This window comes from Schistocerca serialis, chromosome 5 (assembly GCF_023864345.2).
Source record: "Schistocerca serialis cubense isolate TAMUIC-IGC-003099 chromosome 5, iqSchSeri2.2, whole genome shotgun sequence".
Classification (NCBI taxonomy): Eukaryota; Metazoa; Arthropoda; class Insecta; order Orthoptera; family Acrididae; genus Schistocerca; species Schistocerca serialis.
This window is the reverse complement of record NC_064642.1, coordinates 303,361,428-303,649,785: the sequence shown is the minus strand read 5'-3', so window position 1 is coordinate 303,649,785 and position 288,358 is coordinate 303,361,428. Positions and strand designations below refer to the sequence as shown.

The 288,358-nt window shown below is 40.7% G+C and overlaps 1 protein-coding gene and 1 pseudogene across 1 annotated transcript; both read left to right on the top strand.

Annotated features, from left to right (window-relative positions):
• Positions 1–102,531: 102,531 nt before the first annotated feature.
• LOC126481136 (piwi-like protein Siwi) lies at positions 102,532–230,085 on the top strand. Its single transcript, XM_050104686.1, has 17 exons — positions 102,532–102,684; positions 139,166–139,406; positions 161,363–161,465; positions 161,678–161,791; positions 161,879–162,090; positions 174,429–174,623; positions 174,714–174,881; positions 175,013–175,168; positions 175,254–175,505; positions 188,660–188,810; positions 193,114–193,255; positions 205,935–206,089; positions 209,068–209,195; positions 210,768–210,936; positions 216,442–216,712; positions 226,046–226,193; positions 229,421–230,085. The coding sequence occupies exons 1-17, from the start codon at positions 102,551–102,553 to the stop codon at positions 229,535–229,537; spliced, it is 2,856 nt and encodes a 951-aa protein (XP_049960643.1). The 5' UTR covers positions 102,532–102,550; the 3' UTR covers positions 229,538–230,085.
• Positions 230,086–287,596: 57,511 nt separating this feature from the next.
• Positions 287,597–287,714, top strand: LOC126482916 (5S ribosomal RNA; annotated as a pseudogene).
• Positions 287,715–288,358: the final 644 nt, after the last annotated feature.

Sequence of the window (288,358 nt, the reverse complement as noted above, 5' to 3'; positions counted from 1 at the left end):
TCAGGGCATGGATGTGTGTGATGTCCTTAGATTAGTTAGCTTTTAAGTAGTTCTAAGTTTTAGGGGACTGATGGCCTCAGATGTTAAGTCGCATAGTGCTCTGAGCCATTTGAACCATTTTTGAAAAATACCTCCCTTCCTTGATCAAGAATATATCTAATTGCATTCTCCGCAGCTGAGCTTGTAATACACATAATGACTCCAGATGCAAAGGCTGAAATCAATATCATCCAGCGTGTATTCCAAATAGCATCTTCACTCATAGTATGAATTCTTTCGCTTTAAATCCATAAATTGTCAGAGACTCAGGTCTACTCTAGGTACTGGAAGCATCTGCCTAGTTTAGCTTTCAGTCACTAGGACTATTAGTAAGCACACCCCCAATCACAACCCTCCCCCAAAGATGCTCACCACCTATTCGTTTACACTGAGATCATGTGATCCTGTGTCATCACATCTATATAAGGAATCGCTTTCCAACAGTTTTTCTCACTCCTCTTTAGTTTGTCTCAGCATTCGTTCGTGTGTGAGTGTGTGTGTCTCTGTTCGAATGGTTCAAATGGCTCTGAGCACTGTGGGACTTAACATCTGAGGTCATCAGTCCCCCTAGAACTTAGAACTACTTAAACCTAACTAACCTAAGGACATCACACACATCCATGCCCAAGGCAGGATTCGAACCTGCGACCGTAGCGTGTGTGTCTCTGTATTCTTACACCATGAAGAGTAGCAGAAATGGTCTTGCTCACGGTTCCAATGAGGTCAAACGCGTCTGCTCATTCGAGAGCCCCGGAAGTTATGCATATCTTTTTTTTTCTGTGCGATCAATCTTCAGCATGTGGAACTGGAAGTTGTTTTAGTTCTTGTGTGTTTGTGTCACGGAAATTTTATTTCTCTCTCTTTCTCTCTCTCTCTCTCTCTCCTACACTATATTCGCTTGTTTCATTTCAGCATTCGGACTAGATATGTTGACAAAAATAAATCCAAAGTTTGCGGAGCAGATGAGAGAGCAACAGAAGTCTTCCTCACTTCAAAGAATTTATCTTGTAATATTGTGGTTCTGTTTGTAGATCCAACTTTAGAGTAAATGCACAGACATCAGGTGGAGATCATATTACCTTGCGCAGTTATGCTTTAGAGCATGTTTGTTTAACGAAGTTCCTTTGCTGAATTTATGTGCTTCACATAACAGAGACTATTGATGAGGATACGTCTGTAGATTCGCGTCGATCCACCCAGTGCTCGAGTGGGTACATGAAATGGCCGAGGAGTGGGGATACACAGCTCCAAACCGGATGCAAGTCATCCTCCTGGAAGCAGATATTTGGGAGGAGATGCAGTCCTGGCAGCAGGGTGAATCAGGTAATTAGCATTATTATTATTATTGCTATTATATGAACATATGTTCTCTTCCTCATATAATGTGGATGTGTGCACTTATTGCTTCCATCCTATCTTTACAGAACCACCTTCTCAGCACACTTTGTGTGCTCCTGCAGCCTCCACAGACGTATGTGGGGCTGTGAAAGTGACAGGTCCCCGCCGGCATGCATCGCCAGCCCGCACCCCTTTGCCGGCTGCTCAACAGAGGTTGCAGGTGGCTGCAGGCACCTCTGCAAGTGGTTGCAGGCTAAGTGACACTGGGACGAATCAACAGAAACGAGATAGCGTCATCTGTTATGCTCCGCCTGCACGCAGCCCAGTTTGCTCTCACTGGGAGGAGGACAGAGCCGCTGTCCCTGACACCGCCACCGCCACTGCCTCTGGCACCAACCCTGACCCGGCTGCAGCCTCCACAGCATTCCTCTGGTGTCCATGGGCCACCATCTCTCAGGTCAGCAGGTTAGGGCTGTAGCAACAAGGCTTCTCACAGCGGTCCGATTCCGCAGCGTCTCCTCCTCCACTGTCACATCCTCACCAATCATGTGAGGTACAGCATATACCTCTGTCCACCTTGCCAACTTCATCAAGTAGTTGTAGTTATAGTATTAGTAATCGAGAAGATCCTATGGCGAGTGGCAGTTCCCTCTCCCGTCCTTTTAGTGAAGGGCATCAGATCAGTGATACCCTACCGTAGTTAGAGTACTTGGTGATTGCAGATGCTTTTGAGGAGCAAACCTCGTTCACCAGGATCGAGCACCCGGCAGGAGGGTACCGCGACACTGTTGGATTTCTAAGGGTGTGCCTTCCTGTCGTGGAAACGGAGCTCCTCACCATAGTCAATGATCTGCAGTATCCTGCCATTAAATGCAGTGCAGTGCTTTGCATCGAATTATCGCACCCCCCCCCCCCCCAAAGCTGAGTCAACTGTTGAAGAGTCTTCATTATCTTTGGAGGGAAATGGCGTGATAAAGTGGAGCACATCAATCACCGAGTGGTTTCGTAAGTCCGCCTTGAGTGCTATATTGGGCTGGTTTTCCGAGATGGAAGTGAGAGGCTTAGCCAAAGCTCTCAGCAGAATTCTACACCTGGACATTCACACATGTCTACAATCTGGTAAATGAAGGGTCTAGCTGCATCAATCTCCCTAAAGATATAGCTAATAAGCAGGCATGTATTAATGTCGAAAATTGATATGATCAGGCTTGTTTTGTATGGTCAATCCTGGCTAGTGAAAGGAAGTACAATTACAGAGATCATCCTGAGCATCCAAATTTATATGATTTAGGTGATAATGTTCGTGGGTGTTATAGAGTGGCATAGAGTTCCCTGTCAAGATCCAGGACATTCCTAAATTTGAGGCGCAGAATACTGCTACATCAGTTCATGTTGATGGTCTGGAGAAGAAAAGCAAGTCAGATGGGCAATACAAGCATATCGCTGTCAGCCCCCTCCATTTCTCAAAATTTTCCGGTGAGCCTGAGCTGCTTGTGATCAACGACATGTCCCGACTTCTTTACAGCCAATTGAATAACTATAAATGTAAAAAGCATATTTGCTTAAGATGCCTGAATTATTTCTCCTCAGACAAGTTATTAGCAGCGTATCTAGTAGACTGCACTTCCAAGGATCCGGTACGTGTTATTATGCCTAATGAGGGCAACAGATTCGTAAAGTTCAAGAATGCTCACCACCAGCAGTGATGCATGATTGTATTGTATGCCTACTTTGAATGCGTCCTTGCTCCTGTGACCCACTGTGAAGGTGAATCTACAGCCTCACATACCACCTTTACAGAAAAACACGTACCATACGTGGCAGGGTATCAAACTGTATTGTCATGTGATTCCAGTCGTAACTGCTCCAAATCTTACGTCAGGAACAGCCTTGCAGTTTGGCTACTCACTGATCTCGAAAAATTTTCACGGGAGATTGATACACTTTACAGCAGCAACGTGCCCATGACCAAATCGAAGGAGAATGAAAATTTGTATAGTAACGTGCTTGATTGTCGTATTTGTGGGTTGACGTTAGATGAAAACTTGGAACTCCTTGTAGGGACCACTGTCATCTTATGGGGGAAGTTCCATAGTGCAGCTCACAACACAAGCATTTTGAAGTACAAGCTACCTAGACACCCGTTTTCTTCTACAATTTAAGTGGGTATGACGCTCACTTTCTAGTTGAGAACTAGTCTGATTTCGGTTTGGAGAAAGATCAGGTTAGTGCCCTACCTGAGAGCATCGAGAAAAACATTTCGTTCTCCAGACGAATGACGCCAAGAATTATGCTCCCCTTTCTTAATACGCTACGTTTTATGTAGGCACCACTCCAGAAACTCGTTGAAACTCTACCTTGTGGGGATATGCATATCACTCGAGCTGCATTTCCCAATGAGGAGAAGTTTCAACTTGTGAATAGGAAGGGGTTTTCCCATATGAGTATGTGGATAGTATGGCGAAACTCAACGAAACCAGGCTGCCCGACATAACTGCATTCTCCAGCAACTCTACAGGCGATGCCATATCGGATGCTGTGAATGTCTGGTGGGAATTCAATATTTCCACTTTAGGAGAGTACACACGGCTTAACATGGAGACAGAAGTGCACTTGTTTGCGGACGTTTTCGAGAAATTCCAGAGTTTATGTATGACCACATATTCCCTGGATCCCACCTTTTATTACACGGCACTTGGGTTGTCTTGGGACGCAATGCTCAAGAAAATGAAGTCCAGCATTGCATTTTGACCGATACAGACATGCTTCTTTTCTTTGAGCGAGGGATCCTTGGGGGACTTTGCCAATGTGTCCATAGGTACACGAAGGCAAATAACCCTTCAGATGGGTGTCAGATTCAATGTGTACCTGGATGTGAATAACTTATACGGGCACGCCATGCAGCAATCACTGCCGATTGGTGAGTTTCAATGGGTACCTGAAGACGAATGCAAGGGATTAGGTGGAAAAATTATGGGGATATGGCAGCTGATTATGATGTAGGGTATGTGGTGGAGGCAGAACTCACATACTCCGTTAGTTTGCCTGATGCGCACGCCGATTTGCCGCTGTGTCCAAAGCAACTAGTTCCACGAGGAGGCCCCATGCCAAAACTTATGATAACGCTGGGGGATAAGCGGAGGTACATCATTCATTATCGTAATCTCCAGCAGTGTCTCAGCTTGGGTATGAAGCTGTTTAGAATCACCTGGGCTATCTCCTTCAAGCAGTCCCCCTGGCTGAAGGAGTATATTGATTTGAATATGAGACAGAGAACTTCCACGACGTGTTACCTTGAGAAAGATTTTTATAAATTAATGGATAATTCAATTTTCGGTAAAGCAATGGAGAATTTGAGAGGAAGACGTGAAATTTTGTTTAGAACCGAATGGAATGGGCGTTGTGGCGTAAGAAAATGCGTTGCCAGACCAAATGTTAAGTGGGTCACCATTTTCAATAAGAACTATGTTGCTGTGGAGATGGCAAAGACTGCAGTAGAGTTTATGAAACCTATTTATGTGGGGATGTGTATACTAGACCTATCCAAACTCCACATGTACCGCTTTTATTATGAGTTTGTGAAAACTCATTTCGCAGATACTAAATTACTTTATATAGATACAGATAGCTTCATCTATTGGATGAAGAACTGTGATCCATATGAAGTAATTATGTGCCATGATAATGACTTCGGCACATCCTCATACATGGCCGATAATCCTCATGGTATTATTCCACAGAACAAGAAGGTTATCGGTCTTATGAAAGACGAGGCAAATGGATTGCTCATTGTGGAATTTGTAGATCTACGCTAAAAAATGTATGCGTATCGCACATTGGAATGTGGCACTCAGAGGCGGGCTAAGGGTGTGTGTCATATGGGATCAAGAGCCCTCTCTATCAAAGACAATTTGCAGTCGTGTTCGCAGTGCTGCACCACAGCCACCTCATGTGGTACGGCAGACCAGTATTTGATTGAGACGGTATGAGGTGTACACTGTGCTGCAATCTAAAATCGGTCTGTCGCCTCATAATGATAAAAGGGTCATTTGTGATGATGGGACTGAAACTCTCCAGTACTTACTCTTATTGGCTGACAGTGAGAGAGAGAGAGAGAGAGAGAGAGAGATTCTGCAGAGTAGTAATATGACCCTTTAATCATAGTGTGTGTGTGTGTGTGTGTGTGTGTGTAATGTGAATATTTTTGTGTACTATGTATATATGGATATACATACATAAAAAGAATGTGTGGAAAAGAAGGGATAAAAATAAAACGAACAAAATTTACTAAAAAAGAAAAAAAATAGTAAAAATATTTATATATTGATATATTTGTTCATACACAACGTATGTGTAGCCTGTAAATAAATATATATATATATATATATATATATATATATATATATATATGTCTCTACATACCATGTGCATGTTGTAAATAGAATAGCTTTTAAGTTTTTTAGCTGCCGCTACCCGTCCAAGTCAGAATAGTTTTTAAGTGTATATAGCTCACAGTCCATCAGAATTGTTATTGTAAAAACTTTTGATAATGTGGACTGTTGAAATTAGATTCTAAGCTTGCACAGTCCATCAGAATTATTGTAAAGGCTATGCTACTTGGGCTGTGGAGTTTAGTTGTAGTAGTGAAGAAAGTATCTCCACATTAGTTTTTAGTGTAGATTTATAAAAAAAATTTCCTACCAGTGTCGTCAGTGTTATAGCATGTAAGTTAAAAGTATTTCTGCATTGGAATAGCAGAGTGAATTTGCACCTCAAGAATACTACTCGTATATTGTACCTCAAATAAAAACTTCATTGTACCTCAAGAATTATATTGTACCTCAAGAACTATATTGTTTTTGTGTGAACTGAATAAACCAAGAAAAAATTAGTCACCATTCATCTTTGTTGTTGTTATTTACAAAAACCCTATCCCCTATTGCATTATATATATATATATATATATATATATATATATATATATATATATATATATATATATATCTTTGGAAGCAGACACGGTCATGGTCACGTGCCTCCTGCTCCCGTAAACCAGCTCGTGCTGCATGATAGGTGCAATTCCATGTAACCATGGACACCCTTTATATATATATATATATATATATATATATATATATATATAAAGGGTGTCCATGGTTACATGGAATTGCACCTATCATGCAGCACGAGCTGGTTTACGGGAGCAGGAGGCACGTGACCATGACCGTGTCTGCTTCCAAAGATATGTAGCTGACATGTTTAAAATTATATCTCCTGTACTTGAAGAAAACCACAGACATAGCATGTGGTGAAAAAAACTATACACTGTCACAGCAGGAACAGGGTTGAGAAAAAAGAGCACAGAGGTTGTAAGGTAAAAATTCATTTATTTCTCATCCAATTTAAAAGTAATTTTACATTTTCATAAGCAGATACAGCAACCCTTTTTTCATACATGTTCTTCAGTCAATGGAGAGAGCGCACCCGTAGAATTCCAGGTCTTGAATAGCAGCAAACTTAAAGATTCGACGGATCTGTGAGATCTCCTTCTTCCCCTTCACACAGACGATGGTATCTGTGTGATCGAATAATTTAAGCACAATCACCATATCTTTATAGGGTATGCCAGGATCATCCCAGTGAATTCCATGGTAGAAATGTGTTAACCACTTTGCACTCTGCCGTGTCTTAGCACACTTCACATACTTGAAAGACCTCGGTGATGCAATGTTTGCTGAGAATGTCTCTATTATTCCAGCATCTTGTGTGTACGTTACAAACGCAACATCTTTAATTATGAACTGTCTACATTCACCATCATAGAAACCCTGAGCGTCTACAATGATTTCACACCTTGAGACGCCATTGTGAAATGCTCTAGGTGTGATGCAGCACCTATTCATTTATACAGCTCGTTGCACAACACCAGTGAGAGGGCAGTAGTTGATCACACGGTCATGTAGAACTAGAGCATGCTTAGCAGTGTGTTCTGGGAAATTTATCGAAGATTCAAATTCAATTCGCACACCTATATGTCCACACTCAATTACATAGGTCTGTTTCGAGCAGTCTGTTATGATGATCAGTGAAAGCTCCTTGAACTTACATGGACTGAGTCGACCCTCCTCCCTCTCCTTTGGCAATTTCATAGTAAGAAGCATGAAACCTTGCATACATGTCATAAGCTAGACTTATACATTTTGATTCTACTGCAGATGTAAATTGTCATATGGGTAGAATTCTGCATTGAGGTAGACTTTGGCATTGGTTAACTTGCAGTTGTCCAACACAGTGGAAGCATTTGCTATATTACCTCTTTTACCTGTCTGAAACACAAGTTTGATGAATCTAGGTGTCTCTACCTGCGAAGAGGTTTTAATAGCCCATGTTTGTCCGCTCACAGTCAGTAACACTGTGTACTCGAAAACCTTCCACGAGCGAAATGTCAGTGACAGAAATGTACCAGAATTTAGAACTTTTAAAAGCTTCAAACACTCCTTTTCAGATACACTGATGTGAGGCATTTTCCATATTATCTTGCTGATTGTGATCATATTCTCCTCTTGAGCACCTTGAATGTATAAATTATTGTCCGTCGCACTCCGCACAAGAATGAGTTCCTGTTTAGCGTTCACAATAATCTGTCTCATGTCCTCAAAGTACCCCATAAGCATTTTTAGAGGTATGCATGCAGTAAATCGCTTGTATTCTGCAACTGTTCTATCCTCTGGATCGTCTATGAACCATCCCGCATTTTCAAAACTATGCAAATCCTCGGGTGATGCAGAGACATACGTTTTAAGAGTTGATGTTATGCCAACATTGCGTGTGTTGTCGATCTCAGACTACTGAGTTCATAGTGTAACTCTTGGAACAGGAATGCCAAAGCATTACGTGTAAGCTTGGATCCCACTGTATCGCTGCCGTCGGTTTTCTTGAATGACCCCTCTAGATATATGAAACTTTTGCATCGAAGCGTGAGTGCGTCTGGGTACTGGATGACAATTCTGATTTCATCGTTCTTGCTAAATGTGGTTCAAGCGTAACTTTTATGAGAGAAGTATACCTGACGTATAAATTTCTCATCATACTCTACCAGACTGGTTATACTGAGTGAGGACGTCATTGCGCGGTTTCAAGCCAACTGATTTAAGAAACTCGTAGTTTGCGCATGTTATCACTTTGCTGTTCGGTAGCGAAGTGAAATACTGTGGATTGCGTGCACTTGTTTTATACTGTACACCCATGCTGCCTTAGATTTTATCGTACAATGATTTCCTCATCATGAAAGTCAACACGTTGGTTATTCTTTTCCACAATACGCAGCTCCAAATAATCCAATGTCTGAGCTGTCACTGGAAGGTATATTGCATTTCAGGGGTCTCAACCATCTTATACCCAGTTCCAACTGAGGGGAAGAATCCGTAAATAGTATGAATCAGACTATCGTTGAGATAGGAGTTCGTTGCCATGTGACAATCAACTCGGATCGTGCTGACGGGAAGTATTTCCACGGTCTGATCTGACTTGTAAAATTTACTTGGATCCTTCTTCAAAACCTGCCCTTTTGTGAAACCCCGCAAGCGCCCTATTGAACCTTTCTAGTTAAAGTCAATCGTCCATTTACAGTCCTTATTTCAGATTTACGTGTATTGATGTTTGCACGTAGTTCAATACCTTTTCCAGGCTGTTTTAAGACTTCGTTTAAATCGTCAATATCATATGCATCCGGTTCTATTTCCACAATGTCTTTTTGACCATTAATATCCAGATGCAGTTTGTTGTTAGTCTCAGTGATATTTGGGATGCTGTTGTGCATCTCCAGTCCAATCAATGCAATACTCCATTCATCAACGCTCAAATCAATTAGCGGGAAGTAATTTGCACGCAGTACAGATGATCGTTCTTTTAACGTCAAAGTGTACGACATTGCATCTGAACCTCAACTGATGAAGGAATGTTTAAAGCTCTTCCTTATATAGCATGCTCCTTTTTCTTTGCAAACGTCAAGATAAACATGCTGCATAGATGTCCACAGAGGTATGTATTTAAGTCCTGATAGCGCCGATAATTGTAGAACACACGTCTTCTGTGAGTGAAGTATCGTTGTAATTCCTCTGGCGGTTGCAGATCACCAAATGAGTCGAAATAGTAGACGGTATCCGGGTTTTTCATAACATATGATTCCCAGTCCAGCAACATCTAAATTCACAATGCCACATTCACCAGTTTTTCACATAGTCTTCTGTAATGTATCCCGCATAAACACACCACGGAATCTCGCTATGTTGAATTTGTTTCTAACAAACTTAAGATCAGTATTTGTGAGTGGTCGATCTGGTAGGACCGCTAATGAGCTTTTTTTATTTATGAACAGACCAAGCCCTTTGCTGAACTGTTTCAAGTATAGTCCTTTTCCGATAGCTGCGGCATCCATCATGCGGTTATGTCTTCTTGCCTCTTCTAACTGCGCTTGGGAGTTTTGAGCGTTCTTCACCGTTCGAGCGATAGCTGCAGCACCACCAGCGAGGGACCCTACTATCGAGAGCGCGGAATGAGAAATGGAAGAAAACCGCCAGCTGTCTTGGGTATTGGTAGAACTAGAGGTACTTTAACCGATCCTCTTCTTCTTCTTCCCGCATCTTTGTACTTCAGTGCGTTTTTAGCTGCATACATCGCTGTCAGGATACAGGTCTTCAAACAGTTCTGCTTCCCGCCTTGTCCTTCTTCTTGGTTAGTGCACAAAGTGGAGCATTCATAACTCGCTTGAAATTCATCACTCTTAAACCCAACTTAATTTTTCCTCGCATGGTTTTATCAACTGCAAATGCTGCGATGCGTTGACCTATACCAATATCCTTTCTCCTCCGTATCGCCTTAGCCTTATCAGCTAAAATTCTTTCTGCAATGTGACGACTTGACGGATCTTTCTTCGCAGCGTACGCAATTTCATGTTCCATACACGCTTCGTCGAGCAGATTAACCCCCGTATCACATTGTGCCAAGCGTTTCTGAAGCTTTGTCCCAGGTCCACAGTAGCTACACTACTGGCCATTAAAATTGCTGCACCAAGAAGAAATGCAGATGATAAACGGGTCTTCATTGGACAAATATATTATACTAGAACTGACATGTGATTACATTTTCACGCAATTTGGGTGCATAGATCCTGAGAAATCAGTACCCAGAACAACTACCTCTGGCCGTAATAACGGCCTTTATACGCCTGGGCATTGAGTCAGAGCTTGTATGGTGTGTACAGGTACAGCTGCGCATGCAGCTTCTACACAGTACCACGGTTCATCAAGAGTAGTGACTGGCGTATTGTGACGAGCCAGTTGCTCTGCCACCATTGACCAGACGTTTTCAATTGGTGAGAGATCTGGAGAAGGTGCTGGCCAGGGCAGCAGTCCAACATTTTCTGTATCCAGAAAGGCCCATACAGGACCTGCAACATGCGGTCGTGCATTATACTGCTGAAATGTAGGGTTTCACAGGAATCGAATGAAGGGTAGAGCCACGGGTCGTAACACATCTGAAATGTAACGTCCACTGTTCAAAGTGCCGTCAATGCGAACAAGAGGTAACCGATACGTGTAACCAATGGCACCCCATACCATCACGCCGAGTGATACGCCATTATCGCGATGACGAATACACGCTTCCAATGTGCGTTCACCGCGATGTCGCCAAACACGGATGCGACCATCATGATGCTATAAACAGAAGCTGGATTCACCCGAAAAAATGACATTTTGCCATTTGTGCACTCAGGTTCGTCGTTGAGTACACCATCGCAGGCGCTCCTGTCTGTGATGCAGCGTCAAGGGTAACCGCAGCCATGGTCTCCGAGCTGATAGCCCATGCTGCTGCAAACGTCATTGAACTGTTCGTGCAGATGGTTGTTGTCTTGCAAACGTCCTCCACTGTTGACTCAGGGATCGAGACGTGGCTGCACGATCCGTTACAGCGATGCGGAATGATCCCTGTCATCTCGACTGCTAGTGATACGAGACCGTTGGGACCCAGCACGGCGTGCCGTATTACCCTCCTGAACCCACCAATTCCATATTCTCCTAACAGTCATTGGATCTCGACCAACGCGAGCAGCAATGTCATGATACAATAAGCCGCATTCGCGATAGGCTACAAACCGACCTTTATCAAAGTCGGAAACTTGATGGTACGCATTTCTCCTCCTTACACGAGGCATCACAACAACGTTTCACCAGGCAACGCTGGTCAACTGCTGTTTGTGTATGGGAAATCGGTTGTAAACTTTCCTCATGTCAGCAAGTTGCAGGTGACGCCACCGGCGCCAACCTTGTGTGAATGCTCTGAAAAGCTAATCATTTGCATATCACAGAATCTTCTTCCTATAGGTTAAATTTCGCGTCTGTAGCATGTCATCTTCGTGGTGTAGCAATTTTAATGGCCAGTAGTGTATATCCAGGGGTGTGTAATTCCACTGGCAGTTTGTCTAGAATACCACCACCTCCTCTAATGCATCTCCTAGCGCACAAGTTATGCTACTGCAGTGGTTCTGGACTATGCGCGCCCATTATATAGCAAATCATCGGCACCAATCCAACTGTTTTGTGTGGCAAAAAAACCAAGCCATTTGACTAGTGCTTTATTTCCACGATGCTTTATGCCTCTCTCCACGAGAAAAACATCCTGTTCTGAGCTTTTCCGTAAGTCCTCGGTGTAGAAGCAGCCTGCAATTTCTTCACCTTTACTATCCATCAATATATAAGTCCTAGGATTTGTTCTTTGCACCTCTGTTGACCTGTTCGGTAGGTATGATTTCTCAAATGCCATCTTGTGTTTTGAGATACGTGCCAAATCACCTACATTAAAGTTCTGTCAGCGTGGATCCCGCATTTTAATGCGATAGTACACCGTATCCACGAGTCCATTATCACCAACATCGATTGGTCTCATTTTTGTTGTGGTATGTTTAGTTCGATTATACTGAGCAATTATTTCTGGGAGGATATCTGTCCATTTGTATGAGCCACGAAGGCTAAAACGCATCCACATTCGACCTTTTACTGTTCTGTTCAGACGCTCCACGATACTTGCCTTCAGGTGAATGAATGTTGAGTAGTGATGTATTCCATACCGCTGCATCACGGTCTTGAAATACCTATTGTAAAACTCTCCGCTGTGATCGGTTTGGAGGTTGTCTGGGCATCGATTCGTCCCTGTCTGTAGCAAACACTCAAAAACATCCGCGACATTTCTACCCGTTTTTGTATAACAGGTAAGGCCCAAGCAAATATGGAGTATGTATCATTAACCATTAAAATATATTTGAATCCATTACTCTCATGTGAATATTCCCCCATATATACAACATCAGCTTGCCATAAGTGATCCAAACCTTTAATCATAACATACCTACGAGGGTATGCTTTGCATGCTGGTTTGTGCAGTTCTCGAACTACTGTCTCCATACTTATTCGATGATACCTCTCTCTCTAAGTTGAGAGATCACTGAAACAACCTCATTCGAATGAGCTGTATTACCTGCAGAGGCTGATCCCATGAGCAGCCGCAGTCCATCTATTAGCTCGTTGGGGTCGTCATAATATATACAGGGGTTTCGATTGTTCACTGCTTTATGCTCAATGTCAATACCATCACCGCTGCTGCTGCTGTTGTTGTTGGTGTTTTCGCCATCAAGTATTGGTTTTATAATGATTTTATATTTCTTGTTGCTGAGGCTTTTCGCGATCTTATGTACATCAGTCATGTGCAGTATTTCACGGTACGTTTCCCTATCATTAACTGAATTATTTATAGGTTTTTTGATAGGTCTTAGGAAAAGAAGATTCATTAAGCCAGGTGTTCTCTCAAACCGCCTATTACCAGTCTGTATTGTGTCATCAGTTACAGTTATAGGATGCATACCCAACATGTACGGTCTTCCCCTGCTAAGGCCGAATCTGACCAGGGGCCTGACGGATAATGAATTCGTCAATGGTGTTTTTGTTTTTGTGGAGAACTGTTGGAGAGATTCAGTAACCGGCTTAAAGGTCTCTCTTAGTGTTTGCTGTCGATCCACATACCCTAAACTCAGCAACCGTAATTTCTCACGAACTACTTTCCGCGGTTGAATCACTTTCCGCTTCGTTGACATATCGGTGTATACCAATCAGACATTTCTGCAGCGTGAGACTTTATATATCCGCTCATTTTCTTCCTCTTACTCTGTACCTGCTCTCCCTTCTCAACAACAAGGAACTCTACATCTATTTTCCCCTCAGTAGCCTTGACCTTTAAAGTTAAGTTACTTTCTTACCGACTTTATTAACTAACTCATTCAGCGCATTCACCATTCTCAGAAGAGTCTGTTAATAAGTCTCTAGTTCCATGCGCGTACCTTAACTTTATGCTCAATAGCCTGAATTTTCGCATTCATGTACAGGCGAATATCCTGTCTGTGTACATCCATTCTCTCGGGTTGAGAGCTAGACATGCCCTCGAATTTGTCCAAGGTGCAGCTTATACTGATGTACCATCCTCTCTTACCGTGCTATAGTCCGCGGCTCGTCGTCTTGCGGTAGCGTTCTCGCTCCCCGCGCACGGGGTCCCGGGTTCGATTCCCAGTGGGGTCAGGGATTTTCTCTGCCTCGACATGACTGGGTGTTGTGTGTCTTTCATCATCATTTCATCCTCATTCACTCGCAAGTCGCCATAGGGGCGTTAAAGAGCTTGTGGAGCGGCGGCCGAACCGCCCCGCGAGGGGTCTCCCGGCCACCAATGCCATACGCTCATCACTACCGTGCTATATATGCAGAAGCTCTTGAAAGATTCGCCTTTACCTACCGTCACTCAGTTTTCTTGTTTCATCAATAACGAGAAACTCATACTGTGAATGAATAATTCCAGCAATCAGCACATATCTTTACAAAATCATTGAACGACATGTCAGTTCCGAAATGTGCCTTGTAAATGTGTTTTAAATTCAGATTGTCTTGTTTGAAGGCAATAATGAGGTTTGCATTATCCCTAACCAAATGTTTTGGGATTCTGGAAGATGTTTAGCTTAGATAAAATACATCACCACTCATACAACGACCGAAACAGAAATATTTTCGCATTTGGTCTTGGTTTTCCACAGCAACATTGTCAAATATGAAAACAGTGTTTGGCTTTGCTTTTTCAGGTGGAGGGATATCACCGCTTTCACTGAATGTCGACTATGTAACACCGTCTACACCGCACAATATCTCCTGCAATAGCAAATAGTTGAGTTGAAACGTGTTTTTGAGAATACACAAACATGTTCAAATCATACTTCATCTACATGTCTTAGCAGCGTCATGAGGAGATTATTCTTCCTGCAATTCGATGGACCTACAATAATTGTTTGTATATTATCAGGAAGGAGAATTCCATTCTTCTTCTTCTTCAGGTCTTCATTTGCATCTTCACAGGACCAGTCACCGACAACGAAGTCCTTTTGATAAGGATGTTTCACCCACCCTGCTATGTCACTAACTATGCAACATACTGACAAGTAGTTGGCATGTATAGAAAGATACACTTGAAGGGACGGTAATACAATGTGTAGCCGCTATAGCTCCATCACTTAACCAACTGAGCTATATTGGCTACACAGAGAAATCATATATATATTATATTTACATATCATACATAGGATGTAGTATTTCAAGACAATCATCAGACTTCATTATGAGGCGAAATTTTTCAATGCCATACCCATCAGTTCCACACAGATCTTCCAGGCTTTATCTGTTACTTTTGTTAACAACAGTTTAAAACAAGAGGCTGATGAAGGCTTTCATTCCAATAACATCTATTTATTTTTCCCCACTCTCACGCTCTCTCTCTTTGACGCTCTCAAAATGCTGATTTGAATACAAAACTACAATAGACAAAGTATCGTCATCTATGAGACAATTACAGCTCACAAAGGCGCCTATTGGTCCAGGTAAATTTCGTATACTATTATCCTCATCGAACAATGTGCTTTACATTTCTTCAACATGATCTAGTACATCTCATTTAAAATAATAAAATTCCTATAAAATAACGCAAACAGGCGCAGTGTATTAATTTGATATCTGACATTCAGACAGTGGACACTGACGATTAAACAGTTCAAAAAGAGTTTAAGTGCATTTTACATTCTGGATTAGCTTTATACTACTTACTACGATGATAAACAAATAAATTAATTGTTGAAACGAAATACGTAATGGTGCAGTGGATAAAAATGAGCAATCAGCTCGTATCTCATCAACAGAGCACTAGCGTCGATACTGAATCATACAACAACGAAAAGCATACAGAGGAAGGAAGCTATAACGAGAAGGTGACAGTGCTGCCAATTGTTGACAAGTAATCTACAGAAAATTTCGACGTATATCAATCTGAACAGCTGTGCCCGATGGAAGGATAATAAAAACCATGATGCCTCCCTGTGACCTCTCAAGACCAAAAAATAAAAAACAAAGCACAGCACTACATCTGCAAACAATGAACACGTGAACTGCCGGTTTTAAACACTCGGCAAGTGACGCCAGCGTAGCAGTTACAATAGTAGTAGCATCAAAGCTTCTGGCTGTAGCATCAAAGCAAATGACAACATGAGCTGCACTTTTTGGGCGGCGTGAGCCGCCTCGTATGAAGGCGCCCGCCAGCGCTGCATTTCGCTCCTTGACCTGCCGCTAATGAGCATACGCAATAATACTACTCACATTCATGCGAATAATCATTATGTTCGTTCAGTCAGAGCTCTTGTGCAGTCGGTGCCTGTTGTGAGTCGATGCTGTTGTGTAAGGGATATTTATGAACCGTAATACCCATAAAAATTGAAACGTCTTCTCAGGATGGAGGAATTTAAAGTGATCGGTGATGGAGGCATTCATTTCCCTACGTCTCATCTGGTCTTCCAAAAACTGTCCGTTGCCATGGCCGACATCGGCTCGAAAATGTCTTCAAAACATATTTACACAACAATTAAAGAAGATCTTCATGTTCTTCTTACTTTTGTTAGAAACACCTTCAGGCTGCAATGTTTCGTTGAAGAAAAAGATGACGATAGCAAAGATGAGTCGTGGAATGTTCTTGGTTCTTCGTGCAACAAGGACATGACAAAGCAATTTGACCTTAAAAAATGGTTTACCATAAAACCAACAAACGGGAAGCTTGGGTAGCCTTCAAGACTGAAAATAGGGAAATGGACCGATTTGATGGCTGATAAAATTTATGAACATCACAAAATTCCATGTGCCTTTTCTTTCAAATACGTGGAAGTGTGTGAAAGCTCAAGTTCAAAGTACTTCTTGAAGATCAAAGGGAGATGTACAGAATGCGGAGCCACTTTCGAAGGGATTGCTCTGAAGAAGCCAAAAAAGGACAACGAATTATTCTAAACTGCAGACTTTAAATTTTTCAGACGACAGTAATCACCTGGAAACAAGACACTTTCGTGGCACGAGAAGAGAACAATTAGCTGCTAAATTGATTGACAACAGGATGCCTGCAGCTCTTTGGCGAAAGGATGAAGCGAAAAATATGTCTTTCAGAGAGATGATTCCTCCAAATTTATCAAATGCTGGTGTCTTGAGAAAGGCTAAAGAAGAGGAAAAGGGACAAACGATTTGGTATAACAACTAGTAAGCCTGTTGAAAACCTGCAAATCGCCAACATAGAAGCCATCGGGACGAAATTCACACAATCGGCTTGGACCCATTCTTCTGTACTTATTGGCTGAAAGATCAAAGTCAGTTGTACGAATATTGTCATTAAATCAATAGCGGTATGCAATTCAGTAGATGCTACAGGTGGCATTGCATTTCGAGTTATTTCACGATTCGGCGATCTGTCAAACAGAGCTGACTGTTTGGAAATTAAGTTAAAGTACATATACCTGCATCAGTACATGTGCATCCGCGAAGTAAACGTCACTAGTAAAGATCCAAATATCGTCAATCGATCATCAATCAGTTGCCCAACTTATCAGATGATATCCTTTAGGCATGAGTATCATTCTTGTCATTTTTCTTTATAGAAATCATCAGATCTGGAGCTCCCAGACCAAAAATCATGGTAACTGATTTTCGTGAGGCGTTGTTGGTTGCCATTTCTAGAGCAATAGCCAATTGCTCGGACTTAACAGATTATTTAAATAGGTGTTATATTGTTTTGCATGAAAGAGTAATTCTACCCTCGTGTTGTTTGAGAATAGATTTAAACCATTTTATGGTCATGATAGCGAGGTGGAAATACTTCTCAAGAATAAATCACAAGTCAAACAACTTTATCTTCGCATTTTGGCCCATATTTACATGATGACAGATTTTCGTGATATCGAAAGTGCTTTGTGCTCACTTTTGGTTGTTGCATTGAGTGAATATCTTGGTATTGATGAAGAATATTCATCAATGGAACATCAGTGCCACCTTGATAATATTATCAGAGGTGGTCCACGTCATTCATATATTGACGAAAAGGAAGATGATGACAAGTAAACTGATGATGTTGAAAACAATGATGACAGTCTTTTGGAATCAATTTTGAAGTCTTAGGAATCTGCTGCAATCGCGTTGACTGATAAGGCAAAACGAATCTAAAATGAAGCTGAAGTCGTCGTGAATCAGACTAAGGATGACAATCTCTTTGATGTGAATCTGTACAACATTCCTAATGCTGCAGAGATGCTGAAAGAATTGATGTACTATATACCACTGTGGACAGCTGTGATGTATCCTTCTTTCCATATTCCTTTATGTATTCGTTCGTCAGCAGCGACTGAAGGAAAATTTTCAAAATTAGAGACAATGGGCTTTGACAAGCTACCTTTACGAGTAGACAAATTCATTTTTCAATGTCTGAACTGGCTGCATGAGGAAACAAAACTGTTAGTGCCACTTATGATGGAAAAACGAGATTCAAAGCAAGCTGTGAAGCACAAACCAATTGAAGCCCACTGCCTTGCCATGAAGAAGAAAACTGGAGAGCAAAGAATAAGAAGTTGAAGATAACAAATCCCAAACAATACCTTACAAAGTGAGACCCAACACGAACATGGCAATGAGACAGAGTTAAACAAAATTTTTAATAGTTTTGAATACAGATTTTATCCTACTTCGAGCTCACTTGTTATGAATGCGGAGAACAACAGTCTCTCAGTCAAGAGTGACAGTGTGTGTTTTCAGCGCTCTTTAGATGATAATTTACTGCCGGTTTGGTCTATAAAGAGATATTTCATTCCACAAAAGACCATCACGAATTATACTTTACCAGAGGTGTCACTGAAATTTCATCCTATGGTTCGAAAACAGATGAAAACCGAGAGACCTGTAACAATAAAATGGAGGAGAGTGCAATGCTGAAAAAGCTTCAAAATGAAATCATTGTCAGATCGAGCATGCAAACTAAGAGCAAGAAAAACTACTTAGATGATTGTCCAAACTGGAAATTAACAAATTCATAGACATTAATTGGCCACTTTTCCCAAATGGGTCCTCAAGCAAATTCAGATCTGCTACCTACAACTTGAAGGGAACGTGCACTTTCGATTCTTTGATGACCTTATTCATGCAAACAATATCACTTAGCGATGATTTCAAAAGTACTATTCAAATGATGAGCCATCCATTTTTGGATCTGGCTTTGGATGTTTTGGACAAAAAAATCATAAACTCCCAGCATTTTAAGCAGAGATTTGATATTTTGTATGTGATACTGTTCCTAAAAACAGTAGAAATCTCTCGAAATATATTGTCTCTGAATACAGAGTCGAATGTTGGGGAATTATGCGAGACAATATTAAAAGATATCCTGATTTCCAACAAAAACATATCGTGTGTGACGTGCCTAAATTCACGCTATGTGAAACTACATTGTATTTCAGTTGATACGCGTGTGCTTTTCAGACTTGGTTATAACTTCATGAAAGAGGCTGTATATGCAACAAATGGAGGTCTAAAGACTATCATAAAATGCAAGAAATGTAAAGGAGAAGCAGTCGAAGAAATGGAATTCGGATGCCACTTGATGGTGGATACTACTATAACAACTTGTCCACTAACTAAGAGCAGTTTCCTCCGAATCAAAGGAAGAAATGTATGTTGCAAGCAGTCACGAAAGAAATCGTAGTCAAAAATCAAGAGTAGGCCTACAGTCTCATTGGTGCCATTCATTATAATAGCTCCATCAAACACTATACGGCATATGTCTTTGATGGAAGCTCCTGGAAGCAGTACGATGACCTGTATAAAGATGTATAGAGAGTTTCAAGAGAAACGATAATTTCTCCACACCTGTTCGTGTATGTCAAGACAGGAAAATTTTTACTGGCACTTTGAAATTTAGTAATGCAAGACTGTCAATACATTCAGGAATGAAACTTTTATCAAACAATTAGTACATTGTGAGCTGTAGGTGAAAAAAATTGTAAATCTGCTGAATACTTTCTACTGTGAATATTGATGTTTTTCTTACATACTTAATTACATGTAATTGTTATTTTAGGTTCAATGTTCTTACACACTGTTCCAAATAAAAAACTGAAAACAAATTTTGTTCTTTTAATTATTACATTGTTGAAACAGTAAACTAGTATTAATTACCAGTTTTATGTTTGGTTTATTTTTTAAAAAAATGTTTTATAAGAGTCTATTTTTTCTCCCAATAATTTGAGACAATAATATGACATGCTACAGCTTAAAATATTTAATCCATTGTTGAATAACGTGGTTTAGTGTGTAGGCAAGCACTATATTATTGTTCATCCATAACTTTGTTGTAAGGGGTTCATTACTATTCGCTAGCGCACTTGAGTAGATGTAATTTCGATGGATTGCTCATGCGTTATCTGCGATATGGAATATCTATGCTACAATAGAATACCAGGTCAGAGCAGTGTTGGCAGTAAGTTGAGTTTAGTAGCTCGCAGAGAGCAGTCATATTTTGTAGCTCGCAGAGAGCACTTGAGTTCTGGAGTTCGGACAGGGCAGTCGACAGTTGACTTGTGTTGGGCCGGTCGTGCAGAACGATGGCACTGCCTGAGCGATGTAGTATAAGTTAAAAAAAAATTGTTCTTTGTTGCCGCGCACATATGTTAATTGGCACAACTGATTTAACCACAATTTTAATGTTAAAGTCCCGTGTAATTCCTTGCAGAAATGTTTCAATAATAACTTTTGTTCTGGAGAAAACTTTTGCCAGTCATTTATCTGGGTGTAAAGATTTTACGAATTTTTCCCGTGCATTCTTATGTTGATGAAGCAAAAAAAAAAAAAAAAAAAAAAAAAAAAAAAATCAGTTGTTTTCCTACAAATGAAAATCTAGTGGCCAGCATTGCACTGGGCTGTGCCAAAAATTTCTTATAGGAGCAGTATGATTTCACAGGGCCATGACACAGCGCTGCTGACGTCAAAACTTATTAATCTCGATATGCAGTCAGTCTGTAATGGAAGGTCACATTAAAACTTGAAATGTTATTATTGTAAAGAAATTTTTCTATTGGGAACGTAAACGAGATTTTTTCTGTTGGGAGGCTATACTAAATGTGAATATTATAATTGTATTTTTTTCTGTTGGGAGGTTACATTGTTTATGTATCTTTAATAGTGGATGATATACCGGTAACAATATCTCTGTATGCAAACACGTTGATTACAGATAATTGAAACTGAAGATTTGTATGTCTTTTCTTATCAATCACGATATTTCAAACCATTCCTGCTCCATAATATTGTTGATTACTTTCGTGTCCTTTTCATTTTATTTAGTATTACTTCTTTTCTTTGTTATTCTGGCCTCCTTTTTCATACTTTCAGCAACTTTTTCAATTTCTGTGACATGTTGCCTGTCCGCTCATAGCGGCACAATTTTCATGTTGTTCCTAGTTTTGATGCCTGGTCTGCTCATTGTTTTTAATCTTTTTACTCCATCATTAAAACATATTATGACAGCCATTCCACCAATGTGATAAGCTGCAATGCCAACAAAAACATATTTCAGTTAGTGTTCCCAAATGCAATTGTTGAAACACATTCTGATTTTGCTTTATGCCGGGTAAACATTTATCCTACACATACGACAGTCGACAGGTTCTTCAAAGATACTATATAAACGAGTTTCTACGGAAATTGCGGCACCCAAATTAAACAAAATGACATTTAAGCACGAGAATGACGACGTCCTGTACACGAAGTGTATATTTTTGGAATCAGGAAGAACCAGAAGAATTTTGTTAGGTAAAACTGTAATTTCTTTGAACTCTCAGGACATCTAGGACCCACTAAATTCTAAATATATGCCCAGAACCCTCATGGATGAAAGTCAAGTGGCAACATCAACAGACTCTAGGATACAAAAAAACATGTGGTGTGTGTAACGAGTAAATTTGAAGTTGCTATCGTTTATATTGTTGCAAACATTTGTTCTAGTTAGAAAGGAAGTATGGAAGTTTGATGAGTTACACTACAGCGAGAGTCAAAAGTCTGTACAATGTATAGAAATATAAGTACATTTAAATGAATATATTGTACAAACGAACTAAGTAGTATGTTAAAACCCTAATTCAGTACGTGACTGATAGAGGTGTTATTATGTTGAGGGGATACAGTATTAACGTTAATAAGGAGTTCGAAATTTGTAAACAAGAACCTCGTTTATTTGGCCCTCACTATTCCGGATTTCCGGTTTATCCAGATTCATATTTTGTGTCCCTTGGTCTTTTGTTCTTATAACACGAAGATATGTAGTCGGTGGGGTACATAGGCTGCTTATCACTAGGCCAGTAATTTAGTCTAGTGCTGAGTGATTAAGGAGCTCAGAGTGTGTGAATGACATTTTTTCTCAAGTGTTGTACATTAATATAACGGTTTATTGGGGCCCATCAAGTAAGTTGCATAGTAACGACACCAACAGTTCTCCCACCACAGCTCATTGTACCTCTAGTGCGCTTCTCAAGAGGTGTGACACCATAGGTTAGTGGCGTATGTGAATGTATCCGCTCTCTCATCCACCTGTTTGTTTTGCACTGACGAGCCTTCTCTCTTTGAATCATCTAAGCATGCATATCCCACGCTTCCACCTACAGTTACTACAGTCAGTGATAAGAAGTTGTACCGGCATTTGTACTTTGCTGAGCATTTAGACTTTTTGTATTTAGTAGAATATTTCCGGATTTTAGGTAATCTGGATTACATCCGGTCCCAGCTAGTCCGAATAAAAGAGTTTCTAGTGTACTGCACTGCACATTGTAGCACTGTTTATGTCTCACATAATTCCAAAGTAAAAGTGAGAATTCACGATCTGTCCTCACAGCTGTACTTGCGACAGTACCTCATCACATGCGTTCCAAACTTCACGGAAGTTGCCCTACGAAAATCGCAGAAGTAGCACTCCTGGAAGAAAGGACATTGTGAAGCTATTGCTTCGTCATAGGCTGGGGTTAGAGACCCGGTCCGGCACACACTTTATATCTGCCAGCAAGTTTCACATCGGCGCACACTCAACTCAGAGTGAACAGGCAACCTATTTCACAAACTATTGACACCACAAAAATGTGGTGCTATCCAGAACTGTCAACAAAAGGGTTGTGCCAATTTGTTATAATGTAGACCATGTGGCTCTATCGTAAATGATATTATCTCATTAACTATCCCCACAAAAAATGTTATTACAGTTTTCGGTAAAACTCTTAGGGTCCTATTAAGAAATGCCATCAGACCTTTTATACGAATTTATTACTTTTACTTAACAAAAGTTAGTCCCACATTAAAGTAATTACTTCATGTAATGTTATCGTCACAAAAAATGTTATAGTTTTCGGTAGAGCTCTGTGGGTGCTATTCAGAACTGTTATCAGAACTGCTCTACGAATTTTGTTTCCGTAGAGAAAGTGAGTATCAGATTAAAAGAATTATCGTACAAACTATTAGCACCACATAAATGTTCTTAACATTTTCAATACAACTCTTCGCGTGGTGACCAGAACTGTTATACAAATTTATTTTTTTCCAAACTGACAAATTATTTTCTACTATACCAAAATTTTGCAGAGTTATTGTTTCCTTCCCGCAATTCTGCAGAACGTGTTTTGAGCGGGGAACTCCAGAACTATTGCATAAATATCAAGAACTATGAAAAAAACGTATATTTCTCGTAAAAAGTGTACAAACGTCACAGGAAATGCTCATAAGCATTCCTTATTAAATGTAGTTACTTCGTAAACAATTACCTCCACAAAATATGTTACTAGCATTTGCGATAGAACTTTTACAATGCTATCCAGAGCTGTCATCAGAAATCAGAACTGTTGTATGAATAGATATATTTTTATTCTTGTAGAGTAAGTGAATCCCACAATTAATAAATTATCTTACAAACTATTATTACCACAAAAAAATGTTATTATGATTATCGATAGAAGACTTGAAGTGTTATTCAGAACGCTCATCAACACTGTTGTACGAATTTCTATGGAGATAGTGGGTTTAACATTAAAGCAATTATCTTATATACTATCATCGCCACAAAAAGATGTTATCAGGATTTTCGATAGAAATCTTGGTGTTCTGTTCAGAACTGTCCTCAGAACTGTTGTACGAATTTGCATTTTACGGAAATCGATAAAGAATGTTTTCGATACGAAAATTTTTTGGAAACTGTTGTTTTCATCGCTAAATTCTGCAGAACTACGGAAATTTCGTACAAAGAAATCTAGAACTGTGGCATATCGATCAAGAACTCTGAAAAAAATATACATTTCTCAAAAAAAAGTTCCAACTTCACAGTAAGTGAAAAGATTTCCTCACATTGCAATTATCTCTTAAACTATTAGCTGCAGAAAAAATGTAATTAGGATTTTCAATAGAACTCTTGGAGTTCTGTTCAGAACTGTCCTCAGAACTTTTGTACGAATTTGCATTTTGCGGAAATTGGCAAAGAATGTCTTCGATACGAAAATTTTTTCGAGTATTGTTGTTTTCTTCGCTAAATTCTGCAGAACTATTGAAATTTTGTGCAGAGAACTCAAGAACTATGGCATATCTATCAAGAACTCTGAAAAAATATATACATCTGAAAAGAGGGTGCCAGTTTCACAGTAGGAGCTCTTATGAGATTTCTAATTAAGTTGCAGTTGCCTTATTAATTAATACCTGCACAAAATAATGCTACTAGGATTTTCGATAGAATTCTTCACGTGGTGTCCAGAACTGTCATCAGAACTGTTGTACCAATATACACTACTGGCCATTAAAATTCCTACACCGCGAAGATGACGTGCTAAAGACGCGAAATTTAACCGACAGGAAGAAGATGCTGTGATATGCAAATGATTAGCTTTTCTGAGCATTCACACAAGGTTGGCGCCGGTGGCGACACCTACAACATGCTGACATGAAGAAAGTTACCAACCGATATCTCATACACAAACAGCAGTTGATCGGCGTTGCCTGGTGAAACGTTGTTGTGATGCCTCGTGTAAGGAGGAGAAATGCGTACCATCACGTTTCCGACTTTGATAAAGGTCGGATTGTAGCCTATCGCGATTGCGGTTTATCGTATCGCGACATTGCTGCTAGCGTTGGTCGACATCAAATGACGGTTAGCAGAATATGGAATCGGTGGGTTCAGGAGGGTAATACGGAACGCCGTGCTGCATCCCAACGGCCTTGTATCACTAGCAGTCGAGATGACAGGCCTCTTATCCGCATGGCTGTAACGGATCGTACAGCCACGTCTCGATCCTTGAGTCAACAGATGGGGACGATTGCAAGACAACAACCACCTGCACGAACAGTTCAATGACGTTTGCAGCAGCATGGACTATCAGCAAGGAGACCATGGCTGCGGTTACCCTTGACGCTGCATCACACCGACTGCGATGTTGTACTCAACGACGAACCTGGGTGCATGAATGGCAAAACGTCATTTTTTCGGATGATCCAGGTGCTGTTTACAGCACCATGATGGTCACATCCGTGTTTAGGGACATCGCAGTGAACGCACATTGGAAGCGTGTATTCGTCATCGCCATACTGGCGTATGACCCAGCGTGATGGTATGGGGTGCCATTGGCTACACGTCTCGGTCACCTCTTGTTCGCATTGATGGCACTTTGAACAGTGTACGCTACATTTCAGCTGTGTTAGGACCCGTGGCTCTACCCTTCATTCGATCCCTGCGAAACCCTACATTTCAGCAGGATAATGCACGACCGCATGTTGCAGGACCTGTACGGGCCTTTCTGGATACAGAAAATGTTGGACTGCTGCCCTGGCCAGCACATTCTCCAGATCTCTCACCAACTGAAAACGTCTGGTAAATGGTGGCCGAGCAACTGGCTCGTCACAATACGCCAGTCACTACTCTTGATGAACTGTGGTATCGTGTTGAAGCTGCATGGGCAGCTGTACCTGCACACGCCATCCAAGCTCTGTTTGACTCTATGCCCAGGCGTATCAAGGTCGTTATTACGGCCGGAGGTGGTTGTTCTGGGAACTGATTTCTCAGGACCTATGCACCCAAATTGCGTGAAAGTGTAATCACATGTCAGTTCTAGTATATTTGTCCAGTGAAGACCCGTTTATCATCTGCATTTCTTCTTGGTGTAGCAATTTTAATGGCCAGTAGTGTATATATACAGAGTGGTCCATTGATAGTGACCGGGTCAAATATCTCACGAAATAAGAATCAAACGAAAAAACTACCAAGAACGAAACTTGTCTAGCTTGAAGGGGGAAACCAGATGGCGCTATGGTTGGCCCGCTAGATGCGCTGCCATAGGTCAAACGGATATCAATTCCATTTTTTAAATAGGAACCCCCATTTTTATTACATATTCGTGTAGTACGTAATAAAATATGGATCTTTTAGTTGGACCACTTTTTTCGCTTTGTGCTAGATTGCGCTGTAGTAGTCACAAACGTATAAGTACGTGGTATCACGTAACATTCTGTCAGTGCGGTCGGTATTTGTTTCGTGATACATTAGCCGTGTTAAAATGGACCGTTTACCAATTGCGGAAAAGGTCGATTCGTATTGATGTATGGCTATTGTGATCAAAATGCCCAACGGGCGTGTGCTATGTATGCTGCTCTGTATCCTGGACGACATCAACCAAGCGTCCGGACCGTTGCCGGATAGTTACGTTATTTAAGGAAACAGGAAGTGTTCAGCCACATGTCAAACGTCAACCACGATCTGCAACAAATGATGATGCCCAAGTAGGTGTTTTAGCTGCTGTAGCGCCTAATCCGCACATCAGTAGCAGACAAATTGCGCGAGAATCGGGAATCTCAAAAACGTCGGTGTTGAGAATGCTACGTCAACATCGATCCCATCCGTATCATATTTCTATGCACCAGGAATTGCATGGTGACGACTTTGAACGTCGTGTACAGTTCTGCCACTGGGCACAAGAGAAATTGGGGGACGATGACAGTTCTATTTAGCGACGAAGCGTCATTCACCAACAGCGGTAACGTAAATCGGCATAATATGCACTATTGAGCAACGGAAAATCCACATTTGCTGCGACAAGTGGAACATCAGCGATCTTGGCTGGTTAATGTATGGTGCGGCATTATGGGAGGAAGGATACTAGGGCCCCATTTTATCGATTGTAATCTAAATGGTGCAATGTATGGTGATTTCCTACGTGATGTTCTACCGATGTTACTACAAGATGTTACACTGCATGACAGAATGGCGATGTACTTCCAACATGATGGATGTCCGGCACATAGCTCGCATGCGGTTGAAACGGCACTGAATAGCATATTTCATGACAGGTGGATTCATCGTCGAAGCCCAAACGTTCACCGAATCTGACGTCCCCGGATTTTTTTCTGTGGGGAAAGTCGAAGGATATTTGCTATCGCGATCCACCGACAACGCCTGACAACATGTGTCAGCGCATTGTTAGTGCATATGCGAACATTACGGAAGGCGAACTACTCGCTGTTGAGAGGAATGTCGTTACACGTATTGGCAAATGCATTAAGGGTGACGGACATCATTTTGAGCATTTATTGCATTAATGTGGTATTTACAGGTAATCAAGCTGTAACAGCATGCGTTCTCAGAAATGATAAGTTCACAAAGGTACATGTATCACATTGGAACAACCGAAATAAAATGTTCAAACGTACCTACGTTCTGTATTTTAATTTAAAAAACCTACCTGTTACCATCTGTTCGTCTAAAATTGTAAGCCATATGTTTGTGACTATTACAGCGCCATCTATCACAAAGCGAAAAAAGTGATCCAACTAAAATATTCATATTTTTTATGTACTACAGGAATATGTAATAAAAATGGGGGTTCCTATTTAAAAAAACGCAGTTGATATCCTTTAGACCTATGGCAGCGCTATCGTGTGTATTTTCTGTAGAAAAAGTGTGTGCCACATTAAATCAATTTAGCTCATAAACCATTATCGCCACAAAAAAATCTTATGGGGGTTTTCGATAGAGCTCCTGGGGTTGTGTTCTGATCTGTTCTCAGAACTATTGTACGAATTTGCATTTTGCGGAAATTGACAAAGAATATTTTCGATAGGAAAATGTTTTCGAGTATTGTTGTTTTCTTCGTTAAATCTGCAGAACTATTCAAATTTTGTGTAAAGAACTCTCGAACTATGGCACATCTATCAAGAATTATGAAAAAAATGTATATTTCTGGAAAACGGGGTGCTAACTTCTCACGACTCGTGGTGCTGGACGTTGACCGAAGCAAGAGGGGTCCAGCCCAACCGCGTGGCTGGGAACCTAGCCATACAACGGCCTGACCACGTGGTCCATCGGCTGCGTGGCTGGGAATTCCATGATGACACTGTAACGAGGATGGTGCTTTGTGTCAACGAAAGAGGCTTGTATGGCGAGAGTGCCAAAGATGACGGACTTTGTGAAACCATCATGGCAGACTTTTCACAGATCGTGTAGAAATTAATAGTTGCCAGATGAATCATGATACCCCAAAAAGAAACATGTACATTACTATTATTTGCACGACGATTCTGATGGTGTAAGCAGATTTTTAATGTCTTTATTAGTTTAAAGTTTAGCACCTGACAGTAAATTATACAAGTAACACCCAGCAACGAATTTCCAAAATTTAAACGCTTCATCCACATTCGTAGATCTACGTGTCTTTAGAAAGCTATTAGTGTAAACCTAAAATGGTATGAATTACAGGCATGTAACTTGAATAGTACATAAGTTATTGGAGGTCAAAGTGACCGATTACTATCGATCGCGTCAGACCATGAGTACTCCACAGTTACACGAAAAAACGGTAGGAGCATGCTTATAAATATATTTATTCATATATGACTTTGTTTATATCCGATATATACTATTCATGAAGAAATTGGTCAAATAATTACTGTGTTTTAGAAAGCACAGAGACATTAGGCTACTGGCCTACCTTTTGTTCTATTCCTTTGATATATGTTTATTTAATTTATTTATGTATGTAATAATGCGTGTTAGAGCGTGTTTATGGTCCAGCCGTAGGTATATTTATTTAATTTCAAGTTATTTAAATGTAAATCCAATATTTCGAATCTGTTTCATATGTTTGTGAATGTGTGTTGGGTTGAAGAAATGGCGGGACCGCTCTAGCCAATCACATCGCTCATGAATGGAGGTGATGGAGGTGATAGCGCGACGGACGCACGTGGGAGACTGATTTGGAGAGTGTGGAGCGGCTTGCGCTTGGTCGCGGCAGATAGAAATATTTCGTAGTGCTGACTTGTGCCCTTGTGAGATTTCCGTGGCTTCTTCAGTGAAGACGTAGTGTGCGTTTAGAAGTGAATATCTCACGAGCTATGTTGTCATTCATAACTAATTACGTGCAGTAGGAATCTATTGTTTCCTTGTTATTCAACTTATATTTTATTTAATTGCTGGACCATCGAAACCAATAAGTGTTTGCAGAAATATATGGCATTTTCAAAAGTACTTCTGCTATCGTACTCATCATTTAAATTCGTTAAAATAGCACCTGCAGATTTTATTTAATTGCAATCTTTTATTTATAAATTTCTGCATTAATTCCCAATTGCCGAGTGATAGAAACCTTCAACCATTCAATTCATGTGTGTATTCTTATCGTATACTGTAGATTTGGCCTGTAATGTGGCAACTACGTATCCTAGCCCCTCGGCAACGAAACCAGGGAAAACTTTTAATATCGCAACTCTGAGACGGAGGGTACGTAGTTGAGAGCCGTTTCATCATTTAATTTTGTTTTAATTTGAAAGCCCACAATTGGGGGCTCTTCTGGGATTTGAATTCTGGACCTCTCACAAAACTCAGTGTGAGATCGTTTTTAATTATTTTATTTTATTTTTTGCAAATAGGTTTCTGGAAATTGCGAAATACGAAGTAATTTTCACAACTAACACATGTTATCGATAGAGGTCCTAATCTATCACGTTAAAGGCAATTTGTGTGGGGGCTCAGAGTCTAAATAAGTTGAGTGCAGGGAACAGTAGCGGTTAGCGCGTTTAATCGAAAGTGGTATCGGAGACGGTTGGAACACGCGGTAACCGTCGGCAGCTAAAATTACTTCAGGCGACTTCAGTGGCGGACGCAGATCAACAGCTGTACAGTGGCACCTTCTTCGAGTACCCCAGTGCAGTCGTCAATGTCGAGTTCCACTACAACCGACGGCATCACCATGGCAGAGGGAACCATCTCAAATCAGATAAGTGCCTGCACAAATACTGAAACACTGTTTAACTCTGAAATTCAAGCTCCACTTACAGATGTCGCAAACAAAACAGTCACCTGAAAACGGAAGTGAGCCGATTAGTCCGAAATCAGAGCGTGGAACTGTAAATAGTAGGAATTCAGGCAAGGGGAATGAATGTGGGGGAGATATGATGTTTCAGCTAAAGCAAATGATCCAGGGAGTGGCAAATAATATCAGCACTATTCGAACAGATATTGATACAATACGAACTGAAATAGGTTCCGCTGTGAAAGAGGAAGTTGAAAAAATAATGGGTAACCTTGAAAAAGAAATTGATGATAAATTAAAATGTGTCCGAGTGCATATGAGGAAAATTACAGTCGAAGTTGTAATAGTAAAATCTTAAATCGAATCAGTGGAAAAAGATCTTGAGGGAAAAATCGATAAGATACAGACGCAACTTTTGGGACAAGGTAAGCGACTGTATAAAAGCACAAGATGCTCATAAAAGCTATATAAATTTAGCAATTAGTGACACTACCAATCGAGTAGGGGGGGGGGGGAGAAAGAAGTGGGCAAAATTAAACATAAAATAGAGTCCAGTATCACTAGTGAAAGTGAATTAAAAAAAAAAAAACGCAACAGATAAAAAGTGAATTAAATTCGTTATCTTCCTAACAGGCCACGGCGGTTAAAAATGTCCCATGGGCAAATACCGGATCTGTGAAATGTTACTCAGATGACGGAAGATATCACCCAGTAAACTTCTTGGCTGTGTGTAGGGACGCTTTTGTTCACGGCATGTCGGACGAAGCGAAAATAGAATACGTTAAACGGCATTTGAAGGGAGACCCACAGTCTTGGGCAAATGTTAGATGTAGTTCGTGCAAATCGTTTGAAGAGTTCGAAAACTGTTTTTTGAACAAATTTTGGAGCGAGGCAAAACAGACGCTGATCCAAAATGAATTCTTAAATGGGCCGAGTTAAGGTACACTAATGGTCTAACATTCTGCGTGGTGTCTGTCTGTTCTAAGTCGTGTCTCCCTACGACGCTCTGAGCGTGTTTTTTAGGAAATTGACTAGTTTGAACCTGGGACCTGTTGCTGGTAAGGAGACGCCAGACCACACATGGCATGTAGAGTTCAGAAGAGTTCAGTGAGACTAGCGATGATATAACCAAATACTTAATGATTTCAGCGTCAGCTCCACTACACTCCCTGTAAAAGAATCTCAATACTAACTAAATTTAGTGGAAGGGGTTCAAGGCTTTCCTATTTTTAGTTAGCTGGTAAAATAACGTCGAAAAAGCAGTTAAGTTTACCATTGGAAATTTTATTCCACTCACAAAACATAGTTTATAAATTGCACTATTGATAAAAGGAAATGTTTTAATACAGGATGATAAAAACCAACTGCGTTCAACAAAAATGTGAACAAATATTCTCTAAATGGGTTTCCAAGTTCTACAATGCCGTATCACATGTATAATCTAGGTTTAAATTAAGTTTCACAAAAGAGAAAACTTTCAAAATGGTCTACAGTGACCCCCAATTATCTTTAATTACTTATCTAACTTGTCGTAAATTACAGTGGCTGATGTGGCTTCTCAATAATTATATAACAGAAAAATCATCGCATTTCAGATTTTAACTTACATAGCAAATGTGAATACCATGAGCTTTAATTGACGATCGACACTAGTATTACGCAAAACAGCGGTGTAACAGATGAGACTTCTGCAGTTCTGAGTGAAGCCTTATGGGCTCAAAAATACGACATCACGTGCGTTCATTACCTTGTCGGTGTTCGTCAGGGGGTGGCGGCCGGCACAGCTTCATCCAGCTCGCCGTCCGGAAGCAACACTTTTCTAACTACTCCTTACTACAATTTACCAAAGTTGGTTTTTTTAAAAAAAAACTGTCTGGCTGTGTTTTCATCTGACCCATCAGGGTCTCAATGTTAACCTTAAGCTCCGCCTACAAAAATTCTGTCCATCAGTGATAAACGTTATACTTTTAGTGGTGGGGCAATGTTTTAAAGGTTGCAACGTAACAGAGACGCGAAAAAGTCTCACGCTAAAACTTGCAGCTGGTGTGGCCCTTTTTGTGTTATCGTAAGATCTGTACTGTCCTTCTGGAGGATTCTAGCTTTTAACATGGGCTGGGGGGTTGTCCTGGTGGTTAGCTGGCGACGTGGGTGTCCGTCCCTTATCGTAGGGCCTTCTAGCTAAACACGGTTCTGCTCTCGGCTTCTGTTCTCGTTTCTCCCCTCGGAACTGCGTCTGTCTCACGGTGGGAAGGTATGACATGCATTTAGGCATTCTTGTGTTAGTCTGTGGTATTCCATTTGCTCACTCATTACTCGTATTAATTTGGTTAATTTAATGTCACGATTTATTCAGAGGTATGTGACACATTTTCTAAATATCATGTACAAGTAAAATGTTTTGGTTCTAGACACTCATTTCAACATTGTTACACTAACAAATAAGAATTATTTCCAAGAATTGCTTTGACAAAGAAATATACATACAGAAGTATTGAGATATTATCCTAACAAATGGTACAAATGTTTAAAAAAAAGGGAAAACATCTAACATGGTAATTTTTTATTCTTTGTTTTTATAAGGAGAAAATAAGTAAAATATAGTTATTCTTTTATTTTTATGAGGAGAAAATAAGTGGCATATAGTTGTAGTGTTTATTATGCGTTACTTTTGTTCTTTATATACTGTCCATTTCAGAACTAATGACTTATTTTTATCGATAGTCTATTTTTTACTTAAGTCCATAGTGAATGACTGTTATTTTGTAGTTTATTACTGTCTGGTGTGCTTAACTTATTTAGTTTTTCACATGTTTCTTTTGCACAATTCCTACATCACATAATTTGATTTCACACATTCACACAATCCTATGAATGTTTAAGCATAAGGTTGGCGAATGTTTTTGCACGAAGGTGATGGACTTGAGCGAGATGGATGTGGGCAAATATTTGATGTACAGCTTCGTTCGTCGTTCCTTGTTGGCTTTGCAAGTTTGTGTGGCTGTTGTGGAGGTCCCATAATGGAATGGAGCTGTGAGTGCAGAATCTCGTGGTTTACTGGCTTTGTATGTGTGAAAGTCATGGTTATGTGCCGCTGAAAGTGGTCGTTTTTTGTAGTAATACTTCGCAGATGACTAGTTTACAATAGGATAGGGATTTGGGAAGGTATGTCATCTACTCTTCACCCATCTTCTTTCTTGGTCTCAATCTTGCGAATCTTCAACTTCTGTTCTTCCTGTTTTCTCTAAAATGGTTCAAATGGCTCTGAGCACTATGGGACTCAACTGCTGTGGTCATCAGTCCTCTAGAACTTAGAACTACTTAAACCTAACTAACCTAAGGACATCACACACATCCATGCCCGAGGCAGGATTCGAACCTGCGACCGTAGCAGTTGCACAGTTCCGGACTGCGCGCCTAGAACCGCGAGACCCTGCTTTCTCTCTGCTTCTTACTTGATTCTTAGTTCTTCTCTGGGCAGGATATGGAAACATTTATTGATAACTAGTCGCTTTGAAGTTCTCCTCTTAGTAACAGTTTGATAAATTGTTTGGGCGTGTCATTTTTACTTTGTGGAAGGTTTCTCAGTTTCGTGCATCAGCGTGCTGTTTAATAGCAGTATTGTGACTTTTACACATATTTTTTTGCCAGTGGTGGCTTGCCCAAGGTCTTCTCGTCGGGCCGTTTTTTGCTCGCTCCGCTGAGTCGGGGCGTCCCAAGACCCTCTTGACTTTTGTGTTCCACCACTCTGTGGTTCTGTGCTCTGTCCCAGCAGGATTCCGCCACCCTGTGGTTCAGCAGATTTACTGTGCCCATTTCGGCTACAAGGGCCCTCTGTTGGTCTCGCTGTCCTTTCCCTTCTCTCGATGCTTCTGCTTTGTAGGAATCGTGTCTTGCTAATTACGTCCTTTTCTTTCTTGATACTTCTTGCATTGCAACTTGTGGGTTGTTGCATCTGGTCTTTGCTGGAGTTTTAACAATGGTTCTTACAAAAAGTTTTACTTATAATCATCTAACATTTGTCTAGTACCTACATTGTTTTACACCTTCTTAAAAAGCTTTACAAATTTCGGCGCCCTTTCCATGTTACAATTCTAAGATATTTTGAGTCTTAACTTCTACAAGAATCCTCAAATTAGTTTTTTATTTTTGTGTAGTGTTGTGGTGTATAGCATTTTAGTATTTCATGCTGTTAGACTATCTACGCTTTATCCCTTCACCTTAATCTATGGTACTATTGGTGTTATTTTTGTTTTTGTTTTTATTGAAACTACTTTCTTTTTCCCACCTTCCTCTATCTTCATTCTTCTTTCTCCTGACGATCTTATTTGCAGCATAATCTTGAAATATTACGCTGATGATTTACCAGTAATAAAATTAATCTTCAAACTTGTACTGAAAGTGTTTAATACTGCCAGTCTTAGGTAAAAATACCTCTGCTTTATCTCGTAAAATACCCTCTAATTCTCTTTTACTGTCTTCCAAAATACCTTGAACTTCTTGCAATTTTTCGTCGATTTCTTTATGGACTTCTAACATGAGTTGAGGCGATTCCCCCTTTGGTGCATACCTTTCTAATTCTTCATCCTCTTTATCTCGCGTCATTCTTAATTGTTTGTTTATAACTGGTGTTTCTTCTAATTTTAGCTTTTGCTCAAAGAGAAGTGTGACATTCCCGAATGTTACGCTACCTTTCCCCATATCTATTATCACTCGTCTCTCATTTAAAAAATCTGCACCTATAATCAAATCTACAGTTAGTTTAGATATAATCACGAAGTTGGCTTCGATCTTTCGACCTTGACACGAAAGAGTTAACCTTGTTTGTCTCGTAACTTCCGCAGCATTGTTTCTAGCAGGACTCTCTTATTTTAATCTTACATGTTTTCGGAACTGGCAATTCCTCATTGGCATTACACTGCATGAATAAATTTTCTGAGATCGCAGTCAGTTCACTTCCGCTATCAATTACAATATTGACTGGGATATGCTTTACCATGGCCTTCACAATTGGTTGAATTTGAAAGGGTTGGTTCTGTTCTTCTTCTTCTTGCATCAACGAATCCTCCACTGAATCATACATGAGTCTTTTCAGGAATTTCCCTTGTGAATTCGGACTTTCTATAGGATAAGCTTCGACTGCTACTTCTCTTTTATTTCCTCTTCTCTATTTCTTCCTTCATTTGCGCTTTTTTCGACATCCTCTACATTTTCCTCATCCTCGTCTATCTTCTCCTTCTTCGTCGCAACTTCCACATAATCGCATCTAAATGCTCTAATTAGCGCTTCATAACTTCCTTCATTATATACGTTGGGTTGTGTGCCCACTAGTAACTTATTTTCAACTTCTGTCGACTGTGCATTATCCTCATTGAATTCGCTTTCCCTGGTTTCCATCTCAAATAGCTCTGCAATACTCATTACTTCGTCCTTTCCTCCTACATTCGTTGTGCATGCCTCTGGTAATTCATCTTCCTTGTCAGTATTCTCCCAATTAATTTCGTCCCAACACGATATTGTTATTTTCCTGTCTTCGTTTTCATCTGGTCGCTGCGGATTTGTTTCTTCCTTCTTCCTTCTTCTCTTCTCGTGATAAGGTATTTACTTCTCTGATCAAGGTGCTGCAATTGTCATGGGTCGGTGCGTCACATTCCCTTTGGCATGGGCGCTTAGCTGTCAATTCGAACGTTTTTCGGGGTTTGGTGGTCTTACCTCCACCTCTTCTATCTGTATTCTCTTTTCTTGCTCCGCTTGTTGATATTGGTTTCTTTGTTGATAATTTGTCGGTCTATTGGCGCTCCAATACCCGTTCTGGTTGTCGTTATTCCCTCTGTAATAGTTGTTGCCGTTTCTGGGTGAATTATGGTTATTCCATATTCTCTACTAAATCCATAACCGGTTCTTTGGTGAAATCTATTGTTTCTTGGTGCGAAGTTATCACGTGGTTCGTAATTATTGTTTCTTCGTACTGTGTCTTGTGGATTCCACTGCTTTTTGCTTTCGTTTTCACGTGCGCTTCGTCTTTTTCTTGCATCATCTTCCGAAAATATGAACTCTAGTTCCCTTAGAATACCTTTAAATGCTTCGACGTCATTGCCTCCGCGACCGACTAATGATTGCTGGTAATTCAATGGTAACTTCATCGCGCATAATTTAATCAACTCTCCGTCACTGTGTGGTACATCTAAGCATTGATTTTTCTTTGCCATTAATTCGAAAAATTTCACAGGACTCTTCTCTCCTGAATTTTCAAAATATGGGTTCTGTAATAATTCGTACTTCACTCGGTTCTGTGCTTCGCTGGACCATCGTGAGAGAAACTTCTCTCTGAGATCTTCGTACGATCGGCACGTCGCTGCAACATTTTGCATGGTTTCTGCGACTGTTCCTGACATGTGTGCACATACACTCCTGGAAATGGAAAAAAGAACACATTGACACCGGTGTGTCAGACCCACCATACTTCCTCCGGACACTGCGAGAGGGCTGTACAAGCAATGATCACACGCATGGCACAGCGGACACACCAGGAACCGCGGTGTTGGCCGTTGAATGGCGCTAGCTGCGCAGCTTTTGTGCACCGCCGCCGTCAGTGTCAGCCAGTTTGCCGTGGCATACGGAGCTCCATCGCAGTCTTTAACACTGGTAGCATGCCGCGACAGCGTGGACGTGAACCGTATGTGCAATTGACTGAGCGAGGGCGAATAGTGGGCATGCGGGAGGCCGGGTGGACGTACCGCCGAATTGCTCAACACGTGGGGCGTGAGGTCTCCACAGTACATCGATGTTGTCGCCAGTGGTCGGCGGAAAGTGCACGTGCCCGTCGACCTGGGACCGGACCGCAGCGACGCACGGATGCACGCCAAGACCGTAGGATCCTACGCAGTGCCGTAGGGGACCGCACCGCCACTTCCCAGCAAATTAGGGACACTGTTGCTCCTGGGGTATCGGCGAGGACCATTCGCAACCGTTTCCATGAAGCTGGGCTACGGTCCCGCACACCGTTAGGCCGTCTTCCGCTCACGCCCCAACATCGTGCAGCCCGCCTCCAGTGGTGTCGCGACAGGCGTGAATGGAGGGACGAATGGAGACGTGTCGTCTTCAGCGATGAGAGTCGCTTCTGCCTTGGTGCCAATGATGGTCGTATGCGTGTTTGGCGCCGTGCAGGTGAGCGCCACAATCAGGAATGCATACGACCGAGGCACACAGGGACAACACCCGGCATCATGGTGTGGGGAGCGATCTCCTACAGTGGCCGTACACCACTGGTGATCGTCGAGGGGACACTGAATAGTGCACGGTACATCCAAACCGTCATCGAACCCATCGTTCTACCATTCCTAGACCGGCAAGGGAACTTGCTGTTCCAACAGGACAATGCACGTCCGCATGTATCCCGTGCCACCCAACGTGCTCTAGAAGGTGTAAGTCAACTACCCTGGCCAGCAAGATCTCCGGATCCGTCCCCCATTGAGCATGTTTGGGACTGGATGAAGCGTCGTCTCACGCGGTCTGCACGTCCAGCACGAACGCTGGTCCATCTGAGGCGCCAGGTGGAAATGGCATGGCAAGCCGTTCCACAGGACTACGTCCAGCATCTCTACGATCGTCTCCATGGGAGAATAGCAGCCTGCATTGCTGCGAAAGGTGGATATACACTGTACTAGTGCCGACATTGTGCATGCTCTGTTGCCTGTGTCTGTGTGCCTGTGGTTCTGTCAGTGTGATCATGTGATGTATCTGACCCCAGGAATGTGTCAATAAAGTTTCCCCTTCCTGGGACAATGAATTCACGGTGTTCTTATTTCAATTTCCAGGAGTGTATAAAGTCTAATTTGTGTGCTAGCGTCTAGTGTTCTGGTAATCCTACTCGGAATTGATCAATAAAAGTCCGTGGATGTAATGAGTTTCCTTCTCGAAAGTGTTGAAATTTTCTGACTGTGAGGAAATGATCGTTGTCGTACTTCGTCATAGTTCCATATGAAATTCGCGATTCTTCGCCACTTTTGTTTCTGATCATTTCTCCCGTCGTTGTGGTAGATCCATTGGATATTGTCCACTGTAACTTTCGCCTACCCTTGCCTAGTATCGTTGGAGTGGTACCCAATAATTTTCTTCCATCGGTTGTGAACGTGTAGCTGAATGCATTGCACTGTACTCTTCGCGACCTGGCTCTCCATTGTTACGTATTGGTTCGGAATCTTGTCTGGCTAGCCTTGCTGCTTCATTGCACGATCCAAACTGTCTTGAAACATACATTCGTGGTTCCGCATGTGTTTGTGATGACGTTTGTTCATCAAGAATTTCGAAACGTGTTTGTTGCTGTGCAGGCTGTCTGATTTAACGTATGTTACTTTCCGCCTGTGATTGGAATCGAAAATGCATGATATCTTCGTTAATTGCTTGTTTTTCCGGTGCTGTTACAGATACGAATGTGGTTGTAGACTCAGTGCTTGTTCGATCTTGTTCACTACGCTCTTCAATGGTTTGCAACAACTCTGTTCGCAATTTCCGAAATTGTCGCTTCGTTTGCGCTTCTATTTTGATTATGCGGTTATCATATCTTTTCAGCGTTGCTTTTGTGATACGTTTGTGTAGCACACTGTTTTCAACAATTTCACGCGCTGTACCTGCTGCTTGTCTAGTAATAACGTTTATCTGTTTCTCTAGTTTCTTGACTTCTCCCTGGGTGTTGTTACGTAATGTTTTGATCTCGTCCTGAATGTCATTACGAAATGTTTGTACGTCCACTTGTACCTTGTCAATGTCTGTTCTCAATTGATAGTGACCTGATACTAAGTTTCCTATCACTTCTCGAGATTCTTTTGCCTCGTCTTCAATATGACTTAGGTGTAACTAAATATTTTTGTTTTGTCCTTTAATCTCACGCATTTGTCTCGTGGTTTCTGCAATTTGTTTCGTCGTTTCTGCATTCTGAATTTTAATTTGGTTCGCAATTTCTTTATTTTGTCTTGTCATGGTTTCCGTCATTAATTGTAATAATTCTGCCAGATTGGTGGGTCCTATTGCGTTTTCTTCCGACGTCCTACGCTCTGTGTTTTCGCCCAAGTGTTGGTTTGCAACCGATTGCATTGAACTGTGCGGTGACACGTTTCTGCTCGAATTCCTTGTACTCTGTGGTAAGGGAGCTCTGATTACTTGTACTATGGGTTCTACGTATTCAAGACGTAAGTTATAATTCTCATCGGCTGTCTCTCTACTTTCCTGCTCCTCTGTCGTATGCTGACTTATGTTTTCTATGCCGTGACGTACATTATCCTCGTTATGGTGCGTTGTCTGTCCTATTTCTCGCGATACTGCATCGTCTGTTGTACTGTCGTCTATTCTCTGTCCGTCTTCATGTTGGGTCTCTACCTCAATTCGGTCAAGGTCTCGATCTGCCATTGCTAATCTTTCCGAATCCCTTATTTTCTGTTTTAAAAGCAATCCACGCGGATTACTTCGCGTCAACATGCGCTCATACGATCTCACGCGTTTCATAACCTTTTTGCACACATGACTTGACAATCAATTCACTTACTTGTTGGGTCAGAACCAACCAACTTATCAACGATGTATCCGCCACCTGTGCGCTTGCATTGGAGAGAAAACTTAATTCTAACAATATTAAAATTCATAACTTAATTATGCTATTGTCTCTGCCAGAATGTCTCACTTTCTATTGAATACTTTATTACTATCTATCGCTGCAGCTACTGTTTTCAACTATTTATGCCTTTAAAAAAATAATTTTTTTCAACAGGATATTTTTCTGACCTAGTTAGGCATGTGGTCGACCTTCAGTCATGGTATTTTACCATCCTGGCAGGGTCGCCATTCTCTAACATTCTGTGTGGTGTCTGTCTGTTCTAAGTCGTGTCTCCCTATGACGCTCTGAGCGTGTTTTTTAGGGAATTGACTAGTCTGAACCCGGGACCCGTTGCTGGTAAGGAGACGCCAGACCACACATGGCATGTAGAGTTCAGAAGAGTTCAGTGAGACTAGCGATGATGTAACCAAATACTGAATTATTTCAGCATCAGCCCCACTGCACTCCCTGTAAAAGAATCGTAATACTAACTAAATTTAGTGGAAGGGGTTCAAGGCTTTCCTATTTTTAGTTAGCTGGTAAAATAACGTCGAAAAAGCAGTTAAGTTTACCATTGGAAATTTTATTCCACTCACAAAACATTGTTTATAAATTGCACTATTGATAAAAAGAAATGTTTTAATGCATGATGATAAAAACCAACTGCAGTCTACAAAAATGTGAACAAATATTCCCTGAATGGGTTTCCAAGTTCTACAATGGATCGAAGGATGACCTATGCCATATCACATGTATAATCTAGGTTTAAATTAAGTTTCACAAAAGAGAAAACTTTCAAAATGGTCTACAGTGACCCTCAATTATCTTTAATTACTTATCTAACTTGTCGTAAATTACAGTGGCTGATGTGGCTTCTCAATAATTATATAACAGAAAAATCATTGCATTTCAGATTTTAACTTACATAGCAAATGTGAATACCATGAGCTTTAATTGACGATCGACACTAGTATTACGCAAAACAGGGGTGTAACAAAATGGTTCAAATGGCTCTGAGCACTATGGGACTTAACTACTGAGGTCATCAGTCCCCTAGAACTTAGAACTACTTAAACCTAACTAACCTAAGGACATCACACACATCCATGCCCGAGGCAGGATTCGAACCTGCGACCGTAGCGGTCGCGCGTTCCAGACTGTAGCGCCTAGAACCGCTCGGCCACCCCGGCCGGCAGGGGTGTAACAGATGAGACTTCTGCAGTTCTGAGTGAAGCCTTATGGGCTCAAAAATGCGGCATCACGTGCGTTCATTACCTTGTTGGTGTTCGTCAGGGGGCGGCGGCCGGCACAGCTCCATCCAGCTCGCCGTCTCGGAAGCAACACTTTTCTAAGTACTCCTTACTACAATTTACCGAAGTTGGCTTAAAAAAAAACTGTCTGGCTGTGTTTTCATCTGACCCATCAGGGTCTCAATGTTAACCTTAAGCTCCGCCTACAAAAATTCTGTCCATCCAGTGATAAACGTTATACTTTTAGTGGTGGGGCAATGTTTTAAAGTTTGCAACGTAACGGAGACGCGAAAAAGTCTCACGCTAAAACTTGCAGCTGGTGTGGCCCTTTTTTTTTTATCGTAAGATCTATACTGTTCTTCTGGAGGGCTCTAGCTTTTAACATGGGCTGGGGGGTGGTCCTAGCGGTTACTTTTCGTGGTGGGGCAATGTTTTTTAGGTTTGCAACGTAACAGAGACGCGAAAATGTCTCACGCTAGAACTTGCGGCTGGTGTGGCCCTTTTAGTGTTATCGTAAGATCTATACTGTTCTTCTGGAGGGCTCTAGCTTTTAACATGGGCTGGGGGGTGGTCCTGGTGGTTAGCTGGCGACGTGGGTGTCCGTCCCTTATCGTAGGGCTTTCTAGTTTAACACGGTTCTGCTCTCGGCTTCTGTTCTCGTTTCTCCCCTCGGAACTGCGTCTGTCTCACGGTGGGAAGGTATGACATGCATTTAGGCATTCTTGTGTTAGTCTGTGGTATTCCATTTGCTCACTCGTTACTCGTATTACTTTGGTTAATTTAATGTCACGATTTATTCGGAGCTATGTGACATACTACTGGATTTGCTTATCATGTCAGGGTTTTCATGGAAGGTGTTGGATTTGCCTGACACCTTACAATGGGACGAGGAGAGATTTTTGCAAACGCGAACTTGGCAAACTTGTGCTAATGAAAAATCCGTTGGGAGTTTTAATGGAAATCACCACATTAAAAAGGCGATTACCCGAAGATTTACAGTGGGATCTTGTCCATAGTCCATGTGATTCCGTGGACGAATTTCTAGAATTTGTAAAAAAATTAGAGAGGGCTTTGAAGTTCAAACCTCAGAGGAAACTGGGTGGTAGTTATCAAAATCGGAATCCAAATAATCACCACCAAAATACTAATCGAAAGCGAAGTCAAAGCAATTCTCAGGGAGATAGTAGCTGGCATGAGCAGAATGGTCGGAGAACGAACAGGAATGATAACCTCTTGGAATGGGACCCAAGTAAAGAACGTAGATTTGACGGTGGAAATTCGCGCAAAGTGCAATCGCGTAACAACCGGTCGGTAAACTGATGTTCGCCACATCTCAGCTCTGGGGATGGCAATCTGAACAGGCGGTGAAAAGGGCTGGAGATAATGGTAGTGGTAGAAATGTTGATAGGTTTGGAGAAAGGCAACCAATATGTAATATGGAATATGTTAAAGAGGAAGGCTATACAGATGGCTCTTTCAATAAAAGCAGGCACGAACCGCGGAAGCATAGATTTGTGAGAGATTTAAGTAATGGGAATAAATTTGCGGGGAATAATGTAAGTTATGAATGTGTAACGAATTCGTGTGTGAATGGTGACGAATGGAAAGATTCAGAGGTTCAAAAAGAACTTAAAGAGGAGATGAAATTTGTGAAAGCAAATTGTGTGGAGAGTTCTGAAGAGGTATCAACAAACAGTAGCAATTGCAGTAAGGAAGACGTTGTCGTAGCAAGTATTTGTGAGTAGGCGAAAAGCGTCGATGTTAGTGACGGCGGCGTAGCTTTGGTCTCGCCAGTTGCAAGTGAGGATGATTGTGTTTCGGCGGAAAGTGTCAATGTTACTAAGGGATGCTTAGCATTGGTCTCGCCATCAGTTGAAGTTAAAAATGTATCTGCGGAGGTAGATGATTTCTGTTTAAAGGAAATGAAACTTATTGATGAATGTGTGGATCTAAAACATTTGTCAGAGTATGAATGTTAAAATATATGTAACGTAAGATCGGGGGTTAATCTGGATGAAAAGTGTGTAGAAATTGCAGAGTGTGCTGATTTTTGTCCGATCAAAGCGGAATGTAGCAAGTCTGGAAGTTCCAAAACTGTACGACAAAGTAGCAGCAATTTGTATAATGTAGCGGCGGAGGATAAAGTTGTGTACGATTCACGTAAAGTTAAGTTGCCGACGGAGGAAAGTAAGGTTTCTGACGTGAATTTATGTAGTGATTTAAATGGTGAATCAGCAGATAAGGTTGCTGAGATGAATATTTATGGTGATGATGGCTTAGGCATCGATGTATTATTTCAGGAAGGTAAAGTGTTTAACAGTGAACTGATGTGTAATTTTGTTGACGCTGCAAGTGTCGATATTTTGGAGGGGAAAAACTGTAAAGTTGTGCATGCTGTGCGTAGTGAATCGGTGAAATGTGTGGAAGAACTAACAGATAATTTAGAGAGGGCTGAAGTGAATAGTGTGGATGGGGATAGTTTGTGTGATGAAATTCATACAAATTGGTATGTGAAGTATCACGGTATAACTGTATATGGATGTTTGGCCATATCAAGGGATAATTATATATTTTATGATATTAGTTAGGGTGTCTTTAAATATTGTGGGTTAGCATGAGACTTTTAATTAACTTATACCGCCATAACGATCGTACGGACATCAACTGCCCCGATGTACGTATGATATAATATGCTTAAAACACAACGCGCCTTCTAATAAATAGTTTGCGTGAGCGCTGCTATTTAAAAAAGAAAATATGCGTATTCTTACGCAAACTGTAACTATTAATATGGGTCTCCGGGGTTACTGGTTATTTATGTACCAAACTGCACAAAGATTAACTGAAATATTGCTGAGCTTGCTGAATGGAATGATTTTCAATATTTCTTGTTCATTATTTGCAAGGCAAAACTGGAAAGAACCTCATCTGTCATTAGGTGGCCAAAATGAAACATACTGAACTCATTCATAGCTGTGAATTTTAGTAAATGATATCTATCACTACTATTGCTTGCACAGGATAGAGTAGCATGGAGAGCTGCATCAAACCAGTCTCAGGACTGAAGACCACAACAACAACAACAACAACTCTTTTTAACCTTGAAATTAATGAAAGATCAAAACTGAGAAGTCTTTCGCATTTACATTTAATATTATGACATGAAATTTTAATTAAATAATAGAGTGAGCGTAATGGCCGACTAAATCCTGCTAGGGGAGATGAGCTCCCTGCACTACGAAATTCTGTAAAAACTTTGTTAATTATAATTAATGGTTGCGATCATGAGAGGCGACAAATAAGTCAATAATACACACTTTCTAATAACAATTATAAGTATATTTTACTAAATTACAACCAAACTTAGATTAAAAATTAGCCAGCGCTACAATGGCGGCCTACCTATAGACGAAACAAAAACAGGTGAGAGAGTTCAATCAAAGCATTGTCTCTGATCTTCGTGGCCTATGTTACACAGAGATTATACAAAAAATGTTCTGTTTTTAATATCGCACCACTGATTGTGATTTTTGGTGATATTATTTAACTTTTTTTAAATCTTTCTTATACAACGCGCACACATACACAGTCTCGAAATGATTTATAATTCACAAGTGACACAAGCAAAAACCTTTTTTCTTTTACTAAAATGTCAATTTATGTGACGTACCGTCACATGGGCCCCCTAGTGAGGGTGTATTTAATGTGGTTTACTACTTTATGTACAGTCTCACTACCGTCTATCATCTTTGTTTAAGTGTTCATGTTTGCATGAGTAAGGTAGGTACATTTGTGTTCAAGTCACAGTTACATGTATGGTTATATTCGTACTATATCGTTCGTATGTTTTAGATATGTTTCTATCTCACTATTACAGGTGAGTTCATCAACTAGTTCCAAGTGTCGGCAGCGGCGTGAGGGCGATGGCTTGCGTCCGGCGGTGGCTCACAGCGGCGTCGACGCACGCGCGCCCTTGGAGCGTTTGATATGTTGACGATAGTTCGAAAGTTTTTTTTACGTGCAATGAGTGTTTGTGGGCTACATTATTTCCGGCTTGGATTACGTCACGGAACGGACGACACTGCCCGAACATGTTTGGCTTAGATAAAATACATAAGCACCCATATGACATAGGATTGTCTCCCTGAGGGAAGTGGTGAGTTGACGGGGGGCAGGGAGTATATAAAGACCATTCTACCCCCAGTCGTCCTCATTCTTTGGTCAACCACCGTAGTGTCGTCTTGTTCTCGCTCGTGCACGTCAGTTTGCTCCTTTCTTGCGTGCTTGTTACCAGTTTAGGTACAAAAAAATGAAATGTTCAGCAGCATGATCAAGCACCGTCAGTATCGCCAGTGGCGGTAAACGGCAAAGACCGTTAGAGCATCATGGGGAATTACCTGGTAAGTATAGATTCGAATCGGTAGCTGTAACTTATCTCTTCCACAAAGAATTTCATAGTATTGAATCCATTTCTTCTTCTTATTGTTTCAGTGCATATCCACTAACACCAAAGCCTGGATTATATAAACCCTGTCGTGCAACAGCAAACACAGTGGCATCAGCTGCTCCATCAGCAGCAGCAGCAGCAGCAGCAGCAGCATCGGCAGCATCGTAAGCATGTATACCACCTTGATAGTAGTGGTGTGATAGAGCTGTAGATGATTTGGAGAGAGATCAAAATCGATAACTATAACTTTTTTCACTAAGAATTTCGTATTGAATACATGTCTTATTGTTTCAGCTTATATCCACCAAGCAATTGATGAAGCTGAGAGGCAACAGCAACAGCAGTGGCAGCGACAACAGTGGCTGCATATGCAGCAGCAACAGCAACAGCAGTGGCATCAGCTGCACCAGCAGCAGCATTCGCATGAACTGCAGCACCAGCAGTAATATCATCGTAAGCAATATAAATGTCTTTCATTGTATATGTAATGTATTGTGACCAACGAGTCTGAGGTTGTTGTACATGATTTAAAGGGGCCAAAATCGATAAATGTTACTTTTTCACTAATAATTTCGTATTCGTGCAGTATACGTCCTGTATAAGTAATTTCTTTCTAAAATAAAATTATCGTTTACGTAATGTGTTGTAGATGGTTGCGAGGATCAAAAACGATAAAACGTTCTTCTTTTCTTTTCACTAGGGATTTCGTATAGTACTCTGTATACGCAATTAAACTGCATCATATACGTTATATGGTGTATATTCTTTGTTGTTGTAGATGATTTCCTGACATACGAAGAAGGGGCACAGCGAGGAGTATGGGCTGGAGATATCTGCCATCGCAGATCTCATGTAAGCGTGTATTCTAAAAATACAGGGTGGTCCATTGATAGTGACCGCGCCAAATATCACACGAAATAAGCATCAAACGAAAAACCTATAAAGAACGAAACTCGTCTAGCTTGAAGGGGGAAACCAGATGGCGCTATGGTTGGCCTGCTAGATGGCGCTGCCATAGGTAAAACGGATATCAACTGCATTTTTTTAAAAATAGGAACCCCGATTTTTTTATTACATATTCGTGTAGTGCGTAAAGAAATATGAATGTTTTAGTTGGACCACTTTTTTCGCTTTGTGATAGATGGCGCTGTAATAGTCACAAACGTATAAGTACGTGGTATCACGTAACATTCCGCCAGTGTGGTCGGTATTTGCTTCGTGGTACATTACCCGTGTTAAAATGGACCGTTTACCAATAGCGGAAAAGATCAATATTGTGTTGATGTAAGGCTATTGTGATCAAAATGCCCAACGGGCGTGTGCTATGTATGCTGCTCGGTATCCTAGACGACAGAGTGTGGCAGATATGATACGCGAGTTGGGATGGAAGTCATTAAAGCAAAGACGTTTTTCGTCGCGGCGAGATCTATTTACGAAATTTCAGTCACCAACTTTCTCTTCCGAATACGAAAATATTTTGTTGAGCCCAGCCTACATAGGTAGGAATGATCATCAAAATAAAATAAGAGAAATCAGAGCTCGAACAGAAAAGTTTAGGTGTTCGTTTTTCCCGCGCGCTGTTCGGGAGTCGTTCGATGAACCCTCTGCCAAGCCCTTAAATGTGAATTGCAGAGTAATCATGTAGATGTAGATCATCCAAGTGTCCGGACTGTTCGCCCGATAGTTACGTTATTTAAGGAAGCAGGAAGTGTTCAATATGTGAAACGTCAACCACGACCTGCAACAAATGATGATGCCCTAGTAGGTGTTTTAGCTGCTGTCGCGGCTAATCCGCACATCAGTAGCAGACAAATTGCGCGAGAATCGGGAATCTCAAAAACGTCGGTGTTGAGAATGCTACATCAACATCGACTGCACCCGTACCATATTTCTATGCACCAGGAATTGCAGGGTGACGACTTTGAACGTCGTGTACAGTTCTGCCACTGGGCACAAGAGAAAATACGGGACGATGACAGTTCTTTTTAGTGACGAAGGGTCATTCATCAACAACGGTAACGTAAACCGGCATAATATGCACTATTGGGCAACAGAAATCCACGATGGCTGCGACAAGTGGAACATCAGCGACCTTTGCGGGTTAATGTATGGTACGGCATTATGCGGGGAAGGATAATAGGCCCCCATTTCATCGATGGCAATCTAAATGGTGCAATGTATGGTGATTTCCTACGTAATGTTCTACCGATGTTACTACGTTTCACTGCATGACAGAATGAAGATGTACTTCCAACATGATGGATGTCCGGCATATAGCTCGCGTGTGGTTGAAGCGGTATTGAATAGCATGACAGGTGGATTGGTCACCGAAGCACCATACCATGGGCCGCACGTTCACCGGTTCTGATGTCCCCGGATTTCTTTCTGTGGGGAAAGTTGAAGGATATTTGCTATCGTGATCCACCGACAACGCCTGACAACATGCGTGAGCGCATTGTCAATGCATGTGCGAAATTTACGGAAGGCGAAGTACTCGCTGTTGAGAGGAATGTCGTTACATGTATTGCCAAATGCATTGAGGTTGACGGACATCATTTTGAGCATTTATTGCATTAATGTGGTATTTACAGGTAATCAAGCTGTAACAGCATGCGTTCTCAGAAATGATAAGTTCACAAAGGTACATGTATCACATTGGAACAACCGAAATAAAATGTTCAAACTTGCCTACGTTCTGTACTGTAATTTTAAAAACCTACCTGTTATCAATTGTTCATCTAAAATTATGAGCCATATGTTTGTGACTATTACAGCGCCATCTATCACAAAGCGAAAAAAGTGGTCCAACTGAAACATATATATTTTTTACGTACTACACGAATATGTAATAAAAATGGGGGTTCCTATTTAAAAATACGCAGCTGATATCCGTTTGACATATGGCAGGGCCATCTAGCGGGCCAACCATAGCGCCATCTGGCTTCCCCCTTGAAGATAGACAAGTTTCGTTCTTTGTAGTTTTTTTGTTTGACGCTTATTTCGTGAGATATTTGGCCAGGTCATGATCCATGGACCACCCTGTATATATATATTTTGTTCCCCATAGTTTCTGTGTGTGTATGTTTTGTTATTACTAGATTATTATGTTTCAGGTGATATAGGGGAAATGAATCGATGGACCTTCCCAAATTCAGGCGAGGACGAAATGCCATAGTGGATGGAGGAGATGGAGAGAGTCCTTCGTCGTCGTGAGGAGATGAGGGAGATGTCAAGGAGCCAGAGCCAAACAGGTAAAATATATCTTGACTCTGCTTACAAATAATCAGTATCCTTTCTTTCCTTGTCGCAGTACCGACAGCTGGCGATGTCTAGAACGTTTTATTTAATTTTTATTTTTTCATTATTCTACAGCGGCCGAGTCTGGGGAACAATTCCCATACGCCGTGGCTCGGGCACCGTCACCGACTCTGCCCCGGCCGCCGCAGTATAGCTCTGGTGACCATCTGGCGCCCTCCCTCAGGCTAGCGGTTTAGGGCTGTAGCAACCAGGCTGCTCGCAGTGGCCCGATTCCACAGAGTCTCCTCCTCTGCTGTCACGTCCCCGCCGAACACGTGAGGTACAGCACACACCCTTGTTAACCTCGCCAACTCCATCGACTAGTTGTAGTTATAGTATTAGTAATAGAGAAGGTCCTATGGCTAGTGGCAGTTCCCTCTCCCATCCTATCAGTGAAGGATATCAGGTCAGTGATACCATACCACAGTTAGAGTACTCGGTGATTGCAGATTCTTTTGAGGAGCGAATCCCGTTAACCAGGATCGAGAACCCAGCAGGAGGGTACCGCTATACTGTTGGTTTTCTAAGGTTGTGGAAACTGAGCTCCTTAAGGTAGTCAATGTTCCGCGGTAGAGCCGGCCGCGGTGGTCTAGCGGTTCTAGGCGCTCAGTCCGGAACCGCGCGACTGCTACGGTCGCAGGTTCGAATCCTGCCTCGGGCATGGATGTGTGTGGTTAGTTAGGTTTAAGTAGTTCTAAGTTCTAGGGGACTGATGACCACAGATGTTGAGTCCCATAGTGCTCAGAGCCATTTGAACCATTTGTTCCGCGGTAACCCACCATTAAATGCAGTGCGGTGCTTTGCATCGAATTGTCGCACCCCCCTCCCCCAAAGTTGAGTCTCGTGTTGAAGAGACGAGCCTTCATTCTCTTGGTGGGGGGGGGGGGGGGGAGGGAGTGGCGTGATAACGCGGAGCACGTCAATCGCCGGGTGGTTTCGTAGAACCCACCTTGAGTGTTATATTGGACCGGTTTTCTGAGATGGAAGCTAGAGGGTCAGCATTAATGTCGAAAATAGAAAGGATCAGGCTCGTTTTGCATGGTCAATCCTGGCTTGCGAGAGAAATTACACAAAAGATCCGCAATGCAAATCCCGATATGGTAGATACCTTTACATTCATAAGTGTTATAACTTTGGTGGTATAGAGTTCCCTGTCAAGATCCATATCGGTTCATGTTTATGGCCTGGAGAAGAAAAGCAAGTCAGATGAGGAGGACAAGCATATCGTTGTCGGCCCCCTCCATTTCCCCAAATTTGCTGGTGAGCGTGATGCTGACTTTCATAAAAGAATGAGATGATGTGTTGTTGGCCCTCAACTACGTTCCCTCAGGCTCAGAGTTGCAATATTAAAAGTTTTGGCTGGTTTCGTTGTCTAGGGGCTGGGATACGTAGTTGCTGCATTACGGGCCAAATACTGCTGAATCTACAATATACGATAAGAATACAAACATGAATCGAATGGTCGAAGGTTTCTATCACTCGGCAATTGCGAATTATGAAAGAAACATATAAATTTATAAATGAAAGATTGCAATTAAATAAAATCTGCTGGTACTACCTTAACGACTTCAAATGATGAGTACGATAGTAGAAGTACTTTTGAGAATGCGGTATATTTCTGCAAAACAATTATTGGTGTCGATGGTCCAGCAATTAAATAAAATATAAGTTGAATAAAAGGGAAGCAATAGATTCCTACTGCATGTAATTAGTAATGAACAACAACATAGCTCGTGATATATTCAGTTCTAAATGCACACCACATCTTCTCTGCAGAAACCTTGAAATCACACAAGAGCACAGGTCGGCACTCCGAAATATTTCTATTCTCCACGACCACTCGCAAACTGCTCCACTGTGGAAGTCTTTCCGCCAACTGTCCGTCCGTCGCACTGTCGAGTCCAGCACTTCCCGTGTCCAGGGCCGTACTCTCCGTGTCCAGCACTCACTCTCGTAACCTGCGCCGTACCCTCCGGAACTACCTGTGAACTGCCTCATGTCCTCTCCGGAAACAATCCTCCTTCCACACTTCCATACAGTCGCACCATTAACGAGCGCTGTGATTGGCTAGAGCGCTCCCTCCATGTCTCCAAGCGAACGTACACTCACAAACACAGTTAAGCACATATGAAATACTGGATTTACACTTAAATATCTGAAATTAAATAAATATCCCTATGGCTGGACCAAAAAACACGCTCTACCACACATTATTAAATATATAAACAAATTAAATAAACATATATCAAAGGAATAGTCCAATAGCCTAATGTCTCTGTGCTTTCTAAAACACAGTAAATATTTGACCAATTTCTTCATGAATAGTATATATCGGATATAAACAAAGACATAGATGAATAAATATATTTATAAGCATGATGCTACCGTTTTTTCGTGTAACTGTGGAGTACTTATGGCCTGACGCGGTCGAAAGCAATCGGCCACTTTGACCTCCAATAACTCAGATACTATTCAAGTTTCATTCCTGTAATTTATACCAATTTAGGTTTACACTAATAGCTTTCTAAAGACATGTAGATCGACGAAATCGGATGAACCGTTTAGATTTTGGAAATTCGTTGCTGGGTGTTACTTGTATAACTTATAGTCAGATACTAAACTTTAAACTAATAAAGATATTTAAAATCTGATTACACCATCAGAATCGTCGTGCAAATAATAGTAACGTACATGTTTTTTTCTGGTATCATCATTCATGTGGCTACTATTAATTTCTGTACGAACTGTGAAATGTCTGCCATTAAGGTTTCACAAAGTCTGCCATCTTTGGCACTCCTGGCATAGACATCTCCTTCATCGACACAAAGCACCGTTCTCGTTACAGTGTCATCATGGAATTCCCAGCCACGTAGCCGATGGACCACGTGGTCAGGCCGTTGTGTGGTATCACGCGATTGCTAACGAGCTGCAGCTTGCCCAGCGGCCCGAGTGGTAGCCACCAACTCTGAAGCTAGAATATTTCCTGGGCGCCACAACTCGTCAGATACCTCAAACACCTCCACTTATTAACATTCTGGCTTTCCAGAATGTCCAGAAGTAGCACCCTTCAATTGACACTAGTACGTGTAAACAAATTACAAAGAATGGAATTAAGCGATTAAAACGCCAGGCCTATAGTGTTTACGAAATTTTTGTAGTGGTGTGGGAGCAGCATGAATTTCGAAATAAACTAACACAAATTACGAACGAAACTGCATATTGAATAAATGCCTGCATGTAATTTTTTTTTTTGGACAAGAAATAAAATTTTTACATGCACTTTCACTTATGTGCCATTTTGTAAGCACTTCTTATGCTACTCACTGAGCGCTAAGGCGCCTTTTTGCACTAATATTTTTTTCGTCGCACCACCAGGAGTGATGCACGTTTGTAGTGTACACCGACTTCGAATGCGTCCTTGCTCCTGTGGCCCGCTGTGAAGGTGACTCTACAGCCTCACATGCCACCTTTACAGAGAAACACATACCATATGTGGCAGTGTACCAAATTGTATCGTAATATGAGTCCAGTGTTAACCGCTACAAATCTTATGTCGGGGACAGCCCTGCGGTTTGACTTCTCACTGAGCTCGAAAAACTTTCATGGGAGGTTGATATGCTTTACAGTGGCAACGTTCCCATGACCAAATCGAAGGAGAGTGAAGATTTATATAATAACGAGACTGATTGTCATAGTTGTGGACTGCCGTTAGATAGAAAAGCGGAAACTCCTCGTAGGGACCACTGTCATCTTATGGGGAAGTTCTGTGGTGCAGCTCACAACACTTGCAATTTTAAGTACCAGCTACCTAGACACATACCCGTTTTATTCCACAATTTAAGTGGGTATAACCCTCACTTTCTAGCTGAGCACTTGTCTGATTTCTGTTTGGAGAAAGAGCAGGTCAGTGTCGAGAAATACATTTCATTCGCCAAATGAATGACGCCAAGAATTACTCTCCGCTTCCTTGATACGCTAGATTTTATGAAGGCACCACTCCAGAAACTCGTTGAAACTCTATCTCCGGGGGATATGCATATTACTTGAGCTGCATTTCCCGATGAGGAAAGTTTCAGTTTGTGACTAGAAAGAGGGTTTTCCTATATGAGTATGAGGATAGTATGGTGAAACTCAACGAAACCAGGCTACCCGACATAACTGCATTTTCCAGCAACCTTACAAGTGATGCCATAACACATGCAGAATATGAGCACACCATGAATGTCTGGTGGGAATTCAATATTTCCACTTTAGGAGAGTACGCACGGATTTATATGGACACAGATGTGCGCTTACTTGTAGACATTTTCTAGAAATTCCGGAGTCTATGTATGACCACATATTCTCTGGATCCCGCCTTTTATTACACGGCACCTGGGTTGTCTTGGGTCGCAATGCTCAAGAAAACGAAGTGTAGCATCGAATTATTGACTGATGCGTGGTGGAGGCAGAACTCACATACCCTATTAGTTTGCCTGATACGCACGCCGATTTGCCGCTGTGTCCAGAGCAACTAGTTCTGTGAGGAGACTCCATGCCAGAACTTATGACAAAGCTGAGGTATAAGCGGAGATACATAATTCATTATCATAATCTCCAGCAGTGTCTCAGCTTGGGTATGGAGCTGATTAGAATCCCTGGGCTATCTCCTTCAAGCAGTCCCCCTGGTTTGGAAAGAGTATATTGATTTGAATACGACACAGACAGCTTCCGCGACATGTTACTTTGAGAAAGATTTTTATAAATTAATGAATAATTCAATTTTCGGTAAAACAAAGGAGAATTTGAGGGAATGACGTAAAATTGTGGTTAGAACCGAATGGGATGGGCGTTATGGCGTAAGAAAATGCATTGCCACACCAAATTTTAAGCGGGTCACCATATTCAATAAGAGCTTTGTTGCTGTGGAGATGGCGAAGACTGCAGTAGAGTTTATGAAACCTGTTCATGTGGGGATGTGCGTACTAGACCTATACAAACACCACATGTACCACTTTCATTATGAGTTTGCGAAAACTCATTTTGCAGATCCCAAATTACTTTATATGTATGCAGATAGCTTCATCTATTGAGTGAAGAACTGCAATCCAAACGAAGTAATTAGGTGCCGCAGTAATGAATTCGACACGTCCTCATATACGGCCTATAATCCTTATGCTATTATTCTTCAGGACAGGAAGGTTATCGGTCTTACGAAGGACGAGTGGAATGGATTGCCGATTGTGGAGATTGTAGGTCTACGCTCAAAAATGTATGTGTATCGCACAGACGCGGGCTAAGGGTGTGCATCTCATGGCATCGAGATCCATTCCTGTCGAAGACTATTTGCAGTGCCTAAGCAGTGGTGTTTGCGGTGCTGCACCACAACCACCGCATATGGTACGGCAGACCAGTATTCGATCAAGAGGACACGAGGTGTACACTGTACTACAGTCTAAAATCGGTCTGTCGCCTCATGACGATAAAAGAGTAATTTGTGATGATGGGATTGAAACTCGCTCATATTCATACTACTCACTTGTAGCGAGAGAGGGGGTGGGGGACTCTGATTGAGTGATAGTGAAAGAGAGAAAGAGAGAGAGAGAGAAAGAAAGAGAAAGAGAGAGAGAGAGAGAGAGAGAGAGAGAAAGAAAGAGAAAGAGAGAGAGAGAGTGCAGAGTATGAGCCTTTACCATAGTGTAGGTAGTTGTGTGTGTGTATGTCTAGTAAATAGTTTTATGTACTATGTACATGTGTCTATACATACATTGAGAGAGAGAATGTGTGTAAAAGAAAGGATAAAAAGAAAAAAATTATGATTATATATGCACACAACGTGTATGAAAAAATGAAAAAAACGTAAACAAAAAATATTAAAAAAGCAAAAACAGAAAAAATTATATATTATTTGTTGATACATATACGTGTTTTAAATAGAATAGCTTTTAAGTTTTTCACCTGCCACTAGCCATCTAAGTCAGAAGAGTATTTAAGTGTATACAGCTCACAGTCCATCAGAATTGTTATTGTAAGAATCCTTTGCTATTGTGGACTCTAGATATTAGATTCTAAGCATGCACAGAACATCAAATTATTGTAAAAGCTGTGCCGCTGGGGATGTCGAATTTAGTTGTAGTAGTAAAGAAAGATTCTCCACATTAGTTTTAAGCAGAGATTATTTTAAAAAAATTTCCTACCAGTGTTACTGTTGTAGTGTGTAAGTTAAAAGTATTTCTGCATTGGAACAGCAGAGTCAATTTGTACCTCAAGAATACTATATTGTACCTCAAAAACTGCACTGTACCTCAAGAATTATATTGTATTTGTGTGAACTGAATAAACCAAGGAAAAAACTATCCACCATATGTCTTTATTGTTGTTATTTACAAAAAAAACCTGTCCTCTATTGCATTATGTATGTATATGTATATAAAGGCTGTTCATGTCTCAAATGACAATAGTTATGCTGAAGATGAGTGCTATTAGGGAGTTGAAGTTTAAGCAGTCGTAATACTTAATTGTAGGTACACTGGTAAATATGTTCCTGGCTCCCAATATTCTTGTGAGTCTTGTGTGTATTTGATCGTCTGTAGACAACTTTTGCAGGGTTTAACTGTCGGTGGAATTTAGCAATCTGGACAAAATAATTTTGCCGCTGAAAGTCTTGTCTGCAGAAAATAATGGCGGACGATGCTCCCACACCATCAGCAACAGCAATTTGATGTGATAAACGGGTTGTCCCTTTACGATTTCTAGGTACAATGTACTCTGTGCTATTCTGTGATGTCAGTATCTGCAGGTACAGCGTCAGCAATGGTAAACACACGTGCATCCCAGAGGCGTCTCGCATATGAAACTGGCGTGAGCGTTCCTTGAAGTTCTGTGATGTCAGCATAACACTTGAAGAACTCCAACTGTATACCCGAAAACAGACCAAACTTTCACCTGCTCGCTGTAGGCAGCAGTGGTGTGAGAGCTGACTTGCGTTTGCCGGTGGCTCACGTTGGCGTTACTGTGCGCGCGCCCTTGGAGCGTCTGTGTTCTGCAAGTAGGTCTTAGCACCCGTCCGGTCGCGTCAGCAACATTATCTAGGTGATCACGTATTTCGAGAGGAATTTCTCTGGTGTCAGGTGTCACTTCACGAGGCCACTGGTGCACCCCGACTCCAGTGTCAGTTCAAATGGTTCAAATGGCTCTGAGCACTATGGGACTCAACATCTTAGGTCATAAGTCCCCTAGAACTTAGAACTACTTAAACCTAACAAACCTAAGGACATCACACACACCCATGCCCGAGGCAGGATACGAACCTGCGACCGTAGCAGTCCCGCGGTTCCGGACTGCAGCGCCAGAACCGCTATCCAATGTCAGTCTCGGGCATTGAGTGGCAGGATGTGTTTTTTTACTAACGATCTTTTGTTTAAACTATATTCCATCGATTTCACCGACCAATAGGATGCTGTGAATTAAAAAAAATTAGCCCATACACGTGAAGAATATCGATTAAATTAATTTGCATAATTTTTTTATATCAATGTGGTGTTAACGGTACAGCAGTTAAGGGGAGGGTGTGTGTGAGTGGGTGAGATGGAGCAGAATAGCAGGTTAAGTGCAGAACACTGTGTTAGTTTGCATAACTTTTGTGTAAAACGCAGTACAATAGTTTAAAAGAGTTGGTGACAAAGAAGATTGCACCAGAAATTGCGTTGAAAAGCATGTGAAATTCGAAAATTGTATCAGAAAATGGTGGGAGGACATAACTGATTACTTAATTTGGTATCAAAAGCGGTACAATAGTTTAAGGAAATGGGGGAGACAAGGAAAACCAATTAATAAAACAATAGGTTAAGTGCCAACAACGGCTCAAACATTATGTTAAGACACCCAGAGTACAGAGTCGAACATTAGGTTATGCAACATCTTTGCCTCATTTAATTGCTTCTTGCAGGACCTACACGTTTGCAAACAGCAGAGAATGATGAGCAAGAGAAATCCAAGCCCACAAACTGAATTTTTTATAAATAAACAATATACCCTTGAATTTCCTGTTATGAGATCCTTCCTCTCCACCAATTTTCATATATTCCATACACTGCCTTGAACCCCCTAAGACAATATTCCATACACAGCGATCGATTTCCCTCCAAATAACCGATCAACAGAGTCTTTTCCCGCCAATTTCCGGGAGGGAGGATGGGAGGGGAGGGAACTTACCAGAGGACGAGAGGTTAATTAATTGAACAATTTAATTAAGCAGTGAATCAAATTGATAAGAGTGATAGGGACCTATTCCAATAACTCAGACCTGAAAGTGTACCTGTAGCAGTGAGGGGGGAGGGGAAGAGGGAGGTGCTGGGGAACAATAGGTTGAGTGCCTGAGAATCAAAAGGAAGGATTCTTTTAGCAGAACAATAGCTTAAGGACCTGTCAATCAAAGGAGAACAATAGGTTTGCCCCTGAGTGCGTACCTGCCCCTGATGTAGGCAACCCATACTAACAAAATGCGCCACAAACCAACTTGCCACACTACTTATATATATTTGTGGTTTGTGTGTGTGTGTGTGTAATTTGATGTGTAGTTTTAAGAATTTTGGATTACTTCTATTTTGTGTAAAGCATTGACGAATTTAAAATGCATGTGATAGAGTAGAGAGGCACAACTTTGTTCAAGGAAAGTGTCGATAATGGCAGCGCAAATGTTGGTCCAAGGAGATCGGCAAAACGTAAATAAGTTTCATCATTTGTGAAAGAGAGAAATATGAATTGTTTGTACATAAGGTACAGGGGGAAATTTCAAGGGGTTATTTAAATGTTACTGTAGTATTTTGGATGTGTTTCTCATCTGCTACGTCCCTATGACTATGTCGAGCAGTTCATTTTAAACAGAGCCGTGCATAACCCAACTGCCTAAGACGCAAGCAACATCGGGTAAAGTCGCAACTGTTTTGCTCATATGTGATGCTTTTTATAAGAGCAACTACTTAGCAGAAAACAAGTAGGTAGTGTCACATACATCGTAACCTCCCTGCAACTGAACCAGTTTCTGCAGAGTCAAGCGAACAGGACTGCTTTGTAACCTATGTTTTGTGATTACGTCAAATGACTATAAACACTCAATCAATTGAAATACAGATTCTAAGAAGAAGATCTCTGATTTTAATATCACTAGCATGGTCTCTGAAAGAACAAACACCTCAAAATATACAGCTAATAAGGAACTTGTCTACACCATCTGTCAATATCGTAAACAATAACGAGAAGGCAGCACAAAGTATTAGTAGTGCCTACCAAGACTTTATAGATGTATTGATGTTCACCCATGTTGTTATGTGGTCACGGAGTGATATTTTGTAAGTATCAGTAGGTATAAAGCTGTATTTAAGATACAAGTGTAGTCAGCTATCCACATGTTGTTTTTTGTAGTGTACATAAAAATAATGGTTTTGGTAGCCAATATTGTCTTCGTTAACATTTGGAAGAAGTACAGTTTATTGATACTCTGTCTGGATAGTGAGATTTTCAGTCCACACCAACAATAAGAGCATATACATTTACAATATAGACAGATATTCAAGGTGTTTACAATGAACAGCGTGTGCACTTACAGAAAATATCATTATATCTTTAGTCTGTAGTAATTCCGTTTGTTGCCCTTATCAGAATCGACAGCAAACTAACACCGACAATAATAGTTCAGGTATACATGCTGATGACACAAGCTGAAGATGAAGAGATAGAGAAAGTGTGTGAGGATACTGAAAAGGTAATACAGTATATAAAGAATTACAAGAGGAGGTGGTGTACCTGGAAAAGGCTGGGCGATACGGGAAGATTTCAGTTACCAGAATGAAATTTTCACTCTGCAGCGGAGTAAGCGCTGATATGATACTCCCTGGCAGAACTGTGTGCCGGAGTGAGACTCGAACTCGGGACCTTTGCCTTTGGCGGGCAAGTGCTCTACCATCTGAGCTATTCAAGCACGACTCACGTCCCGTCCTCACAGCTTTACTTCTGCCAGTACCTCGTCTCCTACCTTCCAAGCTTGACGGAGAAATGAGCTACTTCTCACACATATACTTCTAGAGGAGGGCACTGAAACAGGTTTTCCATTGATAGACGTATTTCATGACACATGAGTTGGAAGTCCTCTGACGACTGTGGTTTGGAGAAGTTTTGCCGTCGAGTCTTCATTTCATATAGGTAGGAAACGACTGTTACTATGCTTTTCATGTTTGTCATATCCTAAATGAATGCAAGTGGACCATTGGGGAGAGGGCAAGTCACACACACCTGGAAATCTATATGGTGGTTGTATTACAAAGAATCGATATTTTCTTTGGTGTGGAAGGTAATAGTTTTAGCACTTTAGATTTGTTGCCATAGTTTACTGTAGAGAAACTTGCATGGAGTATGTATGCACTGGGGGTATGCTTCTTACATTGGAGTGTTGACAGCATTGAATTCAGCATGACTAACAGGTCAGAAGCCGCACCGCCCTAGCGTTATAGCATGTTTTAAGTGCTGAACTTTGTATGCTTAGGAATTCATGTGTGTATGTTCTCTCTTACCAATACCTCCTTGGTACTGACCTCAGTCACTAGAACAAAACTTCTGAATTGATAGTACTGTAGATTTATGTAAAATGCTTCAAACTATGTCCTTCTGGAGCTCCATCATGCATAAATCACACATTCCTTCTTCATAAGCGTCTGTTATATCATCATAACACTTTCATATCTACTACACACCGATAAGGGACGCTAATCTACTCAACATGCGCGCATCTGGAGAGATCTTGTGCAGTGGATGTATTCTGTGAGTAAGATTGGGCGTAACAGCAGTTATGGACTCGGCACCTTCTACTCCCGCACGAGACGTGGAATATAGTGGTCTACTTCTGGTCAACTGTAAATTAAATCGACGATTATCCTAAGAATGTGAGAATGCTCCGTGACTCCCATCCATACAGTGAAAGACGGACAATTGTAATCGTGAATTAAGCACTATGATCGAAGTGCTAGAAAATATGTAGATCGCTGTATTGTATATCTTGGTGTATACATTCGAGAATTATCAATGAACGGACGTACTGCACAGCCATCTATCTACTACTACAATCCAGTATATGGTACTCGCAAAGTAATGGTGGGACGCTTTAGCGATGATACAGAAACTGGGAAGCATGCTGCAGCATCATTGATTGGTGCAGAAATTTCGAAAAAACTGGTAAAATTGAAAAATTGGTCACAGTATCAACTGTGAGGCTTATTACAGTACAACAACGGGGCCTTTTCCATCCCATCTGTCCACTGGTACACTTTTGATTACCACATATTGATGGACCAACATCAGTTGTCTGAGATGGAGAAAGAGTCTTAGTGGAGGGGCGATACCTTCCAGGGATGGCTAGCACTGAAACAGTGATTACTACATGACTGCAATATGAGGAATCAATCGAAATGGAATATTGAGCCATCTGCTATCCTGTCACAGTGAAAGACGAGTTTGAATGTAGAGGTCGTCAGTCACCTTCGGACAGCTGTTTGGAAACGCTATACAATGCCGCAAAACTCTCCCAGTTTCCACATGTTGTGACTGTCTTTTCCTTAAAATCATCGTGTGCGCGTGTTGTGGGAGCCGCAGCATAACTTACACTGTGCAATTTCCAGCTTTCAATCAGAGCCAATGGATCAAACCTTGTTACTGCCACTTTATAACCTGACACAGACCTAGAAGTCGTGGTGGAGAAAACAAAATGTATGGCAGTGTACAAAGCTGTGTCATATGCTACGTGCACGTTTTACAGCAGGAAAAAAACATTGTATCAAACAACAAAACAGGGACCCCTCTCTTGTGACTGATAGTCTGCGGGATATGGCCCTCCTACAGTACGGGCGATGACACTTTACACTAGTGGTGTTTTTATAGTTCATAGTTTTTTATTCTCTGTTAAAAAACTAAACGCTGCTCAAACAATCCATGAAGGCCCTACGGCACTGACCAGGCGCCCGCCGCATCATCCTCAACCCCCAGACATCACTGGATGCAGTTATGCAGGGGCATGTGTCAGTACACCACTCTCTTGACCATATTTCAGTTTACGAGACCGTTTATTCTCTGTTGCATGGTGCAAAATACCGAAGAGAGAGAGAATGCACCCTGATGGACGCAGATCTCCTTCAGACTGCAATACCTGTCTGTAGTTAGAGACACACTGCAATGCGGTAGCTAATCCTCATCCTTATTCCAGTTCCCATACTGTCTTTTCCTACTACTATTCGTGTTGCGGGAGAAAGCTTCATTCAGCGTTGGCCTTGTTGTTTGTTGTTGTGGTCTTCAGTCCTGAGACTGGTTTGATGCAGCTCTCCATGCTACTCTATCCTGTGCAAGCTTTTTCATCTCCCAATACCTACTGCAACCTACATCCTTCTGAATCTGCTTAGTGTATTCATCTCTTGGTCTCCCTCTACGATTTTTACCCTCCACGCTGCCCTCCAATACTAAATTGGTGATCCCTTGATGCCTCAGAACATGTCCTACCAACCGATCCCTTCTTCTAGTCAAGTTGTGCCACAAACTTCTCTTCTCCCCAATCCTAATCAATACTTCCTCATTAGTTATGTGATCTAGCCATCTAATCTTCAGCATTCTTCTGTAGCACCACATTTCGAAAGCTTCTATTCTCTTCTTGTCCAAACTATTTATCGTCCATGTTTCACTTCCATACATGGCTACACTCCATACGAATACTTTCAGAAATGACTTCCTGACACTTAAATCTATACTGGATGTGAACAAATTTCTCTTCTTCAGAAACGCTTTCCTTGCCATTGCCAGCCTACATTTTATATCCTCTCTACTTCGACCATCATCAGTTATTTTGCTCCCCAAATAGCAAAACTCCTTTACTACTTTAAGTGCCTCATCACCCGACTTAATTAGACTACATTCCATTATCCTTGTTTTGCTTTTGTTGATGTTCATCTTATATCCTCCTTTCAAGACACTGTCCATTCCATTCAACTGCTCTTCCAAGTCCTTTGCTGTCTCTGACAGAATTACAATGTCATCGGCGAACCTCAAAGTTTTTATTTCTTCTCCATGAATTTTAATACCTACTCCGAATTTTTCTTTTGTTTCCTTTACTGCTTGCTCAATATACAGATTGAACAACATCGGGGAGAGGCTACAACCCTGTCTTACTCCCTTCCCAACCACTGCTTCCCTTTCATGTCCCTCGACTCTTATAACTGCCATCTGGTTTCTGTACAAATTGTAAATAGCCTTTCGCTCCCTGTATTTTACCCCTGCCACCTTTAGAATTTGAAAGAGAGTATTCCAGTCAACATTGTCAAAAGCTTTCTCTAAGTCTACAAATGCTAGAAACGTAGGTTTGCCTTTCCTTAATCTTTCTTCTAAGATAAGTCGTAAGGTCAGTATTGCCTCACGTGTTCCAGTGTTTCTACGGAATCCAAACTGATCTTCCCCGAGGTTGGCTTCTACTAGTTTTTCCATTCGTCTGTAAAGAATTCGTGTTAGTATTTTGCAGCTGTGACTTATTAAGCTGATAGTTCGGTAATTTTCACATCTGTCAGCACCTGCTTTCTTTGGGATTGGAATTATTATATTCTTCTTGAAGTCTGAGGGTATTTCGCCTGTTTCATACATCTTGCTCACCAGATGGTAGAGTTTTGTCAGGACTGGCTCTCCCACGGCCGTCAGTAGTTCCAATGGAATATTATCTACTCCGGGGGCCTTGTTTCGACTCAGGTCTTTCAGTGCTCTGTCAAACTCTTCACGCAGTATCATATCTCCCATTTCATCTTCATCTACATCCTCTTCCATTTCCATAATATTGTCCTCAAGTACATCGCCCTTGTATAGACCCTCTATGTACTCCTTCCACCTTTCTGCTTTCCCTTCTTTGCTTAGAACTGGGTTTCCATCTGAGCTCTTGATATTCATACAAGTCGTTCTCTTATCTCCAAAGGTCTCTTTAATTTTCCTGTAGGCGGTATCTATCTTACCCCTAGTGAGATAGGCCTCTACATCCTTACATTTGTCCTCTAGCCATCCCTGCTTAGCCATTTTGCACTTCCTGTCGATCTCATTTTTGAGACGTTTGTATTCCTTTTTGCCTGTTTCACTTACTGCATTTTTATATTTTCTCCTTTCATCAATTAAATTCAATATTTCTTCTGTTACCCAAGGATTTCTACTAGCCCTCGTCTTTTTACCTACTTGATCCTCTGCTGCCTTCACTACTTCATCCTTCAAAGCTACCCATTCTTCTTCTACTGTATTTATTTCCCCCATTCCTGTCAATTGCTCCCTTATGCTCTCCCTGAATCTCTGTACAACCGCTGGTTCTTTTAGTTTATCCAGGTCCCATCTCCTTAAATTCCCACCTTTTTGCAGTTTCTTCAGTTTTAATTTACAGGTCATAACCAATAGATTGTGGTCAGAGTCCACATCTGCCCCTGGAAATGTCTTACAATTTAAAACCTGGTTCCTAAATCTCTGTCTTACCATTATCGTAAAGTGTTGCTGGAGCTACGACAACAAGTTCTCATTTCCACCAAATGTTCAGAGCATGGTTCTGTCACATTAACTCAACTTACCCTGTTTTTACACAGGATGCAGAAGGTGGTAGATATAGCATTGTCCAGTTTCTGTTCAGTTCCGACTTAAATTGGAGCGATCACATGCACAAAGCTGCAGGGAATGCAGGACAAAAACTGAGGATGCATAGGGGCTACCTAAAAAACCGTGTTGGAGTTTTTCTGTAGCAGATAGGTTCGAAAAAGGTGACTCGATTCGAGATATGAGAGTGGCACGAATATGATTCACTAGTGGCTGTAATCATTAAGAGACATCTTCATAGGATCCAACGCAGGTGTGTGGTTGAATGGAGAGACTTGATTCCAAATTGCAGACAGCATTTCTGCAAAAAATCCTAACGCTATCAGCGACTCTTGTGTGTGCCTGTGGAACTAACACTGCTTTTTATGCAGGGTGATGGTAAAATAGTCGTTGTGATCGTGTTTGTTGGTTCAAATGGCTCTGAGCACTATGCGACTTAACTTCTGAGGTCATCAGTCGCCTAGAACTTAGAACTAATTAAACATAACTAACATAGGGACATTACACACATCCATGCCCGAGGCAGGATTCGAACCTGCGACCGTAGCGGTCGCTCGGCTCCAGACTGTAGCACCTAGAACCGTACGGCCACTCCGGCCGGCTCGTGTTTGTAATAGTGTGGTCCTTACGTGAAATGTATGTTGCTGGCAGCATAATCCTTCTGTGGTCAGTTTCAAATGTCGGTCCTCAATAGTGTTCCTGAAAAAGAACATCATCTTCCCACCAGGGATTCCCATTTCAGCTACGTGGTGAGTGTAATCCGACTACTGACATAGAAAAATTACTCGCCATGCAAAGTGACTCTCGTGATCAATTTAATTAATTAGCCTATCAATTTGATATCAGTGACATGTCACCTAGTAGGTGGAGGTGATGGACAGGGCACCACAGATACAATTCTTGACTTTGCATTTTTTTCATTTGCGGCGATATCTTTCAACAATATTTGAATCTCTCACCTACAAAATGAGAGACGACCATCGTAATAAAATAAGATGCATTACCGAATTTATAATGTGATACGTATTATAAATCTTATACTAACAATTTCTCTGTGCTGCTACCTTGAGAGAGAGTCCAAAAGTGAGGAGGCGTCCTGTGACAGTGGTATATCTTAACACTCCATCATCAGCCCAAAATCAGGTTAATATTCTAGTCCTATGAAGCAGGACATGAGAGATAAGATATGACATTTTTCTGCCTGATGAGAGAACACTTCGAAGGAATATAGCCTATGAAATAGTCCTGTACAGGATTTTCACAACAAGTAACGATACGTTATCGATGTCAAAACGTGTATATTGTGCAATTTCTTATATCTTCGAAAATAACTCGTATACAAAGGAGAAACCTACAATTCGCATGAGGAATTTCAGGTATATGGTCAACAACATCGCTGCCTTGGATTGGGTAAAGTAGATTTTTTAAACTGGTGGGTCTATGTCAGAGTGGAATTTTTTAGAACTACTGTATACGTCCAGACTGCAGCTGCTTGTTTCGCACTGCACTGCAACTGGCTGCAGCGTCAGTCACGAGGAGTTGACAACTGGAAGTAACGGGTTAGCTCAGCCTGGGCAGGGAACAGGGTATGCGCCGACCTGTCTGATCTTGGCCATGGCAGCAGAGGCTGGCGAACTGACCAGTGTGCTGGATGAGATAGAAGCGGACGTGTGTAAGTTGCGAGAGAGAAGACTCTAAATGATGGATGTTTGCACTGAACGCATTGATAACATCCGAATTCCTACCACTGCAATCATTCCCGGATGCTCTCGATGGCCGGAGTTGGTGCACTCTGACATACACACGTGTCCACGACTGCTGCTGTGGCCACGGCTGTAGTTTCCTCTGGTCTTAGAGCATTGGCGCTGGCGGGGTATGAGTGGAAGGTGGGCTGTGTATGGACGTCTGGGAGCTGACTGTGCAGGATGTTTGAGTGTCTCAGCGATCTTTGACATGTACCAACGGCAGCTGCTGCTTGGACTGGGTTGTGGTTAAAGTGTGTCGTGTTTAACGCTTCTCAATACATTGCACTGGACTATCTCTTGCAGTGGTATTTGCTGTTGTTCTATGAGGCAGTAGAACCATCCTCTCTCCTTGTGAATGTAGCAGAGAGAACCAATGTAGGAACTCTACTGTTCCCTTAAAAACCCAACAGCGCTGTCAAATTCCCAACTGATCAATTTATTCTTTGTGGTAGTTGTATTGCTTAGACACATGCGTTCGATGTGAGCGGGCATGGCCGGCGCGAGTGTGGGTCTCCCCCTACAGTCGGCGGACGGCGCACGTCGTGATCACCAGTTTGTGTGATCATCAGGATTATTTTTTTCACCAGATATGTTTAGTAGAAACGTTGTGGTGGAGGAGGGAGCGTACAAGGTCTCAGATATATTGAAACACGTATGTAACATAGCAGCGATGGCGAGGCATTGTAGCATCTGTGACCAGAGAGTATGCGCTTGACCGCGCGAGTGTTGCGAGCGGTTCTCAGTCTGTCAGTCAGTCGTTGCGAGTCTGTAGCTCCGTCTAGTTGAGAGCAGTATTCTGTCAGTAGTCGTCGCGAGCAGTAGCTCTGTTCAGTGGCGTGCAGTACGCCAGTAGTCGTCATGCAGAGCGGTCGATCAGTGGTAGCAGTCCAGTGGGATTGCGTGATGTGGTCTGGCGACAACACTGGTCAAGATGCTGAATGAGGTATACTGTTAATTAAGATAATCATCGGATAATGTAAAGTTTAACTATTGTAACTAATTTTCAACAAGTGACCCCAATAATAACTTTGATTTCAAAAGCAATTTTACATAAAATTTTCATTTAATTGAAGTAACTATTTCGTTCCACTTCCCTTAAACAAAAGTTTCAGTTTTCAATTAGATTACAAAAAAAAAAAAAGGAATATTAGTATTTGCAATGCAGTTCCTCCAAGCGGTGCGCAAGAACAAGAGCAGAAATTTGATTAGGTGTTGTAATGAGGTAAGAATTTTAATTTTGATTTTTTGCACAGGGCCAAAGACCGATATTTCGGTTTAATTGAATCATTATTATCAGTGAGATTTTCTTATCACTGAATGGACTTTAATTTTTTGTGAAGAGCTTACACCAGAGTCAGATTGCGAATTTCACATTTTTGTTGCCTTTGTCAGTACATTTCATTGCAGGGAGGTTACGTTTGGCTCCTATTCATTTATTATTTCTGTCTTTAAAATTTCAGTGGAGAGGTTACACTTAGCGCAATGTCCATTGGCATTCCTAAATAATATTTCTGTCGTATAAATTTTTTGTGGGGAGGTTACACTTGGCGACACCCAGTCCAGGATCGTATTTCGTTGAGAATCTTTTGAGCGACAGTCAGATATCTGCTCTTATTTGCTTAGATATAATTAGGATTTAGCGCAACGCTTTTATTAACTTGTGACTTTCTTTCTACAGGTCAACGGCAATTCGTTGCTCTATTGTATTTGTGTGTTGCTTTTGCATTTGTGCTTATTTATTTTGTGAAAAATTGTGACTATTGTAAAAATGCCGCGAAAGACTGTGAATAGTGTATCGCGAGGTATTTTGAATGAAATTACCGACTTAAACAGCGTGACCGATAGTAATTGTGACACGCAGTGTAATGATGACAATCCTGCTTTCACTGACAATCAGTGCATTCCAACCACTAATGATGATTTTTGTCTTAATGACGAACAAACGAACTCGGTTATGTCCTCTGTTGATTTGTCGACAATCGATGACGCGGAACGCACTATTGTAATGAGCGCTGCCCAGCTTAACACAACTGGTTTAATAAATTCACGTGAGGAACAGACAAATTTGTCTAACGAAAATGGACAGTGTTCTGAAAGTACGACGGATCCATTTAATTCAGAAATAATGACCGACAGTGTACATTCGTCTGGCAAACCTTTTTGTAAATCTCAGAATAACCAAATGGTTACAGAAAGCGAGAGAATTCCAGATCCACCACTAAACAGCACAGAGAGTATAAACGCTAATTTTGGCTTTGATCGATTTTTGGCACTAGTGTTGCAACGACTTGACCAAATTTGTGAAAAATTTGATGAGCAGCACAAAGAATTTATAGAACGGAACAAACAATTTTCTGAAAATTTTAAACAGCAGAACGAAAAACACGACAACGTTAATGAACAGAAGAAACAAGTTAGTGAACAGATTACAGCTGTTACCGTTCAATGTCAGGACAATAAAGAACAATTACGTGAGGATACTGAGGATTGTGCTAAAAACAGTAATAAAGAAGTTGGCACTTTTGCACAAGAATTAAGTAGCACACGTGTAGACACAACAGAATCACATAAAGACGAGATTATTGCAGTCACCGAACAATGTTCGGCAAACGCAACATTGATACACGAAATTAATGCAGTCACCGAACAATGCCGTAAAAACGCAGTACAGATTCGCGACGAGGTTAATTTAGAGTCAGTGGAAGTTTCACACACTCCGAATACGGAAGTTGACGAGAAATTTGCACGACAGATCAACCAAATTGACGAAAGTGTTACAGTAACAGAGTTGAAAACTATTCCAAATACGTCACAGAATCCGCCAGTTTGCGAACATTTGTCTGACTCACGCAGCGTGTATAATGCGAACAATTTACAGAGAATACGCGAATTAAAATCCGGAAAGCCACGCGACTTAAAATCTGAAAAGCTATGCAACTTGAAATCCGAAATGACACAGACGAACAGATTCACTCACAAACCCGAACGTGTTATCAAACCGAGTGACGAGAACGTAGATTTCAAGCAATTTGCATTTGTAAGAAAATGTAAGGAATTTAATAATGACAGCGTACAGGTACACGATTTGCACTGTATACGACAATTTATCTTTGTACATTCACCGCTATTACCTGTAATGGAGAAGCTAGCTTTGAACCAGATGCGACAATTTATTTTTGTATTTACAACAGCCTTGCCTATAATGAAGAAACTAGAATTAGCATGCAGACAGCAATTTATTTCTGAATTTGTACCGCCATTTCCTGCAACGCAAAAGCTGAAATTGATTTGCAGTGCGTAAAGGACCTCAGGGGATTCATTTCGCTTTAATGAATATGTGCCGTAGCGAGCATAGGGCCCCGAGCTGTAGTAGTGCTATTTCATCTTTAGTTTTCTGCACTGCTGCCTTTTCTTCTACTATCCTTTATATCTATCAAAACTGCTCTTTAACTATTGCTCTATCTAGGATTAAGAATATGTAAAGAAAACCCGATGTGACAAATTTTTACTGAAAGTGACAACATTCTTTAGGCACTCCAGAACCAGCGTAATTTTAATAACAAATAAAATCGTAATCATCAGTATGTACAAAATTCTCGGCAGTCGCAACCACATTTTTGTAACAATAGATGTTTTTCACCACAATAGCATGAAAGTCAACCGCTTAGCATACCTAACCAACAATGCAGTCTACAAGGTCAACCAGGCTTTAATGTTTCGCCGCGTGCACGTATAGTACCAGCTCCAACAAATAGTAACGTACGTCAGCAAAGAAATAACTACGTACAGACAACACTCTATTTCAACTCGTATCGCAATACACCGTATAGGAATGACTATTACGACAGACGTAAAAATAATGAGGACAATTTTCAGCGTACATCTAACAACAGTCGGTCATACCAACAGCAAAATTATGCACGAGAACCTATTCTCATGAACGAACCCGACAGTAGGTACCATCCAGAGCGTAACACGTCTGGAAGAAGTAATAGAACAGTTCAAATAGTAGAAATGCCACAGAATCCTCCTAATAATAATAACACGTCAGATAGAATCTGACTAAATACTGCACAGGACGCATCTTCCAATAACACAAGCACTACCTTTGACACGCAAAATGTTGTTCACGAAAACGTAATTACTTTTGACGACATCAGAGACACTCTCTTGCAGGAAAGACCATTTGTTCAGAAATCTATTTCACATCCTGTTATCGAAATTAAAATTGATTCATCGAAATTCTCAGCAGTAATTGATTCCGGCTCACCTATATCAGTAATAAATGAGGAGACTTTCAACGAGTGCAACAAAGAGAATATTTATCCGACATTACCTTTAGGCAAAACAAAAGTGAAAGGAGCAGTATCGAGTAAAGGAGTAGACGTTAAATTACAGACGCATTTATCATTTTGTATTGGTGGTCATACTTTCCACTCTAATTTTTGGATTGTTCCTTTATTGACAACAGACGTAATTTTAGGTACTAATTTTCTCGTACAACACGATGCAGTGGTTGATTTTCAAAATTCTTATTTAAGGTTAAAGGATGAAAATATACAATTGGCTTTAGAATTTCAGTACTCACTATCTGCGGAAGAGCAAACAATTAACCGCACAGAGGTCATTTCCGCAACACGTAACATAGCCTGTAATCCCACATTGTTCACAGATACGTACGTACACAACTATAATACTCCAGACGAAGTTGACTACGACGTAATGCAAATGATTTCCGATAAGGTTAAAGAGAGCAGTGCAACTACAGACGACGAACGAACGCAGTTACACAAAATTCTTTTACAGCAAGCTCCAGTTTTTGACAATGTTCCTGGTACTATGTCCGGATTTATGTATGAATTTCAAGTGAAACAGCACGATACATTTAAAGCAAAGCATTATCCTATTCCATATATCCACAGAGAACAGGTTAAAAAAGAATTGCAGGATATGCTTGACCAAGGAATTATAGAACCGGCAGTTAGTCCGTACATAAACCCGTTGCATATTGTTAAGAAAAAAGGTGGCTCACTTCGCCTTGTACTTGATTCACGTCACATTAATGACATTATTATTAACGAAACAGATCGACCACAGACACTAGAGGAACTTTTACAGAAATTTCATGGTACAGCTATTTATTCTACACTAGATTTGAAATCGGGATTTTGGCAAATTCAACTTCATCCGAATTGTAGAAAATACACAGCATTTCTCTGTTTTGGCGACTGTTATCAATTTTGCAAATTACCGTTCGGCTTAACTATTTCTTCTGCAGCTTTTATTCGCGGTTTGAACACAATACTTCCGATAGAACTTAAAGACAGAATTACGACGTACGTAGACGATATTCTTATCGCAGAAGCTAACTGGTCTGAACACAATCTGATTCTTGAACAACTGTTACAAACTTTCCATGCACAAGGACTTACAGTTAATCTTAGTAAATCGCACTTTGGTAAAACTTCTATAAAATTTCTTGGACACGTGATTTCAGCAGAAGGCATTGCACCTGATCCGGAAAAACTTCAAGCTCTACGTGACATTACTGTTCCTACAACAAAAAAGCAATTACGCAGTTTTTTGGGCTTAATTAACTTTTTTCGTAAATTTATTCATTATTCCGCTTTAGACACGCCTAGACTATGCCAATTAACAGGTAAAAACACTATTTGGTCTTGGGATAAGCAAGCACATTCTAAATTTGTGAACCTGAAACATGCTTTGTTGAATGCTCCACTTTTATCGCACCCAGATCTTACTAGAAATTTTTCCATTGCCACCGACAGTTCTAACACCGCTTTAGGCGTACATATTTTCCAGGAAATTGAAGAAGATGGTTCAACAGTTATTAAAAACATCGCGTTTGCAAGCCGCATTCTGTCACCTGCTGAACGAAATTATTCCGTTACAGAATTGGAAACATTATGTGTTGTATGGGCTTTTACGAGATTTAGGCACTTTCTTTATGGCAGACATACCACCGTCTATACAGACCACAGAGCAATACAATTTTTACTTTCAGCTAAATTTACTCACGACAGATTAAGCAGATGGAAACTTTATTTGCAAGAATTTAATTTTACGATTGTTCACATTCCCGGCACACAAAATGTTATAGCAGACGCACTATCGCGTTCTCTCGGCAACAATCAACAAGACGTAGCAACCAACTTCTGCAAAACAAATTTCAGTGTCATGTACATTCAGCAAGTCGCATTTGAAAACTTTATTTCATCGTCACTACAGGACATAGCGCAAGAGCAAAATAAGGACAATGTGTGGAAAGAAATTAAACACCTTTGGCAAGATAGGAAAAATGTTACGATTAGGAACCACTACACTGTACGCAATGACATTCTGTTTCGCCGCTCTCATCCTGACAGCAACAATTGGTTATTATGCATTCCTGACGAACTGGTTAACAAATTAATTTGGTACACTCATTTAAGTTACGCACATTACGGAGCACGAAAATGTTTTCTTATACTGAGACAGAACTCTTATTTTACTAACATGGAGAAACGTATACGACGAGTTTTAGCGTCTTGTAAAATTTGCCAGAAAGCTAAATCAGACACCACTTCACATATTCCTCCATTATATCCCATTATACCTGTTAAATTAAGACACATGGCCGCAGTAGATATTTTTGGTCCGATTCCGAGAACTAACAGAGGTTTTTGCTACATCTTTGTCGCTGTTGAACTCACTTCAAAATTTGTTACTTTCACTCCGTTACGTAAAGCTACTGCTAAAACTGTTTCGAAAGCATTTGTAAAACATTTTCTATTTCATGTAGGGCATGTGATGAAAGTAATTTCTGACAATGGATCTCAATTTCGTAGTAGCGTATGGACACGCATGTTACGAGCTAGAAACATTTCTCCGATTTATATATCCAAGTACCACGCTTCTTCGAACCCCTGTGAAAGATTAATGAAAGAAATTGGTAAACTGTGTAGAGTATACTGCCACAGAAGACATATTGATTGGGATACACACATACTCTCATTCCAAGATGTAATTAATTCCATTCCAAATGAATCCACTATGTTATCTCCGTCTATTATACTGAAAAACGTTGAACCACCAAACAAAATTAAAGAATTAGTAAACTTCCCTAAAGGTCGTCGACTAAGACACCACGAAATAATTGACATTGCGCTGAACAACATCAAACGTGCCGCAGAGCGCCGGAGAAGACGGCAAAAACAGGTTTGTAGACGCCGAGACTTTCACGTTGGACAGAAAATATTAGTACGTACACATTATTTATCCAGTAAATTAAAAGGTAAGTGCAGTAAATTTGAACTTCTATACGCAGGTCCATATCGGATTCGCAGCATCCCTCACCCCAATGTTGTACACGTCGAAACTTTGAGAACTAGAAAATCGAAAGGCAACCACCATATCTCAAACATTAAACCGTTTATTGAATGAAGACACTTTATGATTCAACACACTATGATGTCATTTATTAATGCAATTATTTCACTTGACTAGTTACTGATGATTATCGCATTTTTTCTTGGCAAGTGCCCGGCAAGGTAAGGTTAGCAGGTCGCTTTTCTTGTCGTTACACATCAGACCGTGCACATTTTCCACTTTTTTTGTGTATATGATTGTACTCCAGTTTTGTTTGTATGCACTGTGAAATAGTTAAGATATAACACACCTGTTGACTTTGACATTTTTTGCCTTATGACATCTCAACATCGTGACTGTTTTACATTTTTTGCTGCTGCATTGTGATATTATCTGTACATTTCGCCTCTGAACACTGCCAATGCCTTTGACATATTACGTTTTCTGTCATGTTATGCTGTATGGTTAATTATGTTACCATAAACCAGTCGTTATTTAGTGGGTATATGATTTAAATGCAGGACATTAATCTCTGTTCATCAATTTCAGAAAGAAATGATGCGTGTAAGAAATAAATTCAACAGAAATGGGAATTTCACCTACGGAATAAACGATAGAAGATGCAATAACTTTATGAGGAAGAGTAAATGGATCAGGATTAACAAGCATTAACAAGAATATACTATACTCATCGTAGAATAGCAGTCTTAACTAATTTTTTCTTTCAGAATACAAGGTGATTGATGCAGGCTGTCAGACTGAACTACACATCTTAGTTTTAGTGATGAAATATGCTAGAGATAAGGAATAGTTGTATAATGAGTAATGAAGTGATTTTTTGCAGATGATAATGAATACTGATGAATAATGATGAAGGATATGGTGTTATGAATAATGAAGTTTTTATTTACAGGTGATGATAATAGTGAAGTTATGATAATATGGATAATGAAGTGATTGATAATGAAGTTTTTTCTTTACAGATGAGGATAATGTTGGAGTTTTATATTTATGCTATGTAGTTATTTAAGTATTTGTTGCAGTTTGTTTTGACAGCAGGTGTTATATTGCATAGTAGGATGACGGAAAGTTTTGGAAAGGACAGCTATGGAACACATTTTATACACATTTCACTACTTGTTAATTCGAATTTACTACTTTTCAGCATAGTGTGCATTTCTTCTTTCAGGTCAATAATCCATTTTGTATTTTTTCCAGGAGAAGCTTTTCATGATACTTACTAAAACTGTTACTTATTATACCTGTTCTAGTACTTGCATTTTTATTTTTTACCCATTTGTGTTTACCATTTATAAATGTAATCACATATACTGCCTTGTTACATAACCTTGCTACAGCTGACTCATGACGAATGACGTTACCTATCCTCATTGGCAGCAATAGGTCAAAAGCAAAAAGTGTTATGCCTCATCAATTAATTATCGATCCCAACGCAATGCATTGCTAACAAAAAGAAATGTATTAACAGTCCCAAATAGTGATACCAGTTTGAGAAAATTCTGAATAATACTGATTAGCTCTGAATAGTATGTCACTTGAGTAATGACTTCTTAATGAGACAACACAAATACACATATATATAAAATAACGCTTAGTAACTGGCTAGTAATTGCCACTGTTATTGTAATGAGACTACTTATAATCCCCATGATTATTAATGCTATGACTATAATTAACTGATTTTTAATAATGACTTCGTAATGATCTGAATAATACTGAATGAGGAACAATGCTTTATACTATTCGATACCTGATGGCCACTGAGTGCCAATAATTAATGTCACTTAATGAATTGTTAATAATTATGCCATTAATTAGCTCTTGTTTTCAATGTTCATTCTTTGTAATTGGAAATGAATGTGACTGTTTAGGAACAATGCTTTATACTATTCGATACCTGGTGGCCACTGAGTGCCAATAATTAGTGTCACTTAATGAATTGTTATTAATTATGCCATTAATTAGCTCTTGTTTTCAATGTTCATACTTTGTAATTGGAAATGAATGTGACTGTTCAATAATGCTTTGTAATTAGAAGAAGGCTAATGATTCTTACTAGATTGGAATGACACATAATTAATTAACTATGCTATTGTTTCATAATGCTTTGTGATTAGGAAAAAGCTAATGATTATTACTATTGGAAGACAAATGATTAATTAATTATGCTATACTTTATAACTGGAAATGAATGCGATTGTTTCATAATGCTTTGTAATTAGAAGGCTAATGGTTCTTACTATATTGAAATGACAAATGATTAATTAACTATGCTTTATAATTGGAAATGAATGTGACTGTTTAATAATGCTTTGTAATTAGAAGAAGGCTAATGATTCTTACTAGATTGGAATGACACATAATTAATTAACTATGCTATTGTTTCATAATGCTTTGTGATTAGGAAAAAGCTAATGATTATTACTATTGGAGGACAAATTATTAATTAATTATGCTATACTTTATAACTGGAAATGAATGCGATTGTTTCATAATGCTTTGTAATTAGAAGGCTAATGATTCTTACTATATTGAAATGACAAATGATTAATTAACTATGCTTTATAATTGGAAATGAATGTGACTGTTTAATAATGCTTTGTAATTAGGAAAAAGCTAATGATTATTACTATTGAAATGACAAATGATTAATTAACTATGCCATACTTTGTAACTGGAAAAGAATGCGATTGTTTCATGATGCTTTGTAATTAGGAGAAGGTTAATGATTAATACAATATTGGAATGACAAATGATTAATTAACTATGCTATGCTTTGTAATTGGAAAAGAATGCGATTATTTAATAATGCTTTGTAACTAGGAAAAGAAGATTACTGATTCTATGTAAAACAATTAATGAACATTTTTCTGTAATACTACATACATGGTACAGAAATGTTCAATAACTGGGCTATGAATGCCGCAAACTACTACTGTAATTGACAATATTATGTGACTTAATGTCCTTCACCTCATGAGCTAACTACCCTGAATTACTGCGATGTCCATTTGTCCTGTTTATCCTAGTGATCATGGAGCACTATATTTGGTTTTGCACTAATTCTACATTGATGTGCCGTGTAAGAGCGTGGTGTTGACACGACATGCTGTCCACCACCGTGAGCGATGAAGACGTTATTATGGTCCCACTGTTTGGTGTACCTAATATACTGCCAAAATAAAAAAAAATGGAATATTACTACGACAGTTCAGTGTCTTGGCTACGCTGATAAATTCTGAGGGGAAAAGAACTTCAAGTTGTGTCACTTGGTGTTGTACTTCTGTGGAAAGATATGGACTTTCAGAACAGCTGTGTGCAATCTAAAGTGCTACAACCATGATGCAATCCTTCCCTTTCCTATCCTAATTCTTGTCACATAGTGAAAATCATTTTTGCTAACATTATTTATGTTCATGGCTATACATTTTTTTTCGATTCGCTAAACTCCAGTGCGAGTACACTTATGTCACTGGTCGACATGATATTTTTTTGCTATTATGTTTATTTATTGCCAAAATGCTAAAGACATTTTTTTGATTTGTTCTGAAGTACAGTATATGTGCACTTTTGTCTTTTATATTGTATATACATTTTTTATTTTCTGAACTACAGTGCATGTGCACTTCTGTTAGGTGTTAATATGTTTTCTACTGAACTTCAGTCCCTGTACACTTTTCTTATTTTTCAATATGATTTCTACTATTCTGTATATTCAATACTTTAATGCGTATGCACTTATGTCATTTGTTACTAATTGTACATACATTTCATCAAATACTGATATGTTCTCAACTGCAGTGCATGTGCACTCATGTCACTTGTCAACATAATATTTTGCCAGTCTGTTTATTTGTTCTGAATATGCTAAAGAATTTTTTTTCAGTGCCTGTGCACTTTGTTATCTGTCAAATAATTTGTATATACATTTTTCTGATTTGCTACTATGTTTTGTACTCACATTTTGTCTTTGTCTGATATATTTTGTACTTAGTGCGTGTGCACAACATTTAAATATTCTGTAAGTTGTAGAATTTTGTTAATTAAAGAAAAATTTTGCCGCACTTGGCAAGTCCAAATGACTCACCATCGCTGCCAAATTTTTGCCCCCCCCCCCCCCCCCCCCCCAGTGGAGGGTTATGAAACATGTATGTAACATAGCAGCGATGGCGAGGCATTGTAGCATCTGTGACCAGAGAGTATGCGCTTGACCGCGCGAGTGTTGCGAGCGGTTCTCAGTCTGTCAGTCAGTCGTTGCGAGTCTGTAGCTCCGTCTAGTTGAGAGCAGTATTCTGTCAGTAGTCGTCGCGAGCAGTAGCTCTGTTCAGTGGCGTGCAGTACGCCAGTAGTCGTCATGCAGAGCAGTCGATCAGTGGTAGCAGTCCAGTGGGATTGCGTGATGTGGTCTGGCGACAACACTGGTCAAGATGCTGAATGAGGTATACTGTTAATTAAGATAATCATCGGATAATGTAAAGTTTAACTATTGTAACTAATTTTCAACAAGTGACCCCAATAATAACTTTGATTTCAAAAGCAATTTTACATAAAATTTTCATTTAATTGAAGTAACTATTTCGTTCCACTTCCCTTAAACAAAAGTTTCAGTTTTCAATTAGATTACAAAAAAAAAAAGGAATATTAGTATTTGCAATGCAGTTCCTCCAAGCGGTGCGCAAGAACAAGAGCAGAAATTTGATTAGGTGTTGTAATGAGGTAAGAATTTTAATTTTGATTTTTTGCACAGGGCCAAAGACCGATATTTCGGTTTAATTGAATCATTATTATCAGTGAGATTTTTGTATCACTGAATGGACTTTAATTTTTTGTGAAGAGCTTACACCAGAGTCAGATTGCGAATTTCACATTTTTGTTGCCTTTGTCAGTACATTTCATTGCAGGGAGGTTACGTTTGGCTCCTATTCATTTATTATTTCTGTCTTTAAAATTTCAGTGGAGAGGTTACACTTAGCGCAATGTCCATTGGCATTCCTAAATAATATTTCTGTCATATAAATTTTTTGTGGGGAGGTTACAATATTTAGCACTACGTTCTATTTGTGGCGGAAATTTCATTACATGATTTACATAATGTTTGCGTGTGACACCCAAACGTTGAAAATACGTTTTATTATCAAGAAGTATCATTGTAAGGTGGACGTGAGCGCTTTAAGAGACCTATTTGACTCCTGTAAAATGTTAAACAATTAATTTGAGAGGGTAGTGCAAGTGGATTATTTAACTGTATTTTTGATATCGAAATTTTTCCAGCTTTCCCTTTGTCTCCAGCGTTAGCCAATAGGAATACAGTATTCTGAGGAGAGATAAAAACCTCCATTTTCGTGTTTGAAGACGTTGGTTCATGCAGGAAAGCAGGGAGTGGCCTCTTGATAGAGACAGAGACAGGAAGCAAATCTGGCATTTGCTGATCAACAGAATGCCGCCACTTGATGCTTTGTTTGGGGAGCACAAGATTAAAGGAGGCCTCTATCCAGGTCATGGTTGGCAATCTGTAATTAGGACATTGGGCTGTTTTGGCCTTTGTGATCGCGGCCTAATGGTAGCCACCCATGTGGCTAACCCCAAATGGTGGCTACTATACTGCATGTCATTCAATTCCCTGGTGATTACAGTTATTACGCGATGGGGAGCAAGGGTGGGGAGGGGTGCAGACACGATGTCTACCCAAGTGAGGGGACGCTGTCTCCCGCAAACTGATGTGTAACAATATTTTATTGACTTTGATTTGAATTGCGTGTCATGTGATCCTTCCTCTCCGGCACAGAGTGAGTCTTTTTCCTACCAATTTTTTCTTGGTTAGTGGGAGGGGGCGAGGAGTAGGAGTGTTGGAATAAAGCAGGCACAGCCCCACTTTCCATTGTTGCCAGATGTATCCAAGATGGCGGCGATGACGTCATCCAAGAAGGTAGCGTGTAGACTTGGCAACAGCACATCGTTCAAAATGGCTACCATAACGTCATTCAAGATGGCTGATTTTGGAGAGAAAGTGTCACACCCCCATCCCCCAGAAAAATGACAGGAAGTTCAAATTCCAAGAGGATAATGCAACACACCACAATTATCTCTACTACACTAAGAAAATCGCGGGAAGATAGGCCACTTGGGCTAACCTAAGTCATTCGACTGCAACTTTTTCCTTGGAACTGGCCCCAAGTTTGATTTTAGCAGTAAAGAAAGCTCACTTGGAGTTTTGCTACCAACCTAAGAAAATTGTGGGAAACAAAGCTCACTTCCATTAACCTAAGTCACCCAACCACCACTTCTTCCTATGAATTGGCTCCAAGTTTGAATTTTGCTCGTAAAGAAAGGTCAATTCACGTATCTCTACTAAGCTAAGAAAATGGCGCCAAAGAAAAAACACTTGGACTAACCTCAGCCACCTGACCGCCACCTCCTCCTTGGAACTGGCGCCAAGTTCGAATTTTCGCAGTAAAGAAAGGTCACTTGGGGTTTCGCCACCAACCTGAGAGAATTGCGGGAAACAAAACTCACCTCTACTAACCTAAGTCATGGAGCTGCCACTTCTTCCTAGGGGTCGGTGGGAAAAGGATTCAGCCTGCACCAGACAGATGGAGAGAGGAAGGAGTGTACTTTATTTATTTTGGAACAATTTATTTAGGGATGGATTATATTTATCACAGTGATACAGAACACACACTCTGACATGCCCCATGGCATACAGACCTGCAAACTACTCCTACATAGCTCATGTATAATGCTCTACACACGCGCTTGCTAATTGTAAACTGTCACAAATAACGTATTGAACAGCCTACAGACATACAAACCACTCTTAAATAATGCAATACATTTATGTCCAGAGAGCCAAACAACTCGTAAATTGTCAAAATAATAATGCATCTAAAGAACTCTGCAAACATGTTTGCTAATCGTCAACTGTCGAAATCATGCACCAGCCTTTATTTAAACAGCATGCAGTGTGTTCGCCACGAGGTCTGCACTCCAGCTGACCTACTACACACAACCACCTGCAGAGGGCGCTGTCCTCCAAGATGGCGGCCATGGCATCAAGTACAGACACAAGTACAGTTATCGAAGATGGCGTCAAACAGTGTGTTCACCACAAGGTCTGGACCTAGTACTCACTATCACCACCAGAGAATGCTGACGTCCGTTTCATGGCAAGATGGTGGGGGTAAATGGAGGAACAACAACCCTGCCTGTGCCGAACATGAGGTTTTAATTTTGCAGGCAGTGTCTCCACCACAAGATCTACACTCCCACTGACCTAGTACGCCTGCTGCGAAGAGTAAGGAAGGGGTGTATTCTATTTATTTTGGAACATTTTATTTAGGGATGGAGTATATTTATCACACTGATACATAACACACGCTCTGACATGCCTGGGGTCACGCCACACAGCCTACAGATCTGTAAACTACTCCTAAATAACACTCTCCAGACATGCAAACAACTCCTAATTTACCAAAATAATTCCAGTACAGACATACAGACTCCTCCTCAAAAATGCAGCACAGTGATGTGTAGACACGCTCAGTACTCATAAACTGTCCAAATAACGCACAGCACAGCTTACAGACCTGCTCTCAAAATAATGCAACAGAAACACAATCAACGTGCATAGACACCATCCGCCACCCCCTGTCCAGTAGTACGCACAGGAGGTTAGCGGTAAGCCCTGCGAAGTGACGTGGCCGTCAGCTGTCAAACTACATGCAGGTGCCCTCACGCATCAGATGGCGATATCCTTTTCATACTTGACACCAGAGAAATTCCTATTCAAATGAGTGTTTACCTTGACACAGGTGCTGACATGATCAGGCGGGAGCGTACCCGCGAGCCGCCGCCAGACGCAGGTGAAAGTTGCCTCTATTTCCGAGTATACAGTCATGGTTATACTGACCTAACAGAACTTCAAGGCACAGCCCCCATATGCGAGACACCTCCGCGGAAGACTTGCCTTTACTGTTGTTGACAGAATAGCACAGGCTACTTTCCCCCTGACGGAACATACGAGCTGCGTTCAGTAGTGCGTACCCACCACGAAACGCCCAAGTGGCGACTCGCCATCTAAAAGGTTCTCAATGTCATTCTTACGTCACATGGCTTCGTGAAAAATAGCAGCCAAGTCGACCTCTCGGGAATTGTATAGTGTCCCAGAAACAGTTAACGCTCGCTTTCTTGATGTCTCAGCTTGTATGCACGTAAACAGAACCTGTTGACGTAAATAGCGCAGAATAACATCAAATGCACTCTTCCCAGTGCTCCTAACGTGATAGCCTTCCTGCTGTCAACATACTCACCGCTATGTAGAGGCTCCTATATCCCAGCACAAAGGATGTGAATGAATCTAGCGTTATGATTGGCTCTTATCGAATTTGCGAACCGAATTACTGATGCCGCCGGTATCGAAACACCGTCCGCCTTTTTTCCTTCTGCAGACGAGACTTTCAGCGTTTATTTTACACTGATCAGCGTATTGCACCAACAACTAAACCTCGCAAAGTGCCATACATATCGTCAAATACAGAAAGACTCTTACTCAATTACGCTGCTCTCACAATGAGGACAGAAGCTTGAATATTGAACTACAATGGCTACACGTTAGAATGAACTCCAAGTGGTATATCTCAAGGGAAGAGTGTCACATACATTAACGTGTACTAACGTGTACTAAAGCGTACTAACGTGCACTAACGTGCATGCGTTTCCCCTCGGCACAAACACATTACTGTTTCTGGTCCGAACCTGTTTCTATGCTTGCTTGCTTTTCTACGCACATCTCCAGACTCGCGGATTACAAGAACATACGTATTTTTGCATGGTTCACCATAATATTATACCATTTTCGCGGAACTTCTCGATATCAACCAATAGGCGGCATCCTACCGATCCCTAGCGCAACATAATTCCCAAGATATAGACTGCAAATTATTTATCTACAAACCCCAAACTTTAGCGAGGTGCAGTGTGCTGTAAACCACTGAGTAACTAGAAACAAATGGAGGGAACTGTTATTTCCGCTCTCGAATATCGGAGATGGTGATGTAACAGACTTCAAATCATGCCTATAATTTACAAGCCAACTAAGGTCTTCCCCATGTCTAGACAACAGGCAAAGGCGTCTATCGCATGCCAGATGCACGCACCACAATCGATCTTCTCTCAACTAAATAATGGCGCGAAATGTGCAGAAGCAGTCAACGGAACAATTTATTTGGGAGCGAATTACAGCCCAGCGCAAACGCACTTCCATACATAACCTTCTCAAATTTCCTCTTGATCACGAAAGCCACCCAAAACATACAAGTATTAGTTCGCTATTCGGTCGTCTAGAGGACGGCATAGTTAACTCAGATACATTCCTACACTCCAACAGGCCTCTGCATTCGGACAGCTGCTGCCGTTAACGGAAAATGTGAATCATTCCCACCACAGGCTATGCTTACACGCAATCATTCCTGAAAACCGGTGACATATATGTTGTATCATTACACTTACAATTAAATGTTATGATCGCGGTCTCAATTGAACGACATTCGACAATGAGCGACGTATCGGAAATACACCCTGCTGAACGCTGTGGCTCCAGAAATGGAAATATATGTACCTTCCTTACGACTGGACATAGTCATTTCCTTTACACAAACACATACTTTATAAACCTGATGCTCAAATGCGAACATATCATGCATCCCCTACTATTAAGTATAATACTTCGTCAATAGCTGATTGCCTACGATACGAAATAATACCGAACGAAAATCAATGATGAGTGTGCATGTCTCCTAGATTTCTTCCTGCGAGTGCTACCACTGTCTCTTAGAAAGAGGGACTAATCGACCAGACGTTAAAAAAAACCCGGTCGCAACAACTGCTGCATGTTATTGTCACAAGAGATCTTGGTTCTACAAGTGCACACAAGTATCCATGTTAAAAGCTATACCCTCTTTACGAATCGGGGTACGACATTACCTCTGAATCAGATGGTTTTTTCGGGACAAGTACCGCTTCGGTCATCGTAGGAATGAGTATTATCAGACCACGATGCAACCTCGTGATAAAATTACCACATTTTGAAAGTGTTTTGGCTAAGGAACATAGTATGTAAGCGGTATTTGCGACTCCCTCAAACCGCCCCCAGCTAGATAATTCTATAGTATTTGTAGCGCATTCTGTCTCGAGACCATATCAGAGGTTCCGCGATATATCAACTGAGTTCAGGCGATGACTGATTGGGAAGGAAAACAAACAGTAGTAGTAGATGATGTGCCGATTGAAGTCGTAAGAAAAATAACAATGTACACCAGCTTCTCAGATCTCTAGTGTTACGCTATCTGCTAGAAATGATGTCCATAATTTGGAATCGAGTCTTTCCATTCAAGCACATGGCTGCATTGAATCCAACTACAGTTCCTTTAATGATTATAACAACTACTCAGTCATATTTCTGGCACTATCACATCTCGAAAAGATACACCTAGCTGCTACAGAAAAATTCCAACGTGGTTTTAGTCACCCCCTTCGCATCTTGCAACTACTCCAATTTCTACAGCTTTCTACAGCTTTCCGCATGTGATCGTTCCAATTTAAGTCGGAACTGAGCATAAGTCGGAGATAGACAGCTCCACCACCTTCTGCCATCCATGTAAAAACAGAATGATCTGAGTTACTGCAACAGGACCGTGTTTCGATCATTCGGTAGAAATGCACGAAATATGATAAATCTCCAAACTAGATACAGATACTACAGCCCGAAGCAGATCCGTGTCCATTCTAATCAGTCAGCCCAACATGCTATCATCGTTATTCTCTACTCCCCAACAGAGAAAAATTACGAACTATAAAAGCTCAACTAACTTCATCCGATATAGTAGTCACCTAGGCATCGATGCTGGCGCGATGATGCAAAGTTGCGGTGGGGCTCCAGCGTGGAGAAAGAAATTTCGCAATACTCCCCAGAATAGAGCAGCGTGCAGCCATCCAAGCATTCCTAACGGTATACACAGTCCCTCACCGTATTTACACCTCAAACTGCTGCTGCTACTGCCTCCTGTGTGGCACTATCCTATTAAATATACAGTCACTGCAGAGGCCACTTTACAGTTTGATCACCTATACTCTAGGCGAATTATCGTATCACACAGACTATACTAAGTCGCAAAAGACGCTCCCCCTGGTCCTGTTTACCTGTTTGAAACACTGTTTTCTAACACGCTTTTGTACGATGACAAACACTTCGTTTTTTTGCCATGAATTCGAGGCCTGTGCCAGCTTCTAAACTGACATTAAGGAACTCTGATCCACGGCCTTTCGCAGGAAACTAATGTGCTCGTCATTTACGACGGCGGCCGAGTTTAGGTTCGTTCTGCGCATCTGACGTCACAAAACACAGTCAGCCAATGAACAGAGAACGACTGCAGTGCAGAGCATGGAGTGTCTTCAGTATTAGAAATGTTAAGACTATACTCCCGGTTTCCAGGGAGTATAGTTCAGCTGATCAAGAGCTATCTCACCAATAGGACTTTCTCCGTCAAAGTAGAAACTGCCACCTCCACCAGAAGGCGTATTCGTGCTGGGGTGCCACAGGGATCGGTCCTGGGGCCCGTACTGTACAGTTTGTACACTGTGGACACTCCAACGGCCCCCACTGGTGCACACTGCACAGTACGCTGACGATACAGCCTTCTACACGAGAAACGCGAACAAGGACCTGGTCATTCGTAGGCTACAAAGGGTTTTAGATGACACAGAAACCTGGGCCCGTCGCTGGCGCATCACCATCAACTCGGAGAAGACACAGGCAATGCTGATTACCCGCAGGCTCGGAAGGTGCGAACCTCCTCAACGTCCCCCCCCCTCCACCTTCACCTAAATGGAACCCAACTCTCCCGGCGCAGAACCGCCAAGTACCTTGGTGTAACCTTGGACTCTCGTCTTACATGGAAACCCCACATAGACGAGGTCCACAGGAAGGTCTGCGCCAGAATGTCCATCCTATACCCTATCCTGAACACAACCAGCTCCCTTCCTTGCCCAGTAGCAGAAAATGTATACCAGGCCCTGATCTGGCCGGTAATGGAGTATGCGTGCCCTGTCTGGGGATACGTGGCAAAGCAGCACCTGGACAAACTCCAGAGGCTGCAGAACTGCGCCCTCAGAAGGGCACTGCATCTACCTCTTGGATTCCCCACAGACGACCTGCACGCCGCAGCCGAAATGCCATTCCTGAAAGAGCGTTTCCAGGATCTGGCGAGGGCCTTCTATGAAGGTTCTTCCAGATCCGGAAATGCACTCATCCACTCCCTAGGTCGGTATGACATGTCCTGCGATAAGCATAAGCGCCCTATGACGATCTTCGACGATTAAGTCGAAGAGAAAATCCCAATACCCAATCCCTAATCCAGTTCCTTCTCATATAGCACCAATCTTTTCGCCTACCTCAGGCAAGTACCAGACTCACTCACAACAAACATCACAGTCACAGACACCAAAAAACTATAGAAAAATCACACACACACGTTCACAGGGGAGTAAAAGCTGAAAGGCTACAAACTCCCCCTCACACTTCCCCAAAGAGGGGAAAGTAATAGATGTGAGCAGCAGTCAGACATAAATAAAGTAATTGAACAAAAGCAATGTCTTGATAGCAGACTTTCTTTTATAGAAAGTTTCGAGAAAGCATTCTTTATACCAATTGCTTCATATTCTACTAATTAATTAAACCAAACAAGCAATAAGCATCCTAATTCAGGCGATAGCAAGGACAGGGGTGTTTGCATCATTCTCACTAACTGCTTTTTCGCAATAAAGAACAGCGATAATTGTTTATTTCCTATCGTACTTCGACGAAACGTGACTAATTCATAGTCATACCAACAGTGTATGTCGGTATTTTACGTAATATTTTAAAGTCCTCCAGGACGACTATTGAATGATGAGCTGCGTTAGCATAATGGTTAAAGTGTTGGGATGCTACCTGAAGGGTTCTGAGTTCACACCTTGTTTGGTGTTTAATATTTTCTTTATTGAAAAACAATATCGAAGTGTCTTACTTCATGAATTTTATTCGTTTAGATGTAATTTTTTGAGATTTCTAGTGGCAACTAAAATCGACCATGCAGAAAGTATACGCTATGGACTTTTACCTCTGCAAACTCTTCAAAATTGCGTGCAATGGTTTACTACATTTAATGCCGCACAATAACTGCGTTGAACATCGAAACATAATTAAGTCATTTATGGGGGGAAGGTATCAGTCAAGAAGATGTGTAAAAATCAAATTTTTGGGTCAAATAGTTTTTGTGAAATCGAATGATAAAGTGTGGCAAAGCAGTTGGAACACCATGTGTCTGCACCGCGAGCAGTGCAGTGATGGCAAAATCGCGCACAGCGCGGAATGCGGGGAGCACGTCTCTGTAGCAGCGAAAGGGTTAATGCGGCCGTGGTAGCTTTACTTCATAAACTGCGCGCTCTCCTCTAAACGTAAGTTTGCGAATTATACTACACTGTGGCGCTGCGTCTCTTGGCGCGTGCAACTGGCAACGCAGCAATCTCCCGCGTCTGGGTGGGCATGCGCGAACCGCCAAGATAAAAGAATTCAACTATAGACGTTGCACAGTGTAAATCGTGTTCTTATAGCGGATACCAAAACATGCAACACATCGGTTGATTTTAAATAAAATGTGCTTACAACAAAAGGAAACCGGAAGAGCTTGCTCACGTTGTGTAGAGTCACCAAACTACAGTCCGAACGTGATTCACGAGCTCTACATTTAGACTCACAGCGTTCAGCAGGGCCGGCCGCTTGTTCGAATCCTGCCTCGGGCATGGATGTGTGTGATGTCCTTAGGTTAGTTAGGTTTAAGTAGTTCTAAGTTCTAGGGGACTGATGACCTAAGATGTTAAGTCCCATAGTGCTCAGAACCATTTGAACCATTTTCGTTCAGCAGGGAGTATTTCCGATACTTCGCTCATTGTTGAATGCCATTCAATTGAGAACGCGATCGTAGCATTTAATTGTAAGTATAATGATAGAACATACAGGGTGTTTCAAAAACGACCGGTATATTTGAAACAGCAATAAAAACTAAACGAGCAGCGATAGAAATACACCGTTTGTTGCAATATGCTTGGGACAACAGTACATTTTCAGGCGGACAAACTTTCGAAATTACAGTAGTTACAATTTTCAACAACAGATGGCGCTGCAAGTGATGTGAAAGATATAGAAGACAACGCAGTCTGTGGGTGCGCCATTCTGTACGTCGTCTTTCTGCTGTAAGCGTGTGCTGTTCACAACGTGCAAGTGTGCTGTAGACAACATGGTTTATTCCTTAGAACAGAGGATTTTTCTGGTGTTGGAATTCCACCGCCTAGAACACAGTGTTGTTGCAACAAGACGAAGCTTTCAACGGAGGTTTAATGTAACCAAAGGACCAAAAAGCGATACAATAAAGGATCTGTTTGAAAAATTTCAACGGACTGGGAACGTGACGGATGAACGTGCTGGAAAGGTAGGGCGACCGCGTACGGCAACCACAGAGGGCAACACGCAGCTAGTGCAGCAGGTGATCCAACAGCGGCCTCGGGTTTCCGTTCGCCGTGTTCAAGCTGCGGTCCAAATGACGCCAACGTCCACGTATCGTCTCATGCGCCAGAGTTTACACCTCTATCCATACAAAATTCAAACCCTCAGCGCCGCTACCATTGCTGCACGAGAGACATTCGCTAACGATTTAGTGCACAGGATTGATGACGGCGATATGCATGTGGGCAGCATTTGGTTTACTGACGAAGCTTATTTTTACCTGGACAGCTTCGTCAATAAACAGAACTGGCACATATGGGCAACCGAAAAGCCCCATGTTGCAGTCCCATCGTCCCTGCATCCTCAAAAAGTACTGGTCTTGGCCGCCATTTCTTCCAAAGGAATCATTGGCCCATTTTTCAGATCCGAAACGATTACTGCATCACGCTATCTGGACATTCTTCGTGAATTTGTGGCGGTGCAAACTGCCTTAGACGACACTGCGAACACCTCGTGGTTTATGCAAGAAGGTGCCCGGCCACATCGCACTGCCGACGTCTTTAATTTCCTGAATGAATATTTCGATGATCGTGTGATTGCTTTGGGCTATCCGAAACATACAGGAGGCGGCGTGGATTGGCCTCCCTATTCACCAGACATGAACCCCTGTGACTTCTTTCTGTGGGGACACTTGAAAGTCCAGGTGTACCGCCAGAACCCAGAAACAATTGAACAGCTGAAGCAGTACATCTCATCTGCATGTGAAGCCCTTCCGCCAGACACGTTGTCAAAGGTTTCGGGTAATTTCATTCAGAGACTACGCCATATTATTGCTACGCATGGTGGATATGTGGAAAATATCGTACTATAGAGTTTCCCAGACCGCAGCGCCATCTGTTGTTGAAAATTGTAACTACTGTAATTTCGAAAGTTTGTCTGCCTGAAAATGTACTGTTGTCCCAAGCATATTGCAACAAACGGTGTATTTCTATCGCTGCTCGTTTAGTTTTTATTGCCGTTTCAAATATACCGGTCATTTTTGAAACACCCTGTATATGTCACCGGTTTTCTGAAATGATTCCACGTATGGATGGCCTGTGGTGGGAATGATTCGCGTTTTCCGTTAACGGCAGCAGCTGTCCGAATGCAGAGGCCTGTTGGAGTGTAGGAACGTATCTGAGTTAACTTTACCATCCTCTAGAGGACCGAATAACGAACTAATACCTAGTATGTGTTGGGCGGCTTTCGTGATCAAGTGGAAATTTGAGAATGAATATGGAGGTGCTTTTGCATTGGACTATTATTCCCTCCCATGTAAATTGTTTGGTTCACTGCTTTTGCACCTTTCGGGCCTTTATTTAGTCGGAGAAGATCGATTGTGGGATGTGCATCTAGCAGGTGAAAGAGACGTTACTTTGTACTCTAGACGTGAGAGAAACATCTTAGTTGGCTTGTAAATTATAAGAATGATTTGGATCTGTTACATCAGCGAGATCGGTATTCGCGGGCGGAAATATCATTTTTCATCTGTTTGTTTTTAGTTACGCAGTGGTTTAGAGCACGCTCCACTTAGCTGAAGTTTGGGGTTCGTAGGAAATAATTTCTAGTCTATATCTTCGGAATTATGTTGCGTGAGCGATCAAGAGACTACTGCTGTGTGCTTGATATCAAGAAGTACCCCGAAAATGATATAATATTATGGTAAACGATGCGAAAATACTTGTGTTCTTGTATTCAAGTTCCTGTCATCGGTGGGAGAGCAGTTTAATTGAGTAAGAGCCTTTCTGTATATGACAATGAGTATGGGAGGTTTAGCTGGCGCTGCAATATGGCGATCTGTGTAAAATAGTTTATTGTCGCTGAAAGTCTCGTCTGTAGAAAGAAAGAAAAGGTGGATGGTGCTTCCCTAGGACTGAAGAACATCGTGACATATAGCCGGTGTGAGTGTAGGTATACCATAATTTTTTCGGGTGCTTTACAGATATAAAAGATAACTGTACTGTTCGTGTAAAATGTGTATATATTGCATTGTAAAGTTACTGTGGTTTATGTTGTGGCGTGACTTGAGAGGATGACTGTGTGTCTTATCGTGAGGTATGTATAGATTCAGCACATCGATAACCGCGAGAGATTTTTTACGTGTAAAATTATGTGCAGCATAGATACTGAGATTCGTTCCAGAAACACGGCCGTCAAGAGGAGACATTACCTGTACATGGATCGGTGTCAGACTGTAGCAGCAATCGTAATATTTAATTGGACTTACACTGGTAAATATGTTCCTGGCTTCCAAGATCCTTGTGTGTCTCGTATGTATTTGATGTTACAGGTCTGTGACTAAAAAACTGCATAGGATTTTTTAGCATTTTCTTATAGAGTTTGACCTCCCAAAAACAGAAAAAATATTCAAAAAATTCTATCACATAGGTTTTTATGTATATTGCAGTATTTATTTTCATTAGTAATAAACCTATGTGGTTTTTTAAAATTTGATAATTATTAAAATTACATTAATTGTAATTGATAAAATAAACTTAAATTTAAAAAATTTACAATGTTAACTATTCTTTGTTACCACTTGCGGGTTTTATCTTGAACTCCTGGGTGCCAGAAGCAAATGCAAACAATCTTATTGTTCAGTTTTATCATGTTGCGACAAGTCAAATGACGATTTGTATCTCACATGAAATGTAGAGAAACTCTCAGTAGACACATTGCTATTTAAGTGAACAGTGCTGTTGTTTCTGTCTAGTCATGGCTACGAGAGGTTGTGTTATTTCTCCAAACAGTTTTTGTTATATCTGTGGTGAATACACTATTAAAAGTCAACAGAGAAACATAAGTGATTTTGTGAGGAATAATTATTTTGCTTACTTTAAATTAAAATTTGGTGATCAACATAAACTATGGGCCCTGCATAAGGTGTGTAGAAGATGTGAAGAAAATTTTCGTTTGTGGTTTAAAGGTAAGAAAAATGCATTTCGATTTGGGATTCCTATGATATGGCCTGAGCAGAAAAACCATACCACTGAATCCTACTTCTGTTCAGTTGATGTAAAGAGATTCAATTCAAAAAGCAAAAGAAACATAAATTATCCTAACCTTGATTCAGCTACACATCCAGTGCCCCATATCTCTGAAATACCTATCCCACAGACACCTTCCAGTTTGGATGAATACCTGAGTGAGTTGGAGGACGAAGTTACATTACCTACATTCACCAATCAAGCTCAGATTTTTCTACAAACGAAGATGAAAGGCCTCAACTATTTTCTCAAAGTGAGCTCAATTATCTAGTAAGAGATTTAGGTCTTTCAAAAGATGCAGCCGAACTGTTAGATTCCAGATTAAAAAATAAAAACCTTTTATCATCTGCACCTAATTTTCATGGTACAGCTAGAAAAAGAATTTACCCAGTTTTTCTCAAAAGAAGGAAATTTAGTTTTTTTCAATGTTGTGGATGGACTTATGCATTGCTTTGATATGCAGTATGACTCATCTGAAGGGCGCCTATTTATATTCATCCAAAACTAGTCTTAAAGTAGTATTATTGCACAATGGAAATAAATTTGCATCGCTTCTGATGGGACATTCTGCGCATATGGACGAAAACTATAACGATTTGGCCATTATCCTGGAAAAAATCAAATATCAGGAACATCAATGGATAGTTTGTAGGGACTTGAAAATACTATGCTTTTGGGTCAGCAGGAAGCTATACTAAATACTCATGCTTCTTATGCTTATGGGATAGTAGAGCCAGAGAACAGCACTGCATTAAAAGTGATTAGCCACCCCAGGAAACTTTCAGACTTGAAGAGAAAAATGTTATCAATACTACTCTGTTACCACCAGAAAAGGTTTTGTTGCCCTCTCTCCATATCAAATTGGGGTTGGTGAAACAATTTTTAAAATCGCTGCAAAAGGATGTGGACTGTTTTCAATATCTATGTACAAAGTTCTCGAAGTTGGGAGAAGTAAAGTTGAAAGAAGGAGTTTTCATTGTCCCTGACATAAGAAAACTTTTAACCGACACCCTCATAGCGGAAAGTATGTGAAGGAAAAAGAAGCTTGGGTATCGTTCAAGGATGTATTGCGAAAGTTTCTGGGATATACTACGGATCGTGACTACAAAACCATTTTTCAATGGATGCTAGCAGCTTATGAAGCTCAAGGCTGCAAGATGAGCTTGAAGGTCCATTTTTACACTCCCACAAAGACAGTTTTCCTGAAAACCTGGGAGCTTACAGTGAAGAACAGGGGGAGTGGTTTCACCAGGATGTCCATGATATCGAGAGATGGTACCAAGGAAGATGGGATGTCACTAAGCATGCTGACTACTGTTGGATGCATAAGTGGGAGACTACAGATGGAAATCGGAAAAGGACTCAGCTAAGTATCAAGGAAAAGAGAAAAAGGTTTCACAAAAAACCTGAATGAGTATAATATTGTTACTATATGTCTCAAAATAATGTTTCATTGGTTGTAAAAAATATTGTGTTTAAAATTTTGAATAAATGAGTGCTTTTACCAATCTTTTGTGTTTGAACTTGCAAAAAATCTTATGTGATTGAAAAAAATGGATATCACTTCTGAAATCAGCGCATTCTAAAACATAATTCAGTAAAAATATCTCATGCAGCTGACAAAAAGAATTTTTTTGCAGACCTGTGTGATCTATAGACAACTTTACAGGCTTAACTGTCAATGCACTTCAGCGATATGTGCAAAGTAATTTTATCGCTGGAAGTCCAGTCTGCAGAAAGAAAGAAAAGGTGGATGGTGCTTCGATAACGACGACAACAGTAATTAGGCGGGTAAATTCGATAAGAGCCAACCATAATGCTCCATTCATTCACATCCTTTGTGCTGGGATATAGGAGCCTCTACATAGCGGTGAGAACATTTGCGTATGTTGAGAGCAGGAAGGGTAGCACATGGTGGAGTGGGTACCACGTTAGGTCCGAAAGGAAGACTGCATTCGACGTTATTCTGAGTTATTTTCGTGAACAGGCTCTTTTAGGACAGGAATGTTCGTGCATACAAGCTGAGACATCAAGAAAGCGAGCGTTAACTGTTTTTGGGACACTATGCAATTTCCGCGAGGTCGACTCAGTTCTTGTTTTTTACATAATCACATAACATAAGATCGAGGACATTGTTAGATGGGTTTGCGAAGGTTTGTAGCTACTCTGTCATCAATGGTAAAGACAAATGCTGTCCGGAGGTGTCTCGAATATGGGGGCTGCGCCTTGGAGTTCTGTGACATCAGTGGCTGTATGCCTGAAAATAGATGCAACTTTCACCTGCGTTCGGTGGTGGCTCATGGCTGTGTTCCCGCCCGACCACGTCAGCACCTGTGTCTAGGTGAACACGTATTCGGATAGGAGTTGCTCAGGAGTCAATTATGAAAGGGATGTCCCCACCTCATGCATCTGGGCATCTGTGCGTGGTTTGACAGCTGACAACGAAGTCACTTCGTAGTCCAGTGGACAGGGTGTGGGGAGGTGGTGCTTGCGTGCATTGATTGCATTATTTTGTGAGCGGACCTGTAGGCTGTTCCACACGCTATTTTGACAGTTTACGAGTACTGAGCGCGTCTACACGTCACTGTGGTGCATTATTTAGCAGCAGTTTGCAAGTCAGCACTGAAATTATTTCGGAAAATTAGGAGTTGTTTGCGTGTCTGTAGACCATTATTTAGAAGTAGTTTACAGGTCTGTGGGTTGTGTGGTGTGACCCCAGCATATGTTTTGTACCAGTATGATAAAAACAGTCCATCCCTAAATAAAATGCTCCCAAATAAATTGAGTGCACTCCTTCCTCACTCCCCACAGCACCCCAGTGCAGGCTGAGTCATTTTCCCACCATTTTCCCCCTACAGACCACCATCTGGGGTTAGGTAACAGGAGGGATGACAGTACCCTCTGGTGGCAGTAATGTGTACTAGGTCAGTTGGGACATTGCCTGCAAAATAAAGACTCATGTCTCGCACAGGCAGAGTCATTTTCCCACCATTTACCCCAACCATCTTGGTTTACATCACGAAACAGTCGACAGCGCTCTCTGATGGTGGTACTGAGTACTAGGTCCAGACCTTGTGGTGACCATGCTGTTTGAAGCCATCTCAGACAACTATAGTTGCATCATCAGATGATGTCATGGCTGTCATCGCGGACGACAGCGCCCTCTGCTGGTGGTTGTGTGTACTAGGTCAGTTGGAGTGTGGACCTCCTGGCGAATGCACGACATTGTTGTGCTGTCTCTAATTGTTTAAATAAAGACTGGAGCATGATTTCGATAGTTGACAATTAGCAGGCGTTTTTGCAGAGTATTTTAGACGGATTATTATTTTTACAATTTACAGGTTGTTTGGTTCTCTAGACGTAAATTTATTACATTATTTACGAGTGGTTTGCATGTCTGTGGGCTGCGCAATGCATTATTTTGACAGTTTACAATTAGCAAGAGCACATGTAGAGCATTATACATCAGTTATTTAGGAGTAGTTTGCAGGTCTATATGTTGTGTGGCATGTCAGAGCGTGTGTTCTGTATCAATGTGATAAATGAACTCCATCCATAAATAATTGTTCGAAAATAAATATACTCCTTCCTCTCTCCAGCAGCCCAGTGCAGGCTGAGTCTTTTTCCCTCCAATCTCTAGGAAGAGGTGGCGGTAGGGTGACTTAGGTTAGTGGGGATAGCCCAAGTGACCTATCTTCCCGCGATTTCCTTAGGTTAGTAGATGTAACTGTGGTGTTATGCATTATCCTGTTGGAATTTGAACTTCCCGCTTTTTTTAGGGGGGGGGGAGTTGGCAGTCGGGTGACTGAGGTTAGTACAAGTGTCTTTTCTTTCGCGCCATTTTCTTAGGCGAAACCCCAAGTGATCTTAGTTTACCGCCAAAATTCAAACTGGGCGCCAGTTACAAGGAAGAAGTGGTGGGCGGGTGACTTAGGTTAGCCCAAGTGGCCTATCTTCCCTTGATTTTCTTAGCCTAGTAGAGATAACCATGGTGTGATGCATTATCCTGCTGGAATTTGAACTTTCCGCCATTTTTTGGGGGGGGGGTTAAGTTAGTGGGGGTAGCCCAATTAACCTTCTTCCCACCAAAATTCAAACTTCTTGCCAAAAGCCAGCATCTTGCATGATGTCATAGCCACCGTCTTGGATACATCTGGCAACAATGGAAAGTGAGGCCATACTCTCTTCGTTCCAATACTGACTCTGACCGAGAGAGACGGAACCTGCTGGTTATCTGTGGCTGCTAGCAGCATCCTCCTCTCTTGGAGCAGCATTGAGATTTTGCAATACTCAGTGGCATGATCTGTAATCTGAACAGTACACTTCTCATATGCTTGGATGTGCAGTTTACCTTGCTGGCTTAACTGCAGCTGAAATTTAGTTTCTTAAAGCTTGCATTAGTAAGCTGCAGAGGCAAGGAAATATTGGTAGTGTTACTTCCATACAATCTTCCTTCCATAGGTGTCCTTGTAGTGTTAATTTCGAAGTCAACTGATTTATTACTTTCATTGTCAAAGTTCGTTTAATATTTGCTCAATTTAAGAGCTAAATCAGATTCTCCCCAATGCAGATTAATTGCATACTTCATTATCAATGTTTGTGTAATACTTGTTTAATTTAGGAGCCAAATCAGATTCCACTAAGAGTAGAGTGATTTTAATTAACCTCTGTTTTGTAAAAAATAAAACTAGAAATTCTGTAAAAGGGAAATAGTAAAAAAATTGTTTTAAAGTAGATCTGACTTACATTGCAAGACCCTTAACTTGTCCTATAGCTTTCCTGGTCAGGTAGGATGATGATAGTATGGTGTACTATCAAGTTGTCTTTGCTATGTCAGCATTATCCTTTGTGCACAGTACCCAAATTTAACACTAGGACATCGTTATTTCACCAGCTGCAGCAGAACTTCCTTGAGCACACACGGTCTACTAAGCATGTAGTTCTTTAATTTATAAAGTTCCAGTAACCTTAGAGACACTCAATAGCCAATGTGTTCTCAAACCATACTGCATCTTTACAGCTTTTTCCTGTACTGAAAATATGCTCACATCAATATGAAATTTCAATCAACATACGCCACAGAGCAAGAAAGTGCTGAAGTTAAAGTTTGACAATTTTTGATCAAGCTGTTCATGATGTAAGACTTTTCGTTTCTGCCAGTGTGTTACGAGCTCATATAGTGTCTTGAAAAGATGTTTCCTTCTTACCAAATGGAATAACAGTGAAGACAGACATGGCTGTCTCTGTGCAGCACGAAAGATGATTTTTTAAATATGAAGAATTTTTAAATATGAAGTAGTAATTGTAAAAAAAAGTTAATTATATCTTGTGAACCTTATGTCACACTGACATGATTAGGAAATGTTGTATTCGTGATCTATGGAACAAGAACTTGCCAAAACTTATTAATTATTTTCCCAATCATGCCATTGTAATAGGGGGTAACTTCAACTTGCCTAATATAGATTGGGAGTGTTAAGCTATCAAAACTGGTGCCAGAGACAGGGATTCCTGTGACATTGTTCTGGATGTCTTGTCCGAAAATTACAAAATTGCTTCAAGCAGAATCAACTCGTGAGGGTAATGTCTTAGACATCCTAGCAACAAACAGGCTAGAACTTATTGCAACAGTTAATGTAGAGGAAGGTTGTGATAGCATCTATGACAATGGGTCTCAGAAAGAATTTAAAAAAGGTCAGAAGATTTTTACTCAGCAAGTATGCCTGCTCGATCCAGTGAGATTTGGCGTCTGTTTCCCTGTGAACAAACATAACTTTAGAGACACCTTTGGTGGCATACTGCCCACCATGGCGACTACAGGGATGATTTCTCATACTGCTCAAGTATGCTCATGAGATACGTGTGAAATAACAGCAGAAAAATGACATAATACTACATAGTCATATGTGACAGTATCATCACATTGTGACAATAACGTCATGACTTGGTATGTTTAATAGTCACAGGATGTTGTGCTAATTTACTATTGTATGTTTGTCCTGCATTAATTGTTGATCAACATGCATATCTAAAATTTCGCTATATCTAAATATGCTATGGTCTCATTATGTATGTAGTTTAAATCTTCTGTATTAGATGTTTTACTTTTAAAAGTTCGTGTTATTAGTGTTTTTTAAAATTGATTGTTATCACTTTGTTTGTTGACCATTTGTATATTGCCATTGGTGCCTTGTCAGCTTTTACTCCTAACATCTCTGGTACTCTATCTATTAATTAGTATATGATTGTTATGAGCTAATAACACTGTTCCATGTTATGTGATAGTCTGTGGTAAGACTGTAGTATAGATAAGAAACGATATTGGACCTAACGTAATACTTTGAGTGAATCCAATATTTAAATATTTTGGATCTACTCAAAAACTGGGAGATCTTTACCCACTGCTCTCTGTTTCCTAGGTAAGGCCTAAACAGTTATTTTACAAACCTCTTCCTCCCCCCTCCCCTCTTACTCACAGTGCTTCAAGTTTACATAGAGGTATTTCATAATCAACTGTGTCAAGTAATTTATTGAGGTCTATGAAAAGAAGCTGTTATATTCTGTTTATCCAGGAATTTTAAAACTGCTTTTGAAAATTTTGCTATAGCAGCTTCTGATCCCTTTCCAGATCTGAAACCAATCTGTTCTTTAGGCACAGATCTGTATTTGTTTAAATAATCCATAAGTCTGTTTATCATAATGGTATCTATATTTTTGGAAAAGAAGACACTACTACAACTGGTCAGTAATTCTACATACTTTCTGTATCATCTGTTTTGTTGCTGGGAAGAACTTTAACATGCTTTGGGTAATCTGGGATATATTTGTTTTTGTTTATTGGTCCTGTAAATCGTGTTTAGGTACATATTTTGCTCAAACAATGTAGGACAAGTTAGGTTGGTACAGTATAGACATCATACACATTGTTATTTTGAAATGATAAATAATTAAAAATTATTTAATACATGTCGAATATTGATGACAAAATTAATATAATGAAATAAAATGATAGATTGGTTAAGAATATTTGAGCAGTTACACTATATTTTGCTGGTAATTTAAAAACTCGGAAACAGAATAGAAGCAGTGGTTAAGCAAGTACTCTTTCAGTTTCACTTTAAACTGTCGTAAATTTTGCTCCTGTTTCAAATAGGATGACATGTGATTGTACAGCATTATGCCAGTATGATACACTCATCTCTTACAAATGTTTGTACTTACTGTATTTACATGCAAATAATGCTTCTGTCTAGTATCATGAGGGTGGCAATCACAGTTATACTTGAAGATATTTCCATCTTTTAAAATGATTTGCTTTGTGAAATTTAGTATTTCATTCATATATAAGCAAGGAAGAGGCAGTATATTGAGATTTTTAAATATTGGTCTACAGGAGTCTCTGTATTTAGCATGTTTTATTGTTATAACAATCCTATTCTGTAGCCTAAATGTTTTTTTGTACCTACAGAGTTCCCCCAAAAGATAACACCGTACATCAACAGTGACTGAATACTGCCATGGTACCTTGTGATTGCTGATGAATGGCTTGTATTTTGTGAGAGGATTCTTACTGCATATGTAAAAGTGTGTAACTTTTTATATACATTATTAAGATGTGTCTCCCACTTTAGGTTTTGCTGAATATGTATACCTAAAAATTTTGTGTCACTCACATATCAGACAGGTTTTGCATCAATTTTAAAATACGGTCTTGCAGGATGTGGTTTCGGTGAATTGTGGAAATTGACTGTCACTGTTTTTTCATTATTTATTATTAGATTGTTTGTTCTGAGCCATTGTGTTAAATGTTGTATTATACCTGTAGCTGTTTTTTGTAGGCTTTCCTCATCACATGATTTGATTAGGATATTTGTGTCCATTTATTTTTTCTGACAAATTATTAACATAAAGAATGAAAAGAATTTGCCCAAGGACTGATCCTCGAGGGACTCCATATGTAATGTTTTGTGCATTACTATAAAAAATTACAATTTTTGTGTTTTTATGTCTTTGTATTTTATTTGTGTGATCTGTAGACGGCCATGAAGGTAGTAATGTATCCATTTGTTTGACAGGCCTCATATTCCATAATTACCTAGCTTCTGCAACAGGGTGTTATGAGCAGTTACATCGAAGGCTTTACTAAGATCAAGAAATTTGCCAGACACATGTTTCTTATTATCTACTGCAGTTAAAATTTCATTTAAGAAGATAGAAATAGCTGACTGTGTTGATGTGCCAGTTCAGAATCCATGTTGCGCATCACTTATTATGTTTTATTTATTTAGAAAGGTTGGCAGCCTTCTAAGAAATAATTTTTCAAGAATTTTGCCAAAGACTGACAATACTGCTACAGGTCTATAGTTTGCAGCTTCATGTTTGTCCCATTTCTTGTACAGAGGTGCCACTTTCACTATTTTCAGATTTTTTGGGAATATGCCACTCACGAATGATGAATTGAAAACATCCAAACATCCGTTTATGGATCTACGATAGATGTTACACTTGCTTTGATGATAATATCTGGTATTTCATCAGTACCTACTGAATACTTATTGGGTAACCTTTTTATAATGACAGATAATTCCTCAGGCGGTGTAGGAGACATGAATAACGTTCTTGTAAGAATTTTTGTATCTGACTGGAGTGTATTGCTGTCAGGTTGTGAGTTGTAATGTTTGTTAATCAGGTGGTGTGCTACGTTAGAAAAGTAATTGTTAAAATTATTGGCCAGTACTGTGGGGTTGATTATTTTATTGTTGTTTCCATGAAGTTCTGTTTTTTGTGGGCTAATGATGTAGTACCTGTTTCTCTTTTTATGATACTCCAGGTTGCTTTAGTCTTATTCCTGGAATTTTTTATTTGTTTGTCATTTTCCAGTTTCTTTGCTATTGTTATAACTTGTCTAAGTATTTGTTTATATTGTTTAAAGTAGTTGATAAATATAGGATTTGTGATTTGCTTTGAGTATTCATATAAGTTTTTTTTTCTGGCATGATATTTTTTATTCCTGTTGTGCTCCATTTATTTGGTTTGTGTACTGAATTTATAAGAGACGTTTCTTTAGGAAAAGCTATTTCAAAAAAACGTTTGTATATGGCCATAAATTTATCAAACTTGTCATCTGTGTTGTTTGAACTGTAAACATCAGTGCAGATTTCTCTTCTCAAGAAAGAACAAACGTAATCTATGTTTTCATTATTTAACTTCCTGACAATAGCTCTAGTTTTCTGGGCTTTTGTGTTTTCTGGAATAGCGATTGTTAGTATTTGGGCATCATGATCACTAAAACCAGTGTTTGCAGTCTGTGTGTTGCAGATATATTTATCTGTATTTGCAAACACCTGATCTATGGTTGTTGCAGAAGTAGTGGTTGTATGAGTTGGGTTAGTTATAGTTGGTTTCAGGTTAAAGGACTTCAGTAAGTCTTTGATTTCATCTTTAAATTTACTGGGTTTGGAGAAATCAACATTGAAGTCTTCACATATGATAATATTTTTTTTGTGGGTGTTGAAATCCTCTAACAGCTCTTCCATATTACTATAAAAAACTTTTTTATTATCATCTATTGACCTATACACACAGATGATTACAGAATTTCTAGTTGGCAGTTCTTCTATTGGGTTCTATGTCTCTTTCTTTAGATAAGCTGTCAAATTTGGTTATGTTAGTGAAGTCTGTATCTTCTTGAACATATATGCACCAATTACCATGCCTGAGCACTTCTCTAGAAAATGTGGCAGCTAGTTTAAACTGAGGTAGGTGTGTTACTTCTATCATGCCTTTATTTAGCCAGTGCTCAGTAAAATATATTAAAGAGAAATATCACTCATATCATTTAACAGGATTTGTATTTCTTTCAGTTTATTGAGAAGAGACTGAACATTCTGATGGAACAATTTGAAGTATGAAGCAGTGACTATATTGTGTCTTGCTTGACCACTTATGTATTTTTTACATCTACTATTGTTAGCTGTAAAAAATCCTCCTTGTTTTGAGGTGTGGGTGGTGTCTTCTTGCTAGCTGGTTTGCTGTGGTGCATCTAATGGTAATCCACTTGTCAAATAGAATTTGTTTGATTTTAGGCAGGTTTTCACTGTTTTCACTGGTTTTCACATTGTATTTATTTTGGTGAAACACTGATGTCTTCAGGTAGACTGGTCGATTCAGAGATAAATGCATCTCGTTTCTACGATTGTTAATTTTAATTAACGAAGACAGTCTTGCTCCTTCCTCTGTCTGTTCAAGTGGAATCCATGACGTGTGAATTTATCATGAGACAGTCTTTCCATTTCAAAGTTTATGGATATTCCACCATTGTTGCAAGATTTTGAACAGTTCACTTTTTGCACTAAATGATGATTAACCACATTGATTTATTTGTTTATATATCCTTTGTCGAATATCTTGGGAACTGGATGCAAAATGATATTTGTCTTGTTACTGAGTTGGAGAACACTTGGTAAAACGTTATCAATACTTTCCATAATGTTGTTGTAGGACTCTTCAGTATCGTTCGACCCAGCCATTAATATAATAGTTTCACTCGCATTCAAGTCTTCTGCTAATTAGTCAATTCGATTAAAAACTTCACGTAGAGGAGCATTTGGTTTAATAAAACTTTGAATGTCATATTTTGTGTCTAGTTTTGTCTCCAGAATCTTTCTGCAGTACCTGCCTTGTCTGTCACTCACCATTAAAACTTTCGGATTCCGTACTGCATTCCTTAACTCGTAACTTTGTTTCATATGTTCAAGTGCTTTATCTTCTGGAACACTATTGGTATCGTTCATTACAGTTTCGTTTTAGCTGATTGGCATGTAAACACTGTCTTCAGTTGCACGTACACATTGCACTGGCTTTTTACCAGCTGACATCAGAACAGTTTCTTTGTCTGAAAGTGCACTTACTTGTTAGACGCACTTTTTCTGGATACCGTTGACGTTGCATATACATAACAACAAGAGTGCATCTGTAGTTGCGATTTGAAATTGTGAGTGGCCGACGCACTTTTTACTGTACACCATTTTTCACTGCTTACAAATTTGCTTATTTCTTGTTCTAACTCGCTGATTCTCGCTAACAGAACGTTTCTATCCTCTTGCAACACTTTAATTATTTCGTCTTTCGATACTGAGTCCGTTACGAGTTTGTGATCGCCATGTGGCACCAAAACACATTTCTTCGTTTTTGTTCGTGTAAACATACCTTTACAGTTATTTAATTTTACAGCACATGAGTAGCACAGATTGTCTTTATCACCACCATTTTTTACGCATTTCGCGCATAATAGTCGCGTATCTATATCAGTTTTCGTGAGCTTTGAATACGTTACAGTTTTACTCTGCGCCATCTCGTAATTGGATGTAAACAGCGTATTTATTGTAACTATCAGGGGTTCTTTTATGCTGCTAATGGATGATCCCCCTGGTTTCCTCTTCAGTGTTGCATAGCAGCAACTAGCAACTTTTGTATTGCACATTTTTATTTGGAGCTGTGTAGTTTTTTCAGGGAACTTTTCTTGAAGTTTGATTTCTATACTACTAAAGTAATAGGACACATGGTTGACCAGCTCATTCAGGTTATCATTAAGGCATATTTACATCTGACTTCTGTGTTTATCTGTTTCGGCTTTGTTGCTGTATTCCAAAATGCATTGTTCTCCATTTTTGAGATCGTTGTGGGACTACCATTGTACTTGCAATGTAATAAAATACAGTCCAAATTGCAACTTCTTTATTTTTCGTTCCGGTAATCAGTTTCGGTCTATAGGGCGTAAGGAGTTGTGACATGTAGCAATAGGTACTATTCAGCATCTGCACGAACCAACTCTTCACGTCGTCTAGAACCTCGGGTCTGAAGTTGGTGTTATAGTCCTAAACTCGTCCCTGAAATTAAAAATTTAGAAATTATTGCGATTTGGACTGCTTTATGTTGAAATTGCCATGCTGTTATTTTATGAGTTTCGTATTTCTTTCTTATATTGTTTCATTTTTTCTGAGTCCTGCATAAATTTCTTGTATCGGTATATCTCTTTGTGCCTTCCATCCTTTTGGATAAATTATGGCTGAAGTAACTTATGATGACCAATTTTGGTTTTCAGAAGGAAAAAGTGAGATTATTCAAAGAGCCAGACAACTGTAAATGGAAAAAAATAAGAAAATAAATACTGCGGGTTGAACTACTGTATATCTGTTGTACGTGTATTTCTTTAATAGCAGAATACTAATTCAAGTTAATTGTACATTGAGGTCTGCGTTCCTGAATTTTATTCTATGGGAGAATTGCTAGTGAAGTAACGTAGTGGAATGGACTTACGGAAGATTTTTGTATAGTTGAGAGTTACATCGGTTACGGTTATTTTTAACAATCGATTTTTTGTCGATTCGCGAAAAGAAACTCATTTAGTCGGTTTATATATGTAAACGGTGTGTCTAAAATTTCCGCTACGTAAAATGATTACAGCTTTGTTACTAAAATCAGTGAAATTATTTTCTATTATTTATTATTCTACTTTGTAGGCTTTTCATGTCTCTGATTTTAAAGCGTGAAAAGAATGAAGTAGTACGGTTTACTGTGGCCATCTTTAGTCAGTGTTACCGCGCGGGATTACAGAGTAGAGTTGTATTTTACCTTGAGGTTGAAGGGTGGAAGTGGTTGAGGTATGTATTTGTTGAAATGTGTGTACTTTTTTTTTTGTATCAAACGTTGTCTTGTCATTATTGTTGCTTTTATCGTCTGTCACCGATTTAGTTTCTCCACTCCAATAAACTACAATACATACATATATATAGATACACATCGTGCGCCATTGTATTCTAGTGAGTTGTAAGGGAAACAGGTGGAGGTAACTGCGTAAGCGTGTATGTTGATGATCGGAAGTGATTGTAAGTGCTGTCAGAAATTCGATGCGGAATTTACATGTAAGGAAGACTGTTGTCTGTTCGTTGTGTACTTATATGTGTATAGGAACTCTTGATGTGAACGCCGGGTGTATTTGGCGTGCTGTTGATGGACGCAAGGTTTGCAGCAAGATTTGAATATTTTTATTTACATTACATTTAGGGCGTAGCATACAAATGATCGTACTTGCATGGAGCTAGAAAGCCGAGAACCATCAACTATTTTTTTTTACCTTTGCAAGAACAGTTTCATTACTTAGTGTATCTAATAAATAAAACTAAAAAAAACTGTTGCTCTGTAATAGGTGAGATAAAAATTTGCAATGGCCTTTTCCATTGGATTCTTCGTAAACGACTGTTAACTTCAAACATTGCAGAACTTCGAACATTGCAGGGCACAGGATAGGTTAATAGGCTACTTGCAGATGCAGAATAGTTCCTTATATGGCCCATAACAGCAATTATTTTAAAAAAATTGCTGTTCGTGTGTTTTCTCCTGTTATATTTACCAAAGAGATGCAGGTCTGTGTGGTGGTGGTGGTGGTGGTGGTGGGGTTTGTGTACTCAACAGGTACACACATACATCATACATACGTACCAGATACTTTTATTTTTAGTGAGTGTAACATGAGGGTGCCTGTGCTAACCATTTAATACCAGGATATGAAATCTGAACTCTGAAGGCACAGAGTACTGAAGTCCATTTAGTGTGAAATATTGCATGTACTCTGTCTGTAATCATTGTTTTCATAATTTCGAGTAACTGTGTGACTGTTTTTTATATTTTATTTATTTTTTATGTTCATTGCATTTTATGAGTCAGACTCCTGTCGTCAGTAGAAATATGCCTGTTACTTAAAGTGTCTCCAATTTGTTTTGTTTCTGTGTAGGGGCAGATGGAAAAGCTTGACTTGCTTTTGAGTTTGCCACCAAAAACTTCTGTTGTTGGTGTCTACAATCATCAGGAGATACAGTGGAACATAACTATACTTTGTGTGGGGGGACCAGATGTTTAACATAATTTGAGCTCTTGCTTGAATGTCCGTGGGAAAATTTTACATGGGCATGAAGACTATTTCAGTTTGTGCACTGATAAATTCATACACATACAAGCCCCGTGTCATACTGTGTGAAACAAATTAACTGCACAGTGCAGGAAAAGTTTATTCAAAATGTCTGAAAGCTAGCCTTACTGCAGGAACATTAAATGGAATGTGTGTTACACTAAGCCAAAGAGATGCATATACCTTTTTTTAAGATACAAAGCAATTATCTCTATCACCCTTCTATTAAATTTACCACAACCAACTAAAGGAGCCAAAATATCAAAGGTATTCACTAATCTGGGATAGGGAGAGATTGCAGATACGTATATGAGGTTTCATAGCCGGATGAGCTTGGGAGAAATTGCGGTATAATTTTCAGTCGTTGGTGTGGTGGCACACTTTTGCCGATGATGATGATGATGATGATGATGATGATGATGATGATGATGATATACTGCTTATTAAACAGGAGTGTTAAAGAATGATAGGTCCAAATTTCGTCCATTAATTTGGAAATACCAATAATTATGCCAGTCATGTAGATATATCTTCAGTTCAGTTTAGTTTGATGTTTTTCCTGTCATCTACCAGTCTGTCCACCATGCACAATGCTTATTTATTGTTCCTTCCCTGCATCACAACAGAAACAAGCATATTGTCATCCTCAGAGCACCACATATTTGAATCGCATATTAATGCATGTACAAGCAAGCTTGGCTTGTGTGAAGACGAATGGGATTCATACAGGCTTGTCGAGCTTGTGGATGCCTTTAGAAATTAGAGTGGATACTAAGTTTTGCCTGTGCTGCGCATTTCTGAAGATTTTTCAAGCCATTTGTGTCAGTTGCATCTTCCTGTATAGGCCTAAGACATTTTTCGAAATATACTAGTATGTGAACACATGTGATTGAAACTTCCTGGAGGGATGACTGTGTTCTGGACTGAGGCTTGCACCCAGGGCTTGTGCCTTTTGGGTACTTGTGTTCCACCAACTGAGCTACCTGAACATGACTCATGACTGTTCTCACAGCTTTACTTCTGCCAGTACTTTATCTCCTACTTTCCAGACTTGTAACTCTTTCGTGATTGTGTAATTTCAAACAAGGGCTTCTTGTCTGTTGAGGACTTATTGAAGTCAACCAACAAAAGGAAGACACACTGATACACTCCCAGGATGATGGCTAAAGATGCAATGGGTTCTGTGCCAAAAGAATGAAGGAAACTTTCAATGAAAATGGAATTCTACATGTTGGGACCTAAAATTAGGATGTAAGCCATTCCATGCCAAGTTGTGTCGGAACATTGGTAAAGTTTTACTTTGATCTACTTAATATTTGCAGGGATATAGCCAGTTGTTAAACTCCTAAACACAGTTTTCAGCAGTGCACCCTTAAATTTTAGGCAGCTTCGAGACGTAATCTCAGGCAATATTTTTTTGAAAGGGTTGAAACAGTGCCACCCTGTAAAACTTCTTACATGTTCTGATGAGATATTTTGTGATCAGTTTTCACATGGATGATCTGAAACTGGCCGAGAAAATAGCAGCTTAGCAGCTTTTTTTAAAAAAGAGAGAGAGAGAGAGAGAGAGAGAGAGAGAGAGAGAGAGAGAGAGAGAGAGAGAGAGAGAGAGAGGGGGGGGGGGATGGGGGGGGGGGGAGGGGTGGTTAGGATTTCAATGTTCTGGAAGGAGGTGTGGAGGTGTGCGATTCCGTCACAAGGCCCTGGAATATAAACTGCTTTCCAAGAGTATACAAGCTGAGGGCAATGTTGACATTTTTGTAGAAATGTCGGACATTCTTCGCAGACTTTTACAAAAACATATTTGCTGCAAATGCTTTTCAGTGATTTTCACTATTAACGCCTTGCTTTAAACCACCTAAGAAAGTCATTTTGTTTTGAATTGCGAGCATATAAGGCACTGAAAACATAAGATAAAGACACAGCGAAAACATGACTGTGTTACACTGGTACTGAAAGTAAATCTAACACATTTTATTGTGTTTTGAAATTATTTAATAATGTTAAGGGAAAAGTAAAGACAGAAGGTGTAATGAGTAGGAAGTCAGCTGGAAGGGTCAATCTGTACCAAGTGGTCAGCACTGGTTGTTTGACCATCCCAGAAAAAATCGATATTCATTGGGTGAATTCCCCAATGTTTGTTGGACTCGACCAATAAAATTTTTTTTAAAATGTTTTTGAGCCCACTAGACATTAGGGAATCAAATATCAGAATTTTCTGAGATGGTCGAGCTGTCTATTATTTTTTTCTGGGATCACTTGGTATGAAATGACCCTGACGTATAAAACCTGAAACACTGTAAAGAAAGTAGTAGGCCTATTTCTTCATTGAAGAAGTTGGAACAAAAATTTGTAGTTCAGTCCATCATTACATTGTTAAACATCAGTGTTAGTGTCTCAGTCTTTAAATTTGATTGAAAGAAGGATGAATTTTTATCCCAATGGATTTCATAGAAAATTATTCATTTATCTTTCAGGATGGTGAGTGAGGTTTCCACAGGTTAAATAGTCAAGCATCATTCCTTATATATGTCATCTATTTTCTTCAGAATCAGAAGATAGAATCTGAATTTTTTTCACTGTTGGTGACATGGCACAATTACGCTGATGAAATATATAAAGCAGCTCATACAGATTTTCCACCTGAATTATTCCAGTGATGACTCCAGTGTCCAACACCAAACTTATCAAAAATTTTGTTGATTTATGCCGTAATAAGAGAATCTGGAATGACGACAGAATGAAATTTTTTGCTAGAAGTCAAGCGATGGGATAAAGTGATGTTCAGTACTGAAAGCATTAATGGTGGTAGAGTGGCTTTCATCTGCAAAGAGGGTATTGAAGGAAATGAAGTGCCACAAGGGGAGAGATTTAAACATGGGCATAGTCTATCAGGAACTGGAGAAAACCATTTTTGTAAACAAATGAAACAGTAATTCAGATTAAGAGTTAAAATGATGCAGCATCAATTCTGGCCAAAAGTAGTGATAGTGGTAAAGGAAGTACAGGGTGTTTATAAATGAGTATCAGGGTTTTTAACACTTTATTATATTAAACTTGCAGTTATAAATGAAATGTCAAATGAAAGAGCAACTCAGCTTTACCAAGAAACTTATAAATGTTCAATGTGAGCACCATTTGTCACATGGCACACATCAAGTCTATAGCCGAATTCTTCCCAAACATTGATAAGTGTGTCTTCAGTGATTGTAGCAACAGCTGCTTCAATCTGGTTTCTTAATTCAGGGAGGTCTGCTGGTAGCAGAGGCACGTATGCATGATCCTTGATGAAGCCCCAAAGGAAAAAAATCGCATGGTGTTAGGTAGGGTGAATGTGGACACCGTGCAAAGCTAGCTCTGTCATTGGGCCCCTTGCGGCCTATCCAGTAAACCCTGACATTCATTTATAAACACCTTGTATATTAACATCAGACTTTAGCAGGATGGTTTAATGTGCTTTACGAACTATCGTAACTGAACAAATTCAGATTGCTGCCCATCAAAGAGTAATGAGTGTTGGGTTCTAGAACAGCTCGTTGTTGCAGTTACTCTAGCTTCACTGGTAACACTGTATGGCTGTCGGTATAATTTTCTGTGTGATATTCAATAGCAAATTATTGAAAGCATTAAAAATTTCAAGTAGCTTGGAGTAAATGTAAGCTTCAGATCCTAAAAGAAAACTCTTCTAGGTTTGACATGGGACCCGTAAATAAATGTCACCAGGTTTGAGACCCCATGGAAACAAACCCTTAAGGCATAGTCCATATCAATTCATGCAGGCTAGGAAACAATGTTACTTCTATAGCCCCGGATATTATTGAATGTAGCGTATGTTAAAATGAAGGAGTAAGTAAGGAACATGTATTTTGTTTTCTCCAAAAAAATTTCTGCTCCAAGATACAGCCCTCCAAAGATAACACTGCTCATACCATTTTGAAGATGTGAGATTTGGAAACAATTTTAAAATGCTGTATCTCTGGAACAGTTCTAGATATTTTGTTTTTTTATTTTTTTTATTTTATTTTATTTTTTTTTATTTGAAAGATAATTGCTTTATGGTTACAAAGAAATCCTCCATTTGGACTTTTACAGAAAAGTTCTTTTACTATAGCTTTCTGAATTTTTTGTAATTTATGGAAAAGCATTTTTTTTTAAAATGCCAATCCATAAAATTTTGAATTTTTTTCAGTTGATTAGTACCCTGTAGTTCTACATTCCCTGGAAAGGATAGCTACTACTATAAGATTGAACAGGTTTTATAAACAATTGAAATTTTTGCCATACATAAAACCTGTTTCATTGCCACATTATCATCTAACAGGCACATAAAAATCAAAACCTAGCCTTATTTAACATAATTTTAGTTTTAAAAGATAAGTAAGAAACTCATTTTTCAAGCATTTTAAATGGTTCCAAAATGTATGTGAAAGGACCAAAGACTTAGATTTCAATTTGTACAACTTCTGTGCTCTCCGTTTTGTACTGAAGTTCGCCAGTCAATGAACTAAACATGTGTTCCACTGCTTCAGTATGTTCCTTTGATGTAGTGATGCCTTCCTGTTGAACCAATAGGAACTGGAGCAGTTACAATCTTCAAAACATTGTGAACAGGAAGTGAGCACTGATTGGGTTGTTGCTGTCCTATAGCTGGAAACCTATATCCAGCAGCTGGTCCATGTCTTAGCATAAGTTCACTACAATTTCATTTAACTCGTAACTGGTGTCTATAATCTCTGCAATCCACCATCAGTCACACACACCTGCCACAAACATCCCCCTTTTTTCAGGTTATGAATCTGAATATTATCCAGCTGTTTCTGAGGTGTTGGCCGAATGAACGGAATTTCTTCTTTTTTGCTCTTTACAGTGTGTGCAATATGAGTTCGCCCATCACTTTTGAGTCCAAAAATGTGTCTTCTGACTTCCTTTAACAGTAGTGGTTTGTTTGGACCATTCTTCATTTTTCTGCTCATGGAATTCTTAGACTTCCTCTTTAGACAAAAGAATGAGGGCTGTGGAAGTGTAAGATTTCAGTAACTCTCTCATGAAAATCCTCGGCATTTTGAATCGCAGCTGTATTTGATCTGGAAAGATTGTTTTGTAGCTTGGTGCTTCACCAGGCCTCCAGTACCATCACAAGGCCCCTTCCTGTGACCAGTAGCACTGTATATTCAGTCAGTCGGCACAAGCGACATACTCAGTTTGAACAGCTGGTACAATTTTTAAAAATGACATGGAGCACCGTCAGAAATAATGATCTTCACTACCCCTGTTTGCAGTTGAAAAATTTTGCGATTGCTAGCAAAGCATGGGCTGAGTCGTGTCCTATGTCATCACTTATAACTGCAACACTTGTGGTCTTGTTTTGAAAATGTGTTACTCTTGTAAAAATTGAAACCTGGTCGTTACTCCAATGATACCCTTGTACTTCTTGTGGGAGAATTACGTAGGAGTTCTCAGCAAAATTACAGTGAAGCACTAAACACCCTTTCACTTCTGCAATGTGGTGTTGTTGCAATTTTTGCAGATGCTGGGGTGTTACTGCTTTCACTGACCATTTACCAAGTTCATTGATGAAACTGTCAAAGGCAACAGTTTTCTTAATTAGTTTATATTCCTCCCATGTCACATGTGTAATTTCTGCAGAGTTATCTGCCACATCTTCCAGGCCAACTGTCTGCAAAGACAGCCCTCCATTTCCAGGGCAGTCACCACATTCTTGAAACAAACAAGTCTCTTGCTTTACATCACAGACTACTAATGAATTCACACACCCAGCCAAGGTGTCATACATCATGTGCTCCAGTAAGTTCTTCAAAGTTACCACACAAAGTTCAAAATTCATGCAGGACTCACATAGACATCTCTAGGTGGGTGTTGAACCCACTTCGCTCCTAGTGCATAAAATTTTGATCTTCCAATATGTGAAGTTGTATAGTTGCTCTAATAAATTGCAGAAATTTCTTTAATACTGCAAGTCATATACCTCTTCACTTTCACAACTTTTGACCTTCATCTGTTACACTTGGTGTCTTTTTTGTTGGCCTTCTGGTTAGAACAGTCCCATTTATCTTCCAAATAGAATGACTGCACTATTTGAACTTGAGCTGCTTCTTCAGTATGACCATAGTTGGGATCTGGTCTTCCCAAGACTCCTTTTACAGACCTCACATTTCTTGATATGTCCACCATGTACTTCTGTAGTGATGGAATGAGGTTTAAAGTTGTTTTCTTTGAAAATGTATCTGGGGAATAATAGTTAAAACTTGCACTTTTTCACTTTAGGGTGTACAATACTCAACAGCTGAATTGATATTTGGCAAAAGGAGCATCCATCTTCTGAAGATGGAATTTGTACTTTGAAGAGTGTGGTCAATTTCGCTGTAGTATATTCATCCATAGCTTTAGTGAATTCTCTGATTTCTTGATGCATGACTGGACTTCACTGCCGGTTCCTTAACAGGACTAGCACCTGATTCAGGGTATTTAATTCTTCCTCTATTGATGGAAAATCTGTATTATCTCCACCACAGGAGGCTTCACCTTGTTCAGATACTATCATTGCTGTTATTCTCTCAAAACATTTAGAACACAAAAAGTTGTCACTGGAAACATCTTCACTTTGAAACAAGAGTCTTCTAATGAGAACACTTGTTCCCAATGTGAACAAAGTCTGTTTTTTAATAGATATCACTCTTTTATGGATATGAAAATAGTCGGCTCACTTCACTCTCCTGTGGCCCCAGTCAGAAGACATTTCAAACAGTCCTTTTCACAAAACACACTGCAACTGTGTCAACAGGCAAATTCCTCACGAAAACACAGAACTCACTGGATGGTCTCAATTTCTTAGAAGCCTCTTCAGTAAACAAATTAGCACTGAACAATTACAATACAGAAACGTGCAATGAACAACCACAACAAAGAATCTGACAAGCAAAGTAAAAAATATCTGGCAACAGTGAAAGTGTAAGAAATATCTCGCAACAAAGAAAGTGAAAAGAAATAACTGCAGAGACAATGGAAATAAACACTGTAACAAAGAAATTAGTAAGAAACAACTTCAGTGAAGACATAAATTATCCTTGAAAGTTTAAAAAAAATGATTTTTTAAAAATAAAACCTGTCCAACTTAAAAGTGCAAGCTTTGCTTTACAGAGACTGTAGTACTACATGGTACTAATCAACAGAAAAAAATCTAAATTTTCTGTATTGGAATTTTCGAAAAAAAAATTTCTCTAAATTATAAAAAAATTCAAAAGGTGACAATAAAGAACTTTGGCAGAGATGTCTAAAAGGAAGATACCATTGTAATCATGAAGCAATTATCTTTCAAATAAAGACTCTAACAAAATATTCAGAACTATTGCAGAGATGCAGCATTTAAAAAAAAAATTTCCAAAATTTGCATCTTCAGAATGGTGTTCGCAGTGTCATCGTTGGAGGCCTGTATCCTGGGGCAGGAATTTTTTTTTTTGAGAAAATAAAAAATGTGTGTTTCTTAATTATTCCTGAATTTTAACATGTGCCAAATTCAATAACATCAGAGACTATGAAGGTAACCCCCCACCCCCGCCTGAAGTGATACGGATTGTGTGTTAACAAGCTTGGAATCCCTGTGGTTAAGAAACCCACCCTAGGCTGCTGTTGCACACTTCTGCGGGCAGGGCCCCTATGATATTGAGATTCCTCATTTTTAAAGAAATCAATAGTGGTTAAGCCGCTATTTACCATAACAATAAATTTGTATCATTTTTAATTGGTGCACTCATGTTTCACATAAACCATGTTGTTGTTGTGGTCTTCAGTCCTGAGACTAGTTTGATGCAGCTCTTCATGCTACTCTATCCTGTGCAAGCTTCTTCATCCCCCAGTACCTACTGCAGCCTGCATCTTTCTGAATCTGCTTAGTGTATTCATCTCTTGGTCTCCATCTACGATTTTTACCCTCCAGTGCTAAATTTGTGATCCCTTGATGCCTCATAACATGTCCTACCAACCGATCTCTTCTTCTAGTCAAGTTGTGCCACAAACTCCTCTTCTCCCCAATTTTATTCAATATCTCCTCATTAGTTATGTGATCTACGCATCTAATCTTCAGCATTCTTCTGTAGCACCACATTTCAAAAGCTTCTATTCTCACGTAAACCATACGCTAATTTTGAATGTGAAGAATTTGAAAGTGGCTTCTTACTTTGCAATATTACACACATGCTACTGTAATTCCAGTATTAAGTTCAGCATAACGTAAACCATATGCTAAACTTTACACTGGAATTAAAGTAGCACGTGAGTAATATTGCAAAGTAAGAAGCCACTTTCAAATTCTCATTAACGTGAATTCTTTTTGAAAAACTATCACACACTGCTACGAACTTCATCAAAATTTACACATACGACAATGGTGTAACACTCGATGGCACTTCCTAGAATTGTTTTGCAGCTCTTCTGCAACAACTTTACTACCATGTTATCTCCAGTGCCTTGGTAAAGTGCAGTTAAATTTTGAAATTTATAACTAGCTTGATTCGGAAGTTACCACAGCAGGAAAACTGGCTGGAATATTTAATGAGACACAACAAAAAATGTCCTTTTTTGTACTTGTCAAGTTTTTTGATTTGAGCTCACTTTATGTTCATTAGGAGACCCGATTTTACTTTCCCCTGACACATCTAAACAATTCTAAAACATATTAGGTTTAATTTGTGCCAGTGGATCGTGGGTGTATTTGCACTCCTTGTCGTCATTGGGCCTTATACTCGTATCCCAAAGAAAGCTGGTGTTGACAGGTGTGAAAATTACCAAACTATCAGTTTTATAAGTCACAGCTGCAAAATACTGACAAGAATTCTTTACAGACGAATGGAAAAACTGGTAGAAGCCGACCTTGAGGAAAGATCAGTTTGGATTCCGTAGCAATGTTGGAACACGTGAGGCAATACTGACCCTACGACTTATCTTAGAAGCTAGATAAGGAAAGGCAGACCTACGTTTATAGAATTTGTAGACTTAGAGAAACTTTTGACAATGGTGACTGGAATACTCTCTTTCAAATTCTGGAGGTGGCAGGGGTGAAATACAGGGAGCGAAAGGCTTTTTACAATTTGTACAGAAACCATATGGTGGTTATGAGTTGTGGGGCATGAAAGGGAAGCAGTGGTTGGTAAGGGAGAGAGACATGGTTGTAGCCTATCCCTGATGTTAATCAATCTGTATATTGAGCATGCAGTAAAGGAAAAAAAAGGGAAATTTGGAGCAGGAATTAAAATCCACGGAGAAGAAATAAAAACTTTGAGGTTCACCGATGACATTGCAATTGCGTCAGGAACAGCAAAGGACCTGGAAGAGCAGTTGAACGGGATCGACAGTGTCTTGAAAGGAGGATATTAGATGAACATCAACAAAAGCAAAACGAGGATAATGGAATGTAGTTGAATTAAATCAGGTGATGCTGAGGGAATTAGATTAGATGATGGTCGAAGTAGAGGCTATAAAATGTAGACTGGCAATGGCAAGGAAAGTGTTTCTGAAGAAGAGAAATTTTTTGACCATGAGTATAGATTTGTCAGGAAGTCGTTTCTGAAAGTATTTGTATGGAGTGTAGCCATGTATGGGTGTGAAACATGAACGATAAATAGTTTAGAAAAGAGAGTAGAAGCTTTCAAAATGTGTTGCTACAGAAGAATGCAAAGATTAGATGGGTAGATCACGTAACTAATGAGGAGGTACTGAATAGAATTGGGGAGAAGAGGAATTAGTGGCACAACTTCACTAGACGACAGGATCGGTTGGTAGGACATGTTCTGAGGCGTCAAGGGATCACCAGGTTAGTATTGGAGGGAAGCATGTAGAATAAAAATAGTAGATGGAGACCAAGAAATTAATACACTAAGCAGATTCAGAAGGATGTAGAGTGCAGTAGTTACTTGGATGTGAAGAACTGCACAGGATAGAGTAGCATGGTGAGCTGCATCAAACAAGTCTCTGGATTGAATACAACAACATACTCACATTGTCAAACCAAATACAGTTTTTTTAGGTGGTTAGCAACATGGTCTGTCTAATGAAAATGGTAAAAAGAGTTTACAGAAATTAGTTTTTCTGTAAAGGTGGGTTGAAAAATACCCATTTCTGGCATTTTTATGAAAATTGTCAACTTTGCCCTGTATCTGTAAACTATCGAAAAGTTGTAAGAGAATGAAATGTAGTGTTCTAAGCTGTTCTGATGGTTAGTTATGACTAGACCACAGATTTTTAGGTCGTAAAAAAGTGTGTTTTAGGCACCTAAAATAGGATCCTTCAGTAGTTCATTTAGGCTACATAAAACCTAAAATAGGCTCTAATAAAAATGATGCAGAGAAAATAAAAATAAATTAAAATAAACTGTGTTGACAGTATGAACATCTTATTAGTCATTAAAACAAGAATGAATATTTACACAGTTAAAGAGCACAGCAATCTACAACATTAATGTTGAACATAATTCCAAATATTTTTGAGTTCCTGCAAGTAGAAAAAAGATGTGGCTAAGGTTTAATTAATACATTCGTAGTTTCACATATTCTGACCATAGTCCGCTTCACAATAAATAACCAAATCTTTTCTAGGTTTTCTAGTGAAAAACTGTGGCGCTTGTCAGTCAGAATCAGTTTATACGCTGAAAAAGAACGTTCTGCATCAACAAATGTGACAGGGGCATACTTCATTTTCGGCACATGTTGGACAAGAATGCTGCAGTTAGGAGTGCTGGATTTTCCACTAAGAATGTTGGCAGCTGCACACAACTCCTTCAGGCCAGTGTTCTTCTGCAAAAAACGTTTGCATTTTTGTCCCTACTGTTTCCCCTACTTCACCTGGCGCTTCATTAATTTTCATTTTGACTTCTTCAAACAAAGAAATATTGTCGTAGATAGGTCTCCCTGAGCCTTCTAATTGTGAAATTATTCTTGCCATAAATGTGTAGTGGGCCCTAATGTAAGATAAGTCCCGTTTTAAAGAAGAATTTTTGAGTAACCCCATTGCTGCAGTTACAGATGCAGCATCCTTCGGTATATTTTCAACCACCTTCTGGACAGCTGAGAGATGCGTACTATAGTATTCTGCTGCTATCAGCCACGTGCCCCAGCAGGTGACAACAGGCTCTGGTGGCAATGGGACATCTGGAAGCTGTTCTTTGAATGCCTGTATTCTTGATGGTGCCTTAACAAAAATTTTCTTTACCATAGAGATTACTTTATTTACTTTAGGAAATTGTAGCCTTACTTGCTCTGCTACGCGGTTGATCCTATGCACTACACAAGTTACGTGCAGCATCAATGGGTAGAATACTTTTAATGGTTGAAACGCTGCTATCATATATGCAGCAGCATCAGTGACAGCCAGAAGCACCTTATTCTCATCCACTCTGTTTGGGTGTAGCACCTTAAGCCCATTGTTCACAAACTGTGCTGTTGTTTGTTGGTTAGTTTTTGCAAGCTGTTTTGAGTAAATCAAATGAGCCCTGGATGGAGCATCTGGATCTAGCTTGCCAATAATCAGGTTTGCAATGTAACAGCCAAGACTGTCAGTAGTTTCATCCACAGAAATCCATATGCAAGATTCTCCAACATCTTCTCGGATTCTGTGCAATGCAGCATTGTAAGCTGAATCCACATAAATCTTACGTCAAGTTGACTCTGAAGGAATAGATTGATGGCAGTACCTCTCAAGAAAACCTCTGAAAATAGGGTTTTCTAGTTTCCGAATGGGGATGTTTGCTGCCACAAGTGCAGGACACAAATCACTGCAGAACTTGTTCTTTTTTTATTTTTTTATTTTATTTATTTTTTTTTTTTCGGAGGATTCACCAGATTTATTGGTTAAGAGTTTGCTTCAATTTTGACTTTCCTTCAACATTAGCTTTATGTGCGATTCCATCTGCATGCTGAGTTAAGTGAGATTTCTTAACACTCAAACCTAATAAGAGAGAAAAGGGAAATGCAGTTTAGAATCGTATATAAAGAGTATTTAGAGTATTTCGTATTACTAAAGGATAGTGATAAAAAAGAATACTAAGTGACTGGAAAATAAGAAGTCTAAGAAAAACTTCAACTAACCTCCTTGTTGCATGCTTGGCAAAAAATAATTTTCCCATCTGTTGTATAATGCGCGGAAAATCTTGCAGCCACTGCCTTATATGAGTAGACTTTGAACTAGCTGTTTTCGGCATGGCGTAGTATTCTCACACAGAAACTAGAATTTATTTTGCACTTACAACGTCGGTCGCTACACAATGTACTGATTTGTTTTCGCTGGGAAAAAGTGAACAATGACCTGTCCTCCCCCTGCCCCCCCTCCTGCGGTGCATGGGAGCGGTAGGGGAAGTACTGTACTCGTTGCTGGACATATGGCACCTGACAGATGGCCACCCCTTCTGAACAAGTGAGTGGAATCTACCGGTGCTTCAGATGAAAACATCTCACTACTGGCAAATTATTTTTCGAACCGGAAAATTCACGTATAATACCTTTCACGAAACGGAGTAGTTTGTTAGGACTGCCTGTAGATAGCAGTGAGAAAATGCGCGCAGGGCAGTAATTTAGCTATAGAGGGCGTCTACGATTAACATTGTGATTTTTTAATCCGTGCTCAGCTTAAGGCCTATGAAACCGTTTGTTTGTGAAAATACACAGGTGGCCAGAATCCTATGAACGAAATATTTTCAAATATAACATTTAGTACTCCCATGTTTGATTCTAATGTGTAACTCAAATCTTTGAGTTACGCACTGTCGCGCTCGGCGTGTACTTGGGTGGATGACCATTCAACCGTGCCGAGTTGGTGGTAAGGCAAGCAAAGGAATTGTAAACAGTCTCTGACGACCTTCGCCTTCGGCGAGACGTAAAGCCGTAAGTTTACTTCCTTTTTCAGATCCTTGAAAAGACAAGAACTCTGTCAGACTAACGAAATAGGTACTTTTTAGAATTTTGATGCCGAAATAGGCAAAAGTAGGCGTCAACGTCGAAATAAGCAATTTTAGGTCCTATAGAACTAACGGTTTTCAGTTTAGTTAGTCATGAAACGCATAAGTACCTATTTTTATGCAAATAGGAACTCAGGAACAAAATAGGTTTTTACCTAAAATCTGCGGTCTAGTTATGACAAAGTTTTGTGATTATTAAACACTTAGTTCCGGAGATATAAAAATCTAAACGTCACTTTTTTTCATGTGGCTATTATTTTGCCTGACTTCACTTTAAATTATCTATATGAAAACTGCTCATGAAATATTTTTATTACTCCTAGTAGTAGAGTGCAATGAGTTGTAAATGAAACCTCAGTTTTGGTTCCTTCAAGATAATGTTGATGGAGATATTGTCTGAGTTGCCAAAACCTCGCGCACACACACTGTTTAAGCTGTGTTATGGGGTCAATCAAATGACTGCCTCCAAAAATTCTGAATAGATCATGAAACTTAACTACTGTCTATTGGGCACATGGGCTAATGTTGATGGGCCATTGCTTGCCAGGAGGCAATTCCCACACGACCTTCACAAATTTTTCTCAAATTTTTGTGAACATTTGCACATGGTCCCATAAATGTTGGTAAGATTTCGCAATTACTAGTGCAATACTTGCAGAGATAGTCATTTGTTTGACCACATGGTGGAAGGTGATTTTATCTCAAATCATACAGGTCATGTAAACTCGCGGTCATGAATTTCACTGGAAAAATTATATATTAGACATCTGTATCATAAGTGTTAAAGAAATAAAGTATTTTCATTTTACCTTAATTTTTGTAAATGGTGCGGCTCTTTGCAAAATGTATATTTTGTAAACAATTTTTAAAACAGTAGTAAACAAAAAATATAGCTAATAAGCCAAAAGTAATAGAGACCTGGCAGATCTTTTGCGTTAAAAAGACGAAAATATGAAATTTGAGTTAATTTTTCCGCTTAAAATTTTTTTTCCTCTGATTTGAAAACTCACAGAATACCATCTTTTCTGTCATAGTATTAGATACTAGTGATGTAATTATAAACAGCATCTTCTGTGCTCCAGCTATCTGTTTACTAAAAATGTAAAAAACTGCACTTTTATGAGTTTTTATGAATTATTTACTTGAAAACCCTCACCTGAAAACTTTTGAGAACTACACAAAATATTGTTTGGTTAATATGTTACACTGACTAGTGTAAACACAGTGGGCAGTATTTTTCTGTGTGAAGTGTTAAATTTTTCAACATTGTACTATTTCCCAATTTTGCATCACTGAATTTCTAACGTAAAATATGTATGGTGGCAACACTGAGTTCAGTGCTTTTGTGTTTATAACAAATGAGTGAGAACTTGTACATAAACCAATCTGAATTGAGTTTTATGTTTGGTTTGAACTCTTTGTTAGATACAATGCCAGTGAGAAAATACAGTAGTGGAAGAGTGAGGCATGTGGACTATGAAAGAAGATGCAAAAATGTGGTGTTAAAGAAAAGTGAAAAATATTTCACAGTTGTTGGAAATCTGTCAGAGGTATTGCAGAAATATCTTGTTCTCAGGTAACGGAATTAGCATTACATCCATTGTGCAGGAATTGCTACACTCACCACAAGAAGAAATTTTGTTACAAGCCACCTGAATGATCACCATCACCCGAATGTGAAACTGATGATGATTTTTATATTCCTGGGTGTGAAGTTGTTGATGTGGTGAACGTTAGCACTTCTGCTGTGGTGCCTAGAATATCTACCCTTGATCGTCCAGGAAAAGTAATTAGCAGAAGAAGAAAATAGCATGTAAAAAGAAAGTGGGAGGTACAGTTTACCGACACTGATAACCAGGTAGCTACCCTAAGCAGCTGATACAGGAATACACACTTCTTCACATTATTTGATTTCAGAAGCTCATAAAATAAAGAATCGGAAAGGTATTTGGTCATGCCCAGATTCTTACTATGGGTGTCCATTGCAGGATGATACTCTGGGATTTTACCTAAGATGACAAAGATTACAGCAAAGTCCTAAGAAGGTTGATGTTCTCTGTTAGCGAAAATTGTGAAAACGTTATAAAGGTAAAAAGATGTATGACAAGATCAATAAGAGAAGCTTATCTCCCAATGTAAAAGGAGAATCGGTATTTAAAAGCGGGTCTCACAAAATTCTACTCCTTACCACCAAAATGGGTAAAATGCCAGCCAATGAAGGAAGTCTGCACATGTGTTTACAGCATTAATTAGAAACTTGCTTATTTTGCCATAACCAGAGTGACAGGAAAGAAGTACAAAGAGGTGGACCTGATGCTTCTGTGTATATGTCGAGCCGCAAGAAAAATGTTGGATGCATGAGGGTGCAAATGTGAGCTGGTGCTCAAGTGACGACTGTTGAAGCATTACACCTTCAGGGTACCGCCAATGACAATAATCTGTGTATTGTGGGAGGGAGGAGAGTTGAAGACAGTAGCCAGAGAAATTTGTTAGAGGTTAGGCATTGGGTCATGAAAGGAGTCACTCACCATCATATCTGGAGGATTCAGACAGGCAACATCAGATTTAAAATCAGCAATGTCCCAGAATACTGACACGTTAGTTCTTCACATTTTGACTTTGCTGAGAACTGACCTGTTGTTTTGCGGAATGAAATTCAAAGTTATCTCTGGCATACTTCACAGGTATCAATATTAATGTGTGTTGCTCACATCCTTGGAACATTACACTGTTTTCCTATTGTCAGAGATGATGTCATTCATGACAGTGCACGTGCATGCTATGCTGTCAGCATGATTTGATGACATAACATCTAGAGGTCATGCATTTCATAAATATGTGTATGTGACTGATGGAGCAGCATCTCATTTTCAAAACTGCTTTCAGCTTTATCTTGGTCATTTGGAATTATGACAAAAATTTTCAGCAACAGGTCATGGAAAAGTGCATGTAATGGGTAGGAGGTATATGCTATGGGGTAGGAGGTACCTGTAAACATCTTGTAACAGGGTTTACTCTCCAGCATGAAGCTGTTGATGGTATAAGAGATACTACTGGATATGTACACACCATATCAACATTAGTACCAAACATGAAACTCTTAGTTCTAAATGAAAGTACATTAAGGGAATTGCATTTGAAGAGTGAACAGTGGTTTGCTATAAAGCCTGTGGTAGGAAGTCAATCAAGTCACTACTTGATTGCATCCTGGTGTGGCACATACATTCCAAGAATGGTTCTCCACGAAATGCAGCATGTTGCTGTTTGTGAAATGCAGAGACCACAGTGTACATTCGAAGACTTTGTAGTGAGCCACTTCATTTCTTGTGTGAATGACAATCGGTGGTGGGTGGGGCAGATAAGTGTCTCTACTGAGCTGCAAGATGGCAATCATCAAAAGATAAGTGTGCAGTTCCCATTTCCCAAGTACTGCTCTTGTTGGACCATTCTCATCCATGTGCAAATTCAGCTCGGCTATACAGCTTCAAAGAGAAGCAGATGAAAAAAAGAAATGAACACTTTTCAACAGTGCAGTGTTATTTGTTACATTGTTGGCAATTTTAAATCCTATAAGTCATGAAGAAGTAAAATCATGACAGAAGACTATAATAATTTGCGGATAATATAATAATAATTTGCGGATAATGTCAAAAAAGAAAAATGGGTATAAATATTCTATCTCATTTTTGTTATAAAATTCTTTCAAACAAAATTATGAATTGTTTTCCTACTTATAATGTTTTAATTATTTTGATTCAGAAATATCAGTTTTGCATGACATTCACTTAAAATCAGCAATCAATTTAATTTTTTTTTTTACCTTGAGAGTAGAGCTAGGTCTACCTAAAAAATTTCTCACATCTTGTACAGACCAGTATTGCCACTCTGATGTCACATTCTGTTAAGTACAATGACCAAGCAACGTACCATGAAATTTGTAGAATGTTTAGGATGGGGGTTTGGGAGAAAATAATTTCTAAATAACCAAAAAATTTCAGATCCTTTCACGTTTATGCACGAATATTTTGACAGTTCAAGAATTTCATGCATTAATGTCCTAGCTGACAGTTAGCAATCCTTCCACTCTTTTAGTTCTCAAGATAGTTAATGTCCTATGACAATTCATATTTTCAAAGCATGATTTTGAAATTCACAAAAAGTTACAAATTTTCATGTATTAGTCATGTCTCATAGTATTGGGAATAAATATTTATTGAAAATAAATTCAGATTTCTATCACTTTTGGTTTCTTTATTACAATTGTTCAATTTTCCATTTCATCTTGACATTTTCACAAGCATTTAGAGGTCTGTAGCATTTTAACAAATCATCAGAAAATCAAAATATTGTAGTTTCAGAGAACTACCATGTGGAACTTCAACATATATTTTTTTCAGCAAACTTCGAAATTTTGATGTGACACATTTAGTCTTGACCTGTATGATTTGAGATGAAATTGCCCTGCAGCTGTCAACATTACAACCATGAGTTTTCAACAACTTTGAGACATAAAGTCTCTGGCAATAATTTCGTGAAAGCAATGAAACTAGGCCATCTTGTACAATGTTTCGCTCTCTCTGTAGCAAAATAATAAAGTTTTGCTGAGCAATTTTCATGTGGGTAATTTGAACCAAAGTTGCTCAACAAATTGACACAAAAATTATTGAGTTTAGCTTTCTGTATCTCCATAAGTAATTGCAGTGTAAACCTGAAACTTTGAATGTGATAACTTACCAATACAAGGTCTCATAATGTTAAAATTTTGTTCTCTTACTGCCTTTCTGTAGTTGAGAAATTGAGGGCAAAGTTGACAATTTTTCTTAACATCCCAAAAATGGCAATTTTTGGCTCACTTCTGAGAAAGTCTTCTTCAAACTCATTTAAATTTTTCGTTAGAAAGTCAGTGTTCTAAACCACCCAAAAAACTGGATCTGGTTTTGAAGTGGAAACAAGTAGGACCCTAAAAAATGACAAGGTGGCATTATATTGAAAATGGGCGTATATTTTGCTGGTACTTGTATTAAATGTGACACCTTTTATTATGTTCTGTAATTGTTTAGTACACTTCCCAGTGGAAAATATTTGAAAGTGCTGATGACTAGTGGAAGAGCATGTGTCAGAAAAACAACAAGTGGTCTTTTTTGTTTTTTAGGCATATCTAAAGCAATCAGCCCTACAATTTTCTTATAAAAATGGAAAGGAGTAATGAATCTAATAACAGAATAGTTTTCTTTTGCCTCTAATAATTTTAGGCAATCACAATTTAAAAGTGTAATTTTTTGCTTTCTATCTTTTCAAAATTTCTTCCCAAGCGATCCCATCAGTGACATCATATGGCTGGCAGTATTGTTTTCTTAATAACTGTCTACAGCAAATTAATGAAACCTGTAAAAAGAATTCAAATAACTAAAAGATTAGGATCCTAAAAGAGATTTTCTAGCTTTGGTCTCATTACACTTTTAGAAATGTCTCGTCAAGCTTGGGAACTCAGGAAACCCTTATCAGGCTTGGAACTTGTGATAAAGAAATGCACCCATGGCTGCTGTTGCACAGCTATCGGGAGTGGCCTCCGTGATGTTGATTTTCTCCCTTTAAAAGGAACCAAACCCGGTTAAACTACCATGGACAAGCAACACATTTATACATATTTTCATTGGTAAATTAAGGTGTTGCCAACACAAATTATGCTCTCTCTTAAATTGGAATTCAACTAACACATCAATAGCGTACACACTAAAGATGTACTAATAATTCTTTGTAACGTGCATCCATTCCAAAGAAATGTCAGGGAGACTGCTGTGAACTTGACCAAAATTTACACAATGGGCAATTCCATGTCAAATCAACAAGTGCTACAACCTGACCCTCTCAGATTTTTTGAAATTAAGTATGCATATGTTACTCATAAATCATGACACAAATTAATTTTTTCACATTTTTCTGACGAAAAGTTACAAAGTAATGGACCTTCAAAAATTGAAAAAATGTCAAATTTTTGACTCTCAGAACAATGTTGTTTTCTTTACAACTAGTGCTCTAGTTAAGCTAGAACAATAAAATTTACTTCATTGGAAAGCTCTTTTAAAGAGCTTTGATGTGATACCAAACATCATTAGTTTAATATACAGGGTGTTACAAAAAGGTATGGCCAAACTTTCAGGTAACATTCCTCACACACAAATAAAGAAAATATGTTATGTGGACATGTGTCCGGAAACGCTTAATTTCCATGTTAGAGCTCATTTTAGTTTCGTCAGTTTGTGCTGTACTTCAATTCACTGCCAGTTGGCTCAATTGAAGGAAGGTAATGTTGACTTCGGTGCTTGTGTTGACATGCGACTCATTGCTCTACAGTACTAGCATCAAGCACATCAGTACGTAGCATCAACAGGTTAGTGTTCATGATGAACGTGGTTTTGCAGTCAGTGCAATGTTTACAAATGCGGAGTTGGCAGATGCCCATTTGATGTATGGATTAGCACGGGGCAATGGCCGTGGCGCGGTACATTTGTATCGAGACAGATTTCCAGAATGAAGGTGTCCCGACAGGAATACGTTCGAAGCAATTGATCGGCATCTTAGGGAGCACGGAACATTCCAGCCTATGACTCGCGACTGGGGAAGACCTAGAACGACGAGGACACCTGCAATGGACAAGGCAATTCTTTGTGCAGTTGACGATAACCCTAATGTCTGTGTCAGAGAAGTTGCTGCTGTACAAGGTAACGTTGACACGTCACTGTATGGAGAGTGCTACGGGAGAATCTGATGTTTCCGTACCATGTACAGCGTGTGCAGGCACTATCAGCAGCTGATTGGCCTCCACGGGTACACTTCTGCGAATGGTTCATCCAACAATGTGTGAATCCTCATTTCAGTGCAAATGTTCTCTTTACGGATGAGGCTTCATTCCAATGTGATCAAATTGTAAATTTTCACAATCAACATGTGTGGGCTGACGAGAATCCGCACGCAATTGTGGAATCATGTCTTCAACACAGATTTTCTGTGAACGTTTGGGCAGGCATTGTTGGTGATGTCTTGATTGGGCCCCATGTTCTTCCACCTACGCTCAATGGAGCATGTTATCATGATTTCATACGGGATACTCTACCTGTGCTGCTAGAACATGTGCCTTTACAAGTACGACACATGTGGTTCATGCACGATGGAGCTCCTGCACATTACGGTCGAAGTGTTTGTACACTTCTCAACAACAAATTCGGTGACCGATGGATTGGTAGAGGCGGACCAATTCCACGGCCTCCAAGCTCTCCTGACCTCAACCTCTTGACTTTCATTTATGTGGGCATTTGAAAGCTCTTGTCTACGCAACCCCAGTACCAAATGTAGAGACTCTTCATGCTCGTATTGTGGACGGCTGTGATACAATACACCATTCTCCAGGGCTGCATCAGCGCATCAGGGATTCCATGCGACGGAGGGTGGATGCGTGTATCCTCGCTAACGGAGGACATTTTGAACATTTCCTGTAACAAAGTGTTTGAAGTCACGATGGTACGTTCTGTTGCTGTGTGTTTCCATTCCATGATTAATGTGATTTGAAGAGAAGTAATAAAATGAGCTCAAACATGGAAAGTAAGCGTTTCCGGACACATGTCCACATAACACATTTTCTTTCTTTGTGTGTGAGGAATGTTTCCTGAAAGTTTGGCCGTACCTTTTTGTAACACCCTGTATATACACAAATTGTTAAAAAAAACAACAGTTCAATTTACTGAATTTTGAAAAAACTGTATTTTTAAAATTCTTAAAGTATATGTGAAAGATACACTTTACATCTACATATTCTGGAAGTTTCAACTTTGGATGAGCATAAGATCACTATCAACAGAAATTTTACGTTAAGGGTGGTGCTTTAAAAATTCGTAAAAAAACAATTTATTTTAGATATTAGGCCTACTTCTCACCACCTGTATGTTGTTGTAAAATGTGGAAATTAAAAATAACGTATAATTGACAAAAGAACATATGTTTTATGCTTCTGTAATTAATAAATGCAAAAAAAACCACACAGAAAGATGAATACCTGAGATCAGACCTAAATTCAGTTAGTAATTACTATTATTTACAAATAGGTGTCCTATTAGTGCACTTCTTCATACTTTGAACTAATCAGTCAGTCTGTTACACATCAACATTTCTGCACTGGATAACTTACATGTTCGCCCTGTAGCAGTTGAGGGTTCACGATTGCCACTACTTCCCTACTGCTCACGGAAAGAATGTCTGGATGACTTGGAAATGTAAAAGATGGTGGCGGTCCATGTGGATGTAAGAAACTGTGATTTCATCCTTCTCCTGATTTTTTTCAAGTACACAGGTTAACCACCAGTGTCCATTATAATCACAAGCAACATATCCTTTTATGTCAGTAACTGTCACCAGTTAAATTTTACTATCAACAGTGTTTGAATACACTTATGTTATTATTTTGTCCTTGCTAAAAGGAATAAAAGTGAAGTTTTTGTGTCCCTACAATTTTGCAGCATTTCTCAAATCTCTCCAAACATTTCATTTCTTCATTTTTGTGATCTTCTTTAGTAGCATACTTAAAGTTCATTCCTTCTATGTTATCCTTGGCAAACATATAAAGTTGTTTTGGTATCATTATTTGATCACTGTATGGCCGTTGCAGACTTGCTTGAGGTGCAAGTTGTTTAACTGTTCCACCAACACCATCACTAGCTCCCTTCCCATGCGAGGTGGCTGAAAAATGCCATTCAGCTTCAGTTTGGAAATCATCTTCATGATGGCACAGGTTGATAAAGTTCTTCCAATTTTTATAATGAGCTGCTGCTCATTCAGAGAAATAATATATTTTTCTTGGTTTTCTACCGCGTATAACAGTCAGGAAGTCCACAAGTACGATTGGAACAAATGTACAGCAACAGTGTCATGTGTTAGGCATTCTGATATGATTACAAGACTTGGGTGCTAGAGTTTGTTCCCATCCTTGTAATAAGCAACAATGGGATGAATTGTTGCTTGCATGTTTGTCCAGTGATAGCCTTGAACTGCATCCTGGATGACATAGGAGTAATTCTCAAAAAAAGTCACAGATCGCTAAGACATCGCCTTCTTTAAGTTCATTTCTCAGTGTCTTTTGGAAGGTTGATTGTTGACTAGCAACAAATGAATGTCGTGTAAGCAATTTTAATTTATCAAAAAAGCAATCAATAAAGTTGTCAGATGATTTTATGATTGTTTCTATAGAAGTGTGATCAACGGAAACCCATTGCTGGTAAGTTATATTATCAATATCATTAGTATTAAACAAATCTTGTAACTACATCTTAAATGTTTCTGGGCCAGGGCAGAATTTACTTTCACCAAAATTACAAGCAGATAATGACGGGTTACATACAACTCTTGCAATAGTTTTTATTGGATTATCTTCATCCTTCGTCAGCTGAGGAATGTTACATCCAGTCAGCATGAGTTTGAAGTTTTGATGGGTAGTACACACACACACACACACACACACACACACACACACACACACATACTTATGTGTACCACTACTTCCAGCTAAAACACAACTTTTGGGATGTAGGTCTGCAAACTTCGAAAATCCAATGTGGAGCTCTGGGTTGTTGTCTTTAAAGTTCGTGTGAATTTCTTTCAAATTACTTAAAACTAGCCGTTTTTGTACTTGCAGTTTATCTCCGTTATCTCTCACAAGCACAAAATCTTTTTTCCCAGGCATTGCCCTGCTTATCTCATCAGAACAAAAGTTTCTAACAAAATCAGCAGTTGTTTGATCAAGAGTCTTGGCAGGTTTTGGGTTTAGTGAAGACAAAATTCCCTTAGCCTTCACCAAATCTTTTACTCTTTGAGCCATGTAATTTGTTACAGTTAAATTCATCTGGAAGCTTCTTAACACGCCAGCTTTTAGGAAAAATGGTAAGAATTTCCATCTGTTTACTTCGAGATGTACATGTAAGAAATTTATCTTTTAGCTGTCTGATCATCTCAGATACTGCATGATCATGCACCTCTTCTTCTTTTTCGGAAGGAAGTAATAATACCTTTGTTTGAATTGTTGAAGTTAATTTAATTAGTTTTTGCTAAGGATATTTTGCTTCACACAGTTGTTTCTTCTTAATTGGCGATTCACCAACGGACTGCAAAGAAGCATTCAACCTTTCTAAGGCCTCACTTGCTGCAATGTCTTGTACATCACTATAACATGAAACATTTTTGCTTTCTTGTTTCACCACAGAATACAGTAGATCATCATTTTCTGTGCTAGACGTATCACAAATTTCTACTCGTGCAATTTTTTTATGGTGGTTGTCACACACTTTTTTATTTAAAGTTAAGGAAGGTTTTCTTGTTATCATCCATTGTGAAACAGGCCTTAAGTTTTTCTTGTGGTTGTTGTGGCCCTTTTCATTAAATGGATTACAGCACAAAGCTGAAATTTTAGGCATTTTATATTTCTCAAGTGAACAAACTAATTTAAAAAAATGTTTTTGAAGTTGAATGCCCCAGCTTTCTATATTTAACACTACACAATATTACTTCTCTATTCTTTCACTTTGTGTAAAAAAAAAAAAAATTCATTATGTTAATAGTATGCAAACATTAACTGGTTGTAGGCATACAAACTTACAGACTCTTGTGAGGTTTGTACAAAAGTACCTTTAAGCTAGATTCAAAACACATTTCAGAGTTAATCATGTAATTTCACTACAGCTGTCTTACAACAAAGAATGTGTGGCTCACTTTCAACAGTAGGTGAAAATTGCTGAAAATATTAACCAGAGATAAAATACTGAACAGATTGCAGATAGTAACACCAAAGAATCATTTTATATATAATCTTTAAAAGAGAGATAGCTTCCTTTTCTCTTTTTTCCTGTGGTTTTACAGCTATTAATGAATAGTTAGTGCTAAAGTTTAATAAGCAGTTACTCGTTTCAAAAGTACAATTTGTGGACCATGTAACAAAATCTAACAGTGTAATATTTTCATGTGTAGCAAAATAATAGAAATTCACCTATCTGACTGTGATTTTGGAGAATCGTGGTAAACATAAAATTGCTTTTGATAGTGATCCCATGTTCATCTAAAATTGAAACTTTCAAAATATGTAGATGTAAAGTGTATCTTTCACATATATTTTTTGAGAATTTTAAAAATACAGTTTTTCAAGAAAAATTCCACAGGAGAAAAATATATCTAAAACATAGATGATGTAACTTACCAAACGAAAGCGTTGGAATGTTGATACACACACACACACACACACACACACACACACACACACACACACACACACACACACACATATCCATCCCATCCGCACATATACAGACACAAGCAGACATAGTAAAGGTAAAGAGTTTGGGCAGAGATGTCAGTCGAGGCGGAAGTACAGAGGCAAAGATGTTGTTGAATGACAGATGAGGTATGAGCGGCGGCAACTTGAAATTAGCGGAGGTTGAGGCCTGGTGGGTGACAGGAAAAGAGGATATATTGAAGGGCAAGTTCCCATCTCCTGAGTTATGATAGGTTGTTGTTAGTGGGAACTATCCAGATAACGCAGACGGCGTAACACTGTGCCAAGATGTGCTGGCCGTGCACAAAGGCAGTTTGGCCACAGGGTGATCCTCATTACCAACAAACACTGTCTGCCTGTGTCCATTCATGCGAATGGACAGTTTGTTGCTGGTCATTCCCACATAGAATGCGTCACAGTGTAGGCAGGTCAGTTGGTAAATCACCTGGTTGCTTTCACATGTGGCTCTGCCTTTGATCGTGTACACCTTCCGGGTTACAGGACTGCGGTAGATGGTGGTGGGAGGGTGCATGACAGGTTTTACGCCGGGGGGTGGTTACAAGGGTAGGAGCCAGAGGGTAGGGAAGGTGGTTTGGGGATTTCATAGGGATGAACCAAGAGGTTACGAAGGTTAGGTGGACGGCAGAAAGACACTCTTGGTGGAGTGGGGAGGATTTCATGAAGGATGGATCTCATTTCAGGGCAGGATTTGAGGAAGTCGTATCCCTGCTGGAGAGCCACATTCAGAATCTGATCCAGTCCCGGAAAGTATCCTGTCACAAGTGGGGCACTTTTGGGGTTCTTCTGTGGGAGATGCTGGGTTTGAGGGGATGAGGAAGTGGCTCTGGTTATTTGCTTCTGTACCAGGTCGGGAGGGTAGTTGCGGGATGCGAAAGCTGTTGTAATGGTTCAGGGATTCAGGACAGGAGCAGAATCGTTTGCCACGAAGACCTAGGCTGTATGGAAGGGACCGTTTGATATGGAATAGGTGGCAGCTGTCATAATGTAGGTACTGTTGCTTGTTGGTGGGTGTGATGTGGACGGATGTGTGAAGCTGGCCTTTGGACAGATGGAGGTTAACGTCAAGGAAAGTGGCATGGGATTGGGAGTAGGGCCAGGTGAATCTGATGGAACCAAAGGAGTTGAGATTGGAGAGGAAATTCTGGAGTTCTTCTTCACTGTGAGTCCAGATCATGAAGATGTCATCAATAAATCTGTACCAAACTTTGGGTTGGCAGGCTTGGGTAACCAAGAAGGCTTCCTCTAAGTGACCCATAAATAGGTTGGCGTATGAGGGGGGCCATCCTGGTACCCATGGCTGTTCCCTTTAATTGTTGGTATGTCTGGCCTTCAAAAGTGAAGTTGTGGGTCAGAATGAAGCTGGCTAAGGTAATGAGGAAAGAGGTTTTAGGTAGGGTAGCAGGTGATCGGCGTGAAAGGAAGTGCTCCATCGCAGCGAGGCCCTGGACGTGTGGAATATTTGTGTATAAGGAAGTGGCATCAATGGTTAGAAGGATGGTTTCTGGGGGCAACAGATTGGGTAAGGATTCCAGGCATTCGAGAAAGTGGTAGGTGTCTTTGATGAAGGATGGGAGACTGCATGTAATGGGTTGAAGATGTTGATCTACGTAGGCAGAGATGTTGTGTGGGGCCTTGGTAACCAGCTACAATGGGGCGGCCGGGATGATTGGGTTTGTGACTTTTAGGAAGTAGGTAGAAGGTAGGGGTGTGGGATGTCGGTGGCGTCAGGAGATTGATAGTAAGGTGAAAGGTTTTGTAGGGGGCCTAAGGTTCTGAGGATTCCTTGAATCAGGAATGGGATTACCTTGGTAAACTTTGTGTGTAGTGTTGTCTGAAAGCTGACGCAGTCCCTCAGCCACATACTCCCATTATCAAGTACCACGGTCGTGGAACCCTTGTCCACTGGAAGAATGACGATGGATCGTTCAGCCTTCAGATCATGGATAGCCTGGGCAGCAGTGGTGATGTTGGGAGTAGGATTAAGGTTTTTCAAGAAGGATTGAGAGGCAAGGTTGGAAGTGAGAAATTCCTGGAAGGTTTGGAGAGGGTGATTTTGAGGAAGAGGAGGTGGGTCCCGCTGTGACGGAGGACGGAACTGTTCCAGGCAGGGTTCAATTTGGATAGTGTCTTGGGGAGTTGGATCATTAGGAGTGGGATTAGGATCATTTTTCTTCGTGGCAAAGTGATATTTCCAGCAGAGAGTGTGAGTGTAGGACTGTAAATCTTTGACGAGGGCTGTTTGGTTGAATCTGGGAGTGGGGCTGAAGGTGAGGCCTTTGGATAGGACAGTGGTTTCGGATTGGGAGAGAGGTTTGGAGGAAAGGTTAACTACTGAATTAGGGTGTTGTGGTGCCAGATTGTGTTGATTGGAATTTTGAGGTTTTGGAGGGAGTGGAGCTGGAAGTGGGAGATTGAGTAGATTGTAGAGACGGGGTCTGTGTGCGATGAGAGGAAGTTGAGGTTTGCTGGAAAGGTTGTGGAAGGTGAGTGAGTTGCCTTTCTGGAGGTGGGAAACCAGGAGATTGGATAGTTTTTTGAGGTGAAGGGCGGCATGCTGTTCTAATTCGTGGTTGGCCTGTAGGAGGATGCTCTGAAGAGCCGGTGTGGATGTGGGAGAGGAAAGATTGAGGACTTTTATTAAGGATAGGAGTTGACGGGTGTGTTCATTGGCTGAGTTGATGTGTAGGTGAAGGATTAGGCGGGTGAGGGCAATGGATTGTTCAGTTTGGAACTGGTATAGGGAGGGACTGATGGAAGGAAGGGTTGCAGCCAGAGATGGGAACTTTAAGTGTGAGGCCTTTGGGGGTAATGACAAATGTCAGACAAGCCTGAGTAAATAAAATATGGGAGCGTAATCTGGCTAGGGCGAAGGCATGTTTGTGGAGGGAATGTAAATAAAACTTAATGGGGTCGTTGTGGGGATGTTGTGAGGGTGGCATGGTATTAAGTGTAACATGAGGCTGAAATGAAAATGAAAATAATAATATATGGGGAGAGATAAAGGTGAACTGGAGAGCAACTGGAGATCTGGTGTGAAAAAAGTCGAAAAAGTGTAGGTTAAAGCTGAGCTATGTTGATCCTGTGGTGAACTTGGGTTGGTAAACAATGATGTGCACAAAGGTTAGGTAGTTGTGTTGCCGCCAAAACACGTAAAAGGTGGAGAAATTTGGGAAAATTCCAAAAAAACTGCGTGTAAATATATTAAAAGGAGAGCGGTTTTGTGGTGGCAGATAATGAAAATGAGGCTGACAATTGTCTGACGAAGAAATAATGACGTTAAAACCTGTGGGGAGCGGCTAAAATGATCGATGATGTGGGAAAAACAGAAATGGAAATAAAGCGAAAGTTGTTAGAACTAGCCGAAATGGTTGTTTAATAGGTGAAAAGAACTGTTTGTGAACTGGGAACGGTGGATTTTATAGCAGCGGCAGTGTTGAAAGCGGAAAAAAATTTTTTGGTTATGGTTTGGAAGTGGGTTACATATTATTGAGTATATATAGACAGGATAAAATTGTATGGTCGATTACGGTGAAAAGGAGAAGGTGAATACAAAGTGAAACTACTTGCACAAACAGAAAGAGAAAGTAAGATGACAGAAAAGATTTTGAAATGCAACAGTGACAATAACAAACGTACGTGTTGGGTTCATATTAATGATATGAATATAATAGAGGGAAACATTCAATGTGGGAAAAATATATCTAAGAACATAGATTATGTAACTTACCAAACGAAAGTGTTGGTATGTTGATAGAGACACGAACAAACACAAACACACACACAAAATTCAAGCTTGGCAACCCTGAATCCCTGAACCATTACACCAACAACCTGAAAACAGCTTTCGCATCCCGCAACTACCCTCCCGACCTGGTACAGAAAGAAATAACCAGAGCCACCTCCTCATTCCCTCAAACCCAGAACCTCCCAAAAGTGCCCCACTTGCGACAGGATACTTTCTGGGACTGGATCAGACTCTGAATGTGGCTCTTCAGCAGGGATACGACTTCATCAAATCCCACCCTGAAATGAGATCCATCCTTCATGAAATCCTCCCCACTCCACCAAGAGTGTGTTTCTGCTGTCCACCTAACCTTCGTAACCTCTTGGTTCATCCCTATGAAATCCCCAAACCACCTTCCCTACCCTCTGGCTCCTACCCTTGTAGCCGCCCCCGGTGTAAAACCTGTCCCATGCACCCTCCCACCACCACCACCACCACCACCACCACCACCACGTGGGAACGACCAGCAACAAACTGCCCATTCACGTGAATGGACACAGGCAGACAGTGTTTGTTGGTAATGAGGATCACCCTGTGGCCAAACTGCCTTGGTGCACGTTCAGCACATCTTGGCACAGTGTTACACCATCCATGTTATCTGGATACTTCCCACTAACACCAACCGATCAGAACTCTGGAGATGAGAACTTGCGCTTCAGTATATCCTCTCTTCCCGTTACCCACCAGGCCTCAACCTCCGCTAATTTCAAGTTGCCGCTGCTCATACCTCACCTGTCATTCAACATCATTGCCTCTGTACTTCCGCCTCGACTGATGTCTCTGCCCAAACTCTTTACCTTTACTATGTCTGCTTGTGTCTGTATATGTGCGGATATATATATATATATATATATATATATATATATATATATATATATATATATATATATATATATATATATATGGTTATAATAGAGGGAAACATTCCACGTAGGAAAAATATATCTAAAAACAAAGATGATGTGACTTACCAAATGAAAGTGCTGGCAGGTTGACAGACACACAAACATACACACAAAATTCAAGCTTTCGCAACAAACTGTTGCCTCATCAGGAAAGAGGGAAGGAGAGGGAAAAGACAAAAGGATGTGGGTTTTAAGGGAGAGGGTAAGGAGTCATTCCAATCCCGGGAGTGGAAAGACTTACCTTAGGGGGGGAAAAAGGGACGGGTATGCGCGCGCGCGCGCGCACACACACACACACACACACACACACACACGTATCCATCCACACATATACAGACACAAGCAGACATATTTAAAGACAAAGAGCTTGGGCAGAGATGTCAGTTGAGGCAGAAGTGCAGAGGCAAAGATGTTGTTGAATGACAGGTGAGGTATGAGTGGCGGCAACTTGAAATTAGCGGAGATTGAGGCCTGGTGGATAACGGGAAGAGAGGATATATTGAAGAGCAAGTTCCCATCTCCGGAGTTCGGAAAGGTTGGTGTTAGTGGGAAGTATCCAGATAACCCGGACGGTGTAACACTGTGCCAAGATGTGCTGGCCGTGCACCAAGGCATGTTTAGCCACAGGGTGATCCTCATTACCAACAAACACTGTCTGCCTGTATCCATTCATGCGAATGTGGGGCACTTTTGTGGTTCTTCTGTGGGAGGTTCTGGGTTTGAGAGGATGAGGAAGTAGCTCTGGTTGTCCTACTGGAAGTATCACTTTGCCACGAAGAAAAATGATCCTAATCCTACCCCTAATGATCCAACTCCCCAAGACACTATCCAAATTGAACCCTGCCTGGAACAGTTCCGTCCTCCGTCACAGCGGGACCCACCTCCTCTTCCTCAAAATCACCCTCTCCAAACCTTCCAGGAATTTCTGACTTACAGCCTTGCCTCTCAATCCTTCTTAAAAAACCTTAATCCTACTCCCAACATTACCACTGCTGAAGCCCAGGCTATCCGTGATCTGAAGGCTGACCGGTCCATCGTAATTCTTCCGGCGGACAAGGGTTCCACGACCGTGGTACTTGATCGTCGGGAGTATGTGGCTGAGGGACTGCGTCAGCTTTCAGACAACACCACATACAAAGTTTGCCAAGGTAATCCCATTCCTGATGTCCAGGCGGAGCTTCAAGGAATCCTCAGAACCTTTCACCTGACTCCATCAACCTCCTGACCCCACCGACACCCCGCACCCCTACCTTCTACCTTCTTCCTAAAATTCACAAACCCAATCATCCCGGCCGCCCCATTGTAGCTGGTTACCAAGTCCCCACAGAACGTATCTCTGCCTACGTAGATCAACACCTTCAACCCATTATGTGCAGTCTCCCATCCTTCATCAAAGACACCAACCACTTTCTCGAACGCCTGGAATCCTTACCCAATCCGTTATCCCCAGAAACCATCCTTGTAACCATTGATGCCACTTCCTTACACACAAATATCCCGCACGTCCAGGCCTCGCTGCGATGGAGCACTTCCTTTCACGCCGATCACCTGCCACCCTACCTAAAACCTCTTTCCTCATTACCTTAGCCAGCTTCATTCTGACCCACAACTTCTTCACTTTTGAAGGCCAGACATACCAACAATTAAAGGAAGCAGCCATGGGTACCAGGATGGCCCCTTCGTACGTCAACCTATTCATGGGTCACTTAGAGGAAGCCTTCTTGGTTACCCAAGCCTGCGAACCCAAAGTTTGGTACAGATTTATTGATGACATCTTCGTGATCTGGACTCACAGTGAAGAACAACTCCAGAATTTCCTCTCCAACCTCAACTCCTTTGGTTCCATCATATTCACCTGGTCCTACTCCAAATCCCATGCCACTTTCCTTGATGTTGACCTCCACCTGACCAATGGCCAGCTTCACACGTCCGTCCACATCAAACCCACCAACAAGCCACAGTACCTCCATTACGACAGCTGCCACCCATTCCACATCAAACGGTCCCTTTGCTACAGCCTAGGTCTTCGTGGCAAGCGAATCTGCTCCAGTCCGGAATCGCTGAAGCATTACACCAACAACCTGACAACAGCTTTCGCATCCCGCAACTACCCTCCCGACCTGGTACAGAAGCAAATAACCAGAGCCACTTCCTCATCCTCTCAAACCCAGAACCTCCCACAGAAGAACCACAAAAGTGCCCCACTTGTGACAGGATACTTTCTGGGACTGGATCAGATTCTGAATGTGGCTCTCCAGCAGGGATAAGACTTCCTCAAATCCTGCTCTGAAATGAGATCCATCCTTCATGAAATCCTCCCCACTCCACCAAGAGTGCCTTTCCGGCGTCCACCTAACCTTCGTAACCTCTTAGTTCATCCCTATGAAATCCCCAAACGACCTTCCCTACCCTCTGGCTCCTACCCTTGTAACCGCCCCTGGTGTAAAACCTGTCCCATGCACCCTCCCACCACCAGTTACTGCCGTCCTGTAACCCGGAAGGTGTACACGATCAAAGGCAGAGCCACGTGTGAAAGCACCCACGTGATCTACCAACTGACCTGCCTACACTGTGACGCATTCTATGTGGGAATGACCAGCAACAAACTGTCCAATCGCATGAATGGACACAGGCAGACAGTGTTTGTTGGTAATGAGGATCACCCTGTGGCTAAACATGCCTTGGTGCACGGCCAGCACATCTTGGCACAGTGTTACACCGTCCGGGTTATCTGGATACTTCCCACTAACACCAACCTTTCCGAACTCCGGAGATGGGAACTTGCTCTTCAATATATCCTCTCTTCCCGTTATCCACCAGGCCTCAATCTCCGCTAATTTCAAGTTGCCGCCACTCATACCTCACCTGTCATTCAACAACATCTTTGCCTCTGCACTTCTGCCTCAACTGACATCTCTGCCCAAACTCTTTGTCTTTAAATATGTCTGCTTGTGTCTGTATATGTGTGGATGGATATGTGTGTGTGGGCGCGCGAGTGTATACCCGTTCCTTTTTTCCCCCTAAGGTAAGTCTTTCCGCTCCCGGGATTTGAATGACTCCTTACCCTCTCCCTTAAAACCCACATCCTTTTGTCTTTTCCCTCTCCTTCCCTCTTTCCTGATGAGGCAACAGTTTGTTGCGAAAGCTTGAATTTTGTGTGTATGTTTGTGTTTGTTTGTGTGTCTGTCAACCTGCCAGCACTTTCATTTGGTAAGTCACATCATCTTTGTTTTTATATATATATATATATATATATATATATATATAGAGAGAGAGAGAGAGAGAGAGAGAGAGAGAGAGAGACACACACACACACACGATGTGACTTACCATACGAAAGCGCTGGCAGGTCGATAGAAACACAAACACATACATACACACAAAATTCTAGCTTTCGCAACCAATGGTTGCTTCGTCGGAAAAGAGGGAAGGAGAGGGAAAGACGAAAGGATGTGGGCTTTAAGGGAGAGAGTAAGGAGTCATTCCAGTCCCGGGAGCGGAAAGACTTACCTTAGGGGGGAAAATGGACAGGTATTCGCTCGCGCTCGCGCGCACACACATCCATTCACACATACACAGACACACATATATTTTTCCCGCGTGGAATGTTTTCCTAATATATATATATATATATATATATATAGAGGGAAACATTCCACGTAGGAAATATATATCTAAAAACAAAGATGATGTGACCTACCAAATGAAAGTGCTGGCAGGTCGACAGACACACAAACAAACACAAACATACACACAAAATTCAAGCTTTCGCAACAAACTGTTGCCTCATCAGGAAAGAAGGCAAGACTGATGAGGCAACAGTTTGTTGCGAAAGCTTGAATTTTGTGTGTGTGTATGTGTTTGTTTGTGTGTCTGTCGACCTGCCAGCACTTTCATTTGGTAGGTCACATCATCTTTGTTTTTTTTTATATATAATCTGTGTGTGTGTGTGTGTGTGTGTGTGTGTGTGTGTGTGTGTGTGTGTGTACCTGTCCTTTTTTCCCCCCTACGGTAAGTCTTTCTACTCCTGGAATTGGAATGACTCCTTACCCTCTTCCTTAAAACACACATCCTTTCGTCTTTCCCTCTCCTTCCCTCTTTCCTGATGAAGCAACCTTGGGTTGCGAAAGCTTGAAATTTGTGTGTGTGTTTTTTATTTTTATTGTCTCTATCAACATACCAACACTTTCGTTTGGTAAGTTACAGCTTCTTTGTTTTTAGATATATTTTCCCACGTGGAATGTTTCCCTGTATTGGTATCATATAAAAGCGCTCTAAAAGAGCTTTCCAATGAAGTAAATTTTATTGTTCTAGCTTAATTAGAACACGATTTACAAAGAAAACACCATTGGTCCGCGAGTCAAAAATTTGTCATCTTTTCAACTGTTCAAAGTCCATTACTCTGAAACTTTTTATCAGGAAAATGTGAAAAAATTAATTTATGGTACTATTTATGAGTACTATAGGCATACTTAATATCATTTAAATCCAAGAGGGTAAGGTTGAAAACGATGGTTTCATTTGTTGATTTGACGTGGAATGACCCCAATGTAACAGTAGTGTAAAACTTGAAGGCTATTTACATGACGTGTGCTGCAGCTGTTACGCAATAATTTTACTACTATGTTCGCCACAATCTTGGTAGTACAGAAATTTATTGTGAAGTTTATTACCAGTTTGATTGTGAAGCTATAGCAGAAAAACAGACTGAAAAAATGTCACTGAGTTGTGACAATATACCCCCATTTCTTTTTTTAAGTTATTAGTTATTTGGACTTTACCTCCCTCCTAGTCATCAAGACTTTTGACATTGCCTTCCACAGGTAGTACAAAACAATTGTAGAACACAAGAAAAGATGTCAGATTTGAGTACCAATGGAATAAGATCCCATTTTCAATGCACCTCAAACTTGTCATTTTGTATGGCCTTATATGCCCACATTGCAAAACCAAATCTAGTTTCTAGGTTCTTTAGAACATAGTCTTTCTTGTGAAAAGTTTTTAAAAGATTTTACAGAAGACTTCGTGTAAAAGTGGACCATTGGTGATTTGTAGAAAATCTTCAACTTTGCCCTCAGTTTGTAAACTATTGGAAAGCTGGTAGTAGAATGAAATTTTATATTAGTAGATTGGTTGATTTGAGGGAGGGGATAAAACAGTGAGGTCATTGGTCCAATTGGGTTAGGGAAGGATGGGTAAGGAAGTTGGCCATGTTCTTTCTAAGGAACTATCCCAATATTTGCCTGAAGTGATTTAGGAAAGTGATGGAAAACCTAAATCAGGATGGCCGGAGGCAGGTTTGAACCGTCGTCCTGCCGAACAAGAGTCCAGTGTGCTAGAAATTTTATATTGTAAGGGCTTGTATTGGTAAGTTATTACGTGCAATGTTTCAGGTTTACCTGGCAGTTATTTCTATAGATATAAAAAGCTAAACAATTTACTTTTTTGGCCAACTTTGCTTCATATTATCCATTTGAAAATTGCTCGACAAAACTTCATTATTTTGATTAAGAGAGGGCAAAAAGTTGTAGAAGATAGATAAGTTTTGTCTCTTTTAAGAAAAATTACCACAGCTATCATGTCTCAAATTTCCTGAAAACTCAAGGGTGTCCTGTTGGTAGCTGTGTTATGGTGTCTAACAAATGACTATGTCTCTGAAGGTATTGAATTAGTGATTGTGAAACTTAATTTACATTAATTGGGAACATATGCGAATGTTTGTACAAAATTTCATCAAAATCCATGATGGTTTTGCAGGAATGTTGAGACCACGTGGCATGGAATGGATTCCAAACATTTTAATGTGCATTTGATCTTTCTAATTTTAGTGTGTGTGTGTGTGTGTGTGTGTGTGTGTGTGTGTGTGTGTGTGTGTGTGTGTGACAAAAAGGTATTTGCCACCACCTGTTGGCCAATGAACAACGTGAAAAGTTCATTGATTCAGATCTGAAGGCCAATTCGGTGAGGTTTGGGCCAAATGCTTTTAAATGTTAGTTTTACTCTCACATTAGATGTTTGTAGATATAAACATTTTAACACCACATATCTGTGGACTGAAAAAGGTTTCAGTGTTTTTTATGACATAGTATTGATGTCTGACAGTAATGAATGAGTTTTTACAGTTATATTTCATAACTGATATTTGTGTTACTTAAACATAATTTTGTGCTTAAAATAGTGAATATATACTTTCCTCAGGATGGAAGGTACTGGGAGACGTGGAAGGGCCCGAGGAAGGGCAAGGGGCCAGACACAGCCACAAGAAGGAGGTGTGGGAAGGATGCAGCAGGCACGTGGCCCAGGTGAAGGGCCTCCACAACCAGCACCTTCTCAGCCTGGTATTGGTAGAGCGGCTAGAGCTGCTGCAACCATGCATGCTAGGCGCCCTGGGGAAGGCCCTGTGCAGCCACCTGAGACATTCACTCCCCCTGAAACTGGAGTAAGTAGAATATCGATGCCTCCTGTCTATTATTGAACTGTACTGTAAATGGTTTGATTTCAGGTGTTTTTCTCTTCCTCCAGGATGTATATGCCCCAGGACATGTGGTAAATCCAGTAAAATGTGGGAATTTCTTCGGCGGGGAACTTTTTAGAATTACATGAATTTTACATTGTTTTGATTTTCAGTCAAATTTTCATTATTTTGTCTGGTAAGAAGTGATACTCTAACCAAGACTTTCACTTCAGCTTGCTGCTGCGGACTAATACTGCAGCAATAAAGACATAAACGAGAGAATAACACCTAAATAAAACTTCAGTTGTAAAGAAAATGGACCATGTACTACTACAAGCCACAGTGGACATACAAGCATCTGCCAACAGCAAAGTGTGTCAAAATCTTTAGGATGAAGACCGCACAATACTTTGTAACAACAAACTGCTTTCGATGAGTAAGACATCACAGCTGTCTACATTTCTAACAGGTTGTGGGAAAATATTGTGAATGGTGGTTTAAAAAGTGTTAGTTTCAAAGTAAATTTCCTTTAATGCAAGATGAATTGTTACCTGTGAAAATGCGCGATGAATTTCTCGAATCGTGGAGTGTTTGACTCTGAATGTGCCGATTGGTCCCTCCGTCTGTTCCTCCGGAGGTGTGACCTGAGGTGTCGATAATAACTTAAGGCGGTAGTACTTTCAGAGAGGGCCTCCACTAGGAAGTAGTGTGCCATCAGAGACGCCGGTAATCATGGGGGATACTTTCACAATGGTCTCTTCTACTTCTAAAACTTATGCCCACAAAAGAAACCTAGATGAGTCTCAGCCACAGAAAATTCTTCTCTGTGTTGAAGTTCCTAGTTGTTTCTCAGTCCAACGAAGGTCAAGACTTCCCAACAGTAAACCCCTTTGATGCAATTGCAGGTCCTGTAAAGTCTTGTTCCCAGTTACAAAATGACACCGTATCATTATGAACGGACAGTGACCTCCAGGCACAAAAATTTATTTGAACTACACTGCTACACACCATCCCTGTCCATACGTTAAACTCGCCATTGTGCGGGGTGGTTTATATCAAATCACTCGATGGATTATCAAATGAGGACATTCAAAATTACCTGTCTGATCTGGGAGTTACGGCCATACATAGAGTAATGAAAAGGGTTTAAAGGGAATTGGTAGTGACCCGCACTCTCTTCTTGACGTTTGACAGAGTGCAACTTCCATCCAGCATTAAAGCGAGATATGAAATAATTTCAGTTCGCTCTTGCATCCCCAACCCTATGCGTTGCTATCGGTGTCAGAGGTTTAATCATACCAGCCATTCGTGTTCCAATACAGCCAATGTGTTACTTGTGGCAGGGATGCCCATGCGGGTGATTGTCCACCCCCATCCTCTCACTGCATCAACTGTATGGGCGACCATGCTGGTTCCTCTCAAGATTCATATTCTTGATGAGAAAAAAATGTAGTTTTATGAAGTGCCTAGCATTCATTGCATGTTGGTCTATCGATTACTCATATGATTTTGATGCGCATCCCTGTTAGGTTTTGAGCACACTTTGGAAGTTGATTTCTGAATGAATCATAAGCCGCACGGGGTAACCGTGCGGTCTGGGGGCGACTTGTCACGGTTCGCGCGGGTGCCATGTCGGATGTTCGAATCCTCCCTCAGGCATGGGTACATGTGTTGTTCTTAGCGTAAGTTAGATTAAGTAGTGTGTAAGCCTAGGGACCGATGACATCAGCAGTTTGGTCTCACGGTAAAAAAATTAAAAAAAATCAAAAGTTGATTTTTGAATGCGAGCATAGTGTACATGATGCAGGCAAAAGGGTACCGGTCTATACAAGCTGAGCAGAGTAAAGCCGAATGAGTGAACACCAATCGCTGTCTGATTAAGTGATTGATTGAGTTTGCAAATGGTCAGCATTGTTATAATTACTAGGCAAATCCATAGATTCAGACTACCATAGTGGAAATAAACGACTAGCAGGAATAACAGGTAAGAAAGATTACGTATTATCTTCTCTGTGTATCGAGGAAAATTAAATTTCGTCGAATTTTTGGCCAGATTGGCACACAAGAAAGGGCCAGTTGTACAGTCCCCGTTTAGCAGCTGCGGAAGTTCCACTCTGGAAGTAGTGCGGAAAATGGTTTGTATGAACATAAAAATGTATAATCAGGGATAACTAAACTGGTGATTCTGGCAGGATTAGTGAAGTTAACTGGCGAATAAGTTTTGACAAAGGCAGGAATAGTTCCAGAATTAGTCATGACAAGATTGCTTGTTAGAACGAGGAAAGAGAAGAAACAGGGACATCACACAAATTAGGGTAGAATATGATGATTCCAAATTTATATAAAAATCTCGTACTACTACTTTTAGATCTACATCAACATCCATACTCCGCAAGCCACCTGATGGTGTGTGGCGGAGGGTACCTTGAGTACCTCGTATCGGTTCTCCCTTCTATTCCAGTTCCGTATTGTTCACGGAAAGGAGGATTGTCGGTATGCCTCTGTGTGGGCTCTAATCTCTCTGATTTTATCCTCATGGTGTCTTCGCGAGATATACATAGGAGGGAGCAATATACTGCTTGACTCCTCAGTGAAGGTATGTTCTCGAAACTTTAACAAAAGCCCATACCGAGCTACTGAGCGTCTCTTCTGCAGAGTCTTCCACTGGAGCTTATCTATCATCTCCGTAACGCTTTCGCGATTTCTAAATGATCCTGTAATGAAGTGCGCTGCTCTCTGTTGGATCTTCTCTCTCTTCTATCAACCCTGTCTGGTACGGATCCCACACTGCTGAGCAGTATTAGAGCAGTGGGCGAACAAGCGTACTGTAACCTACTTCCTTTGTTTTCGGCTTGCATTTCCTTAGGATTCTTCCAATGAATCTGTCTGGCATCTGCTTTACCGACGATCAACTTTATATGATCATTCCATTTTAAATCACTCCTAATGCGTACTCCCAGATAATTTATGGAATTAACTGCTTCCAGTTGCTGACCTGCTATATTGTAGCTAAATGATAAGGGATCCTTCTTTCTGTGCATTCGCAGCATGTTACACTTGTCTACATTGAGATTCAATTGCCATTCCCTGCACCATGCCTCAATTTGCTGCAGATCCTCCTGCATTTCAGTACAATTTTCCATTGTTACAACCTCTTGATATACCACAGCATCATCCGCAAGAAGCTTCAGTGAACTTTCGATGTCATCCACAAGGTTATTTATGTATATTGTGAGTAGCAACGGTCCTACGACACTCCCCTGCGGCACACCTGAAATCACTCTTACTTCGGAAGACTTCTCTCCATTGAGAATGACATGCTGTGTTCTGTTATCTAGGAACTCTTCAATCCAATCACACAATTGGTCTGATAGTCCATATACTCTTACTTTGTTCATTAAACGACTGTGGGGAACTGTATCGAACGCCTTGCGGAAGTCAAGAAACACGGCATCTACCTGGGAACCCGTGTCTGTGGCCCTCTGGGTCTCGTGGATGAATAGCGCGAGCTGGGTTTCACACGACCGTCCTTTTTGAAACCCATGCTGATTTCGGACTAGATTTCTAGTCTCCAGAAAAGTCATTACTCTTGAACATAATACGTGTTCCAAAATTCTACAACTGATCGACGTTAGAGATAAAGGTCTATAGTTCTGCACATCTGTTCGACGTCCCTCCTTGAAAACGTGGTTGACCTGTGCCCTTTTCCAATCCTTTGGAACGCTACGCTCTTCTAGAGACCTATGGTACACCGCTGCAAGAAGGGGGCAAGTTCCTTCGCGTATTCTGTGTAAAATCGAACTGGTATCCCATCAGGTCCAGCAGCCTTTCATCTTTTCAGCGATTTTAATTGTTTCTCTATCCCTCTGTCGTCTATTTCAATATCTACCATTTTGTCATCTGCACGACAATCTAGAGAAGCAACTACAGTGCAGTCTTCCTATGTGAAACAGCTTTGGAAAAAGACATTTAGTATTTCAGCCTTTAGTCTGTCATCCTCTGTTTCAGTACCATTTTGTTCAGAGTGTCTGGACATTTTGTTTTGATCCACCTGCCGCTTTGACATACGACCAAATTTTCTTCAGGAATTTCTGCCAGGTCAGTACATAGAACTTTACTTTCGAATTCATTGAACGCCTCTCGCATAGCCCTTCTCACACTACATTTCGCTTCGCGTAATTTTTGTTTGTCTGCAAGGCTTTGGCTATGTTGATGTTTGCTGTGAAGTTCCCTTTGTTTCCGCAGCAGTTTTCTAACTCTGTTGTTGTACCACAGTGGCTCTTTTCCATCTCTTACGATCTTGCTTGACACATACTCATCTGATGCATATTGTACGATGGTTTTGAACTTTGTCCACTGATCCTCAACACTATCTGTACTTGAGACAAAACTTTTGTGTTGAGCCGTCAGGTACTCTGTAATCTGCTTTTTGTCACTTTTGCTAAACAGAAAAATCTTCCTACCTTTTTTAATATTTCTATTTATGGCTGAAATCATCGATGCAGTAACCGCTTTATGATCGCTGATTCCCTGTTCTGCGTTAACTGTTTCGAATAGTTCGTGGCTGTTTGTCACCAGACTGTCTAATATGTTATCGCCACGAGTCAGTTCTCTGTTTAACTGCTCAAGGTAGTTTTCAGATAAAGCACTTAAAAAAATTTCACTGGATTCTTTGTCGCTGCCACCCGTTATGAACGTTTGAGTCTCCCAGTCGATATCCGGCAAATTAAAATCTCCACCCAGAACTATAACATGGTGGGGAAATGTACTCGAAATATTTTCCAAATTATCCTTCAGGTGCTCACCCACAACAGCTCCTGGGCTAGGAGGCCTATAGAGACATCCAATTACCATGTCTGAGCCTGCTTTAACCGTGACCTTCACCCAAATTATTTCACATTTCCGTTCTCCGTCAATTTCCTTCGATACTACTGCGCTTCTTATCTACTATCTTAGTATTGTCCCGGTTTGGAAAGTTCGTAAATCCGAGGCTGATGCGCAGAGTAGTCTGACTTATAGTGGGGAAATGTGTAGTCTCCACGTGACCCGTGTTTACATTTAGTGACTTTGCTGTTTCCTCTTCATTTACTGCTCTCAAGTCAAATGAAAGCAAAATGGATTTTTGTGGCTGGGAGCTATCAAGTGAATTAAAATACATTCATATAATTACGGAAGGCTAATATACGTTATTAGTTTCAGATTTTATTTTATTTCCACTTTTCTGACAGCCAAGCATTAATCACCTTGTAGAACAATGAAGTTATTTTTGTCGGTTTGCTAAAGAAATTTGTAATCTTTTATGCTGAATCAGTCAATGTGTTTGAAACAAAGTGTTTACCGTATTTACTCGAATCTAAGCCGCACTTGAATCTAAGCCGCACCTGAAAAATGAGACCCGAAATAAAGGGGGGAAAAAAAAAATTCCCGAATCTAAGCTGCACCTGAAATTTGAGACTCGAAATTCAAGGGGAGAGAAAAGTTTTAGGCGACACCTCAAAATCGAAACAAAGTTGGTCCATTGTAATATGAGACACAATTTAGTTCGAATGAATGACGATACACCTACAGTAGTTTGTTCAAGTCGTAAGCTTAGCAGTCAAGCTTTACCAGGTAGCCATTGCTATGCATCAGGCACTCCGTTCGTATTTATAAGCATACCTTTCCTTTTTTACGTGCTTCGTCTGGTTTGAATCGATTGCTTATTTTGCTTTGATCTGATAAGTGCCGTTTTCTTTGTAATAGGTGTTTACGTCACTTTAAGCTGAAAATGCATTACTGTACTGTGTCATGCATTGTTTGTCGCATTCTGATAGTGTGTGTTTATGGCCTGTCGCCGCTCACGGCATGACTTGCTTTTGTGCACACTAAAGCCGCTTAAAATTAAGAAAAAAAAGAGAGGAATCGTCTCATTAGCGAAACAATGGCAAGAGACTGCTATTTGTTGTTACTTACACTGCTGCTTTCTTTGATAATGATCAACAAGAACCAAATAATAGACCGCGTATGATAGAACATGTTCTGAACGAGAGTTAGGTGAAAATTTTTCTCCATTTGAAAATCTTTGCGGCCGCTTCTTTAGTACATCAAATTCTACACAGAAATTAGAGTAATCTTAGATTTAAAAATCTAGTCAGTTGCCATGCTTCATTTCTGACTGTATCACTACTAGGCAAAAGAGCAATACAAATATAAACATGACACGATACGTATATTCTTCCGCGTTTGCTGTTGTCTCACTCTAGCTTCGTAGTTTATTAGGCAGACAGGATTTAAATAGCAGCAAACACGAAAGAATACATGGCAAAATGTTTATATTCGTATTATTCTTATGGTGAAGAGAATACTGCCTGTGACTCACACTTCATCAGGTTCCTATTAGCAAGCATCTCTTCTCACAGGTAGGAAAAAATTCAGAACGTAGAGTTGGCCATGTTGACAAACATCCCGAACAGTCTTGCCAGTCAGATTTTCGTAGTACATTGAATTTCTGCTACATCTGAAGATGATCAATACGGAGTTTGTATTTACTTCGTTGGATAATGTACGAAAATGTAGTGGTCGAAACTCGGAGCGGAGAAAAAAAAGCTCGTTTACCACCTTTTTTTAAAATTTATTTACTGACGCAGAGGTTTTGGCGCCAGTATTTATCTTTGTTCCTACAAAGCATGCGTGTGTAGCGCTACATATATTCGACGGCAGAAGTTAGTGGTGGCACCTACCAACATTTTTCAGAACTTCCGCTTGCTTTGCACTAGATTCTAAGCCACAGGCAGTTTTTTGGATTACAAAAACAGGAAAAAAAGTGCGGCTTAGATTCGAGTAAATACGGTAGTTCCACACTATTGGCTAATTTCAACTGCTCGCTGCATTTCAAGTGCATGTTTTCATCTTCTAGCACATATGGCATTATGCCTTAATAAAGAATCAAAAATGAGTTAATACAGTACTGGTACTCCAAGAAAATTTACATCCCAAAATCCACACTGAAAAGCTTAATGTCAGGCCGATGTCTACTTCATTGGGAATTTGGACATATAAATGTGCTCTTCAAGTATGCACTTTCAATGTGCCATTTTAGTATGGTTCACGAAATTCCGATGTTCTTGGAGTATCCTCTGATGTCTCTTTTCTTTTATGACATAATATAAGATCTTTTAATGTTTTACACGTACGAACATACGAGCTTCTTGCGTCATAGCTGCTTCCGAAGTGCGGTGGCACCTGTTATCTGGCACTTTCTGACGACTACTGAAACGAACCTGTTTCTAACAGGTCGCGGGAAAATATTGTGAATGGTGGTTTGAAAAGTGTTACTTTCAAAGTAAATTACCTTTTACGAAAGTTGAACTATGTGCGAGAATGTACAATGAATTTCTTAAGTCATAGAGTGCTTGATGACGAGCCATTTAGAAGTATTTAGAGCCCAGAAGATCAGACATTCATGTCGTTATTATGAGCAAATTGATGTAGTACTACGGGAAGCTCGCTCTCCTTTGTGGTAGCTAATTTATTTGTGGAAAACTTTGAGGACAAGTCACTGGACTCGGCTAAAATTTTTACGAGCACATTTGTGTGATATATCTTAAAGTGTAACACGCGCAAAAAATATCAACATTATATGTGAAAACTTAGCTTCTCTTGCAGCTTATTAACCTTACAGACCAATATTATACATGAAAGCTTTGCTTTTGTTGTAGTAACACTATGTACATTAATTTAAAACATTAACTTTTCCTGTATGTGTATCTGAACTACTTAATAGTGATGTTGCTATTAACTGGCTATAGCACGTGTCCTGTGTTCTGAATATCCGCTGTCATTGGCTGGCGGGATCACGTGACATGAACTGTGACTTGCTTACAAAAGCGGCATTGCAATCTCGATTACAATGGTTCGGAAAGTAACATGCGGTGTTTGGTGAAATTCGAAGTTATACTTTCGTAATACGAAAATATGCAGCGTACATGTTGCTGCACATCAAAAACCTTTCCAAAAGGAGTTTTCGTCCATGAGTTTAGTTTCCTAAAGTGCCGGGAAATTCTAAGCCCTTTGTACAAAAACATAACCATTCAAACAATTGACAAGTTTTACAGTTCCAAGGGAAAATATTCTGTCTCTTAATAACACAGAAAAAGTGTGTTTTCATCCAGGAGAAAGTGTATTTTTAACCGGGAAATCTGGGAATTTTTTTCCTTGTCCATGTATACACCCTGAATATCCGCGGAATTCGCTCCAATCGGTATGAACTGTCGATCTTACTATGATCTTACTTCCTGGTCATCTATCTTCAGGAAACAAAGCTTTGTCCCCAAGATCACTTTGTCTTCCCTCATTTCCAAACAGTCCAGTTTGATGTCTCCTCTGTTGCTGAAATTCTGGCACATGGAAGATTTATGATTTTCCTCCGTGATACTATCCCTTATCACCCAATCCACTTACAGAGTTCCTTCCAAGCTGCTGTTGCTGTATGTCTCTCCCTTTCTGGATTCACCTTCTTCTTTGTACCATATACATTCCGTCACCCACTCGAATGGCAAGAGCCGATCTCCTTGGTCAGCTCCATCCCCCCTATTTGCTGGTTGGCGACTTCAATACCCGCCACTCGCTTTGGGGATCTCTGCGTCCTTGTCCAAGGTGCTCCCTATTGATTGACCTCTTCCACCAAGCAGATCTTGCTTGCCTCAACACTGGGGAACCTAGATTTTTGTCTGCCTCCACGTCAACCTGTTCTCATTTGGACCTTTTGTTCTGTACTGTTCAGCTAGCTTGGCAATTTGAATGGTTCGCTCTTGCTGATACACCCCAAGTGACGATTTTTCACATGTCCTTAGATTACAGCCACGACTGCCATCTATGCGCCTAAGACTCCGGAAGTTATTCCAAGCCGATTGGACACTTTTCTCCTCTCTGGCAACATCTGATGACTGTCAGTTTCCTAGCATCAACGATCAGGTCACTCGTGTTACGGGAGTTATTCTTACAGCTGCGGAATATTCAATACCCCGTACCTCCCTTTTGCCCCGGCACTCTCAAGTTCCTTGGTGGAACGAGGCATGCCATGACACAATATGCAAGCAAAGATTTGCTCTTTGTGTTTTCCACCTTCATCCTACGTTGGCCAACTGAATCCACTATAAGCATTTTTGTGCGCAATGCCATTGTATCATACGCGATAGCAAGACGACAAGCTGGGACTTCTGTACCAGCTCCATTAATACCTTCACTCCCTCATCAGTTGTTCGGAGTCAAATCAGACAGCTATCTGGCACACTTAGTTATTCCCAGATCTGTGAGCTGTTGCGCAGGATACCTTAGAGGACCCAGTTGCAATCTCTCTCATGAGTTGACACTTTGCTGAGATTTCGAGCTCTTCTAATTACCCACCAGCCTTTCTCCCAAAGAAACGGGTAGCGGAAAAGCAACCTCTTGCTTTCTCCTCTCAAAATCGTGAAAGCTATAAGCCGTTTTTCTGTGCGGGAACTCAGACATGCACTGTCCTCCTCCTCGCTTTTCTGCTATAGGACCGGATGGTATCCACGTCCAAATTTCGCTGCATCAATCATACCCTAGTCTGTGTGCTAGCTCCTTTGCCTTTATGACCGACTTTCGGTCGACGGTACCTTTCCCAGAATGTGGCGGGAAGTTATTGTCAATCCTATTCCGATACCTGGAAAGGACAAACATCCCTCCTCCAGCTATTGCCCAATCTCCCTCATGAGTATTGTTTGTAGGGTTTTGGAGCATATGGTAAATTGCCGTTGAGGCTGGTGGCTGAAGTGCCGCAACCTTTTAACCACTCCCCAGTGCGGTTTCCGAAAGCATCGTTCTGCAGTTGACCACCTTGTTTCTCTCTCCACTTATATTTTGAACAACTTTTTCAGGAAATGCCAAACGATAGCGATATTTTTTGTTCTGGAGATGGCATAAGATACCTGTTGGGGACAGGTATCCTCTGCACACTGTTCTCTTGGGACTTTTGAGGCCGGCTACTCCTTTTCATCTGTGAAGCACAGAGCACACATTCAAGGTGCTGGTGAACACTACTCTGTCCCGTACCTTCTCCCAAGAAAACGGGGTGCCCCAGAGCTCCGTGCTAAGTGTTGTACTGTTTGCCATAAATCCAATTATGGATTGCCTCCTTTCCGATGTCTCAGGCTTGCTCTTTGTCGTCAATTTTGTGATCTTCTACAGCTCTCAGTGGACCAGCCTTCTTGAACGATGTCTTTAAGGGTGTATAGATTGTCTCCACTCATGGAGCATCGAAACAGGCTTCAGGTTTTCTCCCAGTAAGATCGTCTGTGTAAATTTTTGGCCTTGTCTGAAGTGTTATCCACCTTGCCTACATGTAGGCCCTGTTGTCCTTTTATTCACGGATGTTGCCAAATTCCTGGAACTTAACGTTTGACAGAAAACTGTGCTAGTCTTCCCATGTATCATATCTTTCAGCTCGCTGGGTGGTCTCTCAACACCCTCCAGTGTTCTGAGCGATACCTTCTGGGGAGTGGGCAGAGTGGTCCTCCTCCGCCTATATTGCGCCTTAGTGCGCTTGAAATTGGACTATGGAAGCATAATTTACTCCTCTGCACGGCTGTCTTTTCTTCGGCGTCTAGACTCTGTCCACCACCGTGGATTGTGTTAACCATCTGGAGCTTTTTGCACCAGCTCCGTGGAGAGCCTTTCCACTGTGACTGCTGAACCTCCGCTGTCCAATCGGCACGCTGTCTGAGTCAATACGTTAAACATCTGTCTTCTGTGTCTGCTCGTCTGACCCATGCCCTTCCTTTCGGCACCTCCTTGGATTTAGGGCATGCAGGGTGCCCTTCCTCTCTATTGCCACCGGGAGTCCACTTCCGTCAACTGCTACATTCCCTTTCCTTCCAATTTCCTAAAAATTTCTTGACAAGTGGGCGTACGACGCCACCTTGGCTTCGCCCCTGGACCTGCCTTCTCCGGGTGACCATTATCAGCTTCCCAAGGATAGTAACCCCCCCCCCCCGCCCCCCCAATAGTTTCTCGTCGGGCATTTGCTGCTCTATGCGCACAAATGGAAGATGCCACATTTATTTACACTGACAACTCCAAGACCACCTTAAGTGTCAGGAGCGGCTATATTGTTCGCAACACCCCTATTAGATTTCGGCTTCCCAACCAGTGTTTGGTTTTTACTGTGTAGCTTTACGCTGTTCTCCAGGCTGTCCAATACATCTTCACCATCAGCGGATACAGTGTATTATATGCTCAGATTTGCTCAGCTTTCTTCTCAACTCAAAGCTCTTTATACTGTCTACCCTCTGATCCACTAGATTCAGAACTGTCTCCACACGTTCCACTTGGGGGGGGGGGGGGGGGGTGGCGGCATCTCTGTGGCATTCCTCTGGATCCCAGGGCATGTTGGTATACACAAAAATGAGGCAGCCGATATAGTGGCAAAGGCTTCTCTCTCTCTCTTTCTTTCTCCCGGCCCATTGTTCACATGGTTCCTTTTGCCGATCTGCAGAGTGTTTTATGTCATCGTGTTCCTCTTTTATGGTCTGCGCTTCCAATAATAAATTATGGGACCTGAAACCTCTTCCCTGTGCTTGGACCTCTTCCTCTCGGCCTCGTCGAGAGGAGGCAGTTTTAACTAGACTCCAGATTGGGCGCTGTATTTTTAGCCATTTACATCTTTTAAGTGGCAATCCTCCCTCGCTTTGCCACCACTGCTTTCAGTTGTGGACAGTGAAACACCTTTTACTTCAGTGCACCTATTTTAATCCACTACTTGCCCATTTACAGCTGCTGCCTGATACATCTTTCCTTTTAGCAGATGACGTGCTCAGCCGATCAAGTCCTTGAGTTTACCAGTGTCACTGAGATGACATCGGTCACTTGAAGCTCTTTTTGGGGAAAACAACCTCCCTTCAATAGCAATTTTCTAACATTTCCTTCCACTTTTAGTTTCCGTCTTCCTTGAGTTTCGCTCCCATTGCTGCTGATACCAATTTCGATTTTTTACCCTTCACTAAGCCACAGAATGGGTGCTTATGATCGTAGCAGTTTTGCACCCAAAAACGGTGATTAAAAAAAAAAAAAAAAAAATCACATGTCCTATGCTCTGAATATCTGCTGTCATTGGCTGGTAAGATCATGTGACTTTAGCTGTGATTGTCTTGCAGAAGCATATTGCTTAGTACAATCTCGATTTCAGTGCTTTGGAAACCAGTGTGCTGTATTTGGTGGAATTCATATTTATAGTTCTGTTATATGAAAATGTGCAATGTACATGTTGCTGTGCATCAAAGATTTTTACAAAACAGTTTTTTTGCTGGGTTTAGTTTCCTAAAGTGCCGGGTAGCTCTAAGCTGGTATATAAAAGTTTCGCCATTCAAAGGAGTAGTAAGTTGCACAGCTTTGAGGGATAGTACGTTGTCACTTTCCATGCAAATAAAAGTATTTTCCCTCAGGGGAAAGTGTGTTTTTAACATTTATATCTGATGAGTGTTTTCCTTGTACACAGATACACCTTGTTAAAGCAAGCTATTAGTATTGATAATCGGTTTTCATTACTTTAATCTATTCTTAATGTTGTGTTGACCTCCAATTTCATTCTCTCTTTGTTTTAGTTACTTAGAATTTAGTAATCTTCTCGTCAGTAGATACATTCCTGCATGAGAATTGTTATTCTTGATGCAGGAATAAATCTTGTGATGGGAGAGACTGACAAAATTTCAACTTGCTAAAGCAAAGAGATAAAGAAATTGGTCAGTATCTATAGACTGAAGAAAAAAATTAAAACACCAAAAAATAATTAATGTACAGTAATTAAATTTCAGGAATACATTTATCTAGGTAACATATTTAAGTGATTAACATTGCAAGATCACAGATTAATGTAAGTGCAACATAAGTCATTGCACATATGAAATCAAGTGCTGATACATTAATAACTGGTGTAATTGTCAGAATGTTGAATGCAACCATGCAAACATGCATGAACTGAATTGTAGAGGTGCCAGTTGTCAGGTGGGATTGGGTTCCATGCTTGTTGCACTTGGTTGGCCTATACAGTGATGATGAATGTTGTTTCTCTATGTCACTGGAGTTATTGTCCAATGATGTCCTATGTGTGCTAAAGAAGACAGATCTGGTGATCAAGCAGGTCAAGTCAACATCTCGACACTGTTGCATGTTAGGTTAAAACAGCGGTATGTGGGTGAGCATTGCCCTGTCGGAAAACACCCCATGGAATGCTGTTCGTGAATGGCAGCATAACAGGTCTAATGACTAGATTGATATACAAATTTGCACTCAGGGTTCATGAGACAACAAAGAGACTGTTCCTGCTGTCATACGAAATTGCATCCCAGATCATAACTCAAGGTGTAGGTCAAGTGTGTTAAGCACGCCGACAAGTTTGTTGCAGTCCCTCAGCTGGTCTCCTCCTAACTCCCCCCTGCGGGTCCGGGGGTTAGAATAGGCCCGAGGTCTTCCTGCCTGTCGTAAGAGGCGACTAAAAGGAGTCCATCCCCCTCAAGGAGATAGTTAGCGCCTGTGTCCAGAGACGGACGGTCCCACGACCTATATTTGTGGTCTTTTTGGTTTTTCACTTCTCGTTTCTTCCTTCTTTGGTTGGTTCCTTTCTTTGTTCTTCTCCATCTCAGTGTCTTCCTTACTCTTTCCTTTGCCTTCTTCTCCTTGCCTTCTTCTCCGTGCCTTCTTCTCCGTGCCTTCTTCTCCGTGCCTTCTTCTCCTTGCCTTCTTCTCCTTGCCTTCTCTGGTCTCTGCCTCGGCGTTTGAGACAGTCTGTCCTCTCTCTCTCTCTCTCTCTCTCTCTCTCTCTCTCTCTCTCTCTCTCTCTCTCTCTCTCTCTCTCTTTTTCTTCTTTTGCCTTCCTCCCTGTGCGCGCCTGAAGGCCGACCCACGCGTTCGCACGCGTAGCCGGTGACGGGGTAACGCGTAATTCCCTGCCCTGGGTAGACAAGTAAGGCACGCACGTACCCCCTGGTAAAGGCCAGGCCCAGGGAGGGGTGATTGCCTGAGCTGATACCTTCTGATCATGCCGATTGGTCCCTCCGTCTGTTTCTCGGGAGGTATGACCTGAGGTGTAAACATTCACCTAAGGCGGGAGTGCCCTCTGAGAGGGTCCCCATAAGGAAGGAGCGCGCCATCGGAGACGCTGGCAATCATGGGGGATTCCTCCGCAATGGATTTCTCTTCTTCTCTCTCGACTTCTGCCCACAAACGGAAACATGACCAGCCCGCAGTGACAAAAGTACTACCGCCTACCCCACAGTTCCTCGTCATTTCTCGATCTGAGGATGGAAAGGATTTTTCCTCTGTCAACCCTTCCGTTATCCAGAAGGGCGTAGATGCCATAGCCGGTACTGTTAAGTCTTGTACGAGGTTGCGTAATGGTACCTTGTTACTAGAAACTGAGAATGCCTTTCAGGCACAGAAACTACTTCGAGCCACACTCCTGTACACGTTCCCTGTCCGGGTGGAGGCTCACCGAACTTTCAATTCGTCTCGTGGTGTGGTCTATATTAGATCCCTCGACGGATTGACTGACGAGGAGATTCAATCTTTCCTCGCTGAGCAGGGCGTGACGGCTGTCCATAGGGTCATGAAAAAGGTCAACAATGACCTTGTACCGACCCGGACACTTTTCTTGACCTTTGATAGTGTTAACCTGCCATCGCGCATCAAGGCGGGCTACGAGGTTATTTCTGTTCGCCCCTGTGTCCCGACACCTACGCGCTGCTACCAGTGTCAGCGTTTCAATCACACTCGACAGTCTTGTTCCAATGCGGCTAAATGTGTCACTTGTGGCAGGGATGCCTATGAGGGTGACTGTCCACCTCCGTCTCCTCGTTGTGTGAACTGTCAGGGTGACCACGCAGCTTCCTCCCGCGACTGTCCCGTCTATAAGGAAGAACACTGTATCAAGAAATTCGGGTCAAAGAGAAAGTGTCCACCTCGGCTGCTCGCGAGCTATTGGCTAGTAGGAAGCCCACGCTGCTCCCAGCGGGGAAATACAGTACTGTCCTCGCCTCTCCTCGGACTACCAGGGAGGTGGCAACCCAGACGTGCGATCTGACCTTCAGCACCACGGTCGTCCGTTCGGCCAGTGCTAAGATCGCGCGGTCGATGTCTCCTCTTCCTCCCATCACCCCACAGACACCAGCCCCTTCATCAGCTTCTGCTAAGACGAAGACCCAGAAGTCAGATGCACGGGCCTTCAAGAAGGAACCGTCCCGTGCAGACTTCCTACGTACCTCGACCTCCCAGCCTTCGACCGGTACTTCCACCAAATGTCCTTCCAAGAAGGCTCATAGGAAGCACAGTTCTCCTTCTCCGCCACGGCGCATTTCTTCTCCTGCGCCACCCAGCAGTTGCCGCCCCAGGCCGTCATCCGTTTCGCCTGGCCGCACCGCTGGTAGCCGAACATCTGGGCGTTCACTGGCAGGGGAAGCTCCCCCTCCCGGCCATCTTACCAAGATGGCCGATGAACTTATATAACCAATGGACGATGACTGTCCGCCTACTGATAGCGGCGGCAGTGCTCGCTCGAAGCCAGGCCCTCAGCGGCCTTCGAGGTGACACCTTCTTTCATCTTCCTTTTCTTCTTACGATGGCACTTATTCACTGGAATACTCGCAGCATTCACTCCAACCGAGAGGACTTGAAGTTGCTGCTTCGCTTGCACCGTCCGCTCGTCGTAGCCCTCCAGGAAACGAAGCTACGCCCATGCGATCAAATTGCCTTGGCACACTACACCTCTGTGCGTTTTGACCTACCCCCTGTGGTAGGTATCCCGGCTCATCGAGGGGTTATGTTGCTGGTCCGGGATGATATTTACTACGATCCCATCACATTGCACACCGGCCTGCAGGCAGTTGCCATCCGAATTACTCTCCCCACTTTTACATTTTCCATTTGTACCGTTTACACTCCATCGTCATCTGCCGTTACCAGGGCAGACATGATGCAACTTATTGCTCAGCTACCTGCACCATTTTTGTTAACTGGAGACTTCAATGCCCACCATCCCCTTTGGGGCTCTCCAGCATCCTGCCCGAGGGGCTCCCTGTTAGCAGACCTTTTCAACCAGCTCAATCTTGTCTGCCTCAATACTGGCGACCCTACTTTTCTTTCGGACACATCTCACGCCTATTCCCATTTAGACCTCTCTATATGTACTCCCCAACTTGCACGCCGGTTTGAGTGGTATGCACTTTCTGATACATATTCGAGCGACCACTTCCCGTGTGTTACCCATCTCCTGCAGCATACCCCCTCTCCGTGCTCATCTAGTTGGACCATCTCCAAAGCAGACTGGGGGCTCTTCTCTTCCAGGGCGACCTTTCAGTATCAAACCTTCACAAGCTGCGATTGTCAGGTCGTACACCTCACGGAAGTCATTCTCACTGCTGCTGAATATTCCATCCCTCACCCTACTTCTTCTCCACGTCACGTACCGGTCCCTGGTGGACCGCAGCATGTAGAGACGCTTTACGTGCTCGTCGACGTGCTTTACGCACCTTTAAATGCCACCCTACAGTGGCGAATTGTATCAATTATAAACGATTACGTGCACAGTGTCGTTGTATTATTAAAGAAAGCAAGAAAGCCAGCTGGGCTGCTTTCACAAGCACCTTCAACAGTTTTACTCCTTCTTCTGTTGTCTGGGGTAGCCTGCGCCGGCTATCTGGCACTAAGGTCCACTCACCAGTTTCTGGCTTGACGGTCGCGAATGATGTCCTTGTGGCCCCTGAGGCTGTCTCCAATGCCTTCGGCCGCTTTTTCGCAGAGGTTTCGAGCTCCGCTTATTACCACCCTGCCTTCCTCCCCCGCAAACAGTCAGAGGAGGTTAGGCCACCTAACTTCCGCTCCTTGAATCGTGAAAGTTATAATGCCCCATTCACCATGAGGGAACTCGAAAACGCACTTGGCCGATCACGGTCCTCCGCTCCAGGGCCTGATTCTATTCATATTCAGATGCTGAAGAACCTTTCTCCTGCGGGTAAAGGTTTTCTTCTTCGTACTTACAATCGCATCTGGATTGAGGGACATGTTCCCGCATGCTGGCGCGAGTCTATTGTTGTCCCAATCCCTAAGCCGGGGAAGGACAAGCACTTGCCTTCCAGTTATTGACCCATCTCGCTTACCAAATGTCTGTAAAGTGATCGAGCGAATGGTTAACTCAAGTTTGGTTTGGCTGCTCGAGTCTCGACGCCTACTTACCAATGTACAATGTGGATTTCGTAGGCGCTGCTCTCCTGTTGACCATCTGGTTACTTTGTCGACCTTCATTATGAATAACTTCTTGCGGAAGTGCCCGACCGCGACTGTGTTCTTTGATTTGGAGAAGGCTTACGACACCTGTTGGAGGGTGGGCATTGTCCGCACCATGCATACATGGGGCCTTCGCGGTCGCCTCCCTCTTTTTATTCGTTCCTTTTTAATGGATTGACAGTTCAGGGTACGTGTGGGTTCTGTCCTGTCAGACACCTTTCGCCAGGAGACTGGGGTGCCACAGGGCTCAGTTTTGAGCGTCGCTCTCTTCGCCATAGCGATCAATCCAATAATGGATTGCCTCCCAGCTGATATATCAGGCTCCCTTTTCGTGGACGATTTTACCATCTATTGCAGCGCGCAGCGTACATGTTTTCTGGAGTGCTTTCTTCAGCGTTCTCTTGACCGTCTTTACTCCTGGAGTGTCGCCAATGGCTTCCGTTTTTCTGCCGAGAAGACGGTCTGTATTAACTTCTGGCGCTACAAAGAGTTTCTCCCACTGTCCTTACGACTCGGTCCCGTTGCTCTCCCATTCGTGGAGACAACAAAATGTTTAGGTCTTACATTTGACAGGAAACTTAGCTGGTCTCCACATGTGTCATATTTGGCTGCCTGTTGTACCCTTTCTCTAAATGTCCTCCGTGTTCTCAGTGGTATGTCGTGGGGAGCGGATCGAACCATCCTACTTCACCTATATCGGTCGATCGTCCGCTCCAAGCTGGTTTATGGGAGCTTGGTATACTCCTCTGCACGGCCATCCATCTTACGCCGTCTCAACTCCATACAACATCGGTGTTTACGACTTGCGATCGGAGCGTTTTATACTAGTCCTGTCGAGAGTCTTCATGCTGATGCTGGTGAATTGCCACTCACCTACCGGCGCGATATATTGCTTTGTCGGTATGCCTGTCGGCTATTGTCAATGCCCGACCACCCGTCTTATCGTTCCTTTTTTGACGACTCTCTAGACCGTCAATACGGGTTGTATGTCTGCCCTGCTACCCCTTGGAGTTCGCTTTCGTCGCCTCCTTCAACACCTTAATTTTTCACTCCCTGCAACCTTTTGAGTGGGCGAGAGCCACACGCCACCTTGGCTCCAGGCTCAGGTTCGCGTTCACCTTGACCTCAGCTCGCTCCCAAAGGAGGTTACCCCCGGTTCAGTCTACCACTCCCGTTTTGTCGAACTTCGTTCGAAGTTCATTAATATGACCTTCATTTATACAGATGGCTCTAAGACCAATGACGGGGTCGGGTGTTCTTTTATTGTCGGGGCACAAAGTTTCAAATACCGGCTCCATGGCCATTGTTCTGTCTTCACAGCTGAGCTCTTTGCCCTCTACCAGGCTGTTCTTTACATCTGCCGCCACCAACATTCTGCATATGTCATCTGCTCCGATTCCCTGAGCGCCATCCAGAGCCTCAGTGATCCGTACCCGGTTCACCCTTTCGTGCACCGGATCCAACGCTCTCTTCAGCAACTGGTGGACGTCGGTTCTCCGGTTAGCTTTATGTGGGTTCCTGGCCATGTGGTATCCCTGGGAATGAAGCTGCAGATGCCGCGGCCAAGGCTGCGGTCCTCCAGCCTCGGACAGCTTCTTGTTGTGTCCCTTTGTCAGATTGTAGCAGGGTCATTTGTCGGCGCATTTTATCGCTGTGGCATGCCGATTGGGGTGCACTTACAGACAACAAGCTTCGGGCCTTGAAACCTCTTCCCGCGGCTTGGACGTCCTCATGCCCTTCTCGGCGGGAGGAGGTAGTTTTGGCCCGGTTACGAATTGGACACTGCCGGTTCAGCCATCGCCATCTGCTGACGGCTGCGCCGGCGCCGTTCTGCCCATGTGGGCAATTGCTGATGGTCCGCCACATTTTAACGTCCTGTCCGGATTTTAACACACTGCGTCTTGATCTTGGCCTGCCATGTACTCTAGATGCCATTTTAGCGGATGACCCACGAGCAGCTGCTCGCGTTCTTCATTTTATCAACTTGACAACCCTCTCTAAGGACATTTGATTATGCTGTTTTTTTTTTTTTAATTCTATGCCTGTCAGTCTGTCTTTTATCGTGTTTTCCGTTTCGTTGCTGTTTTAAACTTGTGACTCGCGGTGCATTCCTAACGTAGTCTGAGCGCTAATGACCGTTGAAGTTGTGCGCCCTAAAACCACAAAAAAAAAAAAAAATCCTCCTAACTAACACACGGCCATTATTGGCACTAAGGCAGAATCAGCTTTCATCAGAAAAAAAACAATGGAGCTTCACCCTACCCTCCAGTGGGCTCTCACTTGACAGCACTGAAGTCAAAAATGCTGATGGATTGGTGTCAGTGGAATGCATGCTACAACGCCTCTGGCTTGGAGCTGTCCGTTTAGTAACAGATTTGTAAGAGTTTGTTGTGTCATTGTGGTGCCAAGTGCTGCTCAAATTGTTGCTGCAGCCATATGCCAATCACAGTGGTCTTCTCTCTTGTTAGTGCCATTTGGCCGTCCAGGGCCCGGTCTTCATGCACCCATACAATCTTGTGACCATTGCTGCCAGCTACCGTAAACAGTGACAACATTCCTGCCAAGCCTTTCTGCAATATGACAGAAGGAACATCCAGCTTTTCGTAGCCCTTAATACATGACTTTGTTCACAGTGAGGTATTGATAATGGTGTCTTTGTTGCCTTAAGGTATTCTTGACAAACAAAAATTACCAAGTCCAGTCTCGCACGTAATTAATGCTGACAACCATTGTGGTGTGTATGTAAAGCAAACCTGATTTGGATCCTCATAGTGGTGCTACTAGTTCCACTCTTGTGCGGGTGGCGGGAAATCCGAATAATCATCATCTTTCAGATATAGAAACATAGTTGCCGACTCAAGTTGCACAATTCCTTGGTAATATGATTTTTTTTCTTTCAGTGTATAAGGAAAATACACCGTTATAACAATAGAGAAAGAACTGTGCAATATAGACTTTGAAAGACTGGCATAATAAAGCTGAAGATGTATGGAAAAACCAGCCAAGTTAGGAGTAGTTGGAAAATTGTTCAAAGTTATCACTTCTCCTTCCTTGGTTGCTTTGTCTTTGAGTCTTGTAGCTTTGTTGTGCCAGTCTCACCAAAGTCTATATTGTACCATTATCCTGTATTGTAACAACAGTGTATTTGCACTTATTTTTAAACATGTTGAATCCTCTTTACAACCTGAGCCACAGGAAATAAGGGGACATCTGTTTTCTTTTCTTTCTTGAAGTACTCCCTCACTAAGTGCACAGATTCGTGGAGTTGGCTGACAATGAGTACCATGCTTTTTCTTCCCGATTTTAATTTCAGTTGCTTGATTTGGATTGCAGTGCACTTGATTTGAAATGGATTGAAATAGAATAGAAGTGAATAAACACAGTAAACCGCAAACTATAGTTAAACGAAGGAAAAAAAATTAGCCAAAATTACATGGCAGGAACTAACTATATTTCACACACATTAGCACTTGGGTTGCAGTACGGCAATGTGGCTCGAGTTGACTGCTAAAGTGCCATCTGTCATTGGTTGCTTTCCTACACTTTAGGCAGTTAAACAATGCGACTAAACTGTCCGTACCAAAGTCTTGTCTCCCGGGATATATAGGTATCTCTAAATCTTGTTTCTGCCAATCCTAATAAATTTTGTCTTTGTTTGGTCTACGTATTGTTTGCTCATCAGACTGTTTATTTCATTCAACAGAACCTATGATTATTCCTCACTTTCAGTGAGGATAGAAACTTACATCAATGAATCTTATTATTAATATCCTTTCTCCCAGAAAGTGAACCTCACTTTTGGTACTTCCTTTATTGCTGTCATTACTTCTTCGATGTACAGGTTGAAAAATTAAGTACCGACTGCATCCCTGTCTTACACTATTTTTGTCAGAGCCCTTACAAAAAGAATAAAATAAAGTTGATGTTGCACTTGGTAATCTATTATGGTGTTATTGGATGAACTTGTTGTTGAAACACAATGTTTTGTTTCCTTCTGCAGAAGATATCTTCAACAGTATTGTAACTTCGACTCCCACGCAAAGGCGTGATGTCATATGTTCTGAATAGTAGAGTGCAATTGGCTGTTGTTGGCTGCTGTCGCACGCTGTTGCTATCACTTCATGGTGGAAGTCTGGGACATATCTTCAGCATAGGAATCCAGACACCATTAAATTTCACATTTTTCTCCTCCTCTTACTCTTCCTCCTCCTTCTCTTCCTCTTCCTCCTCGTGCTGAAGAAGGTACATGCTAATCTTCCACGATGGAGTGACAGCAATAGCAGACAATAGCAGTGGTGCTCGAGCACTCAAAACCTGTGAAGTAACACCTTTTTGTAGGAGCACACAGAAACTGAATTTTACTTCAGTTAGTAGCGAGCCTGGATGTGCATCAGACCTGTGAAGAAGCTACACCCTCCCTTGAAGATCCCCTCCACAGAAGGGGATGTAACATTCTGTTTCAACAAGAAATTCATCCGCTTAAAGCATAATAGCCCAGAATATTTTAGTGTGATGTGTCCACGTGTGAAAGTTTACGTTTTACATTTGTGTTGGCTGATTTATATTTTATTCTTGTAGTGTACAGCGTAGTTATGGACAGTAACCCAAATACAACTAATACTCTTGACATGTAATATGTTCTGTTTTGTTCGGCTCTTATTAACTAGGGCCGTGCGTTACTGCGTGGTGCAACCAGTAGGCCTGGAGGTGCTGCTGCTGGGGATGGTGAAAGAGCACTGCTGGAAAAGAAGATGGAGGAATTGGCTATAGGTGAGGTATTTGAAGTATCTCCAATAAGGTTTTCTTTCCAGCTGCATGTTAAAAAGAAATTGAGGTTATTTTTAAGTCATTTATGTGTTCATACTTAATATGGTAATGCTGTTCACTTATGTTTTAGTGAGCTGTACATAACAGCAATTAGATAATTTAGTGTGAATTGGTGAATCTTCCTTCAATAACAAAAAAATTGATGTCCCTTTTAGGAGGAGACGGTAATGGTGCACAAGTTTCAGTGGGAAGAGGGGTGATGAGAGGAAGGAAGGTTGTGAGTTCAGAAGCTTTGAAACTAAGACCAGAGCATCTGCCAACAAAGAAAGGTATGCAGGATTTGTCATGCAAGAACATTTGAATTTAACATTTTGTAGTGGGTTAGCTGATGAAATGTTATCCATTGCAAAATGCAGGTACATCTGGTATTCGCACAACGATTCTGACAAATTACTTTAAGCTCGAAACTCACACTGATTGGAGGTTATTCCAGTATAGAGTTGATTTTGCCCCTGAAGAAGACAACACTTTTGTGAGGAAAGCATTGTTAAGGGTTCACAAGAAGAGACTTGGAGGATTCATTTTTGATGGGACAGTGATGTTCACATCAAGCAGATTATCTCCAGATGTGAGTATATCCTATCCTTTTTCATTATTGTGGAGTGAAAATTTCAGGTTACTTATTACACTTCATATTCATATAGCATCTGCAATTGTAATTTAGTTGTCAAGTGATTTATTGAAGTCAAAGGAAAATCAAAATCTGTATAACTTGGCTTGAATCCAAATACACTATCTTAAATTGTGCAACTTTGCTCAGCATTTGGTTTAGAAAAAGAAACTAATATAACTTATTGGACTAAAGTAGCTTACATTGTGCTCAAAACAATAAACAGTTACTGGAATAAGAAAACATTATTCTTTTAAATATCAAAATGTAAACATATGAACTGTTACCAGTGCCATTCATAAATTTCACATATTAGACTTTGTTGAGATGCAGAATATGCAACTGCTTTTGGAAGAGGAGCAGAAGCCCAGTGGCATAGACTTTCTTCTGTAAACACACATGCAGTAAAGACAGCTCACCTGTTCTCAGCATACAAATACGTATAATTCCAGCATGTGAGAAGTATTTTAGTGGACTAATATATTCACTTACACAAGAAATGCTCTTATTTCTGCTGTGAAATCCCTTTCTCTTTGTTCTGGTTTGTAAATAAGATTTGTACCATATTTTTATCCTTTGAAATTCTGGAAGGCTTTAGAAAGATTTGTCTCCCTCAACACCTTTGTTATTGTGTGTGTTTCCTATTTTATATTTGTAAGCCATTATTCGTTTTTCAGTACTTCTTTCAGTTCGAAAACTGTTTGTTACTATTTCGTTGCTTGCATTGAAGTATGTGGTAACTTGCTGCTTAAATAATCTCTCCGTCATTGGAGAATGTTGAGAAGAATGTTAGTGGTTGATAGTTCTCAACTTTTATTGTTACTACTTTCGAAACTTATGTTATCTGGGAAAATCTTCCTTCATTAAATTATTGATGAAATAAGATTGCCAATGGCTTGATTATTTTTGAAACAGTTTGATTAAAAATGACATGAATAATTCTATACCTATTGAGTTAAACAGTGGGATTGCGGTTGCTACTTCAATGACATATTGCTTAACAAGAAGATAGTCGCAGACATAAAGTCTGGCTGCTGGCTGGCCATCACAGGCTAAGTCAGTCATTCACTTACATAGACTATAAACTTAGCTACCTTCCAAAATCCCAAGTCTGGTCATACACGTGTGAGTTGGAACACTGTAGGATGCAGATGTTTGTGGATAGTGCCTTTTATTTAAGCTATATCCACATGTAGCCTAATGGCAAATGTTAGGAGTGTAAAAGCAAACTCGAGAGTTCAGACCCACTCCTGTGATTTTAACCCTGATTTATCCGCGTGGTAAAAAATCAGTATCGTGGAAGCACGAAGATAATTTCTCTTTCTGGCTCACCAGTTGTAGCAAATCCATCCAAAAACATTTATGGAAGAACTTGTGGTAATGTGTTTGGATTGATACTTCATGTTAGAGTTGGCCCTTAATGCAGCAGATGCCAGATGTTCTTGGGCAGCTGTAGTGTAATCATTGTTAGACGATAACACTAGACAGATACTGTACAGTACATTTTTTTTGTGCTCAAAATTGCACGTTTCATTAGAGATGTGTCACATCAACCATGAAAGGGTTAAGCATGTTATTGTTGTGGTCTTCAGTCCAGAGACGGGTTTGATGCAGCTCTCCGTGCTACTCTATCCTGTGTAAGCTTCATCTCCCAGTACCTACTGCAACCTACAGCCTTCTGAATCTACTTAGTGTATTCATGTCTTGGTCTTCCTCTACGATTTTTGCCCTCCACGCTGCTCTCCAATACTAAATTGGCGAGCCCTTGGTGCCTCAGAACATGTCCTACCAACCGATCCTTTCTTCTAGAACGCCAGTTTTCTTTCTCCTGATAAAGACATCCTCCTGAGTAGTCCCCACCTGGAGATCCGAATAGACTATTTTACCTCCAGAATATTTTACCCTGGAGGACGCCATCATCATGTAACCAGACAGTAAAGCAGCATGACCTTGAGAAAAATTACAGCTGTAGTTTCCCCTTGCTTTCAGCCGTTCGCAGTACCATCACAGCAAGGCCGTTTTGGTTAGTGTTAGAAGGCCAGATCAGTCAATCATTCAGACTGTTGCCCCTGCAACTACTGGAAAGGCTGCTGCTCCTCTTCAGGAACCACACGTTTGTTTGGCCTGTTAACAGACCCCTCCCCTATCTGTATCGCTGAGGCACGCAAGCCTCCCTACGAACGCCAAGGTCCATGGTTCGTGGGGGAAATGCCAGTAAATAGTTTTAATAAATGTGCTGACAATTAATTTGAAACCTTCGGTGTACTCAAGTTTTTAATTTCGTGAACTCGTTAGTTTATAGGTTTTTGGCAAAATCCAGAATTATCGTTAACAATGTGCGTGCAAGCAAGCTCACCACGCGGGTGCGCGCGCGCGCACACACACACACACACACACACACACACACACACACACACACACGTGCCAACTCCAGTATCTCGGGCCGGAATACAGCATCAAGTGGGATGCAAGCAGCAACCTGGAGTGGGCGCAGAAGGGAATGGGTGATATAAGGTTGGTGGGGGAGAGATGAACTCTGTCTGGTGGAGCGTTTAGGGACGAGAATGTCAATAGGGGCAGCATTTGGAGGCTGTGGGGCAGGGAGGTGGGGGAGGGGGGGAAGAGCAAAAAAGGAGAGGAGCAGGGAAAGATGGGCTGATGTGTTGGTAGAGGGCTGCAAATAAACAGGGTGGGAGATGAGAGTAGAGGTAGAAGGGATGGAAACTGGTGGTGGTGGTGGTGGTGGTGGTGGTGGTGGTGGTGATAAGTCCCATACTCGTTGACAGAGGGTCGATGCGGGAGACCTGCACCGCTATACTAGGCAAGGTCCTAGCAGAGGTGGTTTGCCATTGCCTTCCTCCGACTGTAATGGGGATGAATGATGATGAAGAAAACACACCACCACCCAGTTATCTCGAGGCAGGCGAAGATCCCTGACCCCACTAGGAATCAAACCCGGGACCTCATGCTCGGGAAGCGAGAATGCTACTGCGAGACCACGAACTGCGGACTCGGTTAGTGAAGCAGCGATTGCGATAAAGTGTGCTATGTTCAACTGCATGTTGTGCCACAGGATGATATACTTTGCTCTTGGCCACAGTTTGACGGTGGCATTTTGTCCTGGTGGAGAGCTAGTTTGTTGTCATACCAATATAAATAGCTGTGCAGTGATAGTAGCAGAGCTGGTAAATAACATGGCTGGTTTTGCAGGTGATGGAGTAGAATAAACCTGTGACACGACTGAAATAGCAAGTGCTGGTTGGGTGGATTAGGCAAGTTTTGCTCCTTGGCCTTACACAAGGATTGGAATTGGGGGTGGCATAAGAAATGACCAGGATGTTGTGGAGGTTGGGTGGATGACAGAACACAATTTTAGGAGGGGTGGGAAGTATCTTGGGTAGGATGTCCCTCATTTCAGCACTTGATATGTAGTCAGTCCTTGCGAAGGATGGGGTTCGGTTGTACCAGCCTGGGGTGGTACTGGGTGAAGGGGACACTCTGTTGTGGTTGGTTCTTGGGGTTGGAGAATTGGGCGTGTGAGGGGGAAATGGCATGGAAGATCTGTTTGCAGACTAGTTCTGAGGGATAGTGCCTGTCTGCGGAGGTCTTGCTGAGACCCTCAGCATACTGAGCACGGGAGTTTTTGTCAATACAGATATGCCCTCTCTGGATTGCCAGGCTTATTGTCAGTTATTTTCTGTTTGTGGTTGTATTCTACATGATATTGTCATTCATTAAAAATACTTGCAAGTTTTTATATCTACATAAAAAAATTTAGCAGAAGTCCAAAAGTGACTCAAAGACCTACGTGTGCATGTTATCCAAGCTGTTAGACTATTGCAGGTACAAATTCAAGGGGCAGATAGAGGAGAATGAAACCAACAGATAATCTTAATAAACATAGATCTGGAAACGAGTAGTTTCCCCTGTGTGATGTATTAAGCCTTGTACATGAAAAACTTTTGTTATAAGTTCCTGAGGATTGAAACTGCAGATATGCACTTGGACAAACACAATAAAAGTGTACCACATGGCCGCCATTAATGTGCAAGCAAGTTTCAGCATGTCTTTTCATCAATGGCTGTACAAGACCAAAAATCCAAGCTGTTTCGAATGCATTGCCATCCATCCACAATTTGTTCCTGCAGTTACACTGTCTCCACAGTTGGAATATACTACACAATAATCCAATGGGTTCAAGTTGGGGGAAGTGAAAGGCAAAGCAAGGTATTGGCGAGCCACAATTCATAGACGTGCCAAAGAATTATGCTGCATATTCCAGAACAACAACATGAAAGTCGGCAGTGCACCATTATGCATGAACCACATCAGCAACCTTTGCCACATGCAATATGATCCAGAAAGTCCATTAACATATGTTGTAGGAAAAGAAGGTATGAGCAAGTAGAAAATATGGTCCTATCAATTGATAATCTTCACCTGCCCAAATGTTGATGGAAATCTTTGCTGATGTGATGTCTCAATGGCAGCATATGGTTTCTCATAAACCCAACATGAGTGAAGTGAAGTGCATGTTCTAAATACCTACAAAGCTGCTTTGTCTTTAAACAACATGCACAAGGAACTGCGGACGATTCCTACATTGTGTAAAGATCCATTGGTGGAAGGCAAGCTAAGTTGGAAAGGGCTTGCACACTTTTTACGACATAAGAGTATAACTGCCCCGTATGTAATATCTGCCACATGGGGGGAGATGCATTCTGCTGCAGCAATCATGTTACTGGTGCCACCATTGTGTCCACTTGTAATACATGTTCTTCTGTTCATGGTGTTGACATTGTTCTTAGTCTATGTGATGGTGGATTTAAATGAAAAAGTCTTGTGCACCCACTGATGAGATATAGTGAAGACTCTGCTGTCTAACTACATTTTCTGAGGATATCCTTCATGATACAATTATGCTGCCTTCTGTGCATTGCCATTAGCATATCAGTCCATGTAATTGACATCAACTATTTCTTCATTGAAAATGTGTGTGGATGCATGGTGACCACTTCAGATGCTACAAGTGCACACTTTATACTGCTGTCTGTGGGAACTGGTACTTGGAACATACGTGTGTCTTTATGTTGCAGCTCTGCTGCTCACGTATTTCTGGCATGGCTCAAACTTCAATTCACACAAATGAAACACATACCATACTAACAGACAGTGATGTCAGGATTCAAGCTGCAGCATAGACGTAGACATAGCCTTAGACATTAAATGTTGTGACTGCAGTTGTATGTAAGTCATACTGGGTAACAGACCTAGGTTTATTAGGATTATTTGCTTGTTTTATGGTCATGTACTCACACTATAATAGTCAATCTCCGTTTATATGTACGTACATACTATGTACTACATATGTACATACATACATACATACATACATACAACCCCAACTGTAGAGAACTAGTATATCCAACTTCAAATCATAAAACTTGCTACATTGTTCACTAAAATGATTTTTTAACAAAAATGTGCAGGATACGGGATAGTAATTTTGAACAGTTGATGGTGACTGATTATATAAAGTGGCGGAACCATAGAGATAATTTGATTTTGTGAATGTCATCATGACATTATCTGTATGTAGGTATGGCAGTATTCATGAAATATAATTATTTGCTGTCATGTACCGTTAAATTTTAGCTGTGCTGCCAGGTCCTAACCTAACCACCTCCATATTGGAAAACAGAACTTATTCTGGGAAAAATACTTTGTTTGGTAATGTCTCACAGTGAATAAATTTTTACAGTTGTTTCTTTTTATGAAATAACATGCAAACAGTTGACATGTTGGTCATACACTTTCCTAAAGAGATGTCACATCTGCAACAGTTTGAAATGAGTTGATATTTCATCTGGAAGAGGAACTATCATAAATCATGATCAACTTTCCTCCTGGTTGGACTAAAGCTGAAGTTTAGCCCAGCTCAACACTTTATGTGATAACACAACTAGAACATTACTACTTACAATACGTAACAGTGGACATTGCTGGCTGGACTGATATATAAAATGAAAGGCAACCACTTGCCTATAGCCAGCTGATCTATGGTGCATAAAAACATGCAACAGTAAGCATTATATACACAAGCATTCAAGGTCTTGCTTTCTCTATACTAGAAGTACACACATTCATATACACAACCATAAGACAACCAAATATACACCCCACGTGTCTGCTGTGTGACTGCTGATTTTGATAGCATATGCCTGGGCGTATGGTGGAGATTAGGAGGTAGGGAAGGATTAACGAGTTTGGGAGGGAGTAGCGGGATAGTATGAGGCAGGTCTTTAGACAGATAGCTTGGTGTGGCTGCACAACAAAATGAAAGGAGTTTAGAGGGCAAAGTTTATAAGAGGTAGAGGCTTGAAGAGAGGGTGGGGGGTGGGGGGGGGGGGGGGGGAAAGTAGAGAAAGGCAAAGATGAGGAGGGAGAAAGATGGAGATGGGTGGAAAAGGGGGGGGGGGGTGTAGCTGGAACTAATCTGTGTTTCGGTATGCAGTGTGTTGGGCAACTGGATTGTTGAGTTTGTCCTGTTTGGCAGTGGCCATTCATGTGAGTACACAGTTGTTCACTTAAAATTCTGCATAGTAATTGCAGCATAGCTGGCACGTAGTGTGGCTGCTTTCACACACTTGACCAGATTGTTGTGGGAGGATGTATGGTACAGGTCCTGCAGATGGGTTGACTACAGGGGAATGACCCATGAGTTGCAGGATTGAAACAAGGATGGACAAGGATATTCTGTAACTGGAGTGGGCAGTGGAACACAACTTTGGGTGATGTGGGGAGGATATCCATCTCAGGGCATGGCAAGGTGTAGTTGAAGCCCTGGTGAAGGATGTGGTCGAGCTTTTTAAGGTGATACTGGGCAATTCGAGGAGTGCAAGTCAGTGGCTAGTTACTGTGTATATTGGCATTAGAGGGAAGAGAAAGCATGGAATATCTATTTATGATTGAGCTGGATAGGGTACTGTCTACCAATAAAGGCTGTGATAAGGTTACAGGTATATTTTGATGACTTCTGCTAGCCACTGCAAATGTGGTGTCCATGGGTGGCAACACTGAAAGAATTTTTGACATGGAATGAGTGACAGCTGTCAAAGTTAGGTATTGTTGGTGATCAGTGCACTTGATATGAACTGACACATTATGAAGAGGTGGAGAGATTATGAAGAGGTAGAGAGAGATAACTAGGAATGTGGCTCGTTGAGTTAAGAAGGATCAGATGAAGCAGGTGTGGGAGTAGCTGTTGATGATGTGGAAGAAAGAGCTAAGGTCGTCCCTGCCATAGAGCCCAGATCTTAAAAATACCAGTGAATCTGGACCAGACAAGGGGTTTTTAAGTGTTCGAATAGGAAGAATTCCTCCAAATGACACATAAGTTGGCATTGGATGGTGCCATTCGAGTACTCATGGCACTGCCATAGATTTGTTTATAGATGTGCCTTTTAAAAGGGAAAATATTTGTGACTCGGGTGCGATTGTTGAGGAGGATTACTAAAGAGGTGATGAGTTTGGTATCAGAATGACAATGGGAATGGTAATGTGCCATGGCCATGGGTGTGAAGATGTTTGTCTTTATATAAAGACAGTGCATCCACTGTGACAAATAAGGAGTCTGGTGGTTATGGGACAGGAGATAGGGAATGGTGGTGAAGGGAGTGAGTGCTGTCTAGATTGTAGGATTGGAAGTGGGGTTACAGACAATAGTTAAAAGTTGTTGGTCAACAAAGACAGGAGTTCATTCTGTGGGATCATTGTACCAAGCCATGATGGGACAATGAGTAAGGAGACCTGTGGGGTTGGATTTGTGAAGTTGGAGAATGGGTAAACAGTAGGAGTGAGGTGGGAGATGGATTCAGGTGTCAGGTTTTGGGATGGACCTAAGGTCTTGAGCAGCTGAAGGTCCTGATGGACTTACAGGTTAGGGTTGTGGTTGTAAGATTTGTATGCAGCTGTGTCAGAAAGTTGGGGCCTTCAGTCACAGCCACTAAGACAGGTAGTCTGTGGGAGGATGATAAGATCTGGACTCGATTCATTATCAGGTTATGATTAGCTGTGTGTTCTATAGTGAGATTTTAGGCTGCCTCAGGAAGGATTTAGGAAAGGAAGGTTAGGCCACATTAGAAGTGAGTAATTCTTGCAGGGTGTATATGCCCCAAGAAATTCGGGAAAAACCTGGGAATTTTTTATCCATGAGAAAACCAGGAAAAACTTGAACTTTTCGTTGTCTTAGTTTTCAGTTAAATTTTTGTGGTTTTGACTGGTAACAACTGATACTCTAACAAAGAATTTTACTTTACCCTGCTACTGCAGAATAATATTGTAACAATAAAACTTAAACGAGGGGGGAGAAAACCAAAATAAAACTTAAGTTACAAAGGAAATGCACCATTTACATCATCAAAACACAGTGCGATGAAGACTGTGCAATACTTCACAACAAAAAACAGCTTTCGATGAGTGTGACGTCATAACGGTTTACATTAGGTTTGCGTGAGCATTTGCCAGTGGGCTCAAGCACATGCGCAGTTGAATCGCGTATGAGCAGTACCTTGTCCCACTTCTGGCTGCTTGAAGTGCGGCTGTTAGCTGTATCAGCAGTAGCAACAAGTAGTGAGATGCGATCTGGAAAAATTTTTCTTGAGCAGCCAGATTAGCATATGCGCAGAGCAATCCGAGTTGGAGGGGGGAGGGATGTAGTCTCCACATGACCTGTGTTTATGTTTAGTGATATTGCACCTTCCTCTTCATTTACAGCTGTCGTCAAATGAAAACAAAATGGATTTCTTTGACGGGGAGCTATCAAGTGAATTGAAATACATTCTCATAATTATGGAAGGCTAAAATATGTTGTTAGTTTGCTTTTTGATTTTAGTTTCAGGTTTGTGGCAGTCAGGCATTGATTGCCTTCCAGAACAGGGAAGTTATTTTTGTCAGTTTGCTAAAGAAATTTGGGTTTTGTTAATCTTTTCTGCAGAGACAGTCTGTTTATTTGAAACAATGTTGTCTAGTGTCAACTATTTGCTGGATTTAAAGTGCACATTTTTATCTTCTGGGATGTATATTATCCCATAATAAATAACCAAACATGAGATAATACAGTAGTGGTACTCCAAGAAAATTTGCATCCCAAGAAACATGCTGCAAAGCTTAATATTAGGTTAGGGCCTACTTCTTTGTAAATCTGGACGTACAAATGTGCAAGTGAAGCTGAATTATGCATTTTAGTATGGCTTATGAAATTGTAGTGTCCTCTGAGGTCCTATTTCGTTTATGATGTAATGTAAGATCTCTTAATGCCATATGCAGATGAACATATGAGCTTATTACGTCATCGTAGCTGCGCAAGCACTGTAACACTGTTCTATGGGCTCTCTGACAACTGCTGAAAGGAATTCTAACAGGTCGCAGGAAAATATTGCAAATGGTGGCTTGAAAAGCATTACTTTCAAAGTAAATGTCTTTTTATAGAAGATAAAATATGTTACATGAGTGAATGTGCTTTAAGCTTCTTAAATCACAGAGCGTTTGATTCTCATTTAAAGCTTAACACATTGAGAACCAGCCACTTAGAAGAATTTCAATCCTAGAAGACCAGACATTTATATAATTATTTAATAATATTGTGAAAAGGAAAGGTGCTACTCACCATACAGTGGATATGCTGAGTTACAGAAAGCCGCAACAAAAAGACTCTCACAATTAAAGCTTTTGGCCATTAAGGCCGTAGTCAACAATAGACAACAGTCACACATGCACACACACTTGCAAACGCAACTCAAACACACATGACTGCAGTCTGTCAACTGAATCCACCAATGTAATTATAAAAAAAGTGAAAGCTTACCTTTTCTTCATATCACTTAACACTGATGTTGCTATTGGCTGACATCATCACGTGTTCTATGCTCTGAATACCTGCTATCATCAGCTGGCAAGATCATGTGGCATGAGCTATGACTGGCTTGCAAAAGCACATTGCAATCTCGATTTCTGTTCTTCAAAAACTGATGTGCTGTGTTTGATGGAATTAGATTATCTATATTCCTGATATGATAAAACACAGTGTACATGTTCGTATGCATCAAAAGATCTTTTCAGAACGCCGTTTTTTTCTAAAGTGGTGGGAAGTTCTATGCCGGTGTGTAAAACTTTAACCATTCAAAGGATTGATAAATTTTACAGTTCTGAAAGATAATACACTGTCATGCAACACAGAAAAAGTGTGTTTTCACCTGGGAAAAAAGTGTTTTTCATGGGGCAAACAGGGAATTTTTTTCATTGTCCACGTATACATGCTGTCCTGAAATGTTACCAGAGAATGACTGGCTGGAAGGGGAGGAGGATCATAGTTGGAGGGATTGAAACTGTTTTAAACAAGGTTCTGTATGAGGCTCTGGTTACTGGTTGTCAGTGGGATGTGTGGCATAATAATGTTTCTGATGTAGAGATTGACTAAAGGACAGAAGGTTCTTTACGAGTCTGGTAAAGTTGAACTTATGTTTAGGGCTGGAGATGAGATCTTTAGAAAGTACTGAGACTTTGCAGGGGTTAGGAATTTGAAAGGAAGGTTGTCAACAATGTTACAGGATGAGTGTTTATGAATGTGTGTCTCATGGAGGGTGGAGGAAGTTGTTGGGGAGCTGGAAGATGGAGTAAGTGAAAAAGACATGGTCGGTGTGTTTTGAGGAGTTGAAGGTGTGAGAGGGCATTAGATCAGAGGAGTATGATCTTTCTTCACTATAGGTAATCCCATGTGGGTGTAGGACAGGAGTAACAGAGACAGCTTTCTCGGATGATGCTGGGAACTCTGTTCCAACTATCAAAGGGCAAGCATTTCTCTAGCATTCAGGAAGTTTCGTCACAGAATAAAAAGGATTTTGTGAAAGAAGTTGAGACAGTAAAGTATGTTGTGAGCCTGGATAGTATGGTGATGAGGAACCAGATAGGTGAGAGTGAGGTACTCACGGAATTGGGAAGGGTGAATGTTTCTAATTGTACACCTGGGCGCAGACTGTTCTCATCATACTCTGAAGCGAAGGATATCTTACCCACATAATCCAAAGTTGTGATCTGCTGCCCACCCAACCTACCAAATATTACAATTATGTTCCCAGTCCTACACCTCGTAGGTTATTCCCTCGTGATTGACACAGGTGCAAGACCTGTCCCATAAACCATCTCCCACATGCCCCATAAACCATCTCCCATCACAGTCCAGTCACAAGCATTTACTGCACTATAAAAGGGCACATGTGAAAGCAGCTGTTATATATATCTGTTAAGCTGCAACTACTGGTGAGCAATCTATGCGGGCATAACAAGCAATCGTTTGCTCGCAGGAATGGCCACTGTCAAACAGTGGCAAGCAGCAAATTTGACCATCCAGTTTCAAACATGCTGCACACTACACGTAAAACTTAAACAGCTGCTTCTCTATGCGAGCCATTCGTTTACTTTCTTCCAGCACTAGTTTCTCTGAACCACACAGGTGGGGATTGTTTACAGCTTATATCCTGCACTCCAGCAATCCCCCTGGCCTAAACCTCTGCTAACCTGTTTCTTATGGCCCCCCTTAGCCTATCCCTTCTGTCCACACCGCTCCTTATCCACCCTCCTCTCATGTGGACATTGACCCCCTTTTCTCCACTTCCAACCCCCCCCCCCCCCCCCCCACCTTCAATTTCTATTCCTCGTACTTCCTCTCTTCCCTCTCTGCCTCCTTCCTTACCTCCACTTTCATCTACTTTCTGCATCAGAGTAGCTTACACAGAAGACAACTCTTACTCTAGAACTTCCACGTCGTACAGTTTTGAGAGTTCATGCAGATTGTTGGATGTGGGATCCTGAGGGACGTTTGTTATTGTAACTATTCATACTTCGTCATTGTAGCGGCTAGGTTCCATGTCAAATACTTCACTGAAACAAATGTTTTATTGCCTTAATATTGCTGTTTTCTGTCCGCTTAAGATTAAATGGAGAAAACTTGCTAAATATGTTGGTGACACATTCCTTACATCTCTGTATGGGCCCACATACCTCTCCTGCTTAGTCAGAAAGAAGTTCCCTTCTCTTCCCTGCCTTCCTCCTAGAGTCCATTTTTGTCACTTTCTTTGCATCAACATTCCTGATTTCTCCACTTTTACATCCTCCCTTCTGTTTTCCCAACTGAAGAAACTGTGCTTCAGGTTTTCTTTCTAATACTCTTTGACACGTAGACTCAACTGTTACATCAGAAGAATTATTTTCCTAATGTATGTCTACTTTTTTTGTTGTAGCCGAATGCGGTTTTGGAGTTGACTTCAGAGAGAAAATCGGATGGAGCCAAAATACAAATTCATATCAAGTTTGTGGGGGACTTAGCCTTAGGAGATTATCATTATCTCCAATTTTTCAACATTCTGATGCGTAAATGTTTGGGGTCGCTCAAACTGCAGTTAGTCGGACGGAACTACTTTGATGCAGCTGCCAGAGTAAGTAGCACTATGTGGTAAGGACAGTATTTAATCATCTGGATATAGTAGTTACAATATTACCTTTCTTTCTTTCTCTCTTTTTTTTAGATAAGTGTCAAGGAGTATAGATTGGAACTTTGGCCTGGTTATATCACGTCCATCCGACAGCATGAGAATAGTATTCTCATGAATTCAGAAATTAATTTCAAAGTTATGCGCCAGGATACGGTTCTCCATATTTACACAGAAATATGTGACAAAGAAAGGGATTACCAGGTTTGTATAACAAGAAGATAGAAATGTAAGTTATTGTAACTAGAGCAGCTTTAAGAAAGTGAACTGGTTAAAATTTTTTTTTTATGATCTACATAAGGGTGAACTATACTATATTCTTGTTTTGTCTGTAGGCAGCTTTCAAGAAAGCCATTGTTGGAGTCATCGTTATGACACCTTATAACAATAGAACATACAGAATTGATGATGTTGACTTTTCCAAGACCCCTACACACAGGTTTGCAAAGAAAACTGGTGAAGAGATTACGTACAAAGACTATTTCAAACAAGTAAGTCTGGTAATTTAACTGCGATGTTAAAGTAATGACAATATACAAAAACAGTTTTTACTGCAATCCTTCACTACTTCTGTAGAAATATGACCTAACTATACGTGGAGACCGCCAGCCTCTGTTGGTGTCCAGATCGAAACCGCGGGAGAGAAGAGCTGGCCAAGCAGACTTAATATATCTTGTACCAGAGTTGTGCAAAATGACTGGGATCAGTGATGATATGCGTGCAAATTTCCACCTCATGCGTGCTCTTGCAGATCACACGAGAGTAGCACCAGAGGCACGTATACAGAAGCTGCTTCAGTTCAACGAGAGATTGTATAAGGAGCCAGAGGTAATATTTGTTTATTAGTTATGTCTGTTAAGAAAATTTACTAAAATGAAAGCAGATTTTTGAATGCTAAACACTTACCCTTTGACTGCTGCATACATGTTGCTACTTTGTGTTAAATGGTATGTCATTGGGTCATATGAATGAAAAAGAGAATATACTCCAGAGTAGATTCTCAAAGCAAAAGAACATTGTCTGAGAAAGTTCTCAATTTCGTACGAATAAAAAATTTGAAGCATAGTTTCTGATGAGGCGATTCCTCCTTACTGCCTCCCCTCCTTTTCGAGCAGGTTTCTGGTGTGTCGTCTGCCGTATCCGGCAAACGATGCATGCGTAATGTTACATTTCATTCTACTCGGTCAAACAGGCAAACTATTCAGTGCACAAATACTTAACTGGCATCAGTGTGTTATGGAAGAGTTGCAGATTTACTTTTATGCGCAGCAACAAATTATTAGGGAGATTACGGACATTTTGCAAAAATGTGTTTTCTTGCGATGTTACCAAATTTTTGACGTGAGGGGAAACTTTTTTGCTATTGAAGTTAGGAGAATACATGCAAACAAAATCTTAAAATCGCTTAACATTTTCATCTTCTACAAACTGGAACTCTCAGTTTTCTAAAATGAGATAATTTTTGTTAAATATGGTGCATAATGGTCTGCTTGCGTGTCAAGTACGTAAGTGGTCGCCCCTGCTGTTTGTTAAGAGAAACAGATAGTTACATCTGTAATAAATGTAAAAAACCGAGGTATCTGACTCGGATGCCAAGCATCCAGCGCACATTGGTATATCGATTATTCATATGATTTTGAAACGCGTCCCTGTTGGTTTCTGAGCATTTTTGAATGCATTCTAAGTTGCTTTCTGAATGAATCATAATTTGATTTTTGAATAGTGCATAGTGTATGTGATAGCTCTGTCGGGGGAATCCTCGTCACATCTACAAATATACTTTCCTGCAGACAAAAGGGGATGGGGCTATACAAGCAGAGTAAAGCAAATGGATGTTTTATGTAGTTGATTGAGTTTGCGATGCCAGCGTTGCTAAAATTACTAGTGAAATCCATAGATTCAGACTACCAGAGTGAAAATAAACGACTAACAGGAATAACAGATCGGAAAGATTATGTATTATCTTCTTGGTGTGTCCAAGAAAATGAAATTTTGACAGAAAATTTTTGGCCAGATCGCTGCACTAATAAGGGCGAATTTTTCAGTGCCCGGCTAGCAGCCGCTTAAGTTCTACTCTGGAAGCAGCACGGAAAATGCATTGCACAAACATGTAACAGCACCTAGCTGGCGAATAATCCCGAGATAACCAAACTGGTGATTCTGGCAAGGTTAATGAAGTTAACTGGCAAGTAAGTTTTGACAGTGGCAGGAATAGTTTCAGAATTACTGATGACAAGATTGCTTGTTAGAACGAGGAAGGAGAAGAACGGGGACATACAAAAATTATGGAAGAAAATGACGATTCCAAATTTATATAAAATTTCGTACTATTACTTTTCGATCTCGTGCTAGAGAAGCTGGAGCATATGAATGAAATGTGAAACTATTTCCTAACATGAAGCCTTTTGCTTGTAGTAGGCTTAATAGGCATTTTATATTGGTAATTTGTGAATTGTCAATCTGTCGTGTTATAAAAATGACCATTAGTGCCAAAACAGTCTCGTTTATTTGGTGTGTGTTAAAATTGCTGCAATATTAGAAAGGCATATTTTGTTTTATGTAGGAGCCAATGACAAAATAGACGTAATCAGATTGAGAAACCACACCAGCCTTGGGTACTATTTGTACTAATAGCTTTTTCAGTATTAGACAGTGATATTTCGATTTTTCATTTAGCAAAACATTTGAGGAATTTTGATGTGATAAGATTCTTCTGCCGAAAGGAAAGCAGACCATGTAAAGCTGGTGCAAGATTAGAGAGAAAGAAATGCTGGGTGCTAGGGATTGAAGAAATGTGTACTGTCTTCCTTGTCTCTTAAACAGCAAGTCATTAGCTAATAGGCAATAAAAAGTGCAAATTTTCTGAAGAGTTATTGTTCTCTCGATCACAAATAATTCCATCCAGTATTCATTGCGAGTTTTCTTTTCCTTTTAAAGAAGGAGGGCAGGATGTGAGCCTAGACTGGGAGCAGGAGGGGCACGACAGGACATTTTAATTTCCACTGTTGTGAATATAGTTTGATGGCATCCATTACAAAATATGCACATACACGTTTCAATTCCACAGAGTGAAATAGTGATGTGCGTTAGAAGAATGCTGTGTGAAAAGGTGTGGCACTGCACTTTGGCACACTAAAGACCAAATAACATGTCGTATGTTTCCTTGAACACATATGTTTTATGTATCAGACTATTCAGAAAGATGTGCACTACAAAATAAACATATTTTTGAAAATTAGATTTTTTTAAAATTTAGACGCCCTGTGTCAAATGCTCGAGGGAGGGGGGAGGGGGGGGTGCCCCTATCTAGTATTACCCGAAGTATCGTCGATCCGGGGCTGACGCACAGAGCAGTCTTGAGTTACAGTGCGAAAGTGGGTAGTCTCCACATGACCCACATTTAAATTTAGTGATTTTGCTGTTTCCTCTTTGTTTACTGTTCTCACGTCAAATGAAAACAAAATGGATTCCTGTGGCTGGGAGCTATCAAGTGAATTAAAACACACTCACTTAATTATGTAAGGCTAAAATATGTTATTAGTTTCAGATTTTATTTTATTTTCACCTTTCTGACAGTCGAGCATTAATTGCCTTGCAGAATAATAAAGTTATTTTTGTTGATTTGTTAAAGAAGTTTGGCTTTTATTAATATTTTCTGCTGAGGAAGTCAATGTAATAAGTCCTGAAAGTCTTTTCGGGTTTGCTACCGGATCCTAAAATCAACTCTATTCTATATTTTTCAAGGATATGGCACTTGAGGACTTCGACTTTGCAACCAACATGCCTCTGGAGGTATGTAGATGATAGGTTTTTCGTCTGGCCACATGGACTTCCTACTCTGCACAGATTTTTGAACCACTTGAACTGTCTTCATCCCAGCATTAAATTTACTGTGGAGTTTGAAAGTGATGGTATGCTTCCATTCTTGGACGTCATGGTTTACAATAAACCATATGGTATTCTGGGACATAGTGTTCACTGAAAGCCAATGCACACTGATCAGTATGTGCTTGCTAAGTGTTTTCATCCACCACACGAATGCAGTGGCGTTCTTACCTTGCATATTTGATGGCTGTTTTTTAGGAAAATGGATACTCTGAATGGAGTTTGCACCATCCCCGGAGGCGCATGAAGAGGAGCATAGATCGCTGGCCTTTATTCCTTATGCAGGGGGCATATTGTTTAAGACTGGAAGAATTTGAAGGAGTTTCAACATTGTGTGTTTCATCCACCTTCCAAGATTAGGTCACTACTCAGGTCTGTGAAAGGTGGTTTGGGGCTTAGGAAGCCTGGCTTATATAAAATTCAGTGTCAGTGTGGGAAGGCTTACATTGGCCACTAGATTCACAGGTTCAGGACAGGTGTGTGGAACATTGCTGTCATACGAGGCTGCAATGGCCAGAAAAATCAGCAGTAGCAGAACATTGCTTAAATGAGTGACATGGGATGAAATTGGACAAAACTGTGATAGTTGCTAACACTTCTGGTTTTTGGAACAGTATCTATAAAGAGGCAATTGAAAAATTGGGTCGGCAGATTATTTTATTAATACAGACAATGCGTTTCCTGTTAGCAGGACGGGGAACCCTGTACTATCCTGCATCAACACAAAATCTTCTTTGGTGCAACCTGTCAGAGTATTGGAAAATAGTCTAAGTGCAATATGTCTTCGCTGCAGGTGTTCTATTTATGGCGGTGTCACCTGCTCCGTCTTGGAGGCCAGCAACTGTGGTGAGCGGCACAGGTGCCATGTTTGGTATGGAGGCCTATACAGGACATCAATTTGCAGCCTTGGCATCAATTCTTGGCGGGACCCAGTGGCAGCAGCAGCAGTAGCATTATCCTGAAGGTGGTGAACAGTTGAAGCTGCGAAATATTGAATTGAGTTGATTTTAGGATCCAGCAGCAAACACGAAGAGACTTGATAGACGAAATATACCATGTTAGGTTTGCAAAGTCGACATGTCGAATACTTGCTTTGTTTGTGTCAGCCAGTCAGCCCTTGAGCTGGCCTACAGATCTATCAGCCTGTCGCCATGAAAATTATAAAAATGTCATAGAGTAAACATGGAGATAAAAATTCTCACAAGGGAGGATCTGATATGCGGGTCACAGATTTCGATCAAGTTTTGCAGTGACGTTCTACATTGAAAATAAAGAGAAATCTTTGAGCTTTTTGCTAGACAATCCATATTTTTAGAGGAAATAAAAAATTCGAGGTCATGTCTGATAACGAAAAACAGTATTTTCATTGCTACATATTGAAAGATCCTCTAAAAACATTTTTTTATTAATTCTGTAGAATATGGTGTCTTGAGTTAAACCTTTCACGGGCCGTGGGGGATATATTTCCCACCAAGTCTGTTTCTTTATAGAATTTAAAGGAATATATATTACCACTTCTGTACACTCCTGGCTTCTAGTGGCAGTGAGCTGCACCAGCTGTAGTTTGTTTGTTGTGAAATATAGCAGTCAGGACTGTGAGAAGTATATATCCCACCAAATGATAGTGTTTTAATGGTTCTTGGTACATACGGTTACCATCAAAGTGGTTTGTGGAAGGGGCTTGGGAAGTACATTTAACACAAAATTAATCTGTCATTTATGGTCCTTCGGAATTATACTTACCACCAACTTAGGAGTATCCCAAAGCTCATGGGAATATGTCTTACCACCTCTGTCTATGCCTGATGTCATGTGGTAGTACACTGCACCAGGTGTATTAAAACTGCTACAACTGTTGTTGGAACACATCACTTCACTTCTGCAATATCCATTGTGTCCTGTATCAAATGGCTCTGAGCACTATGGGACTCAACTGCTGAGGTCATTAGTCCCCTAGAACTTAGAACTAGTTAAACCTAACTAACCTAAGGACATCACAAACATCCATGCCCGAGGCAGGATTCGAACCTGCGACCGTAGCGGTCTTGCGGTTCCAGACTGCAGCGCCTTTAACCGCACGGCCACTTCGGCCGGCCTGTCCTGTATCAGCGCATAATTATATTGTGTGACAAAGTTTTCGGGATTGCAGAATTGTTTTCACTTTGTAGTAAGTAAATTTAAATATGAGTAAAATATTTATTTTAAATAAAGTAAAAAAAAAAAAAAATCGAGAACTGTTCATTATTTTGTACATGTGTGGCAACACACAACAGCTCACAAAATGGAAGTCGGAAATCCATTTGCCACCATAGTTTTAATACCTCATAAAAGTGCGAAGTTTTTTGGTCCTAAATCACAAAAATGAAATTATCAAACAATAAATACTGCCGCAGAAGTAGTTGAGTAGCACAGTCACTGTGGTGTAGTGGTTATTATACTAGACTATTGAATGGAGGGTTGTGAGTTCAAAACTCACCTGAACTGTAAAATTTTAGTTTCTATATTCGGTTCGAGGACATTCTAGAAGTATCTGCAAATGTCAAAAATCATTGTTCTGGAATGTTCTGTAACTGTGTATATACCGTATGTGTTCAGGCCGGAGGCAGTTCACTCTGCGCTCTTGTATCTGCAACTGCTGAATAAACCTTCATTATGTGAAGTTAGTGTTTGCCATTCATCTAATTAAACCTACTTCTACGTGACATTATTCTTGTAGAGACGCTGGTTAGTGGAACTTGTGATAGTGCACATTGATGACCCAGTGGCTCCCATCAGGCCACGACAGAGCTGCCATTTGCGTGGCGCAGAGTTCGAGCCATATTCAACAGATCGCAATCTATCAGAGACAGAAAAAGACATTACGATGACACCAACTGTGTGCCACCACATGAGACATTCTTCCGATGGCCAAGATCCGATGGTTGAAGATATATGAGCATGTAGCCAAATTTAACAAATGGGATGACACCGTGTGTTTGACTAATGTATTTTTCTACTTGGAGGGCACTGCCAAGCAATGGTATGAAAACAAGGAGGAGAAGTTAACAAGCTGGGAAGTATTCCAGGCGGAACTGCACAAGTATTTTGCCGACACAATATGACAGAAGTGCTAGGCTGAAGATAAATTACAGTGCAGGGCATAGTATCCAGGAGAAAGTATAGCATCCTACATTCAAGATGTCTTGGACCTGTGTAAAATAGTGGATGCTAGAATGGAGGAGGAAGATAAGGGTGCACATCTCATGAAGGGTGTTGCTGAGGACATGTATCAAGCCCTACTGCTGAAGGAGGTTCCGACAGCAGACGACTTCATAAAATGGTGCCAATATATCGAGACAATGCATCGAAAAAGAACTACAATGTAGAAGTTTGAACTGCTTCAAAATGTCGTATCCGTGTCTATGATGGAAGAAGGAACTGATTTCGTAAGTGTTCTTAGTCAGATAGTGAGAGAGGAAGTTCAGAAGGCACTTGGATTGCACGATGAGCAAAAAACCGAGATGCTTCAAGAGGTCGTAAGGGAAGAAGTGGAACAGAAATTGAACCCAATCTCTCATCCTTCATTTTCCTTTGAAACGGTGAAAAAGTAGAGACGCAGGTGGAGCTACATTCCTACAAAGCCGCATGAGGAACCTTCTTTGGGCACCAAGGAAGACTGACGTCTGGAGAAACCAGGATAACCAACCACTATGTTTCCACTGTGAACGACCGGGACATGTGGTGCGCTATTGTCGAGAAAGGCAGCGGATATTTGATGACGCCTGCTCGAGAAGACAGCAGACCGATCTTAGCCGACGTCAACTCCGGGACGACGAAGATGAACAAGATGATGTGGGTGCAGGATGATGTAGGTCACCATTGCCGCAAGCTAGCCGCTGGAGAGGATGCTCCCCAACACACCGATCAAGGTCTTCATTGCTGTTTAGAAGCTCCAGCCAATCACCTAGCCGCCGTAACCTAGAAAACTAAAGGGTGCGACCGTCCTTGGAAGTGAGGCCACTGAAGAGAAAAAATCCTCCGCCGTTGATCACTAAAAAAATGATAGGCAACCACATAGATATCCTTATGGATGGCTGACCAGCCCAAGCTCTTGCAGACTCTGGAGCATCATATTCAGTCATTTCGGAGAAGTACCATTGCCAGTTGCAGAAAACCGTATTCATAGACAACAAAACATCTCGGCTGAAGGTGGCTAATGGGAAATACGTAAAACCTACAGTAAGATGTGTCATTTGTGTGAGTATAAGTGGCCATACAGAGTACTGAGAATTCATCTTCTTGCAAGAATGTAGTCCTGACGTCATTCTTGGATGGGACTTTTTGATAGCTTCTCAGACAATTATAGAGTGCGATCGCTTGAAGATTATGCTAGATGAAATGAGATACTGTAGACAGGAAGATGCTCATCCGAGTGCGGAGACTGTGTGCTGGATGAAGCGGTCATTCCTGCAGTCAGCACTACAAAGGTAACTGTCATCTATCATGCCATGCATCAACACATGGATCTTGTAGTGCAATGCAAGAGAAGCATACCACTGAAGAATAGCTTGGTCATCCCAGCCTCTGTCGTCTCATTTAAGAATGGATTCGGTGAATTGTGGGTAATTAACTGTCGCCGAGAACCATAGAGCCTTCCAAGACGCATGTGTGTAGTAAACGCAGAGCCGTTAATTGCCAAACAGGTGAGCATCATAGAAACATCCCATGCTGACTCTGTGGGCGAAATTGGCTCTACCACTAAGAGACAAGATCTCCTAGCTCGACTATCACCAGATTTCACTAAGCAACAGAAGCATCTAAGTGCCATTCTTCAAGAGTTCTCTGAATGCTTCAATCCACAGGTGAAGAGCAAATTAGACAAATTGACAGTGAAGCACCATCTTAGCATTGGAGACCATCAACCAATGAGCCAGAGAGCATACCATGTGTAAGCAACGGAACGTCGAATAATTTGCGACGAGGTAGAGATGATGAAGAAGGAAATCATTCAGCCTTCACAGAGCCCATGGTCGTCACCAGCAGTTCTAGTCGGGAAGGAGGATGGCAGTTGGTGCTTTTGTGTTGATTACAGGAAGCTTAATAAGATAACTAAAAAGGACATTTACTCTCTTCCATGAATTGATGATACACTAGATTGTCTGAAGGGTGCTAAGTTTTTCTCAACCATTGACATGTACTCGGGATACTGGCAAATTGAAGTAGATGAGGCTGATCATGAGAACTGTATTCATTACCCCTGAGGGCCTGTTTGAGTTTAAGGTAATGCTGTTTGGTTTGTGTAATGCACCAGGAACTTTTGAATGGATGATGGATAATCTTCTAAGTCAGCTGAAGTGGACAATGTGTCTTTGTAATTTAGATGACATTATAGTGTTCTCAGAGACATTTGATGAACATATAAGAAGACTGAGGGCTGTTCTTAAGTGTCGCCAACAAGGCAGACTGAAACTTAATCCAAGAAAGTGTCTCTTTGGAGCAAAAGAAATCAAAATACTTGGACACCTTGTGCCAAATGAAGGTGTGCGGCCAGACCCAGAAAAGGTGAGATCTGATGCTAAATTTATCTCGGGTGGTACTCAACAAGATTCTTTAGATGTGCTGCGAAAAGCTCTGACAGCTGACCCTGTACTTGGTCCGTATGATGAGAGAGCACTTACAGAACTACACACAGATGCCAGTGGGTATGGGATCGGTGCTGTTCTGGTGCAAATTTTGGATGGAAAACAGAAGGTTATAGCCTATGCTTCCAAGACACTTACAAAAGCAGAGAGAAACTACTCAACTACAGAAAGAGAATGTCTTGCTGTGATCTGGGCCATGTGCAGATTTCGACAGCATCTCTATGGAAGGCCATTCACAGTTGTCACAAACCATCATACACACTCCGCAATTTCTCTGGCTTCGACGAATCTGTCTAATGTCCATTTATAGATAGCTTGTAAGTTGTCAACTCCATCTCTTCCATTTCGGATGTCTGCTTCCTTTCTAGTTAACATTTAAGCTGCTCCCTTGGTCTGCAGTGTTTTAAGCTGCTCCCTTGGTCTGCAGTGTTTTAGAGTCCGATTAAGATGTTGTTTTGCCATTATATCTGTAGTTATTTTGACATTGAATAGTACTTGCTCTAAAACTTTACATCTCTTTTATACAGGCTCATATGCGAAATCTTCTTGTCCTGATTTCACAGGTGATTATGTTCATGCGCTTGGAAGTTTTGGTGATATTGCTACTTCCAACAAAATTTGGAAGAGTATTGGTTTCATTTTCATAGGCAACCTCTTAGACTTCTACTAAAGTCATTTCTTGGTGCATAATTGAAAAGTGTTGATACAGTTCATTGCTAATTGAAAGAGATCCGTCAGAAATAATGCGCTCACAGCTGGTAGTGCAAAGCCGTGGCTTTGAAATAAATTTGAGAACACTTGCACAGCGTCAGTGAGTTTAGTTTGCTCTCTTCACTCGTGTTTTCACTGGTATCTGTTAAATCATTGTCATTTTGAATTTCCTATTCCACTGCTGAACTTGAAGTTGTTGATTCTCTGCCATTTTGTAAGGTCATTTACACACTCACATCGTCTATGATGTGAAATAGTTTGATAAAGTTCTATTCGCTCGCCAAGGAGCTCTCAATGTGGAATCTCTTGATTTGTGAATTGCACTGACAGTTTAATTGGATAGCGGACTGCTCATCAGCTGAACTTGCTTGCTAGACGTGTAGAAGACACAAGCTACAGCATGAAAGTGCAACTCGAATAATAATTTTGGGCTCCTTATTATACAGGGTGCGGCAGAACCAACTAATCAGTTTCTATTGATTACCGCTGGGGCTGTGGTGGGAAAGGGCAGCGGCACGTGTTCTGCCTTTGTTCAGTCGTTGACCCCATTTCAGCAGCCAGCATGGTCTGGACCAGCGCACATTGTAGTTTCGCCGTTCACACTTATGAAAACAACAGATCTGCGATTGCTACACAACGAGCTTTTCGGCAACAGTTCAACATTCCACGCAACAATGCCATTCCTAATGCAAACACAACTCGGTCCTGGATTTGGCAGTTGGAGGAAACTGGTAGCACACTAAGAATAGATACACATGGCCAACACAGATCCATCAGAACGCCAGAAAATGTGCAGCAGGTGAGAACAGCAGTTCAGCAATCGCCGCAATGTTCTGCTCGATGACATGCTGTTGCATTGGGGATTTCAGACTGCGGCTTGAGAAGGATTCTGCAGTGCGATTTGAAGTTCCATCCTTTCAAAATAATGATTGCTCAAGAGTTATACCCAGCAGACTACGCCAACTGTCAAAATCTCTGTGAGCAAATGCTTGCTCAGATCCCTCTGAATGCAGCTTTTTTCAGTGGTGATGAGGCATATTTTCATCTTAGTGAATGCGTAAATAAGCAAAACTTCTGCTACTGGGCTGAAAATAACCCCCGAATCAATCATGGAAGACTGGAACATTCTCCTAAAGTGACAGTGTGGTGTGCCATATCACAATTTGGCGTTGTAGGGCCTTAGTTTTTGAGGAGGAAGGAGTGACCGTGACAGTGAATTCCACACGTTATGTTTCAATGTTGCAAAATTTTCTGCAACCCAGAATGGATGAGATTGTTGAAGAAAATGGACTGGGGGACTTGTGGTTCCAACAGGATGGAGCTACTGCTCACAAAGCTCTAATTTCACTTGATGTTTTGAGAGAAATGTTTCCGGGACACCTTGTCTCTTTGAGGGGTGATGTCGGGTGGCCTGCGCGGGCACCAGATTTGAGCATTTGTGACTACTTTCTTTGGGGATAACTGAAGGAAAAGGTTTTCAAAACCTGCCCTGACACCCTACCAGAGTTAAGAGCAGATTATTGACGAAGTGAATGCCATACCTGCGATATGTATGCAAGAGCTGCTCAAAACTAAAGGGATCATCTACAACAATGTATTGATGCTAATGGTCGGCCGCCATCTTGAGGACATTATATTCAAAACTAAATGAATGTAAAATGGTATATTGTACTAATTTAGAAAATAAAAACATTTTTTCTCTATATATCCAGAATTACTTTTTATTGCTCCTTAAAACTGCTTAGTCAGTTTGGCTGCATCCTGTATTAATAAAAGTTTGTTTTTGGATGATCTTTTAATTAATAACTTTGAAAATACAATTTTCTGTCACCAATTTGGTCTTGGTTTTTTTCCCAGAAACTAGGGACTGTCTACCTGACATGGGAGACAGTGGTGGAAAAATAACAGTAAGGGAATCATCTGAGGCCCTGTAATTAGAAAGAGTATACTTTAAATACTTTAAAGAGTTTAGATTTGAAACAGTCAAGTGCCAGCAGCCACGGTAATTTGAGCTCCAATTGTGTGTATTGTAGTTATTGTGGTTTAAAAGTTCATACTTTGACGTGTGTCTCATGGTGTTGGTTCTCTGTCCATCAGTGTTTTAACTGGCATGTATTGTCCTGATGAGGGTTCGCGGCCGCCTCACGCGTGCCTATGCACATGACTGACCCTGTTGAAATCCCACCACGGTTCTCTTTACCAATTGTTGAGATGGGTTGGCATGTTTACTTTGAACAAATTAAGAGTGCTTAAAGTGGGCAAACCTGTCTGAATACCATGTGCATGGAATAACGACTCCATTCTATTTTGTTTTTAGATCTTTTAATACATAGCATTGAAAATAAGAGTTTCTTTTATCAACTTGACCTCGATTTTTTTTTTTTTTTTTTCAAAAACCAGCGGGTGTCCAGCAAAAAACGAAATGTCTTTTATTTTTCAATATAGAACATCCTTCAAAAACTTGATCAAAATTGGTGATCCACGTGTTAGATGCTCCCAGTGTCAGTGTTACTTTTTACTGTCACAAACACTTTTGTGTGACCTGATGTGTGTATTGTGATTGTGTGACAGAAGGAAACAAAGCAGGCATCATGCTGATTTACATGTTTGCAAAACTAAAGTGCATGTTTCGTGGTTTCTGTACTTATCTATGCAAATCGTAAAAATGTTCAGTTAACACTGCTTTAAGGTTCTCTTGAAAACTGCTTTTGGTACCATTTGATTTGTAAATGTTTCGGAAAATGAGATGCCAGCGGATGAAACTGTTAATGCCATTGAAAGTTTATTTTTTAATGGAAAAACACATTTTTCATGAGGAAACTAGCAAACTTTTCACTAATGTGAAGACAAGTTCTTCAGGTGGAGTTGAAGTAAACATTCAAACATTTGACACTGTCTGTAATAGCAGGTCTCTGCGGTGCAGATATTCTGAAGGGATGCAAATCTGTTCATAATTTTGTGGAACAGAAACTTTCAATACCAGCAGCAAATGTGGATGTTGTCAGATGTCTGGTGTTGAGATGAAATCAACACATTCTTTTGACAAACTTTCAGCATTGTTTGGTTGCAGATTTCTGCTGCACGTTAACCTACACATAAGCAGCTAAACACACACACACACACACACACACACACACACACACACACACACACACTCTTTAACATCTACTTTTATGTTGTCCAAATATCTAAATCCACTCCTGATTTTTGAATATGTAAACCTCCACACAGTTATATGACGTCGGTTAAACATGCTGTTTTCTTGGACTGGTATGTATGGACTTCAGCAAATTCCATTCCAAGAACAGTACTGGTGGTTTGGGTTACACTACTAATAGCAATGTATTTTCTGAGTGACAGCACATTGTGCAAACCGTAAGAATTGATCAGCAGTTCCATTTGGCTTAATGTCCCATGATTTATCTTTCAGACATAACACTAATTTGTTAATTGCCATAAACATTACACCAATTTTGTTCATTGTTTTTGCAGTAGTATTTGGAGATGTATTTAGCATTATTATTATTATTATTATTATTATTATTATTATAATTAGGTATAACAAAATTTGAAGTTAAGCGACAAGTGCGTAATATGATTCAAAATATTGTTGACAACATGAAGGATGAAGAAAATTAATGTAGCACTTCATTAACTCCAGATATCAGTAAATTTAACCAGCCACTCTGTATGGTTACTTTTGCACCAAAACAATTGGCAACTTACTATATCACTTTAATTTTTTAATATTTTTATTTTGTTTAGGTTGTTAGCAGTCTGACTGAATGGAACATGAAGCTAGGAAGGAGTTTAGTAGATGTAGAAGGTAGAATTTTACCTCAAGAAAAAATAATACAGTCAGCTACTATTAAGTATGATGCAGGGCACGAGGCAGATTGGACGAGGCAGTTACGGTGTAAGTAAACTTTCTGATCTCACTTCTAGATTTCAAGGTACCATAGTCTGAAGACTTACATTTAAAGACACTGTAAGGTGAATAATCTCACAAGTTTGTAAGTGGCAGAACTATTTAACAGGCTGAAATTTTGGAGAAGCTACATTACATCAAAGATAAGCAATTGATGTGCTGTGAATGCACATTTATTTTAGACAAAATCACATTCCAATAGCAGTCACGGAGCAACAGGACTTCCTTTGGTTTATATCCTTGGACATGATACTTAATGAAGACAACAGTAAAATTAGAAAATTACTTGCATATGATTGTATTAACAGTCTTTCTTCCCGAGTACCATCTACAAATGAAACAGGAAAAATTTGGAGGGGGGGGGGGGATTCTAGTTTAATATGTATACACAGGTGCACACATTTTATGGTGATTTACAGGTTATGGAAATGGATGTATGCTATGCCACAACTTCTTTCATGCAAATTTTTGAATGAAATACGTATATAATGTTCTGTTAAGTTCAGAGAACCAGAGGTTGTTGAGAATTCTGAAAGTAGCTTTGGGCAATTACGACTAAAACTGGAGAAGGGAATACAGTAAACAAGTGGGTAGCATTGAGAGATGAAATGTGAAAACAGAGGATCAAATAGGTGGAAAAACAAGACCTAGTAGCAATATGTGCATATCCCAACAGATATTGATTTTAATTGATGAAAGGGGAAAATATATAAATGAAGCAAGCAAAGGGGAATATAAATACCTCAAAAATGATTGTCAGAAAGTGTGAAGTGACTGAAGTAAGAATTGTTAGAGGACAAATGTGAGTCTACCAAAGCAAATATAAGGGGTGGGGGAAGGGGGAGGGGAGACAGTACCACCTATAGGAAAAATGTGTGTGTTTGGAGAAAAGAGAGGCGATATGAGAGTACAGATGGAAAACCAGTATTAAGCAAAGAAAGAAAAGCTGATAGATGGAATGAATATATGCAGGGCCTAGACAACGAAAATGAACTTCCAGGCAACATTTTAGAAAGGGAAGAGAAAGTAGTTGAAGGTGTGATGAAGGTGCGATACTGAGAGAACAACATGGCAGAGCACTGAAAGACATAAGTCTAAACCAGGACACTGGGAATAAAAGACATTCCATCAGAACTACTGATACCCTTGGGAGAGCCATCTATGACAAAACTATTCCACCAGGTGGTGCAAGATGTAAGAGATGTGGGAAATAGCCTCAGATTTCAAGAATGTAATACAGTGCACTCCCAATTATTCGTGTGTAGGTTATCAAGTTTGCAAATTATTTGAGCCCCTAAAAAAATACTTTTATTAGGAAAAGAGCAATAAACAACCCACTGCTTGGCAAGTGCCATTTCCATTGTTTAAACGACTATCACATGACAACAAGGAGCAGTTTACATTATCAGCCAGCCTGTTCCGTGTAAATCGGAAACAAACTAAGTTTTCTGATGTTAATTAATGTGTGTCAATGAACCAAATCTAGAGATTTGTAAGAAGAGATGTCAGAGAAACAAAAGAAGCTTGTTGACATTAAAACAAAAATTAGAGGTGTGATTTCCCTAAATCGTTTCAGGCAAATGCCGGGATGGTTCCTTTGAAAGGGCACGGCCGATTTCCTTCCCAATCCTTCCCTAACCCGAGCTTGCGCTCCGTCTCTAATGACCTCGTTGTCGACGGGACGTTAAACACTAACCACCACCACCACCACCACCACCACCACCACCACCACAAAAATTAGATTTAATTAAAAGATTTTAGAATGAGGAAACTGTTGCAAGACTGTGCTGGTTATGGTTTTGGAATGCAGACTGTTCAGGACATCAAAAAGAATAAGCAGAAAGTACTGGATTTTGTCAGGAGATGAGATCCTAGTTCCAGGCCATCTGTATGAAAAAGCATGGACAGATCTACATTTGATGGATGAGATGCTGCTCTTTTGCAATGGTTTAGAGCCGAAAAGACTAGAATGTGTCATTATTTTGGGTAGGATGAGTGCCAGAAAAGATAGATTTTTTCATGAAGCTGTAGGGTTCGAGGAAGAATTTAATGACATCATGAGATTTGCGAACCTACTGTGCAAGGAGAGTGGCTTAGTTCAAATTTTGCAGCAGCTGGTTCTACTGGAAAATGGTTCCAGATTTTTGTGGAAGAAGAGAATTTCGCACCAGGTCAAATTTATGATACAGGTGAAAGTACACTCTATTGGAAGTGTCAACCAACCAGAACCTTTAATTTTAAGAGCAAAGTTCATGGTCATGCATATAGGTTGTCTAAAGAAAGCATTACAATTTTGTGCACCACTAATGCTTCTGGGAACCATAAAATGAAACTGCTAGAGATTATAACATAAAAAAAGAACATTCAAGGATATCACAGCTAAGGATCTTGTGCATTATTGCAACCAGAAAGGAGTGTGGATGGATACTGAAATTTTCACAAACTGGTTACACAAGCATTTTGTACCACAAGTTCGACAATTACTAGAAGAGAGAGAATTGCTGCAGGATGCTGTTCTATTGCTTGATAATGCCACTTCACATACCAAAAGGATAAGTTGTATCTGATGGTGGTCTCATTGTAACTAAGTTTTTACCTCGTAATATGACTGCCTTATACAGCCAATGGACCAAGGTGTAATTGCATCGATAAAAGGGTGCTACTGGGCTGGTATACCATTCGATGGGGATTATTTGGTGCCATTCTCGGAGAAAGTTGACAATTTTGGATTCCATACACGGGATTTCTGATACCTGGCAGGAAATCGGGCTACAGATGCAAGTTTGGTCATGGAGAAAAATTCTTAGATATACTGAAGAAAGTTATTTTCAAGGTTCAGTGATGAAGAAATAACAACTACACAAATAATGAATCTGGTAATTGATTTAAATGGCTTCGAAGATGTTCATCAAGAAAACTTGAGTGAGAGGCTGAAGCTCGGAACAGTGAACCCTGCTTCCAGTACCTGAGTGACTGCTGCTTCACAGCAAAACAAAGAGGACACTGAATGTGAAAGTGGAGATGAAGACAACATCACAGATTATTTAAAAAAAATAAACGTGCTTACTTTACCTATGCACAGAATTTGGATAAACTTTTGGACAAATAATACAGGTTTGAAAATTGGTAGATTATTCGTGTTTCTTGATTATTTGTGGATTTTTCTCCCCCATATTAATCCAAATAATTGGAAGTACACTGCAATTCCAATTCCAAAGAGGCAGGTGCTGGCTGTCATGTGCGAATATTACCCAGCTATGAGTTACATAATTTAAAATCATGGTTGCAAAATACTGATACGAATTATTTACAGACAAATGGAAAGTCTAGTAGAAGCTGACCTCGAGGAACATCATTTGGGTTCTGGAGAAATGTAGGAACATGGGAGCCAATATTGACCCTACAACATACCTAGCAGACATGTTGAAGAAAGGCAAACATATGACTATAGATTTTGTAGAATTAAAGAAATCTTTTGACAGTACTGACTGGAATGGGCTCCACGAAATTTGAAAGGTAGCAGAGTAAACAACTTCTACATTAAGCAGAAAGCAGCTATAAAAGTCCCAAGTACATGCAAGAAGGCTGAGAAGGTAGTGAGACAGGGTTGTAATTTATTCCTAATGATGATTGTATACATTGAGTTAGCAGTAGAGGGAACTTAAGAGAAATTTGTGGAGGGAATAGAAATGCAGGAAGAAGAAATAAAAGCTTTGAGGTTTGCTGATGACATTGTAATTCTGAGACTGCAAGGGACTTGCAAGAACAGTTCAGTGGAATGGACAGTTTCTCAACAGCAGGATATTAGATGAACATCAACAAAAGCAAAACAAGGGTAATGGACTGTATTCAGATTAAATTAGGCAGTGATGAGGTAATTAGATAGGAGGAAAATGACACTAAAAAGTAGACGTTTTGCTATTTTGGGCAGTAAGATAACTGATGAAGGCTGAAGTAGAGTGTATATAAAATGTAGACTGACTAGACAAGAAAAAAATTATGAAAAGGAGGAATTTCACTAACATTAAATGTGAATTTAATTTGAATTGGTCTGCTGGAGTGTAGCCATGTATGAAAGCGAAATGACACATCAGTTGCATCAAGGAATCAATTTAATATTGGAGGGAAGTGTGTGTGTGTGTGTGTGTGTGTGTGTGTGTGTGTGTGTGTGTGTGTGTAAATAACAAAAAATATTTGGGTGGAATGAAACATGAATGCTTTTCACATGATGTAATAGTACACGGAATATAGTGCGAAATCTTCTAAATGTTCTGTGTATTATTGTTTGCAGCAAATCCAATGTTTGTGTGTTGCACTCTAAAGAACTGGGTTGTCATAAGTCCCTCAAGATGTATGAGGGATGCAGGATCATTTGTGCAAACACTTCAGCGAGCTGCCGGTGGTATGCGGATCAACATGCCAGAACCCTACTAGTGAGTACTTCTGTAATCTCTCTCTCTCTCTCTCTCTCTCTCTCTCTCTCTCTCTCTCTTGTGCGCGTGCATGTAGGACACAAGTATGACCCATTCTTTAGTACTACCGAAGTGTTTGAGATCACAACTATGTCAGATTAAATGAAGACATTAAAGCATTCCTGAGTGCGTGTTTTTAATGACAAAATTTTTGTCATTACCTTTTCGAATTCATTTTGAAGTGTTACTCTTTGTTATATCACATTCACTGCTCTAGAATACACCTAAAAAAATTACAGGAAAAATTTACACAAATGTTTTCTCTCCCTGTGTGTGAGTGCGTGCATGCGTGCGTGTGGGCGTGTGGGCGTGTGTGTGTGCTTCTGTAATTTTTTTGTGTGTACTCCAGAGCAGTAGAGCAGTGAATGTGATAGAACAAAGAATAACACTTCAAAATGTATTTGAAAAGGTAATGGCAATTACGTCATTAAAAACACATACTCAGAAATGCTTTAAGGTCTTCATTTAATCGGACTTAGTTGTGATCTCACACTTGGGCAGTACTAAAGAATAGGTCATACTAGTGTTATACATGCAGTTTCCTTTACAGATGAACTACATTTCTCCAATAAAATTATCCCATTAAACTGAAGTTGACCATTTGCCTCCCTACTACAGTCCTTAATGCTTTTTCGATTTCATATAGCTTACCAACATTATACCCAGTTATTTATTCAGTGTGACTGTCTCAAGCAGCATACTTTTAATACCGTATTCAAACACTGCAGGATTGTATTTCATACTCGTCTACATCAATTTAAATCTTTCTACATTTAGAGCAAGCTGCCATTCATCACAACAAATAGAAATTTTGTTTCAGTCACCTTGTATCCCGTTACAGTTACTCACTGATGACATCTTCCCTTTCATCAATGCATGATCAGTAAACAACCGCAGATTGCTGTTCATCCTGTTGATCAGTGCATTTATGTATATGGAGAACAAGAGCAGTCGTATCACCCTACCCAAGGACACTCCTGATGATACTTGTCTCTGAACACTTGCTATCTGGGACAGCATGCTAGGTTCTGTTACTTAAGAAGTCTTGGAGTCCATCGCATGCCTGTTAACTTGTTCCTTTCTTTTCGGACTCCCTCCCCCGTCTGCATTGGGACACTGTGTGGAATGCTTTCAGGATATGTGGGAATAGGATCTGCCTGCTGTTGCCTATTATCCATTGTTGGCAGTGTACCATATGGGGAAAGGACAAGCTGAATTTCAATGGGTCAAGCTTTCTAAATCCTTGCTGATTTTGTGTATAAAAGCTTTTCCTTCTCAAGGAAATTTAGTTTATTCAAACTGAGAATGTGTTAAAGAGCTGGCCACTGTGCCAAGTGGTTCTAGGTGCTTCAGTTCGGAACCGTGCTGTTGCTACGGTTGCAGGTTCAAATCCAGCCTTAGGCATGGATGTGTGTGATATCCTTAGGTTAGTTAGGTTTAAGTAGTTCTAAGTCTAGGGGACTGATGACCTCAGATATTAAGTCTCATAGCCCTTAGAGCCATTTGAACCATTTTTGTGTTCAAGAATTCTGCAGCAGATCAGTGTTAAAAATATTGGCCTGTAATTTGGTGAGTCCTTTGTTTTACCCATCTTATATACAGGAGACAGCTGTACTTGTTTTAAGTCACTTGGGCTTTGTGCTATGCAAGAGATGCACAGTAAATGCAAGGTAAGTGGCTAAAGCTGTAGAGTACTCTCTGTAAACTGAACGGGTATTCATTCTGGACCTGGCAGCTTAATTGTTTCCAACTCTTCCAGTTTCTTCTCTACACCAGGGATGTCCATTACTATTTCCATCATACTGGAGTGCATGCAAAAGTGTGTTTGCATGATTTTCTTGCACAGATATGAGAAACTTAAAATTTCAGGTTTCCGCTTGCTGTTTTCTGTAGCCACATCAGACTGGTCAAAGAGTGGGTGGATGGAAGCCTTCAAGCCACTTAGTGAGTTTACCTAGGACCAGAATTTCCTCAAGTTGTTGGCAAGATCTTTTGCTAAGGTATGAGAGCAGAGGTTGTTGTCTGCTTGGTGCATTGCTTTCTTTACAGACCAGCAAATTCTGTATTAAATTTTGCCTTTTGTCTTTTGCACTGAACTGAGTGTGCAGCAGTCTCTGCTTCCTTGACGTTTTCCGGATTTTGTTATTTAACTACAATTGGTCTTTTCTATCCTTAATCCACTTACTCGACGCATGCAGTCTGTTTAAACTTTGCCTGTAATTCCTCTATGTTCATTTACTGGAACTAAATGATGTCAATCCATTGTCTAAGTGATTTGCTAACTACTCCTTATCTGCTCTTTCTAGCAAAACTTCTCTCCTAGCCTTCTTGAGCGATTTGTTAACTTCAGTAACCATTGTCAATATATCATGACCAGTGATCCTTGTCAACTGACATCATCCATAAGGTGAGCCTGTTTGCAGCTAAGAGACTTAAAATATTTCCATTGCGCATGGGCAGTTGATATAGCTGCTCAAGACACATTACAGAAAATATCTTAAAAAATACTTCACCATCTGCCTGTCTCTACCAACTGCAAAGGATCCATAGACAGCCCAATCTGTAAGTGGTAGGTTAAAGTCACATCCAGCTAATACCGCTTGATCTGGGTATTTATGCACTATGGAGCATAGATTTTCCGTGAATGACAATAAAAGTTTCACAGCAGAATCGGATGACTGGTAAAGACATTAAACAATTACCTTGATTTCACCTGTACCTGTTACATCTTTAGTCGGACCCTGTTTCATCCTTGATAGACAACATTTTTGTCAACTTCAGTGAAAAGCCCTCCCCTCCTATGGCATCTAATCAGTCTTTTCTATGCATGTTCTGTGACTTCCTGAATATATTTGAGCTTTGTACTTAGTGTTTAAGCCAGCTCTCGGTTCTGAGAGTAATTTGAATGCAGCAACTTTCCTAGAGGGCAATAAATTTAGGAACATCATTATGAATACTTCAGCAATTTACGGTTATAGTACAGTAATGTATTTAGTCTCCACGTGGTCAGATTTCGCTATCAGTGTGTCAACTGGTGAGTGTTCATCGGAAGACTTCCGACTATAGTGTAGCCTAAGAAGTCCCCATATGCACTCCACAAGCACTCGGCTTCTCAAATAACTGCTTTCTTTGTATACTGCATCCCTGTGCTATCAAGGGGAATCCTGCAAATTCTCCACCCCATAATGCATGTACAGAAATTTGCAGTCGAGATGGTCAGCTGATGAAGCCTTGAGACCTTCCACTCGACTTCAGACCAAAGGACCCTGGTCAATTCTGGGAATGATTCTGCAAATTGTAAGATCTGCTTGCACCCCATATACGAGGCCAGCAGTCTTCACCCCTTCTGCCAGCTGCCTGTATGAACTGGCAGTGCCCTCTGAATCCAAGTGACCAGAGTTGGTGGTGCTGATGTGTGCCACAACTTGCAGACAACTTCATACTGCATGCTTCGTTGCCATAGAGGGGGTCACCTCCACATCTCGTACGAGGCTTCCAGTAGACAAACTGAGCGCAAATCGGCTTTCTTAATGGCTTTAGATGCTATTTTCCCAAGGGGCTCCATAAGATCCCTAACATTAGAGCTTGAAATAAGCCTTAATCAACATGAATGAGTTACCACTTGCCACCCTCACTACAGTGAGGGCTGATCTAGTTCTTTGGGTACACTAGATGATGCCTCGGCATCAGAGTCTGTGGGTGAAACAAGTGACACCTTAAATGTCCCATGTGATACAATGATTCTCCATGTGATACAATGAATCTCCATTACTGCTACACACTGAGGCAGCAACCTGGAGACAGATGATCATGGCCAAAAGTGTCAGGCTTTTTGTCAATTGGCCAACTCATCATGCATCTGCACTCAGCATGCACGCATCCTACCCATCCTAGTATGACCAACTCAAGAAGTAAACTATAAAAGTACACCGAAAAGCTAAAAATGCATCTTGCTACCCTCCTGACGTGACACCAATGAAAGTTGATAGCTTACTGATGTGTGTGGCAGGCCATTCAAAGGAAATGACAACTGCGTTACTGATTGCATGACTACACTTTATGGTTATTAAAATATGAAATTACATCTCATAAATACAAAAACAGAGGGAATTTAAGAATTAAACTATGAAAAATATGGAAAAAACTAAATACCAAACATGATGCTCTACCGGTGCATCAGACACAACAGGGTCAGTTTTTCAACCCCTCTGCATAGAAGTTCTCACTAGGGAATTGAACCAATTGACACTGGCAATTGTATATCTTCAGACTGTCATCCACCAAGTTGTTCAAGGTGCAGGAAGAGATATAATTGTTTGGTGTGAGGTTTAGACTGTTTGGTGAGTGGTAGAAAAATTCCCACCAGGGGTTTTGAATCATATGCTGGGTATGGGCAGGGGAGTGTAGACTCAAATCGTTATATGTACGGGAAGCTGGCTAAAGCTGGAAATAACTTCAGAAGAAATTTTTACAAAGGACCTAACTGTGTTCAGATACACTGAAGTGCCAAAGAAACCTATATAGGCACGCATATTCAAATACAGACACACGCAAAGAGGCAGAGTATGGTGCTGTGGTCGACAATGCTTATATAAGAAAAGTGTCTGGTGCAGTTGTTAAATTGGTTACTGCTGTTAAAATGACAGGTCATAAAGATTTGTGAGTTTGAACATGGTGTTATTGTCAGCGGACGAGTGATAGGACACAGCTTCTCGCAGGTAGTGATGGAAATGCGTATTTTCCCATACGACCATTTCACAAGTGTACCGTGAATATCAGGAATCCAGGAAAACATCAAATCTCCGACATCACTGTGGTCGGAAAAAGATCCTGCAAGAACGGGACCAATGACGATTGAAGAGGATCGTTCAGTGTGACATGTGCAACCCTTCCTCAAATTGCTGTAGATTTCAGTGCTGAGCCATCACGAAGTGTCAGCATATGAACCATTCAACGAAACATCGGTATGGCAGGGTGTATATGACCCGGGACATCCGGGAAAAACCCGGGAATTTTTTCGCCCGGTAGAAAACCTAGAAAAACCCGGGAATTTTTTAGAGTTCCGGGAATTTTTCATTGCTTGAGTTACCAGTTAAATTTTTGTGATTGTGAATGGTAAGAACCAATACTCTCATGAAGGATATTACTGTATCCCGCTTCTGCAGAATAATACTGCAGCAACAAAACATGAACGAGAGAGAGAGAAAAAAAAGAAAAAAAAAAAAAGAAAATAAAACTTAAGTCGCAAAGGAAATACGCCATATACAACAACAAAACACAGTGCTCTTACAAGCGTCTGCCAACCAAAGTGTATCAAAGGCTTTAGGAACAATATACAGTGCTTACTAACAACAAATTGCCTCTGATGAGTGTGATGTAACATAATCTTTTGCGTTGAGGCAGTCAATTTATTTGAAACGAAGTGTTTAATTTCACACTGTTGGCTAGTTTCAACTGTTCGCTGCATCTGAAGTGCAAGTTTCCATCTTCTAGCTCGTATGGCATTATGCCATAATAAAGAACCAAACATGAGATAATACGGTACTGGTACTCCAAGAAAATTTACATCCGAATGTGGACACACGATTGTGCACTTTAAGCCGAATTATGCATTTTAGTATGGTTCACAAGTTTCATGACATAATGCAAGATTTTTTTAACGTTTCACACGTACGAACATGCGGCCTTCCTGCGTCATCGTAGCTGCGCAAGTGGGGTGATGCCTGTTATCTGGCGCTCTCTGGCGACTGCTGAAACGAACCAATTTCTAACAGGTCACAGGAAAATATTGCGAATGGTGGTTTGAAAAGTGTTACTTTGAAAGTAAATTTTCTTGTACGCAAAATGAACTACGTGCGAGAATGTACAATGAATTTCTTAAATCACAGAGCGTTTGACTCTCATTTAAAAATCAACTCTTTGAGGACGACCATCTTAAAGGATTTCGAGCCTAGACCAGACATATACGTCGTTATTAAAAATTTTACTGACACATTTGTGTGATGTATCGTTAAGTGTAACACTCGCGAAAAGATCAGCATTTTATATGCTCTTGCAGCTTATTAATCTTAGAGACCCATATTATTTGTGAAAGCTTTGTTTTTCTTGTAGCAACACTATGTATATTAATGTAAACCATTAACTTCTCTTTTTTGTGTGTTCGCATTGTTTAAGTGATCTTGCTATTGGTTGACTACATCACGTGCCCTATGCTGTCATGAGGTGGCGAGATCACGTGACATGAGCTATGACTGGCTTACAAAAGCGTATCGCAATCTCAATTTCATTGCTTCGGAAAATAACATGCAGTGTTTGGTGGAATTTGAATTTATACCTCCGTGAAAAATGCAGCGTACATGTTGCTGCACATCAAAGATCTTTCCACAACGTGTTTTTTTCCCCTGGGTTTCGTTTTCTAAAGTGCCGGCAGATTCTACATCTGTGTAGAAAACCATAAACATTCAAAAGACTGATAAAAGTTTTACAGTGCCGAGGAAAAGTATACTGTCACTTAACACGGATAAAGTGTATTTTCAACTGGGAAATCCGGGGAAAAATCCGGGAATTTTTTTTCCTTGTCCATGTATACACCCTGGTATGGACTTCCAGAGCCGAAGGCCCACCCATGTACCCTTGATCACTGTACGACACAAAGCTTTATGCCTCACCTGGGCCTGTCAACACTGACATTGGACTGTTGATGACTGTTGCCTAGTCAGATGAGTCTCATTTCAAATTGTGTTGAGTGGATGGATGTGTATGGGTATGGGGATGACCTCTTCAATCCATGGACCCTGCATGTCAGCAGGGGACTGGCTGTTCAATCTGGTGGAGGCTCTGTAATGGTGTGGGGCATGTGCAGTTGAAGTGATATGGGATCCCTGATATGTTTAGATACGATGGTAACAGATGACATGTACTTAAGCATCCTGTCTGATCACCTGCATCCATTCACGTCCATTGTGCATTCTGACAGACTTGGACAATTTTAGCAGAACAATGCAACACCCCACACGTCCAGAATTGCCACAGAGTGGCTGCAGGAACATTCTTCTTAGTTTAAACACTTTTGCTGTCCACCACACACCCAGACATGAACATTCTGAGCATGTCTGGGATGCCTTGTAACGTGCTGTTCAGAAGAGATCTCCACCCCCTCGTAGTCTTACATATTTATGCACAGCACTACAGGATTCATGGTGTCAGTTCCCTTCAGCACTACTTCAGACATTAGTCATGTCCATGCCACGTCATGTTGTGGCACTTCTGTGTGCTCGTGGGGGGGGTCCCTCCACGATGTTAGGCAGGTGTACCAGTTTCTTTGGCACTTCGGTGTAGTTGCTGATGGAGTGTTTATTGCTTTCAGTAGTAATTTACCATGTAGGCTATTCAAGCTGCAGTGTATTGGGCTTCACGTGGGATATGAAAGTCGCTCTGTTTCGCATCCTTAGCGCTTATCATTATATGTTACATACTTTTCTATATTATTGTAGTTAATTTACCTTATAACCATGTATTATTGTATTATAACTGCTTCTCTTGCATTGTAATATAATTTTTTTGTAAAATGGTGATGTCTTGGATACGATAAATAATAAATAATGTAGTGAAATTGAAGTAGATGGTTTCTGTGACTTAGTGTGGGTAGATGTTATGCTTGATAACTGGAATAAATTAATTACTGGTTTCTGTTACCAAACCCTTGATCAAAAAACGCATTTGACCACCTAGCAACAAATAATCCTGACCAAATAGATAGACACGATAGACACGGGGATTACTAACCACAAGGTTGTTGTAACTTGACTGGATGCAGTAACATTTGAACCCACCAAAAAGAAACACAAAATACATGTATTTAAATAAGCAGATAAAAATTTGCTTGACCCTTTCATAAGAGAGCATTCACTCCTTCCAATCTGAATATGTAAGTGTAGACCAGATGGGGTTTACATTAAAGGTACTGCTATTGATGGCAGTTGAAATATATATACCAAATAAATCAATAAGACATGGTTCTGATCCCCATTGGTACACAAAATGGATTAGAAAACTTTTGCAGAAGCAGTGAAGAAAACATGATTTAAAAGAAGGCAAAATCTCAGAGGTTGGATGCAAGATGCTTTAAATGGTATCCTCAACGAAACTCTTACTCGAAATCTGGTGTAAAACCCAGAGAGATTCTGGCCGTATGTAAAGTACACCAGTGGGAAGACGCAATCAATACCTTCACTGCATGACAACAAAGGTGCAGTGTTTGAAGAGTGCCATTGAAGCATAGTTAATAAAAACATTTTCCAGAATTACTCCACAAAAGAAAACAAAGTAAATATTTCAGAATTCGAGTCAAATACAACTACCAACATCAGTAACATGAAAGTAGATAGCCTTGGTGTAGCGAAGCAGCTAGCCCTCGGTCCAGATTGTATACCAGTCAACCAGTCAGGTTCCTTTCAGAGTATGCTAATAACAATAGTTCCATACTTAGCAATCATAGACCTATATCACTAACGTTGATTTGCAATAGGATTTTGGAACTTACACTGTGCTTAAACATTATGAATCACCTTCAGGAAAAGAATTTATTTACAAACAGACAGCACAGATTCAGAAGATAACATTCTTTTCTCACGAAGTAATGAGTGCTCCATTTTTTTAGATTTACGGAAGGCTTATGACACCGTTCCTCACAAGCGATTCCTAATCAAATTGCATGCTTCCGGAATGTCTTCTCAGTGATGTGACTGGATTCGTGATTTCCTGTCAGAAAGGTTACAGTTTATAATAATTTACTGAAAATCAAGTGAAACAGGAATGATATCTGGCATTACCCAAAGGAATTTATAGGTCCTCTGCTGTTCCTGATCTATGTAAATGATTTGGAGACAATTGGAGTAGCCATCTTAGATTGTTTGCATGAGGCTGTCATTTACCATCGTACAAAATCATCAGATCATCAAATAGAAGTGCAAAATGATGCAGACAAGATATCTGTATGGTGCAAAAACTGATAATTGATGCTAACTAATGAAAATTGTTAGTCATCCACATGAGTACCTAAAGAAATCCACTAAATTTCGGTCACACAATTAACCACAACAAATCAAAATGCTGTTAATGTTTACACTAACGAATAACTTAAACTGGAACGATTGCATAGATAAGGTTATCGGGAAAAGCAAACCAAAGACTGTGATTTATTGGCAGAACACACACAAAATGTAACAGGTTACTAAAGACATTGGTTACAGTAAGCTTGTCTGCTCAGTCCTGGAACATTGCTGTGTGGTGTGGGAACTGCATCAGGTAGGATTGAAAGAGGACATCGCAGAAGTTCGAACAAGGGCAGCTCGCTTTATATGACTGTGGAATACGGGAGACTGTGCCACAGATACAGTACACAAATTGGGCTGGCATTCATTAAAGTGAAGGTGTTTTCCACTGCAGAAGGATGTTCCCACGAAATTCCAATCACCAATTTTCTCCTCAGTGTGTGAAAAAGTTTTTTGGCACCTACATAGGGAAACATGACATCATAATAAAATAAATCGGAACTCGCATGGAAAGAGTTAAGTGTCTTGTTTTTCCTAGGTGCTGTTAAAGAGTGGAACGGTAGAGAAGTAGATTGAAGGTGCTTCGATGACCTGTCTGCCACTCACTTTACTCTGAATTACAGAGTAATCATGTAGATGTAGATGCTCATTGTTCTGAAGGAAAATTATCGTGGATGACATTTCCCTGTGCTGTTCATTTTAGATGGCTTGTCTCAATTTGGTGAGCATTTCGCAGTACATGTCGGCAATGATTGCCGACTCACTTGGCGTGAAATCAACCGAAACACTACTCTTTCCATCCCAGAAAATGGCAGGCATCATTTTATTCAAACTGAGTAAGGAGATTCATTACATATTTTTGGTTTTGGCAAAATTGAGTGGCGTCACCACATTGACTGCTGTTTGTATTGTGTTTTGATGTAGGAATTGTTGCCTTTAACGATGTTGGAAAATGAATCATCTCCGTGTTGTCGATAGCAATTGAAAATCAGATGTCTGTCTGTCATTCATTCCCTTTTGTGTTTTTCAGTAAGCATTTAAGATACTCATTTTCCACATAATTTGTGATTCTTTCCTGTAACAGTTGTGCAAGTAGTGGTGCACCAAGCGTGAAGAAATTTTTCAGCTGGATGACCAATTGTTAGATGGCAGTCAGATTGCAATTTTGGTCAAGTTCTGCACGATTTCATAACTGGGCCTGCCAGTCTGCTAATCATCCTCATTTTCACGGTGACCAAAAAAGTCTCAACATCATTTTCTAGCCTTTCTTGCCCTATTGCTGTAGATCCACAGTAAAAAATCATGCAGACAAGTCGAATCACAGCACATACTTCGCAACTGGTGCAGTAATGATTTATGATTTTCTTTCAATCACAGTTTATGACTACTGAATCAAAGCAATGGCATGTGTGACTTTGCAATCAATCAATTGATTGCATTTGTGCATCTTTGTTCTCAGCAGCCAACATTTATATTGCAATAAACTGCCCTTTTTTCCAAATATACCACATGCATTCTGTGACATACATTAAGTATGTATGGGATTCTAAAAAAATTCTTTGTGAAAGAGTATGCTTATATTTATCTCAAACATTATTTGTTTCCAATGTTTGTCATTGATGTAAATTTGATGAAACTGTTTAGAAGTTGCCAGTTCTTTAAAGTTTTCTCCTGTTTGTAGCTCTTGCTCATACTGAGATGTGAAAAAATTTGCAGCAGTAAAAATTATGGGATCTCAATATGTGCAATTAAAACCATTAGCTGGACCAGAGTTCAAACATATACTGCTGCCTTTTGTTGCCTAAGCTCTTACCTTCTCAACTATTATGAACCCTCCTAATTGTGGGTGAGGAAAAAAACTGTTGCATAATATTAATAGGAAGTAATGGCGAATTAACAGTTGGGATGTGTTTCATAATCCAGTAATGTTCTCCTGGTATCACTTTTCTGTGCTCTTCATGAGTTTACTTACTTTTCCAAATGGTTGAAAATGACCACTAAACTTGTGCGCTGAACACTTAATGCCGTTGTAATGAGATTTTCATAATGATTCTCAAGCCTCTGTGACAGCATTGAATTTGTGTATACTTATTTTCACGTGATTGTAGAAAATAAGGCTGAGTAATGCGGGATGAAATTCTTGTACAACACAATATAGCTAGATTGTTAAAAGTGCACTCCGTGAAGTTTACCATTTTGGTTAAACTTCGTTGGTTGGATGGCTGATTCAGGGGAGATCATCCAACATGGATATCACGATCGCATCGGATTAGGGACAAAAATAAACAATTGAATGACAAAAAAAAAAGGAAGAAGTGTGTGTAAAGAAAGAAGTCAGTTACATGACAACTGCTTATTACAGTAATTAAAGCAAGTCGTAATTCAGGAGAGTAGTTGAAGTAGAAAATATGCCAGAAACTATTTGTTAGCTGTGTGAATGTAAATTTATTGTTAACTTGTGTGTCCCATTCACCTCTTGGGTTTTATAGTCGTGGCTGGTTCAAGAACATTTTTCCATAGAAACAGTTTATTATTTCATCCCCACCTCCTTCCGTGGGACACTTCGACCCATGTCAGTTAAGTTTTTGCTTCTAATTGTGATAAGCACTGTATACAAATCTTCCATTTTGGTGCCACTGATGCCTCTCTCAGCTTGGTGCCCCAAGCAGTGACTTGGTCACTGTTAAACTGGCCCCGAGTATTGTAAAAATGCGGGGATATTTTAGTTCATCTTGTTTGGTTTATTGTTGGTATAAAACTGAACAATACAAATTTTGAGTTCTGATGTTGATTAAAAAAAAAAAAAAGTAATCCCAACACGTAGATTAAGAATTTCGTTGACTTAAAACTGAGATATATTTCTTGCTTCTACTCACAACCCATCCTTTTAATGGCATTTTCATTTTATGCGGCTTCAAATTACTTATGATCATTATTTATCAGAGGATAAATTTTCGTACATTTAAATATGGGGGGATGTGGGCAATATTTACAGAAGTTGATCGAATTTTTGTCTTTGGTGGTGGCATAATCTGTTGGCAATCAAAGGATCTGAAATATCAGGCTGCAGATTTGTCAGTTTTTAAAACAGTCTGCTTTTTATTTGAATAATCTTGTTAATATCTTCTCATTTCACCACTATGAACACATCGTAATTTTTGCAACCTGGGTTATTGCATAAGCACTACTCCGAATGCCCCAAACTTACTTTGGTGTGTTTTGAAGTTTGGTCCGATTCAGTTCTGTGTATAGCTCTGTTAGTTGAAAAAACATTAGTAGTTGTGTTTGAAAGGCAGGTAAGGTTGGAAGAGTCGTAATCTGCAGTATTGTGTGATATGGAAGTAGAAAACTTTAGTTCGTTAGTTAGTTACGTGTTCCATGGATCAATCTCACGGTAACCGTTATGATGTGGAATGTGTGAAGTACATAAGAAATGCACACATGAATGAAGGTTTCTTTTTTCATATTATTGTTCACATTATCTCTGCTGATATTAGAGTAATTACTGTTGTTTGTAAATTTCTGTAAGTTAATTGATAATATATTAATTTCCCTTTTCATTACACGCTTTTTTCTTTTTCCTCCAGCCAAGAAATACAAGATGATCGCCAGGGCACATACGTGGAAGCTCTAGAGTATGTAATAAACTCAAAAAATCCGCAGCTGATTATGTGTGTTGTAACAAATAACAGAACAGATCGTTATGGTGCAATTAAAAAAAAGTGTTGCATTGACAGAGCAGGTGAGTTTATTTACATTATTACGTATTGGACATACTGCTTGTGGTAGTATTGAAATATCTCTCTCTCTCTCTCTCTCTCTCTCTCTCTCTCTATCTCTATCTCTCCATTATTATGTACCGAGTGTATATGCCCCGGGACAACTGGGAAATGTAGTAGTGCCCCGGTTCGGAAATATTGTAAATCCAGGGCTGATGCGCAGGGCAATCTGAGCTGTAGTGGGGAGGTGGATAGTCTCCACCTGTCCTGTGTTAATGTTTAATAATTTTGCTGTTTCCTCCTCGTTCACTGCTCTCGCATCAAATAAAAACAGAATGGATTTCTGTGGCTAGTAGCTATCAAGTGACTTAAAATACATTCACATAATTATGGAAGGCTAAAATGTGTTATTAGCATTAATCACCTTGCAGAACAATGTTTTTTGTCGGTTTGCTACAGAAATTTGGCTTTTATTAATATTTTCCACTGAGGCAGTCAATTTATTTTAAACAAAGTGTTTAATTCGACACTATTGGCTACTTTCAACTTGAAAGCCTTATCATGCATTTTAGTTTGGTTCACAAAAATGTGATGCTCTTAGAGTATCTCTAATGTCTTGTTTCTTTTATGACATAATGTAAGATTGTTTAATGTTTTACATGTATGAACATACGGGCTTCCTACGTCATTGTAGCTGCGCAAGCGCAGTGACGCCTATGTGCCACTCCCTGATAACTGTTGGAACAAACATGTTTCTAACAGGTCACTGGAAAATACTGTGAATGGCGGTTTGAAAAGCATTAATTTCAAAGTCAATTCCCTTTTACGTAAGATGAAGTATGTGCGAGAATGTACGATTAGTTTCTTAAATCTCAGAGCGTTTGACTCTCGTATAAAAATCAACTCTTTGATGGTGAGCCAGTTAGAAGAATTTTGAGCTCGGAAGGTCAGACATTTATGTCATTATTAAAAATTTTACTGGCACATTTGTGTGATGTATCTTAAAGTGTAACATTTGTAATAAAGATCAACATTATATGTGAGAGCTTAGCTTCTCTTACAGCTTATTAATCTTACAGACCAATAATATATGTGAAAGCTTTGCTGTTCTTGTAGTGACACTATGTATCTTACCTAAACCATTAACTTCTCCTGTTTATGTGTTTCCACTACTGAACAGTGATGTTGCTATTGGCTGACTACATCATGTGTCCTATGCTCTGAATGTCCACTGTTGTCTGATGCAGAGTTCACGTGACCTGAGCCACGACTGGCTTACAAAGGTGCATCGCAATCTCGATTTAGATGCTTCGGAAAAGTAACTTGCTTTGTTTAGTGGAATTTGAATTTAAAAAATACGAAAATATGCAGCTTACATATTACTGCACATCAAAGATCTTTCCAAAACGTGTTTTTCCCGAGTTGCGTTTTCTAAAGTGCTCTGAAATTCTACACCGGTGTATAAAACCGTAAACATGCAAAGGATTGATAAGTTTTACAGTTTCGATGGAAAGTATACTGTCACTTAACATGGAAAAAGTGTATTTTCACCTGGGAGAAAGCAAATTTTAAACCGGGAAATCTTGGAAAAATCCGGGAATTTTTTTTCCTTATCCATGTATACACCCTGCAACAGCAAAATGTGTCCAAGGATTTAGGACAAAGACTATACAATACTTCATAACAAACTGCTTCCAGTGACCGTAACGTCACTACTGTTTTCATTCAGTTCCTTTGAGCATTTGCCAGTGGGCTCATGCATATGCGCACTTGAGTCGTGTGTGGGCAGTACCTTCTCTGGTTTCCGGCTACTTGAAGTGTCTCTCTTAGCTGTATCAGCAGTAACAACAAACAGCCAGCCAGATGCTACTTGGAAAAAGTTTTCTTGTGCACCCGTGCTCTGTCACGTGTATGCAGAGCTGTCTGATAAAAAGTGGGAAGGGAAGTAGTCTACACTTGACCCATTTTTGCGTTTAGTGAATTTCCTGTTTCCTCTTCATTTACTAATCTCACATCAAACGAAAACCAAACGGATTTCTGTGGACAGGATCTGTCAAGTATATTAACATACATAATATCTGAAAGCTAAAATATGCGCATGGATTGCACACTCGTTTACGGGACTTTAAAGGAGCATATTGTTTGGGAACCTTTACATATGGAGACAAATGGTATTATGTAGGAAAATAGCAATAAATGTCATGGAATATGATTAGATAGATAAAAAAACTACTCACCGAAGTGATGGCAGAAGGAAACCTGCATACAAGTTCAGGAAATGTGCAAGCTTTTGGATCCAGAAGCTCCTTCTGGTCAAAAGGTTGAAGGATAAAGGAAAAGGACTGACAACAGTTACAGAAAAGTTGTGCAGATTCCTAGGTCAGGGGAGGCTTGCTTGAGTGTATGAGGGGGAAAGACTGATTGTTGAAGATGCATCAGGTAAGATTTGTAAACCTGAGAACTTCAAGGTGGAAGATCAGCAGTAAGCAAGACAAATTACTGACAAAACATCATGGGAGTGGCTCCAAAATCTCATGCATTTGCGTAACTCTTATAAGTATGTTCTCCTGCCACCACTTAGTGAGTAGATTTATTTTTATCCATCCAGTTTTCAAAAATGGGTTATGTGCATTAAATGTCGTCCAATGCTGTTCAAGAAACTAATTTGTGGATGTTTGTCACAGTGTGCTGTATAGAATAAAAAGGAATATTTTCAGAGAGAAGATGCATTTCTGTTGTTTATATGGATGACTTGATAATTGCCATGTTTTGCGAATAAAAATTTGTGGTATTTTATTGCCTAAGTATGTTCTTCCTGGTCATGTCAGTCACTGCCCCTGGTCAGGTCAGTCACTTCCAGTGAATACTAAAGAAAAGTTAATGGTTTATTTAAGTCATTAATAAATATTGCTAAAATAAGATTGCCTTATTTCATTATTGTTTTGGAAGAGCACAGCTGTAGTGCCAGAACTGTGTATCTACTGTGTACTGTATTTTTCAGTTCCGACACAAGTGATACTGGCCAAAAATTTGGCAGCGAAAGGTGTGATGTCAATTGCAACCAAAGTTGCAATTCAGATAAATTGTAAACTTGGCGGTATACCCTGGACTGTAGAGATACCTCTCAGTGTGAGTATGCATTTATTGTTCAGTAATCAAGACAGTGTGATGATGATTCAAATATGAAAGTGTAATTTCTTTCCTTGATACTGTTGTTGAAGTAGATTCATTCATTCATTCATTCATTCATTCATTCATTCATTCATATTTCGGTTTCAGTTATAATGTCTGGAAATTCGCTACTAAAGCAGTTGCAGAATATATAGTAGTTTTTAACAATGATCTCTTCCTTTCTGTTCAAGGAATGTAGCCTTTCTAGTCCATTTGAGCTTGTGTATTCTGATCTTGAGGAGTCATTAAATAGTGTTTTGAATTGGTGGAGCATGCTAGTTACCTGTTTACCTTCTTATATTATTTCTATCCTGTGTAAAAGTCTTCTTCTATTTTCTCATGTCATGTTGCGTTTTTGTGGATGTTAAAAGTTTAAACAAAGCTGAGACTAATTTGTGTGTAATGTGTGGCACTTGGTGGCATTGAGGATAACTTTCACATAGAAATTCAAATATTTGGTGTTTGATCCCCAATCAAAACTTTTCCTCACATTAAGAAATATTTTTCGAGTGTGAGAAATGCCAAGTTGCATAGCATTATAGATTTCATTCTAAAATGGCTGGGAAAGTTCACAAGTTACAGGAAGACTGGGGCATAACAACTCCAGTAGAATGATGTCCCATAAAACAGTCTGGTATTAAATAAGTCAGTCTTTAAACTGAGAAAAATTCTTAGTTACCATATTCTGTAACATAAACTCCTGTGCCAGTTTTGATAGCTATGAAGAGAAGGATCTGTAGACAAGATTGTAAATTCTGCCTCCTTAAATGATTATTTCGCTAGAATCACTTTCAATGCCAGCATGTTGCAGCACTACGTAGTATATGCCACAGAAGGTGTCTTCACTGTAGTGACCTCTTGTTAACTAGTAAACGCTGTGATAAAAGGTTATCTGCCATCTAATCTCCTCCTTTGGTGGGCTAAACCTGTCAGATACAGCAGTTCGTTTTGTCAGCCTTGTTCAGACTGCTAAGCTCATTTATTGGTGATTCTGTGTGCATGTCCCATTTTATGTAGTTCCTTCTATCCTAGTGGTAATTACAAACGGAGTCATAAACATACTGTTAGAGCACGAGTGATAACGACAGATTTGATCTATTATTTACTGACCTGTCAAATTATTTCTGCTCTTGCACTTGCTATCTCAAGTTTTGCAAACTTAGAAATACCTTTATTGGTAGGAACTTCAGACAGAAGTTGGCTGTTTCTCTTGTAGGATGTTGTGGAATTTTAGTTTATTATGTGTATTTGGCATGGGTAAGGATTTGTTGGGGTATTGCAATCACAGGATGTGGGAGATTGTTGCACCTAATTTTAATAATTTTCTTGCTGAAAAAGATCTAGTCACTGTTTTTGTAAGCATACACCAACGTCTTCAGATTAGAAGTCCTTAGTGCATTATACACAGTGTATCACTTGTGCTTTAATGACAAGTTTTTTTTAAATACCAGAGTTGTTAGTTAATTTAAAAACCTATGTGAAATCAGGTTACAATATGGTTTTGTCTTCATATTTGTCAAATATTTTTAGGGTATGATGACTATTGGATTTGATGTTTGTCACGACACGACAAACAGATCACGCTCATATGGAGCTCTAGTGGCTTCCTTGGACAAACAAATGTCTAAATACTTCAGTGCAGTTGCACCACATGCTTCGGGTGAAGAGCTGTCAAATGAAATGACAACCAATATCATAAGTAAGTACCTGTGTTCAACTTTAATGTTTATGCAGTTGTTGAATTAGAACAGAGCTCATTGCAAAGGTGTAAAGGCAGTAAAAATGACTATAGAAAGAATTTTTGGCGACAGAATTTGCGAGACTCCTTGCCTTTCCAATCTGCTGAACCACAAACCATTACTGTCTGTTACAAAGCATAACAGGGTAGGATACACAACCTTTCCAACATTCCTTACAAAAACAAAAAATAAGATGCTAACTGGACCAAAGTTAGGAGATAACAGAAATGAATTATAATTAAAAAATTGTTTGAGGAGAAGGTCCATTTGCTTCAGCCATAAAATGTGGCAGGAAATCGGGCATCTATGAGCATCATAGCCAGTAACATCAACATTCTCTTTGATGCGCACAGTTTTGTGTAACATGGTGTGCAACCCGTAAATGAATGTAACTATAACATGTTAATGATTGCTTAGTGTGGGCTAGGATTCTGTACTGAAGAAGGATGAGATATGAAGCTGAAGGAGGTCCAGACAAAATTACAGTAACTTGTTATTGTAGCTTGTTTACAATACTGGGTTGGACGGCAAGTAACGATGATGAGTGAGGTGAATACAGTGTATTCCAGTGCAATGGCCCCCCAGCTACTGACTGCATACCCCTGTTGCTGTTGCTGCTGGTGGTGGTGGTGGTGGTGGTGGTGGTGGTGGTGTAGCAGCATGGCCATATTCGCAGATTCCCGTTGGAGACATTGTTACCAACGGAAGTTGCTGTGAGGACATCAGGCTGCGTTAGCTTCCAGTGCCCAGAGTGTTAGAGACCTTCCATTGATATTCCAGTCAGGGCAGTGATGCCGTTTTTTTCCATGCCATACTTCAGAGACAGTGACAAAGTATGGGGTGAGGGCTGCTCCAATGCCTTGGTGCTTAGGCAGTAGGCAGCAGTTTGTGGTGGGTGGTGGTGGTTGTCTCTGTGTCATTGGCACAGAGCAACAGTGTTGTGACATCACATAGTGACCCTGCTGCCTGAGTGCTGATGGGCGGCTCACTGACTGGGAGGTAGCCACGGTGTTAGTGTGTCAGGCCAAATTATCTGCAAAGAAGACAATGACTTGTCATCATAATTGGCAGCAGGTCAGAGTGCTGGTCTTCCTGGTAACTGCCCCGATTTTGTCACCCAGAAGGGTGTGTTGTGGAAGGTGTATGAATAAGTCCACTCAGCATGAAGGTTAATGACCGATTCTTGGCTGACTCCAGAACTGGCCTAATTACTATCCTGCCACTCCATCACTGGCTCAAATTCCTGTTATAACTTTTCGCTTTTCATAACTAACCGATCTGCAATTTTAGTTTTCCCGCAGCATTTGAAGTTGTGAGACACACACACACACACACACACACACACACACACACACTCTCTCTCTCTCTCTCTCTCTCTCTCTCTCTCTCTCTCTCTCTTTCCTACATCTGTCATTTAGTTTCAGTGGATGGAGACAGCAATGAGACTTCCCATGCTCCAGTTATTACTTTACATTCATGATGCACTGGAATAAAATGGAATGTACATCACATGGAATTCTGTGCTCTTTAATGATGACTAGTTCATGTATAGTGATGTTACTGCTCCACTGTAACGTTCATTATGGGTGATATAAACTTACCATAACCTATCTTAGTAACAGCGATGAAATCATTCATAGACAGGTATATGAACTGAGATGAAAGACAACGTTAAATGTTTCATGCATGGTCTGATGCACATGCTACAGGCAAACGCAGCAGAATGATGCTATTGGCTGGAGTGTCACATTGTACACTGCTTCTTGCCACTGTGCATTGCCTCACCATCCACTGCCTTTGTGCAAGCTGCTATAACTGGGCTGACTTTGTTTGGACTAGAACATGACAGAGGCTTGTGTTGCACCAAATAAAAATTGCTAAACATGAAATTTAGTTTTGTGCCATTATTGGGACAATTTTTTCATTCTTTGTGTGTCACCTTAAAGGATGGGAATAAAGCTGCTTTTGAACTTAGTTGCACAGTTAAGTTTCTTTTGTAGTATTCAGGTTCTTTCAGGGTTACAGAACAAGGCTGTAAGTGACAACCATAATATCTCTGTAGAGTTTGCAGTCCTTCAGTATTCTTAAAATTACAACATGGTTGTTATTTGTGATGGTAAAGTCAAAGTGAGCTGTATAATGAAATGTGACAAAAACTTGACAAGTGCAGGTTATGAACCAATGAAAGCCTTTGGTTTATCAGTGTTGTCAGCTGGTCTGTCCACAACAGATTGTCAACATGTTGAGCTTGTGGGTATTATTCTATAGGAACTGCAAACAAGTACCGGGGGGAAGTTTGGCACCCTCATTTCAGAAATAAAATAAATAAATAATTTTAAAAAAATTCTGTCATATCGTACCTTCAGACACACTATTAAAGAAACTAATAACCACTGTAACCTGCAACTCGGTGATTTATTGTTTATTGGGGTTCTGTTAGAATTGTTTCCACACTGATCCCACTGCGTGGTAGTTTGTGTCATATGTAAAGGAAATTATCATCAACCACATCGCAGCTGTCTTACATTTGTTGCATATTTATATTGATATTTTAACTGCTACTTCTGTGTGTGCTAAAGACTAGTTGAGACTAGTATTTAGCCATCCTTGCAACAGATAGGGCTGGAAGGCAAAAACTTTCATGTGACCAATCCGAAAATGGTTTGGCCATGTGGCGTCTACTAATTCATAAAAGGGTGTAAAGAAAGTCCTGCCTTGTCTGACTGCCAACAAATATGTTTTGTTTGATCCAGCTGGTTTGTGACTTCCATTTTAATTAAGTGTTTGAGAATTGGGAAGACCAGGAAAAAGTTGTCTGTATCTTAGTAAAACTGAAAGGACTATGTTGAGACATCACTTTGTTTTTATATAGGTATAAACTCATGCTAATACTGATAAAAAAATTATGGTTAAAATTTCTCTCTCCCTTCTCTGAAGTTATCATCAGTATCTTAGCAGCCAAATGAAGTCCATCACCTCCTGTGGGTGTGATCGAGGGTTGGCATCTCACTTTTTGTTTCCTGTAATGCACACTAGACACATTAGTTGACTGTATGTTGGTCACATACCAGTTACACTGTGTAACAGCTAGGAAAGTTTCGCAGAGTGATTCAACAAAAGGGCAGAGGTCTCGCGAATACTATGACTGACTGGCTGACTACATATAAATATCTGAAGCTTTATGAAAGGTTTAAATGATTACTGAAGATATTTTGGTGTGCAGTGTAAAAACCTACACTTGAGCTATTGCCATTGAGGTTTCCTGTGCTTTTTCCAAAATTTATCCTTGTGAAAACTGAATGACCACAGCTCATGAATTAAATCGCGTGCACAGTTGTCAGTTTCAGAAGAATAAATGTCCAAATTTTTTGAATGGAAAAATTTGGTGGTGGGTTTTAGTCTGTATTATAAGTGAGAAGATCAAACATTTGGAGAACTTTGTAAATATGTAGCAGTACCAGTGAAGATACTAATACGCCAGTGCATTGTAAAAACCTCGAACAAACAACTACTAGCAGGAAATTGGGCTTTAATCCACTCAACTACACAAAAGTGGAGACAAATCAAATCCAGACAACTATAGAGGAATTTCCTTTTTTGATATCACATATAAAGTCATGTCAAGAATTTAACAGAATCTAACAGAATATCAAGGAGGTTTAGACTCTGGAGAAGCAGCCCAAAACACACAGTTATTTAGAAATTGGTAATGGATCAGTCCCAAAGGAGGAGGCAAAACAAGAAGTCAGACCTCCGTGGTCTTCAAAAAAGCTTATGATTGTTTCTACAGATCTTTATTGATGAAAATACTAATGATTTCGGTCTTTATTCCAAATGAATAAAAATGATCTACTTTACTCAGACAAACAACAGACGTAAAGTAAAGTTTAGAGGAAAAATATCTGAGGTGCTTACAGTTAAAACAGGGTTAAGATTGGGAGATTACGTTTCAGTTGTGCACGGAGTGCGTGATGGGGGATGTTACAAGGAAAATCGTAAAAACTTAAAAATTGGAACCAAGAAAGATTAAATAAACTTAAATTACTTGGAATTCACAGATAACTTTGATTTACTAACTGATAACATTCAAGAAGCTAGAAATCAAATAACTAGCATACAAAATATAGCATCAAAAAAATTGGAATCCAGATATCATTCGAACAGACTGAGGTAAAGGTAGCGGACCACTAGTAATTAACCACATAACAGCAAATAACAAGAAAGTAAAACTACTGAAACAATTTAAATACTTTGGAGAAATTATAATATACAAATTGGATAAGAAATGTGCTTGACAAGAAATAACTAACAAAATTCTGAAGCTGAAAAATTAATATGACCTACATACAATAAAAAAATGTCCTAGCAATCTAAACTGAAACTGGTGGAGTGAAAATCTTTTCTGAGTTGCCCAGAAAAACAGAATTGACAAAATCCTAAAATTAGAGAAAAGATTAGCTGTAACATTCCTAAATAAGAAATGTCGGGAGGATGGACAATGGCAGATAGTGCCAAATGAAGTGGTGTGCAGTGGACTAGAGGCCATAGAAACTACTACACGAGAAAAAATGATCATCTCCTGACACTGTCATTCACCTTGTGTTGCTGTAACGTTTTCAGTTTAAACACAGCGCTGGTTATGTAGTTTTTTCATGCTGAGCAAAACATGTTTTGAGAATTTATTTGTGTTATCAAGTGCAGCATTTACTTACATATTTTTTGTAATGTGAGTGATAGTTTTCATGTGTGTGGGTTTCCATATACCTGAGGAGGCACAGTACTTGATAACCTTAAAAAGATGACTTCAGTGGAAGGGACGCAGAATGACACACATTCAAACACGACACAAAATACGTATGTACATACTTGCACTTGACAGTGAGAAAATATTCTCAAAACACTTCGTGCTAAGCATGACAAAATACGTAACTAGCGCAGTATTTCATTATTTAAATAATGAATGACAGCTGCAGGCTTTCAAAAACATGATGTATGAAATTGAGTCAAACGTTCCTACTTCCTAGACAGTTATCAGTTCCAGTTACATAAACTGTTATTAGATAATTAACCTTTATTACATAATAAGCAAGTCCCTGATAAGTCTTTTGATGCCTGTTATGTACACATATCATACATGAAGTGCAAAAATGCAAGGGGGTATCCTAAACACAACATTAACAGCTTAAAATGTTACTTCTCACGTTTTACATTTTCCCACTTTTTGCACACTTTTTGTTTGAAGTTCCTTTCAAAAGTAAAAGTGGGGTTTCACTGTATTGCATTTAGTTAAGATACTATTCAGGTGTGAAAATAGATCTAATTTGTACCAGTAAGGTAGATATGTGCATTCATGGTTGCTTTTTTTTTTCTTCTCATATGATGTTGAGAAAGTAAACCCTAATGAATCAATGGTTTTAAATTGTCACACTTGCTTTATAGCGCTTTTCTTCCTTTGTGAATTACAGAAGCTTTGCGGAAATACCAGCAAGTGAACCAGGGTTCTCTCCCACAGCGAATATTTCTGTATCGTGATGGTGTTGGAGAAGGACAATTGCATTACGTTTTTGAACATGAGGTGGCCTTGTTGAAGCAGAGGCTGCAGGAAGTATATGGTTCTGCAGCTTTCAAGCTGGCTGTAATCATAGTGACAAAAAGAATAAATACAAGGTTGTTCCTGAAACAAGGAAATCCTCCACCAGGAACAGTTGTGGATGACGTCATAACAAATCCTAGCTGGTATGTTACATCATTTCTAAATAGTGGTGGTGGTGGTGGTGGTGGTGGTGGTGGGTGTGTGTGTGTGTGTGTGTGTGTGTGTGTGTGTGGGAGAGAGAGAGAGAGAGAGAGAGAGAGAGAGAGAGAGAATGGTGTGCAAGGAATTGCTTTGAAATAGGACAGTTCATGCATCTCTCTCTAAAAATGATACTCACATGTCAGTGGTTAAAGAATAATACATGTCTGTTGTATAATACATTTATATTCTTTACAAATGTATTGCACTGAATGAGCACTTCCTAACTTGTCGCACGGTAGATATGCAGGCCATATACATCTGCGATACAGACCTTCAGTGCTCAACAGCTAAGCATCCAAGACTCACATAATATGCACAGGGCTGATGCGACAGGTTCTTTGTATCTGGAAGCAAACAATTGAACTCCAATCAAATGTTTGGAATAATAAGATTTTAACAGTGTCCAAATCTACATATTTTTTACTAGTTCTAATGTGACAAGCTGACAATGGTAATATTGCAACAAGGAGAGGTCCCCAGCAGTGGAATCAACTTTTTGAAACCAAATATATGGTGATGAGGTTTAAGATCTCATGTATCACCATTCATCCTGGTTGACCCAGATTTGCAAGTAATTGACAAACAATTTTTGAAATTTTGCATGGCACTCAGTAGATCAAAAAAGTTCCATTATGAAGACGGTTTGCGTGGCATGATGGATGGGATAAGGGTTTCACATAGAAGAGGTTGTGGGCTCAAGTCTCATCAGGCACGTGAAATCATCTTATTTTTAAATGTTTATTGAAATGATTTTTATCATTATTTGTATTAATTGGTTTAAATGTAATATTTTATTTCTAACATAGAGATAGAGGGGCTGGCCAGTACTTACCTCAGCTCAGTACAGCCGATATATACACAAAACAGAACAGAAAATTTACATTCGTAGCTTTTGGAACTTTGTTCCTTCATCAGGGATGAGAGAGGGGTGGAGGGGGGGGGGGGGGGGGGGGGGGGGGGAAGGGAAGAAGGGAAAGTGGATTCAGTTACTCACAACCCAGGTTATGAAGCAACAGGGAAAGGTAAACAGGGAGGGTAGCAAGGATGGAGGCATGGTTGTCAGAGGGAAGCCAAAGATATTCTACTGTTAAGTACTGTGCCAGCTTCAAACCAAAGAGTATGCATGCAGAAGTAAAGAGGTATATAGTATAAAGATAAACACAACTATGTAGGATGAAAAGATGCATGAATGGCTAAAGAGGAGAGGGAAAAAGGACAAGACTGAAGAGTAAATGGGAGTGAGGTTGGTTAACGTAGGTTCAGTCCAGGGGGATGGCGGGATGAAAGGATGTGTTGGAGTGCAAGTTCCCATCTCCTCTGTTCTGAGGGACTGGTGTTTGGTAGGAGAAGCCAAATGGCACATATGATGTAGCAGGTTCCTACGTCCCTAGAATTATGCTGGAGGGCATGTTCTGGTACTGGGTATTGGACATCTCCTTGGCGGACAGTTTGTCTGTGCCCGTTCATGCGCTCAGCCAGTTTAGTTGTCGTCATACCGATGTAAAAGGCTGTGCAGTGCCGGCATGTCAGCTGATAAATGACATGTGTTGTTTCACATGTGGCCCTGCCTTGAATTGTGTATGTTTTACCAGTAGCGGGGCTGGTGTAGGTGGTTGTGGGGGGATGCATGGGGCAGGTTTTGCAGCGGGGTCGGTTACAGGGGTAGGAACCAGTGGGTAGAGAAGGTGGTCTGGGAATATTGCAGGGTTTGACAAGGATGTTACGGAGGTTAGGGGGGTGACGAAAGGCAACTCTGGGTGGTGTGGGGAGAATATTGTCAAGGGATGATCTCATTTCGGGGCTTGACTTGAGAAAGTCATATCCCTGGCGGAGTAATTTGTTGATGTATTCTAGGCCAGGATAGTATTGGGTGACAAGGGGGATGCTTCTGTGTGGTCTGGGGGTAGGAACATTGTTGTGGGACGGGGAGGAATGTATTGCTCGGGAGATCTGTTTGTGGACAAGGTCTGCAGGGTAGTTGGGGGAGAGGAAAGCACTGGTCAGGTTATTGGTGTAATTGCTGAGGGATTCGTCACTGGAGCAGATACATTTGCCCAGCTCAGTCTGGATGGAGGGAATGGGATCCTGGGTAACAGCTTCGTAGGTTGAGGTGTTGGAGAGTTGATGCAGTCCTTCTGCCACATACTCCACACGGTCAAGTACCACAGTTGTGGAGCCTTTATCCGCCGGGAGGATGACAATAGAGCGATTCTACTCCTTTGTCACGCCATTTTGATCACCATATAACTATTTCATTATTTCTTTATATCATTCATTCTCTTCTCGGAATTTTTGCTAATGTGAATTTAATTATATTTATCTATTATAATATTCACTTATTTAAAATTCTGATCTCTCGGTTAAAAAACAAGATACAAACCAAGCTATTTACATTGACTGTGCAATGATGTGAAAAATGTATTTTTCATTACAAGATGTGCACAGTAATCTCACAAACATTTAAAAAGGAGTCTAAATTTCTATCGCACTATGGAAAAAATAACGCCGATGAAGATCTAAATGAAGGAAGGGTTTATAAGTAAAATGAAATTCAAGCAAAATGAGGAATAGATACAATAAGTGCATGAACTTGAAACAAATAGGATGATAAAGACAAAAGAAATTATACCAAAATCAACATACAAAATTAATTAAAAACACATGAACAAAGATTTCAAGTGGAAAGAGAATGATAGGAAGAAAAAAGAGAGCAAATGAAGAAGTTAATATTATGATTAAAATTATGTGACAAAGGAATAGAAATAAAAAGTACATTTAAATAAATTAATTGAATATAAATAAAGATCAGTCATTTAGATCAAGATTTAAAAATAAAATAAAATTTAATGCATATGACAAGATTTGAACCCACAACCTTCTGCATGTGAAGTCCTTACCCTGTCCATTAAACCACACAACCAATCCACGTATTACAACTTAAACACTAATGAGCATCGTGCAAAACTTTGAATATTTTTATCAATGATTTGCAAACAAAAGCCCATCAGGGTGAATGGTTGCAGTGTAAGATACGTGGGATTTTTAACCTACGTAGCAGTATAGGTGGTTTCAAAAAGTCGATCCCACTGTTGGGGACTTCTACTTGTAAGCAATAATCACATGTTGGTGGTGTTTCCTGTGTGAAGACTGATTTGATGCAGCTCTACATGCTACTCTATGCTGCACAAGCTACTGCTTCTCTGAATAACTGCTGTAACTTAGATCCTTCATAATACGCGTACTGTATTCATCTCTTGGTCTCCGTCTAAGATTTTTACCCCCGCGCTTCCCTCCAGTACTAAATTAGTGATTCTCTTTAATGACTTAGAATGTGTCCTGTCAATTAATCCCTTCTTCTGGTCAGGTTGTGCCACAAATTTCTTTTCTCTTGAATTCTATGCAGTACCGCCTCATTGGTTATGTGATCTATCCATACAATCTTCAGCAGTCTTCTGTAGCACCACATTTCAAAAGCTTCTATTCTCTTCTTGTCTAACTATTTGTCATCCGTGTTTTACTGTAATACATGGCCACATTGCATGCAAATACTTTCAAATAAGACTTTCTAACACTTACTTCAATATTCGATGTTAACAAATTACTTTCCTTCAGAAACTTTCTACTTGCCATTGCCAATCTACATTTTATCTCGTCTACTTTGGCTCTCATCAGTTATTTTACTGCCCAAATAGCAAAACTCATCTACTACTTTTAGTGTCTTATTTCCTAATCTAATTCCCTCAGCATCACCTGAATTAATTCTAGATTCCATTATCCTTGGTTTGCTTTTGTTGGCTTTCATCTTATACCTGCCTTTCAAGACATGTCCATTCTGTTCAATTGCTTTTCCTTTTCTTTTTGGTGTCTCTGACAGAATTACAATGTCATGGACCAATCCTGCAATTTGTTTTCCTTGCATTGAACTTTAATTCCTTCTCCAAATTTTTCTTTAGTTTGCTTCACTTGCTTGCTCAGTGTACAGATTGAATAACATCGGCAGTAGGCTACAACCCTGTTCACTCCTTCTCACTCATTGCTTTCTTTTCATGCCCCAAGACTCTTATAGCTGCAGTCTGGTTGTTGTACGACTTGTAAATAGCGTTTTGCTCCCTGTATTTTATCCCTGCTACTTCAGAATTTCGAAGAGTAATGTGTTTCTGTCAACATTATCAAAAGCTTTCTCTAGATCTAAAATTGCTATAAATGTAGATCTGGCTTTCCGTAACAAAGCTTCTAAGACAAGTTGTAGGGTCACTATTGCCTCGCATCTGCCCACGTTTCTCCAGAATCCAAACTGATCTTCCCCAAGGTCAGCTCCTACCAGTTTTCCCGTTCTTCTGTAAGGAATTAAACTGATAGTTTGATAATATTCACACCTGTCAGCACCAGCTTTCTTTTAATTGGAACTACTGCATTCCTCTTTAAGTCTGAAGATATTTGGCTGTCTCCTATATCTTGCACACCATATGGAAGAGTTTCGTCATGGCGAGCTCTCCCGAGGTTATCAATAGGTCTGACGGAATGTTGTCTATTCCCAGGGCCTTGTTTCAACGTAAATATTTAACAGCTCTATCAAGTTCTTCTCGCAGTATATCATCTCCCATCTTGTCTTTACCTACGTCCTGTTCCATTTCTATAAAATTTCCTGTAATGTCATGTCTCCCTTGTATAGACCCTCTATATACTTCTACATCCTTATATTTGTCCTCTAGTCATTCCTGCTTAGCCATTTTGTGCATCATGTCAATCTATTTTTTTTTAGATGTTTGTATTCTTTCAGCTGCTTCATTTGCTGCATTTTTGTATTTCTCCTTTCATGAATTGAATTCAGTATGTCTTGTGTTATCAAAGGATTTCTACTAGGCCTTATTGTTTTACATATTTGATCCTCTGCTGTCTTCACTGTTTCATCTGTCAAAGTTACACATTCGTCTTTCACTGTATTCCTTTCCCCTGTTGTAGTCAGTAGTTGCCCAGTGCTCCATCTGAAACTTGCAACCACCTCTGGTTCTTTCAGCTTACCCACATCCCATCTCCTTAAGGGGCGTAGTACGTCAAACGGGACGACTTGAAGCAGGAGAGACACCACAGGAATTTTTAATTTCCACTGTCTATAATTTTGAAAATAAATTCATAAAACTTTGTCAGAATGACCAGAAAGGATTCAGGATTTACACTTATAGTGGTGGAAGTTCAAAAATATAAGAAAATTATTATTTTTTTTTCATTTATTTCACCTTTTTTCACTTACCATTGGCTGCATTTGTTGTTATAGGTACAAATTTCTTCATAAGTAAGGGAGATTCTTCAATGAATTTTGCACAGTGTACAAACCGTACTTACAGGTGTATGAAACTCTAGAATTTCCCAAATCTATTAAAAACTGTGGTAAAAATCAAGATAATTAACTATAAAATTTGAGTTTTTTCTAAACATGAAGTTCAAAATGTAACAGCACATTCATTTTTTTCATAAATTAAATAACTTAATAGAGTTTCATACACCTGTAAGTATGGTTTGTATGCTGTGCAAATTTCATTGAAGAATCTCTCTTACTTATGAAGAAACATGTACCTATAGCAACAAATGCAGCCAATAGATGCGAAAAAATGAACTATCACATGTACAAAAAATTATTTTGTTATTTTTTCGAACTTCCACTGCTATGATTGTGAATCCTGAATCCTTCCTGGTCAAGCTGACAAAGTTTTATGAATTTATTCGTAAAAGTATAGACAGTGGGAAATTAAAATGTCCTGTGGTGTCTCTCCTGCTCCAAGACGCCCGTTTGACGGCCTACCCCCCTTAATTTCCTAACAGTTTCCTTTGGTTTAATCTGCGAGTCATAACTGATAAATTGTGGTTAGTCCACATCTGCCCCCTGGAAATGGCTTAAAATGTAAAATCTGGTTCCGAAATCTGTATTACCATTAGATAAATCTGTCTTACCATTAGATAATCAATCTAGAACCTTCAGGTGTCTCCAGGTCTCTTCCACGCATACAGCCTTCTTTCATCATTCTTAAATCACATGTTAATGATGATTAAATTATACTCAGTGCAGAACTCTTATCAGATGGCTTCCTCTTTCATTCTTTTCCCCCAGTCCATACTCACCCACAATTTTACCTTCTCTTCCTTTCACTATCGAATTCCAGTTTCCCATCATGATTAAATTTGCGTCTCCCTTAACGGAGTAATTTCTTTTATCATCATACATTTTTTCAATCTCGTTACCTGCAGAACTAGGTGGCATATAAATTTGTATTACTGTGGTGGGTGTGGGCTTTGTGTCAATCTTGGGTGTGATAATGCGTTCGCTAAACTGTTCCAAGTAGCTTACCCATGATCCTCTGTTCTTGTTCATTCTCAAACCTACCCCTGCATTACCTCTATTTGATTTTGTACTTACAATCCTGAATTCACCTGACTGGAAGTCCTGTTCCTGGTGGCACCAAACTTCACAAATTCCACTGTATCTACCTTCAACCTATCAATTTGCCTTTTTAAATTTTTGAACCTACCTGCCCCATTGAGGAATCTAATATTCCATGCTCTGATATGCGGAATGCCAGTTTTGTTTTTCCTGATGACCATGCCCTCTTGGATGTAAAAGGAACAGATATATCAAATGTTGCTGCAGACTGGGTGCAAGATTCAAAAATTTGTCATGCATCACTTGCACGCAATAGGCCTGTACCAGGGTAGCCAATTCAATGTGTGTCAGGTCAATTTCAGTTAAGTTAAAATTGACATGGTTTGAATTTGGAAAGGAATTAGCTAATGGATTAGTTCAGTGTATTCACGGTTATAGCTCTCACTTGATTTGATGAAGCATTTTGTGGAGACACCAACTTTCAACACTATTTAAAATCATCATTTGTGTATGAATAAAGGAGTTATAGTATTTATCAGAGTGAGTTTCCAGAGATTCGTACAGTCTGAAAAGCCCTCTTATAAATGGTCTTACTTAGCAGCAGATATTCAGTGTTTCCTGTAGTTCATTTAAATAACTAGGGAGTATACAGGGTGTTGAACTACACAGTGTTTCAAAGATTCAGTACCCAAACTAACAGGGGTGGTACAGGAAACAAAAACAAATACATTTCGTAAAGCAACCGTGTGTCGGACACAGATATTGTGTGAGCACTGAGCCTGGATAGATAATGCACAAGTGGAGCAGGTGGTAGTAGTAGTAGTAGTAGTAGTAGGTGTTGGTTTGAGATATGTAATATGTTCAAAGGTCTTTGTTCTTTGACACTGTCTTTGTTCTTTGACACTGAGTCAGTCAACAGCAGATAGCACTAATACTTGTATGACTGTTGCATTGTCAACAGGGAGTACGACACGTCGGGAGAAATGAGACACATGCACTTTGTGTACGGTCTGCCTAAAGATGTTTGTCTGAGCCGAGTGAATGTATCGTAAACACTTCCCTGACTGCAATCTCCACAGTATCGCAAATTTACTGTAGTACACAGTCGACTGGAAAGAACTAGTGCACTGATGATAAGCAGGGCTAATGCGGACAGACCATGAACAGTGTATACACCTAATGTCGAGAAAGTCGTGCTGTTACAATTTGAGAACAGTCCAGAGACAAGTACTCAAGTAATTGCTGCTGTGCTTGGTATTCACCATAGTTTAGTAGGGGATGTGTTGCATGAGCAGCTGCTTCATTATTATTGTCCAATGAGAGTATAAGCCATGGGACCAGATGACTATCCATCTTGTCTTGAGTGCATATGCTGGTTCCTGCAATGAGCCAGTGAACACCCTTGTTTTTCTGAAGTCACGTTTACAGTTTACTCGGGTAGGCATTTACAGTAGTCACCATTTGCATGTATGATCAGATGAAAAACCATGTTTTACAGTTGTGTGAGGTTATTAAAGACATTTTGCAGTAAGCCTGTGGATATCGTGGGTAACTAATTATTTGGTCCCTACATGTTGCTTATCAATGTTATTGGATGGGTACCCATAGATATGAAGAGGAGAATGTGGGTTTGGCACGATGAAGCTCCAGCGCACTTCGCGGAACCAGGCTGAGCAGTGATAACCAGTACCTTTTGTAAATTGTTGGATCGGCTGTACATTGGCCTGCAAGATCCCTGGACCTCACCCCATTAGACTTCCTTCTCTGAGGCAACATGAAAGGCAAGGTGTATTCAACCATTGTTGCCTCAGAGGTGGAATTGTTTGCAAGAATTCTTGCAGCATGCATACAAACACAGAGCACACCACACTTTTCCAGTAAACACCGGACAACCTGCCTTGTTGATACTGGCTCTACACTGTGCTTAATGGTGCTCATTTTAAACATCTACTTTAATGTAATAGTGATCAGAACAGTGATGCGAAGGAAAACATTTACGACAGTTTAATTCTCAATCAAACACAATAACCTCCTTGCGTACTCGGTACTGTAATAATATGCGTTTCCGACACATCGGTGCTTTACAAGCATATTTTTTGTTTCTCTGTCAACATCCCAGTTAGTTAGGACCCTGAAATTTCAAACACCCTTTCTATGTGGGGCAATGGTCCAATCACCGCACCCAATGAGTTGTAAAGGCAGATTGCCAGAGTCAGATTCATTGGAAGAATCCTGGTGTGAAGCTGTCAACTCTGATGTTGCTTTGAACACCTTAGTGCTTTTCTAGGCATGGTTCTATCAAAGGTCGTTGCCCTTGCTTTCCTCCCGCCCTTAAGCTGACTTAGCCAATTGGATACAGGCAAACAAACAGTTTACTATTGGTCTTCAACAATTGGGGGTGGGGGGAGACTTATGCAGAAGCGAAAAAGTAAAGGAGCTTTGAGCAAGTAGATTCTGCGTCATTAACATTTCTGTGATACTGTAATTGACTAATGCTTCATCTACATGAAAAAATATAAATTGTAGTGTTTGTATTTTAGCTGGTAGTCACCATTTATTCTGCAAATACAGTTGCAGGAAGGTGCATGGATCTGTCATGTTAGTGTCGTGTACAGCACTTCGATGTTGCTCTTGAAATGGATAATAGTTCTAGTAACTGAAGAAAAAGTAATGGACGTTCAGAGTATTTGTGAGGAGATTTCCTTTTGTACCCCTTTTTAATAGCTGTAAATAACTTTTCAGTGTAAAGTTTTCAATGTTTACTCCCACATTTCAATCTATATCCTTAAAAAAATATAACATATATAGAAATATGTAGAATGTCAAGAAATGTTGCTTTCTGGTGTGCCACCCATTTTGTGGTACGGCTTTAAATTTAAATTTTTTTTCCCCCCACCAGGTACGATTTTTTCATAGTATCACAGAGTGTGCGACAAGGTACTGTAAGCCCAACAGCATACAATGTCATCTCTGATAATAGTGGACTGGATGCTGACAAAATGCAGCGACTGACATATAAACTGACACATCTGTATTACAACTGGAGTGTAAGTAATAGTAACTGATTTTTTAAATTGCAGTTCAGTGAAATATAAGCTACTACCTGTTAGTATGAAAATATTTAATTTATAACTGTATAATGGAAGAGTCCATAGTATGCATTGTGTGCCGCTCTCTTTGTGGCAAAAGATGATCCATGACATCCAGCTGTGCTTTTGTCAACTTTGTCTGGCAGTGCAAGTGGTTGCTACAATGCTTAAAGATGTTTGTAGTTCTTTCAATTAGATTTAACCTTAAGCATTGATGCTATCAGCCATCTGATTCTGAACTTAAGTTCTATTAAAAATATAGGAGACATCTTTCGTCATGTCTAAAGGATATCATGAAGCTACTGTGATTCTTATTAAGAGCTGAGTGTAATGTCTGTGTGAATTCGGTAAGTGAACACAATGAGAGTTGGCCAAATGATTTATCTGTAACATGCAATGGAATACAAGTAAATGATGTCAGCACAACTGACAGGGTATTAATTCCATCCATAATTTAGGAAATTTTTCAAACAAGACAGCTATTATCACCAATGACTGAGGTGGAAATGGTGGAATGCACGTAGATGAAAAAACTGGTAAATTATACTCCAGGGAAAAGGACATTTATTAACATCGTCTCCTCAAATTTTGGAATCGTGTAACAACGCAAAAATCTTCTTATTATTGAGGTTCCTTAAGGGGGGTTGATTTCATAACACTCTCTGGACGTTAGTTTGTTAGCAAATGATTGTGCCATCAGAAGAATGGGACACTGTTGCTCTTGTGAACGCGTTATAACACACTCTCACTAGAGCCGGGAAAGGAAATTCCTCAGTCACAGAAAATTCTAATAATTCCTATGAATTGTGAGCTGCTGCTGGTAACCATGGCTTGTGACCATTCATTGTGCTCTAGAAAATCTGCAGAGCACAATGGAAAACTCCTAACGTGGACGGATAGTGAAAGCCATATCCTCTTATTTTGCCTGTTCCTCTTGCTGCTCTTTAGTTTCCTTGAGTACATTTGGTAGCTAAAGTAAGAACTTCTTCCTTTCCTTGTAAATTATAGATTGCAGTGATCAGTCGCTCTTTATAAATTTTATTGGCAGGTCTAGATTTGCAGCTAGAAGCTAGCCATTCTCAATGCACTATTATTTTCACTCAATGAATGTGATGCCTGTTGGGGCTTCATCCACAGTTCATTGAATACTTTCCATTTTCTTGTTCTTTACTATTTGGTAGATGATCATGCATTTTTTTGTTGCCATGTCCAGGATGTTGTAGCAGACATGCATTGTCCATCTCCTATTTGTGACCTTTCTAGTTCATTTACAGGTAATTTGATCAACCACTTCCAATTGATACATTGTTGCACTGTAGAATGTTAGGGTTCCAGTCTGCTACTTTGCTTGTTACTGTTTCAGTTTGCAGTGTAATTAGAAGAAAGACATCTTAATTCTTCTTTTAAGGGTATACTGTCACAGTGGATGCAGCATGTGCTGCCAGTATTGTTCAGGATGCTCGTGAAGTGTATTTTAGCATATGGCATCTTTACCTTGTCAGGAATTCTATGATGGATCTTCTTCGTTGTACCAGCTAATGAAGTTTGCCGTTCTCGGAGCTTCTTATCCAGTTGTAGAGATGTGAAGAAGTTGTCCGTCATTACATTTCTTCCTTGATTTGGAAGTGGCTCCATGAGGTGAACGTCAATGGACTTTGAGTGGTTGCTTCTTTCTGTGTGTCCTCTTTTTCCAAGGTATGGGAGGCATTACGTATATACTTCATTGCTATATTGGCGGCAATCCAAAATCTGAGACTGTATTTGTCAGGTTTGTGAGGTAGGAATTAAGTGAACCTGAATCTTACTTTGCTTGGTAATAATTGCTTGTCTATAGTTGTTTTTTTTTTTCCAGGCTGGTAATAACCAATACTGACTTAATGAACTTTCCCTAAATTTTGGATACAAGAGCAAATTTGTTGGCTGGCAGGCATTAGGCTCGGATTGGATTTTTATCAAAACTCCTGAAATCTGTTTCATGCCATAACATTGCTATTCAAAGTAGGTCTCCATGATTGCAACTGAATGTCATTCATTGATGTATGGTTGTGCAAATGACACCCTGAACGTACGACACCTATTGATTTTTCCTGTTCCTAAAGTGACATGGTTAACTGTTTTTAATACTTTATGAGCATTTGATTCTGTAGATATAGCATTGCATCATCACAAGTAAGACAGAAAGCAGTGATGGCAATCATTTACTCTTTTGCAAATGTAAATAGTGGGACCTCCTCTCTCCTGTAGAATGTTCAAAACTGATCTTCAAGGAGATGAAAAATTAGCCATCTTCGAATTGGTTCCATCACTAGCAGTCTTCTTTTTAGAGATATGCAGCTGGTTCTGCTGTGATGAGTTGGGTAAGGATTGACACAGACCACCATCTGAATCCTCCTCCAATAATCCTTCCTCACTTACAATGGCTTAATCTTTACTTGCCTGATAAAAAATCCTCATCTGCATTGGGGAAGTCAGTTACCGATTAAACATCAGAATAACAGTTACTCAGGCAGTCCCTGCTGACAAGACGCATTTGAAAACTTCTTACATGGACAAATAATATTACTTGAATGATATGATATAAATTGTGCCAGATTGGAATGTGTTCGTGTGCGCAAAGACTTAACAATGACTGCAACAACTTAGCGCGATTGTTGCCAGTTGATTAATTTACATGCATTCAGAAGACAAATAACAGTGGTGTTGATTGACCCCTTCTGCCATTCTAGGTAATGTCCAAGAAAACAAATATTGTTTGAATAGTAATACATCATTGTAAATGGGGAAAAAATTAGGAAAATTCATATGACAACATAAAAAGAAGTTGGATGTGATATGAAAGAAAGCAGTGGCAAGTTCATTTTGACGCTTTTCTGCTGTTCTGGTGTTTGCCAAACTGTTAAACTTAAAACAACAAAAATGCCAGAAGAGGCATACTGAAAGTAGTTTGTTTTTGAGACAAGTTTTGCAAAATGTTTGATTCTTGTTTTAATAGTGCAGACCGAGTGGATTGTATACAGCATTGACATGGTTTTCAGTTTGTTAAATGCACTGTGAATAACATTCAGTACAATGTGGCAATTGAGGAAAGGTGAACAGTTTGTGTGTTAAGCCCCAGTAAACAAAGATCTTTAAGACATTGTAAATTTATTCTGAGAAATCGTCTGAACAGAAAATTTATTTTTCAGGGTACTGTCCGTGTTCCGGCCCCCTGCCAATATGCTCATAAGCTGGCATATCTTGTTGGACAAGCATTACACAGGCCACCACAACCAGCACTGGAAGACTTGCTGTATTTCCTTTAAGCAGTAGTAATAGTACATGCTGAAAAGAATAAAAGGCTTTTATGTTGTCTTGAGTTTTACAAACTCAGTAATGCCTTCTGAAGAGGATTTTGTACTTTCATTGAAGGAAGCATTTATCACTTTTAATCTTTTATTTTTTTAAATTAAGTTCATTATTTTGCTTAACCGTTGGTTTGTTAAATGAATGTGAAAATGTAAGTGCATAATTTATTGTAGGACCTTTTGAGTTCCTTATGAGTATTTCTGTTAAAATACTGGAGATTTGAATATAATGAGCAGATCGTTTATATCGATGATATTTGTTTCATAGTGTTTCTGACAATTGAGATGCTGTAGACTCTCTAGTACATGATGTTAACATGAAAGGAGGCTTTCTGGATTGTACAGTTGTTGACACACTGTTAAGAGATCTCTGAGAATCTCAGGAATTTTCCTTTTTTGTAGTATTGTTTTTTGTATATAAAATGTTCCTATAGAGCAAGAATGTTCTGTGTGATCTGGGAGTCATTGTGTTTAATGTTAAAATATATTTTTGTAATTTTGTAAAATATTTTCTTGCCAATTCGTCCACATGTATTTTCCAGTTTTGTGAGGTGTACAAAACAAATGCGCGAGCATGAAACACTTTTTCAACTTACAATGTAAAAGAATTTTACTGAGAATATAGCTTGTGTGTGCGGGCGCGCACGTGCGCGCTTTTTTGGACTGACCAATAGCAAAGCAGTTTACTGTCTTAACAGTGAGTTGCAAACACGTCTGTCCTCTGCTGAGTAGCTACTCATATATTATTATGTCCAATAACAGTCCATGTTGGATTTCAGATCAACGTCAGTCACCCTAAGTTTTGTATGGAAGGTATCGGGTGCTTTCTTCGAAGTAATTTGAATGGAATAGGTCACAGAACTAATACTGCATTCTGGGTGATGTAAGGAAATTGCTGCCTGCCCTGGACTGAGGTTCAGCAAACACATTTTATTAAGGGCCAAACATTACTTAGGATGTTGTGCTGAAGTTTCTTAGGTAGGTCTACTAATAACAGGAAGAAAGTTTCCATATTGATAAAAATGCGCGCGCGCTGCGCGCGCGCGCGCACACACACACACACACACACACACACACACACACACACACACACACACACACACACACACACACACACACACACACCTGACATTTGGCGAAACCCCCAAAGGCCTCACACTTAAAGTTCCCGTCTCTGGCTGCAACCCTTCTTTCCATCAGTCCCTATACCAGTTCCAAACTGAACAATCCACTGCCCTCACCCACCTAATCCTTCACCTACACATCAACTCAGCCAATGAACACACCCGTCAACTCCTATCCTTAATAAAAGTCCTCAATCTTTCCTCTCCCACATCCACACTGGCTATTCAGAACATCCTCCTACAGGCCAACCGCAAATTAGAACAGCATGTCACCCTTCACCTCAAAAAACTATCCAATCTCCTGGTTTCCCACCTCCGGAAAGGCAACTCACTCACCCTTCACAACCTTTCCAGCAAACCTCAACCTCCTCTCATTGCACACAAACCCAGTCTCTCCAATCTACTCAACCTCCCACTTCCAGATCCACTCCCTCCAAAACCTCAAAATTCCAGTCAACACAATCTGGCACCACAACACCCTAATTCAGTAGTTAACCTTTCCTCCAAACCTCTCTCCCAATCTGAAACCTCTGTCCTATCCAAAGGCCTCACCTTCAGCCCCACTCCCAGATTCAACCAAACAGCCGTCGTCAAAGATTTACTGTCCTACACTCGTACTTTCTGCTGGAAGTATCACTTTGCCACGAAGAAAAATGATCCTAATCCTACTCCTAATGATCCAACTCCCCAAGACACTACCCAAATTGAACCCTGCCTGGAACAGTTCCGTCCTCCGTCACAGCGGGACCCACCTCCTCTTCCTCAAAATCACCCTCTCCAAACCTTCCAGGAATTTCTGACTTCCAGCCTTGCCTCTCAATCCTTCTTAAAAAACCTTAATCCTACTCCCAACATCACCACTGCTGAAGCCCAGGCTATCCGTGATCTGAAGGCTGACCGGTCCATCGTCATTCTTCTGGCGGACAAGGGTTCCACGACCATGGTACTTGATCGTCGGGAGTATGTGGCTGAGGGATTGCGTCAGCTTTCAGACAACACCACATACAAAGTTTGCAAAGGTAATCCCATTCCTGATATCCAGGCGGAGCTTCAAGGAATCCTCATAACCTTAGGCCCCCTACAAAACCTTTCACCTTACTATCAACCTCCTGACGCCACCGACATCCCACACCCCTACCTTCTACCTACTTCCTAAAATTCACAAACCCAATCATCCCGGCCGCCCCATTGTAGCTGGTTACCAAGCCCCCACAGAACGTATCTCTGCCTACGTAGATCAACACCTTCAACCCATTACGTGCAGTCTCCCATCCTTCATCAAAGACACCAACCACTTTCTCGAATGCCTGGAATCCTTACCCAATCCGTTATCCCCAGAAACCATCCTTGTAACCATTGATGCCACTTCCTTATACACAAATATCCCGCACGTCCAGGGCCTCGCTGCGATGGAGCACTTTCTTTCACGCTGATCACCTGCCACCCTACCTAAAACCTGTTTCCTCATTACCTTAGCCAGCTTCATCCTGACCCACAACTACTTCACTTTTGAAGGCCAGACATACCAACAATTAAAGGGAACAGCCATGGGTACCAGGATGGCCCCTTCGTACGCCAACCTATTCATGGGTCGCTTAGAGGAAGCCTTCTTGGTTACCCAGGCCTGCCAACGCAAAGTTTGGTACAGATTTATTGATGACATCTTCATGATCTGGACTCACAGTGAAGAAGAACTCCAGAATTTCCTCTCCAACCTCAACTCCTTTGGTTCCATCAGATTCACCTGGTCCTACTCCAAATCCCATGCCACTTTCCTTGATGTTGACCTCCACCTGTCCAATGGCCAGCTTCACACATCCGTCCACATCAAACCCACCAACAAGCAACAGTACCTCCATTACGACAGCTGCCTCCCATTCCACATCAAACGGTCCCTTCCCTACAGCCTAGGTCTTCTTGGCAAACGAATCTGCTCCAGTCCGGAATCGCTGAAGCATTACACCAACAACCTGACAACGGGTTTCGCATCCCGCAACTACCCTCCCGACCTGGTACAGAAGCAAATAACCAGAGCCACTTCCTCATCCTCTCAAACCCAGAACCTCCCACAGAAGAACCACAAAAGTGCCCCACTTGTGACAGGATACTTTCCGGGACTGGATCAGATTCTGAATGTGGCTCTCCAGCAGGGATACGACTTCCTCAAATCCTGCCCTGAAATGAGATCCATCCTTCATGAAATCCTCCCCACTCCACCAAGAGTGTCTTTCCGGCGTCCACCTAACCTTCGTAACCTCTTAGTTCATCCCTATGAAATCCCCAAACCACCTTCCCTACCCTCTGGCTCCTACCCTTGTAACCGCCCCCGGTGTAAAACCTGTCCCATGCACCCTCCCACCACCAGCTACTGCAGTCCTGTAACCCGGAAGGTGTACACGATCAAAGGCAGAGCCACGTGATCTACCAACTGACCTGCCTACACTGTGACGCATTCTGTGTGGGAATGACCAGCAACAAACTGTCCATTCGCATGAATGGACAAAGGCAGACAGTGTTTGCTGGTAATGAGGATCACCCTGTGGCTAAACATGCCTTGGTGCACGGCCAGCACATCTTGGCACAGTGTTACACCGTCCGGGTTATCTGGATACTTCCCACTAACACCAACCTATCCGAACTCCGGAGATGGGAACTTGCTCTTCAATATATCCTCTCTTTCCGTTATCCACCAGGCCTCAATCTCCGCTAATTTCAAGTTGCCGCCACTCATACCTCACCTGTCATTCAACAACATCTTTGCCTCTGCACTTCTGCCTCGACTGACATCTCTGCCCAAACTCTTTGTCTTTAAATATGTCTGCTTGTGTCTGTATATGTGTGGATGGATATGTGTGTGTGCGCGAGTGTGTACCCGTCCCCTTTTTACCCCTAAGGTAAGTCTTTCCGCTCCCGGGATTGGAATGACTCCTTACCCTCTCCCTTAAAACCCACATCCTTTCGTCTTTCCCTCTCCTTTCTTCTTTCCTGATGAGGCAACAGTTTGTTGCGAAAGCTTGAATTTTGTGTGTATGTTTGTGTTTGTTTGTGTGTCTGTTGACCTGCCAGCATTTTCATTTGGTGAGTCACATCATCTTTGTTTTTAGATATATTTTTCCTACGTGGAATGTTTCCCTCTATTATAACTATATATATATATATATATATATATATATATATATATATATATATATATATATATATATATATACACACACACACCCACGTTTTAACTTTTTATTAATGTTATCAGTCATTTAACATTAATTTTCATACAGATTTCTGCAAAGAAGTAAATCGTGTTGCTGCTCGAAGTCAGCCTTAGAACGAAGCAGAAAACACAAACTATATTCAAGGTTATTGATCATATAATGTAGCATTAGCGCAGTACACAAAATTTTCATTGTTTTCATGTTGGGGCCATAGCTTTCTGCTTCACAGGTTCACAGTGTTTGGAAGGGGGAGAAAGTATGTCGAGTCACTGCCTTAACAGTGATCATATGGTGATGATAGTGACATGCTGATGATAATGACTATAGCAGGAACCTTTCTTCTGTTCATTGCAAGGAATTAAAAGAGCTTTAATTTAATTTCAGTTATTTATACCAGTAAATATTGCTTTTGAAGACAGCCATCACTACAATGGGCGTTCACAACTTGTTACTTCAGCATGAAATACGCTAATCCGCGCTAGATGAGCAGTCTTAGGTTGGTACGACCTGACGTCAGATATAAACATCCCCCCCCCCCCCCCCCCAAGGTACTCCATAACACCATGACAATTTTCGTCCTTGTTCTTGCCCAGGGCATCCCTTAGTGAACGCCTTGTCGGCAACAAGCTGTAGATTTCATGCCTGTTATGTTTTTGTGCATCAACTTAAGTGTTTTAACCAATATTGTGTTAAAAGTTATATTTAGCATAATTTTATGATAGTTATCAATAAGAAGTCTTGTTGTTGTTGTTGTTGTTGTTGTGGTCTTCAGTCCCGAGACTGGTTTGATGCATCTCTCCATGCTACTCTATCCTGTGCAAGCTTTTTCATCTCCCAGTACCTACTGCAACCTACATCCTTCTGAATCTGCTTAGTGTATTCATCTCTTGGTCTCCCTCTCCGATTTTTACCTTCCACGCTGCCCTCCAATACTAAATTGGTGATCCCTTGATGCCTCAGAACATGTCCTACCAACCGATCCCTTCTTCTGGTCAAGTTGTGCCACAAACTTCTCTTCTCCCCAATCCTATTCAATACTTCTTCATTAGTTATGTGATCTACCCATCTAATCTTCAGCATTCTTCTGTAGCACCACATTTCGAAAGCTTCTATTCTCTTCTTGTCCAAACTATTTATTGTCCATGTTTCACTTCCATACATGGCTACACTCCATACGAATACTTTCAGAAATGACTTCCTGACACTTAAATCAATACTGGATGTTAACAAATTTCTCTTCTTCAGAAACGCTTTCCTTGCCATTGCCAGCCTACATTTTATATCCTCTCTACTTCGACCATCATCAGTTATTTTGCTCCCCAAATAGCAAAACTCCTTTACTACTTTAAGTGCCTCATTTCCTAATATAATTCCCTCAGCATCACCCGACTTAATTGGACTACATTCCATTATCCTTGTTTTGCTTTTGTTGATGTTCATCTTATATCCTCCTTTCAAGACACAGTCCATTCCATTCAACTGCTCTTCCAAGTCCTTTGCTGTCTCTGACAGAATTACAATGTCATCGGCGAACCTCAAAGTTTTTATTTCTTCTCCATGAATTTTAATACCTACTTCAAATTTTTCTTTTGTTTCCTTTACTGTTTGCTCAATATACAGATTGAACAACATCGGGGAGAGGCTACAACCCTGTCTTACTCCCTTCCCAACCACTGCTTCCCTTTCATGTCCCTCGACTCTTATAACTGCCATTTGGTTTCTGTACAAATTGTAAATAGCCTTTCGCTCCATGTATTTTACCCCTGCCACCTTCAGAATTTGAAAGAGAGTATTCCAGTCAACATTGTCAAAAGCTTTCTCTAAGTCTACAAATGCTAGAAACGTAGGTTTGCCTTTCCTTAATCTTTCTTCTAAGATAAGTCGTAAGGTCAGTATTGCCTCACGTATTCCAGTGTTTCTACGGAATCCAAACTGATCTTCCCCGAGGTTGGCTTCTACTAGTTTTTCCATTCGTCTGGAAAGAATTCGTGTTAGTATTTTGCAGCTGTGACTTATTAAACTGATAGTTCGGTAATTTTCACACCTGTCAACACCTGCTTTCTTTGGGATTGGAATTATTATATTCTTCTTGAAGTCTGAGGGTATTTCGCCTGTTTCATACATCTTGCTCACCAGATGGTAGAGTTTTGTCAGGACTGGCTCTCCCACGGCCGTCAGTAGTTCCAATGGAATATTGTCTACTCCGGGGGCCTTGTTTCGACTCAGATCTTTCAGTGCTCTGTCAAACTCTTCACGCAGTATCATATCTCCCATTTCATCATCTACATCGTCTTCCATTTCCATAATATTGTCCTCAAGTACATCGCCCTTGTATAGACCCTCTGTATACTCCTTCCACCTTTCTGCTTTCCCTTCTTTGCTTAGAACTGGGTTTCCATCTGAGCTCTTGATATTCATACAAGTTGTTCTCTTATCTCCAAAGGTCTCTTTAATTTTCCTCTAGGCGGTATCTATCTTACCCCTAGTGAGATAGGCCTCTACATCCTTACATTTGTCCTCTAGCCATCCCTGCTTAGCCTTTTTGCACTTCCTGTCGATCTCATTTTTGAGACGTTTGTATTCCTTTTTGCCTGCTTCATTTACTGCATTTTTATATTTTCTCCTTTCATCAATTAAATTCAATATTTCTTCTGTTACCCAAGGATTTCTATTAGCCCTCGTCTTTTTACCTACTTGATCCTCTGCTGCCTTCACTACTTCATCCCTCAAAGCTACCCATTCTTCTTCTACTGTATTTCTTTCCCCCTTTCCTGTCAATTGCTCCCTTATGCTCTCCCTGAATCTCTGTACAACCTCTGGTTGTTTTAGTTTATCCAGGTCCCATCTCCTTAAATTCCCACCTTTTTGCAGTTTCTTCAGTTTTAATCTACAGGTCATAACCAATAGATTGTGGTCAGAGTCCACATCTGCCCCTGGAAATGTCTTAAAATTTAAAACCTGGTTCCTAAATCTATCTGATACCTTTTAGTATCTCCAGGGTTCTTCCATGTATACAACCTTCTTTCATGATTCTTAAACCAAGTGTAAGTTATGATTATGTTGTGCTCTGTGCAAAATTCTACCAGGTGGCTTCCTCTTTCATTTCTTAGCCCCAATCCATATTCACCTACTATGTTTCCTTCTCTCTCTTTTCCTACACTCGAATTCCAGTCACCCATGACTATTAAATTTTCGTCTCACTTCACAATCTGAATAATTTCTTTTATTTCATCATACATTTCTTCAATTTCTTCGTCATCTGCAGAGCTAGTTGGCATATAAACTTGTACTACTGTAGTAGGTGGAGGGCTTCGTGTCTGTCTTGGCCATAATAATGCGTTCACTATGCTGTTTGTAGTAGCTTACCCGCATTCCTATTTTCCTATTCATTATTAAACCTACTCCTGCATTACCCCTATTTGATTTTGTGTTTATAACCCTGTTGTCACCTGACCAGAAGTCTTGTTTCTCCTGCCACCGAACTTCACTAATTCCCACTATATCTAACTTCAACCTATCCATTTCCCTTTTTAAATTTTCTAACCTACCTGCCCGATTAAGGGATCCGACATTCCACGCTCCGATCCGTAGAACGCCAGTTTTCTTTCTCCTGATAACGACATCCTCTTGAGTAGTCCCCGCCCGGAGATCCGAATGGGGGACTATTTTACCTCCGGAATATTTTACCCAAGAGGACGCCATCATCATGTAATCATCATCATGCATGCCCTCGGGAAAAATTACGGCTGTAGTTTCCCCTTGCTTTCAGCCGTTCGCAGTACCAGCACAGCAAGGCCGTTTTGGTTATTGTTACAAGGCCAGATCAGTCAATCATCCAGACTGTTGCCCTTGCAACTACTGAAAAGGCTGCTGCCCCTCTTCAGGAACCACACGTTTGTCTGGCCTCTCAACAGATACCCCTCCATTGTGGTTGCACCTACGGTACGGCTATCTGTATCGCTGAGGCACGCAAGCCTCCCCACCAACGGCAAGGTCCATGGTTCTTACATATTAGAATTCGGAATATCTTTCTAATGTGGTTTCACGAAAGAGTATAGCTAACTGCTGTTAAAAAATTTCAATTTTTTATAAATAGGCAAACTTTAAATTTATTTTTACTTTGAACAGTATAAAGAGAGTGGCAGTAAGAGGAATTTATGGTTTTTGCTCGTGTTTCCTATCTTTCACACTTTCCTGCACTTTACACATTTTCAGGTCAGTTGACTGGAAAGTGTAAAAAGGGGTTTCTACCGCGTGTGTGCGCTTGTGTGCGAACATATTGGAGATCAAGTTAATGCTCCCTCTCATCAAAATGGATTGTAAATGGTCATCTGTTAATGCTGACCTATAATAAGATTTATGTATTTCATCTTTGAAAATGTTTTCTCACATACCGTATTTACTCGAATCTCAGCCGCACCTGAAAAACGAGACTGGAAATCAAGGGGGGGGAAAAAAAAATCCCGAATCTAAGCCGCACCTGAAATTTGAGACTCGAAATTCAAGGGGAGAGAAAAGTTGTAGACCGCACCTCCAAATCGAAACAATGTTGGTTCATTGTAACATGAGACACAGTTGAGGTCGAATGTATGAAGATACAGCTACAGTAGTTTGGTGTGAGTCGTAAGCTTTACCAAGGAGCCATTGTTGTGTGTCAGGCACTCCGTCTGTATTTATATGGGTACCCTTCCTTCTTCACATGCTTCGTCTGGTTTGAATCGATTGCTTACTTTGCTTTGATCTGATAAGTGCTGTTACCTTTGTTACAGGTGTTTACGTCGCTCTAGGCTGAAAATGCATTATTGTACTGTGCCATGCATTGTTTGTCACATTCTGATAATGAGTGTTTACGTCCTGTCGCCGCTCGCGACATCTCTTGCTTTTGTGCGCGCTCAGCGGCTTACAATTAAAAAAAGAGGAATTGTCTCATAAGCGAAACAATGGCAAGAGTCTGCTATTTGTTATTACTTACTCTGCAGATTTCTTTGATAATGATCAACAAGAACCAAATAATAGACTGCGTATGATAGATGTTCTGAACGATAGTTGAGCGAAAATTTTTCTCCGTTTGAAAATCTTTGCAGACGCCTCTTTAGTACATTACATTTTGCACAGAAATTAGATTCATCTTAGATTTAAAAATCTAGTTAGTTGCCGCCGTGCTTCATTTCTGACTGTATCACTATTCAAAATAAGAATAATATGAATATAAACATGACATGATATGTATATTCTTCCGCATTTGCTGTTGTCTCACTCTAGTTTCGTAGTTCATTAAGCAGACAGGATTTAAATGAGATAGCAGCAGACACGAAAGAATGAATGGCATAATGTTTACATTCTTCTAACTTGTCTTCTAATTTATTTACTGACACGGAGGTTTTGGCGCCAGTATTTATCTTCGTGCCTGCAAAGCATGCCTGTGTAGTGCTACATATATTCGATGGCAGAAGTTAGTTGTAGTGGCACCTACCAACATTTTTCAGACCTTCTGCTTACTTTGCACGCGATTCTAAGCCACAGGCAGTTTTTTGGATTACAAAAACCGGAAAAAAAGTGCGGCTTAGATTCGAGTAAATACGGTAAATAGGCTCTACCACATAGAGATCTAATGGTCGGCGTACTACATCCCATTCATCACTTGGAACGCAAATACAGAAGTCTGGTGGATTTTTCTCTTGAAATTTGGCTTTTAGCATATTGTCACAATTCTGAGTGAGTGGTACAGTCAACAAGTTGATTATCAGATTTAGAGATGCCTTCTGCACTTGCACCAGGATGTAAAAAGACAGTCGTTGGAACTGTTGTTTGAGCTTTGAAAATCTATCATTAGAGATTTTTGAGGCAGTGGAGATTTGACTTCTGGCAATGTTTGACAGCACGGGAAATGCACGTAACACCTTGACAAGATTTGTGACCCAAAGCCAGTTGTTGTCGAAATTACTTTATCATAGTGCAGGTCTCCCTTATTAGAACTGTTTTTTGCCTTGTAATTTCAAACTGAACCCATTTAGAAATCTCAAGATATTGACAGCAAAAGATAATTTCAAAAGCCATTCTGTGTTGGATAATAGTGGTTCAGGGCGGCTTTTCTCATGTAGAGGGGGGGGGGGGGGGGGGAATACCTGCCCTGAATTCAAAAGATCTTCACAAAATTTACCACAACTGCTAAGCCATTGAAATGATTTTCAGGAAATTTAGATTCCACTTCTGATTGTGCTTCAGTCCACAAGAACGAATGACATTCACTGATGACACAACTGATTCAAAAATACAATAGGTTCAAATACTTGCCACAGAGTACCAGCTGATGAATAATCCAATGAATAACTACAGGCTTTGAACACCCTGTATTTTAGCACGCCTTGTAAATGTGTCCAACTAAGCCTTTGTTCCTTCCACACACATTTTTACCACCAGCATTTGTCACACATCTTGCAGGTTGTACTTCATTAATGTTTTCTCAAAATCTTTGAAAGTATTTTTGCTTATAGTTGTTCCATGCAGGCTACTCGTACAAAATTGACTCCTTGAATAAACAGCAGTCGGATTCAACCCCTGGGCTGTAGTTTGCGGATACCTATTCTAGACAAGGAGATAAATCTGCAAAGGTAAGTGAGTATTTAAAATACTATTTTTACTGATTTGAGTTTTACCATTTATCACCATTAAGGGAAGGGGGGGGACTTTCAGACTTTCTCTTCAAAATAACATATGTATGATATCTGTACAATGTTTGGTTCTTGTGCAATAAATGATTGAAAGTGTTCTCGGACTTTATGTACGTCCTGTACTTTACTATTTGATCAAAACCATTGAAATATTGCTGGTTTTGTGGTAACGGTGAAAACAGAAGCAGTGCAGTAACAGATTTGCTGTGAATCGTGCAGTTTGTTTCCTATATTTCTGGTGCCTGCCTCGTGTTGGCATCTCTTGTGCTGTGGTTTGTATGAGGTTAATATTCGGCTATGTGGAGTGTGATTGTGAATCTGAACCCAATTTACAGTTACTGGTGACGACATTGTATGGAATTTTAAAGGCAAAATGATACCGAGCGAGGTGGCGCAGTGGTTAGACACTGGACTCGCATTCGGGAGGACGACGGTTCAATCCCGCGTCCGGCCATCCTGATTTAGGTTTTCCGTGATTTCCCTAAATCAGTCCAGGCAAATGCCGGGATGGTTCCTCTGAAAGGGCACGGCCGACTTCCTTCCCCATCCTTCCCTAATACGATGAGACCGATGACCACGCCGTCTGGTCTCCTTCCCCAAAAACCAACCAACCAAAGGCAAAATGTTGTTGAAATGAAAAGATCACTTCTGAGAAGAATACATGACTCATTCAATGCATGACATGGAACAAGTGAACATGAGGCTTTTCATAAAATGTGTGGGTAAGTAAGTAAAATACATCAATTAAAAAGCACAATTTATTTTCATATCAGTTCAGATTAACAAGTAACATATGATTGCAAGAGATTCACGTTACTATTAAATGATCGAGCAAATTGAAACCGAATTGCTGGTTGGTTTACCAGTTCTGTATACCTAACCTGAGTTATTTATTTAAAATTGTTATATTTCAGTCTCCAGTGGACGGAAATCAGTTCTGAATGAAAATTTTACAAGCATAAAACGTGAGCTGTGAATTCTGATTAAACTTCCAGACAGTTGATCATTTCTTTAGTGATAATCAAAATACGACTGCTGCAGCATAAGCCACATTAGTGTTTCATGCTGTGAAACACCACCCTTCCTTGATTTTTAGTAATTCATAGGAAGCTGTTCAGTTTTAAAGTTTAGGAACTAAAATGGAGGCAAGGTAAAGTAAGCATGGAAAAAGTTTCCTGTTCTGGCCCAATATTTTTATATCTTGGGAAGTGTTCAAAGTAATTTCTTACATCAAAGTGAGTGTGACAATGGACCGTCCGGACAGCCTTGGCGGACGGCCTTGGCGGACGGCCTTGGCGGACGGCCTTGGCGGACGGCCTTGGCGGACGGCCTTGGCGGACGGCCTTGGCGGACGGCCTTGGCGGACGGCCTTGGCGGACGGCCTTGGCGGACGGCCTTGGCGGACGGCCTTGGCGGACGGCCTTGGCGGACGGCCTTGGCGGACGGCCTTGGCGGACGGCCTTGGCGGACGGCCTTGGCGGACGGCCTTGGCGGACGGCCTTGGCGGACGGCCTTGGCGGACGGCCTTGGCGGACGGCCTTGGCGGACGGCCTTGGCGGACGGCCTTGGCGGACGGCCTTGGCGGACGGCCTTGGCGGACGGCCTTGGCGGACGGCCTTGGCGGACGGCCTTGGCGGACGGCCTTGGCGGACGGCCTTGGCGGACGGCCTTGGCGGACGGCCTTGGCGGACGGCCTTGGCGGACGGCCTTGGCGGACGGCCTTGGCGGACGGCCTTGGCGGACGGCCTTGGCGGACGGCCTTGGCGGACGGCCTTGGCGGGGATAACACTGACACTAATTTGGAGGTTTTAGAAGGAAGGGTGAAAACAGTGTGTTCAGTAAACTTGAAAACACACCAAACAGGTCAATAGAAAGGATAGGTTGACCTGTTCATGTATTACATAATGCAGTCCAAAGTGGAACAGACATACTTCCACAAAACAATTGAAGTATAACAAAGTGTGTAACTCGTTTTAGATTTATTCTCATGTTGAAGTACTGAAGGATTTTTGTGATTTCCTGTGTATGACACACAGGTCTACTCTTGCATGTGAAAGTAGGTGGGTGAGCTATTTCCTGCAACTTTCCTTGAGAAGTGTCCCTTTCAAAGGGTAGTTGTCAGCATTGAGAAAGAGGCTATACGTATAGATTAGGTGATGAAGTGGAGTGAGTGTCTATACCATTTTCAACATTGACAACACTATTGAAGGCTGTACCTGATTGAGAAAATGTAGGATCTACACTGAAGTGGATGCAAGAAAATACAGCTTAGAAACTGGATGAAAGAGTGCTGTTTTACCAGGTAGCGAAATTGAAATGTTTCCTAGGAGAAGCAAAGAATCATAATTTGGAAGTTATGACTCATAAGAAATGGGTAAAATATTTTGAACATTGTGTTTCTGAAGAGCAATATTCAGAACTGCTTGAAGTTGTGCAATACTATTTTGTCATCCCAGAGCATAATGCTAATGCGGAGAGTATTTTCTTAAGTGATTGCACAGTGGACAGAAAAAAGGAACAGGCTGGCATTAACTTGAGCCAGTGAATGCTCTTAATCCACTATAACATGAGAAATATGTTACAAATGTTACCATGGTTTCATTCAGAACTGGACCAAGTTCCTTTCTTCTGTTCAAAGCTCAAAGAACAAATATGACTTGTACAAAGCTTAGTGTAAAACAGATCTCAACTGTAACAAAACCACTATGTAAATTATAGTAATTTGTGTTCACTTTTTTAATTAAAAAGTTCTTTAATGCAAACTAAAAGTAATTTACTTTGTTAATGACTACTCCTTTGTCGACAGTGTTAATGCGAAATCCTCCATGTTGGATCTTGGATTGTGGCAACCCTACTCATAGACATCAATATTACAAGATAATACTCCCGACTGACAAAGCATTGTCCTGCACAATTACTTAGATGCATGTCAGAATTAAAAAATCAAGATGATACAAATATATAGTAAGCAAAATGTGAAGTCCATTCAACTATCACCTGTATGATTAGCAATAAGGCAAATAAGTACTACTTAATGGGTATTATTTCTACTTGTACGAGGATTTGGAGCCCACCCAAAAAGTGGCAAAAAAGTGAAGATTTCCATGTCAAATATTTGACAGACTAGTCCATCAGTGAATACCAAAAAAAGTTAAACTAGGGGGGAAAATTTGTGTAACAGCAAATTTTTGTTAAGTAATAGCAGTGAGTGCTGCGAAAAAAATACTAAATCCTAACAGGTGGGGTGTGAACATGAGGGTCATTTTTTTCGTTTTTCTTGAAGAATGACTCAGGTTCTTCTGGAAATATTTCCAAGCACAAATTATATTGAATTTGCTACAAAAAGTTCCTGTTCATTTTTTCTGTAGGGCAAACAGATTCCATGTTGCAGGGAATGAAAAAAATTACAGATTATTAAAGGTGGTGTTTTAGTGGTATGAAATTGATTATTTTTTAAATGAAATGCATTAGGAACAAATGTTAAATGCGTGGATCACATCTTAAGTGCAGTAGAGCTGTATTAATGGATAAACTGTATTCTGGGTAAGGGGGAGGGTGTAACCGGATGATTCAGGCAGTTGGGGGGGGGGGGAAGGAGGAGGATTGGGTTGAAAGTGGATGTGAGAGGGGAGGATGGTAGGTTGTCAGATTATGGTGTTGCACTTCCCTCCTGCGTAGGTTGAATGAACAGGCAAGTTTTCTCCCCTCTCTACTCCAACACGTCACAAGAAGCAACTACTGGGTGTTTCACAAAGCTATACCAACCCTGCCACAGCTTGACTTGGGAATCACTGGTGACACGGTGCACAGCAAGCTGGGGAGTGTTTATTTTCCACTAAGCACAATAACACTACATGGAATACATGAAAAAGTTACTAATGATACTAATGCAAGAAACCCATATGGACAGGTTCTGTGTAAATCTCTGGAGACTATTCTACACTGCCAGAGGGAAAATTGATTCTTAGTCATCTTGTACAGCAGTTGCATCACAATTACTGCTCAATTTTCAGTGTACTCCCCAGCATTTACTGTCCATTTCTCATATCTGAGTAGAGCTCATGTTTATGAAGTTGAGTTAAATTCAGTTTGTTTATGGAGTACTTATTTGCAATTGTTAAGTGAGCTTTTATGTAAAACATGTTCTTCTAATCAATGGCTGAGAAATGTGAAATTTGTAAGTGTGATGATGTCTGTGAACAATTTAGTGTTGGTGGGAGAGAGACTGGATTGATAAATGTGGCACCTAGCTGCTGTCTTGTCATTGACATCACATTGTAAAGCTATGTAAGTTGCTGTCATCACTTGATAATGAATTAATGAATGACCAGAATGTTGCTGTACTTCTCTCACTATTAATTGTGTTTATTGTTGTTGTTGTTGTTGTTGTTGTTGTTGTTGTTGTTCTTGTTCTTGTTGTGGTCTTCAGTCCTGAGACTGGTTTGATGCAGCTCTCCATGCTACCATATCCTGTGCAAGTTTCTTCATCTCCCAGTACCTACTGCAACCTACGTCCTTCTGAATCTGCTTACTGTATTCATCTCTTGGTCTCCCTCTACGATTTTTACCCTCCATGTTGCCCTCCAGTGCTAAATTTGTGATCCCTTGATGCCTCAGAACATGTCCTACCAACCGGTCCCTTCTTCTCGTCATGTTGTGCCACAAACTCCTCTTCTCCCCAATTCTATTCAATAACTCCTCATTAGTTATGTGATCTACCCATCTTATCTTCAGCATTCTTCTGTACCACCACATTTCGAAAGCTTCAATTCTCTCCCTGTCCAAACTATTTATCGTCCATGTTTCACTTCCATACATGGCTACACTCCATACAAATACTTTCAGAAACGACTTCCTGACACTTAAATCTATACTTCTTCAGAAACGCTTTCCTTGCCAATGCCAGTCTACATTTTATATGTTCTCTACTTCGACCATCATCAGTTATTTTGCTCCCCAAATAGCAAAACTCCTTTACTACTTTAAGTGCCTCATTTCCTAATCTAATACCCTCAGCATCACCCGACTTAATTCGACTACATTCCATTATCCTCGTTTTGCTTTTGTTGATGTTCATCTTACACCCTCCTTTTAAGACACTGTCCATTCCGTTCAACTGCTCTTCAAAGTCCTTTACTGTCTCTGACAGAATTACAGTGTCATCGGCGAACCTCAAAGTTTTTATTTCTTCTCCATGGATTTTAATACCTACTCCGAATTTTTCTTTTGTTTCCTTTACTGCTTGCTCAATATACAGATTGAATAACATCGGGGATAGGCTACAACTCTGTCTCACTCCCTTCCCAACCACTGCTTCCCTCTCATATCCCTCGACTCTTATAACTGCCATCTGGTTTCTGTACAAATTGTAAATAGCCTTTCACTCCCTGTATTTTACCCCTGCCACCTTCAGAATTTGAAAGAGAGTATTCCAGTCAACATTGTCAAAAGCTTTCTCTAAGTCTACAAATGCTAGAAACGTAGGTTTGCCTTTCCTTAATCTTTCTTCTAAGATAAGTCGTAAGGTCAGTATTGCTTCACGTGTTCCAATATTTCTACAGAATCCAAACTGATCTTCCCCGAGGTCGGCTTCAACCAGTTTTTCCATTCATCTGTAAAGAATTCGCATTAGTATTTTGCAGCTGTGACTTATTAAACTGATAGTTTGGTAATTTTCACATCTGTCAACACCTGCTTTCTTTGGGATTGGAATTATTATATTATTCTTGTTTATTGTCGGCTGCATAAATGTCTTCCATTCAGAAATTACTAGTGGGATATACTGATCCTGCAGGGTGGTTCTCAATATATTGGATGAAGCAGCACTGACCATGTTTAAGTGTAGAATATTAACCTTCTGTGATGCATTACTTGACATGGGTAGAAATTCTGAGGTATAACATCTAGGTGGAATACTTCTGTTGCAGAGGGAACCAATTTTAAGTCTCTAGGACCTTCAGATAGTGGGAACTGCATTTGACACCTGTCATGCTGTGGAAAGTATTCCAGCCATTGATAGTGGAGGCAATGAAATCAGCCTTGTCAAATACATATTGACAGCATTTTACAATATGGGCAGACTCTTCCATATGATTAACAGTTGATAGCTGTTGAGCTTTGTTACAAAACAGCTCACTTATGGGACGCATAGTCAGTGTATAAAGCAGACCAGCTCATATGGTGGATGAAGTTGCCTTTCCCAGAAGAATGCTGCAGGTGCAACTGGCGGAATGACGAATACTAAATTTCCTCTTTCACTGTTTAGAACAGCGTGCAGGCAGAGATTTACATAGATTCTGCCCACATGTATTTCTTGTGTTAGTATTATTAGTATCTCTTATCTGTATTCCATGTAGTGTTAACACACTTCGTGGATCATAAATACCCCAGCTCATTTTGTGCACTGCACTGCCAATGATTCTTGAGGCACGCTGCAGAAGGGTTGGTATGTCTTTTTGAAACAACATGAACTAGCTTCTTGTGAAAAAGGGGGGGGGGGTTAGAGTGGGGGAAATGCTTGTCCGCTCTTCTGTGTGCTGACCTATGAAGGAGTGAAACCTATGACCATTATCTGGCGATCTGCCTTCCGTCACGCATTTTCCTCTTTTGCCCCTTTTCATTCAAACCTCTTGTATACACATCCAGTATTTGTTCTTAACCCACTTCATTTAAGAACAAATATTAATTTTATAACATTAAGACACTAATTTTAATAATTTAAGATTTTTCCATCTGCTGCAATGCACAAGCTATAAGTTCCAGAGAAAAAAAGAAATAGGTCCTTTTTTTTGAAGGAGATTTATTGTATTTCAGTTTTGCAGTTTTGTACTGGGAAAGATTTTCTCTCGAAACTGTGATTTTTAGTTACTCAAGAGAAACATAAGTGACTTTAAAAATAAGTGACATCAGGATCCACTGCAAGTACTATGACAGTTAGGCAGGAGGTGAGAAAGGTGAATTTCATGGTCGAGCAGCTGCTCATAAGCCACACATCACGGCGGTAAATGCCAAATGACGCCTTGCTTGGTGTAAGGAGTATAAACATTGGACAATTGGACAGCAGAAAAACGTTCTGTGTAGTGATAAATAATGGTGCACGTTGTGGCAAACCGATGGCAGGGTGTGGGTATGGCAAACGCCCTGTAAACGTCATCTGCCATCATGTGTAGTGCCAACAGTAAAATTTGGAGGTAGCGGTGTTACGGTGTGGTCGTGTTTTTGTTGTTTTGCATGTCACTACCACAGCAGAGTCCTACATTGATGTTTTAAGCACCTTTCTTTCAACATGATCGAGCGCCTGTTCGTAATGCACGGCCTGCACAGAGTCCTGACCTGAATCCTATAGAACACCTTTGGAATGTTTTGGAATTCCAACTTCATGCTATGCCTCACTGACCGACGTAGGTATCTCTCCTCAGTGCAGCACTCTGTGAAGAATGGGCTGCCATTACCCAAGAAACCTTCTAGCACCTGATTGAATGTATGCCTGCGAGAGTGGAAGCTGTCATCAAGGCTAAGGGTGGGCCAACAACATAATGAATTCCAGACTTACCAATGGACGGCGTCACAATCTTGAAAGTCATATTCAACCAGGTGTCCAGATACTTTTGATCACATCGTGTACTTAATTGTTGTCAATTGTTTCTACAGTTTACTGTCAATATGTATGCAAAAATATTCTATCTGTATCTCTGTCAAAACCAAAACAAATTGCAAAAGGTTGAAGACATTAATTTAAGCGTTGCGGTAGCCGAGGACACAAATGTTGAAAATCGAGGATGATTCAGTAATTTTGCCTTATAAATTCACTGTTGGTCCCAGACATAGGCATGAGTATCCACAAGATGTCATGACTTATGTAGAAAAAACAGCCGTCCCAATTTGTTTATAATATTTATGAGTAATTTATTGCTTCACAATATAGGCATTTATAGAACTACTGACAGAAAAGCAAAACCCCAGCAAAGCAGGTTATCATCAGCTAGTAAAGAATAAAAAGTGTGTTTGTCAGGAGTGGTCCCGGTACAAATGGCATGGTTTTCCTTTCTCTTCTGTATCACCTCTCTTAGGTTATCAAAAAGTCTGCAAATTGGGAATTTTTCTCACAGTACTTTCATGGAACATGTTTATTTTACAGGTTAATAAAATTTAAAAAAAAAATGAGAAACTTGTTTTATTCATTAACGTACTCAGATTGTAAATTATACCTAATGACAGAAACCATAATACAATTTTTTAAAATAAATAATTACTACTGTCAAAATGTTGTGAAAAAAACCACCTTGTTATGAATAGTTTTTCACGGAGCGCTTACTAAAGTATTCACCAGTGTTCTGCAGAACACAATTTGGGAAACCCTGGCTCCGAAAACTACAGCTTTTTGACTGGTGAGAGAGGCTTTAAGTATATATTTGCAGATCTACAAAAACTGAACAAGATGAGTGTCATGTAATTTTATTCTAGCTTTCATCACATATTTGACGCACAGTATTTGTCTCTTCTGTATCAGAAACAGACATTTCCAATAATGGTAAAGGCAACCACAGTAATGTTTCTGTTGCATGCAATGTCTGAATTTTGAATTTCTCCTGAGACACAGAGACAGCACTCTTTCACTGCTCGTATAATCTACAATTAATAGAAGATAATGACAGCTGTGCTGTGCTGTGCTGTGCTGCCAGATACCAGTGATACTGAAATGCTTTGTACAATTAAGTACAATTTTGCATTTCTGGGCGCAAAGTGTGTTCTAAATGAGATGTTGGGGTCTTCTGTTACTTAAACATACCTCTGTATTGTTGTACATAACGTTACAATGACTTTTCAATTTATGCACATCTTCTGTCATGTTTACGGAGACGTGACTCTTCAGTTCAGTTTAATAGAGCTGTGATAAGTGTGCCTGTCCAGGTAAAGAATCATATACGGTGGCTGTGTTCAGTAGCAACAAAGTTTTGGATCGCTGTGACATCCAGTGTGCTTCTACATAGCTTGCTCGTACATAGTGAATCCACTGTGAGAACTGTGCTTCACAAAGTGAAATCAATTTGAAAACCTGCTCAATCTTCAGCTAACTGTAGAATGATCAGATCTCATTCGTAGGTAATGGAAAAATTGCTAAGCCGTAGGATTGAGCACCGCAACCAACAGCGCATGCCTCTCTCTGGAGCTGCTATTCAAGTTAAAGATAAGAGCTTGTATACAGATTTTGCGAAAGAAGAGAATGATTCGGCCCATTTCTCGGCGTCCTCAGGTTGATTTGTTCACTTCAAGCAGTTTTCTCTTAAACAGCGTTAAAGTGACAGGAGAGGCAGCTGCAGCAGATGAAGTTGGAGCTGAGAAATTTAAAGTTTAAAGGAAGTATGACAGAGGAAGACTAAACTGCGAAGCACGTTTTAAACTTCCATGACCTGGGCTTATTTTTGAAACAAATGCCTAGCCAAATGATTTCTAATGAAGAAAAAAAGCAGCATCAATAAGTTGTGACAAGTGGGCTGGGAGTTCACTGGAGACTGAATATAAAAGATTGAATGACTTCTGCTATTTACATTGACTAATGTTTAATAAACTGCTTCGACAATGACCTACACACACACACACACACACACACACACACACACACACACACACACACACACACAGAGAGAGAGAGAGAGAGAGAGAGAGAGAGAGAGAGAGAGAGAGAGAGAGAGAGAGACTGGCGTTTTCAAAATTCTTCTTCTTCTCCTCTATATTATTTCAACCAACCACTTTCCACCATTGATTCACATCTATCCTGCAACCCATGGGCCACAGAGTTATTTATACTTTCAAGAAATAATGTCTAAAATTTTCTCGTCAATGCACACACACCCAGAAATTTCGAACATTTTGCTTAAGCAACTGACTTCTGTTCAAAGTCTATATTTATCAGTGGTGGTATGCCATTTACTGTGAAGTATTGTATACCCTGTGTTTCCTCAAAATTCAGCAAGTCCATTTGCAGAGTACCACTTAACAATCTTCTGAAAGACGTTATTTACAATTTCCTCAACTAATGTTTGTGTGATTACTATACTTTTATCATCGGCAAAAAGAATGAGCTTTGTATTTTGATGAATATAGAGTAGCAAGACACTAATATAGATTAAGAACATTAAAGGACCTAAGGCTGAACCCTATGGGATTCCATTATCGATACCTCCCCAGTTAGAGGTATCTGCTGAATTTTCCAGACTGTCTGTACTTTTAATTTCAACCTTCTGCGTTCTTCCAGCTGAATATGAATGAAACCATTTGTGCACCGTCTCACTCACAATAATTAAACTTACCTAGAAGAATTCCATGATTCACACAACCAAAAACCTTTGAGAGCACAAGTATCCCAATGGGTGATGTTTGGTTATTCAGAGCATTTAATATTTGATCAGTGAAAGTATATACAGCATTTTCTGTTGAAAGCCATTTTGTTAGTACTTCAGTTTTACAAATATGTGAAGCTACTCTTGAATACTATACTTTCTCAAGACTCTTGTATAAAGCTGTCAGCATTGAGATTGGTTATTAGTGTCAGACCGATTCCCTTTTTTATGCAATGGTTTAACAATAGGATAATTCAGTCTATAGGAAAAATGCACTGTTGCAGTGAGCTGCTACATACATGGCTGAGAATCCTACTTACCCCTTAGGGACAAGCTTTTAGTACTCCGTTGGAAATGCAATCAATTCCATGTGAACTTTTACTTTTGAGTGAATTATTATTTTCCTAATTTCTGTAGGAGAGATGGGTTTGAATTTTAGTTTTCTGCATTTTCTAATTAATAGCTGGATCCTGTTTTCTCTATAACACTTAACAAATTATTATTAAAAATATATTCTACTTCTGGTTTTTTGTTAAACTTTTCATTGAGTCTTATAGGAACAGTCTTCCTGTGCTCGTGGTTGCCCTGTTTCCCTTTCAACAATATTCCACATTGTTTTAATTTTATCATCAGAGATGTTAATTTCAGGCATAGTGCACATACTTCAGGACTTTTAAATAACTTTTCTTAAAACAGTGTTATAATGTTTGACTGCTTTGTGGATCATTACTCCTTCTAGATGTAAGGTACATTTCCCTTTTCCATTTAAAAGATATTTTTATCTCTTCAGTAGGCCATGGCTTTTTAGTTGGTTTCTTAATTTAATGTTTTACTGTTCACTTAGGGGAAACTATTTTCAAATGTGATCACAAAGGTATCATGAAACATGTTAAATTTTGAATTAGCGTAAGGTTCCCTGTACACCTCATCCTAATCTAACTGTTGTAAACTTTCCTTAAAATTTGAATTAAAAAATGCTATTTTGGAAAACTGGTTTGTATTACTGTTTGCAGCTGTGTCATATACTGTAACTAGCCATGCATCCTGATCAGACCGTTCTTAACAGGAAAACGTTTTTATTTGATTAAATTTATCTTGGTCTGTAAAGACATTATCCATCAGTGTGCTGCTTTGCTGTACTACCCGAGTAGGAAAAATCAGTAACTGACATCAGATTGAAGGAACCAAGTAATACTTAAAGGTGGTGAAGCTTTCTGTTGAAATCCCCAGAAACATAATTTGCTTCCCTCTGTTGACAGATAGCACAACAGACTCCAAAGTTCTTCAAAAATAACTGAAAATTTCCCAGTGGGGACCTATACATCGCTACAATTACAAAAGTGCCATTATTTAGTTTAAGATCAAAACACATGCTTCTATATGTTGCTCTAAACAAATTTTTTTAGTTTCTAAATTTTTCACACTATGATAAATTTTGACATACATGGCAACTCTACCTCCTCTCTCTCCATGCCGTGTCTCTACTTATATGTGCTGGAAGCTTTTAGCCACCGACATTTAGGCTACCTTTTCCATATCTGTGACTACATTACAGTCACACATGCCTTGTACTTCTATTCCATCCTCAGTTTCTAAATCTTCTAAACAAACGAGAAGCTCTTCTACTTTGTTTTGGAATCCCCTGATATTTTGATGCAATGTACTAACACTGTTTTTCACTGAGAATCTTGTGAAACTAACTTCTCTATTACGTGCCTGTCTGAGCTTATGATTCAGCTTAATTTCATTCAATGTTGAATCATTGGACATTGCATTGGTCTTAGACTAAAAAAGAAGTCCTCTCTTGAGTTTCAGTCCCCCCCCTCCCAAAGATTTTGCAATCATCCCCACCAATTTGCCCTTCCCTTTCCTACTAAGATGCTACCAATACCATCAACAGGAGTCAATGTATACCTGACAAAGTAGTCACTAGAAGCAGCTGATCTAGTTCCTTATTGACCCTCCTGACAGAGTGTTCATATGGGATGATCATACCGCATGAAAGCAGAACCAAGCCAATGTTTCTACGGTTCATTGCAGAGGATACTTTAGCATGTCACTCTCAATATTGTAACCCTGCTCCCTATCAATGCCGTTCTCTGCTCCACCCACTGTCGCAACATGATCCTGCCTTGTAAAACCCTTGAAAATGATATTACATTCTCTATCACACGTAGCTGATAAGATTTTCATTCATGTCAGTCACTAATGAAAATATCTCCCAAATTTGCAATGACCAGTGTCTTTTGCACTCTGGCAATATTCTTTTGAATTAAGTCTTGCTTTCACATTCACCTATCACACAGTCTTGCGCCAGGATCCTGCAGCGTGCGATGGAGTGGTGATCGGATAATGAGACGGTCAGGCCATTTGAGCACGGGATGCTGGAACCAAGCATGAAGGTAGCAAGGTACAGTTGCTTCCCGGGTTCAAAGCTGCTGTACTGATATCTGCCAGGCAGAACTACATGTACTGTGCAGTCTCAGCAAGCATAAGTGCCAGGTTCAGACATGTACAGATAAATATTTAACTGGGTACTCCTAAGTAAAGGAACTGTAATTGCATAATTCCATACAACAATTGGCTCCTTCCACCTTGTCATATAAATTTTAAAATGGACAGTAAGAATTAAATATAGAACATAAATTCTCACAGATTAAATACTGAATGCAAAAATGATGATAGTAAAATTTCGAGAGCATGAATTTTTTTTTTACAGTTATACACAATTTTAAAGTTTTTTAAATGTTCGGTCATTGAGAACCTTATCCAATTACTATCAGTTGTGAAGAACAAAAACAAATTCACATTTTTTATTAAATCTTATCAGCTTTACTTCAAGCATTAGGGCTTCCCTTTGTATTTTGCATGTTAAAATACCCATCACTTCCTCAGTCTTTGTTGACTACTTCTCGCAACTGGCTTAAATCTTTGTATCTTGAGAGTTAATTTCTCTCCACTCATTCTTTGAAGATGTTCATTTCAGTTTCTTCTGTGTTCTTGTACATTGTTGATGATGTTAAGTACAGTATGTTCAGCTCTTCCATAATTTCCCAATTTTGAAGTCTGTCATCTCCTTTACAGCTTTTAGAAACTCCATTTCTGTTGCTTGTATGCGACTTCCTTGACGTTTACTTATAATCTGCGATTCACTTTCATAAACAAGCATTGGAACACTCACTGTCTTATAAAATTTCAATTTTGTTTATTTCCTCGTTTATTTTGTTAGACAGATTTTTCTTGTTCTACATATGTTCCCAAACTTTGATTATTTCTCCACAATACCTTTGTCATACTCATGTGATATCACAACCTAAATAAATAAGATGTTTGACCTGTTCTGTTCTTGTTCACAATTTTTGTCGGAATACGATATTTCATTTTGAAAGCCATTAATTTTGTCTTCTTTTCTGAAATTGTAAAATGGTACTCTTCACAAACCTTACCTAACAGATGTATTCCCATTTATAGGTCATCTTCATTGTCTGCCAGCAGTGTGGTTCCACCTAGATATAAAAAAAAAAATCTCCCCCCCCTCGGCTCGTTAAAAATTACCTTCAATTTCTGTATTGCGTCACCTAAAAACATGTTAAAAAGTGTGGGATAAATGCTGCACAATTTTCTTACTCCTGTTTGTGACTGTAGGCTGTGTTAGTGCCATTTACGTGTAAAATTACAGGTGTGGTGGACTGACCTTTAAAAATGTTCATTAGGTGCTGTGGGTATCCTCTTTTTCTCATAATTCTTCAGTCAGCATTATCAGATAGCCTCCTTTAATGAAATCAATGAGTGCTAAATGGGTTTCCCTGTTATACTCCTGTTTTTTTGATTATTTTTTATTATAAATACTGCATCTAATCTGCCCTCTGAATTCCCATTTGTTCTTTATCTAATAAACTCTCAGCTATAGTCTTTAACCCCTTGTTCACTTTCTTATATAAACTATGTATGCAATGTCAAATAAGTTGATTCCTTTATAGTTCTTACACCCACTACAGTTTCCTTTCTTGACTAGCGACATCATGTTTGCTTGTAACTATGGATTTGGAATAGCTCCCTTTCTCCAGCACATATTAAATAAATGTAGTAATGTCGTTCGTAGCAAGGGGCCTCCATATTTTAGCAGTTCAGTGTTTATACCAACCGTACCAGTAAATTCTTTTTTTTGTAAGGAGTTAAGAGCTTCTTTTAAATTGATCCATACATAAATTGTTTAACATCCTATTCCAATTTCATCCTCAGTATTCATTGTGGGGCAATTTTCTTATCCATTTGTTTCTTGAATGTTAGTTAATTGAAAACTTCTTTTTCCATTTGATGTAGCATTTGCGTTGTTTTATAAGCAAGCATTTGCTTTCCATGAATATCGTTTTCTATTATGCTTATAAACCTATCCCAAGATTCTCGACAAGCTCTTTCCACTGCTCAATTTGCTGCATTTCTCTCATGTTAGTAGATTTGGTGATTCTCCTGTGTTGTTTCATTGAGATACTTAAGATCAGCATCTTGTTTTTTTTTCCCTATAACTTTATCTAAATTCATGTTTAGACAACATGATTATGGAGTGACAGCGATTAATATAAATTAACTTGGTATTAAGAAAAGGGTCTTAATCGCGTTTGTTATTTATTTAGTGCCAGCTCATCGCAGGGGCCATCTTCAGGGCGAGCATACTGTGAAATAACAATATACAGTATATCTTAGATAAAACTAATGACAACTATCTTAAAACAGTAGATCACGTAAATATGTTTTACCCACTCGTCGACTGCTAGTGGCGTCACGTCTACCAAGGAGTGGCAGGAGCCTGTAGGGTATTTACCTAATGTCTGGGTTTATATAGCAAGCTATGAGCATGTGAGCGTAAGCAACGCCTCCAGCGGTGTCCAATGGTAGACTTCTAGGCTTAAAAATTGAAATATAAATACAATTTGTGCTAAAATTACAATGTAAAAAGCCATGTTCATGTTTAAAAAAACACTGTTAGACAAACATAAAGTATGAGAAAAAACTTTTCAACGCCAAACTTATAAAAGAACGTTAGTAAGTTAACTTCTTTTGTAATACACATGGGAGAAGGATAAAAATTTCCTGTCTGTATTCTATTTACTTTCTGCTTATTTATATCCTATTTCTATCATTTAATAATGTAAAGTGTTCCTATCTGTAATCGTATACACAGAGCACTCTACTCCAGGTGCTAAGGACGCCGTTGCCATGGTAGCGACCCAACATGGCTGTCCTCTCTGCTACGATGTTATTTGTTGCCTAGACCAGGCCCTATGGACGTTGTTGTCATGACAACGGCGCAACATGGCTGCCCCCTTTGCCGCGCTGCTGTCCGTCGCCTAGGCAACGACAGGATCGATACCTATTTCGAGGGAATCCATCTTCACAGTGCCAAAGTTGCCTCCACTGTGTATAGAGGCGTCCCCCAAAAATATGAACAATTTGCCTTTATATTGAGTATGTCTGAATAAACGCTATTTAGTGAGTGACGAGGTACTGATTTTTATTTTTACGGATGTCGGTTGTCATATTGCTGTTAGCTGCAGAAAAGAAAATAGTTACTAAATAGTTATGTGGTTGTCAAACAGCACATTATGCTGAGAGAAGTATCAGCTAGGTCCTTACTGGTTTATGGTATGAATATTATCATTAAAGCACCGTCGCGCTACATGTCGCATAGGATTACCATAAAACTATGTAAAACTTACAGTAAATGTCTTAAGGTCATAGTTAGATGTCATGTAACTAGAAGACTTACAGATGTCATTTACAAAGGAATGCATAATTGTTTTATATATATATATATATATATATATATATATATATATATATATATATATATATATATAATGGAAGGAAACATTCCACGTGGGAAAAATTATATATAAAAACAAAGATGAGGTGACTTACCGAACAAAAGCGCTGGCAGGTCGATAGACACACAAACACACACACAAAATTCAAGCTTTCGCAACAAACTGTTGCCTCATCAGGAAAGAGGGAAGGAGAGGGGAAGACGAAAGGAAGTGGGTTTTAAGGGAGAGGGTAAGGAGTCATTCCAATCCCGGGAGCGGAAAGACTTACCTTAGGGGGAAAAAAGGACATGTATACACTCGCACACACGCACATATCCATCCACACATACAGACACAAGCAGACATATTTAAAGACAAAGAGTTTGGGCAGAGATGTCAGTCGAGGCAGAAGTGTAGAGGCAAAGAAGTTGTTGAAAGACAGGTGAGGTATGAGTGGCGGCAACTTGAAATTAGCGGAGATTGAGGCCTGGCGGATGACGAGAAGAGAGGATATACTGAAGGGCAAGTTCCCATCTCCGGAGTTCGGATAGGTTGGTGTTGGTGGGAAGTATCCAGATAACCCGGACGGTGTAACACTGTGCCAAGATGTGCTGGCTGTGCACCAAGGCATGTTTAGCCATAGGGTGATCCTCATTACCAACAAACACTGTCTGCCTGTGTCCATTCATGCGAATGGACAGTTTGTTGCTGGTCATTCCCACATAGAATGCATCACAGTGTAGGCAGGTCAGTTGGTAAATCACGCGAAAGCTTGAATTTTGTGTGTGTGTTTGTGTTTGTTTGTGTGTCTATCGACCTGCCAGCGCTTTTGTTCGGTAAGTCACCTCATCTTTGTTTTTATATATAATTTTTCCCACGTGGAATGTTTCCTTCCATTATATTGATATCATTAATTTGAATCCAACAATTACGTTTGTTATTGTCACTGTTCCATTTCGAAATCTTTTCTGTCGTCTTATTTTCCTCTTTCTGTTTTTGCCAGTAGTTTCACTTTGTATTCACCTTCTCCTTTTTACCGTAATCTGCTATACTATTTTATCCCGCCTATACATATACTCAACAATACGTAACCCACTTCCAAACCATAACAAAAAAAAAAAAAAAAAATAAAAAAAAAAAAATAAATAAATAAATAAATTTTGCCGCTTTCAGCACTACCGCCGCTATGATATCCACCGTTTCTAGTTCACAAACAGCTCCTTTCACCTTTTAAACAACCATTTCGGCCAGTTCTAATAACTTTCGCTTTATTTCCATTTCCGTTTTTCCCACATCACCGATCATTTTTAGCCGCTTCCCACAGGTTTTAACGCCATTATTTCTTCGTCAGACAATTGTTAGCCTCATTTTCATAATCTGCCACCACAATACCACTCCTTTTAATATACTACACGCAGTTTTTTCGAAATTTTCCCGAATTTCTCCGTCCTTTAACGTGTTTTGGCGGCAACACAACCACCTAACCTTTATGCACATCGTTGTCTACCAACCCAAGTCCAACATAGCCCAGCTGTAACCAACACCTTTTCGCCTTTTTTCATTCCAGATCTCCAGTTTCTTTCCGGTTCACCTTTATCTCTCCCCATATATTTTTATTTTCATTTTCATTTCACCTCAGGTTACACTTTCCACCTTCTAACACCATGTCACCCTCACAACACCCCCACAATGACCCCATTAAGTTTTATTTACATTCCCTCCGCAAACATGCCTTCGCCCTAGCCAGATTACGCTCGCATATTTTATTTTCTCAGGCTTGTCTGACATTTGGCATTACCCCCAAAGGTCTCACACTCAAAGTTCCCATCTCTGGCTGCAACCCTTCCTTCCATCAGTCCCTATACCAGTTCCAAACTGAACAATCCATTGCCCTCACCCACCTAATCCTTTACCTACACATCAACTCAGCCAATGAACACACCCGTCAACTCCTATCCTTAATAAAAGTCCTTAATCTTTCCTCCCCCACATCCACACCGGCTGTTCAGAGCATCCTCCTACAGGCCAACCGTAAATTACAACAGCATGCCACCCTCCACCTCAAAAAACTATCCAATCTCCTGGTTTCCCACCTCCGGAAAGGCAACTCACTCACCCTTCACAACCTTTCCAGCAAACCTCAACCTCCTCTCATTGCACACAAACCCAGTCTCTCCCATCTACTCAATCTCCCACTTCCAGCTCCACTCCCTCCAAAACCTCAAAATTCCGATCAACACAATCTGGAACCACAACACCCCAATTCAGTAGTTAACCTTTCCTCCAAACCTCTCTCCCAATCCGAAACCTCTGTCCTATCCAAAGGCCTCACCTTCAGCCCCACTCCCAGATTCAACCAAACAGCCCTCGTCAAAGATTTACTGTCCTACACCCGTACTCTCTGCTGGAAGTATCACTTTGCCACGAAGAAAAATGATCCTAATCCTACTCCTAATGATCCGACTCCTCAAGACACCATCCAAATTGAACCCTGCCTGGAACAGTTCCGTCCTCCGTCACAGCGGGACCCACCTCCTCTTCCTCAAAATCACCCTCTCCAAACCTACCAGGAATTTCTGACTTCCAGCCTTGCATCTCAATCCTTCTTAAAAAACCTTAATCCTACACACAACATCACCACTGCTGAAGCCCAGGCTATCCGTGATCTGAAGGCTGACCGATCCATCGTCATTCTTCCGGCGGACAAGGGTTCCACGACCGTGGTACTTGATCGTCGGGAGTATGTGGCTGAGGGACTGCGTCAGCTTTCAGACAACACCACATACAAAGTTTGCCAAGGTAACCCCATTCCCGATGTCCAGGCGGAGCTTCAAGGAATCCTCAGAACCTTAGGCCCCCTGCAAAACCTTTCACCTGACTCCATCAACCTCCTGACCCCACCGACACCCCGCACCCCTACCTTCTACCTTCTTCCTAAAATCCACAAACCCAATCATCCCGGCCGCCCCATTGTAGCTGGTTACCAAGCCCCCACAGAACGCATCTCTGCCTACGTAGATCAACACCTTCAACCCATTACATGCAGTCTCCCATCCTTCATCAAGGACACCAACCACTTCCTTGAACGCCTGGAATCCTTACCCAATCTGTTACCCCCGGAAACCATCCTTGTAACCATTGATGCCACGTCCTTATACACAAATATTCCGCACGTCCAGGGCCTCGCTGCGATGGAGCATTTCCTTTTACGCCGATCACCTGCCACCCTACCTAAAACCTCTTTCCTCATCACCTTAGCCAGCTTCATCCTGACCCACAACTTCTTCACTTTTGAGGGCCAGACATACCAACAATTAAAGGGAACAGCCATGGGCACCAGGATGGCCCCCTCGTACGCCAACATATTCATGGGTCGCTTAGAGGAAGCCTTCTTGGTTACCCAAGTCTGCCAACCCAAAGTTTGGTACAGATTTATTGATGACATCTTCATGATCTGGACTCACAGTGAAGAAGAACTCCAGAACTTCCTCTCCAACCTCAACTCCTTTGGTTCCATCAGTTTCACCTGGTCCTACTCCAAATCCCATGCCACTTTCCTTGACGTTGACCTCCACCTGTCCAATGGCCAACTTCACACGTCCGTCCACATCAAACCCACCAACAAGCAACAGTACCTCCATTATGACAGCTGCCACCCATTCCACATCAAACGGTCCCTTCCCTACAGCCTAGGTCTTCGTGGCAAACGAATCTGCTCCAGTCCGGAATCCCTGAATCATTACACCAACAACCTGAAAGCAGCTTTCGCATCCCGCAACTACCCTCCCGACCTGGTACAGAAGCAAATAACCAGAGCCACTTCCTCGTCCCCTCAAACCCAGAATCCCCCACAGAAGAACCACAAAAGTGCCCCACTTGTGACAGGATACTTTCCGGGACTGGACCAGACTCTGAATGTGGCTCTCCAGCAGGGATACGACTTCCTCAAATCCTGCCCTGAAATGAGATCCATCCTTCATGAAATCCTCCCCACTCCGCCAAGAGTGTCTTTCCGCCGTCCACCTAACCTTCGTAACCTGTTAGTTCATCCCTATGAAATCCCCAAACCACCTTCCCTACCCTCTGGCTCCTATCCTTGTAACCGCCCCCGATGCAAAACCTGTCCCATGCACCCTCCCACCACCACCTACTCCAGTCCTGTAACCCGGAAGGTGTACACGATCAGAGGCAGAGCCACGTGTGAAAGCACCCACGTGATTTACCAACTGACCTGCCTACACTGTGATGCATTCTATGTGGGAATGACCAGCAACAAACTGTCCATTCGCATGAATGGACACAGGCAGACAGTGTTTGTTGGTAATGAGGATCACCCTGTGGCTAAACATGCCTTGGTGCACAGCCAGCACATCTTGGCACAGTGTTACACCGTCCGGGTTATCTGGATACTTCCCACCAACACCAACCTATCCGAACTCCGGAGATGGGAACTTGCCCTTCAGTATATCCTCTCTTCTCGTCATCCGCCAGGCCTCAATCTCTGCTAATTTCAAGTTGCCGCCACTCATACCTCACCTGTCTTTCAACAACTTCTTTGCCTCTACACTTCTGCCTCGACTGACATCTCTGCCCAAACTCTTTGTCTTTAAATATGTCTGCTTGTGTCTGTATGTGTGGATGGATATGTGCGTGTGTGCGAGTGTATACATGTCCTTTTTTCCCCCTAAGGTAAGTCTTTCCGCTCCCGGGATTGGAATGACTCCTTACCCTCTCCCTTAAAACCCACTTCCTTTCGTCTTCCCCTCTCCTTCCCTCTTTCCTGATGAGGCAACAGTTTGTTGCGAAAGCTTGAATTTTGTGTGTGTGTTTGTGTTTGTTTGTGTGTCTATCGACCTGCCAGCGCTTTTGTTCGGTAAGTCACCTCATCTTTGTTTTTATATATATATATATATATATATATATATATATATATATATATATATATATATATATGTGTGTGTGTGTGTGTGTGTGTGTGTGTGTGTGTGTGTGTGTGTGTGTGTATATATGTATATATATATGTGTGTGTGTGTATATATATGTATATATATGTATGTGTGTGTGTGTGTGTATATATATGTATGTGTGTGTGTGTGTATATATATGTGTGTGTGTGTGTGTGTGTATATATATGTGTGTGTGTGTGTGTATATATGTATATGTATGTATGTATGTATATATATATGTATGTATGTATGTATATATATATGTATGTATGTATATATGTATGTATATATATATATATATGTATATAATGCTTTTTTTAAAAAAATCCAAGTTACAGAAAGCAAAAGTATCATCCTTATATGCTAATAATATTTTCGGAAAGCTCGAAGAAAAAAAGTTTAATCATAAAACTCCTCCTGGTAATTCAGTAGAGCTGTTGGTTCCTGTTCATGATGTATGAAGATCTCCAATTTTTTTTTCCCATCATCGGCCCTTTTTGGACAACATCTTTACACCTTTAAGTCTTCATCAATATTTATTTCAGCGTGTTTTTCTGTATCTAGGTGCTGTCCAGAAACTGATTTACTGCGTGATGATCCGAAAGTATGTTCTTTAAACCTTGTTTTGATGTTTCTGCCTGTCTGCCCGATATAAAGTTTCTTGCAATCCTTAAATGTCAATTTGTAGACTCCCGATTTGGTGAGTATCCTACTTCTGGAATCTTCTATACTATGTCTTAAACTGAGTTTCTAAAAAGTCTGTTCACCGTATCAGAAATGTTACTCATATACTGCATTTTCGAAAAAAATCCTCTTCTTGGGTCACTGAGGTTGACTTACCTGTATTTTACGTAGTAGTGTCTCTACTATAGTTGATTCATATCCATTAGTTATCGCTATTTGCTTAAATATATTAATTTCTGTCCGTCTTTGATCTGGTGCTAGCGGTATCCTGTTTAGTCTATTTAACGTGGAAAAGAAGAAAGCTCTTATATATTTGTTAGGATGACATGACCTAGCATGAATAATAGCATCTGTCGTGGTAGGTTTTCTATAAATACTAAACATATGTTGTCTGTTAACATTGGAAATGGTGAGGTCCAAATAATTTATAGTCTATTGTTCATGTTCGACTGTAAAATTAAGTTTCGGGTGTATGTCATTCACCATGTCTGTCTGATTATTTATTTCATCCATCATTTCGTCAAATAATATTAAAATATCATAGACGTATCGTTTGTAGTATGGTTTTTCTTTTTTCTTCTCTCATAGCTTGCCATATAAACCCAGACATAAGACAAATTCCTTACAGTCTCCTGCCACACCTTGGTAGACGTGACGCCACCAGCAGTCGACTAGTGGGTAAAACATATTTACATAATTACTGTTTTAAGATAGTTGTCATTAGTTTTGTCCAAGATATATATAGTAATTTCACAGTATGCTCGCCCTGAAGATGTCCCTGCGATGGACTGAAACCGGTCGGCACTAAATAAATAAAAAAACGCGATTAAGACTGTTTCCTTAATACTTAGTTTATCTGAATTCGATGTCCAAATTTTAACCCTTTTTTCCTTCTTATCTTTTTTTTTTCCTAAGGCTTCTTCAGCAGCTTTCTTAACTGCAATTTCTATCTCTTTCCATTCTGTCTCTATTTCTTATGCTGCTTTTCCTTTTTTAGTGCTTGATTAAGTGCCTTCTGATGGTGATCCCATACGCTTTGTTCATTTAGTAGATACACCTTATAGATTTCTTCCTCAGCCTTTTTCCCTGTCAACTTTTTGTTCTTTCTCTATTTTATGTACATATCTATTTGAGGTATCACCAAGAAATGGTGAGAACCTATGTTATATCCCCTGTCCACTTTTGTAACTCTTACTTTGCCTTCTGATTTTTCATTAATGATAATGTAGCCTATCAGAGACGTAAATCCTCAATCTGACTGTGTATATTTATGGATATCTTTTTTTTTACGGAGGAATATGTCTGTTCCTTCGGACATGTTTCGATCCTGCAGCGACTATGAATTCAAACAAATGTGTTTCAGACATTGGCTGTGAGTGAAAATTGATTTAAATCAGTGGTGAAATTGAAGATTTGTGTTGGACTGGGATCTGAACCCAGGTCTGGTGCTTATTAGGCAGATGCTCTGACACCTTGGTCATCGCAACTGGATGGACTACCCTAGCACATCTCCTGTCAAACCCAAATCATCAACTTACCCACACACTACTTATGTAGTGCCCCTTGTCCATGATCCTCATTACTTGCGGCATTTCACTGATTGAAGAAGGAGATTTAGCCTGTTGGTCCTCCCCACTGAAGAGATCACTGGCCGTATACACTGATCAGCCTGAATATTATGACCACCTACGTAATAGCTGGCATGTTCACCTTTGGCATGGATAATAGCGATGACTCGTCGTGATATGGAATCAGTGAGGCCTTGGTAGGTCGCTGGAGGGAGTTGGCACCATACAGGACCCCTCCCAGGGGGGCTCGCCACTCTTTGGCTGGTTTGTGCTTAGCTACCACCCTAGTCTTTGCAGCATTTTTCCCCTTCCCTGCTGCATGTTTATCCTCTTGCTCTTATTTTTTCCTTCCCGTGGGGAACATGTCTGGGGTATTTTTAGGAATGTTCTGCATTCTGCCGCTGACGTACGAACAGTTTCACCTTTGTTTTTCGCTCCCTTTTCCTTTCTTTGTTTTCCTTCTCCTCTCGTTCCTCTGCTTCAGCGTTTCAGGAACCCCTTTTTCTTCTTCCTCCCTGTGTGCTCCCGAAGGCCAGCCCACGCATCTGACGTGTAACAGTTGATTGGGTAATCGGTAATTTCCAGCCCTGGGTCAACAGGTAGGGTTTGTACGTACCCCCTGCTACAGGCCAGGCCCAGGGAGGGGTGACTGCCTGAGCTGTAACCTTCCCAAATTGCCGATTCGTCCCTCTTGTCGAGTGTTTGGGAGGTGTGACCTGAGGTGTGAACAATCACCTAAGGTGGGTGAACGCCATTGTGAATGGGGGCCTACAGTTGCAGGAGCACACCATCGGAGATGTCGGCAATCATGGGGGATTTCCTCACGGTTAGTCAATCTTCTTCCCACTCAATGTCTACAAAAAGTAAACGTAATGAGGATACTGATCCAATGACCCTTCACACTGCGCCAGGGTTCCTCGGGATGACGGTCAGCACCTTTATTATTCAGAAAGGTGTAGATGCAGTTGCTGGCCCTGTGAAATCCAGCTCTTGTTTACGGAACGGTACTTTGCTTTTGGAGATCACTTCTGACTCTCAAACACAACTGCTTGCTGCCTCGCTTCTCCACGGATACCAGTTTGTGTTGTGGTCCATAGAACTTTAAATTCTTCCCATGGTGTAATTCACACCAGGCTGCTCGACAGTCTAACCGAGGCCGAAATACAATCTTACCCCTCTGATCAGGGTGTCATTGCCGTCCATCATTTAATGAAAATGGTAGATTCGTCCTTAGTATAGAGTGGTGCTTCCGTCCAAGCTCAAAGCAGGTTATGAAATTATCACAGTCGAGATGTACATTCCGAACCCAATATGCTGCTACCAGTGCTCATCGTTTCTACCACACTAGAACGTCTTGTCGACGCCTGGACAAACGTGTCACCTGTGGTAGGGATGTGCACGAGGGCGATTGTCCATCTCCTTCTCCCCACTGTATCATCTGCAATGGCAGCCACGCCGCCTTATCTTGGAATTGTTCAGTGTCTCTTGATGAGCAGGCTTTCCAAGAGATCCGGGTAAAGGAAAAGGTGCCTTACCCATCGCTCACAAGTTATCAGATGGCGCAAACCCTGCATTGTACTGTCTGGTACCTATAGTTCCGTTCTTGTTACTTTCGCTCCATGAAGGGGTGAAGCCACCAGCTACACAACTGATAGGCCAGAAAGGACAGATGGAGTACACCCGTGAAGACTTCTATGTCCCTCCAGCCGAACGACACCCAAATCTTTCTCTAACTGCAAAGGCTCGAAGAAGTCCACCAAAGGTAGTCTTCTCCTTCGCCACCTACGTCTCTTCCTTATCATGACTCTCCTCCAATGGAACGTTCGCGGCCTTCGCTCCCACAAAGAGGATTTACGGCTGCTTTTAGCATCGCAGCATCCCCTTGTACTGTGCCTTCAGGAAACGAAATTGCGCCCTCACGACCGCTTTGAGCATTCACATTTCTTAGCGATTCGTTTTGATCTTCCCCCTGAATTCGGCATTCCATCTCATGGGGGCGTCATGCTGCTCATACAAGATAATATTCATGGTCAACCCATCTCTCTGAATACTAGTCTTCAAGTTGTTGCAGTTCGTCTTTTCCCTCTGTACTACATATGTCCCTCTGTCATTTGCTGTCATGAGGGCAGACTCCCTTCAGCTTATTGAGCAGCTACCTCCCCCATTTTTGCTACTCTTAATGTGCATCATCCCCTTTGGGGTCCTCCCAGGACCTGTCAGACAGGTGCCCTCTTGGCTGACCTTCTTAACCAACTTAACCACTTCTGCCTTAACACTGGAGCACCCACTTTCCTTTCTGACACCTCACACACCTATTCCCATTTGGACCTCTCCTAGTGCACTGCCCAGCCTGCCCCTCATCTTGAGTGGTCCCTTCTTTCTGACACCTACTCGAGCGACCATATCGCATGTGCTATCCGTTTGCTGACTTCTACACCCTCCATGTGCGCGCCCAAATGGCTGTTTCCTAAGGCTGACTGGCTGCTTTACTCCTCCCTGGCGACTTACGAAGAACACGACTTCCCTAGTTGTGATGGCCAGATGGAATATCTCACCAACGTTATTCTTATTGCTACAGAACATTCCATTCCACGCACTTCCTCTTTACCACGCTGTGTCCCAGTCCCTTGGTGGACTGAGGCATGCTGCGACGTAATTCGCGCACGGAGACGTGCACTCCGCGTTTTTAACCACCACCCTGCGATCCATTATAAACAGATGTGGGCAAAGTGACGTTGCATTCTTTGGGATAGCAAATGAGCTAGCTCGATTTCATTCACTAGTTCTTTTAACAGTTCCATACCTTCCTCTGTCGTGCGGGCCAGTCTCTGATGGCTCTCTGGAACCAAGATCCATTCCCCAATACCAGCCACTGCCAATGTCATCGTGGACCCTATTGCTATTTCCAACACCTTGGGTCCCCGTTTTGCGGAAGTTTCGAGCTCTCCCCACTCTCACCCTGCCTTCTTCCATCAGACACGAGCAGGTTCGGACAATACCCTTCTCTTCTCTGAATCATGAGTGCTACAATGCCGCCTTTACTATGAAGGAGCTAGATCATGCCCTCAGTTCATCCCGATCTTCCGCCCCAGGACCAGACGCCGTCCACATTTAGGTGTTACAGCAGCTTTCTCTTGCAGGCAAGCGCTTTCTGCTTAACACGTGCAACTGCATCTGGGCAGAGGGCACATTTCGCGGACATTGGCATGAAGCCACTGCATACCAATACCTAACCCCAGTTAGGACAAAAACATTCCTTCTAGCTGCCGCCCCATCTCTCTCACCAGCTGCATTTGCAAGGTGATGGAACGTATGATTCATGCCCGGCTGGTGTCGTGGCTGGAATCTCGCAATTTACTATCGAATGCCCAGTGTGGGTAGCGAGTGTGGCTTTCTGCAGTTGACCATCTCGTTACTTTGTTCACCCATGTCATGAATGGTTTTCTGTGGAAATCCCAGACTGTGGCCGTGTTTTTGGGTTTGCAGAGGGCCTACGACACCTGCTGGAGAACTGGTATCCTACTCTATATACTTGGACTTCCGTGGCCACCTGCCCTGTTTGCTTCAGACAGTTTTACAAGACAGAGTTTTCAAGGTGCAGGTGGGTTCTGCCTTGTCGGACACCTTTATCCAGGAAAATTGTTAGTCAGGGTTCCGTCCTGAGCGTTATCCTCTTCGCTATCGGCATTAACCCTATAAGGCTAGGCGCAAATTGAGAAGCGTATAGCACGTGTGACGTGACACGACACCACAGCGCGACACGCACGTGCCGCACGAGTCGCGCGGGTCCAGCGCATATTGCGACGCGTACACCATACTTCGCACGCGCCGCCTGACGACGCTCTACGCTGACAGAACCGAAGCGCGCGCAACCTGTTAACTTTCTCAAACGATTTTACAGAAACTATTCACTGAAAATATTTGATTTTTGCCTTACTTGTAGCGTTATATGTAAACTTTGTGGCGAAGTACTCATCATTTCGCTAATGACCATTCTTATTGTGATGTACACGATTTAGTATGACACTACGCAAAATTCCAAAAATTTTGCAACGAAAATTAGGGGTCGCTATGATTTTGCGTTTGGTGCGTATTACACCGTGTGCTGCGTGTGAAATTTAGCTAACATGTAGAATTTTTGTGTAGAGTTGGGAGGTGGTCTCCATCTGCCTCCGATCTTGAGAAAATGGATCCCATGTAGTGCGCTCTCTTCCGACCTCACGCCCGCGAGAATAAAATACTCGCAACATCTCTCATATCTCCTAAACCGCTCGATACATCGAAACGAAAGTTTGGTGGATGATAGCACACAAGGAGGAGAGTGTTTTGCCTTATCTTAAACACACTCAACTTTTTTTTTTATCGATGGCGATATATCAGTGCTTATGCTTTCCTTTTTATTTCACTCCAGTGACTGTAATTTTTTAAGAGTTGTAGACAGCTAGCGAAACAAGAGCTTCCTAGTATGAAAATTAACACGAAATTTCTTCTTTTATGTTACTGCAAAAGCTATTGAGCTCTGTGGTTGCCAATTACTTGTTTAATGAGGCACTCCGTTGTGGAATTCTGTCGCAATAGCTGCTGTGAGATGAGTTTGGCAAACTACACTGTGACAAAAGAAGTACAATTAAACCAGTCACCAAGAGAAATGTGGCCGTTACAAATGGTGATGCTTCTTCGAATGAGAAAAGGTTAACAACTCACAAAAACAGATTGCCAATTCTGTTGGAATTTTGGTGGAATCCCGGTAACCCATCGTATTTTTAACACTGAGCGACTGGAATGGAAACTTACCAAAGGATTTTATTCCTTCTCTTGATCTGAGCTGTATTAAAATAATGACGAGCGTTTCTTCAGGGAATGATAGGCACATGCCAGATACTTGTTACTCACCTATGGCATGCAAAACTGACAATGTGTGATCGCGAATAAAATAGTTGTTATTGAGAAAAATAAAAAATGGTCAGTGTATTGTCAGCAGGAATGAGCCATGTGTGCCTTGTGAGTTGGAGTTCGAAAAACATTGTCATAGAAGTATATCTGCCTTTGTCATTAGTGCTTTTCAACAAATTAAATATATCTAATCATAACACTCTTTTAGGATATTCCTACTTTCGTAATAATACCGACCATTTTCTTCTTTGTGTAGCCTGTTGTAAAATTAGTTTATTAATGCTGATAATGTGCATGCAACAACTGATACTTTTTCTCATCACGGCGAAACAATTAAAACTTTGTTATTTGTGACTGCTTTTCGACTGTTTCTACCTTGCAGTGGAAATGTGATGTTCACTTGCATGTAGTACAGTGTGTCGTGTTACATTATTACATCCATATCCAAGTAATCACAGTGAGACTTCTATGCTTCAGATCTTGGACGCTTTTTAGCAGGAGCACAAAGGGATCACGCCTGTGGAGATTAGCCCTTTCTAAATTTTTGTAACAGATCGTACAGCATACTAGGCAGCGAGAAGATAACCTTGTTTTACTTTCCTGCCTTGCTTCTTAATCACATGATTTTATAATATTCCTTGCTTCCTTATTCACTACCCTCCCACCCTTCTTGCGATCTGACAACATCGCGGAGGCATATGATACAATTCCAGCGGCAAATGGCTCATCAGTTACTGAAATATGCATTTTTCTTGACAGAGGAAAAACAAACCAAACAAAACAAAACAAAATTATACAGATATAAATAACAGAAAAGTATAATGTACTAACGAATAAAGCTGGAGCGTTTAAATGGCGAAAAACGAAACACTACCCAAAGGCAATAAAATTTAGTACACAGTAAGACAAAATTTATCGCATGGGCAATACTAACACTGCTCATATGCGCCAGTCCGATGTGAGCATATGGCCGGGCTACTTTTCCGCTCCCCGCTTCAAATTTCCCACGGTGCTAGCGAGGCACGCGCGAAGCGCGCCGTGAGAAACTGTGGCCTGCCTCCCGCCGTGCTTCTCCGGCTCCCTTTTTGTTGATGATTTTGCCGTCTATTGCAGTTCTCCACGGACCTGTCTCACTGACTGGCGTCTTCAGTGATGTCTTGATCATCTTTACTCTTGGAGCATCGACAATAGCTTTTGCTTTTCCCCTGACAGTCATTTGTATGAATTTCTGGTGGCGCAAATGGTTTCTGTCACCATCTCTACATCTCGGGCCTGTTTCTCTTCCATTCATTGAAACTACGTAATTCCTGGAGCTCATGCTCGATAGGAAACTCTCATGGTTCTCCCATGTATCTTACCTCTCAGCTCGCTGTACACAGTCCTACATGTCATCAATGGTACTTCCTTGGATTCTTGATTCATTACTACAGTTCGTTCCAAACACTAGAAGTACCACGTGGGTCAAAATTGACCCACGAGGGTTTGTCGAGGCCCCTACACCCCTCCATAATCACTGCAGGACCAAACGCTGTCGTGACTTTTCATCATTTATGGGGTTGTACACCTTAGCAAAATTTCGTACTCCTAGCCCACCTCGAAGTACAAAAAAGATGTCAGTTATACCTGAAGTACTATGTGGGTCATTTTTGACTTGTGTGCAGTGTAATGCAATTTGGTATCAATACATCGGTTGTCAGTTTCTGTGCATGCCTCAAATATTACGAGATGTTGGGGAACATTATGATGATTTAGGACAAATATAACCTGAAATATGAAGACTACCGTGGTCGGACCATGCTTTATATCAGCATGGCTTTCTGTTCCCTGTCAACTGGCGGCATGCAGACCAACGAAGTGATGTGGGGAAGCCACAGAGTAACATAATTATAAAGAGAGGTAGGCCCCCTCTCGCCACTGTCTGGGGCTCTGCTAATAGTTACAGCAGACGACAATAGATGTCAGGTGAATTGGTTTTATGGAGCTTTTTTGAATGTATATCCTTGTCGGTGGTCAAGCCTAGAGACTAAAGCAGTTCAGACAGCAACTACTTCCTGAAAACATTCACTTGACTGTGGCAAACATGAAATTCATGATCTGAGCAAGGGTCTTGGTCATCATGTCATTATGATGTTGACGCAACCATCCCTCAGCTGCGGTCGTAACAATATGACTGACATCTTCTTCACCTTTGTGAAACTGACAGATGAACTGAAACAAAAAGTAACAAGTTTAGTTCACTCTTTGGAGATCACTTAAAGAGGCCCTTCTTGTGACACAAAGTGGAGACTAACTGATGTACGCACGCTTGTACAAGTTAGGTGACAATCCTCATACAGTATAACCAATGGAAAAACAGAAAAAATCCTTATTCTGTGTAACGCGCATTTTCAGGTCAATGGGAATACTGAGAAGAAACTTCCAGAAACTGTTAAGTTTTGTAATGACTGTAAGGGTGGACTCGGTACAGTTGACCAGGTGACCAGATTCTACTGTCCGAGCTGGTACTAACCGATAGCCTATGCATGTCTTCTACAACATTCTTTACCTTTCCATGATCAGTGTTCACACAATTTTTGAGTTACTTATCTCTAGAAGATTAATGGCAAGATTTTATTCTCAGAGCAGCAGATAACCTTGTTGCCCCCCTACAAACTGCAAAGAGGAGCCAACCTCCCCTTGCAGGCACTTGATGCCAGCGCTGGTCAACGTGGAAATAGAAAGTGTTGTCAAATTCAGATTTCCTGCAAAGAACAAAATGGGACTAAAAGTCACACACGTTTCATGTGCAACAAGTAAGCGTGCAAAAGCTTGTGAGCCAAAACTTGTCGAATGTCTAAACTAGGAGTCCATCCCAGCTTAGACAGTTCTGTCCACTGCTTTGTGCCTAAGTATTTCCAAATATTTATCATTCTAGAATGAAATAGTTTGTTCTCGTGTTTTGGTTCCTTGATTGCAGTAAGCAAGAAAACATGCATATTGTTTTAGTCACATTCTGCAAAAAAATGGCTCTGAGCACTATGGGACTTAACTACTGAGGTCATCAGTCCCCTAGAACTTAGAACTACTTAAACCTAACTAACCTAAGGACATCACACACATCCATGCCCGAGGCAGGATTCGAACCTGCGACCGTAGCGGTCACGCGGTTCCAAACTGACGCGCTTAGAACAGCACGGCCACACCGGCCGGCTCACATTCTGCATTTTAGAATATTTTACAAATGCATGGTATAGACCTTATTTGTCGTCAAAAGTAAAAATACTGTTAGTGCGCATGTAAACAGTATGTTTTGACTGTGTTTCAATCGTTTTATATAAAAAAGTGTAATACTGTTTTACTTGTTTCAATGACGTTTGATGAAAGACTGAGGACTTTCTTTTTATTTTAGACACTTTTAGAGACAAAATTGTCTTTCGGTTATTCTTAAGAGTCTCCTTGAACATATTGTTCTCCACCCAAATACCGATAAAACGGTTTCCTGCTCTTGGTAAAAAATGACCCACATGGTACTTCGAGGGGTATGGCGAAGTCTGGTACTATTAGTGTTAAGACTTTGGCATTACAAATCCATTAAACATAAAGTTTCCTGCTTAGTCTTTCTCAGAAAACTGACTTTAAATGATGATGCTGCACAACAACAATAATATTACTGAAAAGCCCTTACTTCCTGTGAATATCAGACAAAACACCAGTTAATCCAAGTATCATTTTATTTAAGCTGCATATTTCTCTCTACTTCTGCCTGAAGAGCTATACTGTGATGAATCTTTCTCATAATAGGTATTACCAGAGACAGCATAACTTATTTCACTTTAGCTTTCTTTAATCTGGCCTGAAGTGCTACACTGACACATTTTATTCAAAATATTTTTTTAAAAATAGAGAACTGACCTTACTTTCACTGTAACTAGAACAAATGACTTAGACACTTCCATATACTTCCACAAATGGCAATGAATTTCATATACGAAAGATCTTTTTCTACTGCTGCTCTACAACTTCTGGTGCTTTTATATACTTTTTCTTTAGCTTTGCAATAATATTTTGTCAGATAAATTTCTATATTCTATCATGTTTTTGAGTACTTCATTAATTTGTGCAGCATGGTAGATTCAATGACAAAGACACATTTAATTTTTCTGGCTTATCATTAGCTTCCATCCTCTTCAGGCAACTGATGCAAAAAGTACAGTTATAAAAATTACAAAAATTTTAATTACAAGTGAATTCAGGATAGTGTAAGGTGATCGTAAGAAAAGTGTAATGTAAACATAGGACAGCAGAAGAAAAGCGTGACCCAGGAAAGGAATGTGCTCACCCAGCTGGGGAGGCACTACTCACCAGGTATTGCATTCACTAAAGAACAATGAACACCGTACCTATTCATTTTATTTGCTTCTGGTGTTTTTTCAATTCTGATCACAAAATAATTTCTTACTTCAAAGATGATTCATTGCCTTGTTTTACTGTTAAGCAACTTAACGAAAAGTCTTGCGATACCTCCTAATATGTTACCTGGCATAGTAGAGCAGCTCGACATGGCATTGAGTCAACAAGTCATTGGAAGTCCCGTGCGGAAATGTTGTCATGCTGCCCCTCTAGCCATCCATAATTGTGAACGTGTTGCTGGTGCAGGCTTTTATGCACGAACCGACCTCTCAATTATGTCCCATAAATGTTCAGTGGGATTCATGTTGGACGATCTGGGTGACCAAACCAATCGTGAAAAACTGTGGACTGGTGACAGAGTGCATTGCCATCAATAAAATTGCAACATTATTTGGGAACATTAAGTCCATGGCTGGCTGCAAATGGTCTACTCCAGTCAATGTTCGCTTCAGGTGGACCGGAGGACACAGTCCATTTGATGCAAACCCAGCCCACATCATTGTGGAACCCTACCAGCTTGCACACTGCCTTGTTGGCAACTGGGGTGCGTGGCTTCTTGGGTTCTGCACCACACTCAAATCCTACTGTCAGCTCTTACCAAAAGAAATTAGGACTCAACTGACCAGGCCATGGTTTTCCAGTCATGTAGGGTCCAACTGATATGGTTACGAGCCCAGGATAGGCACGGCAGGCAATGTGTTGCTACCAAAGACACTCACGTTGATTATTTGCTGCCATAGCCTATTAACACCAGCGTCTGCCACATTGTCGAAATGGCTGCGTTTGTTGTATGTTCCACACTGCTTTCTGCAAGTATTTCACAGTGTTGCTTGTCTTTTAGCACTGACAATGCTATGCAAACGCTGCTGCTCGTCATTAAGTGAAGACTGACAACCAATTCATTGTCCGTGATGAGAGGTATTGCCTGAAATTAGTATCCTTGGCATACTATTGATACTGTGGATCTCAGAATACTGAACAGTGTAACAATTTCAGAAATGGAATGTCCCATGCATCTAGCTCAAACTATCGTTCCATATTCATAGCCTATTAATTCCTGTCGTGCAGCCGTAATCACTTCAGAAAACTTTTCACGTCAGTCTCCTGAGTAAAAATGACAGCTTTGCCAATGCCCTGCCCTTTTATACCTTATGTATGCGACACTACCATCATTTGTATATGTGCATATCGGTATCCCAAGGCTTTGTCACTTCACTGTAGATGATATAGGGTACGCTATTTCATATTCAGTTTTGTGGGCAATCCTGATTTCTTTTAATGGATTATGGTACACATATAGTAATTTAGATATCTCCTTATTCATGATACTGGATTTTGCCTTAGTTTTGACTAATATAAGATCTCCCAATTTGAAACTAGCCGTCATCATGCCCTCTTTTCCTTTCTGTGTCTTTTTTCATAATCTCTCTTGCTGTCCTAATTTTTTCTTCTTTAGTTATTTAGCTTAAAATTTGAAACTTTTCACTCAATAATATCGGTAGGCTTCTTTGCAAACATAGATTTACAGGGAGCAATACCAGTAAATTTATTCCATAATTTGTGTATTATGCTGTGAAAATTCATTTTTTTACTTCTCTAAGCAGTTTTTTTTTTTTTTTGCTACAATAGCAATGTCTGTTAATTTTCTTCATTCTCTTACCTAGACTCCCCAGTAGAAAGACTATGAAATCTTCATAGGATTGATTTTAATCACTGCATAAACAGTCCTGAAATGAATTGTGGCCGACTGTCTGATGATGACACCCACATTATGAAAATGCTTCTAATTTGTCTGTAATTGTCCTCATGTTGGCTCTTTTTATTCGGTATAATTTTACATCTTTTGAGAAGCTATCCTATACTACAAATGCGATTGCACCTCGCAGTAGAAGTAGGTAATTTATATGGGGAGTCGTGCTTTTATACTTTCTCAGGTTTCACGGCTGACAGAAATGAACTAGTTATGATATGTTTGACTGCATCGTAGAATATCAATCAGGTGCCATACACTTCTACTCGTATTCTACAAACTGTTGCCAACAACCTATAGTAACATTGCGAAATTTATGTCGAAATAACAAGATGCATCTGTAAACGTAATTTTTCACTAAACTACGATGGATTTCTTCATTGGAAAATGCATATGTACACCGCAAATTGTATAAACATAGTGTACTACGTGTCACACGCGCAAAGTTAACATTCGGCGCGGTGGCTGATGGGAGCGACTGCAAAGGCATTTCCCATTTACAGTCGCTCCCATCAGCCAGCGCGCCGAGTGTCAACTTTGTTTGAGCGAGTAATAGGTACTTCACTCGCTTTGCAGCTAATGTTGCCTTTTTCAATTACTGGATGTAGCTTGGAAACGGACATGATCGTCTGAAGCCATTAGTGACATGAAAATAATGGATTTGTGTCGAAGTTATTTCTTAAACTTACGACTCTACAGCTGCGAAATCTGAACAGTGGAAAAGATTGTAACAATTTACGTGTAGTTGTGCAGCAGCAGTGTTGGAGTGAGCCTATATCCTAAATATGTCGATGTGCAATATATTCTGGTAATGAGATGACCCTCAATACAGCAAACCCAGTAAAGGCGATGGATTTACAGGTTGTCACATACCCGTATGGAATGAAATCAGTGTGAGTAATTTTCTTCCTGCTCCACCAGCTTTCCCTTTTACTTGAAACCTAGGAATAAAAACAAATTTAAATCGAAATGCTGGGCCACTTAAGCATTTTGAAATATTATTTGACGATATGCTGATTTGTATTTTGTTACTTAAAACCGGTAAGTATGCATACCAGGAAAACTAGAAGTTTTAAAAAATATTTTTTTCCCCGTAAGTCGTGCCACCAAACTGTTTGTGAAATACTGGTATTTTTCGAAGAATTCTACTTTCAAGGAAGATACAAATCCATTTCCAAAGTTACGAAAAGTGTCGAAGATATGGAAGATGAACAAAACGATTTCAGCGCAGCATTAGTTCCAGAAAGTAATGTTAACTGATCGAAAGACTATTATTGTTATTATTTAAACGAAAAACTTTGGTAAAGAATCATTTGTTCTACGTGAATGACAATCGTGTTACCAAAAGTGCATACTTGGTTAAGTATGAGTAATACGTTGTGTCTACCAAAATAGTTTTAAATGCAATTTATTTTCTATTAGACAAAAGCTGTTCTGTAAAAATTAAAAATTTTACACGTCACCTGAACTTATTTTGTACAATACGGAATAAACATCTACGGAACTCTTACAGCAAATAGTAAGGATTTGCCGATTGTGCTTGCAGCCATCAAAACTAAAAAGGAGAAATCGGAGCCGTCCAAAAATGACAGTCATGGTCCTAAAATAGCAAGACAAAGAAATAATTTGTGTTTTGAGCACTGTACACAACTCGTCTTCGCAGATAAAGGAAACAAAAAAGGGGTGATTAAATACGTAATGGAACCTCATGCGACTATAAGGATACAATGGACGGCGTTGACAGAGGTAATGGAGAACCTTCTTACTACGAGACGACGCAGAAACAGGAGAAATATAACAGTCTTTAGGCGTGTAATTGATTAGTGAGTATTCAGCACATTCGTTATATTCCAAAGTTGAAACAACTTGAGGAGAATATTTTTTGAATTTAGAATAGAAGTATTAGGTTGGTGCTTACATTCGAAGCATTTCTGTAAGTTTAAGCCGCCTCCTCCTCCTCCTCCTCCTCCTCCTCCTTCTTCCATTGGCACTACATCCCGTGATGGTACTTGGCCTCCTCAATAAGTTTCTGCCATTCCTCTCTGGACTTCGCCGTGGGCATCCAGTTACGGCAACTCCGACTGGCAGCGTCCTCTCCAACCTCGTCGCTCCATCTCAATCTAGGTCGTCCTCTTGCTCTTCTTCCTCCTCCAGGTTCACTACAGCAGGTTTTCCTTGCGGGATCTGTCTCATTGAATCGCATTACATGTCCAGCCCATCTCAGTCTACACAGCATTATGAACTTTACCACATCATCCTCCTTATAGCAGTCATAAAGTTCGTCAATTCTTCGCCTTCTCTAGGTCCCATTTTCATATACAGGCCCAAAAATCCTCCTGAATATACTTCTTTCAAGTGATCTCAGTTTCTTTTCACCTTGCTTCGTAATTGTCGATGTTTCTGAGCCATAAGTAAGTACTGGGCGTACCAGCGTTTTGTAAAGTCGGCACTTAGTCCCTCGTGATATAAGCTTGGATTTAAAATGTCGCAACATTCCAGTGTAGCACCTGTTAGAATACACTTCGTCTCCCCTTCATTAATTCTCAGCCTGATCTTCTCTGCACTCAGTTTTAGAGCTGAAAATGCACTTTGTAGATATCTAAGTGTTCTGCTCACTAAATCCAAGTCATCTGCTTATCCCAGCAATTGTAGAAACTTACAGTAGGTAGTTCCTCTTGTCTGAACACCCGATTCGCTTACCACCTTTTCAAGCGCTGGGTTGATAAGTAGGCAGGAATGCCCATCTCCTTGCATTAGCCCAGTTCAAGTGGGAAACTGAGGTGATATAGCCTTGACTGCACTCGCACGGTTCACTGGGGATACTTTCGGGTGACCTCTATGTAATGCACCAATTTTCCAGGCACTCGAAATTCCCGCATTCCCTCATAAAGTTTGGCCCGGTTTATTGTGTCATATGCAGATTTGAAGTCAATGAAAAGATGGTGCACACCAACATTGAATTCATTGGTCTTTTCTACTATTTGTCGGAGAGTAAATACCTGGTTTACAGTTGACTTTCCTGGTCAGAACCTGCATTAACAGCTTCCAATAATATTTTCTGCTATAGGTGAAAGTCTACTAAACAGGATATTTGATAGTACTTTATATATAATATTTAAAAGTGTTATGCCTCTGTAGTTGCTGCATTCAAATAGATCTCCTTTCTTATGCACCAGACACACTATCCCTACATTCCATTCTTCTGGTATCTCTTCCTTTTCCCAGATGAGGCACACAATCTTGTAGATCCTACGTTTTAGCTCAACTCCTCCAGCTTTCAATAGTTAAGATGTTATATTGTCAGTCCCTGGTGCTTTATTGTTCTTCAATCGGGCAATTGCTTTGTTCACTTCTCCTTGGGAAGGGGGAGGTACTATGGCATCATCTTCTGGAGCGACTGGGATATCTTCAATAGGGGACTCTGAAGTATCCAACAGTTCACTGAAATACTCTACCCAACGCTCCAATACCTCTTGATTATCGGTTAGTAGTGCCCCATTTTTACTTTTAGACGGGTTGACGCGCAGCTTAAATACTCTTCTTTCCCTATTAATTTTCTGATAAAATTTTCTAACATTAGTTGTTTTTACAATTGTCTCCAGTTCTTCAACCTGCTTCCTTTCCCATTCCCTTTTCTTTCTCCGATGCAGTTTTTTCCTCTTATTTCCTTTTATCTTGATAATTTATTACCCTTAAACGAGTATATAATGTCTCAAGCGTTTTCCAGTACGTCAGATTTTTCTCCTGACTTATTCTTCATCAGACCAGAAATTCCTCGGTTGTTTTCCTCCTTTCCCTAGCACTTCTTCTGTTGCTTTAATTACTGCATCCCTGCAAGCGCTCCATCCTGATCCAGGTTATCACTTATACTAGGGGTGTATAATGCAACACTCTCAGCAACCTTCTCAGAGTACGTTTTAGAGATCTCTTCATTTTTTAACTTCGATACCATATACTTACTTTGAGGGGTTCCTTTGACTTTTATTGCATTGGATATTCGAGCTCTTAGTTTCACAATTACAAGGTAGTGGTCTGAATCTACATTAAATCCCCTGTAAGTTCATAAATCTAGTAAGTTTGAGGAATGCCTGCCATCAATAATTACATGATCAATTTGGTCGAAGGTACGTTGATCAGGACTACACCATGTTGCTTTATGAACCCTTTCGTGTGGGAACATAGTGCTACCTACCTACGGTCATGTTATGTGACAGTGCAAACTAAATGACTCTGTGGCCGTTGTCATTTGCGTATTCATGGAGGCTGTGCTTTCCTATTGCTGGGAGGTAATGTTCTTCTTTATCAATCTGTGCACTGAGGTCTCCAATAATTATTTTAGTATCATACACAGGGAATCTGTCATAAGTTCTCTCGAGGTTCTCAAAGAAGGTGTCTTTATCCTGGCCATCTGATACTTCTGTGAGTGCATGTACATTGATCAATGAGTAGTTTGAGAATCGGGTCTTCAATCTCATATGTGAGATCCAAGATGTTGTTCCAGTGAATCCACTCACAAGGTGTTTGAATTTTTATCTTACTGCGAACCCTGTACCAAACTCATGGTGGCTCTCTGAACCATGGTAGAAAATTATCCAGCTTCCCATGTCAAACACTCCATGTTCAGTCCATCGTATTTCCTGTAGGGCAATTCTGTCTGCCTTGATTTTATCGAGCTGATGTAGCAGTGACCTCAGGGCCCCCGCCCTGTACAGCGATTGTACATTCCAGGTTCCAATAAACACATCATTTTTTTTGTTTGCATTTAAGAGTGTCATGTCGTCGTCCATAAATCCGTACGGCTTCTTTAGTCTGAGGTTTCTGAACAAGGTTTTTCCACAGGAAGGGGTTGTTAGCCTCTTGCCCAGCCTCCATCTTGGAGGACCAGGATTTGTATGAGGTTTACTCCTTCAGGGAAGCTGGCTTCACTATGCTTATAGAACACTCCCTGTCCTATGTTGTGGACACACTTTGTCTGGCTCCTTTGTCAAGAGCACTCCGGCTTGGCCGACCCTGCCAGTAGCTACGCTACCGCCGACAAAGCGCTTCACTTCATCGGAGCACGCAAACCCTCCCGCCCGACACTTACGATACCCTCGATGAAGCGGTGTCCCCTGGGAAGGGTCTGTTGTCCTTAGCGTAAGTTAGATTAAGCAGTGTGCAACCGAGGGACAGGTCCGCAGCTCGTGGTCTCACGGTAGCGTTCTTGCTTCCTGAGCACGAGGTCCCGGGTTCGATTCCCGGCGGGGTCAGGGATTTTTCCTGCCTCGAGATGACTGGGTGTTGTTGTTTCGTCTTCGTCATTATCATTCATCCCCATTACGTTCGGAGGAAGGCAATGGCAAACCACCTCCACTAGGACCTTGCCTAGTAAGGCGGCGCGGGTCTCCTGCGTCGCTCCCCTACGCTCTGTAAAGAAGTATGGGACTCATGATCATCATCATTAACCGAGGGACAGATGACCTCAGCAACTTGGTCCCATAGGAACTTACCACAAATTTCCATAAATTTAATAAACACATCAGATGCACCTAACAGAGACTTTAATAATCAATAATAACTCTCCTTCACTATTGACAATAGTCTGCCAACGCCGAGGTAACTTTCCGATTCCGCAACTGTAGAAATCACGTGGTTTTGATGCGAAGAACTCATTTTGGTCCGGAAAGGAGTTTCCTTGAAGGTTGTTCGATAGAGAGCGGAAAAGGTGAAAATCTAATGGCTGACGAACAGGTGAATAAGATGGATGTGGAATGACTTCCCAAATCAGCTCCTGCACGATGTTTTTTAACAGTTGAGCAAAGTACTTGCGGACGTTATAGTGGAGTAGTATCACTTCATACAGTGTTCCTGGTCGGTGTTCTTGGATTGTGTCTGCGAGACGTGTCAGTTGTTGACAATAAAAGTCATCAGTGATGGTACACCTCCGGGGCATGACATCTTTAGTGGATGCGTATGTGGAGTTGCTGCTACGTTTGGGCCAACCATTCCTTTCTTTTCCTTATGTTAGCACAAAGAGAGCTTTTCTCGTCATCAGTAACAAAACAGGATAGGAATGATCAGTGTTGTTTTCGAGTCAAGTGATGACGAGCAAACAGATGCGCATAAGAAACCTGCTGATTTATGTGATTTCGTCTTAGAGCATGCAGTACCCATACATCCGATTTTCGACCCTTCACCATTGCATGAAAATGTCGCATGACGGTGGAATGATCACAGTTCATCATATTGCCGAGTTCGTGAGTACACTGCCTCGGGTAACTGTGGATTAATGCTTTTAACTGACGTTCATCAAACTACAAAGGTCTTCCTGATTGTGGAGAGTCAGTAATGTCAAAAAGATCCTCCTAAAAACGACAAAAACATTTTCTTGCCGCGCTCTGTCCAGTGGCATTATCCCCACCGCTCTGCCGAACTCAAGGACAAGAATATGTCGGAAATGTTCCAGTCTCTCCGCTTGACACTTCATTTTCTAGCGTCCACAGCTACACTCACTATCTCCAAATGACAGAGTGACAATATGTAAATTCAAACAGCAACGGTGAACTACAAGTAAAATATTACAATCTATAAATAAAATCATAGAAACTGGAATACCAACATCCAAAACAAAAACGCTACGAATTTATGCATCAGCCTAATAATTGAAGAAATACCTCGACATGCACAAGAAGATGCAAGTATGACAAGACTAATAGAAAGGCAGCTCATAACCCATATACCCTACACGCCTACACGTCTGTTGCAGATGAAATGTTGATGAGGTGGGGGAATAGAACTATGTGGAACCTGTTCTTCCCAATAAATTTTTTGAAAGTGTTCCCACAAATTACGAGAATCAGTGAGCTCTGGTGCCTATTCATGAGCATCACCCTTTATCCAATCTCTTACGCATGACATCTTTATCCCTTTTTTTTTTTTTTTTTTTTTTTTTTTTTTTTTTTTTTTTTTTTTTTTTTTTTTTTTTTTTTTTTTTTTTTTAGCTACGAGCTGAATAATTAAATTCCGCAATAAAATCAATAGGGTGGACATTACCATAAGGTTTAAGATTCTTAAACTTTTGTAATTAACAAATGCTGCTTCATTAGATACTGTGTGTATATTGGGGGCTACATTTTGGAATTTTTAACACAATTTTCAATTTCAGAGTATTCTGATTCGTTTATAATCTGATAATTTTTACAGTTTAATTAGCTTGCATTTCATTTACGTATATCTGTATTTTGTTGTTCAGATTCAACTTCATTTGCTTAGTCTGTAATTCAAGCTCATTCCTGTTGTCAGAACACTTTTACACCAGTTCTTAAGGTTTTATGTAAAACATTCTCGATTTTATTGCCGCTCAATTCGGGATAAAATCTCAAGCCTTCGACGATAGCCTCCATCGTCATCGTCAGGAGCAACTGACTGTCTTCACTGCTGCTGTGGTGGCCTTTTGCAGCCCGTGGTCGTCATCTGGTTGGCCGGCGATTACTTACTGCTGTCGCAGGCGGTGTCAGTGTCCCCGCTGGTGACGCCAATGCTTCCGTGGGAACGTAAACCCTGCAAGGGGTGGTGTGTTTCTTCTCTGCATCGAGCGTGCGTTTCCATGCACTGCTCAGACAGTAGCCGCTATCACAGGTAAAGTTCTCCTCGCTCATTCTTATATCAACAGCCTCCTTAATAACAGAATCCCAGTATGAGGAGGCACGGGACAAAATTTTTATTTCATCAAAAAGTATTTTGTGTTTGTTCAGGAGGCTGTGCTCCGCAATTGCCGATTTCTCAAATTCTCTGTTTTTAATATGCCGTTGGTGTTCTGTACAGCGGTTGGAAACGGTACGAATGGTCTGACCTATATGATTGCCTCCACATCGCCGACCAATGACAAGCCGACCACGGGCTATGTAAGGCCACCACAGCAGCAATGAAGACAGTCAGTTGCTCCTGACGATGACGGCTATCGTCGAAAGCTTGAGATTTTATCCCGAATGGAAGCGGCAAGAAAACCGAGAATGTTTTACATATCATTGTCATCGCGAAAGGCTTGGTTCTCACAGTTCTTTCGGTTTCTTCTGAGGGAGTGAACAACAGCCTCCATGTGCTTTTGGGATAATTTACATAGAACATAGAAGAAGCATGTTCTGGCACAGTTGCTCGCTAAATTAACGGCTATTGATACCTCCGTTGGTACAAGAAACTAGTTACAGAAATGATTACACTGTCATGACAAAATTACGTGTTGCAGGGGGGCGACTTAGTCACTGAATGTGACCCATCACAAGCAACCTCTGAAGACACTGTACACAATCCTTCGCATGAGTGACTGCCACAACCACTGACATATTTTTTTCGCATAAGTGACCACTGAGGTGGAAAGACACTACAGTTGGTAGGAATTGGGTGCTACACTTACAAACTCTACCATTAGTAGCTGTATTTCTGCCTTTATGTTGGCTGGCCCATCCGTGTGCTGAGGTCAACACTGTAAGCTCGCAGGTGGGCTTAGGCTGTAAGCAGTGCTGCATTGCGACCTGTGCTGTAAGTTTGCATCTTGTTTAACAGATGGAGATATCATGGCTGGGTGTGCGTGACAGTGATGGATAATGTTTGGATCATAAACTGAGTACGAAAGTTTTGCTTTTCCGTGTATAGAATTAGCTGCATGCCATCTGAAGAATTTGCAGATGACATTATGTATGTTGAGAAAAATGGCACAGAAAATGTGCTGCAAACAGCGGCAATAATTCTTAAAAACATACCGCAATGTACAATAAATAAGATTTAAAGAACCCAGTGATGATGGCGTTATTTGTCGCTGAAATTAGTTTGGGAATAAGTAAACAAGTTAACAAAGTGTTTTGCATCAAGGTGGACACACAATTCCCATACTGTTGTTTTTCTATGCAAGTATGGGCCAAATGGAAGACTTCCAAGATAAAGTTATTGACATGGATAGTAGTCATCAAACAACCCCCCCCCCTCCTCCTCCCCCACCTCCACCAAGGAGTTGTGGAGCATGGAGGCAAATTGAAATGGCAAGCAAATTCATGGCGCAAAGTGGGATTGATGGTCTTGAATAGGTGGCTGTGCTGGCTGGTCAGGTGGTGGTGAGGCCATATGAGGGGACAGCATAGGGACAGTTTCAGATGGGAAAGTGTAGGTCAGATTAATGAGGTCCAATGACACTGTGTGGGTGTTCCCATTGATGACAACCTGTCATGCCCAGCATTCTTGTAAGAGCTTGAGTATGGAGATTGGAGACCAGGCATGGCCCTTTCAGTCTGGATCATTGTGTGTGGCAATGCCCAAATCTGTATGAATAAATGAAAGTGGGGAGCCATGTTGAGAAACAGTTTGAGGATGGATGTTCACAATGGGCAGACCATCCAGGAAGCCCAGTGTGCCAGAGGCAGAAATGGTAGCAGAGGGCTTGATAAATTCCCCAGGTATCAGAAGTTGCCCACCATAAACCAGCTAACTCATAGAGGCGTACAGGTCCATCTTGAAGCTGGTGCACTGGATAGAACGACTATGGGGAGTGCAATAGTTGATGCTGTGTAATGGGTAAAGTAGAGCAGTTTTCAAAGTGCAATGCCATTACTCATTAATACGATTGACAGCTAGGTGGTATGTGGTCGTGAAGTGATTATGGGTGCTGCAGAATCAGGCAAGGTCATTGAACAGCTGGATATCAAATGCCCATTCACAATCCAAAATGATGTAGAGTGGGGAACCAAAACGAGCTATTCACATACTTATGGATGACTGTCACAGTTTCAGCTGAGATCTTAGGGACTGGCACTGCTTCTGGAAAGTGTGTGAATTGATCAATTATATTGAAAGATACTGCTGGCTGCCTGAGACGTGGGAGGGCACCAGCAATATCAACATGGACATGGATAAACCTCCCTGTAGCCTCAGGGAAATCATCAGCAAGAGTATGTACATGATGAACTATTTACTACATGGACAAACAGCATAGCAGTGGGCCCAACTGTGACAATGTGAGCGGGCTGCCACGACATACACAGCGATGGGTAACAGCTCTGGTAATGACCTCAGCGCCAGGGTGGCCTAGGTTGCGATGGTGCCATGTCCTGCTGATAGGAGTGGTTGAGGGTTGGCAGTGGAGGTTGACTGGTCAGTTTTGTGTCTGTACCAAGGATAGAGATACACTTCAATATGAGGCCAATGTTTGCATCATGATGAGAAGAGTCCAGTTGTGTACTGATCTCTTACGCTGCAACGAGTGATCCCGGCAACTCTTGATAGTGTCAGCAACAATACTGTCCATCGCCAAGATGTGCTGAACGTCTGTGCTGAACAGAGAGGTATAATCCAACTGGAGAAATTGGACTGTTGAACAGTGATTATTGGTCTGCTGGAAGGCGTGTGTGATGGGTTTGTTTTCGGTAAACAAAGTTCCCACCCTCCATCAGTGGCTGAAAGTAGTGGAATGCCTCATAGAGGGCAAGCAGCTCCCTGTCATAGGCGCTCCATTGACGTTGTGCAGGCATGATCTTCACTTAAACGTGGACCAACAGTTGCCAGGAATCATTGAAGTGTTGCTGCAAGGATCCACCTAAAACATGCTGTTGACCATCATTGTCAGCTGGGTGTCATGATGTAGATGAACCAAAAGTGCAACATTAGCAAGACTGTTCTTGGAAGCAGTGAAGGCGACATCCGTCTGGTGCATCAAAGGAATGGGATTGTTGCCCTTTGTGTTAGGACCAGAAAGTGCATCTGTCAATGACCCTTGAAAGGAGACTGTGCTGGGGAGGTGGCAATGGTAAATTTCGGCATCCTGAGGATTTGGTAGAGTTGCCAAAAAGTTCCTGTGCACTGAATCCCACTCACAGCCTGAAATTTTTCAGGGAGGGGAGTGATGCCCTGTGCACATATCTGATGGTCCAGGAATCTCACCTGGGTGGTACCCAAGATGCATTTGGAAGGACTAATGATAACCCTAAAATATTTGAGCAACTGAAATACTGCTGACATATGTTCACTTTGTTGCTGTGATAAAGAAGGAGGCACCAGATTGTCGTCAAGATAAGGGAAGCAAAAGGGTTGGTCACATAGCACATTGCCGATGTGTCACTACAATATTTGAGCAGCATGTTTGAGACCAGTTGGCGTGTAAAGTAATTCGAAGAGGCCCAAGGGAGTGGTGATGCCTGTCTTCAGAATATCTTCTGTGGAGACTGGTGTCTCAGTTAATCAAATATTCTGGAGTACTATGACATGGTTAAATGGCTTTCACATTACAACCAAACGTTTCGTCCCCATTTGTAGAAGACATTTTCAAGGGGGATCGTAGCTTCTTTGAATGTCTGATTCATACTCTGGGCTCACTACTGACTGCAACAAACATCCGACTCAGTGGCGTGATATCACATTTTTTGAATACCCAAGCGCAAATGCCCACTGTCGACTGCCATCGTCCGCTGTTGCTATCACCCCATGGTGGAAGACTGGTACACATCTTCTTCAGCACTGGAATCCAGACGTCACTCAGTTTCGCGCCCTCCTCCTTCCTACTGAAATTCCTGAGGTGTTTCACAATCTCTAAGGCCTTTCTGTAGAGGCTTTCATAGTATTCGCTTGTGGCTGCCAGTATTTGACTCCTATAAAAATGAATGTGGTGGTCTCCTGGCAGCAAATCACGTTCTGCAACAGCCCTCTTCTGCAATTGCCCTTGTGCTCTTCTAGTCGTGTTTTGACCATTCTTTTTGTAGTACCCACGTGCACCTCCCCACAATTACAGGGAGGAATCCTATAGATTCCTGCTTTTTCTGGCGTTTGGCGAGTATCCTGACCGGTTTTAGTTAATCTTGTGTCTTATAGTGCCGCTTTTTTCTTTTATTTATTTTATCTTTTCGAAATTAAATATTGAAATTTTGGAATATAATTACCACCATATTTTTTAGCTAGGCTCCTCTACCGGGATTGTCTGTTGGCGAGTATAATTTTGGGACGTGAATTACGCCTAAAAGCTATCGGACTTCGTTTTGCAAAATGTGATATTTTAGATGCAGGTTCTGTTTTGAAAGCAGACCAATCGTATTCCACTGATTTGTGCCGTTAATATGCGGTCATTCACCAACAGACATCCCCACACAATGTAAGCCACATTTACTTATCAAATTCATGAAAAAAGTGAGGAAAAAAGATATGATAATCGTAATGATAAACACAATGAAATTAAATAATTGTTATTACGCAAAATGAGCACAAACAACAGAATCTTTACCTGACTGCGACCGTATCGGGCAATGGCTGATCAAGAAGAGAGAGAACAAAAGGTTGCCGGTCCGGTTCATTTATCATAGATAATGAACTTACAGAGAGGTATTATTGTAATCATTGTGTCTATTAAGCAGCGATAAAATCGTCTCAGCGCTACTCCGCGAAGACACAGAGTCACGAAATCCGGTAACACTTGGGAAACATTACAGTCTTCCATGTGGGTTTCCAAATTACCATAATGTTCCGCTTTTTCAAGATTTTTCCTATGCGGTCAGTAACGTCCTTAACGAAAGGTAGGAAATTTTTCGATTTTACCAGCGCTTGAACATCGCTCTGATTTTTACACAATGGCTTAACGTTCCTTTTACTTCAATGAACAAATAACGATTCTTGAACAATGCGTTGGTGGGCAACGGCCTTACGGCAGTGGATACACCGGTTCCCGTGAGACCACCGAAGTTAAGCGCTGTCGGGCGTGGTCGGCACTTGGATGGGTGATCATCCAGGCCACCATGCGCTGTTGCCATTTTTCGGGGTGCACTCAGCCTCTTGATGCCAATTGAGGAGCTACTCGACCGAATAGTAGCGGCTTCGGTCAAGAATACCATCATAACGACCGGGAGAGCGGTGTGCTGACCCCACGCCCCTCCTATCCGCACCCTCCACTCAGGATGACACGGCGGTCGGATGGTCTCGGTAGGCCACTCGTGGTCTGAAGACGGAGTGAGTAATGCGCTGGTGAGATGTTTTAATTCTGTGTTAAACAGCTCTGGTTCACAGATTTTCCTTGCTCTATCCACCAACGTTTTCTTGATTCCTCGCTTTTGTTGTGAGTTGTGGTTCAAATCCCAGTGTAGGTAGTGGTCTGTGTACATGGCTTTTCGATAAATTATGTGACCCAAACTACTTTGTTCTTTCTTGAAAACTAACACATCAAGAAAATTTAATCTTCCACCGTGCCTCTTTCCTCCACGGTAAACTGAATCTTTGAACTGATCCAAAAACCAAACATATCACCCATGTACCGGAACCAAAGATTCGGTTTCTTGTTTGCAGATTCCAGTGCCTGATCCTCGAATTTTTCCGTACAGAAGTTCGCTATAACTGGGCTCAAGGGGCTCCCCATAGCGTCACCGTCCGTCTGTTCATAGAACTCATTGTTCCACTTGA

Bases quoted from the DNA above. Each gene is read 5' to 3' on its own strand.
- LOC126481136 (XM_050104686.1), top strand. From the start codon at position 102,551: ATGTCTCTGATTTTAAAGCGTGAAAAGAATGAAGTAGTACGGTTTACT. The intron at 102,685-139,165 runs GTATGTATTTGT...TACTTTCCTCAG, and splicing joins GAAGGGTGGAAGTGGTTGAG to GATGGAAGGTACTGGGAGAC. The intron at 193,256-205,934 runs GTGAGTACTTCT...TTTTTCCTCCAG, and splicing joins AACATGCCAGAACCCTACTA to CCAAGAAATACAAGATGATC.